The sequence below is a fragment of the Uloborus diversus genome, chromosome 1 (genome assembly GCF_026930045.1).
Source record: "Uloborus diversus isolate 005 chromosome 1, Udiv.v.3.1, whole genome shotgun sequence".
Lineage (NCBI taxonomy): Eukaryota > Metazoa > Arthropoda > Arachnida > Araneae > Uloboridae > Uloborus > Uloborus diversus.
This window is the reverse complement of record NC_072731.1, coordinates 55,888,636-56,176,993: the sequence shown is the minus strand read 5'-3', so window position 1 is coordinate 56,176,993 and position 288,358 is coordinate 55,888,636. Positions and strand designations below refer to the sequence as shown.

Below are 288,358 nucleotides of genomic sequence, written 5' to 3'. Positions count from 1 at the left end.
TAGACAGAACTTCTTGTTTGGTTAAATCATGTTGTAAACATCCTCACAAGCTAATCCGGTCCGGTAATAATTTTACAAGTCAATGTTACAACTGATAAAGTAATTATCTAAAACAATCCTTCAAAAATATTACTTTTTAACCTTTTTGGTCATTTGTAATCAAATTTATCGTTTTCCGGGACGTGAAGTGAACCGGCCAGGACACCGGGATTTTGTCTGAAAGCCGGGACTGTACCGGTCAAACCAGGACGTCTGGCAAGCCTATTTTTAGGGGATCAATATCAGAAATAATCAAAACTTTCAGGAAAAGCCCCCACTTATTTCTTCCCCTGACGTCCCCAAACCAAGGGCGCCGACTTGCAAAAATTATTGGGGGGGCTAAACGTCACCAGTGATCCAGGGGGTATGTAATTCCACGGACCGCCCCCCCCCCCCGCCCTTTTTCAAAAAATAAATAAATAAAAGTTCATATTTTTGAACTTGCCAATTTACATATTTTCTGATTTATACAAAAAAAAATATGTGGCATAGCGTTTTCAAAGTCAATCTAAGAATTGGCATGCAAATTTTCTGGTTCAATTAGATCATATCACTTGTCTTCAGTGAGGGACATTTTTACAATTCTTTTTTGGGGGAAGTCGTCGTGCAGTGCCGTAGCTAGGCATTGATATAAAGTAGGGCACTTGACTTGCATGGAAGGGCACTCCCAGTGGCGCCTACCCACAAAAAATTGGTAGGGTGGGGGACATACCGCGAGTCTAACTCTGAGAAATTTTCTAAATTGGAGATGGAAAAAGTAAGTATTACAGTTTTTTAAGCATTTTAGAACAATATATTATCAACATTAGAATCCCGAAAACGTTACTCTCGCTAACTCGACACACGTTTTGACTTTGAAAAAGGAAAAAAAAAAAAAAAAACACACTTGTACAGTATTTTTGTAAAAAGTTAATCTATTTTATAGTATAATAATTTTGTTTTTAGACTATTACGGAACAGTATATATATATATCTATAAAAAGATTGAAATTATATTTAAATAAATCTTAAACTATCATTAAAAAATAAATCATAAAATATTGCTGTCGCACTTTGATTAATAAGTGAAATAGCTAATTTAAACTTGCTTTGAATAAGGCTCAGAGTTCATTAAACAAAAATAATATCCCAAAGTTAATTTGTTTAATATTAGTTAATAAAGATAAAATAGTATTTAAAATAGCCGGTTTTTATTGTCTTATACCCTAAAAATATTTAAGTATTCGAAAAAACTAATGCAGTAATATAGTAATACGGTAATAAAATAATAGTACTAATATTTCGAAATTTTAATCTAACATTGTGTATGTAGTTAATCCTCTATTTTACAGAGATTTTTAAAATTGCTCTGAACACCAATATTAGGGCTCTCGTTAGAAAGGTGCAAATGTCGACCGCCTGACTAGATTACTGAATTTGAAGTCTTGTACGTTGACGACTTGTCAAATATTTAATTCATCCAAAATATCTCGGTGGTTATAAAGAACAGCCAAGTTGTTTAATCGTTTCTACTTTTCAGCTTACCTGCTTTTTACTGTAATAATTGTTTTAACTCACATTACGGAATGTATTTTACAAGGTAACTATCTCCAAACTAGGAAAATAAAAAAATGCTAAGACAAATTTGAGTTTAGAAAGCATTAAATAGCTAATAATTTTCTTAAATGATTGGGGGGGCTCTGCCCCCTCAAAAACTTTTTTGAGGGGGCTCGGGCCCCCTCAGGCCCCATGGAGTCGGTGCCACTGCCCCAAACATAACAATAATAACATATACATGACATATAAATGGCATAAAATAAACATATAAATGGCATAAAAGTTCATTTTTTGAAATTTCATTTAAAACATTTTCCGAGAGAGAGAGAAGCGCTCTGCTTAACCTCTCAACATAGGTTAAGGAATGTGAACTTAGAGCAATGCAACTCATTTTCTTTTTTTTTTTCGTTTTGCTCTTTCAAACTATTATTATTCAAAAAACATTTTGTGTTTCTTTTATTGGATTTTACATTTTCAGTTATGATTTACCAGCATTAATATGGCGAAGTTTTTTTTTTCTTATAACATCACTCTTCATTGAGAAGAAATGAACATAATATGTCATCAAGATCAGGAGCAATAACGGCAAAAATTGAAGGAGCCATAACGGTTGCTGAAGGAAAATTCATCATTTAAAAAATAAAAAATACTTTTATTTAATGCTTTGCTTTAAGTTTTTATCATGAGCAGTCTATATGGTTTATAGGGTTTACGTATGTGCTTAGAACAATGTTGATGTCATAATTGGTAAATATGTATTTATTTTGCTGTTAAATCTACTTCATAACTCCTCCAACTCATTATTTATCTTATAGTAACAATTAAGTTTAATCGGATAGGTAATTTTCTGTCAACTTGCGTTTGGTGCTAACTCTCTTTGTTTTTTCCCCTCTCATACATAACTTGGCAATTAACAAATGTATTTATTTTTAACTTCGAAAACTTATTAATTCATTTATTTTAACTAATTTGGACACCAGGACTACTCCTTGTCTCTCTATCCCAGATTTGAGTCAGACGCGGATCCGGGGGGGGGGGATATACACGACTCCCCTTTCTTAAGCTACCGAAGGGAGCTTAAAACTTCGTTTTAAGCATATTTTTTTAGAAATTTTTGGCCCACACCATCTATTTATGCCTAAAAATGACACTTCTGGAAATGACCCTTCCAAAACTAGAAGTTGGGTTCGCCCCTAATTTGAATTTTCAACGTAAAATTTATTTTACCCAGCTGCAGTAAAAAATTTAAAAAATTGTGTATCATAAAGATACAGGATAGATATGAAACTTTTATCTTTTCTTTTGTTTTTGCATTATGAAATGTGTAACCGCCCAGGAAGATGGGCAGGCTTGGGGGGACAGAAGTCGTTTCTATAAACAATGACTCCAATGAATAGGGTCCTGTCACAACTCTTGATTGCAAAAAGCATAATTTGAATTAAAAATTTCAAAATTTAAATTAGTTTCTATTTTTGATTTCTTGAACCGTTGGGCCCCTTAAGGATGTAGCCCCCCCCCCCCGCACTATGAGTACGCAGATCCGGGCCTGTACATACAGTTCACATGTGTACTATTCACTCATTTGTCATATAGGCTTGCCAGACGTCCCGGCTCTCAGACAAAATCCCAGTGTCCCGGCCGGTTTACTTCACGTCGCCGAAAACGATAAATTTGATTACAAATGACCAAAAAGTTCAAAAATAGTTAACTGAATGATTATTTAGGATAATTACTTCATCATTTGTATCATTGACTAGTAAAGTTAATACCGGATTAGCTTGTGAGGATTTTTACAACAAGATTAAAACCAAGAAAGACTAAAAAAATCCTATAATATGAAAAGTATATCTAAATATTGTTCAATTTTTCAATCCTCACTAGTGGTACCCGCACGGCTTTGCCCGTAATAGAAAAATTAAAAGGTCTTTTGTTTCGGCTGTATATTTACAAATAATGTGTAATGAATTTTCTCGCCAGTTGACTTGTACCCATGTTACGGTTCCATATTATGATAATTTCGTATCTCGCCAATTGGCTTGTGCTTATGTTACGGTTCCACGTTATGATAATTTCGTAATTTACTCGTCCATCATTTTATTAATTTTTTTCTTAAAATTGGAATAGAAAAAGAACCACATCGAATTTTCGAAAAATCGCTTCGAGGTGCACACCCCCATGCTACAAACTAATTTTGTCCCAAATTTCATGACAATCACCCGAACGGTCTAGGCGCTATGCGCGTCACAGAGATCCGGACAGAGAGGAAGGCCTCGCAGAGAGACTTTCAGCTTTATTATTAGTAACTAGCGGTACCCGCACGGCTTTGCCCGGAAAAGTAAAATTAAAAGGTCTTTTGTTTCGCCTGTATATTTACAATTAATGTATGGTGAATTTCCTCGCCAATTGGCTTGTACCCATGTTACGGTTTCACGTTATAATAATTTCGTATCTCGCTAATTGGCTTGTGCCCATGTTACGGTTCCACGTTATGATAATTTCGTAATTTACTCGTCCATCTTATGATATTTTTGTTCTTAAAATTGGAATAAAAAAAGAACCACATCGAATTTTCGAAAAATCGCTTCGAGGTGCACACCCCATGCTACAAACTAACTTTGTACCAAATTTCATGAAAATTGGCCGAACGGTCTAGGCGCTATGCGCGTCACAGACATCCAGACATCCTCCGGACAGAGACTTTCAGCTTTATTATTAGTAAAGAAGATAAAGATAAAGATTCAAAGTGTTTTTTCTAACTGAAATAAATTGTAAAAATTTACATCTGGGAAGTGAAATGTTCAAATTTTATCTGCTTATGTCATTTTGTACTACCCCTTTTTAGGTTCATAATTAGTAATCTTTTATTCATAGCATTGAAATAATTATACTGCCCTATAACACTCCAAAAAATCAGAAAGGGGTGTGTACCCCTTTGAATACTAGCGACGGGGGGGGGGGCATTCCGGTTGAAAATTTCAGAACTCTGGCAAGCCTAGTTATTACAATTCGAATTTTTGAAAAAACATTAAATGATTTGTTCCTTCACTTCTGAACATTTCTATGATGAATCGTAAAAACAGTTAACATTAAAAAATATAATCGCTTCATTAAACACGTGATAAATCCACAACTATAGCATATGTTTTTCTATACATAATATTAATTTTGACGGTAAGTCGTTTTTGAAATGTCCGGGCCCGCATTCTTACTTCCATGCAACTAAAACACAAAAATAACATTTCCTGAAAACCTGATTTTTTAATAAGTGTGTAATTTCTATTTTACAGAAGAAATCTTCCAACTTAAACACCACTAGTACAATAAATTTATTTTACTTTTTCCTTAAAAGAAAGAAAATAAATTAGGATCAATTACCGGTTAAAGAGAGAAAGAATTTTTTTTAAAAAAAGGAAAGATAGGAAAAGAAAATATTGAATGATGTTTTCACACGTTCAAAAAGTTAAAAACACAAAACAATTCCCGTGTTGTTTATTTTTCTAAATTATGTTCTTTGCGCATTCAAATGATCTTAAAATACTTCAAAAAAAAAAAAAAAACTGTAGCAAAGAAAATCTAGGGCATCACTCAATTAAAGTAATAGTAGAAAAGAAAGAATGTATAGAATCGCTTTCGGATAAAATACGCCATATTTTTCTCAAGAGAATAATAGCGTTTCAAAGTTCAGTTCAGCAGTTGCTATGGTTACCAAATATTGGATCTAGAAACTGACCTAGCTTTAGAGTTAGAAATAAATTAAAAGCTTTCCTATTCTTTCAAAAAATCTGAAAAGCTATAATACTGATTGCATGTTTTTGTGTTTTCAACTTATAGTACTTATTGGTATTTTTAAAGCTTTCAAATTATTTTTGAAATGAGGTTCATCGAATTGTTTTCGAGAAGAAGACGTCAGAACAACTTTGAATCTGGCAACTGATCAACTACTTTTATTGAATCGCTAGCGTCGTTTCGCCATTTTACTTCGGGCTCTCGACAGTGCATCATCGATGTATATATTCGCTTTCATCAACTGTCGATCTCAGACCTTCTCATCATTATTTTAAGTAAGTTAATTTTATCTTATTTTGATTTAATTATGGAAATGTGTCGGAATCAGCCCGTGCTTTTTACGTTATGATTTGTCAGTTTTTGGATCTATTAGGATAGAAGTAGGAACTTGTGCAAAATTCTCTCGAAAGCTTAGGTATATGCAATGCATAAGATATGATCTTATTCTTAAGTAATATTTCGGATTCTTCCTTTCATTATCATGTGGATAGCATTTGTTCAATGTTTAGTAATTTGAACTTGTTAGATTTTAAAGAATTAACGAAATTTAACTAAACTTTAATAATCTTGTTCGACGTTCTAATGTACTTAATGCAGTTGTGAATTTGTAGTAGAAGTAGTTGACCGGTGAAGTTTAGAATACTCTTTGATTTTGAAAATTAAAAATTTGTTACTTTTGTAAGTTATTTGTGTCTGGTGTATTAATTGTGTGTCTGATTTTCTGACGCGGTTCTAATTTGTAGGTGGATTCTGGTTCTATTAAATTTTTATGTCATTGTAACTATGCTAAATTCGTGCTCAATTCTAAAGTGTTATCCTTTCGGTATGCCACTGTTAATTTGGGGGAAAGTACATAAATTTAGGCATTGAGATTACCGTACGTAGCAAAATGGCGCATTGCGCCTAGCCGCCATATTAGCATCCTCGAGTCTGTTCCATCGAGCCGCCATATTGGGTGTTTCCTGTATTTTTAAAGTTAATATTCAAGAAGAGTCCACCAATAAATTAACATAATTTTTTTATCGAAGTAAATCAGGCGTATTTTCAAAACTTCGCAAAAGCCGAAATTTTTAGTTACTTAGTGACTTGAATTTTAGATAACTAATTAATTCCAGATACATGACGGTGAATTTTGCGGCTTAGTGTAATTGATGCATTGTTTTGGTAATTTACCTTATAATTCATGATATAGAGGTATATTTAATTTTAAAAGTGTTCAACTAAGCTTCTGTCGGAATCATTCTGTGCATTGAACCCTTAAGCAAGAATTCATTCAACAATTAATAATTAAATGTTAGTTCCTGGTTGTTAGTTTCCGTACTGCAGTGGTAAAAATTTCCAGAAATTCTGGCTTCCATCCAAACTTAGCAATGGTGATATTTATGTGTACAGGGGCGGATATGCGACTAAGGCAGTTTTGGGTTAAATTATAATACTGTATAGGGACAAGAATTGCCATAAATTTTTGAAAAAATGCTCTTCAAATGCCCTTAGAAAAATATTTTCTTTGATAAAGGCACTATTTTGGACATACCAAAACGTAAACTGAGCATATGTACCATTAAAAAGTTTTTTTAATTATTTCTATACGTTTCAATTAAAAAAAATTAAAGGCATGAATCTTATACTGAATCATTTTTTGTTAATATTTTACACAAATAACAAAAGTAAAGAATAATTTATTACTTTGAAACGATTTTAGAAAAAAGTAAGTTTGAAATTTGATGCATGTCCAAAAGTTACTATCTTTACAATGCTATTTTTTGAGAACCAAAATTTATGCTTTTATGCAGTATCTTAGAAGAAAGTAAACATACATGAGAGATGTCAAAATGGTGTTACGATCTTGACGCCGATAGTTCTGTCCGTTTATTCATAATTTTTAGAAGATCCACTGTCTTCTTACCTCAATAAAAAAGGTTATTATAATGTTATCTTCTTTAATCCATCGGTATTATGCATAATTAATACTTTACACATTGAAAAATACATAAATTACAGTGGAAACATGGCTGGTTATAATCGTAACGAAAGCAATTTTGCGCTAAAATCGCCAAGCAACCTCCGCTGGCGACAACACAGTATACGATAAGCTAAAGGTTACCAGAGAGGAATTAGTTTGACAAATGTAGTTTATCGTCAGCTGCACCAGTTTTGGCGACGTTATCACCTGCGCAGCATTCCCCCCCCCCCCCCCCCCCCCCCGCTTTTATTTTAGAATTTTTTTTTCTTTTGGGAACAATTCAACGATCTCCTAATACAAATACGAATTTCTTTTTTCAGTAATTTTTTTTAGACATCGTTTATATATTGTGTTCTAGGTATGTATATACTACAGAATAAAAGCAAAATTGATGTCAAATTTGAAAATTTTTGAAATGTTCCCACCTTTTGAGAACTGCCCACTAATAGCATCCTTAAGTACAGTCGAACTTCCATATATCGAACTTCTTTCGATTACATTGTCAAAACGAAAATCCCCTAATGTTGCGGATCAAGTTTAATTGAAGAATGAAGATGTATATATGAAAGCGTAAAAATGTAATTTCTTTTTATTTTTTTAATAACTTTTATTTAATCCGATGCTCGTATTAATTTGAAATTGGGTTTCATACACGTAAATTTTTGTTTTAGGAGACTTATAGGATAAAATAAGATCGTTTCTATATATCGAAATTTCTATATATCGAATTTTTTTCCGACAATTTATTACTTCTATATATGGAGGTCCGACTGTAATTAGTTTGCATAAACATTTGCATTAGTATTAAAACATAACCAAAATAGAGGATACTTTGTTATTGTATGATATTTGACGGGTCTGACCAGAGGATACTTGGGTCCGTTAACGGACCGCTCACAAAAATCCGAGCAACTGAAACGTATCTTTCGCAAAATCCCGATCAACCAAAACTGTCCCTTCACCAAACTTTGCAGCATGAACGGATCTGAAAGCAAAATAACGCATATTTCCGTGTATTAAACCGATAAAGAAAAATTGGCACTCTTGTGATGCTCCTGCAAGCGATAAATAATTGCTACTACCAAATATGCTTCTTTGTTGGAAAGAAATTAACAGCTTAAAGTAATTTTGGATTTAAATAATTTTTTCATCACAGCTAATTAACAGCGGTGTTGTAGTCTTCTGAAAAGGGCGTTGGTAAGCACTTCCCCCCCTTTAACCCCTTCAGACGGAATTATGAATTTGGACCAAAAATGTTGATATTTGGTAGAGTCCTATGGTAAAGAGTATCTAAGAGACAAAATTTTGAGTTAGTTGGAGTTTATAGCACGTCCAATATTCCGGACTTATATTTTTGAAATCTATTTCATACAAAAACGATAAAATACCTTCGATAAAAAACTTCACTATAAAATGTTCTACAAACAATTATGAAATATACAAGAGTTTAAAACGATTCATTAAAGTTTATAAATTCTTAAAAAAATCAGGAGAAAACCTAGTTTTCAGAAATCCATGGGTGAAAAAATTAGCCCCTCTCAATCCTTATGTCAGTGTTGTCAATCCCAAAACGAAAAATTATTTCGCAGATTACATAAAGTGGAATGTAAAGAGTAAACTACAAAAAAAAAATCCAACTAATTAAATCAATTATTAAATTATAAGCAGCTGTTTTAAGTGTATGTCTGGTATACCAGACACCAGGTCTGAAGGGGGTAATAAAAAATTATAATATATCAGCGAAATAAACTTAAACTGCAAAGGGATATTAAAAGGGTGGGGGAAAAATATGATCAATATGATCGCTTCAGAGAGGGTTACCAACTTCAAAATTATCGCCATTTAGCGTCTGGACCTTAACAATGACTCGATTACAGAATATTTTAATCGTTTTACCAAGCTTGTCAATATTTGCGTTTTTACGGGTGCAGTGCGATGTTTAACTTATTTTGGGAGAAAATTATATGGGTCTTGAGTTTTCGAGTGCTAACAAAGATGATTAACTTTGGATAAACTTAGTTTTTTCTATAGGTGTCTACATTTAAAAATGCAATCTTTTAACCAGTGGCGCCCTGTGTCTTGAAAAAGTGAGGGGACCAGATCATGGGTGAACTCGCCCCATCTCCATTTTTTAAAAGAAATTAAAAATTTTTAAAAATATTTAAGCTTTCTTAAAATTCATCACAGTATTTGCTTTAAAATAAGCAAAATTAAGATTAACTATATTTAAAAATAAATTCAACTAATTGTAAGAGAATTCTTCAGATATATTCCACTTAAATGTTTCATAAATAATATCCGCATATTATCGATAAAAAAATCCAAGTTTTTATTTACAAACTATTTTATCAACAAAATTAAGAATGTGAAGTAGCAACTTTCAAGGTACTCAAAACTTATATAAAAATATTCTAATAAATCATTTCTTTAACTTGTTACAATATGCTAATTACTTGAAGCAAGAAGTCGAGGACAGAGGACGAAGGCTTTTTCGTTTACTGTATGTTTATTTTACATAGCCTGAATCGCATAAGAACATTCAAGCTATGTAAAATGAACATACATGCAGAGTAACGGTCTCGGCGAATCCTGCTATAAATATCAATGTTGGTGTTGAGAGGGAAAATTTAATAAAAAGGAATATACTCTGCAACTCATTCAACTCTGTTAATTCTGTAAATTGCCGCCCATTAGCCAGGGCTAAAGCAGAAATACATGGAATACACCGCCAGCTCAGTCATTTCCAGCCGAGGATTGCAGTTTCGTGCTTATTAGCACTCATCAGCCCGGCACTCATCTGCCCGGCCCTTTAGTCACTTTCCTATGCCGGGCTGATGAGTGCTAATCACGAAACTGCCGTCCTCAGCTGGAAATGACTGAGCTGGCGGTGTATTCCATGTCTTTTAATTCTATTAATTAATCTTTAGCAGAGTTTTCAGGCTGAAAAAGGAAAAAGAAAATTTATAATATTTTTAAGTAAGACTAACAATAAAAGTTAAGATGCATAAAAATTTTCAAGCTAACATCATTTTCTTATTCTAGGCAGACTTGAAATTTGAATGTATGTTGCAAAATTTTTAAAAATTTTAGACTAAATTTTTGGGAAGAGACTTTAAATAAGACTTTCTGAAATTAACAAATTTTGAACAGATTTTAGGATTTTTTGGCATTTGATGCAGTAGGGAGATTAGGGGGTAAATAGGATTGGGTCTGAGGATGTAGCTTACACCCTTGTTTCTTTTATGTATAACTTGGTAATGAGTACTTTTATTTTTTAGGTTACTAGTCATTCATCTGTGCTACCATCATGTCACAACAATTTTGTTTAAAATGGAACAATCATATGAACAATATGATGGATGTGTTCAAGAACTTGTTGTCGACCGAGGCTATGGTCGATGTTACACTCGCCTGTGATGGGTTAAGCTTGAAAGCGCACAAAATAGTTCTTTCAGCTTGCAGTCCTTTCTTCCAGTCTTTGTTTTTAGAAAATCCCTGCAAGCACCCTATTGTGATATTAAAAGATATGAAATATACGGAACTCAAAGCTATTATAGAGTTTATGTATCATGGTGAAGTAAACGTTGCTCAGGACCAGCTGTCGGCTTTAATGAAGACAGCTGAAACACTTCGTGTCAAAGGACTAGCAGAAGTTACGAACGAAAAGTCATCTTCTAGTGTTTCTCAAGATGAGTCTGGGCATAGGTCAGTGCCAAGGACAGACACGCCACCTCCAAAGCGTAGAAGAGGCCGTACGAGAAAGCGGTCTCTTAGTGATTCTAATAGGTCAGACGATGAATCAAATGAACCTAAAATTAAACAACCTGACTCTCCTGAAATAGAAGAGTTATCTGGTGATATTACTATAGACAATTCTCAATATTCAAACATGCAATCTCAGGTGCCTATGCAGACTTTATCATCCCATACTAATTCATTTCATAAAGCAATTGACTCTGTTGTTGATGACTCTGCTTCCATTGACGACAGTTTTGTACAGGAAGAAAAATTTGGGGTAGAGCCTGCAAAACTACTAGAACAAACTTTAACAACAGACGATGTAAGTTGATTTCTTTTCTCTTTGAAAATGTTCTGCCAAGTTGGGTCACATTGTTCAATAAATGTTCACTTTCTTTTGTACAGCTTCCTAACAGAAGATCTGGTCGCTCATCTGTACAGTCAAATTTAGAAATGCAAAGGCGGCCAAGGAGTAGCACAGATCATTCCACAGCTTTAGTCCCTTCATCAATGCCATCAGAAGCCTTAGGTTCAAACCAACAGCCAGAAAGTCCACCTGGTAAGTTTATTTCTCTTGTAAGTGATTCTTGTAGAGTATATTGTTCCCAAGTTTTCCTTAATAGGCTGAAAAAAAATATGAACCTGAACATAAAATTGTCCATTTTTTGAACTTATTCACTGCATTTAGGAAATTCTAGTAATTCTAAGATACTAAGACTAATGTACATCAGCTTAACATACTTTTGTAAATATATTTTGTTCCTCAAAAGCGCTTCCAATATGTAAGTATAATGTGAAATAATTCAATACAATGCTTAAGAAATTAAACTTAAAATAAAATTCAATTCTGTGATGAGAAACTGCAAACAATACTATAAAAATGGATGAGCCTCATTTCAGCACATAAAATAAACATCAAGTGAAGTATTTATTTAATTGTTCTTTTATTCATTTGTCATCTTCCCAAGCGCGTCCCCTCGCTTCTTGCTAATGCACTAAAGTAGACTGCGTTTAGTCGTGCATCAACTTAAAAATATAGCATTAAGAAAAATTCCCAGTTGGGAAAGAGATCTTGATTTGTGAGATAAATGGCTTTGTTTCAATAAGATCCTTTTAATAAATATTTTAATTGGTTTTAAAACCAATGGACCAAATGAACCAAAATTGGCTGGTTGTAAGAATGTTGTTTGTACAGGAAGTTAGTGACTGGAAGTAAATATAGATAATTTAGTTTACTATTTCACATTTGAAGTTCCCTCGACAAGTTTTCAAAATTATTACTTTACAGGGTTTGTATGCTCTTTTGGAACTCCTCCAATACTCCTTCATTAAGGAAATTTTTTTGAAGGGCCTTTCTAACTCCTTCATTTTGGTTTTAACTCCTTTTTTATATCAAGACTACATAATCTTCCTCTGACAGTAATTTGAAATACTACGATCGACAACTTATCTTCGTCACAAGGGCGAAGGTATTAGTGATTTTAATGTAGTAATTTGGTTATTATTTCTTTTTTTAAAAAGATGTGATTCACAAATTGGTTATATAGGTTATAAAAGTTGAATGAAAACAGTATCAGATGTCGAAGACATTTTATAAATGAAATAAAACATGCTTAAATGGTGCTTGGCTATTTTTGCAAGTGTTATGATTATTGCTTTTTCCTCCACCAGAGACAAAAGTCAGATTGGCTAATTATTAAATAATCAAGTATATAAGTATATGTACTATGATTGTGTCAAAAAAGAATTGTTTAGTAAATCAGTTATGACATTCAGTGTCATGCCTTGAGACAAAGTGACATCACACATTTATTCAAACAATAAGTTCATGAAAAATGACATGTGGCAAGGAATGGAGTAAGGTGAAGAGTGACGAAGGGGGTCAAATACATTGAAAAAGTGTGACAACATTTAAGAACACCCCATTAGTACTCCTTCAAAATCTCATTTTACTCCTTCAAAACTCCTCCAAAGCTCCTTTTTATTTCTGAAATTGAGTACGACCCCTGCTTTAAAAAAAGCATCTTTTAAAAAATTTATTTTTAACTTATTGCCTTCAAGAAAACATGATTGAGGGATTTTCTTACATAAAATTTTACCTACTCATTCCATTTTCGGGTTGAGTGCTTGTACACTTCTCATTTTGCCCTGCTCTTACATTCAATGAGTTAAGGATCGATGTGTTTATTAAAGTTTCTTTAAATCAATTATAGCTCTAGCCTGCCAAACATAATTTTTTAATCAAATAAAACAAAGTTAAAGCACAAATCTTTTCCAGTGAATGAAATGTGAACCAATGAATGAAGACATCCAACAAATCCGACTTTTGTCGGATGTCATAAATACATAAGCTTGCATTTTGTGCATTGAAAAAGGCAATCCTTGTAACGCCAAAACAAGTATCAGTAGTTCTCCTGTGCATTAAGCTTATAGAGAAATTTGAATTGTACATGATTGCATTATAATATATGCTTGCATTTTTTTATTAATTGTAAAATCTATCTTGAACAATATTCTATTTTTAACTACTTGGTACTGGCCGAGTATCTGAAAGTTTTGGCAGAGCACCGAGTAGTTTGAGTACTCAGTAAATCTCTGCATGTTAATGTTTATTCCCTTAACTTTTGGTAATTTGTTGGAAGAAAGAAATTTGTCTAATTAACTACTTTTGTTATCGTATGCAAGTGCTGGGGTGCAAAATGAGTTATCGCTTTATGCAGGAGTGCCTGCTTGGGGGAGTAGTAAGCGGTATCGGTATGCCCTTGCTCAAAGGGGAGGGGCTGCTTTATGTAATTCCAAATGTAGTGAATGTAATGTATAAATTGAATTTTCTTTCAAGGATATTAAATTAAATATAAATTGAACTCTAATTATTCTGTAAGTGGTTAATCTTTAAAAAATATTTCTTTCAGATATCAAACCAGAGCTTTTAGAGTTGGACCCGCCAATGTCCTCCCCTGTGGCTGGTCCATCTCACAGTACAGACAATTCCATGATGATGTACATGGATCAAACTGTTGCAATTCCTGGGCCAAGTGGCTATCAAGATAATAGCCAGGCCCTTGTTCCAGCAGACTCTCAACCACAGGGTAAATATAACTTCGTGTTTCAATCTTCTGAAATTGTCAATAAGATCAGGATGTTTGGAACTTAAGTTAATTTTATTGATGATTAAAGTTGTTTTAGCTTTTCTTTCGTACAAAGTTGTAACCCACTAGCATTACTAATATTAAAGTAATCTGAGTACTCCTCGTAGTTCTGAAATTCTGCTATGCAGTCAAAATGTTTGCTTTCAGCAATTCTGCAATGCAGTCTTTTTGGTCCTTTTCTGAAATAAAAACTTCAAATTCAAAATTGTTTTCAGCATAACATATGGAAGATTCTTTAATTTATCTAATTTAAAAAGTACAACTAGTTCTGTGAATATCCTGGTCTTATTTTCAACAACAGGTTCTTCATGCAAAGACTTGCTATGAGTTAACTGACTTATGATTGACTTTTGGTACACAGTGCACTTAAATCTAACCTGATTATGCCAGACAATCAAGCTCTTTAAACAAATAAAAAATATGATTACGTTTAATTCTGTAAAAGCATAAAAACATTTCAGTGTGCACGTTTCTCCATGTTTACCTTGTTTGAGGTTCGGAGATACTAAATCAAGATTAGCAAATTGCATGAAGACTCTACAATATATCAAATCAAATGTGTAAGAAAGAGTAGTTTACTCTTGTTTGTAATGTAAGTATTAATTCTTGGGCATTTAAAATTTCAAATTGTCTTGTATTTTTATGTGTTAATTGTAACCACTTTTATTGTCATTGTTTTAATAATGTTCTGTGTAACATCGAACTAATCGCCACGCCGAAACCGAGCTTTTCAGTGGAAACCGCTTACGGCGCCGATGAACCGCTTCGTTTTCGCGTTCAAGAATTCGCTATCTCTTCAGCTGAAGAAAGAAGATTGGATTCTCAATATATAGTAAGTTGAGCTCTTTTTACTTTTCATTCATTTTAATGTTATAATATTAAAATTGTTTTCAGCTAGTCATTGGTAAGGTGACTATATAAAGGTTCAGATTAACTGGAACATGTTCTCTTTCAGCAAAACGAATGTACCTTGTAAATGAATGTTTTCAGACGGTGTTGTATTACATGTATTATGTATTGTTATATGGGTTAATGTATAAATTATGAATTGTAAACATATTGTAAAAATTCTGAATTGTAAAATAAATTGGTTGTCCTCTGAAGGTGTCTTGTCTTGATATCCTCAAATAGAATATGACCAATATATTGCTGCATAATTTTAAAAATAGATTTCAAGCGCTAGCACAAACAAATTCAAAAATTTCAATTATTTTTTTTAATTCTTTGTTTAATATAAAAAGAGCATATCTTTCATACAAATGCTTAAAATGTCTTTGTAATCAAATGTCTTACTCAAAAATACAAAATTTTAAAAATCATCAGAAGTTAGATTATATGAAGCACTTGAAGAAAAATTATTATTCTAATTAGTAATTGTGTAGTTCTATGTAAATTGACCTTTAATTTTAAGTATTTTAAAAGGGTACATTGTCCACTTTAAAAGAAATGACACCACTTGTTGAGAGAGTATCGAAAAGGGCATGTTAGTCACAATTTGAAAGAAGTTTTGTAGCATTGTGGACTGACAAAATGCTGTTATTCACGCTGCAAGGAAGGGTGGGGGACTTAAATCTAATGAGATTTCTTACAATGTGCTCAGTTATGCTAGAATGGACCCTAGCACATATCTTGCAATAAGAAAAAGTTGCTAAGAAAAAGTAAAATACTAACGAAGTTATAAACGAAATAAAATGATGGCATTTAAAGGGAAAAAAACTTTTGCAGAACACAATTGCGGAGATTGAAAAGTAAAATTGGAAATATCTGATCTTTCAAAGCATTTGTAATTAAATGTTAACCCAAATAACCCAAATTTTAATTAGTTATTGATGTTTGAAAGTATAATATGGTTAATTAAATGGGTTTATTTACAGAAAATTATATTGTATCGATATTAAATAACATAAGATGCTTTTACATTCGTTATCCTGGAATTTTTTAATAAAATAGACTGGGAAAACTGGAGGGAACTTCATTTTTGAACTTCTGGGGCAACCCTGAATTAAGTAAATTTTCTATACCTAGACAAAGTAACAGTTAAGTTTTTTAATTATAGTATGTTTCAATCTAAGTTGGTACTCCGCTGTGAGTAGTTCTAGTAAATTTGAAGTTTTAAACGGGTGTTAATTCATAAATGTGATAAAAAATAGAGAATATATGGTAGACATATAGTTGAAGTTGTATGTTAAATATACTTAATTTGTAAGAATTTGATTGCGAAAGGAAAATCAAAGCTCCCCGCCTGGTCTGTTTTCTCATTTATGCTTTCCATCGTTATTTCCAAGCAATTGAATAAATTTTTAAAGTTTTCGCAAGTAAGAAATAAAAAATGAAATGAATATATTAGTTATCAATTATTTACTTGCTGCAATGACAAATACACTGGGATTTTTTTTCTTTGAATTTGAGATTTATTTACTTGGTAGTTTTAAATACCTTTCGTTTCTTACATAATGAGTCCAAACTTCAAGAAAATTATTGTGAAAAGAATGGAAGAAACCAGAATTTTGTTTGAATAACGAATACTTGTGTACAAATCCTTGCTACGGGCAAGTTTTTTTTTTTGACCAGTTTATGGAGGAAGGAAAAAAAATGATCACACGTATGTACAGATACAGTATTACAAATATTACATCGATGAACTGCTGGATGTAAATGTATTACTTCATTTTAAATTTGAAACATACACATCTCCCTCGAAATACGAAATAAAATCGCCCCACCCCCTCCAGGTTTAGAACCTCCTGCCTTAAATTAATTTTTTATAGGAAGTAAATTTACTCACTCCCTAAGTATACATATAAAGTAGACTGGCTACATTACGCTAAGGAAAGTAAAATAACTTTTAATAAATTGAGTTTCGGGATTAATCATATACTTTCAGTCGCGCAAAATTGAGAGCGATAACTTTTCTATTAGCACAAACCTCGATGCATTTTCGTTTATTAACTTTTTTCATAAATAAGTTGAGCCTAAAATCGACCTTTTTTTTTTGAAAACTTCTAAATTAATAACTTCTATAAGCTCCGGAATGCAGTAATAGGCAATTGTTTCCATGAAGTTTCTCGACTATGAGTTACACAAATTTGCCTAGAATTGCAGACACGTGTTTTGAGGTTTCAAGAAACACCCAGTTTTCATGCAGAAAAGTGAGCACAATCTTTTTTTCGATTGAAAAGGGTATTAAAACCTCAAAATAGGTGTCTGTGGTTCTCTTTTGAACGATTAAACATAGTTACATTTACTTTTCTGCACAAAGGAACTTTGATTTATATACATACTAGCAGAAATACCCGGCGTTGCCCGGGTAAGTAATAGTTAAGAGAAACAATCGTTACTTGCCCTTGTTTTCTGGTTTAAGCGATAGAATTCAAAACAAACCTTTTTTGACGCGATTAAAAATCGAGCTTCTTCCTAACTCATAAAACTAAAATAGCAATAAGTATAAAGAACAAAATAGTATTCATTTAGAAACGAAAGCACGACATTTAAGCGTATACAAATTTGAAAAATTTCCGAACATGAAATTAAACTTTACACGTTTAAAAAGATTTATCTGTTAGTACTTTTTTTACATCTAAAACCTTCTCTGTATGGCTATTGATGTGCGAACTGTTTTAAAAAATGCAGCCGCCCGTGTTCTCCTTACACTTGCTTTAGTTTTTTTTGGGAAATTTCAATTATTGTGGGCACTTAGTGCGGTTTAAAATGTTACCAAATTTGCGAGAATCATTTTGGGACACCTTCGATAATACTCCCTCCTCTTGCTAATTTTTATTATAGAAATATTGTCACCAGATGCTGTGATACTTTTGGTCAAAATAAAATGGCGCTAAACGGTTTCATCCGAAATGTTTCCAAAATAAGTAGTAAAATTTGGCGATTGTTTGAAATCGTGCAAAAAGAAAAATTAATGGAAGTTTTTGTGCGGTTTATGGATTTGCCTAATTTAGTTGATAAATTATTTTTACACAGTATTTTTTTTTTTTTTTGTTTAGTATCTTTGATTGGCGATATTTTGTTTATATGGTGAAACTGAGAAACATTATTACTTAGTCTTTGGGCTCAAAAACAGCGACAGTGGAAAAAACTGCCACATGCATGAGCTACTGAAATCTTTCTGAAAAAATTCTGGCGATATTTCTGCTGGTTTGTTGGATATAGTGAGCAAGTGTCCAATCAGCATAGATAATAATAAACCATTAATTACATAAGTTCCGTTTAAAAGTAAAATGATCAGCCAAATCCATTTATTTTTAGCCAATCTTGTGGTAAAACGTTACTTTAAGATTTAACTTGAGAAAAACCTCAAAAAGTCAGACGAAACGCAAAAATATTGAACAATATCAATTCGTGGGAGTTGAGATGACACACTAAATAATGACTTGGGTTGATGAAAGCCTTCGAACAGGGAACAAAAAAGCTCATAACTCGTTTTTTATACAACTTAGAAACTTCGAACAGATGCTATCTTCAGCAGAAAAATTGGCGCTTTTGATGGACATATAATGTTAATATGTGCACTTTTTTCCCCACTCCCATATTGGGACATTTATGCGAAAATTGGGACTAAAATTGGAATAAAAAGGATCTATCAATCGGATGTTTATCGAACCTTCCCAGTACCAAACTGAACAAACGGTGAAAGTTTCAGCCAAATCTGCCGAGTAGTTTCTGAGATCTTTGGGAACAAATTTACCAAACTCCATTTTCATATATTAATAGATTTATAAAAAGACAGAATGGTACCTTTTCCAAATTCCAAAGAAATGGTTGGCATTGTCACAGTTGGATTTTAAACCAGCGGGGTTATGGAAAATTATCTATAAATATTAAAAGTTCCTTTTTTGTTGCCAAGATTTAAACGAACTTAGGATGCATTTCTCAACTCCAGGGAGCAAATCGAGTGCATTTGAAAAATTAAAGAAGTTATTCAAAACAAGTAAAGAATGGGGGGGGGGTAACGGAGGATGCCGATTATTTCAAATTTAATTAAGACATTTTTTCTGAAAGCACAAGTTGTAAAGAAGCTATAGATTTATATATACATAAGATAATGGATAATAGGAGGCACATATGAATACCATTTCCATGTCAGAGGCAGGGTAAAAGATCCACTTCTTAAACTATTAAAATTGCAGGCAAGGATTGAAAATTTAAATTTCTTTTTTCGCTAAAGGCTTGTTGATGTACTTTAATCGCCAGTAGAAAAATGAAGATGCGCTTTGGAGAACATGCCTCATAGTTTTTCATTTGTTATACTTCTGAAAGAATGCGGCTCTTTTCAATGCCTTTGGTACCCATTATTACCATGGCAAATGTTCCCAGCTGTTGTACTAATGTTCTTCTTACCTATCTTAACTTCGGTCGTCTTATCTTTTCTTTTGAAATAGATGATACAATATATACTGGATGGTCAGTATTTTAAACGAGTGGGCACATGCTTTTTATCGGCGAAGGAAGAAATCACCAGTGACAGAGTATGTGTCTGTCGGAGCATATTATCTTTTAATACTGACTTTATTTGTTTTCCTGCTAATTTTTTAATCATTCAGAATTATTTGTTAATATGTGACCGATAGCTCTCCGCCGCTGTAAAATGAAATCCCATTCGCAGCCTTGCATTTGTGATAAAAATAGGATGAAATATATTTGAGACAAATCTAATTTCTCTGAAAACTTCAAGGATAGTTGTTTCGTTTTTGGTATTTTAAATTATTTTTTCTTCCCTCTCCAAATTCGGCAAGTTGCGCCGCTGACTGTCGTTTCCTTGACAACGGCTGCAATTCGGCTCGCCTAGCCTTCCCTTCAGTGCCAACTTAGATTGAAACGAATTATAGTAAAATTAAAGTAACGGACATTTTGTTACTTAAATTTACTGTCGGAGACGATGAATCTTACCTTGCTTGTTAACTGTTGAATCCACTAAGGTTAGCTAAACATGGGAGGTACTTCACTTCTTAAGGAGCTTTACAACACTTATTTATTGTTCTATTCATTACAATTCAAATCAATCGTAACAATTAAAAAAAAATTATCTGCGGAAAAAGTTTGTTGTATTGTTGAATAACTCCACTTCTAAATTTGTATGCAGTAAAAAAAAAATTGAAAGTAAATGTGAGCAACGTGTTAAGAGGGGTTAAAAATACAAGAGTACGTACCGTCGATATTAATACCCATTAACTTGTACCTAAAACAGTAAAACCTGTTCTTTTGACCACCTTTGTTGACAGCTTTTTTCAGGCACGGAATAAGTAGGCTTGCGAAATTTCTGAAATGTTCGACCGGGCTACTGGAAGCCCCCCTCTAGTGTCGCTAGTATTCAGAGGGGTACATGCCCCTGGCTGATTTTTGGAGTTTTTTTATAGGGCAGTTTTGTTTTTAATGCAATAAATAAACGATTACTGGTTATGAACCTAAAACAGGGGCAATAAAAAATGACAAGCAGTTCGTGTGAACATTTCAATACCTCACAAGCTAATCTGGGAGTAATTTTACAAGCCTATGTCACAAATGATAAAGTAATTATACTAAATAAGCCTCCACAATTATTTTTAGACCTCTTTGGTCATTTGTAATCAAATTATTTTTTTCTTTGACGTGAAGTAAACCGGCCGGGACAATGGGATTTTGTTTGAAAACCGGGACGTCGGCAAGCCTAGGAATAAGCCTTTATCGTATGAATCAACCTCTAATTTTACCACTAAAGTAGTGCACCGCGAGTGGTCAACTTACGCAGGTTTCACGAAGAACTGCAAAGGATATATGAAACAAGGCGCTTCTTTTAAATAAAATTAAACCCAGTAGGAGTTAAGTTATTTAATTATTCTCCTTTTCAACTTCCATTGTATCAGAACAGCGAAACTTCATATACATTGCAATAATACCAAAGTCATTATTAGAAGAAAATAATTATGCTCTATTTTATTCTTAGCGGAAAAGGGGGACGTCCACTTGTGAGCAATTTTTTCATTTCTAAGAGAATATAAATTTCATACTGAAAAAGTGTCCCCCAGATTCACTAGTCTTAGTATCGTGACATTTTTTTCAGATTTTAAAAATTATTCCTTTACTTATCGGAATTTTTAAAAATCAATTGTACCTCCTTTTAGGAGGTACAAGTGAACAAGAATTAAAAATGCTGGACTAGCATCATATTTCAACAATTGTTCGTCCGGGTCATGGAATAAGCAAATTTTAGACCTGGAAAAGTCGCGGAAAAATAGAAATTTTTCGAAGTCACGGGAAAATGCCCTGGGCAAAGAAATTAACAGTAGCTGAAAGAGCAATAGAAATCTGGAGTGATCTTTATACATAAAGGGCTAATCTCTGTCCGGAGTAAACTTCAAAACTACTTGAGGGATTTTAACAGGGTGGCGACAGATCAGGGAAAAGTCAGGGAACTTTATTAATCAGGGAATTTTTAAAAAATTACAAAAAATCAAGGAAAATTGATTTTATGAAGAAAAATTTTTTTTTTTTTTTTGCTTTACAAAATTAAGTACTCTAATTCCCTATGCACTTTCCGCCAATTATCTGTTCAAGAAAAAGTAAAATAAATGAGGTGCGATTATACACTGCCGCATATTTGTGCATCTTTTTTTCCTCAACGTCTAAAGTATTGAATTTTACTTATTAACCACAGTATGAACTTCTTAAGATTACTTCTGTGTCTGTAAGGTTGTTTATTTTACCTAGCTCGAAATTTCCTTTTACGCTTTCAATGCTACGTAAAATAAACAACCATACAGGCAAAGAGGAAGCCTTCATTAATGCCTTAGTTCCTTTGCCTTTATTCTATTGTCTCGAAGTAATTAGCCTACTGTAATCACGATTTCAAGAAGAAATCTTTGGTTTTTGAATTAGTACTATAAAAGCTTAAAAGTTATTACTTCTTCTCGTTTTTAATTTAATTGCTAAACTTGAACTTTCAATAAAAAAAACTTAGTTTTTTGCTGTTATACTATTTGTTGTCACAGCAGATTATAAAGGTTTTCTTTTCTTCAGACTTAAGTGATTCTTTAATTTTATAACCAAGTTGTATTCTTCTTTTATATATTTTAAAATTAACTAGTTGTTTTTTTTTCTTTTTTTTTCTTGCATTTCAAAGTTTGTTACAAAAGCAATCTAAGATTTTTTTTTCCGTTACATACTGAAATCATTTGAAATAGAGTTAACTTGTGTACTTAAGAAAATATCTTTATTTTTTTATTGTTAAAATGCTGTATTCATACATTAAAACCTATGTTCTTGATTAGAGAAAAGTTCCCTATGAATGGATGTCAATGGTTTCATCTGTTTTGCATAAATATGTCACAATTTTATGCAATTGTGACATAACTTGCATAAAGCTGTTATACTTGCATAAAATTATATATAACATTCTTATATCTTACTAATATTATATATGCGAAAGTTTGTCTGTATGGATGTATAGATGTATGGATGTATGGATGTTTGTTACTCTTTCACGCAAAAACTACTGAACGGATTTTGATGAAACATTACAATAATATAGCTTATGCATCAGAATAGCACATAGGGTAGTTTTCGTCCCGTTATGGGGGGCAAAACCCCCTTAGGGGGGCAATAAAACAATTTTTGAATAAATTCTCTAATATTGGGATGAAAAAATACTTGCACATATTTACATTATATGTCCATCGAAAGCTCTGATTTTTCTGCTGAAGATGGCACCTGTTTGAAATTTCTAAGTAGAATAAAAAACGAGTTATGAGCTTTTTAGATCCATGTTCGAAGGCTTTCCTAAACTCAATACAGTATTTAGTGTATCATCTCAACTCCCTGTCGATAGCGACAATTGTTGTATTGTTGACTTTCTTTGCTTTTCGTGATTGTTCAAGGCTTTTCTTAAGTCAAATCTTGAAGTAAGATTTTTGCACAAGATTGGCAAATAATACATCATTTGTGTGTGTGGCTGATGATTTTCCATTTAAACGAAACTTTAATGTAATTAATGGTTTTTATTATTATTTATGCTGATTGAACACTTACTGATTATCCAATCAACCAGCAGATCGCCAAAATTTTTGCAGAAAGATTTCCGTAGCTGATGCATTTTGCAGTTTTTTCAACGTTGCTGTTTTTGAAGCCGAAGACTACGTCATAATGTTTCTCAGCTTTCACCATGTAAACAAAATATCGCCAATCAAAGAATTTTCAAAAGACTGTTAATTAATCCAGCAACTAAATTAGGCAAATCCATAAACAGCACAAAAACTTCCATTAATTTTCCTTTTTGCACAATTTCAAACAATCACCAAATTTTATTACTTATTTTGGTAACATTTCGGATGAAACTGTTTAGCGCCATTTTATGGTGACCAAAAATATCTCAGCATCTGGCGACGATACCTCTGTAACGAAAATTAATATCATAACGTTTTACAAAGTAAGGAAAGAATGGGAGAGCATCATCGAAGGTACCCCAAAACGACTTTCGCAAATTCGGTAAAATCGCACCAAGAGCCCACAATGATTGAAATTTCCCGAAATAACTAAAGCAAGAATAAGGGGATTACGAGCACAGCTACTTTTTTTTAATCACTTCGTACTTCATTAGCCATACAGAGAAGGTTTTAGACTCTATGTTTAAAAAAAAGTATCAACAGATTAATCTTTTTAAACATGAGAAGATTAATTTCATGTTTTGTAAATTTGTATATATGCTTAAATATAGACCTTTCGTTTCTAAATCAATACTATTTTGTTCTTTATACTTATTGCTATTTTAGTTTTATGGGTAAGGAAGAAACTCGATTTTTAATCACGTCAAAAGGATGTGTTTTAAATTCTTTCACTTAAAACAGAAAACAAAAGCAAGTAACGATTTTTTCTAATAATTATTACTGACCCAGGCAACGCCGGGTATGTTTGCTAGTAACTATATAAGAATAACTACATTACTTCTATTCTTTCACTATTGTTATTCTTGCAACAATTATTATACTGTTTGAAAACTTAGTTCAAAATAATTTCAATTACTTTTTAGTTCTATCATAAATACACATATGTTTTTAAGAGTAATTTTAATAGTTTAATTCTTATACTAAGTGGTTTCTGGAAGTAAAAGTTTTTTTTTTTTTTTTAATTTTTTTCTAATCTTTCCGTGTAGAAAAATTTAATATACTGTTTTGTAGAGTTTTTTCCCAAAAAATTGACTTAATGTGTTTTTTTTAACCATTTTATTAAAAAGGTAGCATCTTTTAAAAATATATCTTTAGTTCAACAACTTTACACAACTTAAAAAGTATAAAATACTGCATTTTATACAAACATACAATGGATTTCAAGTAGAGCAAAGAAAGAAAACCATTATTATTGGTAACGTAAATCAGGGAAATTTGGTGAACTTAAGCAGGGAAATCAGGGAAAAGTCAGGGAACTTTTTTTCACAGTTCCTGTTGCCACCCTGTTTAACCATTTTTTCACCATAGATAGCTACATAATCGGAGAACAACTTAGGCTATAATTTACTGCTAAAAAACTTAGTTTAAGAACGTCGTGATTGAAAACACTAAATGTCATGTAATTTCCACATCAAATGATTAAAGATTAAATCCATTGTTTCGGAAATTCGTTGCCTAACAACAGGAACATTAAAAGTAATCATAATGTACATTTTGAATCAAGGTCTCTCTGGAGCAAGCATGATATTTATTGCTTTTTTAGGAGTTAGCCTTATCTTTATACATAAAGGGCTAATCTCTGTCCGGGGTAAACTTCAAAACTACTGGACGGATTTTAACCATTTTTTAACCATAGATAGATACATTATAAGGGATTAACTTAGGCTGTGATTTATTCCTTAAAAATTTAGTTGTAAAAAGTTATGGTGGAAAACAGTAAATTTCATATCATTTCCCCATTAAATAATTAAATTCGCAACTCCAATAAATTATAGGGGGCACAGCAGCCACTGTCTAATGGCGGATGAAAAAAGGTGAAACAAACAAATGCCATAACTTATAACTTGCTTTGACGTTTAGTGAATGACAGTACTTTTTCATCGTATTTGTGCGAATCTTTCTTTTTTATTCTTCTGAAATTACATTACACCACAAACTGCTTGAAGCCGGAAATTTACCCCAAAGAAAACTCGTGGAATGGAATGTTTTACCTTTTTCTTTAGTATTGGTAATCACCGCAAGTTAGCGTATTCGAACTTTGAAGTTGCGAATATAAAACCCATTGTTACAAAAATTCGTTGCCTAACAACAGCAATAATAAAAGTAATCATAATGAAATTTTTGAATCAAGGCTTCTCCGGAGCAGACATGACTTTAGAAAACATAGTAGAGAGCTTTCTTTTTTCTTTTGAGTGTGTACTATTTAATAAAATAAAGCGCACGTTTTTTTCAGTGATCTTTATTTTTGTTAGTTCATATTTTGGAAATTCTTCAAATTTTTATATGCTTAAATTCGTGCTTTCGTTTCTAAATGAATATTCGTTCGTTCTTTATACTTATTGCTATTTTACTTTAATGGGTAAGGAAGAAGCTCGATTTTTAATCATGTCAAAGTGACATGTTTTGAGTTCTTTCAGTTAAAACAGAAAAAGAAAGGAAGTAGCGATTGTTTCTTACATTTATTTCTGACCCAGGCAACGCCAGGTATTTTTGCTAGTTTTACATAAAAGCTGTTACTAGTGATTAAAATTAAAAGAACCCAGACTTGATCGCAAATGTAGAACCGAGGGAAATTTTATTTTTTTTTTAAAGAGAATTGGTACTAGAGTAAAAATCAATTACAAGTATTTTACACGCTCCTTCAGTACTTCTTCATTAAGGTTTTTTAAAGGCCCTTCTAACTCCTTCATTTTGGTTTTAACTCCTTTTATAGTTCAAAGACGAGTAACATACTCTTTCTCTGCAGGGCCGCGTCGTCCCTATGTTCAATGTCGAGCATAGCACGACGGCGCCAGAGCCAAAAAAGGCTCCAACTGAAGTGGAAAAAATCTCGAACAAAAAAGTAAAATGGAATTCTTTATATCTAATGGCGGCGGTGAATATACTTATCTTGGAAACAATCCGTCTCGCTGCGAATCTAAAAGGAAAAACTATTGACCTGTTGTGTCTAAACATGCTGTTCAAAAGCGCCAGCTTTTACACCGAAAGGAAGGGGCTTTAATTGATGCATGCATTTATACAAGGCTGAGCATACGATTCGCGAGAAATTTGCTATTCCCCCATTTATTTCTTGCGGTGAATATCTTGTAATAGAATAAGTTCAATTATAGTTTTTGTGAGTTATAATTTGTATCAATTCCATTGCCTCTTGTTATTATGCATAGGAAAATACCTTCAGCTGCTTGAAATATTATTTAGATGTGCGTGATATTTAAAAATTGTATACAATAATTTTGGTTAACTTTTTAATTTCGAACAGTAACGACTTCATAATAATTACTCGATTCTCCCATCCCTCTTTATCTCTCTAACTATTTGTGTATTAAAAAAAAAGCTTTGGAGAGACTATTTGTTTTAGATATTAAATTCTACTCCTTTTGTAACGGTTTTGTATTTTTGATTTTTCTGGAAATGATGATGTAAAATAAACACGTTCTTCAACTAAAATGACTAAGCACTTTTTAAAAACCAAAAAACAATTCTTTGGCCGTGGTAGCCTGATCGGTAAGGCATTGGACTCGGGACCGGAGGGTCTCGGGTTCGATCCTCACTGGTCGAAGACCCACCGTCGTCATTAAAGGTGACTGGGCGACGTTATATATGCTCGTGGTCACAATGTCTTCCAAGTGAAATGATACCTCTGGGGGTGCCAGACTAGGAAGTTATTCGGCTCCTGGCCTGGTTCTAAATTGTCTCTCGAACTGTCCATAGATGGCACCACCATCTATTGTGTTGTCTTTGTACTGTCCTGGGAAAACAAATCCTGGAAACATTGTGGATTAATAGAGGTTTAAGCTTCTTTAATGGAATAGCAGAAACCACAATCTGTGTGTGTGAAAGAAAGAAAGAAAGAAAGAAACAATTATTTGCAATTTAAAATATTTCATCAAATGAACAAAAATACAGTAAATTACGTTAACAGTAATAAACAAATAATCACGCAACTGTATTGTTATGGCCAATGTCGCCAAGGCACCACGTCCTGTAATCCAGCCGATCAGTGAGCGAAGCGAACTCTGACCGATTAGCGGTCCCATCTTTTGAACGAAAATTTCATATATTTGCCTAATTTGTTCTTTCCACCACAGATAAAAATCTTCCACTGCACTGACCTTGTGTGTACAGAACTACCTTTTGCAATTTATCTGAACGAAAATAAAATTTGTTTCGTCTTCAAATTCCACCATATTTTCCGTTAATAATGTTCTGATTAGTTTGATAATCCTTAAAGTATTCTTGTCATTGGTGCCAAAACTTAGATGGATTTGAACCGAGAAACAAATGTTATGTACGGTAGTTTCTGATTTGGTTAGGAAAATACAAAAGAACCGATCCGGTCACATGGCTTGACGCGTTTGCGCGAACCAAGTGAAAGAAACACGATTTCTTCCAGTACTTTACTTTGAAATACAGTGGCTCCCAAAAGTGTTCGTACACCTACGATTTTCAATGAAATAGGCCATTATCCATTGGTTAGAATTAATATTTCGGAATAGGTATTTTATTATAAGATCTATGATCTATATTTAACAAAACTACATGAAAATTTTTAATAAAACATTAAAACATAATTTTTAAAAAATCAAAAACCAAAAATTGCCTGAAATTTTATCTCACAAAAGTCTTCGTACACTTTGAAAAAATGTCAAAAAATTAGTAAATAATCTAACTTTTTACAAAGTTATTATTTAGTAGAACATCATGCAGTATCAACAAGAGCTTTTAAACGTCTGGGAATAGATTTCATTGTTTTTTCTTTCTTTTTTCGCGTAATTTCTGACTAAGTGTTCAACCACAGTTTGAGTCTTACTGTTTCTAGCTCTATTTTCGTTTCAAAGCTGTATTTTCGTAATCTAGCCCCCAGATATCTCTAAATATGTTACATTAAGTTCAAATCTGGAGATTGAGGGGGTATTTCTAAGCTTAAGGACAATTTTTGAGGCACCAAACGCAAACGTGTGCTTCTTATCGTTATCTCGATAAAAAACAAAGTTGTTTCCGATTACCAAATTTTGGGCTAATAGTTTAAAATTGCTTTTTAAAATATTTAAATGAATAGCATGATTCATTATTTAATCAAAAAATTCCAAATTTACAAGTCCGGATGCTGTAATGCACCCTCACACTAAAACACCTTCACCGTCCTGATTAACTGATCCAACTAAGTTCTTCAGATTAAATTCCTCATTTTTTCTTCTATTTACAATTACACAACAATTTAACCCAAAATGTTGAATTTATTTTCATCTATAAGTAAGACGTTGTTCCAAAACGTTTTGAGCTTATTTATCATTGATTTTGCTACGGAAAGCGTAAGCTTACTGTTATTCGCACGAACAAGAAAATTTCTGCAGGAAGAGGTCCCATTTAATTCAGCTAATCAGAGAACTTGGCGAACAATTTTAGGTGAAAATTAAACGTAAAATGTTTCATTCAATTCTTCTGAAATTTTTTCTGGACTCAAATGCGTACTTTTCATAAAACTGTAAACCTCCGATCACGCATTGTTAACTTTGCTAGTTGACCTTTTCTTACCGTGTTTTCGATCCGATTCTTGTCTTTAAAGCATTTTATCAAGCACTTCACTATAGAATAGTATAAATTACCTAATTTAGAGACATTTCAAACCAATTTACCGCTACTGTGAGGAAACAATTCAAATTTCGAATGGTGTTTGTGCTGTTTTTCAAATACCAGTCATTTTAAAGTAATAAGCACAATATTAAGGAATAAATAAACAAAAAATTTAAGCCAAATGACTTTTAAGGGTCAACACAATGCAAAAATAATGAAAAAATGACATATGATAGTTTTAATCATGAATTTTTTCGAAAAAATTTGAGCGTACGATGACTTTTGTGGCGTATTATTTCTCCGTCTCTTCGTTTTTTGACAAATTTCAAAAATAAAATGTGGCAATATTTTGAAAAAAACTACTGGGTTTTATTCAGAATGGCATAAGAATGGTGTGAAAAAAAAAATTGGACTTCATATTCAAATTCAGTTTTGTGTTATTTTGGTTTTACTACAAAATTTCAAGGTGTACAAACACTTTTGGGAGCCACTGTATATCACTGGACCTAACATCGTTGCTTTCAAGAAATGAAGGCTTCACTCTCTCTCATTATCACAGTAGGAAATTTCATTACAAAAAGCAGAGCTGGCTTTCTTATTATATTTGGCAACGGGTTAAATATTTATTTCAGTCCTCGCTCAACAATAGGTTAAAACAAATATTAATCATTTGGGAGATATAACCATCCAATGTTTAAATTAATTAAGAAAAACGTTTCCGATTCGATCCATCGCGCTTCGAAACCATGCTTACCACACCTTAATTATACACAAATTTTTTTATCAAAATCGGTCCAGCCGTTTAAAAGCCTTATGGTGACAAAAGTCCGCACAGAAGATTTATATATATACTAGAGGTCTCGACAGACGTTGTTCTGTTCAAACTTTATAAATTGAAAAGTTAAAAAATTTCAATAAACCATCAAGTGATTGAACCGTTCTGTTGAGAAAAAGAAGTAAACAAAAAATGTTTTAAGCTGCTATGGTGTCAGAGTTCGTATATTTATTACAACTTGATTTATCTAATGCCCACCTTGTTTTATTACCTTTTTTCTCTGGTACTTGATAGTTTTTTCAGCCATACACAAAAGATAAAAAGCGTCCTCAGATATTAAGTGTAAAAATCTACCCATCTAGAACAAACGGGAAATCTCGCTGCAACATCCCCCATATGAAAAAGAATAAAACAGTCGAAAGGATATCGTTTAGAAAAATGATAAAGGTAAAAACAGTTCTCTGAATAAGGCGAAAATCATTCATCACTCCCCCCCCCCCTCCCGATGTAAAATAAACACATTCTTCAACTAAAATGACTAAAAACTCTTTAAAAACGAAAAACAATTCTTTACAATTTGAAATATTTCGCCAAATAAGCAAAAAATACAATAATTACATCAGTATCTTTAAAATGTAAATAAATGATTGCGCAACTCTATTGTTTATAGCCAAAGTTGCCAAGCTACCATGTTACTGTAACCCAGCCGATCAGTGAGAGTAGCCAACTTCGATCGATTAGTGGTCCGATCTTCGAACTAAAACTTTTTAAGCTTCATATAGTATTGCCTAATTTGTTCTTTCCACCCAAGATAAAGATCTTCCACTGCACTGATCTTTTGTGTACAGAACTACCCTGTTGTAATTTACCTGAACGAAAATAAAATTTGTTTCGTCTTTAAATTCCACCATCTTCTCCTTTAATAATGTACTGATAAGTTAGATAATCTTTAAAGTATTCTTGACATAGGTGATAAAACTCAGATGGATTTCAGCCGAGAGACAAATGTTGCTAGGTGCTGTACTTTCTGATCATTTGGTTAGGAAAATCTAAAGCAGCGATCCGGTCACATGGTTCACTACGACGACAGAATACACGTTTTGCATGAATCATGCCAGTACTTTACTTTAAAATATATCACTGGACCTAAAATCGTTGCTTTCAAGAAATGGAGGCTTCACTCTCACTCTACATTTTATCTATTCTCAGCTGACATATCACAGTAGGAAATTTCATTATAAAAAGCAGAGCTGGCTTTCATTGTCCTTTGGCAACGGGTTAAATACTTATTTCAGTTCTCGCTTAAAAATAGGTTAAAATAAATATTAATCATTTGGGAGATTTTGCCACCCAATGTTTAAATTAATTAATGAATTAACAAAAACGTTTCCGATTCGATCCATCGCGCTTCGAAACCATGCTTGCCACAATTTAACTACACACAAAAATTTTGATCAAAATTGGTCCAGCCGTTTAAAAGCCTTATGGTGACAAACGTCCGCACAGAAGATATTGGGTTGCAGCTGTTTTTCTATCGACTTTAATTTCGTTGGTCTCAATAAAGTCATGCAAAGTAGGAAACGCATCAAAAGAATCTTGGTCTACTTTTCGAGCCCATCTCTGAAGTTTAATTGTCATAGCTTCGATTTTGTCTTGCACAAAAAACTTATGACAATCCTTGCCCTGCAGAGTTAAATTCAGAACATTGAGGGAATTGAAAATATCTGCCAAATAGGCCAATCGTTTTAACCAATTTTCATCAGTTATGCAGTCTAAATGGGAACTTGCTATTTTTCCATCATTTACTCCATCCGTTAGGAAAATCAAGAGTTCATCGCGGAGTTCGAATAACCTTGTCAAAACTTTTCCTCTCGAGAGCCATCGAACTTCACAATGAAGCAAAAGTTGCTTGTGTTCAGCGCCCATTTCGTCGCACAAAACACTAAACAGTCTGGAGTTTTTAGGTCTTGCTTTGATAAAGTTCACGATTTTCACTGCGTCGTCAAGAGTTTTTTTTTAAAGACGCGTCCAAGCCTTTTACTGCAAGAGCTTCTCTATGTATGCTACAATGCGTCCATTGAGCCAAGGGAGCAACTGTCTTAACTTTGGCGACGAAACCAATATGAATGCCTGACATTGCTCGTTCTCCATCAGTTGTCAATCCTACACATTTCTTCCAATCTATTTCATTTTCTTTCATGAAATTGTCAGCAGCTTTGAAAATCTCCTCTCCAGTTTTTCTTGCTGGCAAAGACTGACAAAACAACATTTCTTCTTGAATATTTCCGTTTCCCGCTATGCCTGGCCAAACTTCCCGATTTTGAGCCGGGGATGTTCCTTATGCCCCAATCATGCCTGTATGTGTGTGCTTGACATTATTTTTGGGTGTTTGTGCCCAAACTCATTTTATGATGGCCTAAGTTGGAATTGATAAAGTATTTTTATTCTGTGCTGAAGATATTTCGCCTCAGTGCTGTCGACCGGGCATCGCACGGCTTGTGTGCCAATTTTTGTGTCTTTATTCAACTTGGTGAAAATAAACTTCCTTGACTACCATTCAAAACTTTGTGTGAACTTTTCATGTTTGGATTACAGCGGGCCTGCAAAGCGAGATCACATAATGGGTGAGACACTTCCATTTTATTTCCGTAATTAAGTAATTTTTAAAGTGCCAACTTTAGTTATCTTTAAAAGTGCTTGACCAGTATGATGATGTCATTTAAGTCTGATTGTCCCCGTCATATAATTCTCACACTTATGAGTTGTATGCTTCATAGGTCGAGGAGTCCTTGCGATTGTCGTGGTTGCAAGACTCCGGCTTGGGTTCAATGTACTCCCTATACGATACGGCCGCCATCCGATTAATGTACCCCTCACCTGGGGGGGTTCTACACGACAGAGATCATTGACCTTGAAAAGGGACACTTGACCACTTGACCCTGGGCTGTCGACCCCTGAACAGTAGGGGGTCTTCCTGAATGAACAGGTGCCAGGGAAGCTTTTGAGCGATGACTCATCTCACTAGCGAATCGTCCCGAGAAACTGGTACCCCAAGATTTGTCTTGGAATGCTTGGAATAGACTTTCTCTACTCAGCGTCCGCGGCCCAGTTCCATGCTGCCCGCGGCCCACGGGTTGGGAACCGCTGCTGTAGACCATATTCGGTAGCGTTAGGAATTCGGCTATTTTTCAAAATTGAAGCTCCAAAAAAGCAATATTAAACGGTTCTCGATATTTTTAGAATACGAGATGTTAGGTAATCATCTCCTGGAAATTTTTCGAAATTGAAGGCCTCTCTCTCTTGAAGGTTTTGGCGGGAGGAAGGATACTCCCAAAGCGTAGCATTATAAAGACTTCCTTATTTTTAAACCGAATAGGAAAAAGGAAAAAAAAAGGAAGGATTATAAAAGAAATAGGTAGGTGCGGGATGTGTAATTAACTGATCAATAATCCGCCACGATTGAAAATTTTCAAGGTTCTTTTCAATAGAAATTTAGATTATTTTTGCGACATTTTTCCCCCTCTTATTAAAATAACTTCGTTCTCTCCAGGCACGTTCTATTCTTCTCTTTAATTATAATAAATGTTTTTAAAAACATTCTAATCTGCCTTCTGGGGCGCTACCCTCCCCCTTTTGTTTGTGCCACTAAATTGTGGAAGCTTTACATATAATGATACTCTAAACCAAATAAATACAAAAGACAGTTTAAACAGGTTTGTGTTCAAAAAGACTTATTTTAAAAGATTAGTACTGGAAAACTGATGAAAAATGTTCGTGCACTCTGTTTTAAAAATTTTTAGGTACCCGTGGGATTTTTTGGGGGAGGAGAACATTTCCCCAGTTCCCCTCCGTGGATCCGCTTCCGCTATTGTCTAATCGCTTTTCCTGCAGCCTTTCGTCAAGTTCTAAAAAACAGAAAAAAAAAAATTAACTTGAATTCTGAAATTTTGAGTTCAAATTATGTTTTTCGCAATCACGAGTTGCGACAGGGCCCTACTCATTGGGGGCTATTGTTTCTAGAAACAGCTCCTATCCCCCCAAGCCTACCCCTCCTCTTGAGCGGTTACGTGTGTATAGTTGTCTGTGTGTGTTCAGGCATTTGTGTATGTGTGGGCGCGCGTGTGTGCATGTGTAGGCTTGTGTGTGTGCGTAGACCTGTGTGTATGCACGTAGGCGTGTGTGTATGTGTGTAAAGGCTTGTGTCTATGAGCGTGTGTGTATGTATGTGTGTATGTGTGCGTGTGTGTGTATGCGCGTGTGTGTAGGGCATGGACGCCATCGACCAGTAGAAACAGATTCCAGGAAGCAGTGCAGCCGTGCCTGCACGAGGCCTGTGGGCGGTAGTGCTGGTGTCCCTGGTCCAAGCTGAAAAAGGCACGGAACTCGAAAACGATCAAGTGAGAACAATAAGCAATCGTGATTGCTCAAAAAAAAAAAAAAAAAAAAAAAAAAAAAATCCTGTACTCTGTTTTCTGAACAGCCTTAGCATCATTTGGGATTTTTTTTTTTTTTTTTTTTGAGGGAAAAGGGGAACATTCCCCAGTTCCCCTCCGGGGACCCGCTTTTGCAATTCCCTCTTCACTTTTCCTTGTGCCTTTCTTCAAGTTCAAGTTCTAAAAAACAGAAGAATTTTGCTGTACTCTGTTGTGAAAATTTTTTGGTACACGAGATTTTGGGGGGAGGGGAACATTCTTCCAGTTTCCCTCCGTGGAGCCGCTTCTACTATTTTCTAATCACTTTTCCTGGAGCCTTTCTTCAAGTTCAAGTTCTGTAAAACAGAATAATTTTCCTGCTCTCTGTTGTGAAATGTTTTAGGCATCTTTGAGATTTCGGGAGGGGGAGCATTCCCCCTGTTCTTCTCCATGGAGCCGCTTCTGCTGTTGTCTAATTGCTTTTCCTGGTTCCTTAGTTCACGTTCTAAAAAACGAAAAAAAAATTCCTGTACTCTGTTTTCTGAACATTTTTAGGTACCCTTGGGATTTTTTTTTTGAGGGAGGGGGAGAAGTTCCCGCAGTTATCCCCTCTTTGGATCTTCTTTTACAGTTCTCTCCTCGCTTTTACTGGTGCCTTTCTTCAAGTTTTAAAAAACGGAGGAATTTTCTTGTATTCTATTCTGAAAATTTTTAGGTACACTTTGGATTTTGGAGGGGGAACGTTCCCCCAGTTCCCCTCCCGTGGATCCGCGCCTGAGGTAATTCTGCGAAGTTTAAATGACTTGAAATATGTGACCACTGATTTGTATTTGTAACTGAGCAAATTTCCCTAACACGATTACCCACAAAAGTTCCCCACGCGTCATTTCTTTGAATCCAAAATAATGCTGTATTGGAATCTGTCCAAAAATATTTCGCTACATGTAATGTGAGTGTTTCCGACACATATTTATAAAGGCGCACACCTAACACACACGACATAAGCTCTAGACGCGGAATAGTAATTCCTTTTAATGGAGCAACCCTTGACTTGACTGCTACAAACCTGACAAATATTTCCCCTTCGCTCTCAGACCTCAAAAAAATTACTGTTGCATATTAGGACTCGACCGATGCATCGGCGCCGATGGTTCAACAATTTAGCCATCGGCATCGGCGGCCGATGCTAACTTGCAGAAAACATCGGCCCATCGGCCTTAAAAACATCGAAAAGCCGATGGAATTGGCCGATGTTTTCGAAAAAAAAAAGACCTTTTCTGTTTTACTTTTTAATGCAAAGTAAAGGGAGTTTTGTTTTCTTATATAATTGTTTTCTTAAACTTCAGTATGAATTTCTATTTTAGTCAACCCTGAAAGAGTTTTTAATACTGCATTCAGGTACCAAACAAGTTAATTATTGCGTTGTTTCTTGCGGCTGGATGTACGTATGTATCTCTGATAAGTCATAACTCAAAAATGGTAAGCTGTAGAAGGTTAAAATTTCGCATGTGGGGTGTGCGTACGTTCCAGTTGTGCACTTCCCTTTTTGTTTTTAATCGGGTAATCTAAAAAGCCTATTTACTCATTTTTTGTAGCTATTAATTACTTATTGCAATACAAAATTAATATAGCATCTCAGACTGACGATCATTTGGTGATACACTCTATAACAAAAAAATCAACGCACCAAGAAGGATTGATCCGATTGAGACGAAAATTGGTGGGTAAGAAGACAATGCACAGAATAGTAAATGATTAATTTCTTAGAACAATTGAATAATTTACATGAGAGTTACAGTAACAAGTTCAATAAGGTATTGACCCGCCTCTAGCCTAGATACAAGCTGAAGCACGACGTGGGAAACACCGATAAAGCTCCCGGAGGTTGTCCTGCGGTATTTCCGGCCAAATTCGTTCCAATTGTCGGACGAGGTTATCAACATTAATTGCCAGATGCAATCGCCATCCCATCATATCCCAGACATGCTCGATGGGAGAGAGATCTAACGATCTGGCAAGCCACGAAAGAGTTTGACAAGGTTGCAGACAGTTCGTAGCAACACATGCCGTATGTTATCTGGCATTGTCCTGCTGAAAACCAGCCGAGGGTACTGCAAAAGGAACGGCAACAAAACAGGTGTTATGATGTCGTCGACGTACCACTGTGCAGTAAGTGTACCTCTAATTACGATCAAAGGGGTCCAGTTATCAAAGGAAATGGCACGCCAGACCATAATGCCTTGTTGAGGGATAGTGTGGGGTACAAAAGTGAAACCAGGATCCCTCCTCTGCCCTGGGTGTCTCCAAACAAGTCTTCAATGATCGTCATGACACAATTAGAAGCGGGATTCGTCGCTAAAGACTGTACATCCCCAGTCGACATCATTCCAACCTGATCGAGGCAGTGTGTAGGCGTCAGTGGCAGGTGGCGTAACGGTCGGCGCGAGATAGGATTTCGTTGTCCCAACCGTCTGTAAATGGTCATGATGGACACTAGTGTATGGATTGAACGTCTGATGGTTCATAACGATGAAGAAAGCGCTGTGACAGCTGATCGGACAATCACTCTGTCATCACGATCTGTTGTGACCCTAGGTCGACCGCTTACATCTTGACGCTGAACTCTGCTATTTTCCATCCATTCGTGCCAGCAACTTCGAATCGCCGCATCGCTTCGACTAAAATGACGATTGATTCTCCGATTTGACCAACCGGCTTCTTTCAATCCAGTGATATGACCTCGTTTAAACTCTGACAGTTGCTCGTAATATGCAACGAACCATGCGGCGAGGCATTTTTAAGTTGTTGAAAGGTAATCTGAATCGCAATCAAACTGAAAGTTTTAACAGCTATTGAAGAACTGCTCTTTATATACATCTGCTGGATGCGCAGTTTCGATGCGCTGGAGATCAAACTATTCATTCATTGGACACCAAATTTTAATCATTTGCACATCTGGTCAAAACAATCATGCATACAAAATTTCAAAGCAATCGGATGATTGCTTCTTGATGCTTCGATTTTTTTTGTTATTGAGTGTATATTGCCGAACTGGAGACCATGGAAACAAATATGAGATGGCGAAACCGGTTTTTCTGTCATTTTGTTAGATTCCCGTTAGAACCGACGGGAATTTTTAGAACATTTGCGTGCCCCCTCCCCCTCCCTGTATTTCTGAAATTAAACTCTAGTTTCCCTTCCGAGTTGTTTAAAACTAACACCATTCATTTTTTTGATTACAAGTCCTTATTCGTAGAAAGAAAGTAAAGAGAAATTAATAAATTATCCTTTAAATCCCTGACAATATTATCAATTTAATTCTGTTAGATTTTTTTTTGCCATCGTCCAACGACATCGGCAATCGGCCATTAGGAGGAAAACAATCGGCCATCTCTGAACAATCGGCCAACAATCGGCATCGGCCCATCGGCCAAAAAATGCCTTCGGTCGAGCCCTATTGCATATGCATGCTGGCTAGCATCACAAAATATATGAAGTGACCAGGTAGTTCGATCTCCGAACCCTATACGCCGCGGTATTCGCAAATTCAGAGATTTCAGTTGATTATACCACTTTAAAAATTTGTTTCTAGTGTTATGGGGTAAAGGGGTACACTTTCATCTCCCAAATTTCCTGTAGTAACAACTTCGCTTGCAATAAAACCGGTGTGAAAAATCCCAAGGGATCAAAAATTGATTGCGTTAAAGACAAAACCTCCTTTTTAGTCACTTTCTCTGAAACCGCTACGTTCTCAATTTTTGCGTGAAGATTATCTAACTTTCTGTCCCACATAATTCCTAAAACTAGAACGGTATTCTCTGCCGGGAATCCGCTCTCGAATACTCTGGCAGCGATTCAATATCTTTCTCTATTGGACCATATGTCCACATACGCAAGTCCATTCGAGTTTCAGCTAAAATTTCAGTAGAGGATTTTACAAAATCCACAAGATCTTTTTCATTATTTACTGAAGTCACGCAATTATCAATGTAAAATGATCTGTCTAATTTTCGCGCAATATCATTTTGACCAGGCGGTACTTTTGACAAATGGAAGGAAATAATCGCCCCCAGTAAAAATGGGCTCGGTCGTACCCCGAATACTACTCTTGTGTGACGAAGAACCTTCAACTTGCCTTTCTCCCACCATAAAAATCTCAAAAAGTCCCTATCTTCTTTCCTCAACTCAATGTGCAAAAATGCACGCCGAATATCGGACGTAACGCCAATACGTTTCTCTAAAACCCAACAAAATCGACGGAATTTCTTCGATTAAATTTGGGTCTTTAACCAAACAATCATTAAGGGATGGTGATTTATTAACTTTGCATGTCGCGTCAAAAACGAGTCTTATCTTAGCCGTAATACTACTAGGTTTAAAGACTGGATGATGGAGTAAATAATGCCTTTTAAAATTCAATTCGTCATTTGGTACCTCTTCGATTAAGCCCTCTTCTAACCACTGTTTAAAAATTTTATCATATTCCTCATATTTTTTCAAAGACTTAAGTCTATGGGTGACATCGAACAATCTTTTTTCGGCTATATGACAATTTGAGGGCAATTCTACATTGCATCCCACCAAGGTAATCCCACACTATAACGACCCTCCTCGTTTCTCGAGAGAGAATTCAAAAATTGCTCACGTGCTATCTTTTCTTCTAAAGCTTTATTTAAGTTGAGATTAGCATCCAAAATTCCGATGGTTTCTAAGCTCCAAAGATCGGAAATCTTGAAATCCTCTATTGCTAAATTCGTACAAAAGGCAGAAGCATTTTTCCTTTTATGAAGATCATCTGAAACACCGCAAACTGTCCAGCCCAATTTTGTACAAATAGCGGTTAAACCCCCTTTCAATTGCTTAACTCGCCCGGTAAGAATTTTCCCGTAAATGTCACTACCTATGAGCATTTCTATTTTAGGACAATTTTGTCCAAAATCTGACAACCAAATCTGATTTCGCTTTAATACTTTCAACATCGGACCCTTTGTACCCGAAGTATATCCCCACAAATTACCTTGTGATCCAAGAATTCAAATTCTAAATTTGGATACCTATAAGAGCTGACCAAGCACAATTTTGCTCTGTATTTGCTATGCAACTTTGGTTCAGTTTTAGTACCCCCAAATAAAATAAGAGCTACATTTTCTTTTGACATAACGGGTAATCCTAGCTCTGTGGCTAATGATTCCAAAATGTATGATTTTTGGGAACCACAATCTAAAAGGGCTCTTATTTCTTTACACCCCTTAACTCCCGCTATTCTTACCCACAAAGTCATCAAAGCTACCTCCGGAGTAGTCTGCCCGACTGTAGTTGTGTGCAGTATTTCAGCTACCGGCTTTTCCTCTATTGGCTGAATTGTTTTATTTGACTCTGGACGTAAAATATTTAAATGCGCATTACCGCAAGAAGAACACTTAATAAACTGTTTACAAAATTTTGCTATATGATTTGGCTTTAAATATTTTAGACAACACTTTTTTTCCTTAACTTTAGCTATCCTTTCATTAAGAGATAATGCACGTGCACCATAGCAATTTTTGCAATCATGCATTTTATCACAAAAAAGACAAGTTCGATCTTTAGTGCTAAGAAAAACTTGAAGCAGTGGAAGTGTGAGCTTGTTTCTGAAACTTAACCCATTAATGCCTGACATTTTTTTTTCAAAGATTTTTTGTTTACGGGTTGCAAATAGTGTTTAATAGACAGGAAAAATAATTAAAAAAATCTAATGCAAAAAATAAATGTTTTATTAATAACAGAAAAATTGTCCCTAAAAAGGGACGCTAGGCATCAGAGGGTACATGCTTTTTCAACGACAAATATTTTTTTGCCGACGATTTAATACTTGAAAAAAAAAAAAAAAAAAAAAAAAAAAAAACTTTCGACTTTGTCATTTTTGTTGAGTTTGGTGTCAGCAAAATGTAAATACTGCATAATTTGCTCAAATCGATTTCTACTCATTGCAGAACTAATTGCTATGTTGTTGACATCAGTTGATGGACTCCAGTAGAGTCTCCGCTGAGGCAAGCATGCATATCCACTTGTTAATAGGATAGCCAAGAATAAACGCAGCTCCTCTCGCGTTACAGAAGAGGATGTATTGTTTTTTTGTCGAGTATAGAGGGTGCTCTGAAAAACAAATTCATCCAGTATTTCATCTGTAAAAAACTCTTCAAATATTGACACTGGTGTCCATTCAACATTCAAAAAGCTTGGTGTTTCCACATTCCATACATTATTATTATTTTTTTTTTATTGATGGATATATCTTTCTTAACCCAATTTCTTTCTGTATTTTTTTTCTTTATTTTTCTGCGTTTGCTTGGAAGATGCTGCTCAACATCATCACTGTCACTTGACTGACTATCTCCAACACATACTACCTTACCGTGATTAACTTTTCTAATGGTCATTGTAGCAGAAGATTTCAACTGTTGACCTGATAATATATTAACATCAACTGAGTCATCCGGCCCACTGTATTCGTCAGTAATTTCACTAACTTGTGAAGGTGGACAAATGCATATATCAGCCTCCTTGAATTCTTCATCATCAGAGAGCTGTTCCAGAAGTGCTAAGGCTTCTTCAACAGTCAGACAAAACAATGAGAAAATCTCAATGAGTTACTGAAAATTATTAATGTCAAAAAATAACTCAGGTTTCAAAGAAGTTAATTTTTGAAATAGTTAGCTTTTCAAATTTACCTAAGTATTTTTCGAAATTGCGGAAAAAATTGTTACTGAAATATCTTTAAAAAAGGTAGTTTTATTATTAATAAGTCTTTTTAATTTTTAAAAATAAAACATATTGCCTATTTTTTAGTCTAAAAACATTTAATAACTTCTTTTGAGGCCAATTATGAATTCTAAGCAAGAAACTAGCAACGATTCAACAATGCAGCCTTTACTGCCTAGCGTCCCTTTTTAGGGACGCTCTTAAATTGCTATAAAATCCATAAAATTTTTAAAATCTACAAAAATGCAAGAAAAAGTAAACTGAAATATTGATCAAAGTAACATATGTATCAAATACAAATTGATTTACTTGTTAAAAATTTTGAAAACTTACTTTTTTGTTCTTGACATTGTGAACAATAAAATTCTTCACGAAGATCATAACAAAATGGTAACAGAACACACTTTATAACGATTATGTGCTGCCGTCTGCTAGTAACGAATTGAAACAATACTAAAGTAATAAATGAACACAATTATTGAGTTGAAATGTTTACTTTTGGGAAATTGAGACACAATTTTTGGACCGTCCCTAAAAAGGGACGCTAGGCATTAATGGGTTAAATTTTCCTTTCAATTCCCGATTTCCCTCTTTATTACTAAAATTATCTAACCCACTGCGAGCCAGTTTTAACCTCTCTTCACCCTCCACTTCAGCTTTCAAAACTTTCATTAAATTGGAAAGGCGAGAAACATAAACTCCTTCAGGCTCGTTAAAGAGCGAACTTCTTTGCCATGCTTTCAAAACATCCTCGGTAAGACATGATTCCACCATCGGAAACAACCAAGCTGTATTTTCGTGTGACTTTAAACCTAAAGATTCCAAGGCTCTCAAATGAGCTTCAATTTTATCATAGAGTTTATCGAGCGATAATTTATCCTTGCTATTTGCTTTAACATTAGAAACAATTAACTTAATCAACTCTCTGACATATACTTCTACTAATAGTTCCGGCTTTCCGAAACGTTCTTTCAAAGCTGAAACAGCTTTATCATAATTCTCGGAAGTAACTGGATAACTTTCAATAAACTCTCTAGCTCGAGAACCGAATTTCATACACTGAATTAAATAGGCAAATTTGTCACTCTCATACAAATCAGGTCACTGTGAATTTTTTCAAAATGGCACCAGAACGGCAACCAATTTATAAATTCCCCGTCAAACTTTTTAAATTCAATTTTCGGAAGTCTATATTGTTTAATCCTATTCAAAGAAATGTCAGCACTATCGGTTGACCTCGAGTTTAATTTAACTTCTTTAGGAATTTGAAATTTTTCATTTACTTGCCGAGACAAAGTTATGAATTCATCAGAATACATTTCACACTGTTCTATTTCTTTATTAACATCTTCCTCTAAAGTATTCTCATCAGAAACCAACAAATCAAGAATTTGATTATCAAGTGTTTTAAGTTCCAACTGTACATTTTTTAACTTAGTAATTTTATCTCCCATTACATCTGAGGAAAATTCTTCCTGACCTAACTCTACTTTTACGACATTTGCAGTTTTCGTAAAAGAAGTTCTTAAACCAGTACGTTTAACCCTCAACCCTATTAAATTTGGTTCCTGGGGCAAGGGCCCTGTCCTCCTAACTGATCTGAAACCGGGCAGTTTATTTAAGATTTTAATCCGAAAAATTGTCGTAAAGGGGGAAAAGTACAACATTTTAGTTCGTCATTCATATATGTTACTCTCAAGGGATTCGCAATTTTACACTTTCTCTCCACGCATCCACGATTGTTAAACACAGAGTTTGTTACATAGTTTGTTGTTTGAAATGCTTGCAAGAGTATCTAATCAGTATAACTTTTTTTTAATAAATAAAATATGTCTTCATTGTTTAGGTCTATAAAAGCTTGGGGGGTAAATATTAGTGGTCGCCCTCGGTGCTCCTCTTAGACGGCACCATTTCATGCTTCAGAAGATGGCCTTTCCCCTCCCCTGTATCCATGCCTGATTACCGGTTCTGTCACATACTTTGCAACTAAATGAAGCATGTGTGTTAAGAGTAGATATTAATGGACGATGAACCAACACAATGTTCCCTAACATTCTATTTTTCTTAAACTATGCTATGCTGTCGGGATATTGACACATACTTTGACAATTGAAGATTTAAAAATCAGCATATTTATTCTACTTATAATAAGTTATCTTGTGAGAAATCTTGAGGAATTTTGCTTGATTATAAGAACTATGTAATGCGGCCTGCGGCCGCCCCTTGCTTTGGCCGCCCTTGTGCGACGCACACTCTGCACACCTGCTAGGATCGGCCTTAATAGTATTTCTTTTAATGTATTAATTTACATCACAAAACACATTTAAATCATAAAACTTAAAAAAAATATATATATTTGTCTTTTTTTTCCCCGAGATTTTTGTCTGTCCCTTATACGGCTTCGAAATGCAGAATTTTATATCCATTTTACAAAATTTCCTCTGGGAGACAAACCCCCGGACCCCCTACATTAGGGAATATTCTATGTGCTACTTAAAAGGGAGTCCTGCGTCACTCTCTTGATACCAGTCACCTCTCTTAAGGTCAATTCTAATAGGACAGCATGAAAACACATTAATGAAATCGTCACAAAAAAAAAGTAAAGCATAGCCTTATGCATCACAGGAAAACAGACCAAAACAGCGGGGGGGGGGGGATTTAAAATGTTGCTAAAAAAATCCTGCCCCCCCCAGGAACTCAGTCCTAAATCCGCCTATGACTTAACTTTAAAATAATCAGGGCCGATCCTAGGGTGTCGGCCGCCCGTGTGCAAAGACCTGATGTGCCACCCCTCAAGAGTAATTTGCGTATTTTGACTAATCTTTAACGTCTATATAAATCTTTCTCATGACAATATAGATCAAAAATACAGATTGGTTTGAAGAAAATGTTTCAACGAGTTTAAATGATGTAGGATCGAGGCCTTCGAGATAGGAAGGCCATCCAACTAGCAAATGACGTCATCGTTTGTCGATCCACAAAGATATTGGGAAGTGAGCACTTCGATTAATATTTTGGCTAAATAAAACTATTTGGTTTATTTATTATTGACTTCTGTTATTTTAGTAGCATTACAAGTTCTACTTTTTCATTTGAAAACATAAAAAGGAACCGATAATCATACATTAAAAAATACACTGAGCTTTTAATTCATAGTATTTGACATAAAAACATTTATAAGTATTACAAAGTATTCAAATAAATAAACACGATTTTATTTTACAATCATGTTAAAACAAAGTGATAAATAAACATAGTTTTATTTTTCATTGGAAATTGTTTTTTAACTAATCGCATTTTAACTACTCGTATATTGTATTGAAACATTAAGTCTTAAGAAGTATTCAAATAAATAAATGAACTTTCATTTTACAATTACATCAAAACAAAAAATAATATTACTATTGTATTTGAATAAGAATTAAATGAAATTTTAAAAAATAAATAAACATTTTTACTTAAGAAAACGGGAAACATGACTGCAATATGTTTCAAAGACATAACATCAAATTAAAGTACATAATACCATATTATTAATGTTAACTTAGCTGAGCAAATTTATGCTTTTCAAAAGACGTGAATGCTTGGGTGCCATCCCCCAAAGTAGACGGTGCCCTACCCCCTTCAATTATGAAAACTTCAAAAAAAAAAAAAAAACCCAAAACATCTCCATCTCCCTTAAAATTTCAAGGGCACAGTTATTTATAACTATAGCCGTTGAAAAGCTATCATTACTATGAGACTATGATTGCGACCCCCCCCCCCCTTCGGTGGGCACTCTCGAAAAATTACACAGGAATTCAACTTGAAAAACGTTAATTAAAGAATGTATAATACAACATCATGAATACTGTATGTTGTACATCCAAAAAATGTATTCAATATCTAAACAGCCTTTTTTTTTGGAATTCGGCTACTTTTCCATTTTCAGTTTTTTCTGCTGCTAATGATTCTTGTGTGTGTGTGGGGGGGGGGGGGCTTTAATAGTTCATCATTTTAGGCTTTTGAAAAATTATTTTAAAAAGCATTAATTGATGACAAAGTAACCTTTTTCAAAAAACTTTTCATAGAATGACCATTTTAGCAACTTTCTTTAATACTTAAAACCTCATATATGTTAAATTTAGATCAACATTTTGCTGAGTATGCTCTTTTAGGAAATCAATGTGACAGTTTTGTGACAGGGGGAAGGGAGGGGATATTTTATTTTTATTTTATTTTTATTTTAAACCAATGATACCTTCGTACCTGCCATTTCTAGCTTAACCGGTGAAGGGTACCATGGTGGTTGAGGGGGAGTGAAAGAAACTGAAGGGAAAACTTGAAATACATATACATCGCATATACGCACATATATATACATATATATATATATATACATACATATATACATACATACATACACACACATTAATATATATATATATATATATATATATATATATATATATATATATATATACATACATATATATACACATATATATATATATAAAAAACATATATATAAGGGGGAAAAGGCTTGAAAAAGTTAATAGGTTCAAAGTGCTATATTGGGGCCAAGTAACTAGGAATTAATGAGAGAGAATACTGTTACATATATAAGGGAGGGGATAACAAGAAGTGTGACATCACGCGTTGTTTATAACAATATGCTCATGTTGAACAGCGTTACATGTAACAAGGAGGAGGGGGGGGGATTTGTTCAAAAGTTTGCATAATACTTTATAGACAGCCCCTTAATTCAATTTATGTTACAGTTTCAGAGTTCCTGAAAGCTTATTAACAGAAAACCTAAGGAGTTCAAAAAATATGTAGTTCAAGATATTTTGCCCTTTTTAAGCATAAACAAACAAGCACAGAGCATTTGGCAAAAACACGTTGTGTATCCATTGCTCAAAACTAATCTTTCGCAAGCCCAGAAATTATGAATACCGTTAAATTAACCACAATGTGTGCATAAATATCATAAAACTTAAAGACAACAGTGAAAAAAAACCGTATATATTTTTTTTAATTTACGCACAGAACCAGCTTGTTTGAACAACATTGCAGGGGCGTAGTTGGGGGGAAATGTTTGAGTATCGGACCCACGACCTCCGGCGTTCAAATCTAATCTTCTATCTCAGAACTACGGAAGCCCATCAAGGAATGTTTTTTGATCAAAATAACACATGCTAGCGTATGAAACAATTTAATCGAAACGGAAAATATAAGATTAGTTCAGTTAAAAGCCTGTTTCAATAAACTTGTTTACATATTAACTGAATATCAACACCAGGTTACGTTGCTTCTGATAGCAACAAGTATATTTGCAGAAAATTTTGACATATGTATATTGTCAGCTTGGAAAATCCATTTCGAATAAATACGTGTACAAAGTTGAAAAAATAAAGAAATAAAAAGTTGCAAGTTAACCGTTTCAAATATTAAAGCAGTATACTAAAATTACAAACTACAGACAAAGATATCAGAAAGGAAACTGACAATTGTTCGTGTAATGGAGGAAAACGTAAGTAATCTTAACTGCATAAAATGTAAATTTGTTTATCTGAGAAAAGTACTTACCTCCGAACTTTAAAATTTATTCCATGAGGCGCTCAGCTTTTTTCTTCACATGCAGGTTGTTCGGAAGCGGAAATCGCTGACTCAAATTCATTCAGCAGACACTTATATTATATATATATATTTTAATTGCTTCTACATTCCGGTACGTGGAAAGGATGAGATAAATCCAACAGTATTGTATTCAAAAATGTGCAGCCGAAGTTAATATTTCCTATTTCATCTATTTCAACCAGACCAAGAAGCACTATTGTTTAACTGGTAGACTGCACTGATTTCAAAGTTTCGCGCCAAGTTCAAAGATCGACTACTGGTGGCGTAACGAAGCGGGGGGGAGGGGAGTTGTCCGAGTTGTCTGGCCTGTTATCACGTGGGTCTCGGTAGGATGCACACCGATCTTTTGAGATGCATCGGCCAGCCGTATTGGGTATATCATTTGTATGCCTGCACAAAGCAAAAACTAACTTTATGCCAGCACTGCAGCTATAAAACGCATTAAATTAAGATTTTAAAGTTGCAATCAATACCTTTTTTTAAAAAAATTATTTGAGTAGTCATTATTAACGCTACTGGGTGTTCAAAATGCTGAGTCATAATTAAAAAGTACTCAATAACAGAACCATCATTGAGTTTACTTTGGATAGCTATATTTTTCTACAGTTTACGCATTACACATTTACAGAGATGACAAGTTACATTTTGGCTTTGCATACTGATACATAAGAAGAATGACAAGCAAGTTTTTTGGGTAAAACATTATATTTAGAGAAAAAAGAGGAGGGAAAAACAGGGCCAAGGAAGGGGGAGTGCTACCCCCCCCCCCACAGTTTTTTTGAAGTGGGGCCGCCAATTTCATTTCAGCGATGCAACAAAGAAAAGGGCAAACTCTTAGTTGTTTTAAAAATTTCAAATAGGGTAACGACCCCAATGGGATTGTTTCCTTCAGTCAAAAGTACTACTTTTAGTCACTAAAATTGATAGAATAAGCAAAAAAAAAAAAAAACATGGACCCAGAAATTTTTTTTATTTTCCCAACAGTTATTTTTTGATTAATTTTTTAAACTGTCCGATTTTTCAAACAAGGCGTGGTTTTGATGACGTCACAAATGATGCTCTTTGGAGCAACTTTGTACCGCGTTTCCACGTTATGATAATCAAGAAGCGAATTAAAATTGCGCTCTATGCTTGCTATCAACCATATCATTGCCAATACACGTGAATAAAGATGCGAATTAAATATTTTGCTCTGTGAATGGCAACACAGAATGGCATTTCATCATTTGTGATGTCATCGGCAAGAAATGTAAACAATAAAAGCTCGCCGATTTAAGTAATTTTTTAAAAATATTAAACTTGAACAAATCATTGGAAAAATAGTTAGATCCTATGTTTTTAAGCATGTTCTTTCAGAAAAAAATACTTTTAAAATTTTGGCAACGACCCCATTGGCACTTTAAGAGTTAGTCCTTAAACTTACCTCTGCTTTCATCACTTGAAAAAAAAAAATTGCAAGTTAATATATTTTTCTATCAAAGAATACACATCAGTGCATCTATTTAGTTTACTAAAAACAAAAATTTTTGAATAGATTTTTAAAAAAATTGAAATATATGTATAAAAAGTTACCAAAATTACCAGTAATTGGCATCTGATAACCCCAGTGTATGACACCATGTTGTCCAGTGATTGGCACATATTAATAGAGAACTGGAAAATCACTTTAATTTTTACTTTTAGATTACATACAAATTTTATCATGAGAAACATAATTAATGTTAATTTTAAGAAGGTAATTTTACATAAATTAATGTTTAGTCACACATCTCAACGTTGAAAAAGTATACTGCATAAATAAAAATAAATTCGGAGTGTTACATGGAAACACATATCGAGGTTTTTGTTGTCTCATCAGTTGGTGTGTCGTTTTAATTTTACAAATTATAGCTGTTTCTACAGAAAAATGAACATTACCTATGATTCTAAAGGACTACTAGCGCAGCCAGAAATACCTTCGGGAGAGTGTTTTTTAAATCAAAATACTTTTTGGAGGGGGTTCTTTGATCAAAAATACCTTCTGGAGGGTTTTTGTTTTGATCAAAAATACCTTCCGAAGGGGTTTTTTTTTTTTTAATCAAAACAATCCTTTCATATGCATAAACTACTTTATTAGAATTTGCATTTATGTTAAAACCAATGGCTCTAAGGGGTGTTTTCAACTTTCAATCTCTTTATCTCTCTCTCTCTCTCTCTCTCTCTCTATATATATATATATATTGAAAACGTATTAGAGAGGGGGGAAAAATAGAATACCATAAACCACAAGCCCAAAGATGGGCAAAGCAGCCAAACAAATAAACCAGGCAAATATAAACATCAATAGTCTTAGTTTTAAGTCTTACTTAGTTCTAAAAATCTGCATTCATTTTTGACATGTGGTGCGTTTTGCCCAATGTAATCCTGAATGTTGACTTTTTCGGAACTGGACATCCTATTTTTAGTTTCAGTATAAAGTTTTTGGTCTTTCGACCATAGGATGAAGTTTCCACTGCTGAAGAGTACTGGCTTCATCTCTATCATTTATCTATGTTATAACCTTGTCTGTTTGTTCTATTGATATTTATACAGTAGGGAAACAATTATCCGGAAAGCTCGGGACCATCGCGATCCCGGATAACTGAATTTCCCGGTGTTTTGGATCGTTAAAAAACGCAGTATATCGACTGTTTATAAAAAGAAAATGACAATAATTATTAGATATGCACTTCAAAATAAGAAGAAAATACTATGTAAAGGCGTATAAACTTAGAAATATCAAAAGAAAAATTTATCAATCTTAAAATTTATTCATAAGGCATGCATTTTCTTTATTTTAAATTCAAAATTCACCCATGAAAATTATTTTTTGAACATTTCATTGAATTTTAATTGGCGATAGTTGGGTTTACGCTCAAGAAACAATTGCTGAATTTTGCGCACGCCATTACGTGGGATTCGTTGATGAAAGACTTCTGCTCCATGCCTGCTTTGAATTCTTTCTTTAATTCAATGCAACGTTCGTTGGATATCATAGGAACGATGTCTTCACACTCACTCGTCTCGTCTCCGTCGCTATCTTGTTCCGTGTCATTCGGATGTAGCACCATCTGAATTATTTCGGAATCGGTCATTTCGTTGATGATAGGAATATCCTTATCCACGTCAAAGCATTCCTCGATGTCCGTTTCTGAAAACAAATCTCGCTCTATAGCCACTTCCGAGAGTAATTCGCGAAGGTCATTTTGGAGCTCTTTCTCCTTGTTTCCTTTTAATCCATCACGTGTAAGCTCGTTGGAGTCATCCTCAGAAAAAAAAAAAAAAAAAAGGACGTCGGCGTTAGATTATGCCACGCAAGAATTAAAAGTGTCACGCGAGACATAATCCCATGCTTTCGTGGACAACCAGATTGCTTCCTTAACATTGAATTGCTGCATCGATAAGCTTCTTTAGAAATTCCACTTTGTAGCGGCACTTTAAACTTCGCAAAACCCCTTGATCGAGGGGCTGTATTAATGATGTGCAGTTTATTGTCCGGTCAATTTAGACAATGGAAATAACAAACATTCCCGGAAAGCTAAATTTTTATAGAGACCTTGGGTTTTAGCATTACAAATAAAGTGCCAAAAGTCCCCATCGATCCCATGTGCGCTAAAAAAGTTATTCGGGGTCAAAGGTCAAAATTTTAGGTTTCTTGGAATTTTCTCAAAAACTGTAAGTTTTATCGAAAAGTTCCGCAGACCAAAGTTTTAGATCTCAAAATTCTCTATAAAAATGGTCCTTATGATTTTTTCTCCAAGACCAAACCTTCCCAGATATTGCGTACTCTCAAAAGACAGCCAGTCATTTACAGAATCCCCTCTACTCGCGTGGCCTTGAATAACATCTGGCTATTCTAGTCCGTGTGGCATCGTTCACGTACCCAGAGGTGCCCAATCCACTAAGAGCAAAGGCGCACCCCCCTCATTTTCGCGGAAATCCCCCCCAAAAGCATGCCCCCCCAAATGAAAAATACCCCTCAAAACAATCCCCCTAAAGATTTCGATGGCGCAGTCTGGGCCATGACCCCTCCTAGTGGGGGGGGGGGAGGGCACGTACCTGCTTCTTTTAGAGTTAAACGTGCAGTTCGAGTGAATAAACGTATTTATCACAAGCGTCTACTGTTGTTTGTGCTGATAAATATTTAAGAAAAATGTCACAATTTTGCTTTATTTACAATAAACTTTTGACTGAAGGTGAAACTGTTGTGCTGGGCAGTTGTGGAATGCCAACTTTAATCGATGCAAGTCTCGGGAGAAGTTATAAGAATGCTGATTATTTAAGAAGTCAAAAGTCCGTTACAATTCCCGTGAATTGCAGAAAATCATACACCCGGAAAAATTTAATCTATGCAGTAACGTGAGGATCAAGAGGCTAGTACTTCAAAAGTAAGTCCTCCTCGTACTGTAGCGCGATTAAGTGAATTTGAATCCAGCTTTTGTTTTTAAAAACGCTGCTTATTTTGTGGCTGTAAAGCGGATGAGGAGGCTGAGAAGAAGAAAACGCAGAATAATGAAAGAAAAATTCATAAAGCAGCGACTAAATCATACTCAAAATTAAAACGTGCAAGAGCAGCTTTTGACACACCTCAGAACGATCTTTAGCTAATTTTAAAAGGGATTCTTTGAATGTAAGTGTGGAAACTTTATAAATTTTTCTGCGATAATTCTGCGTTTTGTTCTTCTCAGCCTCTTCATCCGCTTCCTCGCCACAAAAATAAGCAGTGTTTTTTACAACAAAAGGTGGATTCAGATTCACTTAATCCCGCTCTTGTTCGAGGTGGACTTACTTTTGAAGTACTGGCCATGCTCATTAGGGTGGATTGAAAAAAATCAAAATCTGATAAACGTTAAGTAATAGCCCGGAAAAGTTGCCCTTTGTAGAGATATTTGGTTCAACAAAAGGATTTCGACCGCAAAAAATACCTTGAGGTGTCGCTCGCGCCTCGAAGTTGACCATAAATGCATAAAAACTGGAAAAAGTTATAATAATTTCATCAAATATCAAAATTTGAGAAATTTGATGTTATCGCTCTTAAGAGTAGGCTTTTTGTGTAGATTACACATTGCATAAGATCATTTTAATAATAAACTGTATTTTAAAGTTCCACACATGCGTTGAGTCTTGAATTTGACCAATATAGTCAGAATTGAATAACATCGTGTTGCTCCGTACTAAGAGAAAAAAATATTAGAAGTTATGATTTGTAAAAGTTTGCTTTCATATTAATTAATTCTTACATATATACGAAAAAAAAAGTAATAAAAGCATTTCCTATCTAGTAAAAAAAATGTTTAATTCTCCATTTAGCAGATAATTTTGGCTCAAAATGTCAAATTTACCTATGATAGAGAACAAAGGTTAAGTATAAAAATTTTAAAATAATGTGGCTTGCAACAGCCCACATCAGTCACCCTTTGAAACAAAAGACGTTGCTAAAGAAATTTTAATGGGTTTTGAGCCCTCAAACTGTAACCACATTGATTACAATAAAACATAAGTTTGCATGCGAGTTGAACTATTTTACTTCTCATAATTTTCAGTCTTGATTGAAATTGTGGCTTGATGGTATTGTGACTTAATATTTCTAGATTCTAATCCGACTCGAATAAATCCATCCCTTTTGGTTAGGCAGCAAACTGTACCTGATTTTATTTTTCTTATTTTACATATCGTCTCACTGCATTAGTATGACATGTCAGGTTTTGAGTACCTGACACTTCTTTTCTTATTTTACCTAGCGTCTCGCTGCTTTAATATGACTGGAAGTTTTGAAAACCATACTACTCAGTAGGTACGCCACCAAGCAATTTCTTTCAAAGTTTTATCGGAAGTCCCCTTTTTGAAAGAGGGAGCTGCCGAGTTTTACCAGTTCTGCTTATCGATGAGCTCATAGCAGTCTCTCTGCTTCAAAATTGAAATCTGGAATTATACATGTTCATTGTCCATCTTCGAACTGATCGTCGTAATCCGTCTTGAAATAAGTTCTCTGATGATGGTCATCCGCAATGCCTAGTGTTATATTTTTTTAGATTCTCAAAGTAACCAGTTTGCAGAACAAGAGATGATGATCCAAACATAGTACGATGGCAAGTTTAAAAAATTCGATTGTACAGCGAAAATTTACAATTTCAGATTTCAACTTGAGTTCTGTGAAGCAGAAGTGGGAAAACTCGGATCATCTTCTTAAAAAAGGAATATCAGATAAAACTTGAAAAGAAATGGTGCTTGAGGGCGTAACTACTGAATTATATGATTTCCAATACCTCACGTTATACTAAAGCAGTGAGACGATGCACAAAATTAGATGAAGAAGCGCCAAACACAGTTTGTTGTCTAGCCAAGAGAGATGGATTTCTTAGAGTCAGATTAGAATCCAGAAATCCTACTCACAATGTATCACTAAGGCCAAACATTGTCAGAAGTCAACATCTCTAGCCAAGAGAGATGGATTTCTTAGAGTCAGATTAGAATCCAGAAATCCTACTCACAATGTATCACTAAGGCCAAACATTGTCAGAAGTCAAGATAATGCGACTCGCCACTCAAACTATGTTTTATTGTATGAAATGTGGTTACAGTTTGAGAGCTCAAAAAACATTGAAAAGGGGGGTTGTTTTGAGGGGTATTTTTCTCAGTTTTTGGAGGGCGACTCTTGCTTCTTAGAGGGGGGCTCCGCGATATTGAGGGGTGCGCCCATGCCCTTAGTAGGTCCGGCCCTTTTGGGTACGTGAACGATGCCACACGGACTAGAATAGCCAGATGTTATTCAAGGCCATGCAAGTAGAGGGGATTCAGTAAATGACTGGCTGTCTTTTGAGAGTACGCAATATCTAGGAAGGTTTGGTCTTGGAGAAAAAAAATCATAAGGACCATTTTTATAGAGAATTTTGAGATCTATAACTTTGGTCTGCGGTACTTTTCGATAAAACTTACCGTTTTTGAGAAAAATCCAAAAAACCTAAAATTTTGACCTTTGACCCCGAATAACATTTTAGCGCTCATGGGATCGATGGGGACTTTTGGCACCTTATTTGTAATAGTAAGCCCAAGGTCCCTACAAAAATTTAGCTTTCCCGGAATTTTTTTTATTTGATCACTATTTTTATGTCTAAATTGACCGGGCTATTAAGGGAAGATATTCAACGTTAATGTTGTTTGCGTTTAGAAGAGCTGCAGGCGGTTGTGCGGTGCAGTTGTCCAGAAAGCGCACAATTTTACAGTCATCAGTAGTGATGTTCCGGATATCCGTATCCGTATCCGCGGATATCCGAGGGAAAATAAAAATCCGTATCTGTATCCGTTACTTTTTTGGCGGATCTTTAACGGATCTTTTCTATTCTAAAAATTCTTTAATATTTCAATAAAAGACTAATTCCGTTTAAATAAGGTTTTATTCCCTATTTAAATTATAAGGGATCATTTCCGAAGCCAATTTCTACCCTCCGTCGCAAAAAAGAAAGGGTAATAAGTTTTAAAAGTGTGTATCTGTGTGTCTCTTTGTGGCATCGTAACTCCTAAACAGATGAACCGATTTTGATGGTTGCTTTTTCGTTCAAAAGGTGACTTGCTCGAAAGTGTTCTTAGCTTGGCCTCGTTTTTGTAGAACTTTAATTACTGGAGATATTAATTAAAAACCGACTTTAACGTTTTTTACAATTATGGTTGTAAAAGTTACCCGTACGTAAAAATAATGACCCTAATTGAAAGAGCGAAGTTTTCTGCGTTTCATATTCATTTGGAACTTTCAAGTAGGAGCTATAATCTTGTTAAGTAAATTTTAAATGCTATTCTAAGCCTGTATACACGTGATTGGTAGCGATTTCATAGTCGGAAGATAAGGAGAACATATCTTTGAAGCAAGTAATAGATACCTAAAATTACTAGTCAACAAACGCATTTTAGTCTGCCTTCGGCGACATCATAGGAAGGAAACAAGAAGTTCCGTGCAGAACTAAAGGAGCCTACATTTCAGAGTACCAATATCGACTTTCTAGTAGGGCCATTCCACGAAAAAGTCAAACTTTGCATAGATTAATTTTCACAGTTAATAACGAATTTAGTAAAAATTCATTTATGGAAAATTGTTGTGCTTCCCTGAAAATCGTTATTTTAGATTTCAAGCCTTTTGCATCTTGTAAAGAATTGGTACTATTTTGAAAATTGGACGCCATTTTAACATATTTTAACAGCGAGCTTAAATCTGCTTTATTTTGAAAATCCTTTTTTAGCCTACTTTCCCAGTAAAAGTCAGAAAAAGAAGAAAAAAGCATGAAAAAAGGCTTAATGCATCTCAAAAATATCGCGAAAAACAAAAAAAATGTCAAAAATAAATAAAATAATTAAATAAATACTGAAAAATTAAAAATTGGAAAGTAGGGTACTGAGATGGGAAAAAATGTCTGTCGGTCTGTCTCCCCCTAATAACTTTTGAATGAATAGTCCGATTCGAAAAAGCTTTTTTTTGTTCGAAAGATCTCGGCGAGGACACCTCATTCCCATATTTCACTTTTTGATTTGAACTATTTTTTTGTTCAATTTTGAACAGTTCAAAAAAACTTAACATTAGCGCCTACGGGGAAATTCTATGCAATTCTGAACTGTGAGGCGAATTTGCTTCAAACAAACTGTAGGAAAAAGCTTTTGATGTAAAGCTTGTATATAAAATATCTTTTTGATTTGAACAATTTTCCGTTCAATTTTGAACAGTTCAAATCCCTTAACATTAGCGCCTACGGGTAAACTGAAAGCCAATGTAGATTCCGTACTTGAAGGCGGATTTTTTTCAAACCAAGTTTGTTGGAAATAGCTCTTGACGCCAAACTACAGACTTCGACTCGGAGAATTTAGGGGCACTTGACTCCGACTTCTGTGTCCGACAATTAATCGGACTCCGACTCCCCGACTTCGACTCTGACTTCGTAGCTTTGGCAAAAATTTATACACGGAGGACAAATGACTGACTCCGGTTCTTAGATATTCGACTCCGACTCCTTTACCCCAAAATGAGATTGACTCCGACGCTATGGTTTTGACTGTGAAATAATTATTATTGATTGGACTTGTTTTTATTTTTACGCTAAAGTTTTAATTTAGGTATTCAGTTTTCGACGAATAAACTCGAAGTCATTTATGTTTCTACATTAAGATATGCGCAGACGATTTTTTTTTTTTTTTTGACAATGAAAATTATATCTTTGAGTTGACATTTTATTTTCTTATTTATTTTGGTAAGTGCATTAATTCATTTAAAAAATTGTTTTTGGCAACAGGGGAAAAAGAAACGATTTTTTTTTTGATATGATGTATTTATTTTAATGAGCTTATTAAATTTAATTATTGTTTTTTCGTTTTGAAAACTGTTAAATTTTTTTTAATGGAAAAAAGTGTATTAGCTGCTTTGTTTAAAAGTTGCTGCCATTTTATTTGTTCGGTTTTTTTTTTCACGCATCTAATTTTTTTTTTAGATGAGTGAGGAATCTTTTATTCCTAGAAATCAGCTTAACGTATTTTGAAAATATGTTTGAAAACATTTGAGATTTTTGCTATTTTTGCGAATATTGATCTGGTACTAGAAATTAGTATGGGTATACGGGAAAGTAGGCTCTTCAAGTTCTAGACAGAACTTCTAGTTAATTTAATTTTAGTTTAAATATTTGAATTTCCTTTTTGGTGGGAACGCACTAAATTTTAAGCAAAGTTTTAAATTGTTCAGTTTTCGATATTTTTCCCATAGAACCTTAAACCGTTTTCCTTTTTTCTCTCTTTTTTTAAATGTATGTGGTGGCGTGCATATGCCTGCAGTTAAAATTCACTTAAATTTATTAATGAAGTAAAATAAAATGCAAGGAAATTAATTTGGCAAAATGGCTATAATGCTATTTGAATAAATCTGAAAAACAAATTCTAAACAACATTCCTCATGATATTCTAAATTTTACCTCAATTGTATGTTGGGGAAAGGGGGGCATATGTGAACACTTTTTATTTGGAACACAAAGCATGAAAAACTCTTGCAGGGGTGTTACACATAGTTGTGTATGTGTGTGTGTGCGTATATATATATATATATGAATAGATGTTTTGTATAATATAGTTTAATTACGTTTCAAAATCAAATTAAAAATTGGAAATAAGTTTCGTGCTGTCTGGAATTTCAAAAATTTCACTCCGGAAAAACCTTAGATCTCAAGGAATTCGACTTTATCTGGAGAGTGTTCGCACTGTATTTATTCGATGTATACAGTGAAATCTCGTTACAACAAACTCCAAGGGACGGAAAACTTGGTTCGTATTGGGACTGAAAATTTACTTCGTTGAAACCAGAGATGGGTAGATTCGTATTCGTAAATCCGAATCCGCATTTGATTCACAGTACCTTAATGCGTCAATCCGAATACGAATTCATTCGTATTCACAAGTGTGAATTCGAATAGATTCATATTTGCAAATGTGAATTCGAATACGAAATTCGGATTCATACCTATGAATCCGAATCTATTCAGATTCAGACCTATGAATCCAAATCATTTCTGATTTACATCTTTGAATAAGAATCCATTTGGATTCACACTTGGATTCACTGAAAAATTCAATTCAAAAGCTCAATATAAATAAATAAATGTCTGTCTGTACCTCGCTACAGGTCGAGTTTTGGGTGTTAGTGAATTTCTTAAGAAAAATGTCTATACTATTATGGGTCTAAAAATTTTAAAAGTGGAATTCTACCAAAGTAATGTAAATTGAAACTTTGATTTGTTTATATAATTTTACCACAGATAATTTTACCAGATTATTCATGTGATGTTTCAATCTAATGTTGCTGTGTGATGTTAACACTATTGTGTATGTCAGAATCTTATGAAATCACAGTTTTGAATTCATGAACCCTTGATGGAATGAACACACACTGTATAACAGTATCTTCCCGTCCCTTGGCAACGCAAAATGTTGTGATATCTACCTTTTTTCTCCGCGCATTTTCTGTTTTTCGTGAAACATTTGGTTAGTGAACTCACTAGTAAATAATGAAAACGCTAACTTGATTGAAAGGTTGATAAACTTGATCATAATACAAATTTGTTAGTCATGTGCCCTACTTGGGAGAGTACTCTTAGTTTTGAGGGCTGGTCTGTTGGTACTTCACTAGTAAGGAATAAATGGTGTTACAGAATAAATTAATAGTTTTCTTATGAGGCTATGTGAGTTGAACTTTGATGTATCAGTTTTATGGGTTATTTTTATGAGTTTGAAAATTTCAAAAAAATATGCAATTTTTAAGTATGGAAATAATTTTGGTTACATACACTAAGCAGCATTAGTTTGAACTCGTTTCACAATTCGTTTCGAAAAAATATTTAATTTTTACTTTCTTTTACAAAAAAGGAAGTATTGTATTCGCGAAAAAAATTTTCACCCAAAAATCGGCCTTAACTTCCATTTTTATCACCCCCGAATGAATGTTGAGTTTTTTTTTTCAACCCGACCACACGTTGATATGTGCCTAGGAACGTACAGACACCCTAAATATCCATTTTGACCATCCCCGAGTTAATTACAACGAGTTTTCTCGTGACGTCTGTATACACGTATGTATGTGCGTATGTATGTCGCATAGCTCAAGAACGGAATGTCCTAGAAAGTTGAAATTTGGTACGTAGACTCCTAGTGGCGTCTAATTGTGCACCTTTTTTGGTTGCATTCGGATGCTCTAAAAGGGGTCTTTTGCCCCTTTTTGGGGGGAAATCATTGTTAATTTCGATGTAAACTCAAGTGGTGTTACAATTTGGCGGACACTTGGCGATATATTTCCAGTCTTTTGGTCGCCAACTTGGCGACAAACTTGGCGATTTTATTTTACTTTATTTTTTTAAAAATCTGGTTTCAATTTGGCCACTGTTGATGATATTTAGAGAGTAAACTATTGAGTCATATTAAAATTGCCAATATTGAGAAAATGACATTAAATTGGAGTAAAAGGAAGTCATGTGATACACACATCAGCTCGTTTAGTATGGAAACAACTTTGGTTACCTACGCTCACTGAGCAGCATTAGTTTGAATTCGTTTCACACAATTCATCTCGACTCTGTACTTGTGCCTCTTTTGGACAAATTCATTTGCACCCAACTAATTCAGTTGAACTTATTTATTCAAAAATTTGAGAAATCGCAAATATGTTCCACACTTGGGACACTGTTCCAAGTTAAGGCATTAAACCATAAATAGTGTCTATAAAGAATATTGAGGAAAAAACTGCATATTGTGTTAATAAAAGCGTATGGATACAAAATTTCATAAATTCAGTGATATTTTGATGACAATAAATATGTCATACCATAATAGGACAGAACAGTTGTCATTGGTTAAAAAAAATTTAAATTATTCATGAACAAAAAACGTTTCGTCAAAAAAATACATTTGTTACGTCTACAAATGAAAATGAGTCTCTAAGTATAGATCAGGCTAATTCATTTGAAGTGAATTTAACGTTACTCTGAAGGAATTAAAAGGAATGTGAAATGAGGAACATCAAAAGCTAAAAATAAGCTGTGCTAATAATTATTTGGGTTTATCAATTGCTTTTATGTTTCGAAGAGGGGAAAGCATAAATGTTACATTCAAAAGAATTAAGAAGGCAGGGGAGACCTTCAATGTTTTCAGAGGCAAGTGTACATTCTGATCATCGTTGAAAATTTACAAGATCATGTTATTTCTATCTAATGATATTTTTTTCATTATTAGGTTGTAAAATAAACTTCTTTAAAACGACAGTCGGTGTCCCAAACTATTATCTTTTGCTGAATACACGAAAGAAAGATCAAAATAAAAAGTGTCCCAAGTTAGGGAGGGAGGTCCCTAACTTGGGACAATGAACATTTTTTTTTTGTTTTATTTTTAAAAGGACAAATCTACACTTAAACCTTGTCTTGAAGGGACGTAGTAAGGCACATCCTGAAAAACAGAATACTTCGTTCGAATGGAAAACATATGATTAATATGCTGCTAGAGGTAAAAGTTCAAAACTGTCCCAAGTATGGGCACCTGACTGTACGAAAAATTAGCGGAAATTTTTAGCGTTTATGACCAAAAATCATGATTTTTAACTTTTTATGGACTTCTAAAACCTGGGTCCAGTCGTATTCGACTTGGGGCTCCAAATAGGAGGAAGTTCATTTTCGGGTCAATTACATAATTTGACGCCAATAAATATACATCCAAAAACTCGCTAACACCCAAAACTAGAACTGTAGCAAGGTACAAACAAACATTTATTTATTTATATTGGCCTTTTAAATTGAATTTTTCAGTGAATTCAAGTGTGAATCCAAATGGATTCGTATCCATAGATGTGAATCAGAAAGGATTTGGATTCATAGGTCTGAATCCGAATTTCGTATTCGGATTCACACTTGTGAATACGAATGTATTCGTATTCGGATTGACACGTTAAGGTGCTGTGAATCAAATTCGGATTCGGATTTACGAATACGAATATGCCATCTCTGGTTGAAACAGATATTTCGTTATATTGGTATTCGTTGTAACGAGATTTCACTGTATTGTAAAAAATCCTTGATGAATTTTGCATGATTAATATATTATTTGGCCTGCCGTCGCCCCTTGCTTTTGTCCGCTTGCGTGCGGTACACGCGCTGCACACCTGCTAGGGTCGGCCCTGATTAAGGCATTTAGGCTGTGCTGGTTGTGCTTAAACTTTTGTGCCGCACTGTATGGGATTAGGATTAGTGAGCAAGTATGGGGTATTAGGATTAGTTAGCTAGGTTCCAAGCGAAGGACTCAAATCTCGTTGCTACAAAGTGGATTATTAAAACAGAAACAGATAGTTTTTATAATTTATTGACAAAGTTTTGTACATTGCAAAATAAATATAAAATTGAACACTTTTTAGTCGGAAGAGACCAATTTTCGTTCAAAACATGATTGAATAAGTTTGAATTCTTTTTATAAAAGACTTAGAAACAAAACAGAATATACCATAAATTTAAAAAAAAAAAAAAAAAAAACACGACTTTCTAACCCATTCTTATGAACTTCAATCACATGAACTGGGTTTACTGGTCTAACGATGGGCTTAATTTCTTAATCTTAGTAGTCTTTGTTTATCTTGATTTTAGTAGAAGAATTAACGCAAGTTAAATGATAAAATATGAAGTTTTAAACAGCGGTCTATTTGTCAATGTGCATTTTCTTTCTATCTAAATGAATCAATGTTCGTTATAAGTTTCTTTTCCCCCATTTTTGCTTTGAAATTACTCATGTTTCACGTTGAAGCAATTACAACAAGTACACTTTAAGGTAAAGTTTTACAGGCAACTCGTAATCACTAGAAACAACTGTTGCACCGCGCTTCAGTACACTGTGGAATCGGATGTAATGCGGTTGCAATCATGCCAAAATGTGTTTCTATCCTCCCAAACGTCATTAAATTTCACGAATTTAATTTGAGATCTATTGGTACTCTTATCAAGTATGGTGTTAATTTATGTCTAACAAAATAAAATGAAAAAGGTTTCACTATACTGTGGTGATGTTACAATTCGGGAGCTAAACATGTCCCGGACATGGCTCTGAAAGCAGGCTTAGATTGAAAAAGCTGACATTTTTGGTTTACGACTGTGCTTAATTTCAAGCCAGTGCTTAATTTCAAGCGCAAGAAATGCGAAACGCCTTAAAAGACTTCAGAACTTATTTTCAGGAGCGAAATAGTCTAAGGCCCAGCTTGAAGATAGAAATGTTTTAGGAATTAATATCGAAAAATTCAATCCTAATCCCATGGGACGGCGCAATCAAGTTCCAATTCAAACCTTGATTCCTGAACTTTTAATGCTAACTGAGACCAATTCTGTACCGGACTCAAAACATTAAACTAGAAAAATTAAGAAGGATTTAGATAAGTAGAAACAAAGATTTGAGACTATATACTTGAATTTCAAATTTCGAAACGGACTCAATTCTAAAAATTAAAATTTTTGCAGGTGGCAAAAAAAAAAAGTTGAATTATTTGACTAATTTAAGTATCCCCCCCCTTTTTTTGTAACATTGTCGACAACTACGCCACAATAAGGCAAAATAGTATCCACGATGGAAAATTTGAGTGCGAAAATGATTGTTATAGTCTGACCACGGATTGTATAGAAAGGCAAACATCCATTTTACAACCGGAAATAAACAAATCTATTATTTTTAGCGATGTCAGCTTTTGCAGAAGCAGAGTCTCATTCAAATGAGCGGAATATGCGCACTTTTCCCCCTCATTCAGATAGATTCGTCTCATCTGGACGTTTGAAAATTCCATACAATCCGTTGTTGGACAGTACAGATTTCTAAAATCAGTCCTCGAAGTTTATCCGATTATTTCAGTAGTAAAAATAGCATTATTTTACTCTGCATCATTCGCATGTTTAAAAAGGAAAAAAAAAAAAAAAAAACTACTTTTCACTGCATTGTGTAGTGTTATTATGGATTGGAATTAGATTATCATACAAAAAAAAAAAAAAAAAAGAGCTACCATAATGTTTTTACTAATAATCTTTGACGAACATCTGTCGGCCACAGCAGAATACCTTCAGAAAAGATTTCAAAAGCTTTAAGAAACCTTCAAAATACTTTCAGAAGTCTTCAAAAAGCTCTTTGCTCTGTAAAATAAGAGCTTTTTTCGAATTTGCTGCAGAAAGTCATGTGCTTTTTCACTAGGGTGAAAACCGGATATCAATCTATTGGCTCAAAAAATGTTAATATAGAAAAATATGAACACATAAAAAAAGCAAAAAACCAATTTTGAATAACCTTGAGATAGGGTGCCACATTCATCAATTACGTAAGGGTCTCGAGGGGGAGGGGGTTTGAAAAATCTTTACATATCCTTACTTTGGAAGGGGGGGGGGGAGGGGTCAAACCCATTCTTACGTAGTATTTTCCAAGTCGATATTTTACATTAGAAATCGCGTGGTCTTGTGGTTTGGCAGAAATCATTTGCGTCTGACGGGTAAAAAACGTATTAGGATAAGCTGTTTTTTATTTGTTTCACAGTGAATAAATAGTGTAAAATAAAAAAAAAAGAATCTCACTATGTATGGCAGGTTTTATTTTTAAATCATATCGCATCAAAAAAAAAAAAAAAAAAAATGTCGAAAAAATATTCAGTCTAAATTCTAATTTTTTAGTAAATATTTCTTTACACAAAAATTTTTAATTTAATAATAGTGAATTTAAAAACGATTCCTGTGTTGTAAGATTCGTTATTTTAGTATTTCGAAAAACGGAATGGAATCTTACGTAAGAACAGGGGGGGGGGGGGGAGGGGTTAGAAAAATCTTACGTACCCTTACATGGGGAGAGGGGTAAAAATGGCCAAAATCATCCTTACGTAATTAATGAATAACCTCTATCCTCTTTTCAACATTTGCTATTCATTTCAAAATATAAACAGCAATTTTCAACGGCATCATCAAAACTCGTTTCGTCCAATTTAGAATGGTGTTTAGGAATATTAACTTCATTTTATTCTCTCATACATTCATACAACATCGCTTTCGGTAATTAATAATGGAACTAAATTCACATCACAAACGATATCCTTTGAATAGGAATCTAGCTGACATTCAGCTAGCATTAGTCCAGTAACTACTTTTTTTTTTAAAACTCTCACATACAAATAAAGCAGTACTTTCAGCAATCTACTAAAATGATAAAAAGTTCCATGAATAGTTTATAAAATGTAACTGACGTCGCAGATCAGTTGTCAGTTCTTTGTAAGAAAGCTCTTTAAAAAATATATCCATCTTTGGAAGATACTCTTACATTAGTCTTTGTCGTGAAGTTTTCTGTAAAAACTTTGTACATAAGTAAAAACACATTTCCAGTCTGGCTTTTTCATCAGCACCATATCTTCTACGTCCAGTAGTGGAGCAATGTCTGCTTTTTCTCTGAAAAAAAAAGAAAAAAGGTCTCTCCAGTGCTAATCTATATAATCACATCATATTCTTCAAAACAATTTAATGCGGGAAACCAGTTTAGGAGGCTAAACTTTAGTATTCTTTGTAATTTTTTCAACAGGAAAGAAATAATCAGAATTTCTTTAAACTTGGAGGATATTTTATTTATCTTTTGAAGTACACTTTTAATTTTAAAAAGTCATATCCACCAGAATTAGTGGAGTTAGAAGCTGCTGTCCATGGGCGGTCGCCATCAGAGCTTGTTGCTGGTGGGCATTACCGAAGCCACAACTTTGTCTGTAATCATAACAATTTTTCTTTCTCGTAAACAACATATTTCCGAAGAATTATCAAAAAATGGAAAACTGCACGGTTTGAATTGTTTGATTACAACGTTATGTTTTTCCACCCTTTTTTTTCACATTTCTTACATTAAAAAAAAATTAAGAATATCATCAAAGAGTTAGTTTCATGTAGAGTATAATTGAATAAAGAATATTAACACAAATTTTCAGAACGATTGGTCAATAACTCTTTGAACTAGATTGTCCACCAGTTGAAAAGTTGTTTCGAGAATAACGCGTTAAAAAAAAGAGTAAATAAAAAAAAAAAAATGCTGTGAACGTTTTCGAATCTCAACAGCCACTTTAAAAAATGGATTTTTCGACCCGTCTAAACTAGTTTCCTCTCTTAACACGCAAAAAATTAAAAATTTGGTAAAAATGCTATTAAAAATTGCAAAAAAAAAAAAAAAAAAAAAAAAAATCAGTTGACTCTTATGAAACAAGGAGGGTCCAGTAGTCCAGCCACTGCTCGCTAACACTCGCAACCCCCAAAGATTGTTTGGCAATTTGACACTATGTAACCAAAAGTACTGGAACACTATCAAAAATTCACATTTCTACAGATTTCTCGAGAAATAAAAGACCAATTGCTCTAATTTTTTTCCCATAAAAAGATACACGAGTGATTCACGTGAATCACTTTGGATCACGGGACATTCTATGTCAAGTGATCCAAAGCTTTTCATCACGGAAAAGCACCTCTTCTTTTCATGGATGCATGAACTTAAAATGGATGATAACTCAGCATCAAATATAGGTAGAAAGATTTGGTAAAAAGTTCAATTTCAAAGTTCATTAGTTGCTGTTTGATATGCAACATGACTAATTTCGTAAAAATTTTAATTTTTAAAAATTTAAATTGAAATTTCTCAGAAAACATATAATGAATTTTTTTAAAAATTCCCCAAAACTTTTGTGTATTTTATCTTCTATTTGTACAAAATTTCAGGTTAGGATCTCAATGGGATCATATTTTTATGAATTTTTGAATAAAATTTTACTCAAGGAATAATGATATTTTCCAAATTCTGTTTAGTTAAATATGGATCTAGTGAGCAGTAAGTAAACATGACTGTGCTTGATATGAGCTGGGATGAACTTGTAGATTGATAAGCCCCCCTCCCCGGCCACCGCACCATCACTCCCTTTTTTTTTTTTTCAAAACTGTTTTCAAAATTAAAAAAAAAAAGCTGGTACGTAAGAGTAATAATCAAAACAAACGCTGCCAAACATCAGAAGTGACTGAGGCTCATAAATGTGGGAAAGGGGGGAAAGGGGGATCACAAACACTAAAAGTTGGGAAAACTTTAACAGACAAAAAGAACCACGAGGGGTAAACTCTTGATACGCCGTATGCTCTGAAATATTTTTTAGACATTATGTATATGATGCATACACATATTGTGTGTAATGGATTGCTGGGAGTATACCCTCAGAAAAACTGATGGTAACATCATTGAATAGAACCCTACTCATTTGCAGTTTTTTTTTCGGAAAGTGGGATGCTAGAGTGATGGGGGGAGGCAGTCTGGAATGAAGCTTAACAACATGGAAGGTTATGCTCAAAAGAGCAAAGTTTGTTTGATCTATAACTGCTTTTAATATATGTATAGATAGATCTGGTTGCATTACTCTCCTTCACAACAAAAATTAAAAAGAAAACAAGCAATAAAGAAAAGTAAAAACAGCTGTTCTCCAGATATTGTAGAAAGTTATGTGTGGAGAGATATATGATCTGATACTTTGATTTATTTGTAGTTTTTTGTGAAAAAAACGAAAAAACATTAAAACAACATGGGGGAAACACTATTTTGCTATGATCTTGGAATAAACGATTTCTTTCCTCCTTCCGAAATTGAGGGTTGGTGCTGGGGTAGGGGGTAGGGAATGAAATGCATCATAACTTTCCTTATCAGATATTGGATTAATCAAGTACGCTTTTGTGAAGTTATGATGTAAAAAGAAACATTTGGTCTGGGGAAAAAAACATTTGGGGTAAAAATAATTTTCAATTCAATCCCCGGGTAAAGCGTGATACTAGTATGGTGTTAATAATATGTATGAGAGGGGGGGGATATACTTCGTCTTGTTTTAAAGAACCTTTACCACATTTAAATACTAGTTTATTAATCATTTTGTTTCATTTTATTTCATTTTATTTTTTTATATTTTGAAAACTAAAAAAAAAAAATTATAAAAAAAAACAAGATTAAAATTAGTAGTGCCAGGGGGAGGGGGGAGGGAGCTTACCAATCTACAAGTTCATGCCAGTTCATTTCAAGCATAGTCACATCTACTTACTACTCATTTGACCATCACCCCCCAGAAAGAAAATCCCACATTTAACTAAATAGAATCTGAAAAATATCATTATTTCTTAAGTCAAATTTTATTCACAATTTTATCAAAATATGATCACATTGAGATCCCAACTTAAAATTTTGCACAACTAAAGATAAAATACACAAAAAACTTTGGGAATTAAAAAAAAAATCATTATTTGTTTTCTGAGAAATTTAAATTTTAAATTTAAATTTTTAAAAATGAAATTTTTTAAAAAATTAGTCATGTTGCATATCATGTTAAACAGCAACTAATGTACTTTAAAATGCTTTTTACCAAATCTTTCTACCTATATTTGGTGCTGAGTTATTGTCCATTTTATGTTCAAGCATCCGTGAAAAAAAAGAGGGTTTTTCCAAAATTCAAAGTCTCATAAATAAAAAGATAAAAATCTAAAAATTTGTACTTTTAATTACATTGAAGTGTAAGGGTACAAACGATGAGCCAAATTTCAAAGAAATCCAAAAATGTGCGGGAAAAGATTTCTCAAATTTTGGATCACTTGACATGAAATGACCCATAACTCCAGTAGTCATTTTCCAATAAAAATTAAGTGTACTATCCATTTGGGGGACCAGCAACAAATTGAGGACACAAAAGAATGTTTTTGATCATTTTTCATTGTAAATAGCTGGGAATAAGCTATAAATTTTAGAAATAAGTTAAAAAACTATAATAGAATTTAATTTTATATTTTTGTGAAATTATCTCTTATATCCACGGAGATTTAAGCATTTCTTTCAAAACTACAATTTTTTTTTTGAAGGTTTTCGGTTCATATCACGCATAGTTTTTCGTCAAACTTTACTAAACTTTCAGAATATTTGACAGCATATCAGAGAAACATAGTAATAGAATTTGAAGTTAAAATATTGAGAATTTAATGAAATGCGAACGTTTAAAGCAATTAATTTTTCACTGCGCATGCGTGAAAGAGCGATTTATAATCTTCTTAATCGGAAGCCCAAATAGATCCTACAACTCATAAAAAAATTCCACTTTGATATCTTTAAAAGCTAAAAAGTTATCAGCGATTTAATGAGCCGACTTTTAATAATTCTTGGCAAGACGACGACTCGTGAAGGATCCGTTCTTATCATGAATCACTCTGCTACGATAACAGGAAAGTGTTGCCAGTTTGCGAAGGACCCCTTACCATTCGTCGCCTATCCAAGGATTATAGAAATTCGGCTCGTTAGGTCGCTGATAACTTATAAAAGACTATAATCTTAATATATAAAAAATCTTCTGTGTGGACGTTTGTCACTATAAGGCTTTTAAACGGCTGGATCAATTTTGATCAAATTTTTTGTGTGTAATTAAAATGTGGCAAGCATGGTTTCGATGCGCGATGGATCGAATCGGAAACGTTTTTGTTAATTAATTAATTTAAACATTGGATGGTTATCTCTCCCAAAGGATTAATATTTATTTTAACCTATTGTTGAGCGAGAATTGAAATAAATATTTAACCCGTTGCCAAAGGACAATAAGAAAGCCAGCTCTGCTTTTTGTAATGAAATGTCCTACTGTGACATGTCAATTGAGAATAGATAAAACGTAGAGAGAGAGAGAGAGTGAAGCCTTCATTTCTTGAAAGCAACGATTTTAGGTCCGGTGATATATTTTAAAGTAAAGTACTGGAAGAAATCGGTTACTACTGTTACTGTAATTTATTGTATCTTTTGTTCATTTGGGGAAACATTTTAAAATGCAAAGAAATGCTTTTGGTTTTTAAAGAGTGTTTAGTCTATTTAATTGAAGAGTGTTTATCTTACATCGAGAGGGGGGAGGGGAGTGATTTTCGCTTATTCAGGGAACTGTTTTACATTTATCATTTTTTAAACGATATCCATTCGATTGTGTGTTTTTTTTTTTTTTTTTTTTTGCATATGGGGGACGTTGCAGCGGGATTTCCCGTTTTTATTAGATGGGAAAGTTATTTTTTTAATACTTAATATCTGAGAATGATTTTTATCCTTTGAGTATGGCTAAAGGAACAAACCATGCAATCTCTGAAGACCTTTGAAGTACGCGAGAAAAAATAGTTGATAAAACAACTGCTCAGTGGAACATTAGATAAATCAAATTGTAATAAATATGTTCATTCTGACACCAAGCAACTTAAAACATTTTCTATTTACTTACTTATTTCAACAAAACGGTTGAAACACTTGATAGTTTATTGAAAAATTTCAATAAACTAACAATTCAAATTTTGATAGTTTATTGAAACTTTTCAACTGACAAAGTTTGAACAGAACAACGTCTGTCAGGTCCTCTAGTATATATTATAAACTTTAAAGATATTGATGTGAAATTTTTCTATGAGTTGCTGGATCTATGTGAGCTTTGGATTATGAAGTTATAAATTGCTATCTTTCGCGCATGCGCAGTGAAAAATTAATTGCTTTAAACAGTCATATTTCATTAAATTTTCAAATTTATAACTTCAAATTTTATTATTATGTTTCTCTGAAATGCTGTCAAATATTCAGAAAGTTTAGTAACGTTTGACTGAAAACTCTACGTGATATGTACCGAAAACCTTCAAAAAAATTTTTGTATTTTTGAAAGATATGCTTATATCTCCGTGGGTATAAAAGCTACTTTCACGAAAGTAATAAAATAAATTCTAGATAGATTTATTATTAATATATTTCTGAATAATAATAATTTTATTATTCAGATAATTTGTGATATATATTTCTGAAATTTGTAGCTTATTCCCAGCTATTTACAATGAAAAATGATCAAAAACCTTTTTTTGTTTCTTCAATTTGTTGCTGGTTCCCAAAATGAATAGTAGAATTAATTTTTATAGGAAAATGAGAACCGGAGAAAACCTTTTATTGGAAAAAAAATTACAGAGCTATTAGTCTTATTTCTCGAGAAACTCATAAAAATGTGAATTTTTGAAAGTGTCCCAATAGTTTTGGTCATATAGGGTATTTGGTTCGCGAATGATGGTTTGTAAATAATGATTTGTAGGTGTTGCGAGCGTGACCAGGGCCTGATTACCGCACAGGTCAACTAGCCCAAGGGCCCATCTTCCTAAGAGACCCCAAAGCACTTAAAGAATTATGCATACATTACAACTATAATAAAAAAGTAATGACTTGTTAATAAAAGAAAAAAAAAACACTCTTAATGGAAAACTTTTATTCATTCTACCAGTAGTGATTTACCTTGTGAAAATAATGAGGGGCCCCGAGATGAATAAACTCGCTTTATAAATGATTTACATAGTTCTGTGATAGACAAAGCCCAAAAAATGCATTCCAACGAGCCTCAAACTTGTAAATCAACCACTGCATTACGCTATGAAGTCTTCAGGGGGCCTCCAAATTATTGTGGGCCTAGGGTCTCATTTTTAGTTAGTCGGGCCCTGAGTGTGACCGTACGGTCACGCCCGCAACACTTCCAAATCACATTTTTTGAATATACAAGAAAACGTTTAGGAAGTTGTGTGTATCCTCATATTATGAAACAGAATGGTTCTTTATTGTCAAATATGATAATTGAAAAGACAAAGTTCAAAACTCAGGTGGATTTATCAATAGGGTCGTTTCCAAAATTTTAAAAGTATTTTTTTCGGAAAGAGCATGCTTCAAAACATAGAATCTGACCATTTTTTAAATAATTTCTTTAAGTTTAATATTTAAAAAAATTACTTAAATTGGTGCTCTTTCATCGTTTAACGCTTCTGCCGATGACATCACAAATGATGAAATGCCATTCAGTGTTGCCATTCACGGTCCAAAATATTTAATTCGCATCTTTACGCACGTGTATTGGCAACGAGATGGTTGATAGCAAGCGTAGAGCTCAATTTTAATTCGCTTCTTGATTATCATAACGTGCAAACGTGGTAGAAGGATGCGCCAAATTGCATCATTTGTGACGTCATAAAGACCACGCCTTGTTTGAAAAAACGGACATTTTTAAAAATTAACTGAAAAAAAAGAAACTGTTGGGAAAATGATAGTATTTTCTGGGTCCATGTTATTATTATTTTTTTTTTTGCTCATTCTATCCATTTCAATGACTGAAAGTAGTACTTTTGACTGAAGGAAACTACTCCATTGTTGCACTTAACAAACACACTCTGGAGAAGTATAAAATGTTAGATCCTGGTTTTCTTGCGTGAACTTTATGAAAAACATGAACTCTAATTCCATATAATGCAATGAAATTTTAAAGATTCCCAGAAACAGTGTTTTAATAAATTGTTTTGCTCAGTAACGGACGCATCTCATAAGATAATGTCCTTTATTGAGCTAAGAAATACAAGGTGTCGCAGTGTCCGAAAAATCTTTGACACATTTTAAAAATTTGTAGAAAAGCAACTAATTGCCGTATTAATATGCAGTTCGTGCCGTAAAACTTCACAGGTTCAAAAAAGTTGTATGACATCGTAAAAACAAGGAAAAAATAAATAAATAAAAAGGAAAAAAGTAAGTATAAGTAATTAACATTCACAGCATATCACCATAGTAAAAAAACAAATCGTCATAGTAGAAAACAAAAGTCATGTGAGGGGTTTAATCCTCATACATAACAGCGAATGATCGAGTAATGCTAATTTCATCAACAATGAAGCTCGCTCCACGGCATGATAATTTGATAATACTTTTTAGTAGCGTTTTACATGCAGGGAATGCATTATTTTGGCAAGACTAAACTGGATCCGAAAACTTAACTGTTTTACTGGTAAGACTCATTTCAGGAGAATGTAGAAAAGAAAAAGTACTCAACAATGAACGCTATCTACTGAAGTTTAGGGTTTATCCACTGGAGTTAGGGTTAAAATTCCAACTAGCAAAATATCACCAAACAGGCAGTGGCTTTGTTCAAATGTAGAAGCAATTTTAACCCCTCATATCTTGACGGGTGACTTTCGAGTCATTATACATGGTTCATTCAAATCAAACCCGGTCAGTGCGTCCAGCTTCACATTCGACGCTAAAGGGTGTCACGTAACTGCGGGAATGGAGGCACCATCTATTGGTAGAGAGACGGACGCAGTTGCAACGTTTGATGTTGCGCAGCGAACATGTGGTTTCACACCGAAGAGAAGGTGATCACAGAAATTATCGTCCACTATGGTACATGTTCTTGTTTTTGACCACAAGGACCCACTGCTTGTTGAGTTCCTGGAACGGGGAATTACCGTCAATGCTGAATGTTATCAAGCCACTTTACATATCCTTAGACTGGCCATTAAGTTGAAGCGGCCAGGCATGTTGTCCACACACTTCCAATGCGGTGAAGACGACATTGTAGCAGTTTTGGTGGGAAACGCTGGAACATCCACGGTACAGTCGAAACCTTTCATCTTGTGACTTTCATGGGTCAGATTTTTCAGAGGTCAGATGTTTTTGGACCTCTGAAACAAGCTATTTGTGGACATCGATTCACAACGGACGGCAAAGTGTGTGACGGGGTCCAGCCGGCCAGGATTCGACAGCAGCTTACCAGCTTCTTCAAAGATGGAATCGACTGACTAATGTCGCAAAGGGATAAATGTGCCAACAGTTTTGGCAACTATTTTTGAGTGAATAAAATCGTTACCGTTATTTTACACTAGTGACCAACGGGGATGAACTTGAGTACCGTTTAAAGTTCGAGCAACACACGGTGCATACATTTAACTCTGGGCGGTCATTCCAAGCTTGTCAGCTTGCGAGATCGAGATTCTCTCTCACATGATCGGTTGTAACGTAGAAAAGTCGCAAAGTAGTATTCTAATCTACTCGAACCTAGCCGCAAGCTGTGTTCGAGTAGATTTAAAATGCTACTTTGCGACATTTCTACGTCACAACCGATCACGTGAGCGAAAATATCGATCTCGCAAGCTGACGAGCTTGGAATGACCATCCTGGTAATGAAGGGTTTCTGTTTAACAAAATGATTAAACACTTCACATGGCGTTTGATTTTTTTCACTGTGATAATACAGCAATTACCTTATAATTACACTTTTTTCTTTTCTCATTTTTTTAAGATGTCATAAAACATTCTTAAATCTGTGAAGTATTATGGTGCAAACCGCATATTCATACTACAATTTGTTGCTTTTCTATGAATTTTTAAAATGTGAAGGATTTTTCGGACATCCTGTGTTATTTAAATTTTGTTTCTGGAAATCTTCGAAACTGCATTATATAGAAGTTCATTATATAGAAGTACATTCCACATTCTTCACATAGCTCATGCAATGAAGCAAGGATCTAATTTATTTGGGGGCTTTATAAGGTGTTCTATACAGCAATCGATACATCTATTAAAATTAAATTGTTCAAAGCTATATTTGAATCAATTGGGAACTAAAGGAAGTCGAGAGAAATAACACTGCTGTTGGAAAACCGATGTTGGCCTTCGGAAAGTAGGCTCGGTTTGTTCAGGACGAATTTCTTATTTGATGATGAACATTTCGCAGAACATTGTATGAAAACAGATGTTGACAGACAGAATTATACTTACTCCGCAATCCGAAAGGCGAGATCAAAGTTGTATCTCCTGTTTTTGGGATTGAGAGATTCAAAATCGAAAGCATCTGGATAAAAATGGTGAATAAGGGCGCAGAAAGCCATTCCATCATTCCACGAGGTAGAGAAATTCGTGATATCCACTTTCTTAATAAAGAAAAGAAATATTTTCATTTTCATTAAATTTTACTCAAATGTAATGTGCCAAATATCTGAAAAGATGTCTGGGGGGAGTTGAGGCTTATAGAGGACATTAAAAAAAAAACTGCTTGGACATTATCTTTGTTTATTAAATGTTCATAATGGAACATAAATTCAAAGTAAGAAAGCAAAGAATCAGCTTTGAATTTTAATATTTGTTATTTCATTAGGTTAAAAGATTCATTTGAATGAAGCAAGCTTATTGAACATTGGTAACACAATTACGGAAATGTTTCGGAATTGAAGTCCGAAACATTCGTGACCAGGATGAAGCGTAAAGGGTAAATAATAAGAATCAATTGCCCACTCCTTGTAAAACGTATTCGCCTTTGTAGTACAATAACTGCTGAAAGACAAATCGTTGGACATGACGTCGCAAAAAAATACTAAACAATTCTTCCCTGTCCATATCCTTCGGTACAGATTCAGTATTTTTATGATGTACCGTGAATACGAGCTACTTTGGGAGGCATTTTGGAACTTTTTTCATCTTTTCTCAATAATTTTGTTACTATTCCGATTTAAGAGCTCTGGTAATTTAATTTACACATCTGGAGTACTCTTAATTTAATTTTTGAAAATGTATAATTCTTTTCAGTGTTATTACCCTTTTAATTAGTTTTTTTATTTGGGCCATTTGAGTTACTTTGCTGATAAATTCTCGGTAAATAGCAATCTTATTTTGATTTCAATCAACTGCGATGGTGCAGAAATTGCCATAATTTACAATCCCCATAAATATAAATGATAACAGATTTTTTAAAAAATACTAAGCTCTTTTCATAATGCACTCAAAAGAACAAAATAACTTTTCTGTGTAAGAAAGGACAATCTTTAAGTATTCCTGTAGTTTTCAATTATTCCATTGAAATGACTCCACAAACGAGGAAAGTGCTCAATGGGTTTTATATTTAAACATTTAATGAGAAAATTACATGAAATTTGCTGGCTTCCATCCAAACCGAAATAATAATTTTATTTTAGAATTTTAATTTTTCAGCGTTAACTAGTACCTTATGATAAAGCAAATCATTTAGTGAAATCTCGAAGTCTAAGTTTTCTAGTTGCTGAGATATAAGCAAAAGCAGGCCTCGGATTTTCCCGTGACAATCAGGCCAAGCATAATAAAAGTGTTTAATAAAAATAATAACCAATTTGAAATGAATTTCGTTTCGAATCCAAATTTCCTACTTTCGACAGATATGAGCATTAAATTAAGCCACACTTGGGAAAAATTGAATCAAGTATTTTCGGGATTATGTATTACAACTCGGGACTTGCAAAATTGCCAAGGTTAGCTACCAGCTTATCTTTAAAGTGTGTTTAATCAAGAGTAATAAGTGCTCAAATTCGTGTCCGATATTTTTGCCAAGTTGTTTGGTTTTGAGCCAGATAGGTTTATTTTTTCTTCAGCCAAGACAAATCTGATAAGATGAAGCAAGGCCAACATCTATCACGAGTTTGATAATTAAGTGCTAGGTAAACTATCTTACTTTTTTTCTTTTCAAATGGAGATATTATCTGAAATCATAAACGCTGATTACGAGAAGTGAGGAGAGCAGGCGACCGGATTTCTCAAGTACCCTTCATAAGCCCACGTTTTGTCATAGCAAAAGAATAAATAAACAATACTTTATCTTTTTTTAACAGATTCAAGATTTTGGATCGAGGATTATTTGCTAGAAAGTGTATCTTTGGCAGCAATGTAAACTGACTCCATATTTCTGGAATTGAAATCTGTTAAAACCGTACAGTTCCATAATGTTAGTTCAATGTCCAATAGTTGCATTATTCTAGAATTGGAAATGTGCCAATAAATGTGTTCTATCAGTACAGTAGAACACCAGTGAAAAAGTTGCATGGTTCTATAACTGGAAACTTGCAAATAGTGTGGTTCTTCTATATGATTAGCATTAACGCATGCAAAATGTTCTAAGTAAAAGGGAATCTTCCCAAATAATTCCATTTGTAGATGGTTCATTGCCCGAGAGCCTAGAGGTCCTTTTGACTCAGCAGTTAAGTACTGGGCTAGGGTCACAAAGTTCCGTTCTTCTAACACCGCCACGGACACGCGTCGCTCACCCTCCACGTCTACATCCTCACGCTCCCTCAACGCCAACAGTTTTAAGAACAAAAACTTAACTAAATATTTCACAAATTCAATACCTTCTTCTAAATCTAAACCAACGCCGTCTTTATGCTTGGGCTGAGCCGAAAAGTGTGAAACGATGCTCGGTCACATACCACAAGTGGGATCCTGGATGCGATTAAATTCCTTTTCGGATGTTACTCCTTCCTTATATTCGCAATTCTCCACACACTTCCCCTAGCGCTTTCACATATTGCGGAGCTCTTTGAGCTTATCGTTTTCTAGAAGGAATCTTTTGATTCAAGAGCAGAAAAAATAACATATCCAATCCTTATCCAGCTCAAATTTTATTATTGTATCTTTACGCTATTACAATGCATATCCTCATGTAAATAACTAACCGCCAGCGGCGACCAGCTGGTTTGCCTTTGTACGCCAAGGTTGTCGCCTTCGGCGCTACTTGAACAAATTTGGCGATGGTATAAATGAATCTATATCAATTTTATTTATTCGCCTTTTTGTGCCGAGATTGCCTCTTTCGGTGGCTGCTTAAATAAATTTGATGGCGGTTTCAAACAATCTATGATTAATTTAAATAAAATATTTTCTAGATCTAGCTCCATTTTTCAAAAAACTGTGCGCTTTATTCTTTTAATTAAATAGATGAAAAAAAAAAAAAAAGCTCTTAAGCTCTCTCCTTGTGCCCTGTAGTGTGCAAAACGTGGTCTCTTGTTTTTATACCAAGTTCGCCGGCTATGGCGGCTGTTTAAATAAGTTTGGCAGCAGTATTAATTAATCTGTTTCTATCTTTTTCGTACTTTCTATACCTATATCCAGTTGCGTTTTGTGTCATTCACCTTTTTACGCTAAAATTGCCGCCTGTCTACCAATACGATCTAGCTCTATTTTTTTTTTTATCCGTCTCTATTTATTTTAACCTCCCCGCCCATTTCCTAATCAAAAGAAAGATCATTAAAAAAACTGCACACTTTATTCATAAAATTAAATAGCGAAAAAAAACCCTCTCCTTGTTTCTCGTAGTTTGCAAAAAGTAGCGTTTGCAAAGAAAAAAAACCCTCACTATTTTAATTAAATTAATTACGCAAAAATGTAACGTGAAATACATACAGTCCGGCGGGGGGAGGGGGATTGAAAAAAAAAAGAATTCCTAAAAAAAAGCAAATCGGAATCCAGGCATGACGTTACGACAATTGAGAAAGCCCTATCATGACGTCCAAATGGAGAAAGCTTTTTTTTTTCCTCTGATCGGAACAACGCGGTAGAAGATAAAATGTGTGACTTTGAATTTAAAAAATTGTAAAAAAAAATCTATTGCATATTTTTGAAAATTTTTTTTTCTGAAGAGGGTGAAATGTTTTGCCTACTACATACTAAAATTTCAGACAGAAATCTCTCATACTTTTGGTGGTATAATTTTAGAAAGAATTAAACCCAGGAAAAAGCCAAAAATAAAGGTTTTTTCAAAATTTCATAAAAAAAAAAAAAAAAAAAAAAAATATCGCGTATTTCTGAAAACTGTTTTTTTTTTTTTTTTTGAAGAGGCAGAAATGTTTTTACTACTGCATACTAAATTTTCAGAAAGAAATCTCTCATACTTTTGGCGGGATGGGTTTATAAAAAGTTAAACCCGGGAAAAAACGCAAAATAAAGGTTTTTTTAAAAATTCACAAAAAATTCAAAAAGCGGTCATCTTTAAAAACTTTTTCTGTTATCACATTTAAAATTAAATTCCCTACACTATAGTACAAAAAATATTTTCCTGGTGCGATAGGTTGGGGATCTGTGACGAATTAAACACAAAAAAGGGCTAAAAATCACATAAAACATTTAATTAAGAAAACACTAATTAGAAATTTAGAATTTCGGCCTTGAGGTGCACGCCCTCGGGTTACAATCGATTTTTGTGCTAAGTTTCAGAGCTGTAGGTGCTATGGGGGCTTCTAGACATCGGATACAAAAAAAACCATAGAACCACCTTCTGCTTTTAGATAGCCGATGCTCGAGTAACCCGCGTGTTTCAACAATGAAAACTCACGCCACGGCATGATAATTTGATAATATGTTTTGGTAAAGTTTAATATGCAGGGAAAAGCTTTATTGAAAGGCTGAATTCGATCCGGTAACTTAACTGTTTTACTAGTAAGACCGTCATTTCAGGCTGATTGGTTTGACTGGGTTTTTTTTGGCAAAAGAGCTTTGATAAGCTATACTGCGCCATGTCATTTCAGGGGAATGAAGAAACGAAAAAATAGTCTACAATGAACGCTACCTACCGGAGTTTAGGGTTAATCTATTGGAGTGAAGGTTACAATTTCAACTATCAAAATATCACCGAACAGCAATGGCTTTGTTCAAATGTGGAAGCAATTTTCACCCGTCATACCCTGACGGGCGACTTTCTAGTATCTTAATAAAATAACTTATGGCAAGGAATTTTTTCCAATAATAAATTAAGGCAGCAATATTTTAATAATGACTTGGTCGTGATTCTTTTTTAACCACCGACACACAAAGGAAGGGGGTTACAAGTTTGACGTGTCTGTGTATTTGTGTATCTGTCTGTGGCACTCTAGTGCCTAAACGGATGGACCGATTTTGAAAAAAAAAATTGTTTGAAAAGAGATTTGATTGAGAGTGTTAATTGACGAAGATATTAATAAAAACCTCTGAAAAATTTTTCGCGATTTTTGCAGTGAAAACAAATTTTAAAATTTAGTACCAAAATGAAGAGTCATTTTTTCTGCGTCTAACAGAATGTTTTGGAAAGCAGATTTTAAATACGGCTAAGCCTTTATTCCCACGATTGGTAACCGAAAATTCATTGTTTTTCATTTCCGACAAGAAAATTAAACACACAATGATTTGAAAAGTTTATCTGTTGCCAGTTTCTATTTAATAAAATGCTTGTAATTGATTTTAACAGTATAAGGCTTTTAAAATGATTTTCAATTTTTCCTCTTGATTCTATTGCGACTCAATCGGGGTTTTGTAAATTTTTAACCGACTTCAAAAAGGAGGCGGTTATCAGTTCATACCGTATGTATGTTTTTTTTTTTGTTCGTCCACTCACAGCGTCTCACCTAGTGAACCGATTTTGATGATTCTTTCTTTAATGGATAGGGGATGGCTCAACTTAGGTCCCATTACTTTGTCTGACCATATTTGTCCTTTAGAAAAAAAAGTTATGGGCAAAAAACCATAAATTTCATGCAATTTCCCTATTAAATGATTAAATATTGTAACGAAGTTCGCGCTTATCTTCCGTGAATAACGGTGGCTCAGTAGTAGAATTCTCGCCTTTCAAGTGAGCAACCCGGGTTCAAATCCCGACTAAGACATATTGAATTTTACTAAGATTTCGTGTATCTCGTAATTTCTCGAATGTTCTATTGATTTCTGTATCTTTCCGATTCTGGAAAATTCCGGCATTTTCTCAAGTGGTAAAGATACATTTTTAGTGTCAATCGCTTAAAATTTAAGATGTGCTTATAGTTTTTTTTTTTAGTATGTAGCATTTTTAGGAAAAAAAAGGGTAAAGTTTCATGATGGTAACTTCTTACTTTTACAGAAATATATACATTTACACCAAAAAGGATGAAAAAAAAAATTTTGGAAAAAATAGAACCGACTTCAAAATTGCTCTAAAAAGGGAAAAATAATTTTATTCTTTAAACACCATCGATAATACTTTTAAACATAATTTTTGAAGTTAGAACAGTTCATTCACCGCCATAATTCAACTACAACTATAAATTTTACCAGGCCTAGTTCCTTTACTACCACATACATTATGCATTGATAACAGCATCTTTGAGTAACGATATAAATGTTTCGTTTCTAACTTTGGATGATTTTCTGAAAAAAAATATGAACGAAGCATGGTTACACTGGATTTTACTTTTTGTTTTTGCGCCAACTTCAAAAATTATGTTTTAAAGTATTATCGATGGTGTTTAAAGAATAAAATTATTTTTCCCTTTTTAGAGCAATTTTGAAGTCGGTTCTATTTTTTCCAAAATTGTTTTTTAAATTTTAGTTACTTGTTATTGCAAAGTGTTTTTACGTCTGGAATGCTTTTATTTTGTTCATAAAATATTTATTTATATTTATTTTTACTGGCAAATCGACTTTTAGAATTCAATCCTTTATAACAATTAATTTTTTATGAGCAGTTAGGCACTTTGCAAGTTGTATCCGTGATTCTAAAGACATTGAAACAGAAAATAACCATTGTTTTATTTCTCAAAACAGAGCATTTTAAGCTAATAGTACAGTTGAGCTGGAAATATTGTCTCAGGAATGGGATTTAATTCGGCTAAATGCCCACGCTTTCAAGTTTTATCTAAACACTTCTTCGGCGGCTCGCACAACCAGGTACAACTCTTCTACCGAAGTACGAAAGTACAGCGCCTTCGTCGCAGAGGTGTGCACAGGGAGGGGGGGGGTGTATGGGGATATATAACCTTGTATGCTGCATGGGACACCTGTTGGTCCGGGCCCGAGTTTGAAGGGGGCCCGAGATTTTTAAAACGAGGGGTGAAATATATGTAGAGACGCCCCTGCTTCGGCACTGTACTGCATTCGGCTTTGATTAACGAAAGAAATTTAAGTGACTTTTTCGATACGTAAATTACATTTCTTTAAAGGAAAAGACGAAAAAAATATCGCATCAAAAAACACATCACCTCGGTTGATACATTAATTAATAAATAGTGTGCTAATTGTTTTCGCTGAACAGCTCCAGAACCATTTGATTATGAACTATTCAATAACTAACAAAGAGATAAATTAGGAACGCAGGATAACGTATGCTTGAGAAAAAGAAAAACTTCATTCTGTGAGTCACCTTGCCAGAATGATGGGTAGAATTATAGGGAAAATCATGGGGAAAAGTGTTCCGAAAGAAGGGAACACATCTTCCGAACGAAGAAACGAAAGGAGAGAATGTTAGATTTGTGATGGTTTTTAGTTAATATCTCCGCTAATTAAGGTCATGCAGCTATGACACATAGCTAAACATGTAGCCGAGAAAATTACGAATCTATCGATACCTTGTTCGATGCTCAGTTTTCTGTCGTTCACCAGGAGTAGCGATGGAATAGACAGATAAAGTCACAACAAGTGTTATTAATTTTAGATTTATGGTCACCTGAGAGTTTTCTTGTATCTGAAAACAGGAAGAGTCTAAAATAGATTGAGCTAAAAATTAAACAATAAGTATTTTTTACAACTTACCTCATACTCTCGAGTCTTGCTTTTGCACCAGTGAAGCAGCATATCTTTGATATCACTCGCACTTCGCATCACGTTACCACCTCTGTTCTGAAAACTAGAAAGGAACTAAAGTAAACAAATAAAAAACGAATTTCACTGATTTATACGTTATTTTAATTTACAAGTTTTACCACTGCATTAAAAAAAAACTTTTCCCCTTTTTTTTCACATAATGTAGGTTAGCTCATGCTTTATCATGTCTGTTTGGTAATTTTTTAAAACTTTCAATATGATGAATGAAACTTTTAGAGGTACGAAAAGAAAATTTTCTCACGGCTTAGTGGTGGAATACTGAAACAAATTGCTTTGATCGATTCTCGACAGCCCAAACTTGGGAAGCTTCTCTCATTTATTCAAATTCTAATTAATGAAGATCAGAGTCACAGTAGCTTTGAAGTGAAACGATGGATCTTAAACGCCACTTGTGACCTGTATAGTCCAGCAACCTTGTCACTTGAAGGGAGGGGGGGGGGGATACCTTGCGCCAGATCCAGCAGTTCTGGATTTTTGCCGAGTTGTTTATGATATTGGTCCAGTAAATAATCCAAGTTTGTGACCTCGACCGCCGAACGGAAATTAGCCAGAAATCGAAAAGACACCGTGAAATTTTAGAGATCACTGCCGTTTTTCCCAAATTTAAGCCTAAATGATTATTTTTTCAATAATATGCCTACCGCAATATTATTTTTGATTATTGTTACAGGCGCAAGAGTGATCATAAAAACAAATGTTGTGGCTCCCCTAGTTAGTCTCCATTCCTGGTGGAGGGAAAAATGCAGTGGGTGGCACCGTTTACTAAAAAAACTCACAATTCGTGAATCGTATGAGATAAAATTGGAAAAAGTGGCAATAGAAGCAACACAACAAGGCCTTTTAATCCAATCTTTGTTGGTTTATGAAAAAAATTCCTTTTAGTCTATGAAAGGGATTTATGACAAGGTTGCGTTCGGCTCTCGAGGTCACATTTCGATTATTTATTGGGCCAATATCCTATACAACTCGGCAAAAAACAGAACTGCCGAATCTGATGCAAGGTCTGATGTATATGGCAAAAGTATTTGTCATTCCAAGAAAAACCTTCTTAAAAATGCTTTCTCTTGAAAATTTATCTTGTTTTGTAATGTAGGCAAATATATCATGATTACCATCGCCAAATCTTCAAAAAATTGTTTCAAACGTTGCATTAAGCTCTTAAGAATTTCCTGGCATATTTCATCTGGGCGGAGAAAACCAGTTTCTAAATCGAGTTTTATTATTAAATTACAGCCAGCCATTAGTTTCCTTCGAATGAAAAAAGAGAAGCTTTGTTACTAAATCCTAGCTCATCAAGCTCAGTCGCTGGGCAAGATAAACCAAGAGAACCTTCATTAGCACCTGTTCTCTGCACAGATAAATTGTGTGGTATCATTTATTTTTATACAAATCCTTTCGCTGAGTGATGAAGCAGCCAAGAGCGGCTCTTCAAAATAATCCGAAAGGGGTTCTGTTTCGCAGATCAGAGAAGAAACAAAACTTACTTGGGTCTTGATGGGGAGTGCTTGTTTTGGACGGCATCCATCTGCTGAAACTTGGCCTTGGCCGAGAGTTTCTGATTGTCTGCAATGAAGTGGAAAAGAACACTTCAGCTCAGGGAGAGACAAAAGGGTTAGCTGGTAAACAACTGTGCGGCGGAAGAGCAATCTCAATACAATGCACATCGCAAAAGCGCGGCGAGAAGCAAAGGGGTCTAAGTGCCAAAATTTAAAATTTCGAGATAACCTGTACAAATGTAATTACTAGCAGCCCTGGTAGATTCTGCTACATGGCATGTGTATGTGTGTAAAGGCGTGCGTGAGTGTGTATGCGTATGAGCATGCGTGTGTAGGAGATGGACGCCACTGCCCTAGAGAAGTAGATTACGGGGGACAGTGCTCAGGACCAGAGGAGCCGCGCCGGTAGGCGTTGGTGCTGCAGACGCCCCTGGTCCTGAAAAAGGAACTACGACATCAAGGAAGGATGGTCAAGTGAGAACAAGAAGCAGTCGTGATTGCTCAAAAAAATCAATCGAAACCTACCTAGGATCTGAACTTCAAAGGCGTTTTACACGAAGCTTGAAAAAGTCCCATCCCTTTGCTTCTCACTGCCGCAAATGTCTTTCGTTGAGGTTTTCTACATACAGTAAACCCTCATTAATCCGAACTTCGCTTAATATGGTCGGCCATTTAGATGTACATGTAGTATAAATAAAAGGCGAGTTAGGGCAATGCATTTTTGTCGGCCGTATCTTTGTATTTTTGTAATTTTTTCTCATGCAGCCTTATTTTCTCTCATACAAGTTTGCTACATTTGGTTGCAATAGTTCAGTGTGATCATGGTAAAAACAGATCATTTGCGAACGATCCCTCATGAATCGTCGTCTATCCAAGAGTCATTCAAATTCGGCTCATTAGATAGTCGATAACTTTCTGAATTTTAAAAATATTCAATTGGAATTTATCATGAGTTGAGGAATCTAGTTGGGTTTCAGATTATGAAAGTTTTAAATTGCTATCTTTTGCGCATGAGCAGTAAAAAAATTGCCTTAAATGTCCATATTTAATCAAATTTTCAACATTTTAATTTCAAATTTTAGTATTATACTTCTCTTGCATGCTGTCAAGTTTTCTGAAAGTTTGGTAAGCTTTGACGAAAAACTTTGGGTGTTATGAGCCAAAAACCTTCAAATAAAATTCGTAGTTCTGAAAGAAATGCTTAATATCTTCGTGATTAACGGTGATACTTTCTCGAAAGTATGTAAAACAATTGTTCATAGTAAGTTAACCAATTTCAGAAATTTACAGCGTATTCTCAGCTATTTACGATGAATGGTGATCAAAAAATATTTTTGTTTTTTTTTTATTTATATAGTACGTACATCCTAATGGTTGTTCGAATTAAGCTAAGTTCGATTGAAAGGGACCCGTATTAACGAGGGTTCACTGTAAGTGCTTTTACAGTATTGAAAAGTTAAATACAGTAAAACCTCGACAAACCGAAGTGATCGGGATCGGACCACCTTCTGTAAATCGAAATTTTCGCATAAAAGAGAGATACTTGCAATGGCTGTTAAGAACTCGTTGAAGTACTATCTCTGCATTTAAACATGTACAAGTTTCTAATGAAATCAATTTTACTTACTCTGAGTTTGCTTCGGTAAAATACTTCCAAACGTGCAATCCACTGGTGCTTTCTTCACAACAGGTGTCACTGGAGCTAATTTCAAAAAGAAAACTGAATTTAAAAAAAAGGGGAAAAAAGAACATGATTTAGTTCTTTAATAATTCAGCTTCTGTTAAGTCTAATTTTTTCAATGTTTAAAATCCATTAGTTCTTTTCCAAAAGCTGGCTTGATTTTGTGACTATTGTTCCTATCATGAACGTAAAATTTGAGTTGGATTTCCTTTCTTAAAAAAACGACGAGAGTAAATAGGATGATAATGAAAGATAATGATGATTAATATCCATTTCTCAAACGAAAATCACTAACAACCGTCATTTTCGTATCGTCGTAATTTAGATTCCGTGTCCTAAATAGAAGCAAATTAAAAAGGAAGTTCCGGAGCTTATTAGTTTTGATATTCCACAATTAGCAAATCAGTATTACTCAACACTAAAATGATCATGCGTTTGTGAGCATAGAGCAAGAGATTAACGGGGTAGAGGACGATGTAAATATTATCTTAATATATAAAAATCAATGTCCTGAGATAACATATTATATATATATATATATATATATATATATATATATATATATATATATATATATATATATATATATATATCAACGCACAGCCGAAACCGCTGAAGCTTCAGACTTGAAATTTGGCAGGCATGTCAGCATGATTACAAAAGTAACCACTAAGAAAGGATTTTTCGAAATCTCAATTAGTTCGGGAGAAATTAATTAAAACCCCTTAATTTCTGCGAAATTAAAAATCTGTCATTGAAATTCAAATCCCTTATTTTCGAAGGCTTTCCTCCATTCAAATCATTATTCAGTACTTCATCTTAACTTTTGGTCGATAGCGAACTATAAATTTGATATTGTTTTTGTTTCTCACGTGATTCTTCGAGGCTTTTCTCAAGTCAAATCATAATGTTTCTGTCTTTTACTTTTATTTTTTCAAAACTAGAAACGAAGTTTTTAAGAACATCATCACAGGCGGACTATCCTTTTGAATTTAGAAGAGTGCAGTTTAATGTTAAAGTTTGCTTTGCAATAACCATTAATAAGTCACAAGGACAGACATTAAAAGTAGCAGGGATCGATTTAAGAGAAGACTTTTTTTCACACGACCAATGTTAGGTAGCTTGCTCCAAAGCCAGTTCATCAAGCAGTTTAATAATTTTAGCACCAGAAAAAAAAAAAAAAAACTAAAAATTTTGTATACAAAGAAGTTTTAGCTTAAACATAGGTATAACAATAAAATGTGGATGACCTGTGTTTGCAAAGATAATCAATACTTAAAAAGGATCGTTAATAACAGTTAAAGATCGGTTAAGGACAAGGGCATATATATATAAGGAGTGCAGGGTTCCCCGGATCCTCCCCAAATTAGAAAAAGTTATAGGTAATAAGTAATTATTATAGGGGGTTTTCGAAACTAGGTGCACCAAGCACTGTTAACCCTTGCTAATACCATTGCCCGAGCAATGCGGTATGGGAATGCTAGTTCAATAAATAAAAATACAATTTAAAAACATTCCGAGACTAGCTGAAATAAAATTCTGATGTCTGAGCAGAGCGGACCAGCGAGCGGCAATATATTTGGCTCTCAGCAGAAGAAGCTAAGCTTCCAGACCCGGCTGGTTTGAGAAATGTGGTGCTTATAACACATCAAAGAACCCTTATCTAGTTCATCTAGTTTGAGTTTTTCTAGTTTTCTCTTGTATAGTACCCAAATAAGAGGCTATCGAACTTTATAAGGTAACGGAGGCGGATTTTTCCCAAGATGCTTTGCACAGAAAAACAAAAAATCAGGGAAAAAAAATTTCGTCTGGAGCAATACAGGGTGTTCCAAAAGAATCTTTACACAACAAATATTCAACCTAATCATCTAACATAATGTTGAAAAAAGGGGGGGGGGGAGGGTACGCCTACTTTTGCACCACACTGAAAATACCAATCGATAGCAACCGAAAAGTCACACGAAATATACTGTTACGTGTTCGATGCAACTTAAAACTTTCTTTGAATGACGACACAGTTCTTGAGAAAAGCACAGGAGGTTTAGTTACAGCTATGTACAGGAAATGTAGTTACAACTGCTAAATCAATCATCAGCAATTAAGCAAATATCAAATAACACCGTAAATTCAACGATGGCACACGTATTTTACATCCAAATACGCAAAAACACAGAGCAAATGCCTCACAATAAACAAAACAACGGCCCAGACGAATCTCAGAGAGTTAAAAAGCACAACTGACTCTGCCCTCATTCACAAGACGCCCCGCGTTTAATACCAAACGAAGAAATATCTAGAAAATCCTTCAAAGTTCTACAAATTTCTCATAGTTTCTTTTTATTCCATTCACAAATCTTATCGTTCCGAAATGGGGGGACCGTATACTTCATTCGAATGTTAGGGGGTTGTATTTACGTTAAAAGAAACTATTTACAGGTTACGTTACTAAGATAATTTTAGATGAAAGATAATGGAATAAACGCCAAAACAAAGTAATCATAAAAATAATTACTATTTACAGAATCTGTTACAATACTTACATGAATCATGTACTTTCCGATACTTCTTTAATACTAATGTCGGAGCATCCTGCGATGTGCGTCGTTGCGGAACACAAGTCATTTTGTGACTGTATTAAATTTCGAAAAAGTGTCTGACGGAACAAAATCGAACCTTGGATCTATTCGTGTTCGTTGCTATAGGCGAACATGAGAGCGTTTTCTTTATTTTATACTTACTTCCTTCCGCGAAACGAGCACTTAAACCGAATCCTTGACCACACATTCGGAACACAAAACGATTTCTTTTTCACCCCGAGAACAGATGCGACAGTTTGACTTTGAAAATGTTCGCTTCTTCTTAAGAAGTCGGTACTTAGTGATGATTCTTACATTTAAATGATTCGTCACTGCAAGACCTCGCTCAGAACTAAGCATTTTCGGGGACGTCGAAGTGCGGGGTGAGTAACCTTCGCCCTCATTTCCTTGTAAGAACAACAGCACTTTTTGGTGCTCAGTGCTCATCCAGAAATGGAGATTTGTTTGCACTGGACACAAGAGCGTAGTTGAGAGGGCAGCCGAAGGGGCCATGACTCCTCCCAAAATAAATTCAAAACCACTCTTTGTGAACGATAACTTAAAATTTTAAACAAATTTGCAAATTTCTCATAATATTTGACTTGGGGCCCCTCCCAAAGTATCCTGCTTGGACGGAAGTGAACAATCGTGTATATCTGTTCAAATCTGTTCATTTGAAGATGCCAAAAAAAGAATAAAAACTTTGCAGTAATCTGCAATTCGTGCTGTTTAACGTTGTTAGTTCGTTTTTATTTTTCAAGCACAAAGGTTCAAATTCATCTTTATTCAACAAACATAGATTGATTCAGGGTCCAATAAAAAATCTGACGTAGACACCATAAAGTGCGCCCCAAAAGTTTATAGACCATCCTTTTATTGAAGCACGAACTACTATACGAGTAAGCGAGACGAAATAAGCTATATGCAAATAGGAATGATGACATAAAAATGATAAAACGCTCAAAAAACTGGCATCGATCAGTGATCAAATTTTAAAATCTATGAATAAAAAAATGCTGTCCCAAAGATATATACACAATCGATGCTAAAACCTGATTTTAGTATTAATGCTAAAAATTTGCATACTACAAGGTCATTTACTTGTGTCGCATTCTGACCTAAAAATGAACCTGTGCTTCCGTTTCGGAACGATTGCCAAGATGCCCTGCAATGTGCAGTTCTATAAAAAGAAAATGTTGAAAATCTATCGTTTGAAAAGTGTGGACGGAAAGTGATGGACTTTGCAAGCAAAATTGGACGCAGTAGGTTTGGTATTTACCAAATTTTGTCAAAAGATAATAGTTTTGAAGCAAACTTTCGTTCTGGAAGACCAAAGAAAACAACTGAACGACGAGACAGAGAGATGGTACGATAAGTTTTAACCCAGAACCTGTCAACACGGTCAGTTTGTAAAGAGGTAAGCTTTCCATTATCAGAATCAACAGTACGTTGACGATTGCAGACAAGTGCATTTCTTGTTTATCGCGAAATACGTCGGTTTACAAAACGGCATAAAGATGCTCGTGTTCGGTGGGCCGGTTCAGTTGCTCGTTCAATGTAATGAATGGTTAAGTGTTCTTTTTAGTGATGAAAAGAAATTCAATTTAGATGGTCCTGATGATTGGGCGTATTACTGGTGGCAAGGAACTCCGATTTTTTTTCAGCAGACAACAAGGGGGAGGTTCACTCATGGTGTGGGGAGCATTCTCTTTCAATGGAATAACCGATATATCTGAGTAAAACGAGAACAACATGTATAAAGTACAAATAAAGTATTAAAATAGAGTTAAAAACTCGGCAAACAGCTGTTTCAGGGCTGTTAAATGCAAGCCCCTTCATCAGTGCATAAAAGAGAAGAACGAAAAGTCCACACAATGTAGACCGAACGACAAAAAGATTTTGTCGTTATGAAAAAAGGATAAAATTTTGATAATTTTAATGCATATTTTTTCTCCCTTAACTAAGTATTATTTATTCACAATAAGCTTCAAAACGTTCAACACATAATTTACTCAACTTGGTAAAAAACAGGGTTATTCTTTCTTCATGCTATACCAAAGCCCGACTGATGCTCAAAAACTGGTGAGAATATTTGCTAGGGAGCAGCATCAATCTGTTATGATTGCTAGCTCTCCAGTTATAGTTCGTTTTGCAAAAAGGGCATTGCGTAAACGTGCCCCGGTCTACCCAACTGTATTGCTATTTTTTATGATTCTGAACTGTTTTGAATTCGTTACTTCTCTTTTTAATGTGTAAAACATGAAAACCTTGTTGTCTCTAAACTTTTGGGACACACTTTATCACTCTCTTGTTTGCCTAAATAAAAACGAGTTTTCAGTAAGTGAAAAAAAGTTATTGTTGGACTCCTAAAACCAAAATCCTTTACGAATATGAAACTTCTTCAACCAACTGAGGATAATGAAGTTAAAGAAGTTCCGTCTAGAATTAAACGAGCCAACTTTCCCGTATACAACCTCTATTTTCTATCATCAGATCAGCATTCTCGCAGCTAGCTAAGGTTGCATATTATTTCAAAAATTTCTCCGTATCATTTAAACCAATTTCTTACAACAAGATATGTTTCTCTCATGTAGAAAGAAAATATGTGATGATATAGAATTTATATCTAATTCATTTCTCAAATTGTTAGGCGTTATTTTTTATTATATATATTGTTACGCGTTCGGTGCAACTTCACACTTTCTTTGAATGACGACACAGTTCTTGAGAAAAACATTGGAGATTTATTTACAACTATGTACAAGAAATATCGTTAACAACTGCTAAACTCATCATAGTAATTAGGCAAATGTCAATTAACACCGTATACTCAACGATGGCACACGTATTTACATCCAAATGCGCAAAAACACATCGAAATGCCTCACAATAAACAGCAACGCTCAGACGAATCTCAGACAGCTAAAAGCATAACCGACCCTCCTTCAAATGCCATCTGGCTTTTTATACTGCTTTGGAAAGTTCGACAACATTAAAAATGCTTCTCGTGTTTTCTTTTTATTCCATTCACAAATCTTATCATTCAGAAATGGGGGGACCGTATACTTCAGTCGAATGTTAGAGTGTTGTAGTGTTGTATGTACATTACAAGAAGCTATTTACAGGTTACGTTACTAAGATAGTTTTAGATGCAAAATAATGGAACAAACGCCTAATTTAGCCAGATTACAACAAATTAATCACAAAAATAATTACTATTTACAGAATTTGTAACTATATATATCTTACTAATCTTAATATATAAAAATCAATGTCCTGAGATAACATATATACATATATACATATATATATATATATATATATATCAACGCACAACCGAAAGCACTGAAGCTTCAGACTTGAAATTTGGCAGGCATGTCCGCATGATTACGAAAGTAACCACTAAGAAAGGATTTTTCGAAATCTCAATTAGTTCGGGAGCAATTAATTAAAACCTCTTAATTTCTGCGAATTTAAAACCTGTCATTGAATTCAAATCCCTTATTTTCGAAGGCTTTCCTCCATTCAAATCATTATTCAGTACTTCATCTCAACTTTTGGTCGATACGAACTATAAATTTGATATTGTTTTTGTTTCTCACGTGGTTCTTCGAGGCTTTTCTCACGTCAAATCATAATGTTTCTGTCTATTGCTTTCATTTTTTCAAAACTAGAAACGAAGTTTTTAAGAACATCATCACAGGCGGACTATCCTTTTGAATTTAGAAGAGTGCAGTTTCCTGTTAAAGTTTGCTTTGCAATAACCATTAATAAGTCACAAGGACAGACATTAAAAAAAAAAAGGGACCGATTTAAGAGAAGACTTTTTTTCACACGGCCAATGTTATGTAGCTTGCTCCAAAGTCGAGCTACAGTCGTCCATCAAGCAGCTTAATAATTTTAGCACCAGAAAAAAAACTAAAAATGTTGTATACAAAGAACTTCTTGCTTAAACATAGGTATATCAATAAAATGTGGATGGCCTGTGTTTGCAAAGATAATCAATACTTTAAAAGGATCTTTAATAACAGTTGAAGATCGGTTAAGGACAAGGGGATATATATATGGAGTCAGGGTACCCCGGGATCCTCTCAAAATTAGAAAAAATTATAGCTAATAAGTAATTATTATAGGGGATTTTCGAAACTAGGTGCACAAAGCACTGTTAACCCCTGCTAATTCCATTACCCGAGCAATGCCGGGTACGGGAATGCTAGTATTATATATGCGAAAGTTTGTCTGTATGGATGTATGGATGTTTGTTACTCTTTCACGTAAAAACTACTGAACGGATTTTGATGAAACTTTACAATAATATAGCTTATGCATCAGAATAACACATAGGGTAGTTTTCGTCCCGTTATGGGGGGCAAAACCCCCTTAGGGGGGCAATAAAACACAATTTTTGTATAAATTCTATAATATTGGGATGAAAAAATACTTGCACATATTTACATTATATGTCCATCGAAAGCTCTGATTTTTCTGCTGAAGATGGCACCTGTTCGAAATTTCTTAGTAGAATAAAAAACGAGTTATGAGCTTTTCAGATCCATGTTTGAAGGCTTTCCTCAACTCAATACAGTATTTAGTGTATCATCTCAACTCCCTGTCGATAGCGACAATTGTTGTATTGTTGATTTTCTTTGCTTTTCGTGATTGTTCAAGGCTTTTCTCAAGTCAAATCTTGAAGTAAGATTTTTGCACAAGATTGGCAATTAATACATGATTTGGCTGATGATTTTCCATTTAAACGGAACTGTAATGTAATTAATGGTTTTTATTATTATTTATGCTGATTGAACACTTACTCATTATCCAAACAACCAGCAGATCGCCAAAATTTTTGCAGAAAGATTTCCGTAGCTGATGCATTTGGCAGTTTTTTCAACGTTGCTGTTTTTGAAGCCGAAGACTACGTCATGTTTCTCAGCTTTCACGATGTAAACAAAATATCGCCAATCAAAGAATTTTCAAAAGACTTTTTTTACTGTGTTAAATAATCCAACAACTAAATTAGGCAAATCCATAAACAGCACAAAAACTTCCATTAAATTTCCTTTTTGCACAATTTCAAACAATCAAATTTTATTACTTATTTTGGTAACATTTCGGATGAAACTGTTTAGCGCCATTTTATGGTGACCAAAAATATCTCAGCATCTGGCGACGATATCTCTGTAACGAAAATTAATATCATATCGTTTTACAAAGTAAGGAAAAGATGGGGGAGCATCATCGAAGGTACCCCGAAACGACTTTCGCAAATTCGGTAAAATCGCACCAAGAGTCACAATGATTGAAATTTCCCGAAATAACTAAAGCAAGTATAAGGGGGTTACGAGAGCAGCTACTTTTTTTTTAAAATCACTTCGTACTTCATTAGCCATACAGAGAAGGTTTTAGACTCTATGTTAAAAAAAAGTATCAACAGATTAATCTTTTTAAACATGAGAAGATTAATTTCATGTTTTTTAAATTTGTATATGCTTAAATATAGTGCTTTCGTTTCTAAATCAATACTACTTTGTTCTTTATACTTATTGCTATTTTAGTTTTATGGGTAAGGAAGAAACTCGATTTTTAATCACGTCAAAAAGATCTGTTTTAAATTCTTTCGCTTAAAACAGAAAACAAAAGCAAGTAACAATTTTTTCTAATAATTATTACTGACCCAGGCAACGCCGGGTATTTTTGCTAGTATATATATATGATTTAGAAACGAAAGCACTATATTTAAGCATGTACAAATCTAAACTAGTATGTTGTGGCCATCACGAAACTTTCTTCTATATTTTTCTTTTTTTCTGATCCCTCCCCATGCTTGACGAGGAAGCAATATTCCCAACAAAAACAAAATGACACATGCAAAAACTTGACGACTATCCCAATGTCTGAATTATTGCAAAAGCAAAGCAAAGAGTGAAAATTGAAAGTTATTTTAAAAGCCTTGCTTGAATGAATTACAAATATTTTATTTGTTAACAAACATAAGATGGCAACAGTTCAAAATTTAAATCATTGAGATTATATTTCCTATCATTTCCATACAATTAAAATCACGAGAAATACGCAGACGACAATCTATTACGATTTATCTTTCTTTTTGTTGCATTAATAAAAATATTTTTATTCGCAAAAAAAAAAAAAAAAAAAAAAAAATCAACACCTCTTGGAGCGATCGGCGTCAAAATAGAACCAAAGCCTGTTTACATATGGATTCACATATATTCCAAATTTCAACCAGAACGTAGCATTACTTCTTGAGATAGGGCACTCAAAATGGAAAAAAAGAACGGGTGATTGCGCTACCCCCCTTTTAGCTGTTGGCACAAAAATAAAATCAGTTCTTATACCCACTAAGGGCTACTTGCCGATAAATTTTTCTTTCATTCCGTTCATTTTTTCTTGAGATGCAGCAGTCACAATTGACGACAAAAAACGTTCTACAGCTCAACCCCCGTTTGAGTTATTGACACCAAAATTGAATCAGCACCTGTTCCTGTTAATACCAACATATGGACCAAATTTTGTTTGATTCCGCCAGTAACTTCCTGAGGAATAGCAAGCACGCGTAACTCGAAAAACGTCCCATTGCTCCACCCCCCTTGGAGGAATTCGCGCCAAAAACTAATGGGCACAAGTTCACATAGGGGCACATATGTGTACTAAATTTCGTTCGATTTCATGCGGTAGTTTTTGTTGTAGAGCGGCAACAAAAAACTGGTCACACACAGACGTGACACACATACATACACACACACATACATACATACACACACAGACAGACAGACATTTTCCAAAAATGGTCGAAATGGACTCAGCACACCTCAAAACGTTCGAATCCGTCGAAATTCGAAAATTTGCACGAATCCAATACTTTCTTTTATATATTAGATATAGAAGAAAGTAAAAATGGTCGAAATGGACTCAGCACACTTCAAAACGTTCGAATCCGTCAAAATTAGAAATTCGAAAATTTGCACGAATCCAATACTTTCTTCTATATATTAGATATAGAAGAAAGTAAAAACATGAAATTAATCTTCTCATGTTTAAAAAGATTAATCTGTTGATACTTTTTTTTAACATGGAGTCTAAAACCTTCTCTGTATGGCTAATGAAGTACGAAGTGATTAAAAAAAAAGTAGCTGCGCTCGTAATCCCCTTATACTTGCTTTAGTTATTTCGGGAAATTTCAATCATTATGGCTCTTTGTGCGATTTTACCGAATTTGCGAAAGTCGTTTCGGGGTACCTTCGATGATGCTCCCCCATTCTTTCCTTACTTTGTAAAACGATATGATATTAATTTTCGTTACAGAGATATCGTCGCCAGATGCTGAGATATTTTTGGTCACCATAAAATGGCGCTAAACAGTTTCATCCGAAATGTTACCAAAATAAGTAATACAATTTGGTGATTGTTTGAAATTGTGCAAAAAGGAAAATTAATGGAAGTTTTTGTGCTGTTTATGGATTTGCCTAATTTAGTTGCTGGATTATTTAACACAGTAAAAAAAGTCTTTTGAAAATTCTTTGATTGGCGATATTTTGTTAACATGGTGAAAGCTGAGAAACATGACGTAGTCTTCGGCTTCAAAAACAGCAACGTTGAAAAAACTGGCAAATGCATCAGCTACGGAAATCTTTCTGCAAAAATTTTGGCGATCTGCTGGTTGTTTGGATAATGAGTAAGTGTTCAATCAGCATAAATAATAATAAAAACCATTAATTACATTACAGTTCCGTTTAAATGGAAAATCATCAGCCAAATCATGTATTAATTGCCAATCTTGTGCAAAAATCTTACTTCAAGATTTGACTTGAGAAAAGCCTTGAACAATCACGAAAAGCAAAGAAAATCAACAATACAACAATTGTCGCTATCGACAGGGAGTTGAGATGATACACTAAATACTGTATTGAGTTGAGGAAAGCCTTCGAACATGGATCTGAAAAGCTCATAACTCGTTTTTTATTCTACTTAGAAATTTCGAACAGGTGCCATCTTCAGCAGAAAAATCAGAGCTTTCGATGGACATATAATGTAAATATGTGCAAGTATTTTTTCATCCCAATATTATAGAATTTATACAAAAATTGTGTTTTATTGCCCCCCTAAGGGGGTTTTGCCCCCCATAACGGGACGAAAACTACCCTATGTGTTATTCTGATGCATAAGCTATATTATTGTAAAGTTTCATCAAAATCCGTTCAGTAGTTTTTACGTGAAAGAGTAACAAACATCCATACATCCATACAGACAAACTTTCGCATATATAATATTAAGTAAGATATATATATATATATATAGTATAGCCTGACTAGCTCCCACCACTCAGAAAAGAACTTAATTTAGGACCAGTTCATAACATAAGATAGAATTAACAAAAAATAAATGCATAATCATACAATTTCACTACAATACATTTAAAGTATTAATGAGCTTATTTGTAACACTTAAACTTCGGCAATTGTGTCTAATATTTAAGCGTACAATTTTAGGAGAGACAAGTTGAAAACCAGAATTGAAAAACAAAATCCTCAATATATACAACTTCGAATCTGAATAGCTCGATAAAAGAAAAACTTATGTTTTACAGAGCTTTCAAATCCTTCTGAAACATTTATTTTTTTCAAAAAAAAAAAGTGTATAGACTTTTATATGCTAATTTTAACCATTAAACATCGGTTCATTTTGCTGGAAATAATATGTTAAGTCATAAGACGCAATTGACAAAAAAAAAAAAAAAAAGATTTTACTGAAAAAATGCATCGACCTAAAGCTGTTGATGCTGGTTCAAAACCTTTTCTTACCTGAGGTAGATTCGTTAATGGCATTGAAGTCCGGTGATTTAGGTCCGGGCTGTCCAGATCTGGCTGCTGCATCATAAGCAGCTAACATTTTTCTCCTCCTTTCTTCTGCTTCCCATTTCCTCTGTTGGATTGCTTCTTCCACTAAATCTCGCTTTGGTGGTGCTTGTAAAACTTGCTCTTGAGAAGCTGAAAAGGAGCAAAAGTAGTACAAGGTGACCATACGTCCCGTTTCAAACCCTGTCCCGTTGTCCCCGTACACAGCTGCGGGACGCTCAAACGTCCCGTTTGCTGAAGTGACAAATAGAATGTTTCAACCGAAAATCTTTGGGTGGAATTGCTTCAGCGTTTTAGTATCAATTCATGTGAATTTTTCATAGTTATTGAACATATTTGATGTTTTCCTTGCCAATGCCCCAGTTAAATGGTATTTTCACTTAATTTGTGAACTAGCAAAGTTGCATGTCCCAGTTTTTAAATAAAATTTCATGTAATTGAAAACTGCGTGAACCAAGAGTTATTTTGATTTGAAATCAGCACCAATGCACTCAAGTAATGCAAGTGCATTAAAAAACATGATACTACATCTATTTTTTTAAGAGTTGATTTTTGCTCTTTCCTCTAAATACACACAACTAAAAAATATGAATTTTGTTTTTGTTTTTTTAAATACCCGCGTGTATTATCCAAAATTTGTTACGGGTTATTTCACGGAAAACGGTCACTTTGTCCTGCTCATGACGTCTCATATATTTCATAAAAAATACTTAAAAATATTAATGAACCTTTTTTTTTCTGCTTAACAAATTACAAACTTATGTGTGATGTCATAAGAAAAAAAAATCGTCATTACCCTTTTAAATTATTACATTTTAATGAAATATATGAAACATCACGTGCGGGACAAAGGGATTTTTTCCTGGAATCGCCCTTAATTGTCCCGTCTTCATGCAAAACATAAATGCTGACCTTAACTATACTGGATCAGCACTATTTTTGAGTCGATGAAAAATTCAGTGCTTTACAATCTCATACCAGCAATATTCTTTTACTGCTTCTTGAAATCAAGAATTCAGACAGAAATGTGCAGATAGTTTTGGTAAATCTGTACTGCAGAGCCAGACTAAAGTAAATACGAAAGTGGCAATGTTCAGTTTATTACTGCATTGTATGTAGAATACTACTCCGCATCAAGGCATAACAACGGAAAATCAGATAGTTATTTTTCTATACGTTTTCTTACTTTTATGTTTTAGTATTACTTACTTTTATGTTAACGTTTAATACGGCTAAAAGATTTATAACTTTTCGGCATGTGAGCTGGCTTCAGAAAAAACCGCTCGACAAATAACCAAGTGACCCACTTCAGCCAAGTAGTAAAAGATTCAGTAGACAAGAGAAATGTCCTCAATGCTGTCTACGTGGATTTTAAGTCTGCGTGTGACTCTATCTGAAGAGAAAATCTACTATCTAAGCTGCTGAAGATCGGTATCCGACCGAAGATGCTTTACTGGTTGCGTTCATTTCTCAAGCAAAGATATTGCAAGGTCCAGTATGGTAGTTCTTTGTCTAGGAGCTATAATCTCCAGGCTGGTCTACCCCAGGGAGATGCTTCCAGCTGCTCCTTTTTTAATTTTTAATATTTATATTGAAGACCTCATACAATCCTTAAAGTCAATACCGGGTGTTAACTGCCTGCTCTTTGCAGACGATGTGGTATTGTGGATGCAATCACACAAGAAAACGCCAAAATATTGTAACGGATTCGGTGCGACTTCCACTTTCTTGAAATGAAGACACAGTTCTTGATAAAATCACAGGAAATTTATTTACACTATGTACAGGAAAGATCGTCAACACTTGCTAAATTATTCATCAGCAATTAAGCAATTATCACACAACACCGTAAACTCAACGTTTACACACGTATTTACTTTCAAATACGAAAACAACACAGCGAAATGCCTCGCTATAAACAGAACAAATATGCTCTCAGTTCGAAATCTCAATCGAAACTCACTTTTTATCCATCGCTAACGGCTTATATACACACCGAAAAGAAATCTCTCAAATATTCCACACGCTTCTGGAAAAAAGTAGACCGTTATCAAATTTTATCAATGAACAAAAAGGAAATAGGGGGGTCATATACTTTAGCCATATGAAAAGGGGTTGTATATTCATTACGGGAAACTATTTACAGTTACGTTACTACAATAATTACTACTTACAGGATTTGTAACAATATCCATTGAGACTATTCTAAATGAAGCGCTAAATGTGCTGGAGACATGGAGAACAATACGACTGTAAATGTAATTAAAACCGAAACCCAGACCTTCTCTTTGATGCATCAAAATTTAAACCCTGAACTATATTACCAAAATAACCTATTAGAGTGTGTAGACATTTTCACTTACCTAGGTGTCGTATTTGACAGTAAACTGAGCTAGAAAAATCACGTTGATTACATTTCTGACCGCGTAAACAAAACGTTTATCCATCCTAAAAAGACTTGCTGGCTATCTTTGGGGCTGTTCGAGATCAACGCTGGTTTCCCCCTACCGTACTTTCATTTTGCCAGTATTCACTTATTGTTGCGAACCACTGATAACTATGACGAAATGTTTAATAGAAAAGCTGGAGATCATTCAAAATCAAGCACTTAGGCTTATAACTGGTGGAGTTAAGTTCACGCCTATTGATTCAATGGTGCTCCTGACAAATATTAAACCACTGAAGACTTTTCGAAGAGAAAGCTAACATTCTGTATGAAAAATTATTGCATCTTGATAACACCTTTTGGAGAAACTGCCAGAACCTACCTTGAAATCTTAAAACCCAAAGTGGCTTTGTCCAGAGAGTTTTTGCCTGCAAAGGTACTTACCATCTCCCTAATACCGTTGATACGACTTTGAAACCATGTAACCCCTTTCTAATTCATGAAATAAGAGCCATAATAAATTTTCATACTTCAGTTTTTAAAAACAAAACAGCTCCTGATAGTAATTAGACCCAAACCTCAACATCCAAAGTAAGAGTTTACCGCCAACTCCAAATTGTTGGATAGCTACTGTCTGCATATTGTTTGGTAAAAAGTTACATCGTTTTCAACGTCGAGTTTTTGAGGGAGGGGGGAAAGAAGTTGGTAAATTAGTAATTATTATCAGATTTTCGGAAATATTTAGAAAACTATGACGTTTAGCGCAAAAATGGTAATATGCAAAATAATCTACACTAAATTACGAACAAAATGATTCTAAGCATTATTTTGTTGAGTGAACGATTCCAGAGTTACGGCGGGTGTAAAAGTAGAAAATTTTCGCATTTTAAAGATTTTTTGGAAAAATGAAATTCTAATTACTACGTAAACAGAAAAAAAATAAACAATTTTATTGAATAGTAATATTGTACAATCGTATCGTAGTCTAAAAGAACCTTAGATGCACACATGAGGTTAGAAACGTAGAAATACTGAGAACGAGAACCGGTTAACTAAAAGCGCGGCGTTGGTATAGGAGGTATAGGAGGAAAATTTTGGAATGGAGTTTTTTGGGAGATACGTAATACTCTCTGGGTAAATTTTGAGGTTTAAAACTAGGTTTTCATCAGGTAAAAAATGCGGTTTTTTTTCTTTTAAGAAATTGAAAAGAAAAAGGCATGATGTGTAAGAACACGATTCAACTGAAACAAAAATTTTTAAAAAGTTTCAAAAAAAAAAAATAAAATAAAATAAATAAATAAATAAATAAATAAATAAAAAACACGCTTAATATGCAAAAGTATACATTGCATACCATTATAGTGCCCGTAGTACAGAATAATATGATAACAGTTGTTCGATTTTATTAATTTTGTCTCGAGTAAATTACATAGTATGACTTAAATGACAATTTTGGTCTGGAGTGACATTACCATTGAGCAGGTTTTGATGAGATCCATGAGTAGCGTTAGTGAATTGACCGGAGGTAGAATTACAGTGACAACTTTTATAACTTGGATTAACTCCATGCCGGCTTATTCTCGCGTGTGTGAAGCAACTGTGCGTAGCGTTTCTTCAGAGCAGCACATGGAGTTACGAGAGGCAAGACAGAAAGAAAATTGGAAGGACTAGCAAACTTTTATTTTTTGGCTTGAGGAACACAATCCGTTTTCAAAAACACCGGATCTCTCTTCCTTACAACTGGAGTTGTAGCAGATGAAAATGTGAACTGTGATAAAGCACTTGATGTTGGGCTACTAGCTTTAAAAGAGATTGAGAACAAAACATCAGTGAGATACACTTGAAAAGAAAGTTAGCTTTTCAGTCTTTAGCCTTTGTTACCAAATCCATGACAATTAATAACACCGCTGTTAGTGTGAACCCTTATACTCTCTTACATCAGATAGTGTGCATTGTAAGAAGTGATAAGAGACTGCAAGAAATATTTAAATTTGAATTATGTGCATATTCTCCATCCTTGTTCGACAAATCTGGCTTGATGTGGAAGGGGAGCAAATCTTCAATGGTGTCTGTTTTGGTTCCAGATTCAAATGAATCATCACTCACCCCAGATTTAGAGAAAGTGTCCTACATCATTGATGGAGATCACATCCTTCATCGTGTTGTCTGTTGACAACCAGCTACTTTCAAATAGATTTGAAAGCAATGCATAGATTACATTATTGCTCATTATGAACCAGCAACAGTTGCTTTTGATGGATACGAGCAAGGAACCACAAAAGATAAAGAACACTTACGCAGATCACGTTCTATCACTAACATTGAAGTGAAAGTTGAAGACTTAATTGGTGTAACAATCAATCAAAGTGAATTTCTAACCAAAGCTAAGAACAAAATGGGTCTTTCTTCTCTCCTTACAATGCACTTGCAAAGAAGTGACGGCACAGTTCATCAAGCATCGGATGACGCTGACTTATTAATAGTGTTAACATCGATTGATAAAGCTAAGAATGGAATTGAAACTTGCGTGATTGGTGATGACACGTACTTACAAGTCTTGTTGACTGTTCACACCCAATCAGAAAACAAATTGAAAATGGTTGGACCAAAGAAAGGCAATCTGCAGAAAAAGGGTGTACACTATTTCTGACATTGAAAAAAACTTAGTCATCTTAACCATTTCTTAAGCACAAATGTACGAAAGCTTGATATTAGCATTTTTTTCCTCACTCATAAAAATCTGTTCTTTTCTATAAAATAGAAGTGGTAGCTATCATTTTTTCATAAATGATATTAAAGTTTGTTATTATCATTCATTTAAACTACGCATTTTGTTGTTACTGCCATTCTTTCAATGGTGAGTTTCGAAAAACATGTTGTACCTTAACTTTTTGAGGCCAGTGTATATACACATGGAACAAGGACACCTTTACAAGGTATCTTGGTTACAAGGAACACGTTTTTGAATGCAAAAGAAGTGAGCGTAGTTTACTTTTCTGAACGAAGGTATTTCTTTATTTCTTAACAGACAACGTATTTTCTTTTGCACATCTGCTGTTTCCCCTCTCCATAAAACAGTTTCTGCGCAACAGCTAAGTAAGTAAAGAAGAAACAACATACAGTTACTGAACTGGTAGCTGTGAAATTTCTAACCAAATTAATTAGTTTTTCACGCGGAAATATATGCTTCTCTAAGTGATTTAGACATCTTGGTTATTTAGTCTCCCCACTCACAGTAATGTTTTCAGACTTCTTCCCTTGAGTAACTTGCCCAATATACTTCAGATAATTTAAGGAGTTATTTTTTTAAGAACGGCGTGCGCGAGACAGTTGATTTTCCAACAGACCGCAACCATTTCAAACCATTCCTCTATGTCATCTTTGTTCATTCTTTCTGAAAGTTCTATGTAGAAATCTGTCCCTTCTAACAGAATCATTATTCACAGAAACTGGTTGAAAAAATTGTTTGAAATGTTCTACTCAATCCGACTAATTTTCTCAACTGATAATTTTGAATTTAAAGCTTATGAAATCTAATTGATTAGAGACATGATTATTAAAGGATAAACTTTTCTTTTTTTCCGACTTCAGAAGATTTTACAATCGATTTCATGTCATATTTGAGGGAAAATATGCAATGTAAAGCTTAGTTTTAAAAAATGTATATTAAATTACTTATATCCAATATAAAACAAAAACTTTTGTTGATTTTTACTCCTTTTACATTAATCTAAGTACTATAATAGGACCGTGGAGAGCCTCGTAGATATTACACTAGACACGAAACCAGAGGGTTCAGTATCGGAATTCAACACCGTGAAATATCCACCAAGTACGTACTCGTAAAATTCGTGGGTCCGAACGTGCTAAAGTTGGTTTTAGGGTACTTATCTTCAATCACGCCTCACTTTTAGCTCGAGGCGTGTAGTCCCGTCGGGGGGGGGGGGGGGGGTTTACCTTGGTTGGAAGTGAAGGTCGGAAGTATTTTTCTGTTGAGGTGCTTTAAAAATACAAAACGGTGGACAGACTCAATTTCATTTTTTACGCTTCCGCGCATGACATCACAAATGATGAACTGCCATTCACTGATGCTAGAGTCGCTGTATAAATAGGTCAACGCATCAGCTTAAGTTTAGCCATTTTGGATCGGATTTTTCATTGTTGCGCAGATACGGTCACCATAGCAAATACGAGTTTTGCCAAATTAGTCAAAAATAATATTTTATTAAATAAATAATTCACGTGCCGCTAATAATTGCTCGTTGTGAAAAATCACAAAAAGTGATAACTTCCCAGAAAAGACAACCACTCAAACACGCGCTTCGATCCAAAATGACTGATCTTAAGCTGATGCGCCGGCTCTTATATATAGGGGCCTTAAATGATGCCATTAGAACAGAGCGCAATATTTAATTCGCTTCTTTACTCATATATATGTAGGGACAACGATATGGTGGATAGCAAGCGTAGAGTGCAATATTTAATTCGTTTCTAAATTATCATGACCTGGAAACGCGGTAGACAGCAAGCGCCAGTGAAGTGTGCGCCAAGAACATTACTTGTGATGTTATAAAGACCATGCCTTGTTTAAAAAGTCGGACATTTAAAAAATTAGGTAAAAATTAAATGTTGGGAAAATGAAAGTATTTTCTGCGTCCATGTTATCTTTTTTGCTCATTCTATCAGGTTGGCATCCCGACGCTCCACAACTTTTGCAAAAAGCTCGCCAAGAGGTTTCACTACAACATCCCCCGTGTTGGCAATCCACTAGTTAACAACCTTCCAAATTACGATCCATTGGATCCGGCAAATTCTCGCAGGCCTAGCGCTCTGCTAGCTTAGTTTCAAATTCAAAACGGGGTGAGTGAATCCCTTATAGGGTTCTTTTACCTCGTTTCGACTCTAGTTATTGTGCTACACTTTGGCTGGGAGCATGCTCCTATCTACTTTCATTTCACTATTTTATTTTTAAATTTCTTATCAACATTTTATCATTGTCTTAATTTTATTTTATTATTTTTATTCATTCAATTAGCCTAGAAATTCCCCACGGGGGAAAAAAGTATAAAACTTAAAAAATATGCAGGAAGCGAAAAAAAAAAAAAAAAAAAAAAACAAAACATTAAACTTATTTAAAAAAAAGAAGAACTTTAGTTGAAATTTACTTCGAAGAGCCTTCGGCTAACTATTATGGTACTCCCGTCATAGGGAGCCACATCTCTCGTACATCCACGCAACCATCTTCTGCGCCAAAATAAAGCCATGCCCCCAACCGGGGAACTATCAACATACCACACCAGAGGATAAGGGGGATAGAATTACGGTAACCGGATCGCAACGATAAATATTTCATTGTGGCAACCCGCTACCTTACCTTCGCGACGGAGCAATTTCGGCAACCCTACACCAAAGCTTATTCGCTATTCGTTTGACCAATCAACCATTTCAGAGTTCACAACACAAAATTGTAATTTATACTTGTCTACTAAATATTTTTATTTTTATTCCATAGAACAATATTTTTAATTTCTTCAAAGGTGATTTTTTTCTGAAAACTGGCAACACATATTGTGTTTCTTCAATTTTTACTTTCTTCTATATCTAATATATAGAAGAAAGTATTGGATTCGTGCAAATTTTCGAATTTCGAAGGATTCGAACGTTTTGAGGTGTGCTGAGTCCATTTCGACCATTTTTGGAAAATGTCTGTCTGTCTGTGTGTGTGTATGTATATGTGTGTGTGTGTGTGTGTGTGTGTGTGTATGTATGTGTGTCACGTCTGTGTGTGACCAGTTTTTTGTGGCCGCTCTACAACAAAAACTACCGCATGAAATCGAACGAAATTTAGTACACATATGTGCCCCTATGTGAACTTGTGCCCATTAGTTTTTGGCGCGAATTCCTCCAAGGGGGGTGGAGCAATGGGACGTTTTTCGAGTTACGCGTGCTTGCTATTCCTCAGGAAGTTACTGGCGGAATCAAACAAAATTTGGTCCATATGTTGGTATTAACAGGAACAGGTGCTGATTCAATTTTGGTGTCAATAACTCAAACGGGGGTTGAGCTATAGAACGTTTTTTGTCGTCAATTGTGACTGCTGTATCTCAAGAAATAATGAACGGAATGAAAGAAAAATTTATCGGCAAGTAGCCCTTAGTGGGTATAAGAGCTGATTTTATTTTGGTGTCAACAGCTAAAAAGGGGGGTAGCGCAATCACCCGTTCTTTTTTTCCATTTTGAGTGCCCTATCTCAAGAAGTAATGCTACGTTCTGGTTGAAATTTGGAATATATGTGAATCCATATGTAAACAGGCTTTGGTTCTATTTTGACGCCGATCGCTCCAAGAGGTGTTGATTTTTTTTTTTTTTTTTTTTGCGAATAAAAATATTTTTATTAATGCAACAATAAGAAAGATAAATCGTAATAGATTGTCGTCTGCGTATTTCTCGTGATTTTAATTGTATGGAAATGATAGGAAATATTATCTCAAGGATTTAAAATTTTTAACTGTTGCCATCTTATGTTTGTTAACAAATAAAATATTTGTAATTCATTCAAGCAAGGCTTTTAAAATAACTTTCAATTTTCGCTCTTTGCTTTGCTTTTGCAATAATTCAGACATTGGGATAGTCGTCAAGTTTTTGCATGTGTCATTCGGAACTCCAGCGCTCGAATACGCTACCTTGCGGTGATTTATAAAACTGCGCCTGCACCTAAAACATTGCCACGTTGCGCATCACGTGTGTCTGTTGACGTAAACACAGGCAGTTTGTTCTGAGTATTTATTAACGCAATCGATGTGTCTTAGTTTGCTTTCAGCTACAGAAATTAATTCGTCCCTGAGTAGTATTCACGAGTTTCTTAAAATAATGTTAGTTTTCCTTATTTCCTTCTAAAATATGAGTTGATTGAAAATGGTGAAAGCGAAAACTGGATTAACAAACTTGGATAACGTTATACAAGGTAAAAATTTTTATTGTTTTGCATGAATTTGTAAGAATATGAGTTTTTTTAATCTTAAATTAATTTAACTAACCATCTTTTACAGCAGCATTTAGTTGGAATGGACGGTATGCAAAATATTTTCTTGAATATATTATCGTAGAACAAAATGAAAAATGTTTCACCGAGAAAGAATTTACTTTATTCCTTTTATTCTCAGCTGAAAGGTTTCGCCAAAATTGTTTAGGGTAATAGTTTTAGTATTGTGCGACCTAAGTAGCCTTGGCGAGATTTCGCGTTTTTAGTTAAACCATTTTTAATTTTTATCATGAGTGGAATAAAACGGTAGTAAGATTACAGAATTCGATAAGTAAAAAGAAATAATGGTCAATCAACTGAAAAGAAAACTACCACCATATATAAACTGTGAGTACACATTTTATTTATTTTGTTCTGAGTGAATTTGAATAAATATCAGTTTTTCAATTCGATGAAAAAAAAACGAACTTAACAACATTGACTGGACACTTTTACTTAACCTAATTCTACATAAATGATTTAAATAACCTTTGTTACTACAGTATCCTACTGAAATATACAGTATGCAAATAAATTTTCTTGAAAATATTTATCGCAGAACAGATTGAAAAATCCAGAAAGAACGTTAAGAATTTGAACAATAAAAAATAAAAGTTCGCCAAAAATCTGTTTATAGAGGTATGGTTTTAAAATTATGTGAAAGAATAATGTATCTTGACAAGATTTCGCATATCGGGTAAATCATTTCCATGACGAATGAATTAAATGCATGATTTCTTTGGATATCCAATCATATAGTCATAGAAATAAATTATCTAGTGTTAAACGTTACTCTTGACAGTCTGCCACGTATGTGCACTATGTGACAAAAATGTCAACAAATGCTGGAAATGTCACGAAACTGAACTTAATATGTACTAATGTATAGAAAAAACGGTACAAAATGAAAATGCCGTTCGAAGCGAACCAAAAATTTATGAATTCCGAATTCAACATCGTGAAAATGGCTGCTTCAGAACAACTTACTGTGTGTTCTGCATTAATTGTTTACTTTCGTAATACTTTTTGGTTTCTAATCTCTTTCTATATGGGTCAGAATAACCAAAAGACTTTGAAAAATCTTTTCAAACGAATAAAGCGAAAAAATCATACATACGAACAAAAATCACAACACTTTTACCATTTTCTTCGTTACCACATGCGTTTGTTTTAGTTTTCAATTCCGCCATTAGACAGTGACTGCAGTGCCCCCTATAGTTCGTTGGAGTTGCGAATTTTGTTTTTGTTGGGAATATTGCTTCCTCGTCAAACATGGGGAGGAATCAGAAAAAAAAAATATATAGAAGAAAGTTTCGTGATGGCCACAACATACTAGTTAGATCTTAGAAACATTTTATAAAATTTTACATCGTGGAATGTTTGTCACTTTTAACTATTTTAAGTTATAAATTTAAAAACTAGTTATTTATATCTTTGGATCCTTTTTTGGAATTTGTTTGCAGTAAGTCATTTCCTTCGTGTTTTATTGTTCCATCTTCAATTAAAAATTCATTACTTATCGTGATAACTTATTCAGTAAGTTTGAATTAAAATTTTAGTTCTAACGTTCTCTGGATGGATCTTTTGATATGATTTAACTTATTTAGTTGATCGTTTTAAGTTTTAATTGAACATTAAATTTACTTAAGGGCTCTTTCTATTTTTTGACGAACTATTTCAGACTAATGTCGTTTTCTATCCAACTTTTAATGTTAAATTTGCTAGAAATGTATGTTTCATCTTTATGTTCCTAAGGAAATCAAACATAAAAAGTGTAATATCATTTATGTCATGAACCTTTTTGTTTTATGCTCTTAATCTTCCCACACAGATTAATATTAACATCTTGAAAAAAGTTACCTTTCACTTGTCTATTCTGCAAACTTAATTTTAAAATAAGAAAATTAATAAAGTTCTATAAAAAAAATTAGGCTTTATGATATGTTTCTACATATTTTGCTACATTTTCATCATTTAAAAATGGAAAAAGAATTTTATTACTTTTTTTTTTTGCTTCTTTACGATTATGATCAGAGAAAGAAAAATACATTAATAAACAGTTCTAGTTACCAAGCCGATAGATTGAGCCATCCGAAGTTCCGCCCATTTTCTTTGGGTGTCTCTCATTGGAAGATTTCCTTTGTTTGCAATGTAGTATTTTGTTTACATTGAGTCGTAGATGACAAATTTGGCTGATTTTGAAAAAATACGCCAATGCGACCCGGTTACCGTAATTCTGCCATAAGGGGCAGGGCCCCAGGTGCCTCAAGCAACGAACTTATATTTCCGTGGCATTCTATCAACTTCAGTGATTAAAAGTAGTATTGTAGACTGAAGAAAACAACCCCATTCAATTTGATGTTTTCTCTGCTGTTTATTTGGAAAATACCGATTGAATGCTTCACTCATAGCTTATTTTTATCGATACTTTTAGTCGACTATTTTGAGTTTGAAAAAAAAAAAAAAAGAACGCGGAACCCTTGACTGATATCCGTGGAACCCTGCGGCTCTGTGGAACACAATTTAAGAATCACTGTCTTAAAGAAAGTCTCGCCAAGTCTTTAAATTTGGCAACTTTCCTTAAAATTTCGGCAGACTTTGAGACCTTAAATCTCGATTCCGGACGAACGAGGGCAAAATATTTTTTTGGGTCAAAAATATATCTTAAGCTGCTTTTTCAATTGCTACTTATTTCAACTTTTTTTTCATTATTACACTATTTGTGCATTTCAATGGTAGTTACATTTTATAATGTACTAAACATTTTTTTGCAATAAAAAAAAAACCGTCAACTTATGTACCCAAACCATCAGAATAACTTGACAGTTAAAACGTTAAGCTACATGGTGTTTCTATAATACTCACGTTTGGCATTTTTGTATATGTTGACATCCATTACTTTCGGTCCTCCAGCCGGTGATGACTTGGCCATCTGATCGTACATGGCCAGCATCCTCCGTTTTTGTTCATCCGCATCCTTCTTCCGCTGTAGGATCATCTGCTCTCTCTCCTCTTCTCGTTTCTTCATCGCTTCATCTCTTTGAACTAGGTGAGACAAATGTCGGAGAATTAACAACGGATTGAGAAAATTAAATATCATAACAGTGAGCATGTGAAGTTAGCGAAAAATTTCTCTTCCAGCATTTTTCAGTGAGTTTAGCTTAGCAGTAAGCAAAATCTCACTTTTCATAATTTACATTTTTACGGGTTTATGCTATAAGTTTACAAATAAATAAATGAATAAATAAATAAATATATATATATATATATATATATATATATATATATATATATATATATATATATATATATATATATATATATATATATATATATATATACTAGCAGTACCCGCACAGCGATGCCCGTGCAAAAAATTTAATGGAAGTCCGTTGAATTAAAAAAAATTGACGCCCTCTCTGATGTGAAATGATTATTTTTCTTTGTATAAAATACACCTTTTCACAAAAAAAAAAAACTTATTAAAGTTTTTTTGGAATTTAAAACTTTTCGTCAAATCAGTAAATTATATTTACAATTGCTTTAAAACTCTATTTAGCAAGTGAAGCCTTTTTACTGCAATTTAAAACATTTCGCCAAATAAACAAAAAAAGACATCAAATAATATCTTTCAAATGTAAAAATAGTTTCCCAACTCTTGTTTATCGCCAAACTCGCCCAGCAACCACACTATAATAATCCATCCGTCTAACGAAAAAAAAAAAATCCAGTGATGGAATATTCAAAAATCGTCAGAAAAAAAAGAAAATGTCGTACATTTCACTCGGATAAAAACAAATCAAAAGTTTCTTTTCTTTCAAAATAAATCGCCAAAACAAGGAATTACATTTACGGTTGCTTTAAAGCAACAATCCTAGACTGAACTGCTCAGCGCCTAACGCGCCAAGCGACCACGCTACCAGAACCCAGCCCTTTTGCGAGAGAAGCGGATGTTTTTTCTTTTGCAATAATAAATGTTTCGCCAAACAAACAAAAAAGCATAAAATCACATTAACAGTAGCTTTCAAACCTTTATATATTAAGAGCTGCTTTGCTCGGTCTACCTTGGGACTAAAAATTGTGTCAAGTGACATATATTCAACAATCAGGCTTAAATAAAAGAAAAAAAAAAACAACATGCAAAATTACCCTTCCAAACAATGACGACAGATATTAAAATGTAAAAAATGGATTTTAAAAGCCTAACCATGGAAACACGAAATAAAATAAGTTTAAGAAATTAAGTGCAAAATAGGGAAAGAAACAATGGATTCAAAAAGCATAACCGTGGAAACGAGAAAGTAAAATGGTTGACAACCTGAATCAAAATGACATTTTTCGAAATTGATTTATGAACGCTTGTAACTTTTTCTCCTTTGAAGATAGAAGCTAAGATTTTCGACCTTAGATTGAGAGAAACCTGAAGTAAAAAATTTCACTTTTTCCAATGGTGTTAAAAAGAAAACTCTGGGGAAATTCGTACACTTTTTATTGATAGATTTAATGAAGAAAGTAATACCTAAATTTCAGCTAAGCCTAAAAAAGTTCGAGCTAAAAACGAAAATTACTGCCACCGTAATTAAGTTAGAGCATTGAAACAAATTGTTTAGAACGCGGAAAATTCTACCATTTTCAACGATATATAATATTAATATGTGCAAGTAGTTTTTCACTCCCATACTCAGGAATTTGTGAAATTTGGGCCTAAATTGAAATTTTAAAAAAGAACTATTTATCAGATTTTTTTCGAATTATAGCCTATGTCACTCAGTAAGAAAGCACCTTTCACATAGTGAAGGAATTTTTCAAATACGTACAGTGGTTCCGAAGATTACCTCGAACATATAAACACACAAAAATTCCCCCTCTCTTTATAATATTAATAGAGATATAGATATTTATTACATTGCTCATTGATCTTATTTCTATCGGTAAACTTCGTCTAATCCTTCGCATTCGTGATTAATGGGTAGAGGTCGTGCGATTCTTTTTAATATTATTGAGAAACTTCTTAAAAAATTATCACACAACCTTGATTTATATATTAGTTCATTGGAAGGTCAGCTCTATTTTTCGACGTAAGAAATTTAAAATTTTCTTCAGAAGTTCAAGCGTTTTGAAAAATTAATAATCTTTTACACTTAAGCATAGGCAGTTTACGCCACATCTGCAATGCTATCCTAACTGGGGTAAAAATTGACTGATAATATCTTTTCACCATTCAAACATCCAAAACTATATAATAACTCTGAAAATGTTGATCTAAAAGTAAATCGAAGTCTTAAGAAAATATCTCTACTTGTTCTGCATGTAGTTTAAGAACTTCGATTTTTCAGAAATATGCCATTTTATTCTCATCACTGGTTACAATCCTTGTTTGCAAAAGCTTTAATCTGTCAGAAACGAATTCGGGATAAAATTTTTTGTAAAAAAAAAGAAAGAAAGGGAAAGAGTGTTTTGCTTTCTTTTGTATTTCCATGGGAAAAAAAAAACCATACACACCCACAAAAAAAAAACTGAGTTTATTTCTGAAGAATTCAAATCCTTTTTTGCAATCAAGATAGGAACCCATAAAAAAAAGGAGAGCAATTAATATTTGCGCAAATTGTTTGAACTCCAACTAAATAGACTTGAATAAGAATAAAAGGCATAAACTATACTTAAAAACTAATAATAAAATAACAGTGCAATAATCCTTGAAAACCCTGACAGTGAAAAGTTTCTAATTTTGGCAGAATTAAAAACTGCCGCCAATTTATTTGCCCATAAAATACAATTTAGAAACTTCATTTTTTGTGGAAAAAAAGGCGAAAGGGTTGCATGTTTATCTATGCCGATTTCTATAGTCGACAGCATTTTCTTACTGAAACCAATCAAATGTCTTTTGTAAAAGAACTAACAAAAACATAAGTCAGGTACGGCACGTTTGGGGGGTAGAGTGTAGACTAGTAGAATATGCGGTAAAATGTATAATTATAATACATTAGCAGTTCCCGCACGGCGATGCCCGTGCTAAGAATTTAAAGGAAGTCCGTTGAAAAAAAAATTCACGCCCCCCCCCCCCCCTTCTGATGTGAAATGACCATTTTTCTTCAACTAAAATGCGCGTAACCTTTTCAAAAAACCTATTCAAATCTCTTTGAATTTTAAAACTATTTGCCAAATCACATAAAAAGATTAACAATAGCTTTAAAACTAAAAATAACCCTTCAACTGTATAGTTCACTGCTTAAAGCGCCAATCAACCACGCTACCGTAACCGTGCCCTTTAGCGAATCAAGCGGGTTTTTTTTCTGCAATTTAAAATGTTTCACCAAATGAACAATACCATAAAGCAAACGTTATAAAGAAGAATCACTACTGAATGATACGACAAATCAAATTATTTACTTAGATATGTAACTATCTTCAACTATAAGAACAAAAACAAACGTTGAAAGAAAAATCTTACAAAATCAAATTATGTACCTGAATATCGCAAAAAAAAAAAAAAAAAAAAAAAAAAAAAAAAAAAAAAAAAAAAAAAAATCAGTTCTCTGACTAAAAAAGTTCCACAATAGCGTAGCTGAACACGTGGCTGAGCCACGCGACATGGTTCCTCGCAGCTATCGACACTGTCGGTCAGTGCTCTCTCGATGAATTAATTTACCCAGCCATCTATTAGGAATTCATAGAACTAAACAATGAATTAAACATTTACTCTGCAATTACAAATATTCGGTCAATCTGATTTTTTTTTTTAAAAAAGCCTACAGCCTTCCTCAATAAATGGGCTATTCAACACAAAAGTAACTTTTCAATTTGAACCAGTAGTTGCTGACATTAGCGCTTTCACTAACCCTACAACCCTAGTATAGTCAACATGCTGACATGCTTCGTTGACATGAAAACTACCTATTTGGTGATCTTATCCAAAACGTCGTCATTTTAAATTAAACAAACAATTAATTAAGATTAAAAGTTCCATTAAGTATAAAAAGAAAATCTTTCAAATAAACAAATTAGGCCATTAAAATATAAAACAACCTGCCGAAAAAATAAATCAAGTCGTTAAATAACATTTAAAGTTCAAGTAAAATGTAAAAATATCCGCCTATTAAATTGAACATTAACAGCTACATTAGGTGTAAAATAGTCCCCCGACTAAATATATAATGCAATTTAAAAACATTAAAAGTTCCATTTGAGTTAAAGGAGGAACAACTGTTTTCGCTAAGGTAGAAAGTAAACTGGTTGCTAAGCGTCCTTGTGGTGAAATCTGTAAATGTTGTTTCCTTGTCTACGTATAGTCCGTACGCGAAAAACTATCTCTCCTCGAAACACCAAGTTCAAGTTTTTCGGCACCCACAGCCCAGGGATAATTTTTTGTAAAATGCTTTGCGTTTGCAATGTTTTATTAAATTACTTGGTGATCAAAATCACGTTTTTTCCCGCACTTTAGTGTGAATAAAATTTCTGTTGCACCAAAACTCCGATCAAGTTCTCTCTCTCATATTATTAAGGATGGGAATACATTTTACAATATGGTTCGATTGCGTTTTAACAATTTTTTTGGAGATCTTACGAGGATTCTGAAGGAATTCATTTTTTTCCCCTTAAACTCCTGGAAAAAAAAGCAATCAAGTTTCACCAGTTGACATCCAAACAAACCTATACAATGCGTTTTATTCAAATAGGTTTTTAGCGTGCCGTCAGTTCTCAAAGCAAAATAGAACTAAGGTAAAGTACCCTAAAGTTGACACCTTTAAATAAAGCGAATGTTTAAAGCATTATGAGTTTTCTTTAAAAAATCTTTCATTTCTTAAGAAAGATAAACTCTCTAAATATTTTTTGAAATATTGGCTACGGGTTGGTTGATTTGAATAATTGGTTGAAAGAAAAACTATTCTTTGAATAGTTTTTCTTTAGAGAAAAGATGTCAGCAACTTGAGAAACTGTTTTGGGGGTGTTAGCTTTAAGGCACTTTTCCTTAAGAGTGGATTATTCACAGTGACTTTTTTTTTTTTTGTTGATGCATGAAAGTACTTTCTTAATGTAATCCATCGCAGTTGATGCTTACCTCGAAGTTCTGCTTGCAATTGCCGCAAACGATTTCGGACTTTTTTCCTTTCATCAAAATCTTCAGTGGCATCCAACTGCAAAGAAAAAATAAGTAATTGTTACTGTTATGCTTCTAACACAAAAGTAATAACACATCAGAATGTTCTGAAAATCTCCAAAAACTTGGAAAATATAACTTATTTTGTGCTGCGTAAAATTAAGAAATCGGAATAAAATTCATTAATTAAAAAACTTAATGGAAGAAGAGACTACGTGCCAAGTATCTGAATTTGGGAAAAAAAATGCTCTCTCTTTTACATTTATTAAATTTGAAAGATACTATTTGATGTCTTTTTTAGTTATTTGTTGAAACATTTCAAATTGCAGATAAAAACCGCTTCATTCGCTAAAGGGTAGAGTTATGGTACCGTGGAACCTCGGCACGTTAAGCGATGAACTATACAGTTGGACGATTATTTTGAGTCTTAAAGCTTCTGTAAATCTTTTAAAATGTTTTTGAGAATAGTTTTAAATTCCAAAGAGACTTTAAAAAGTTTTTTTGAAAAATGATTATTTTACATAGGGGGGAGGGGAGTGGATTTTTTTACTCAACGGAATTCCTTCAAATACTCAGCACGGGCATCGCCGGACGGGTACTGCTAGTCTACTATAAAGAGAAAACCCATTGTTACTAATTTTGTTGCCTTGCAACAGTAATGTTAAAAGCAATCATAATGAAAATTTTGAATCAAGGCTTCTGTGAAGCAAGCATGAAATTAACAAGCATAAATTCCAGAGAGGAACAATTTTCGTGGCAACTGCTTAAAGTTTTACACACGTATATAGGATTTTTTCCCTTATAGTACCGAGCATTTATATGAAAAAATAAGGTAAAGTTTAGTGAAGGTAAAATTATTCTATTTCTGAAGTACTTTTACACTAAAAAGAATAAAATAACAGAATTTTTTCTTAAATACCAAGCACTTTTCATAATGCCCTCAAAAGGACAAAATAACTTTTCTGGGTCAGAAAGGACAATTTAAGAATTCCTGCACTTTTCGAAAATTCCAAGAAAATAACACCACAAAGGAAGAAAAGTGCATTTCTAGTCATTTCAAACCAAACTTTCCCCAATAAGAAAAATATGTATGTTTCAGCACTCAAAGTTATGATTGAAAGCTAGAAAATGATATTGAAAGAAATTCTCTTAATGCCTTGAGCCGCACTTTTCTTCCTTTGTGGTGTCATTTTCTTGGAATTTTCGAAAACTACAGGAATTCTTAAATTGTCCTTTCTGACCTAGAAAAGTTATTTTGTCCTTTTGAGTGCATTATGAAAAGCGCTTGGTATTTTTTAAAAAATTCTGTTATTTACTAATACACTTGTTGAAGATTGTTGCCTTTATTCTAAAGTTATGTTTTTTTTTTTGAAAGCGTTATTTTCGCACTTCCGTGATATTTTTTCAATAACTATGCTTTTGGTAGAGGAGAAACTATTTGCGCGTGTTTATATTATTCTCCAAAGGTTTTTTTTTTTTTTGCTTCCCCTTTGAAAAGTTTCTATTTTAATCTTGATTGCGAAAAATGTGATCCCTTTCTTCATTGCTTTTTCTTACTTCGTAAAAAATTAATTTTTACGAAAATAAATTTTCTAATTTCGTAAGTTATTTTACTCTTCCTTTATCTCTAGCATCCGGCTTAGAAAAACAAATTTCATTGTAGCGCCCAAGTAAAACCTTACGACAAGCTAAACGGAGTGCGGCGAAATACTAAATAAAAGAAATAATTTTCACATTGATCTTTAATTAATAATTACATTATGAAATAAAATTTGAACTCTTTTAAGTTTTCTATATAATATTAATGCAATAATTGTTAAGAGAACAGGTGAAAAGCAGTAGCTTCTCTTACATTTTTTTTCGCAGCATTTTCAACATTTTAAAGCTTTTTTTCCAAATGGAATACAGAAACGAAGTTCGAAGAAGAGTAGAATATCGAAAAATGTAAATAGAGAGAGATATTTGCAGAAAATGAAACACTCACCAATTTGTAAAGTTCTTCTTCAGATGACAATGTGGATAAATTAACTCCATTAACGACTTCTGCCATACTCGCAAGTTTTGTACCTATAATATCAAAATAAGTGATATTAGTGCAAATAAATGCTATGCATATTGGTTAAAAATTCTGAGAACCTTGAATTAATTTCCTGCGAAAGTAGTTGCAATTTTTTCCCCAGTGTTCGGGAAAACTAATCATTTTGCAAAACTTGGAACATATTATTTAATAATATCTTCACTTTTTGAAATTAGAGTCTACTAATTTTCAGATGAATTTCAGCCAGTATTTAAAAAAGCACCTTATCCCAACTAAAAATTATATTTTGAACAAGAGTTTAATCAGAATAAGTTCTTGAGGGCCTAGGCAAAAACCTTTATTTCTTATTCAGAGATAGAAACACACACCAAAATTCAGGGGTGCCCATTCCCTTCAAGAGCGAGAGCGCACCCCCCTAAATACCGCAAACACTTTCCCCAAGAGCGAGACCTCGCCCCCCCCCCAAAAAAAGAAAAATACCTCCCAAAACTTGAAAAACACCCCACTCCTAAAAATTTCAATGGCGTAGTCTGCGCCATGAAACCCGCTAGGCGGGCTCCCCTAGAAAATAGTAGAAAAATTGGATAGAAATTAAGATGAAAGTAAAAGCTTCAAATTCATGCATAGGCAAGTTTACTGAATATGGTAATGAACGTTGGGGGAGGGGGTGGTAATCAGTACCAATTTAGCTATGTTTAGTAGAACCAATCCACCCGTTGTATACCAATTTGGAAAATTAGCGAGCGACCCCCCACGTCTAAGAGATACTTTTTATTAATATATATATATATATATATATATATATATATATATATATATATATATATATATATATATATATATATATATATATATATATATATATAAAATCGGTTCATCCCTTTAGTAGCTATGATGCCACAAACAATTACATCCCATTTCCAACTTATACCAACCTCTCTTTTTTTCGTTTGGCGTTAAAATCGAAAGGTGATGTCTTCTCGAATCTAATTGACGAATAAGAATAAAGGAAAATAAAATAAATGATCGTGAGTATAGATAAAAGAAATGAAGCGAAGAAGAAATTATTAAATAAATATACAGTTGGCTCTCAACGATACTCTATTTAACGACTTTCTCTATTTAACGACTGCTTTTCACGGTCCAAAATGGTTCACTATAGTGTTAAAAGCATTCTATTTAAGGACGATTTCTACTTAAGGACAATTTTTTGTGGTCCCTTGAAAGTCGTTAAACAGAGAGCCAACTGCATCTTGGAATAAAATGTACGTTTTTATCCAAGTTTGAGAAATTGCACAAGAGGGCAAACTGACATATTTTGATAGCACGCATCAACATTTTCAACTCACAAGGAAGAAAAAACTTACTTCTGCATTTAAGTTACAGTTACTGGTTTGAAAGCGAAATTTATACAGAGCAGTGATTATCGTAGATAGAAATAATTACTGAACACTCATGCTCTAAAACTAACAAACAGGTTCTTTTAGTTTTATATTAAAAAATATTATTTTTTAGTTAAGCAAAGATTTATCTTTTAAGTTTTTTGACATTTTTATCATTTCGGGGGGGGGGGATGATTAATGCTTTTGAAAATTTGGTTAAAATAACTTTCGGATCGGGTCATGTAAGGAAAAACTCTGTTTTGTCTAACTCACCCTTTGTGCTTGAGACTTGTACTTGTTCATAAAGGAGGCAATTCATTTTAGATAAAAATCAATTTTTAGCACCTTAAGAAAATTTCATTACTCGAGATAAAAAGCTAACTAGAAAAAATATCCCTACAATTAGCTGTTAGCTTCAGAGACAAAGTTGACTGAAGCTTTGGATACACTGAATCGTTATCCCACTCCGCCTTTTACCCACAACACACCAGCAGACGAATCGTAACAGTCAGCAAGAATTCGAAACTATTTCAACAAGGGTTTCAATTTCCAGGAAGTGGGAGTATAAATTTATTTTAATGGATGTGTTGAATGCATTTCGGAACCAATGATTTGAGAAGACAGAGAGAAAAAAAAATGGATTTTCTAGAACTCGAAATCTTTCAACAACCGTTCCAAAACCTTCCACGAAATCCTCACGGCGGGTTATTGTACGCCTAATATGACTTAACCGCAGCTTTCTCTGTAATCGTGTTTCTTCATCTAATGATTTGTGGATGCACCAGGAAGAGGCAGGCAGTCTGAGAGACTTAGTATAAATAAACAGAAGCGATAGGAGGAAGGAAATATTTTTAGCGGTGACACCGAGAGACAGGAGTGGGGAAAAAATGTGTTTTCGAAGCTGGGAAAAAGAATCGTAACACGGATGAGGTTCATTATGAAATGGTTATGACGAAAAAACGGTGTTTTTTGATATCAAGTTTAAGGTTTACAAGGACCGTTTCCTTCCTTAAAAGAAGTCCAAGGTTTCCAAAATCAGTTTTTGAACAAGTTAAACTAATACCTTTGTGCATAAAAAGTAAAATTAGAAATAACAACCTCCAACTGCACAAATTTCAGATTTCTTTGACATAAAAAGTCTATTTTTCCCAAATACTTACCTCTGATCCACATCGCACAGTGGGCAAAATCACCGATTTCGGTGGACAAAATTCAGTTTTGCGATACAACTCCCATGTCTCATCTATTTCCATTTGTTTTTTCATGCTGAAGTCATTTCTTCAGTTTATTTTTGCTAAAGTGCATCCGTTTTTACGATATTCATGGTTTCTATCAACAAATTACTCATTTATCTTAGATCCTAATGTATCTGTGTGTATTTCTCCATGGCGGATTCATTTATGTCACTGCTTTTTTCGTATAATCTTATACAATTCGAAGTTAGCATCAAATAATGGCAACGAAATAACTGTTTAACTTTGCTATTAATCTAATTTTTTATTGGAATGAAAACATTAAATTGGAAAAATCGAAAATACATATAGAACCGAAAAAACTCTTTATGAATAAAAAAAACTATATTTATGTTTAAACAAAATTATTCAAGGATCCTGCTGCTGGGTGGCACACCAAAATTTTTCCTTCGAAACAAACTACATAATGACAATATTATACAAATTTTAGAAAAAAAAAAATTCCTAACTTTTTTACATTGGTAAGCAGTACAAAATATCTGTATTACAAACATGTTTCGTTTGTTTAGGAAGTTCATCTTGGAAAATGTAACAATAAGTATACATGAATACTCCATTACGATAATTATATCACAAAATACCTAATAATAATTTCTTATAAGTTTTATGAACATGTAACAAGAAACTATTTAAACTCGAAATTTCAGCAATAAACATATTTAAAACAAAATTAACATTTTTTTTATGTTTCACTGCTTTCTCTTGAGTCTGAGCCTAAGTCTAAGTCTGTATCAGAAGCGGAAATAGCCAAGGTTGACAGCTGGTCGTTGCTGTTGGCAGCGGTGTTTGACAGCAAACTAAGAAATTCAGGTGTCATCGAGTCGGATCGTTTTTTAATAGGTTTACGATAACTGGCTATAATTGGGTCAGACGAAACTAAAAGCATTGTTAGAAGATCTGCATTGGTGTCAACCTTAGATGTTTTTCCTGTATGGTGATCTCTAAATCGTCGGCAGTCCTTGTTTCTGGCCTCTTGAGCTTCTTCGCTTAACTGACCAATAGGCACCAAGTGATGCTGAATAATGAGGGAACTATGCTCCAGAATTTTGTGCACAGTTGGTGTCATTTCGTACCACGAATACCGATCTACGTACTGGCTTTTAGTATCAGAGACGTATATTTCGAAGTTGGGGATATCAATCTCGTATCCAGACGAAAGAGCTTGTAGAATAACTCCAAGCCTTCTAATAATCGTCTCGTGTAACCCCGTGATAGCAGCACTGACGGAGTAATGTTTAAAAAATCTCCTAGCCGTATTACCATCATTTGTGTTGCCAAACCCTTGCTTGGGTTGATCAACAATTAACCCTAATTGATTTTTGAAGTGATTTTGAATTTCTGCTTTCTTCAAAGCAACCATTTGTTTATCTTCTACATCCCTCACTATCTTTTTCGTTATGTCTAATTGATACCACAAATGTAGAAGGAATTCGAAAGTTCAATCCAAGCATGTAATGTTGATAGGCCATAACTAATTTTCTACCCTATCTGGTGGAAGCATTGCGGTAGGATTTTTCAAAATCTTAGGTGTGGCTGAGCAAATGAAACACGTCTGACTTGATTTGGTATTTGTCAAAGCGTTGCAAACTTTGCCATCCACCATCGTTAATACCAAATCATGCATGATGGATATTTCTGTCCCGTTAACAAAAAATGTAGTAGGAAATAATTTTTTTATATTTTCTTTGACGCTATCAGTTTCAGAAACAATCAATGAGGTTGTTTCTTTAAGGAACATAAATTTAAGGGGGCGACAAAATCTCGTTGAACCCGGGACATTATTTTTCTATGCGTATGTGTGGATATTATTGCTAAGGCGCAGATTGATTGGAACTATAGTAAACACAAACAAATATTCATCATTGCTTGATGCGACACTTCCGCCCTCGTCTCAGATATCTCAGTTTGCTCAGGGATACAAGATCTTTTTGACTGCTGAATTTTGTAGTAAGGGGGATATAAGTTATGCCCAATATGATCAGCTTGCTCTCTCAACAAACAGTAAGAAGCCTTTGTTAACTTACAGTCTAAAAACAATGCCAATGCCTCATCGTGTGTTAAGGATCTAGCATTTGTACAACCTGAAGGTTTACTCGATGAAGGTGTACTCGAGGACGGTGACACATTTTTAATTTGCCTCGTTGTTTTGCGATTGCCAGAACTGTATAGGGAAACTTGTGCATCATAGGCCAGTTGTTCTGTGCCTTCTTTCAATAATTCTCTGATTTTCCTTTTTTTGGTCCTATCACTCGATTCAGAAAAGCTTTTTTCCGGTCGACCAGGAAGATGAGAAACATTTGGTTTCACAACTACAATCCGAGATGTTTTAGTTCGAAATCCGACTTGTCTAGCCAAGATAATTTGTTGAAAACGTCCATTTTTCCGTATGCCTTCTTCCACTTTTTGGAGATATTGCTGGACACTTCCATTACCGCTCGCTTTAGCAATTTTTTGTCTAATTCGTCACCATCTTGTCCGTAATTTTCAATAATGAAATTCACCAACCCGTCGTGATGATCTTCCTTCGCTAATGCCCTCCATTTCTCAAAAAACTGCGTTCTAGGAATCTTAATAGTTATACCTGCAATGAAATTTTGAAGTTTAATCGAAAAAAATCGAAAAAAAGGGGGGGATGGAATCTTAAAAACAAGACATTATTAGCTTTCCAAATATACCACTTTTATCGTGACCGCTCGTGACCGTGGCAATTTTTTTTCGTTTACTATCGAATAATTTACTAGGCACTTACCTTCTTCAAAAACATCCATGATTCAGGAAACACGGGCATCCGTAATGCAAAACGAAACGTATGAAAAAAAACAACTTATATTTGAAGATTGATTATTGTGATGGGAATCGCACAGCAGAACGAATCATAAACAACTAAGAAGCTTTATTATTAAGACAGGATAAGGCAGCTGTTCAAACTTGCTGACTAGCTAGTAGGTATTTGTAAATAAGAAACAACTTTCGGGGTTTATTATATAAATTTCTGCCTTACAGCACTAATCAGTAGTAATATTTGAAACATGTATCATTAATTTTTCACATAACTTTTGTCCACCTAAATCGGTGATTTTGCTCACTGTGCATCGCCAGCTAGGGTAAGTGACATAGCCCTCCGTTTTCAGAGTTTGAAAATTTGTAAATTGTAATGGGAAGTGATTGTCATCAATATAAAAATAACTCGTTTGCAAATGTTTTTTTCCCTCGAGAAAAGAAACGTTAATTGGCCAAAATGAAAATCTGCATTTTTTCCACACTGAAAACAAATCCCCCTTTTCATCTCTGTCAATTCCATGCATTTCTCATGACTTTAATGAAGCAAAGCACACATTTGCGCATGTTTTTAACTTCATTTTTTTGGCGTATGCTCTTTGACGTACATAACTTTGTCGACAGGGCCATTTCACCAACTACGAAGGTTCATCCAAAATGCGATTCTAGGAGAAAATATTAAATTTAAGTAAACACCAGCACCCACTAATCAATGGGGTTGTTTCCTTCAGTCAAAAGTACTACTTTTAGTCACTGAAATTGATAGAATGAGTAAAAAAAATAACATGGACCCAGAAAATACTTTCATTTTCCCAAAAGTTATTTTTTAATTTTTTTAAATGTCCGATTTTGAAAACAAGGCGTGGTCTTTATGACGTCACAAAGGATGCAAATTGGCGCATCTTTCTACCACGTTTCCACGTTATGATAATCAAGAAGCGAATTAAATATTGCGCTCTACGCTTTGCTATCAACCGTATCGTTGCCAATACACGTGAGTAAAGATGCGAATTAAATATTTTTCTCCGTGAATGGCAACACTAAATGGCATTTCATCATTTGTGATGTCACACGACAGAAACGTAAACAATGAAAGCGTACCGATTTAAGTAATTTTTTAAAAATATTAAACTTCATCAAATTATTTAAAAAATGGTCAGATCCTATATTTTTAAGCATGCTCTTTCAGAAAAAAATGCTTTTAAAATTTTGGAAACCACCCTATTCTACGCTGCAAACTAATGCGGAAGCCAAGAAAGAATCGAGCCAATCTGCTTAATTGAATGGATAGAAATTGAAAACTTGAAATCGATGAATTTACGAGAAACACGTTTCTCATACCAAAACAGAGATAATGACTGACTGCATTTCCCAAGAAGGGCGGTCTATCACCGGATGCATCATTGAAAAAGTAACAATTGCAATGTGTCACTGCCATTTGAAGCGTATGGCTGCAAAAGTAGGTATCTCAAAAAAAAAAAAAAAAAAAAAAAAAAAAAACTAGTATGTTGTGGCCATTACAAAACTTTCTTCTATATTTTTCCTTTTCTGATCCCTCCCCATGCTTGACGAGGAAGCAATATTCCTAACAAAAACTAAATTCGGAACTCCAGCGCTCGAATACGCTACCTTGCGGTGATTTATAAAACTGCGTCTGCACCTAAAACATTGCCACGTTGCGCATCACGTGTGTCTGTTGACGTAAACGCGGTCAGTTTGTTCTGAGTAACGCATTCAACATGTCTAAGAACGCCTTCAACAACAGAAATTAATTCGTCCCTTAGTAGTATTCTCGAGCTTCTCAAAATAATTTCGAAAGCTTCTAAGCTTCTCAAAAGTATTAAATGGTGGAAGCGTAAACAAGAAAACTCTGGATTAACAAAATTGGATAACGTTATACCAGGTAAAATTTTTTATTGTTTTGTATGAATTTGTAAGAATATGGGGGTTTTTTTAATCTTAAATTAATTAAACTTACCATATTTTACAGCAGCATTTAGTTGGAATGGACAGTATGCAAAATATTTTCTTGAATATATTATCGTAGAACAAAATGAATAACCGAGAAAGAATTTACTTTATTCCTTTTATTCTCAGCTGAAAGGTTTCGCCAAATTTGTTTAGGGTTATTAATTTTTAGTATTGTGCGAGCAAAGTAGCCTTGGCGAGATTTCGCGTTTTTAGTTAAACCATTTTTAATTTTTATCATGAGTGGAATAAAATGGTAGTAAGATTACAGAATTCGATAAGTGAAAGGAAATAATGGTCAATCAACTGAAAAGAAAACTACCACCATATATCCGTGAGAATTTTGTTGATGATTTGCATAACATGACACAATTAAATCGTAACTCAGAAATTAGAAAAATCGAAACAGAAAATTTTTAAATGAACCGATTCGGGAATTCGAGAGAAATAACTCAACTACAAATGGAAAAAAAAATAAGCGCTAGCCAAGCAAGGCAAAAAAGTATCATCTTCTTTCGATAACAATTTGTAATGTCACATTGAATTTTCTAGCATTAATTGTTATTCTTGTCAGGCCACAATTATTATTTAGTTTTATCAAGAATTGATAAATATCGAATTCAACATCGTGGAAATAGCTGCTTAGAACTACGAACTACGTAGTTTGCATGAATCTTTGACGTTTAGTAATGTTTCTTGAATTCTCATTTCTTTCTACGTGGGCCAGAATATCCACAAGACTTTGAAAATTAATTTTAAAAGAATAAAGCGAAAAAATCATACATTACAACAAAAATCACAACACTTTTAGCATTTTCTTCGTTACCATGTGCGTTTGTTGTAGTTTTCAATTCCGCCATTAGACAGTGACTTCAGTGCCCCCTATAGTTCGTTGGAGTTGCGAATTACACATGCAAAAACTTGACGACCATCCCAATGTCTGAATTATTGTAAAAACAAAACAAAGAGCGAAAACTGAAAGTTACTTTAAAAGCCTTACTTGAATTACAAATATTTTATTTATTAACAAACATAAGATGGCAACAGTTAAAAATTTTAAATCATTGAGATAATATTTCCGATCATTTCCATACTCATTTGAAATCATTCGCCATTTCTTTGTGATTGATTGTGGAACAACGATTTTCATTTGTCTTATTTTCATGTAATGGTGTGCTTATAAGAGCCGAAAAGTATCATTTCAAATGATGTAACTTGTTAACATCATTTTGTTTTACACAACTGGAATTTTTCCAGATTTCGTTTGATTTTTTGAGCTATTTTTCAACGCTTAAAAATTTCGCAAGCAAGAAGTATTGCTATGCAAGAAACAGAAACTGCCGCGCCGAGTGCGCTGCATCAAGAGACTTCTGATCCACCTCCTGGAGTGACGCTGTTGACCAGCGAGATTTGCAAATTTACCGATTGGCATTTACATGCCTACTGCCAACTTAAAGGGCTTTCTGATGAAGCTGACCACTACCTTCTGAACCTATGCTCCTTAATGAATGAAAAGAGACTGATTTTGGACGCCAACGCCTGGGCCCCTTGGGTCAAGAAGATGAACCGTCTGGCCGAAATAATGCTGGTGAAGTTCCCGCTGGATGAAGAGGGTAAAAACCCAAATTTCATTACTCTGCGGGAGTACCATAGCATGACAAATCTGCCAGGCAAAAAACCCCCATAACTTTAAGGCCACAGTGCCGTATCAAAAGAGAAAATCTACTGAAGGCGGGTTTCAGAGTCCTACAAAAACCTGCAAGGTTAAAAAGAATGAGAAGGTTCAACCCTTAAAGATTGGAAACATGTTCAATGCTCTTAGCCAGGGTGGGGGGATCTCCACCGATTTGTCTGACCCAGACATGGATACACAAGAGGAGGTTGTCGCAACCGTCCCTCCTAAAATCAAACCCATACTAGCCGTGTACCCAAAAGAATACAGGGACTTCGTCACTGGGCTTAAAACAGAGACTCAAGCTGAGTTCAAAGTAAAGGTTTCCGGAGAATTTGCCAGAATTTTTCCGGCGACTTCTGACGATCACAGAGCCATTTCGGAGTACCTGCTCCGAACTAAGATACAGCATTACGTACAGCTGGCTAAACATAATCGCCCTGTCAAAATTGTTGTTAAGGGATTGCCATTGACAACGGATAAAGATGATTTAAAGAGGGCTCTTGAAGAGCTTGGCTACGGAGTTAAGAAGGTCGCGCAGCTTGTGCGAAAGGGTTCCACTCCTTTGCCGATTTTTCAAGTTCACCTATCACACACTGAAGGGGTTGAAAAAATCTTTGACTTGACCAACATTCTATATACATATGTCACTGTGGAGGCATATAAACCTAGGAAAGGGCCTTCTCAGTGTCACAGATGCCAGAAGTTTAACCACAGCTCCGAGAACTGTTTTATGACCCCGAGGAGCTTCAAACAGAGCGGCTCAAGCCACCTCTGCTAGCGACGTGAGCACTCTGGCCCCAGAGCAGCCTCGTCGCAAACCATCAACCGGTGCTTTCTCGGAAGCTGCCGGAACATGGGACTCCATTAAGGAGATCTTGGACTTTTTCAAAGTTCTGAACCTCCCTGCCATCATTAAAACTATCAAACTGGTTCTGGCTGAAATTAGAAAACAATCTGACCCTATCAATAAACTTTGGGCTCTTTTCCAAGCTTTCATGGAAAGTGATGAGTTATTTCAGCGCACATAATGGCTTTCCCCCTCGGTCTTTCTCTTTTGTCGTGGAATGCCTGCGGGCTGCTCGACAATATCACTGAACTTAGGCAGCTTGTTTATGAACAAGCGCCCGATATTATCTGTGTGCAAGAGACGCATCTTAGACCAATCAATCGTGGGATTGGGATCCCCAATTATAACTTTTACCGCAATGATCGACTTCCAGATCAAAATAATTATACTAGGGCATGGGGGGGGGGTACCTTAATTTATGTTAAGAGCTCTATTCCACACCACCAGAACCTAACACCAAGCCTTTTGGCACTTGAAGCTACCTCTATCACAATTGCACCAAAAGACTTTTGCCCCATCACGATTGTCTCTGCGTATGGCCTAACACTCAGACACATGAGGGCGAAAGAAAAAGCCTCGAAGCTCCTTCGGGATCTAGAAGCAGTCTTTCAATACCCTCATAGCACAATAGTTTGCGGAGATTTTAACGCACACCATACCTTCTGGGGCTGCAATGGAACCACCGCCACTGGTAGAACTATTTTTCACTTTGCTCAAAAGGCAGGAATTACCATCGTAGCTCCTCCCACACCTACACGTATCACTGTGACCAGCGCATCTACTATTGACTTTGGGATGGTCAAATTGTTTCCCTACAGTTGCGAGGTGACTTCGCTTGCAGAGCTCTCCTCGGATCACAACCCAGTCAAATTTGTCTTTGACACGGTTACAGTGAATACTGCACTTCCACATGCCTCGAAACCTGATTGGCTCAGGTTTCGTAAACTCCTGAACTCCATTCACTTTGATTTTCAGGACATCAATACTGGGACTGAGCTCGATTCTTCTGTTCACAATTTAACTAATACCATTATTAATATCCATTCCAAAACCTCCATCCCCATTTTAAAGCAAAGCTATGCTAAGGAGCTCCCCCTCCACATCAGAAACTTAATTAGGTCAAAAAATCAGCTACGAAAAACTTATCAACTCCGCAGGGATCCTGCTTCCAAGTCCGACCTCAATAAGGCACAGGAGCTAGTTAAACAAGCAATTAAAAGGCACAAAAATGACTCATGGACTCAGTATATTTCCTCCCTTACTGCAGACGACACTTCCATTTGGAAAGCCGTCAAACGGCATCGGGGGACGTATAGACACATTCCGCCCATTAAAGGCAAAACCCTTCCAGGAGGCCAAACTGTAACTGCTGTGACTGATATTGAAAAGGCAGAACTTTTTGCCGATCATTTCGAACAGCAGTTCACACCTAACAACACCAGACATGACGAAACTGAATCACTTGTTAACATCACACTACACAATTACTTCACAACTCCACACGCTAGCAACACCCTTCAGATTCAGCCCTCAGATGTTCTAAGCTATGTCAAAAAGTGTAAGAAAAAGAAAAGTCCAGGCCTTGATAGAATCACCAACTCTCTAATTAAAAACCTGCCAATTCGTACTATTTTCTATATTACCCAACTCATCAACAAAATATTCGAGTTGGGTCACTTTCCGCAGGAGTGGAAAACTGCTATAATAATCACTATTCCAAACTAGTATGTTGTGGCCATCACGAAACTTTCTTCTATATTTTTCTTTTTTTTTCTGATCCCCCCCCCCCCCCCCCCCCATGCTTGACGAGGAAGCAATATTCCCAACAAAAACAAAATTACACATGCAAAAATTTGACGAACATCTCAATGTCTGAATTATTGCAAAAGCAATGCAAAGAGCGAAAATTGAAAGTTATTTTAAAAGCCTTGCTTGAATTAATTACAAAGTGAATTCCAAATTTCAACCAGAACGTAGCATTACTTCTTGAGATAGGGCACTCACAATGGAAAAAAAGAACGGGCGATTGCGCTACCCTCTTTTTAGCTGTTGACACCAAAATAAAATCAGCTTTTATACCCACTAAGAGCTACTTGCAGATAAATTTTTCCTTCATTCCGTTCATTATTTCTTGAGATACAGCAGTCACAATTGACGACAAAAAACGTTCTATAGCTCAACCCCCGTTTGAGTTATTGACACCAAAATTGAATCAGCACCTGTTCCTGTTACTGGCAACATATGGACCAAATTTTGTTTGATTCCGCCATTTACTTCCTGAGGAATAGCAATCACGCGTAACTCAAAAAACGTCCCATTGCTCCACCCCCCTTGGAGGAATTCGCGCGAAAAACCAATGAGCACAAGTTCACATAGGGGCACATATGTGTACCAAATTTCGTTCAATTTCATGCAGTAGTTTTTGCTGTAGAGCGGCCACAAAAAACTGGTCACACACAGACGTGACACACACACACACATACACACACACATACACACACACACACACACACACACACACACAGACAGACAGACATTTTCCAAAAATAGTCGAAATGGACTCAGCACACCTCAAAACGTTCGAATCCGTCAAAATTCGAAATTCGAAAATTTGCACGAATCCAATACTTTCTTCTATATATTAGATATAGAAGAAAGTAAAAAGGAAAGAGCAACAGCGGAGCCGTCGGAATACCGACCAATCAGCTTGCTCTCTGCTCTCTCCAAAATTACTGAATTCTGCATTCTCAATAAATTTCTTGACTTTCTTGCGGATCACAACATCATACAAGCTGAACAATTCGGCTTCCTCTACAAACCACCAACTACTTAGAGTCACAGAACTAATCAGAGAGGCTGAAAAAAATCATCAGAAAACCATCGGGCTTTTCCTTGACATAGCGAAGGCATTCGATAGGGTTTGGATTGATGCGCTAATTTACAAACTTATACACCTTGGGTTACCTCATGCACTCATAAACATTATCAGCTCCTATCTTATGAATAGGCACTTTATCGTTCGAGTGAGAGAAACTCTCTCAACACCTAGACACATACGGGCCGGGGTGCCTCCCCCCCCCCCCAAGGCAGCCTCTTAGGCCCAACTCTTTACTCAATTTTCTCGAACGATATCCCACACATGGACAACACGCATCTTGCCATTTATGCAGATGACACCTGCATACTAGCCTCCGCTCAGGGACTTTATCAAGCCTTTTCAGCAATTCAAAACCACTTAACACATCTAGATATCTGGCTAAGGACTTGGAAAATGAAAGTTAATGCCAACAAAAGTATAGCTACCTGCTTTTTTACAAGAACAACTGAGCTCCCTCCTATTAAACTGCATCTTTATACCGACCCGATTGATTGGTCTCAGCGGGCGAAATATTTAGGCATAACGTTCGACCGTAATTTAACCTGGCGACCTCACATTGAAGAGGTACGCAAGAAGTACCTCACTTCCAAAAAACCACTAAATTGTCTCCTGCACAAAAAAAGCGTTTTATCAACGGATAATAAACTGCTCATAAGTCCTGCCTAAGACCCATTATTACCTATGGAGCGCCCATATGGGCGACTTCTGCAATCTCTAACTTTAACAGAGTTGAGAACTTGCAGAGAGTGATGGTTCGAGCGGCGTGCGACCCTCCCTGGTACGTCCGTACGGACAAGCTGGTGGAAGAGGTTGGCACCCCGACGCTCCACAACTTTTGCAAAAAGCTCGCCAAGAGATTTCACTACAACATCCCCGTGTTAGCAATCCACTACTTAACATCCTTCCAAATTACGATCCATTGGATCCGGCAAAGTCTCACAGGCCTCGCGCTCTGCTAGCTTAGTTTCAAATTCGAAACGGGCTGATTGAATCCCTTATCGGGTTCATACCTCGTTTCGACTCTAGTTATTGTGCTACACTCTGGCTGGGAGCATGCTCCTATCTATTTTCATTTCACTATTTTCTTTTTAAATCTCTTATCAACATTTTATCATTGTATTAATTTTATTTTATTTTTATTCATTCAAATAGCCTAGAAATCCCCCACGGGGAAAAAAAGTATAAAACTTTAAAAAAATATGTAGGAAGCGAAAAAAAAAATTCTTAAACTTATTTAATTAAAGAAGAACTTTAGTTGAAATTTACTTTGAAGAGCCTTCGGCTAACCATTATGGTACTCCCGTTAGAGGAAGCCACATCTCTCGTACGTCCACGCAACCATCTTCTGCGCCAAAATAAAGCCATGCCCCCAACCGGGGAACTATCAACATACCACACCAGAGGATAAGTGGCAGGGCCCCAGGTGCCTCAAGCAACGAACTTATATTTCCGTGGCATTTCCATACAATTAAAATCACGAGAAATACGCATACGACAATCTATTACGATTTATCTTTTTTATTGTTGCATTAATAAAACTATTTTTATTCGCAAAAAAAAAAAAATCAACACCTCTTGGAGCGATTGGAGTCAAAATTGAACCAAAGCCTGTTTACGTATGGATTCACATACAGTGGCTCCCAAAAGTTGTTCGTACACCTACGACTTTCAATGAAATAGGCCATTATTCATTGGTTAGAATTAATATTTTGGAATAAGTATTTTATTATAAGATCTATGATATATTTTAAACAAAACTACATGAAATTTTTTAATAAAAAATTAAAACATAATTTTTAAAAAATCAAAAACCAAAAAGTGCAGGAAATTTTATCTCACAAAAGTCTTCGTACACTTTGAAAAAAGGTCAAAAAATTAGTAAATAATCTAAATTTTTACAAAGTTATTATGTAGTAGAATATCATGCCGTATCAACAGCAGCTTTTATATGTCTGGGAATAGATTTCATTGTTTTTTCTTCATTTTTTTGTGCAATTTCTGACTAAGTGTTCAGCTGCACTTCGAGTCTTACTGTTTCTAGTTCGCTTTTCGTTTCAAAGGTGTATTTTCGTAATCTAGCTACCAGATATCTCCAAATATGTTCCATTAAGTTTAAATCTGGTGATGGAGGAGATATTTCTAAGCTTAAGACAATTTTTGAGGCACCAAACGCAAACGCGTTCTTCTTATCGTTATCTTGATAAAAAACAAAGTTGTTTCCGATTATCAAATTTTGGGCTAAATGTTTAAAATTGTTTTTTTAAATATTTAAACAAACAGCATGATTCATTATTTCATCAAAAAAGTCCAAATTTCCATGTCCTGATGCTGTAATGCACCCTCACACAAGAACACCTTCACCGTTCTGATTAACTGATCCAGCTAAGTTCTTAAGTTTAAATTCCTCATTTTTTCTTCTATTTACAATTATACAATAATTTAACCCAAAATGTTGAATTTGTTTTCATCTATAAGTAAGACGTTGTTCCAAAGCGTTTTGAGCTTATTTATCATTGATTTAGCGACGAAAAGCGTAAGCTTTCTGATTTTCGTATGAACGAGAAAATTTCTACGGGAAGAGGTCCCCTTTAATCCAGCTAATCGGAGAACTTGGCGAACAATTTTAGGTGAAAACTAAACGTAAAATGTTTTATTCAATTCTGCAAAAACTTTTTCAGCACTCAAATGTGTATTTTTCATAATTTTTTTTAAACTGTAAACGTCCGATCACGCTTTGTTCACTTTGCCAGTTGACCTTTTCTTACCTTGTTTTCGATCTGATTCTTGTCTTCAAAGCATTTTATCAAGCACTTCATTACAGAATGTTATAAATTACCTAATTAAGAGACATTTCAAACCAATTTATGGCTACTGTGAGGGAAAAAAAATCAAATTTCGAATCGTGTTTGTTGTTTTCTACGCATACCTGCCATTTTAAAATAATAAGCAGTATATTAGGTTATAAATAGACAAAAAAGTAACGGAAAATGATTTTACAGTGTTATTACAATGCAAAAATAAAAAACCACATATGATAATTTTATTCATGAATTTATTCGAAAATATTTCAGTGTACGATGACTTTTGTGTCGTATTTTTTCTCTTTCTCTTCGGTTTTTGACAAATTTCAAAAATAAAATCTGGCAATATTTTGAAAAAACTACTGGCTTTTATTCAGAATGGCATAGGAATGGTGTGAAAAAAAAAGGACTTCATATTCGAATTTAATTTTGCGTTATTTTGGTTTTACTACAAAATTTCAAGGTGTACGAACACTTTTGGGAGCCACTGTATATTCCAAATTTCAACCAGAACGTAGCAATACTTCTTGAGATAGGGCACTCACTATGGAAAAAAAGAACGGGCGATTGCGCTACCCCCTTTTTAGCTGTTGACACCAAAATAAAATCAGCTCTTATACCCACTAAGGGCTACTTGTCAAAAAATTTTTGTTTGATTCCGTTCGTTATTTCTTGAGATACAGCAGTCACAATTGACGACAAAAAACGTTCTATAACTCAACCCCCGTTTGAGCTATTGACACCAAAATTGAATCAGCACCTGCTCCTGTTACGGGAAACATATGGACCAAATTTTGTTTGATTCCGCCAGTTACTTCCTGAGGAATAGCAAGCACGCGTAACTCAAAAAACGTCCCATTGCTCCCCCCCCCTTAGAGGAATTCACGCCAAAAACTAATGGGCACAAGTTCACATAGAGGCACATATGTGTACCAAATTTCGTTCAATTTCATGCGGTAGTTTTTGCTGTAGAGCGGCCACAAAAAACTGGTCACACACAGACATACACACACACACACACACACATACATGCACACACACACACAGACAGACATTTTCCAAAAATAGTCGAAATGGACTCAGCACACCTCAAAACGTTCGAATCCGTCAAAATTCGAAATTCGAAAATTTGCACGAATCCAATACTTTCTTCTATATATTAGATATAGAAGAAAGTAAAAAATCTTATCGTCCATTTGCAATGGACGATGCTAAACTTTCGGCAAGAGTTGAAAATCTGGCACATTGAGATTTTTTTTGTATACAGGGGTATTCCTCGTATTACACGGTTAATTCGTTCCGTGTAGTACCGAAACCGTGTTATACGAGACTTAATAAATAGTTTTTTTTACTCATTTTTTAAGCTGCTTATTCATGTACATACCATAAATTAATGTCAACATGTTTCGTGTTGTATCGAAACCGTGTTATTCGAGATAAATAATGTTCATCAAGGGATGTGTACCGTGTCGTATCGGAATCAAATTTCATAAAAACAAAGTAAAAACTTATAAGAGTTATAAAAACATTAACAGGATATATGAAACAAAAAAAAATTCCATATTTTTTAAATATACAGTGGCTCCCAAAAGTGTTCGTACACCTACGACTTTCAATGAAATAGGACCCTATCCATTGGTTAGAATTAGTATTTCGGAATAGGTATTTAATTATAAGATCTATGGTCAATTTTTAACAAAACTACATGAACTTTTTAAAAAAATATTAAAACTTATTTTTAAGAATATCAAAAACCAAAAAATGTCAGAAATTTTATTTCACAAAACTCTTTGTACATTTAAAAAAAATGTCTATATATTATTGAATAATCTAACTTTTTATTAAGCTATTATTTAGAAGAATATCATGCAGTATCAACAACACCTTTTAAACGTCTGAGAATAGGTTTCATTCTTTTCTTTCATTTTTTTCTTTTTCGTAATTTCTAAGTACGTGTTAAACCACACTTCGAGTCTTACTGTTTCTAGCTCTATTTTCGTTTCAAAGTCGTATTTTCGTAATCTAGCTTCCTGATATCTCTAAATATGTTACATTAAGTTCAAATCTGGGAGATTGAAGAGGTAAATTCTAAACTTTAGAACGATTTTTGCGGCACTAGATGCAAACGTTGAAAACCGTGCGCTTCTTTGTTTTTTATCTTGATAAAAAACAAAGTTGTTTCCGATAACCAAATTTTTGGCTAAAAGTTTAAAATTCGTTTTTAAAATATTTAAATGAACAGCATGATTTATTATTTCATCAAAAAATTCAAAACTACCAAGTCCTGATGCTAATATGCACATTCACGCAAGAACACCTTCACCGTCCTGATTAACTGGTCCGACTAAGTTCTTAAGATTAAGTTCCTAATTTTTTCTTATATTTACAATTATACAACAATTTAACCAAAAATGATGAATTCATTTTATCTGTAAGTAAGACGTAATTTCAAAATGTTTTGAGCTTATCTTATACATATAAAATCTGAGTATCTATCTATCTATCTATCTATCTATGTCCAAGCTTCTTCTCCCGAACGACAGTGAACTGACCATCGAACCGGGTATCGATGGATTCGTCATCTTCCCGTCTTCATGTTTGGCTATTTAACATAATCCTCCGATAATAATTAGCGGAGATATCAATTAAAAATTATTAATTATGACTCTTAGATTTCAAAATAAAATCCATACTAGCTGCGTGCCCGGCGTTGCACGGGCTACCTAAAAAATGTAAGAGCAGTCCAGTTGATGCTTTTGTAGTACACTGACACTAGTTTCTAACGCGTTAAGGAATAAATAAATGCGCGTAAAGCAAGGTTTGCAAAACACCAGTAAAACATATTTTTGCCAAAACACCTCATCAACGTTAATAATCGTTATCAATGATACAAGTTATGAGTACATTTTCAGTCAGCACAAAAGGGGAAAATATATGCATTATCAACTATAATCTTTACTCACGTTAAACTGAATTACATCTGATAGACTATATCGGAAATATTTATGCACAATAACAATCCGCTTTTTACATAAAATAATCTACTACCCGGCGTTGCCCGGGGGTTTATTAATGCAACATACCACTCAGATAAATATTTGGATGGATTCTATCCACATGGTCGTACAAGAATTACATCAATCCGTTTTCCAGGTACAAACCCTCAAAGAACTCAAATAACTTGTAAATCACTCATTTACTTTACGACGTGCACGGTCCTCCTCGAAAATGAAAGTTATGTCATGTGACGCGTATTTAACAATCAGGCTTGAACAACAACAAAAAAAAAACAGCAAAATTTTGCTGCAGATTACGGCAAAATAATCGAAAAGTAAACAACTTAAACACCCTGATTACAGGAAAAGCCTTAAAACAAAAGCCTAATTTTATTTCTTTATATTCGAGAAAAAAATTGCAACAGATGTTTCTTTTCAATGATTTTCTTCACGCTGTAAATTTTAATAAAAGCGTTCATCCGGAAAGTTGAGTTGAAGCACTGAATAATAATTTGAATGGAGGAAAGCCTTCGAAAAATATGGATTTTATTTTGAAATGTAAGAGTCATAATTAATAATTTTTAATTGATATCTCCGCTAATTATTATCGGAGGATTATGTTAAATAGCCAAACATGAAGACGGGAAGATGACGAATCCATCGATACCTGGTTCGATGGTCAGTTCACTGTCGTTCGGGAGAAGAAGCTTGGACATAGATAGATAGATAGATACGCTCAGATTTTATATGTATAAGACTAGCTGCGTGCCCGGCGTTACACGGGCTACCTAAAAAATGTAAGAGCAGTCCAGTTGATGCTTTTGTAGTACACTGACACTAGTTTCTAACGCGTTAAGGAATAAATAAATGCGCGTAAAGCAAGGTTTGCAAAACACCAGTAAAACATATTTTTGCCAAAACATCTCATCAACTTTAATAATCGTTATCAATGATACAAGTTATGAGTACATTTTCAGTCAGCACAAAAGGGGAAAATATATGCATTATCAACTATAATCTTTACTCACGTTAAACTGAATTACATCTGATAGACTATATCGGAAATATTTATGCACAATAACAATCCGCTTTTTACATAAAATAGTCTACTACCCGGCGTTGCCCGGGTGTTTATTAATGCAACATACCACTCAGATAAATATTTGGATGGATTCTATCCACATGGTCGTACAAGAATTACATCAATCCGTTTTCCAGGTACAATCCCTCAAAGAACTCAAATAACTTGTAAATCACTCATTTACTTTACGACGTGCACGGTCCTCCTCGAAAATGAAAGTTATGTCATGTGACGCGTATTTAACAATCAGGCTTGAACAAAAAAAGAAAAAAACAGCAAAATTTTGCTGCAGATTACGGCAAAATAATCGAAAAGTAAACAACTTAAACACCCTGATTACAGGAAAAGCCTTAAAACAAAAGCCTAATTTTATTTCTTTATATTCGAGAAAAAAAATTGCAACAGATGTTTCTTTTCAATGATTTTCTTCACGCTGTAAATTTTAATAAAAGCGTTCATCCGGAAAGTTGAGTTGAAGCACTGAATAATAATTTGAATGGAGGAAAGCCTTCGAAAAATATGGATTTTATTTTGAAATCTAACAGTCATAATTAATAATTTTTAATTGATATCTCCGCTAATTATTATCGGAGGATTATGTTAAATAGCCAAACATGAAGACGGGAAGATGACGAATCCATCGATACCTGGTTCGATGGTCAGTTCACTGTCGTTCGGGAGAAGAAGCTTGGACATAGATAGATAGATAGATACTCAGATTTTATATGTATAAGATTTTTCGAAGGCTTTCCTCCATTCAAATTATTATTCAGTGCTTCATCGCAACTTTCCGCAACAACGCTTTTATTAAAATGTATATCGGGTGAAGAAAATCATTGAGATGAAAGATTTGTTGCCATTTTTTTCTCGAATATGAACAGGTAAAATTCTTGTTTTTGTTTTGAGGCTTTTCCTGTAATCAGGGGATTTAAAATGTTTACTTTTTGGGGATTTTCCGCAATCTGCCGCAAAATTTCACCGACTTTTTTTTTTTTTTTGGTTTAAGCCTGAGTGTTGAACTTGCGTCACTTGACATAACAATCTTGGTACAAGCCGTGGTCTTTATAAGTCACAAATGATACACTTTGGCGCATCTTTCTATCGGCTTTCATTTTTTAGGTAGCCCGTGCAACGCCGGGCACGCAGCTAGTTTATCATTTATTTTGCGTCAAAAAGCGTAAGCTTTCTTTTTTTCGCACGGCCAAGAAAATTTCTGCGGGAAGAGGAGATTTTCTAGTTATTAAAACATTAGTAGAGGAGTTATGTGATAAGTAAAAATAGAAAAACTGAATCAAAATTCCCCACAATGACCTGAACCTCTTTGTTCATTTGAATCACGTTTGAAATTTTATGCTACACAGTGGCTAATTAAATAAAAATATTTTTGGAGAAAAATTAATTAAAAACACCATCGAAAAGACTTTCAAACATAATTCTTGAAGTTGGCGCAGAAACGATAGGTAAAATGATGTGTAACCAGTTTTCAGGAAAACCAACCAAAATTAAGAATGAAACATTTATACCGTTATACAGATATGTTATCAAGGTAATGGGTGTGAATGCTATTGAAAAACCTGGGGGTCCATTAAAATGTATTTGTAATTGAATTATGGTTAGGTATGATTTTAGCTACTGCTTTTGCGCCGACTGCAAAAATTATGTTTAAAGCAGTATTAATGGTGTTCAAAGAGAAAATAGTTTTTTACTTTTTAGAGAAATTTCCAGCTGTAGTTTCAAAGTCGATTGTAGGTTTCTTTTTTCAAAAATATTTTTTTTCCCTTATTTTCAGTGTAAATGTATTTCAGAAAAAAATGCTGCTACCATTGGAAGACTTCACCTTATTTATTCATATAAATGCTCCACAAAAATAGCTGCATGTTGAAAATATTTCTTACAAGTTCGACCTTCTGATTTTAAAAAAAAAAAATATCACGCTTTAGTGAATAATTTCTAACTATTTATGTGTGTTTTGTCCCCTTTTTACAATTTGATTATAATTAAAGAGAGGTATATGAAATGGAAATCCCAACTTCTGAAAGTTTAAACAGATAATACTTAAACAACTTAAAAACGAGCATGTTCGCAAATTTAGCAACCGTTCCGCTTACTTGAATTGCAAAAGAGAAGTTGAAGAGGATATTTTGGCGGCTTTTTAGTTTACATCATTAGTTGGGTGAAAAAGGAGAAAAAAACATCGCCAACGAAAAAAGGAAAAACAGGAAAGCAAAACTAAAGCGGGTAAGTCGCAGACAAAATGCAACGCAAGCTGTTCTTAGCTTGCTTTTCCAATGTCATTTTAACGTTTTTCAACCTTGAACAGTAAAAATGAACGTTCCAAAACTAGATTCATTTCATTGTTGACGTCTTGCGTGAAGTTTAGCCAGAACTTCGAAAAATAATGAGTTTTGAAATAGTGAAAAAAGACTGCTTTTCTATAATCACACAAAAAATCAGAGACAATATTATGAGCCCGTCTTCCATTTGTTTGCTTGAAAACTAAATTTACGTTAACAGTGGATGGAGCAAGGCCTTAATTTAAGTCTCTAATTTGCAGTGGTGCAATATAAGTTTTTTTTTTCTCCTTTTCTGCTTTTAAATCGTTTGATTTGACAACGTGCATGCATTTTAGAACTGTTTCAACATCGTTACTTTAAAAATGTCTGCATCTTTGTGGTAACACTAAACATCTCAACTATTTTAAATTTTTAGAAGAAAATAACTTGTACTACTAAGGAAAAATGATGTAAAATGGACGTCAAATAAAATAACTTTAAGCCAAAAAACAAAGTACTGTTAAACTCTGAAAATCGAAATCTTTCGAGATTATAAAACATCTTTAACGGCACACAATAAAATTATAAAAAGGTAATGGGGTAATGTGTGATATCAACCAGGCCCCACGAGAGACCGCCGTGTCAGTCAAGTCGGAAACTAGGGGCCCGGGCCCCAACTTGGAATCTGAGTAGAATAATTCTATCAGTTTTATGGGGATGGAGGCCCGGCGAGCAAACTGACAAGGGTCTTGGCTCTCGGCACTAAATTGACAGAACTCGTTTTATTCCTAAAAATAAATTGCACAACAAATTACAGAAAAGTTGTTGTCAAGTAATGAGCGACTAGCTTCAATTAATTACCTATTTATTTGAAATATACAAACGCGTTTTTTTTTTTAAATAAAATGCATCGTCGATTTTGAAAATCTTACTTTCAAGTATTTACCATAATATTTGTGAGCACGGAGCAAAATGTATAATGGAAAAAGTTAGACAAAAGTGAATTTTTTTTTCTCTTATTATTGGACTTTATTTTTTTGACAAATCAAAAATGGTTTTCAACTGAAATGCTGAATAAAATATAATGCTCTTACATATTTTTATGCTGCACATAGATTTAGAACGGATTATAGACTTTGAACGGATGCATTATATGTTTAAAATCTCACCTCGAAAACCCCATTTTTTTAATAATGCCTCACTGTAATAATGCACATTTTATTTATATCTTTATACATAAAGGACTAATCTCTGTTCGGATGTCCGGGGTAAACTTCAAAACTACTGGAGGGATTTTAAACATTTTTTCATCATAGATAGCTACATAATCAGGGAACAACTTAGGCTATAATTTATCACTAAAAAACTTAGATTAAGAATGTCGTGATCGAAAACAGTAAATGTCATGTAATTTCCACATCAAATGATTAAAGATTAAACCCATTGTTTCGAAAATTCGTTGCCTAACAACAGCAATATTAAAAGTAATCATAATGTAAATTTTGAAACACGGCCTCTCTGGAGCAAGCATGACATTGCTTTCTTAGGAATTGCATCCTCATCTTTATAAATAAAGGGCTAATCTCTGTCCGGATGTCCGGGGTAAACTTCAAAACTACTGGATGGATTTTAACCATTTTTTCACCATAGATAGATACATTATGGGGAGCAATTTAGGCTGTAATTTATTCCTTAAAAACTTAGTTGTAAAAAGTTATGGTGGAAAATGGTAAATTTATATCATTTCTCCATTAAATAATTAAATTCGCAACTCCAATAAATTATAGGGTCGCAGCAGCCACTGTCTAATGGCGGATGAAAAAAGGTGAAACAAACAAATGCCATAACTTATAACTTGCTTTGACGTTTAGTGAATGACAGTACGTTTTCGTCGTATTTGTGCGAAGCTTTCTTTTTTATTCTACTGAAATTACATTACACCACAAACTGCTTGAAGCCGGAAATTTACCCCATAGAAAACTCATGGAATGGAATGTTTTACCTTTTTCTTTAGCATTGGTAATCACCGCAAAGTAGCGTATTCGAGCGTTGAAGTTGCGAATATAAAACCCTTTGTTACAAAAATTCGTTGCCTAACAACAGCAATAATAAAAGTAATCATAATGAATTTTTTGAATCAAGGCTTCTCCGGAGCAGACATGAGTTTAATGTCGTTTAAACATTTGGAAACTCTACTTTTTGCATCCTTAAAGAAACATAGTAGAGAGCTTTTTTTTTCTTTTGAGTGTGTACTATTAAATTAAATAAAGCGCACGGTTTTTTCAGTGATCTTCGTTTTTGTTAGTTCATATTTTGGAAATTCTTCACATTTTTATATGCTTAAATTCGTGCTTTCGTTTCTAAATGAATATTCGTTCGTTCTTTATACTTATTGCTATTTCACTTTAATGGGTAAGGAAAAGGCTCGATTTTTAATCACGTCAAAGTGATATGTTTTGAGTTCTTTCAGTTAAAACAGAAAACGAAAGGAAGTAGCGATTGTTTCTTACATTTATTTCTGACCCAGACAACGCTGGATATTTTTGCTAGTACATATATATATATATATATCTTTATACATAAAGGGCTACTTCTGTCCGGATGTCCGGAGTAAACTTCAAAACTACTGGATGGATTTTAACCATTTTTTCACCATAGATAGCTACATTATCAGGGATTAACTTAGGCTATAATTTATTGCTAAAAAACTTAGTTTAAAAACGTCGTGATCGAAAATAGTAAATGTCATGTAATTTCCACATCAAATGATTAAAGATGAAACCCATTGTTTTGAAAATTCGTTGCCTTACAACAGCAATATTAAAAGTAATCATTATGAAAATTTTGAATCAAGGCTTCTCCGGAGCAAACATGAGTCTAAAGTCATTTAAACATTTGGAAACTCACTTTTTTGAACACTTACGGAAACATAGTAGAGAGCTTTTTTTTTTTTTCTTTGTGTGTGTGTGTACTATTTAATTAAATAAAACGCACGGTTTTTTTTAGTCATCTTTGTTTTTGTTAGATATATTTTAGAAATTCTTTAAATTTTTATATGCTTCAGTTTGCGCTTTCGTTTCTAAATGAATACTCGTTCGTTCTTTATACATATTGCTGTTTTGCTTTTGTGGATAAGGAAGAAGCTCAATTTTTAATCACGTCAAAGCGGTGTGCTTTGAGTTCTTTCAATTGTTTCTCACAATTATTACTGACCCAGGCAACGCCGGGTATTTTTGCTAGTATATATATATATATATATATATATATATATATATATATATATATATATATAAATCAATTTCCTGAGATAACATATATATATATATATATATATATATATATATATATATATATATATATATATATATATCTTACTACTATTATATATGCGAAAGTTTGTCTGTATGGATGTTTATTACTCTTTCACGCAAAAACTATTGAACGGATTTTGATGAAACTTTACAATAATATAGATTATGCATCAGAATAACACATAGGGTAGTTTTCGTCCCGTTATGGGGGGCAAAACCCCTTTAGGGGAGCAATAAAATACAATTTTCGTATAAATTCTCTAATATAGGGATGAAAAAACACTTGCACATATTTACATTATATTTCAATCGAAAGCTCTGATTTTTCTGCTGAAGATGGCACCTATTTGAAATTTCTAAGTAGAATAAAAAACGAGTTATGAGCTTTTTAGTTCCATGTTCAAAGGCTTTCCTAAACTCAATACAGTATTTAGTGTATCATCTCAACTCCCTGTCGATAGCGACAATTGTATTGTTGACTATCTTTGCTTTTCGTGACTGTTGAAGGCTTTTCTCAAGTCGAATCTTGAAGTAAGATTTTTGCACAAGATTGGCAAATAGTATATGATTTGGCTGATAATTTTCCATTTAAACGGAACTTTAATGTAATTAAGGGTTTTTATTCTTATTTATGCTGATTGAACACTTACTCATTATCCAATCAACCAGCAGATCGCCAAAATTTTTGCAGAAAGATTTCCGTAGCTGATGCATTTGGCAGTTTTTTTCAACGTCGCTGTTTTTGAAGCCGAAGACTACATCATAATGTTTCTCAGCTCTAATGTAAACAAAATATCGCCAATTAAAGAATCTTTAAAAAAACTTTTTTTACTGTGTTAAATAATCCAACAACTAAATTAGGCAAATCCATAAACAGCACAAAAACTTCCATTAATTTTCCTTTTTGCACAATTTCAAACAATCGCCGAATTTTGCTACTTATTTTGGAAACATTTCGGATGAAACTCTTTAGCGCCATTTTATGGTGACCAAAAGTATCCAGCACCTGGCGATAATATCTTTGTAACGAAAATAAATATCATATCGTTTTACAAAGTAAGGAAAGAAGGAGGGAGCATCATCGAAGGTATCCCAAAACGATTCCCGCAAATTCGGTGAAATCGCACCAAGAGCCCACAATGATTGAAATTTCCCAAAATAACTAAAGCAAGTATAAAGGGATTACGAGCAACTTCAGTAGCAATACAGAAAAGGTTTTAGACTCCGTGTTAAAAAAAAATATATCAACAGATTAATCTTTTTAAACATGAGAAGAATAATTTCATGTTTTGGAAATTTGTATATGCTTAAATATAGTGCTTTCGTTTCTAAATCAATACTATTTTGTTCTTTATACTTATTGCTATTTTACTTTTATAGGTAAGGAAGAAACTCGATTTTTAATCACGTCAAAAAGATGTATTTTATTCACTTAAACCAGAAAACAAAAGCAAGTAACGATTTTTTCTCATAATTATTACTGACCCAGGCAACGCCGGATATTTTTGCTAGTATATATATATATATATATATATATATATATATATATATATATATATATATATATATATATATATATATATATATATATATATATATATATATATATATATATCAACGCACAGCCAATACCGCTGAAACTTCAGACTTGAAATCTTGAAATTTGGCAGGCATGTCCACATGATTACGAATGTATCCACTAAGAAAGGATTTTTCGAAATATCAATTAGTTCGGGAGAAATTAATTAGAACCCCTTAATATCTGTGAAATTAAAACCTGTCATTGAAATTTAAATCCTTTATTTTCAGAGGCTTTCCTCAGTTCAAATCATTATTCAGTACTTCATCTCAACTTTTGGTCGATAGCGAATTTGAAATTTGATATTGTTTTTGTTTCTCACGTGATTCTTCGAGGCTTTTCTCAAGTCAAATAATAATAATTCTGTCTTTTGCTTTCATTTTTTCAAAACTAGAAACGAAGTTTTTTTAAGAACATCATCACAGGTGGACTACCCTTTTGAATTTAGAAAAGTGAAGTTGCCTGTAAAAGTTTGCTTTGCAATAACCGGTAATAAGTCACAAGGACAGACATTGAAAAGTAGCAGGGATCAATTAAAGAGAAGACCTTTTTTCACGCGGCCAATTTTATGTAGCTTGTTCCAAAGTCAGTTCATCAAGCAGCTTAATAATTTTAGCACCAGAAAAAAAAACTAAAAATGTTGTTTACAAGGAAGTTCTTGCTTAAACATGGGTATAACAATAAAATGTGGATGGCCTGTGTTTGCAAAGCTAATCAATTCTTTAAAAGGATCGTTAATAACAGTTTAAGATCGGTTAAGGACAATGGCATATATATAAGGAGTCCAGGGGCCCCGGGATCCTCCCAAAATTAGAGAAAATTATAGGTACTAAGTAATTACTAGTCGACCCGTGCGGAACTCCGCACTGTGCTTCGAATCGTTTCATAAGACATTTCGCTCTTTAAAATTTTCAAAGAAAGAACATTATGAAGAAGAACCGAAAAAAAGTAAGCGCAGAAGAGAACGCATGTAATTTAAAGACATCAGTAACAAAACCTCGTTAAATACAATTTGATCATCGCTCACCTTTTGGTCGTACATATTTTCAATGCAAACATAAATATCATTAAAAGTGTGGCTGAGTAGTGACTCGTGAAAAAGCAATAATTGTGCATGTGAAAAAACAGGTTGTGGCAAATACAGTCCTGCCCATGTGAGCATCTGACGGGAAAAAAAGAAACATTGAAGAGATATTTAATGGCACGGATTCGAATTGGCGCCAGTCTGATTAACAACCCGACACCCCAACAAAGCTAGTATGTGCGCCTTCCTTTTTGAAAGCTATTCATTGAAGGAATGCGTAGTAAAAAACAGCAAAAAAGCTTTTTGCCAAAATAATAATAATAATAATAAGATCATGCTTTCATGTTTTGTCATTAACCAGCATGATACGATTTAAAATTATTCGTAAAGCATGGAATTTGAATAAAGAATGACGAAGATCTCACACGTAGCGATTAAAACAAACATTCTAGAGAAGTAATAAATTAGATTGAAAATAAGTGTTTTTATCTTTGAATATTGAACTATTTCACGTAGAAGGTTGCTTTAACCGTTACGACTTAAATGCCCGTACATGTTTCTCTTTTAATCGAACACTTAAAATTCAGAACCAAAACCAGTTGAATTGAGTCCGTTTTTTAAGTGTAATTTTTCGAACGTAGACAAAATGTTTTTTTTTTTTTCAGTAGAAAGCAGAGGAGTAGAAAATGATTCCTTGCTAATGAAGTTGATAATAATTTTAATGCTTTATATCGTATTCGCGCGAATAAAAAATTAAAGGTTTACTGGATGAAACTCGTAGTTTTAATTTGGCGCAGTATTTTTTCATTTGTACAAAAGGTCGAACATTGCTATTAGAAACATCTACATTTCAGCATACAATGAAAATGTTTTTCTGCGCAAAAAGGATTTCCTTTAGGTAATTCTAATACGTTTTTATGCTTACATTATGCTGAGTGATCTGGATGTAGTCAAAGCTTAAAAAAAGGGAAAAACACCTTTCGATTAACAGTCAACTTATCCGAATGATAACTGCAGCCTGCATAAAGGAGTCGAAACACCAAGTAGCATTCCCACTGCATTTATTTTATTACGTGTGTATATTATGAGTACATGTAATGCGTAATACTAATATAAATTTGATATTATGTCGGACAGCCCAAGCTTGCCCGAAGTTCAAATAGTTTATAGCCGAACGCTCTACCGAAAAAAACTTATCAGTTTAACCGAACAACTAAGTCCGGTGCTTTTAAGCTTTATTAAAATATAAACACACACACACAGGCTTTTTTTTTTTTTTTTTTTTTGCCGAAAGCGACGTAAAAAATTGGAAAACTGCATTAGAACTTTACTAAAAAAAAAAAAAAAAAATTAATAAGAACTGCAGGCATCAAGGTTTTGAAACAGCAAGGGGTGTTTTCGAAAACTTGATTTTCTGACCGTAAGTCTATTTTTCGTCATTAGCCAGCCTGATAAGTTTTAAAATGAGAGGGGAATAATATATAAGATAAGATATTGAAGAAAAATGGTTTTATTTTTGAAAATTTTTACAATTTGTTACCGCAGGCTGCTTGAACCGTTATGACTTAGATGGCAGCACGTGTTCATCATTTAACAGCACGGTTAAAATACAAAATAAATTAAACTATGCTCTTTTTTAAGCGTAGCTTTTCGAATGTAGTAAAAATGTGATAAGCTATTTGTTTTTTTGAAAAAAGAAGAAAAAAATATATATTTTACCCTTCAAATTGAGGTAGTAATTTTTTTAATTTGTACAAAGAGTCAAAAACTCATTAGAAGAATATATATTTCAATATACGATTTATTATTTTTTTCTGAACAAAAAACAATTCTATTGTAGTCTGAAATCTTAAACCTGTTACTTATATTTTCGCTTACATTATGCTTTAATTTTCTTACAGAGCCAAAGCTTAAAAAGAAAAACGTACAATTCCGAAGTAATTTAGCACAAAGTCACTTCAAGTTTTCATATCAGCAAGAAGCGTTTCCTTCTTACTTATTCTATTCCTTCATAGTTGTTATTCACTTAATTAAGGGTTCATGTAATACGCGATATTTCTCTAATTCTTTGTTGCAGATTGTCCAGACGCGGACCCGAACACGCATTCTCCTGGTTACGAAGAGAACGCTCTACCGATCAAGCTATTCAGCTCTGTCGGTCATAGCGCAAATTAAAGTTTTAAGTTTAACCGAAAACCTCATTCTGGTTCTTTAAAGCAGATTTTTCGGCTGAAAAAAAAAACAATTTTTAGACCGTGGGTCTATTTTTCGTCAGTAGCCAGCACCATAAGCTTTAAAATAAGGCGTAAATCAAAGAAATCGATCAAGATTTGAGGAAAATCTGGCGTAGAAACCAAAAACAGGCTACAGAAATAATATATAAGGATTACAGGGGATTTTCGAAACTAGGTGCACCAAACACTGTTAACCCCTGCTAATTCCATTACCCGAGCAATGCCGGGTACGGGAATGCTAGTGTATATATATGTATGTAAATATATATATATATATATATATATATATATATATTAGGGTGCATCATTTGCCCAACTAGTCTAAAATTGTTTTGTCCCTAATTTAAAAATGTTCTCATACCACTAGATAGCATTCCTGTGAATTTTTATGAAAATCAAAATTAATTTAGGTATCCCACCTCAAGCAAGAAGTTTCTTTTTTAAGGTAAATGAACAATTATAACATCAAACGTGACTCAAAGTGCAATACTGGGAAATATTTTTTTAGTTATTTAATTTACATTGTACCTGTGTTAACTTTAACTGTTACCATATTTTCAGTAACTCTACATAACATCTTTTGTAACTGTTCACTGTTCAGGTTCACTATTTGTTTTCAACTTTCTACCATTTTCTTCTATCATACAACTACTAATGCTAGTTCTTTAAGTTTTCTTCTTGTTATTCTATGCATATGTGTGTCGTAAACCACTTAAACAAGTTAATCTATTCTATTTTAATTCATAAGGTGTATGAATTTTTGAAAGTAACATATTTTGAAAACTTTTAATAAACATGAGTGAATCAGCTGCTGTTGAATCAGTGACATTTTCTCCACAAAGAAAGCCTTATTCATCTGTACAAAAGGTAAAAGTCAAAACCAGGCAATCTTCAATGGTATTTGGACTTGGAAGTGGAATAACTCAAGAAGACTCAGAATTTAAGAGTTCACGTTTAACCACTAGCTTGCAAGTGCTTCGCTGCTTGATGTATCATATTGAGAAAGGTGCCGATCATAATCTTACCAAATGGGAGTCTTCAAAACTTGTCTTGTCAAAAATATCCGATTTCTATGCAAAAGCAAACATTCCAAAGATTACTAAATGTAAATCCTGTGAGAAAATACTAAAACTTCATGAAGACAACACAAAATTAAAAACAATTCCTCTTCAAAGAAGAAATACAACAAATTCCATTAATAAAGTAAAGAAAGTGAAAGAAGAAATAGCTAAAACATTTTCATTATGGCTTAAAAATGTAGAAGGCCTTATAAAAAATCCAGAAGATTTAGCTTTTCTTCAATCTATGAAAAGTTATCGTCTAGCAACCTTTGGCTCACATGATAAAACATATAACTGCAGCATGTGTAGTTATTCAAAAGCATTTGGGTAAAGCTATCCTATGGTCATCTTGCCATCACCACATTGGAGAAATTATATTGTCACATGTGTTTGACGATTTAAAAATTGAAGCATCGAAGTCACCACACATATCTGTTTAAAAGATTTCTCAACCATTATACATTACTGCAGTTTATGGAAGAGAGTGACGCTGATATACCTATTAATTTATTCAAATTTGATGACAGTTCATTCAGTGAGTCCGCAAAAAGATTAATTGACAAGTGCAAAAACAATGTTATCACATTAGCTAAATCAAATGTTATGTTTTGCAGAGGTGACTACTTAGAATTTGTTCAAATTTGACTTTTATTCTTAGTAAACGATCCAAATGAGATAACTGCAGTTGACTTTAAATGCCCAGGAGCTTTACACAAAGCATGATGGATGGCAAAATTAATTTATTCAATCAAAATTTGCTTATTTCAACATCAAATCCAAGAACTGCCAACTGGAACAATAACTACACATTAACAAGTTTTAAAATTTAGAAATTTTGGTAATTTCGTCACTTTGGTATATATAGTTCATGGTGGATGACGTGCACTTCTGTCTTCGATGCACCATGGAATGACTTGAATTCTTTCATTTACTTATAAAATATAGTAAATTCAGAAATTTCTGGAAGTGCAATTAATGCTTTTAAAAATCACCTTTGGTATCTGACAGAAGAAACTGTACCTCTAGCACTGTAGAGTGATATAGCAAACCGACGTGCTCTTGCTGACAGTATGTTAGCCATTAGACCAGCTAATCTTTCTAATCTAAAACACAGATTTGGTATGGGATTTGGAAAACCTAAGTTTCCAACAGAAATTCGTTCATCATCAACACTGTCTGATTTTGTTGGCATTGATTCCTGGTTTTTATTTCTAATTTTGAACTTAGATTCAGAAGTCACGGTGGAAGATGTTAAACAGTGGCCAAATTGTATTTCATTTCAGACTTCAAAAACTAATTTGAAAGGAATAAATGTAGTAAACGATTGTGCTGAGCGAGGAATAAAGCTGAAGAATGACTTTTTAATATCAGCCAAAACTGAAGATCATTACCAGAATATATTACAAGTAGTTGAGCATGATCGAAAACAACTCCCAAATCTTCTCAAAAGGAGGAAAATTGATTAAAAACTAACTTTCAAGCCAAACTTTAATAATTAACAAAGTAATATTATGAAATATACTGTAAATTTGCTTCAATAAGTAAAATAATTCTTTCAGTAACTAAACAAATGTAAAAAAATGCTTAACGTGTTATTTTTCTGAGTTTTCATAACTTTCAGTTGGCAGGTGGCACACATAGATATTGTTCAAAGTGTGAAAAATTTCACACAAATTATTAATTTCGTATGTAGAATACAAATAGCTTAGGGACAAAGCATTTGTAAACGAAAAGAAATTTGATGGGGCGTATGATGCACCCTAATATATATATATATATATATATATATATATATATATATATATACAGTAGAACAGGGGCGCCGACTTGCAAAAATTATTGGGGGGGCTAGACATCACCAGGGACTTAGGAGGTTCCCCCTCCCCCCCCCCCCCAATAAAAGTCAGATTTTTGTTCCTTGAAAATGCCAATTTACATATTTTCTGGTGTGTATAATTTAAACAAATGTGAAATGGCGTTTTCAAAGTAAAACAATCTAAAAATTTGTATACAAATTTTCTGGTTCAACTAGATCATGTCACTTGTCTTAGTAAGAGGCATTTTTTTGTTCTTTTTTACGGGGAGCCGTGCAGTGCCGTAGCTAGGCATTGAAAAAGGTAGGGCACTTGACTTGCATAGAAAAGCACTCCCAGAGACGCCGACTAAAAAAAAAATATTGGAGGGGGGGGGGAGGGTCATACTGGAAAGTCTTGTAGCGGGAAATGTTCTAAATTTGAGATGAAAAACAGTGAGTTTTAAAGCATTTTAAAATTATATAATGAACATTAGAACCCCGAAAACTCGACAAGCCTGAAACATATTTTTTGACTTTGAAAAAGGGAAAGAATAAATACAAACATGCACAGTATTTTTGTAAAATGGTAACTTAATTTACACATGTTTTTTAAGACCCGTTTTTTTTTTTTTTTTCATTAGTGATATCGGCTAACATATTCAAATGTAAACGCAGTCTCTCAATGTCTAGGTCATTTTTGAAAAACAGTTGATTTTTCAAAATTTGTTTCACCTCTGTTTAATAAAAGTAAGCACTCTTGTTCAACTGCAATGACCTGTGGGAGTCCAGTGTCCAGTTGATGTAAATCGCCCAATAATGCAAGATTGCGCCATTTCGCAAACCTCATCAATGTAGTGCCTTGTACTACTTTGGGATTTTGAAAGTGTGCGGTGCGCTGGCTTCATTGTTTTCATACTTCTTTGGTATACGTCGATTCTGAGGAAGCGAAGGATGTTGAATTTGTTCATTTTGTGAAGGTTTTTCTTTTAAACACAATACCCAAAAGTATTCAAAACTATCACCCCTCCCATTTAATAGACAAATCAAACCCTCGTATATTTTTTTCCAGATCAGCAAAACTTAGATGAGCGCGTCGCAGCGCTGCCCACCAGCAACTGACTTGATCCGTAAGTTCGCGAACTGGGACAAATTCTAAGTGTGCTTGCAACACCGTAACACTATCATTATTCACACCATTTGTTTTCAGTTAACCTGCTTACTACCGCAATAATTATTTGTTTTAACTCATTACTGAATGTATTTTACAAGGTAACTAATATTAACTATCTTCAAACAAAGAAAATAAAAGTTAAATTTATGAGTTTAGAAAGCATAATATAACTAATAATTTTCTTGATTTATTGGGGGGGGGGGGGCTCTGCCCCCTCAATAATATTTTTGAGGGGGCTCGGGCCCCCTCAGGCCCCATGGAGTCGGCGCCACTGCAGTAGAACCTCCCTTAAGGGACACCTCTATTTAGGGGACTTTTTTTCTGGTCCCAGTCCATTTGAATTGGGACCGCCATGTATTTGCCTCTATTTAAGGGACAGTTACAGAGAAAAAAAATTACAAAAAATTATGTACAAGTGCATAAGAGTTCCAGTAAATGAATTTACTGGAATTCAAGTTTCACTTTTCCTCTAAAAATTAATTGAGGAGCGTTTAACATATGTAAACGAAGCAAGTATATATTGTAAAAGTCTTGCTGAAAGTTACACGCACGATTTGCCCATCAAGATATTTATTCAAGTAGGCTCAGGGTCAAAGAAGAATGCATAGAAACTGACTAGATTTTTATATAAGAATTGAAATGTGAACACTTATTGTAATTCATAATGTAATTTACATGACATGATAAAGCAAATTCATGCAATGAATTATTTCAAAATAATTGCTTTATGCTGCAAAACTTTGGACTTGCCAAATTTTTGACACAATTATAATTAATAAGGTATTAAAAGCTCAAAAAATTCAATAAGTGTGAATTTTACTTAGTTGTGTATGAAAAATGCATAGTATTTAATCTTAAATGTTAATAGTTCAAGTTCATAAAAAAATTACTCCGAGTTAACACACTGCATGCATAAACTAAAATACCTCCGAAGAAGGGACACCTATATTTAAGGGACAAAATGTTTGGTCCCATTAGTGTCCCTTATTGAGAAGTTCTACTGTATATTTATATATATATATTAAATTTCCGCTGCAAATCCAATTGGTGTTTTTCTAATATCTGTACCTCAACACCAGACTGATTTTTGAAAAAAATTCTTTTCTATTTTTTTTATCAGGGTTAAAAGAGCGCGCGTCTAATTCTGCGCATGTGCCAGGAAAAAAAAGTTTTCCCTCTTTCCTGTAAAATTATCATGTTGTGACTTACGTTCTTCTGGTTCTGAGGAACAGATATAACGCATACATTAAAAAAACCTTACCAGGAAAACAATACAAATTTTTCACACATCTTTCCACCCTTCATCAGATAATGTGGAAAAGTAATCCATTTTGAAAGAAATGTACAACAGTTTGCTCTCTCAGCATAAACTTATTTCCACGTCCCGAAGTGATTTTCACCGCACATAAAATCCATTTTAAAAGTTCGTCTGTTCACAGACAGAAATAGTCATCAAAGAAAAAGAAGAAAAGAAAGTTTCAAAACTACGCAGATGAGTATCTATCTCTATTGCAGACGATGAAAACAGCCTTGACCTAATGGTGCCGAAAGATCGTGATTAACTCTGTTCAGTATGATTGAGACTGGCCATATGTGTTTTGAAAAGTGACGTCACCAGCATCTGATAAAAGTAGCTGGGAGAACGTTTAAGAAATACCCCCATTATAACTAGGATGTACTTCTGCGGTTTGCTGTGTTTGTGTGAACCCTTTGTATTCTCGCGGAAATAAATACTCAGGAAGAAATCAAAGAAATTAAAGTCACAGAGGCTTGACAACAAGTGGCTTTTCTGTCCTTCACAATTACAGTTAGCATTTATTAAACTTAATTTAATAATAGAATTCTTTCCTTACTGTGCTGAAAAGTAAATTCTACTTTTCTCCTCCCCCCCCCCCTTTTTTTTGCCGTGAAATCTTAGAGTTGCCAATCCTTGCAGCATGTGCGTAGTGTGCGGAAAGTATGGTATGCACCACTAATGCATCATTGCAGCCTGCACATAGGGCCTTAGTTGCATACCTCGCATATTTCTAATGAAAAGTCACATCCAAAATGAGGGGACGTTCATTCCTTGATGGAAAAAGAAACAAGCTCTTAGAAGTAGCCCGATTTATACAGCGAAGGTCCTATTTCTCTGGTCAGAACGGCAAAAATAACGGACAAATCAGTTTCTGGGAATGAACTTTCCTGTGAATACGTTTAGATTTTAAAATTTTAACCTCCGATGTTAGTCCTCTACTCATTACAAACGGCACAAATTTCAACCTGTTAAAATTTAAAGTTATAGAAGTGATGCAAGTTCAAAGAGATTTCCCCCAGTTAATTTTTTTTATGAATTTCTTATAAGGACTCGGAGTTTGAGGAAGTTATAGTTGTAAAAAGAAACACAAACCATGTAATGTCATGTTAAAACCTGCACTCGTTGAAAAGCCTATGATTTCGTACTGTAAAAATTACATAACGAGAGTTATCGAAAAGATTTTGACACCAAAAGTTAACGAATTTTTCTATGCCAGTCTTGAAAATTAACTTTGCAACCCTGTCCATTTGAGACTATTCAGTCAGCCTCTCTATTTTTACTTCTGTACTTTTTGTGTTACAGTTTGTACATATTTTGTTATTATCCGATTCTGAGAGTTGCAGTTTTTTCTTCAAACATTTTGGAAATTGTCTAAGAAAATAACATTACAACGTCTTTATGGGTTTTACTTACATTACAAAAGCTCTGAGGCTTTTCCAAACCCATTCACTTTACTAAAACTGGAAGATACCAAAAATTCAATGATCAAGAAAACTTATAAAAGGCAGCTTGGGATGAAAATGCAAAAATGACATAACTTTAGAATGCGAAGCTTCAAAAAATTTAAGGGACAATAGCGATATATTTGGAGATATATCATCATTGAAATTTGACGCAAGAACGTCATAAATAAAACTTATGTTTTTTAAAACTTACACTTTTTGCACTTAATCTTCATGAAACAGAAAAAAAACCCTTAAGATTTTATTAAAAAAGAGCTTATGCATAAAAAAAGTTCGATCGGTGGCTTAAAAATATCCTTACCACATGATTTCTTACTTTTAAACTTAAAATCGCTTCCTTGAAAAGTCACTTTTTTTTTTTTTGAGATAAGATTTTGTTGAAAGGAGTGAGCAAAATTAGGGTGGAGTGAAAAAAAAATGAATTCTTGAATCTCAAAAGTTGGGTCTCAAAAGCCTGGGGTCTTAAAAGTTGCCTATATTGCGATGAAGTTCCATTCAAACTTTGACCTTCTAAAAAATCTTCGGGTTCTCAAAAAGCCCCGAAAAACAAAGGTAATAAAAGTGCGAAAAGTAACTTTTTTGTGACCTTTGCGCAACTTTTGCCGGGTATTCTAAAACAAGATTTCAACTTTCATTTTTTCATTCCATCCTATTGTAGAACCGTTGAAAAATTCTCTGATCACAACACTCTTCTGTGCAAAAAAAAAAGAAAAAAAAAAACAGTTTTATGGCACAAAGGAAAGCTTTAAGTTCATAAAAAACCTTTTTTAAAAAAGCTAAAAACTTAATATGAGTTTGCCTTTAAACTCTTGGGGCACAAGTGTGAAAATTGATGGGACTGTATAATTGAGCGTGGAACAAAAGTCGATCAAAAATTACATAGAAAATAATAGAAAATCAAAAGATGTTTCTGGGTAAATTTATCTTTTTAAAATAATAACCTCTTTGTTCGATGCAGCTTCTCTAAGTACTCTAAGATATTTCAACCATCCAAAAATGGGGATTTGAAAGGTCCTAAAAATAGGCATCTGTTTGGGCGATGAACTCTTCCTTTGACGTAAATCGTTTTCTGCCCGGCAGGGATTTTTTTTATAATTGTGCAGTAAATCCATGTTTTGGATTGCAATATATGTATCCGTACTTGGTCCCTTTTTTATGTAACCTACTTTTTACATTACTGATTTTTAATTAATTAAAGACTTTTTCTGTACTTACTTTTGTCATAATTTTCACACTTTGCTTCCGGTTGCCGGGTTAAATTTAGACCGGTGAAACTGAACACACATCCGCTTTTCAATTGTTGCCAGAAACAATGAAATAATCTTTATAGCGGAGCGGCCTAGCGCATTGTGCCGTTAGCACACGAGGAGTCTCACATAAGGAAAAATATTTATCACTTATGTGAGGACCCTCGTGTGCTGACGGAACAAAGCGTTAGGCCGCTCAAATGAAAAGGAGTTTGGATTAGAATTTTGGAAGGGATGTGTGGTAACAGGGCGAGAGATGAAGATATTAGGGGTTGCCAGAGGAAGAAAGGGGAGTGTGTTGTGGATTTTGGCCATTAAATTATTATATAAGCTAATTATTATTAATTATCACACTTTGCTTCCGCTTGCCTGGGTTAAATTTAGCCCGCTGAAACTGAACACACTTCCGCTTTTCAATTTTGTTGCCAGAAACAATGAAATAATCTTTATAGCGGAGCGGCCTGACGCATTGTGCCGTTAGCACACGAGAAATCTCACCTAAGGAAAAATATTTATTACTTATCAGATGGTCCTCCTGTGCTTACAGAACAAAGCGTTAGGCCGCTCCACTGAAAAGGAGTTTGGATTAGACTTTTGGAAGGGACGTGTAGTAACAGGACGAGAGACGAAGATATTGGGGATGGCCAGCGGAAGAAAGGGGAGTGTGTTGTGGATTTTGGCCATTAAGTTATTATATAAGCTAAATATAAGCCTTCAATACAAATGTTTTTTACTTATATGAGGATCCTCGTGTGCTGACGGAACAAAGCTTTTGGCGCTCCACTGAAAAGGAGTTTGGAATGGACTTTTGGATGGGACGTGTGGCAACAGGACGATAGAAGGAAAAAGCAAGTACAGCAAAAGTCTTTAAAAAGAACGATAGCATTAGTTTGCCCGTCAAATATTTAAAACGTACTTGCTTTACCAAAATGGATATTTTAGAAGAACGTAAAAAGCGAGGCGACAAAAAGATCGTGCTAGATATGTTTTCAAGAAAGCAAATAATATTGTGCTTCAAACTGAAAGCCCTATCGCACGTGATCATAGATTACAAGCATGTCGCGATAGATATAAAAAATTATAAGCAAATGAAACATAAATTGAAAAAATTCAACGGAGAAGGAATAATGACTGTCAGATGCTTGTTCGTGCAAGGAAAGCTGCAAAAAAAAGTAGAAATTGATCAGCAAGTCAATCGTGAAAGGAATGCCGCAGCTTTAGCAGCTAAAATTGAAAGTATTGAAGCATTTAAAATGTCCATCAACGTCTATGCTGACCAATGTTGCGACGTGTGCACAAAAACTTGCTACCCAAATCAAGTTGTAAAATTCAAGGTGCCTGAAGCTCCAAAGTATATCTGCCGAATGAACTAAAAGTCAAAGATTCCCTTATTTTATGTCATAGTTGCAAGGCTAATCTCGCCGATCCAAAGAAGCGTCTTTTCCCGCCAAAAACTTATTGGAATCGGCTTGATCCTGGTCCAGTATCAAAAGAAATTAAAGTACTCACAAGGTCAGAAGTTGGACTTTTGTCTCGAGTTCATGCATTTATGAAAATAATCAAGTTTGATGGCAGATTTGGTCAATATGGTTTCAGAGGTCTCGCAACACTTTTTGCTCAAGATATATTTGAAGTGACAGAAAAAATCGATACACTACCAAGATCTTCTTACGACTCGAATATCATCATCGTCTCTGAAGAGCTTGAGAAGTTGGACATCACAAAAGAGTACAAAATAGATCGCACAAGAATATTCAATGCTCTCGCTTGGCTCCTCAAACATAATCCTTTGTATCGTGATGTAAGTATCAATAAAGATGTCCACCTCGATGAAAATGATTTAGTAAGAACTGGACCAGTCGAAGGTAACCAACAGAAAAATGAAATGAGTCAGCCTCAAGAACTTCCACCTCAGCTGCTGCCTCAGTCTTTCAAAAAAATCTGCGAAAAATCAAGAATCATTCATGCTGGATTTAATCAGGGTGAAGCTGTGTTTGAATCTGGGCTATGCTGGCTTACAATCAACAGCCATGTCATTGGCTGCAATTGTGAAGTCAGGGCTTATTTCACCTAGTCAATGGAATTCTTTCATCCTGAATGATATTCTCGTCAATGGTGACGTGTTTTATTCAAAAGTGAGAAGGCTAAGTCAAAGTATTCCTAAGCACCTTCTCCTTCACCATTTTGATAGTTTTACAAGCGAGCTCTCAATGTTTGGTGAAAATTTCCAACTTGAGTACAACGATGATCAAAAAATCATTGTCACTTTAAATGATCGTGAAAAGAGAAAGAACAGGGAGATGCATATGAGTGAAGTTCTCAACAGTTTATTCAATGATCACACAGCAGCAATATTGTTCACCGAATTCAAGTCATTTGCAGTTATCAAATCTAATAACAGATGCTTCTTTGCTGACTCTCATTCGTGTGGTAAAAAAGGTGCTCCTGCAAAATCAGGGAAAGGCAAAGCGTGTGTTATTCAAAGTGATGAACTTCATGAATTTGTCCAAATCATCAAAAGAGCAATTGGCTCTCGAGAAGTAAAATTGACTCTCAATTTCATCGATGCTATTCACAAACTTTCCTCTTCAACAAGCTTTAGCTCCAGTTCAACTCATGCAGCACGAAGATACGATTCCTTCAATTTCAGCTCCAATTCAAACCATGCACAATCAAAATCAATTTGAGCCTCAATACAATGTCAAGAAAATGCAAATTGAAGCATCGGGAAATCATGAAGATTTCCTGCCATTTGCGTTCACTGCCTTCAATCCCAACCATAATCCAAGGACAGTGCATGCAAAAATTGTGCGCGCTGATTTTCATCAAGGCAGTATGTTTCAATCAATCTGTGCAGGTGTTCAGTGTTGTGGTATAGCATTAGCTTCAATTGTTCAAATGAAGTTGGTCCCTCCTAATTTGTGGAACAAGGAAGTGTTAAATAATATTCTTAAAACGGCGATAAATTTTATTCAATGGTGAGAACTATGTCAGCGATTCGTGAAGTGTACATTCCATTAGATGGATTTCTTTCAGTTCAGAATTTTGATGTCCTCAAAAACGATTTCTCGTTGTATGATGAAGCATTTTCTATAGATTATGGCACAAATTTGGAAATTGTTGGTTCTTTGGAAGATCTTCTCAATAGAAACGAATTTGGATATAATTTAAAAGACGGTCTAGCTCAATTATTTCAGAATCATTCATCTGGAATATTGATTGCCAATTCCAAGTCTTTTACCGTTATGAACGTGAACAGTAACTACTACTTTGTTGACTCTCATTCCTGGGATAAAAATGGCGAACCTTTGTACACGTATGATGGAAATGCATGTGTGATTCAATGCAATTCCATCGAAGATCTCGATGAAGTCATTCGTAGGACAACTGGAAAAGTGAACAATGTCTACACTCTGGACTACGTTGAAGTAAATCATAAATAAAATATAAAAAAACTTTTAAATCTAAAGACTTTTTCATTAGCTTGATTCGCACTAAAAAGTATGAAATAAAATAATTATTTAATTTCTTCTTTATAATGCTCAAAAATTACAGTTCATCTTAGTATACTTAAATTTACGTTAATGCTAAAGCAGCCAAAAAAATAAGTAATTCATTTCTTTGTTATAATTCTCAAAAATTTCAGTTCATCTTAATATACTTATATTTACGTTAATGCTAAAGCAGCTAGTCAAGTTTAAATTAAAAATTTGATGGAAGAAAATGGCGGTATATTGTTCAGTACGAACAGCTTTTACTATACCGCCTTTTTCTTCTATCAAATTTTTAATTTAAACTTGACTAGCTGCTTTAGCATTAACGTAAATATAAGTATATTAAGATGAACTGAAATTTTTGAGAATTATAATAAAGAAATCAATTACTTATTTTCTTGGCTGCTTTAGCATTAACGTAAATTTAAGTATACTAAGATGAACTGTAATTTTTGAGCATTATAATGAAGAAATTAAATACTTATTTTATTTCATACTTTTTAGTGCGAATCAAGCTAATGAAAAAGTCTTTAGATTTAAAAGTTTTTTTTATATTTTTTAGAAATTACGCTTATTTAAGTTCCCGGCTGGTAGAGAATAAACGGAAGAAATATAGAAGTTATGAAGGAAAATTTCTTTTGTGTAAAATCAGTCAGACACACATGTCGCAGACAGTCAGACAGACATGTCGCAGACAGTCACTGACAGTCAGGCAGACATGTCACAGACAGTCAGATAGACATGTCACAGACAGTCAGATAGACATGTCACAGACAGTCAGATAGGCATGTCACAGACAGTCAGACAGACCTGTCACAGACAGTCAGACAGACCTGTCACAGACAGTCAGACAGATATGTCACAGACAATCAGGCAGTCATGTCACAGACGATCAGACAGACATGTCACAGTCAGATAGACATGTCACAGACAGTCTGATAGACATGTCACAGACAGTCTGATAGACATGTCACAGACAGTCTGATAGACATGTCACAGACAATCAAGCAGTCATGTCACAGACAATATGACAGACATGTCACAGACAATCTGACAGACATGTCACAGACAGTCAGACAGACATGTCACAGACAATCAGACAGACATGTCACAGACAGTCAGACAGACATGTCACAGACAGTCAGAAAGACATGTCACAGACAGTCAGACAGACATGTCACAGACAATCTGACAGACATGTCACAGACAGTCAGACAGACATGTCACAGACAGTCAGACAGACATGTCACAGACAGTCAGACAGACATGTCACAGACAGTCAGAAAGACATGTCACAGACAGTCAGACAGACATGTCACAGACAGTCAGACAGACATGTCACGAACAGACAGTTAGACATGTCATGGACAGACAGTCAGACATGTCATGGACAGACAGTCAGACATGTCATGGACAGACAGTCAGACATGTTGTAAAAACAGACAGAACTGAAGTTTTGTTTGAGTTCCGAGGTGTTAGAGAATAGTGAAAAAATTGTAAAATGAATAATGGAAAACTTCTTTTGTGTAAAAAAAAAAAAGGTTCTGGCAACTCATGGGAGCGCGAAGAGGGAGGGGGGGGGGATATTTCCAGCCAGGATTTTTGTTCGTAAGAAATGTCAACTTGGTTGGCTTAATTGAAATGCCCTATATTCCAAGATAAAACACACACGCACACATAAACAGTATATTTTGCTCAAGTTTTGTATTTGTTCAATACCTATAAATAAATATAAAAAGAAAAATTACTATTCCTTGGGAATGGTTTTTGGTCAAGAGTGATTTTTTTCGCACAAACTTAGATACTTCATCAGTGTTTCTGCTTGTTCGGTTGTTGTGGGCCAAGTGTTAGTTAAATCCTTCCATACGGTAACGGGATACCCCCGAAAGTAGGAGCGAGCGACTGTTGATCATAACGGGAAACAGAAGAACATCTGCTTCTTTTGGCCCACAGCCATGTATGTAATTTCGAGAAAGAATAGAAGAAAACGAGGTTGTTTCAGAGAAGGGATTTTCTCCTCAGGTTTTGATAAGAAAGTGCTTGTTTTGCTCACGTTTCGACTGCGATTTATTTGCACTTGATTTCGGGTTTGAAGAAGTTTTGAACTTCTATTTGTTCAGTCTTTGCATTTCGTTTTTATAAGCTAATGGAAGGCCAAGGACTGGATCGGCTAGTTTTTGGCGCAAGAGTTTTAACTATGGTTTAAACTCATGTCAAAAACCTCTAATTTTACAATTAATGCAATACTGTAATCGATATTATGGCGGTCAGAAACAATACATCATGAGATTAAAGAATGTGATAAAAAGTTAATGTTACTTTCTTTGAAATAAAACCGTTAAAAAACTTGAATTATTCATTAGTACATAAAGATGGGGATTATTGAAGTTTTTTCCCCAAAAAATTGCGAACAAAACTTGATTGTTAAATGTCAACATAACTTGTTGCTATGGTTTAATGCCAATTCCATAAACTGCACCAGTTTAGTTGCCTTTCCTTTTTTTTCCCGAAGAACTAGAGCACAGATGAAAATGAAAATAGAAAGCGAAATTCAAAATTAAAAAGTTCTTCTAATGGTTCTTCAATGTTTTAATTTTCTGAAGTATTTTATTACTTTTACTGCAATACCTCTTGAGGAGACAAATTTTGTGTAGTCGTAGCGGTTTGTGGTAAAAGGGTTTAAATTTTTTTAATGAATTTTAGAGATGGTGAAGTAAAAAAATCACTTTCTCTGTGTTGATTGAACACGAAGGTTTAATACCCCGCCTACTCCCCCAAGAGCTCTTTCATTCTTCGTGTCATTTCAATTCAGATTATAGAATCTAACTTGCTTATACCCGAGCCTTGATTCAACAAGAACCCAATTGCATTTGATGAGTCGAAAAACTTCAATCGCATTGCGTTGAAAAACTTCAATTCGGAATGCAAATGACGATATTTTTTGGGCCATGAGTATACCTCGGAAAACAATAACACGACGAGACGATTCGAACACATAAACCAACTTGCTCCAGAAAAGAGGAATATTCCCCAGAAAACAACCTTCCTAAAAATTTCAGTTGCGTAATTTGTACCATGACCCTTTGTGGGCACCCCTGTTTCTGTTTTTTATGTCGCTATGGAACTCATGTTGAAGGAAAGACACCTGGTGGGAAATGACCCTTCAAAAATAACTTCATCAACTGATTGCGCGATAACTAGAAGACCGAAAAAGTGCGCAGTGGCGCCCGGAACTTAATTTTTAGGTGGGAGGAAATTCACAATTTACCGAATGAAACTCTGAATTTTACCGAATAATAAAACACGAGCATGCACACATACCTGCTTCCAATGAGAGGTGATAATTAGAGATCATTACAAAATATATGCACTACTGACTGCGAATTTGCCAAATCCTCTGGCAAAACTGACGAATAAGGAAGCTTTTAGGAGGTCACAGTCTCACAGTGACCTCCCACGACCTCGCATTGGGGTGCCCCTGAAAGGACGTGAAAAAACGATTGTAATGCCTTGTGAGCATTTGAAATGGTGTGGGGGTGCTGCTTCAAATACGGTTCCAGGCCCAGGGCAAAGAAAAAAAGAACAGGGCACAAACGAAAGTGTAACAGAGGAGGGGGGGGAGTAACAAGGGGCTCTTCAAAACGATAAAAAGGTAAAAAAAAACGGGGTCAGCACTTCATGCACGTGTGTCCCGTTCACTTGCTGTAGAAAAAAGACAATTGGAAAAGATGAATGGCAAAGGATTGACCGGATATTTTAGTATGCGATATAGCCGGATATTTCTTTGTGTTGTAGTTAAAAACCGTTTTTTGAAAAGTAATCTACAGAAGAACGTGGTTTTCCAAAAGAAACACCAATTCTCAAAATTCAAACAAATTTCACCAATCTCTATTTCACCGTTTGACGATAAAAATGGCACTATTTGCGAAGCCACCGCGTAGAGCATTGCAATATCCCATGCTTTATTCTACCCGAAGAGCTCAAAGAGCCTCATAATTTACAATGGCCCATCCCAAACTCAAAAGCTCTTGCAACAATGTGTTTTTATTTGGTGTCCTTCACGCCTTCTGAAGCTCGCTGGGTCCTCCATCACTACGTCATTTTGACGTAACCTCTCCGTCGTCTAGCAGATACAAAAGATTTGTTTTTGGGATCGCCCTAATAAGTTACTCGTACGATTGGGATTCTCTGCCAAGACTAAAAACACAGAGCTGCAGAAGTCGTCACTTACGCCGAAGGAAATTTTGTTTGCCAAGATTTTAAACATCTCTGAAAATGGTACAACGGCGGACGTAATCAAGCCATATAGAAAACATTTTTTTTTTTTAAATCAGAATCTATATCAGTTTTGGAAATGAAACACTGTAAAAGCACTTCTTTTCACGAGGTTTTAATTTTTGCGAGCCCGTCACAAACATTTAAGCCACGGGGAACATTTCAACTTATTTAAATACAATCCAGTCCCGACTTCCGCGAGGGATGCGTTCCAAGACTCCTCGCGTAAGGTGAAATTTCGCGTTGTGGAAAAGGGTATGAGTAAAAACTTTTATAAACGTACCCAATCATTTAAGACACTTGTAAACACCCCCTCAACTATTAAAAATCATTTCTTTTATCAACTATACATTACTGTTTCTTACATAAAGAACATAATGTTTACTTATATTTTTTTACAAAACCTTTTTATTCAACATAAATTACTGGTACGATCCACAAAATCAATGATCAATGGGAAAAAAAGACATAAAATAAACCAGTACGGTACGATATATAGTAAGAAAAGCAAATGAACTTTGAAATTTTTCTGAAAGCTGCAGGCTATGCCGAGAAAAAAAAAAAGTGACGTTGTTAAAGTCGCAATATTGCTGAATTGCGTTAGTGAAGAAGCAGTGGAATTGTTCAATATATTTCAGATTACTGACGTCCAAACAAAGTAAATATGAAGATGTTTTAGCTGCCTACGAGAACTATGCAAAACCCAGACGCGCGGAACATTGTAGTGAAAAGATACATTTTCAATTGTCATAAACAAGAACGTGATGAGAAATGTGATGAATTTATAAAATATTTACGAAAATTAATCAAGCATTGTGAATATGGAACATTAGTGGACAGTAGGGTGCGTCTTATAATGCACATTTCGAAAAAATTTTGAATTTCTTATAGATCACCCCTTTAAATGCTTCCTTTTGATGAAAAAACACCCACTTAAAAGTTTCATAGAATTGAACAAAATTTAGAGGTTGCTACCAGCGATTAAAATTACGTTCATTGTGAAAAAATAAAGTGAAAATATATTCCCAATTTTCTATTGCAATATTTGACATCAAAATGAATTTGGGTTGGTTAAGGTAGAAACATAACCCAAATACTTATTTCCTATGCATAGAAAAAAATAATAAGCATTTTATGGTTGCTATGCTGTGTAATATTGTCAAACAAAAATCATGCAAAAGTTCCACTACGCCATTCATATCATTGGTATACAATTTCAGTCTTTTACATTCACCAATATTGTAATTTTTTCCCCTTTGTTTCGAGTAATGTGAAATATACAAGCCTTTTTCTGATCGCTACTCATCATCCAAACTATTTGATAATATCTCTTTAAAAAAAACTTGATGAAAATACTTTTCTGGTGAAAAATCTGAATGTTAGTAATGAAATCCTCTATTTTTTCCCCTTTGGTTTTAGTTCTACAACACCTGCTGTTCAGTGTTTCACTGGAAGAGTTGTTCTTTTAGGTTTCTTTAAGAAAGAGACTCAAAGTACATTCAGTTACAACAGAGGCTGCTAAAAAAAAAAAAAAACTTTCACTACAGTTGATTCAGATTCTTCATGATTTTCTTTCTTTCAAAACTTCTTCTTTTCACGCAAGTTCTGTTGCCTTTTAAAATAGAGATTTATATTTTACCAATTTCACCTTGTCCTCTTAGTTTTCTTTCAGTTAGAAATAATTTCTTGCCTGGAAGTGAAATCTTGCATAAAGTATCATCAGCAAGAGCAAGGTTAAACAAATAATGGTTGCAATAATTTTGTTTTTGATTGTTGAAATAGAACTCTTAATTTTCTTTTTGAGTTCTTAACTGACAACTTGTGTTTCTTTGAGTTACTAACCGACAGTTAGTTAAGAGGTTGAGAGTTGAAGTTAATTAACATAATTTAATGAAATATGAAATAATTTCAAACTTAGTAACAAACTAATTCTTTACTAATTAAAATTAATGACAAAAAGATAACATAAATGAATATTATAATAATCAATGCAAAAAAATTTAAAAGTTTTCAAATTTTGCAGCAACGGTAGCAACCTCTAAATTTTATTCAATTTTTATTTTTATGATATGTGAATTTTTTTTTCATCCAAAGGAACAAAATGAGAGGGTGCCTCATGAGAAAATAACATCTTCAAAAATAAGACGCACCCCAGTGGACAGTATATTACGCGACCGTATTGTTTTGGGAATAGCTGATAGAAGCATTCAGGAAAGATTGCTGCGAGAAACTAATTTATCCCTGCAAAAAAGCCATAGAGATATGTACAGAGCTGCAGAACTGTAGCAAACAGCAGTCTGATATTATACAAAGGAAAGAAGAAATTAATCTTCTGACGAGAGAAGACTGTACAGAAAAAGAAGGAAGAAATACGAAATTTCAATCATCACACAGTGCTTCGGGAAATAAACGAATCGGTCAACTCTTACTTGTTGCGTAAAAAGAGTGACTCTAGTTATTTGTGCAAGAAATGTGGCAGTCAACATTCATAAATTATTTTCAAATAAAAAAAGAACCGACTTCAAAAAACAAAGAGGAACTAAAAAGTAAAAAATAATTTTTCATACTTACATACGATTTCCTACCCAAATGTATAAATCAAATTTATTTTACAATTCTTGTACAAAAAATCAACAAAACAGCCAATTATAAAATAAACACTGATTTTAATTACTACACGATGGATTATATTAATACCTAACTAATTATATACGATCTCTTAATTTTAAATAACCATTTGAAGTCTTATATGAATATTATATTTGAATATATATTTATATTTGAAGTCTTATATAACTCATTTGAACTCTCTTATAAACTACTACCCCCCTAACGTAACTGACAACAGATCAAATCCTGAGTTAAACACTAATTTAACAAAACGCGAAAGTCTTTAAATCTAAAACTACTCAGTTACGTTAGGTAGTAGTTTATAGGAGGCCCCGACTTCAAATGGTTATTTAAAATTTAGAGATCGTATATAATTAGTTAGGTATTAAAATAATTCATCGTATAGTAATTAAAATCAGTGTTTATTTTATAATTGGGTGTTTAGTTGATTTTTGTACAGGAATCGAAAAATAAATTTGATTTATACATTTGGGTAGGAAATCGTATGTAAGTATGAAAAATTATTTTTTACTTTTTCGTTCCTCTTTGTTTTTTGAAGTCGGTTCTTATTTTATTTGAAAATAATTTTATATATGAAACATATATGAAAGCTGGTATTAAGTTGGTACAGGTAAAACCAAAAAACTCTTGAAAAGAGTCATTGGACGAGTCCAGATCGAAATTTAATTTTGATGTAATTTACTTCGATAAATACATTTTCTATTTATAATCAATCAAGTATCCATTCGTGTTCTTAGTTTGATCAATATGAATAACCAACTCAGTTTTAATTATTTGTTTTTTATCTAATGGGATAAGATTTTACTAGATAAATAGTTGGATTTTTAACATTTCCATTTTTCGAAAAGTTGTTGGGAGCATTAATGTTTCACAAATATTCGAAAAAGATTCATTGCTTGCGTTTTAATTTGTATTATGCATAGCCCTCTGATTTTTCTGTTCATTAATATGTAAAAAAAAAGAGTACGTATTATGCATTGATGTTATAACTAACTTGATTTTTCTGTGTATAGGGGGGGGGGCGGGAAACTTTCGCCCCGGGTGCCGTCAGCTCTTCGGATGGCCCTGCTTGTGTGTAATCTGTATATGGCATCTCCTATGATTTAACTGCAGACTCTTGCTCAGGCTTGTAACTGTTTATGGTTTGCTTTTAATAAATGTTCATGAAATGCAACACTTTCTAATCTATTTGATTTTACTCTGTATACTGCAGTTCTAAAATGATGTTTGCAGTAAATTACGTTGTTTGATTTTTTAATTTTTATTGTTCATGCATTCATCATAGTTTCTTGTTAAAAGTATGCTTAAAAAATTATTTGGAAAAATATTTTTTCCGCCGATTAATCGGCAAACTTTGGTCGATTATAAATAATCGGCAAAGTGACAGATTATGACCGATTAATCTGTACTGCCGATTAATCGGTGCGTCTCTAGTTAAAACTACGCCAAACTGTTGAATACTAGATGACGGAAGAGTGGGCAAATTGATTGTTTCTGTTGACAATAAATTGCATCAGTATTGAATGCGGAAAGAGAAATTAATGCATATAGTTCAAAAAATTCAATTTGGCTTTCTTCGAATGAATTGCACCCAAATGTATGACTGAGTAATTCTTTTAAATGATAATTCATTTTTAAACTCTTTCTCTTAGAAGAATTTAACCCAACTTGTCAACAAAAATCACATCAACAGTGCTTGATAATTCTTCAATTTCTACCTTACATGTGAGTCACGACTTATGAATTTCCAGCCAAGTTTCAAGCATTTTACAGGAAATATACGCAGCAGTATTGCACTAATCAAGCAATGTGTATAACTTTGAATAAACGTGGCATCTTTTAAGATTCATTTCAACCTCTATCTGGCAAGAGATAGGTTCATTGGTAAAACGTAAAAATACAATTAAGACAACACTTCATCGTTCTATTCTTAAACTCAACTACGCCACAAACGAAAGAAAAAGTACTCGAAATCTTTCGACAAATTACCTCTTTGTTTATCTTGCGAAGTAGGTTTTTTTTCTTATCAGGGTACAAACAAAAGCCGAAGACACAAACAGAGCTAATTAACGAGGCTTCCAAATCTGAAATGTGAGGACATATTGTCATGGTCTAATTGTATCTATAATTAGGAACGTTCTATGATAAGCCTTATCTTTTTAAAGCATGGGAAACTGTTTTAATGGAGCAACGATTATTTGCCAATATTTAACACAACAAAGTATATACTAAGAAGCAATTCCAGAGCTTAAATACGTTGCATTGCGGTGATTTAATTAACTACCGAAAGAGGTCAAACATTCCGTTCCACGTTTTCCCTTTGTGGTGACTTCAAACAGTTTATGGCGTAATGTAATTTCAAAAGAATAGAAAAGAAAATCACCTGTAAACACGATGAAGAATTACTGTTATTCACTAAGCTTTAAAGCGGGATACAAGTTACGGCATTTGTTTAACCTCTTTCAGCCGCCATTAGCCAGAGATTGCAGCACCTCCTATTGTTTATTTGAATTGAGAATATGCAATGTTTTCGAACGAGGGGGGGGGGGGAACGGGGGGGGGGGAGGGATGTGATGAGAATGGAATGATGCAAGGCCGAAATACATTAATAGCTAGTTCTAATTATAGACATGGGCGGTGTGGAGCAGCACTAATATTTACGTTATCTATTTGTTTCCTTTTGATTAGCGGACATTTTTCATCTGTGGGCGAGCACAAAACTCAACAAACTGCATCAACTGCGTTCTCACACTGCCCTGTCAATATCGCCCCTCCCCCCGTGCGTGTACCCTAAATTATTTTCATAAGAAAAGGGTTGTTTGGTGAGGACAGATGAGATGAAGAAAAAACGACGCGAGTTATGAAGTTCAATGTTTCACCCAGAAATTGGTTGAAAAATCTAACGGGGCCGTGGTGGCTTGATCGGTAAGGCGTTGGACTTGGGGCCAGAGGGTCTTGGGTTTACTCTTCGGTGGTCGAAGATCCACTGTCGTCATTAATGGTGACTGGGCGACGTTAAACATGCTCGTGGTCACAATGTCCTCCAAGTGAAACGGTATCTCTGGGGGTGCCAGACCAGAAAGTTATTCGGCTCCTGGCCTGGTTCTAAATTCTCGAACTGTCTATAGATGGCACCACCAGCTATTGTGTTGTCTTCTGAAGGCAAGGCGCCTGGCACGCAGTCCTTCATAGTTTGAGGGACCAGAGGTCCCTTTGATAGTTGAAAAATCTAGCAAAATTTAGCTGTAACAATCTTATTGGTGGAACTTATCACCAATGAGACTTATTTCTGGGTGAAACAAGAGGGAAGTTGAAGCTCATTTAAAAGAAGAAGCTGATTGTGAGGATGAGGGACGCACCGATGGGAGGCCACTGATCTCCCAAAGATTGTCTTATGTTCAGCAAAATTTGTCGGACGGCTCGGCAAATTTGGAGAATTGCAATATCGCAAATATGTAAAAACCCGAATGTCCCTTTCCATTAGATGTACTTATGTTAGGCGTACCCATATTTTATCATTCAATATAATTCGGAGTTCCACTCGGCAACTTGAGAATTTCCGTTTTCCCAAAAATTTGTTTAAGGCGCTCCAGGCATTGGCACCCATATAGGGGGGCAAGTGGGGGCTCAAGCCCGACCCTTAGAAATTAGAACTTCCTTGCTTTTAGTACTTTTTTTCTTTGCAAAAATGTAAAAACATTTCTTCTCCAGCCTTTGATGACTAATTTATTCAAAATATCAAATTCAATAACTCTAATCTGTAATGAAATCGGTTTCTATGGAAAAATTATCCAGCTAAAATGTGAGAACAATTTCTAAGCCCCCCCCCCTCCCTTAAAATATTGCATATGAGCGCTTATGACCCCAGGTGAAGCTTTTAAGTTGGCGGCAAAACGTCGAAAATTTAAGAATTGGATTCATCCATAAGATCACATCTTTTGCATTGGTAAACGAGCTTTCTTGTAACTCCGAAACACTTGTATGCAGCTTTTCTGCCAATTATTACATTTGTACGTTATTTTACATTCTTTTATTTTTCAAGCACAGAGGGATTTACTCAATTCTCATTGTAAAAGAATGTTCGGATTGTGTCGTAATGAGAGAGGGAGTTGACGAGTAGGGGTGGAGCCCGCAAATTTTATAGCAGAATTTTTTAGAACCAGTTCGAAGTTTTCCAGTAGGAGGAGGGGCAAAGGATACAGACTCGATGAGCATTTTGTTTAAGAAAAAAACTCGCAAATGTAAAAACATTAATTTTTCAAAGTCGGAGGGGGGCGGGGGTTGCATTTGACGGGTCGTAAAACCACTGTTTTTAGTACAATTTCCTTTCAGAACTTCACCCCACCCCACCAGGACGCATCTCACGAGTTTTATCCTAACAGTTCAGGATTAAAAAGAATGTTTTAAGTCTCTCTGCAAAAATGAAAAATTTCAAAATGAAACTCTTACTTAAAATGACAAAAAAAAAAAAAAAAAAAAAAAGAAAGAAAGAAAGAAAGAAAAAGAAAGGAAAAAAAAAGTTTTTTTTTTATAAAATAGTGTGTTATCCATATATGCAATTCGTTCCAGCCTCAAGTTCTTTGGGAGAGGGGTAATTGAAAGAAGCAAGAGTTGGCATTCAGTCAAGGATGAAAGGCTTCAAAATTTGTTGCGGACGAAGTAATAAGAGTGACATCCGCTAGAGGTACCGCAGCCATCCATTCCGACAATTTGCATATGCAATGGAAGGAGTCTTGATTTATTATGTACTTTTCTTTCCACATGATATGAATGATTTCATAACTGTCAACGCCGGAAAATAAATGCTTTTGAAAGATTGGAGCGACACGAATTTGAGTCTTCTTCTCGAAGCCGTCGTTGAGATTATTTTGTGGGCATTGCACGTGATCCCCCAAATCGCGCGTCAAAAATAATGTACACAGAGACGAGAAAAAAGTGAAAATGAACATTCAGCATTCATTTGAATTTAGACGGCTTGAATTCAAATTATGTTTTTTACAATCACGAATTGCGATAGGGCCCTACTCATCGGGTTTCTTGTTTCTACAAATGGAATGGAAATGGCCAAGAAATTTGCACCCGTCATTTTATGACGAGTGATTTTCTTATGTTTTGGTAATACGAGGCACATTCTTTAAAAAGAAATTGAGTATGATGGGGTAATAAATATAAAGATTTTATGGCCGATATCCACCAGTATACTTACCATAAAGATTATTTACAGCAGATAACCCGTTATGTATTTTTATTTCTTATCAATCTTCAATAATTTAATCAGGAAGTTTTATATTTAGACTAGCTGAGCTTTACTTAGTGCACCTCGAAAATAAAAGTTATGTCAAGTGACGCATGTTCAATAATCAGGCTTGAAAAAAAAATCAGTGAAATTTTGCGACAGATTGCGGAAAAATAACCAAAAAGGAACCATTTTAAGTCCCCCGATTGCAGGAAAGCCTCAAAACAAAAGCCAGAATTTTATTCTTCACATTCGAGAAAATAAATGGCAATAGATCTTCCTTCTCAATGATTTTCTTCACGCTGCAAATTTTAATAAAAACATTGTTGCGAAAAGTTGAGATGAAGCACTGAATAATAATTTGAATGGAGGAAAGCTTTCGAAAAATAGGGATTTTATGTCGAAATCTAAGTAGCACAATTAACAGTTTTTAATTGATATCTCCGCTAATTACTATCGGAGAATTATGTTAAGTAGCCAAACATCAAGACGGGAAAATAACGAATCCATCAATACCTGGTTCGATGGTCAGTTTACTGGCGTTCGGGAGAAGTAGCTCGGACTTAGATACATACATACACAGATACACACGCTCAGTTTTTAATTATATAAGATGAAGTTTTGCTAAGTTCATCTAAAGTGTTTTTTCCTGGAAAGAAAAAAATTTCATACTAAAATCTTTTTGAGTTTAGCCCTGAAAAACTAAGAATAAATTCAAACCACAGACAATTTGTAACTCTGATGATGAAAATTTCGCTCTCTAAATAAATGTTAAAATCAACCGTTATCATGGTAAGCTGAAAATTCAGAGCAACAACAACTTCGGTCAAGTGAGGATAGGAAGCAATTCACGATTGTTCAAAAATTAAAATAATTTAGGCTTAATTTTAATGAAACTTCTTTCCGCTCTCTTTGACGGGTTCAAAATCACCAATGGGTTACACTGGGAAAAAGCGAATTTTTTCAGTTAAGAGAACGTCAATAGCCCGAATTTCCGTAGTGAGTAGAGAAATTTCTGGAAAACTGGTAACTCGATTAATGGTTAGACAAAGTTAAGAAAATAATCACAGTACTCATTTTGTATCTGCGAAATTTAGGAAAATGGAAGATTTCATTTAACCTTCTTTCATACTCGCTTTTTTTAAAAATTAATGAATTTCGTTCCAAAGTTTTCATTCAATTCTTCTCTGTAAAAGAATTCTATAGCGTTTGAAGCAACAAAAAGTGCAGCTAATCTTAATATCGTTACATTTACGTTGATTGGAAAGCATTCAATAAAACTTAAAATTAAATTTGAGAAGAAGAAATATAGGCGGTATTTTGTAAAGGCTATCTGTACAAAGTTGTATAAGAGAGGGCGGGGCTAAAAGTTCCGCGGGTAAGTTGTTCCTTTTGAAATAGCTAAATGAAGAAAAAAAATAAATGTATTTTGTAAATCTTCTTTATTTTTATCTTTACTCTTTCTTATCTTATCTTACTAATAATAAAGCTGAAAGTCTCTCTGTCCGGAGGATGTCTGGATCTCTGTGACGCGCATAGCGCCTATACCGTTCGGCCGATTTTCATGAAATTTGGAATAAGTTAGTTTGTAGCATGGGGGTGTGCACCTCGAAGCGATTTTTCGAAAATTCGATGTGGTTCTTTTTCTATTCCAATTTTAAGAACAAAAATATCATAAGATGGACGAGTAAATTACGAAATTATCATAACGTGGAACCGTAACATGGGTACAAGCCAATTGGCGAGAAAATTCACCATACATTATTTGTAAATATACAGGCGAACCAAAAGACCTTTTAATTTTTCCATTACGGGCAAAGCCGTGCGGGTACCACTAGTACCTAATCAAATGGAATGTTGCAGCGCACTGATGGCAGTTATATTATTGGCCAGGCCAGTAGCGTCCGGTACATTAAAAGCTGAGCACGTGCATCACTGATCTACTTTTGAAAATATTTTCGTTTTTGAACTTTTTGGTCTTTCTCACGAAATTTAAATGATAGAGTTTAGTTCTTTGGTGTTTTTATAGAAACATCTGTTGTGCATTCTAAAATATTGCGCTGAAACGATTTACGTTTCGTTATCTAACTTAAAATTTAATTTTTCAAGGGCTTGTGCTTGTGAGGTAGTTGTTCCTTCTTTGTGGGGCAAGTTGCTCCGAGAAAAAACTAGCCCCAAGAAACTCCTTGCCCCTATTTATCTATAGCAGCAGTGCAGTAAATAAAAACACATAAATAAACATTATATGTATATATTCTGTTACTGTAAAAACTGTGTTACTAACTTCTAAGAAACATAAGACAGACCCATATTAGAGCAGATGACGGATACTAACTACACCAATAGAAATTTGTTTTCTTAAAAAAATTGCTTGATAGGGGAGCTATTGTCAGAAATTCGGGACTTACGCAAAGAATGGTAACAGATTTGACAACAAAGATGTACATTTAATAAAATGGTGAATTTCGAATTTTAAACTAAATTTGTTTTCTGGAAATTTTGTATTTTTCAAAGGCGTCTGTTATTATTTAAATTTGCATCGTAAAAAAATCAATTGACTTTTAAAACTTACAAGTTATTTTCTAATTTTAGTTTTTTAGCTGTAAGACATTATTTTTACATGTTTATTTTTATCCTTTAAAAATATTCTATTGTATTTTATTTAATACATTTTAAAAATTTGAAATCCTGACATGCTTTTGTACAAAGTTTTCACTAACCGAGATCCCCGGCATTCGAGGAACCTGCGGCCCCAGTTACTCGGATAAACGAAGTTCTACTGTACTATATACCGTTTCCATTAAAAAAAATCACGGTTTTTCATAGAAACTACCATATAATTTCTTTCATTTTGCATATTTTATAGGCTGAAAAATAAATCTATTATTTCGCAAATAGGTTCCAAAATCAAAATTATTCTTTCAGGTGCGCCTTACACATTTGAAAATAAAAATAAAAAATGCTAATTATTGATTCCATCATAGAAGAATTAGCGAACAAATCATTATAATACGGTCCCTTGAATTCGAAACCAGTGAGATAAATGTATTCTGCAACTCTAGGCCTCTGAATCCAGTAATACTTCCTTAGCAAACAAAAATGCTTTTATTCAAAATATGCTGTATGTGTTTTGTGTTTTTTTTAATTAACTACGAAAAAAAGGCAAAAGGTGAATTAAAAAGTTATAAACAAAATAGTGAAATTAATTTAGCCTTTTGGGGGAGAGGGGAACGTGCCCTCTGCCCCCCCCCCCTAAAATCCGCTACTGTCCAGGTTGTACAAATTAATAAAAGTACGGTTTAAACAAAATAACCGAAAAATTGAGCCAGGGTACATAAAGAAACTACTGTACGCAGTAAAAATTGTATTTTGAATTTCAAGAAAATAAAACACAAAACTGAAGAACAAAATTTTATAAATGCGTAACAAAAATACAAAAAATGGCCTACAAAGATTCATTATTGCACTAAATTGCATTTTATTTATATAGTGTACACTTAAACGGCTCTCTTGATTAATCGACATCCAGTTAACTAGGGTATATATTACTGAAAGGTTACTGTATTGAATTCCTACTAACATGGTCAATACAAAATCAATCACGTGACTTGAGGTCTTGGGTTCACGCATGAAAGTTCACTCCCTCCATTTTATCTCTCCTCAGTGGCGCAAACTGAACGAATTTTGGCTAAGTATCGACTTTTATTGCATTCACCATTACGAGTCGAGGATTGTATACATTAGTCGGTAAACTTGATAAACATGGCTAAATATTCAATAATTTATCACATTTACCAATTTTAGAGGGGATTGTGAACAATCACCGGGGATTATACAAAATCACCGGATTTATCACATTTATCGTAACAGATATATATATTCGATATCGGTTTCAAATTTTTAGCATATATCATAACCATTTTTTAAGTATTCATCAAATAACATGTATGTACATTTTTTCTTCAAACTGCACGATTTCTGTAAATAAGCAAAACAGACAGGATGTACCTTGAGTTTTCGAGGAAAAAAGCACCGCTTAGAGTTTCTATAGTACATTATATGCATTACAATTAGTTTTTACGTATCTGCATAGCAATGAAGTATAAAATCAAGCTAAATGACCCGAAAATTCCTATCAAACGCACAAAAAAACTTTGTTACAGCCAAGGAATTTTGCAATTGAAAAAAATGTTAAAAAAAAAAAAAACATAGCATTGAGTTAGTCTGTCGAAATTTTGTCTAACATTGTGAATTCAAGAAGAAAAAGCTACATACTGCATTCACTATTTTTTTTCTCGAATTAGAAATTGAAAATCTTTTTCAAAGTACATTTATTAAAGAAAACCAACATATTTAGCAGAATATGCTTAACATTTTATTTTTCAGTTTAATGAAATACGGTGTATTAAAATTTTCTGACGAATCAATGTTTAATGTAGGGCTTCCGTGTTGTGATTCATAACTCAGAAACACCGGTCTAATAAATACCCTAAATAATCCATTATTTTTTCAATATGGCTCTTCAATTTCATCAGGGAAAAATGTAAAACAAATTACGCATTCAGCAAAAATTCCGCTTTACAATTGAGGGAGTTTTAAAAAGCAAAATGTTCCACTTACTTTGCTTAACCCAAAGAACTTCAAAAAACCACGTGCTCTTATGTCACCGAATCCGCTCTAACTGTTAGTTTTCCCCAGGATCACACCAGCTTCTTTTCTTTTAAAGAAGTTAATCAAAAAACTGCGTACAGCACCCACACCTGGTCTAAAATAAGAGACATCGTCTGTGTGCAGAGCCCTTGCTGCTCGAGCTCTAATTTTAGAACTTCAACTCTCCCACCGTATCCTTCGCAAACCGTGGTGATTGTATCGGCAAGTTTTTCAGTTCTGCAGAAATCCTGGTTTCGTAGGAAAAGGATCGATTTGGGTGATCTGTTTTGAAATAGTGATCATGCAAAAATATAGTGTATTTTCAATGCAAAGAAAAATCGCGTTTTTTTTTTTTTTTTTTTTTTTGTAATCTGATTTATAATAACAGTAAGGGCTGATTTATGAAATATAGAAATGTACGACAAATGCAAGTTTATTTTAACTACCTATAATAAAATTAAATGAATTCAATAAGTTCTAAGAATAATTCATGCATATCCAGTGGAAAAGTTTGGGGGTTTATCGCTATGTATTTTTGGGGGTAACTTTGTCTACGCAAAATTTTTTGTATGTGTGTCTTCGGATCACTCTTTGGGGCCCTTTTACGGGGGAAGGGGGGAGGGGGGCTCACAACTGCAACGTTTTCAACATAGCAATCCGTAAATCGATGACTTAGGCCACAAATCGCACTCCGGTAATATAAGTGTGCTTATAAAATGTATTTATTTTGTTATGCTTTTTATTTTTACATCTTGTTTTTTCTTGAAAACGATTAAATGGGCGATTCTCGAAAAAATGTTCCGTGCGTAACGCTAAGTTTTTATTTTATTCAAGTAACTATTAATTAAATATGGGACTAACTGTTATGCTTTGATAGTATATTAAAAAGTGTATCATTCCCCAGCAGCATTATTTTTTGAAGGTTTTGGTTAGCTGCGAAAAATAAAAAACTTAGCGTTATACGCACGGGACATTTTTTCGAGAATCGACCAAATACTTATTTATTTACTTATTTATTTATTTTGTTAAAAACACATATCGCATCCCGGCAAAGGAAAGCGACACAGCTCAAAACTTGGGAAAAACCGCTCTAGCTATTGGTTTAAAAACTAAATTTTACACTCTGCCTTTCCACAAAACTCGCAGAAGATAGCTTAAATATAACTGGTGCGGGGTGGTGTGAAAACAAAGAATCAAAAGTGACACAACATTAAAATTTCGTAATTTAGAAGAAATATTTTCGAACTTAAAGTATGCACTATTAATTTAAGCAACAAAAACTAACCAGTACACATCACATTATAATTGTTTACGCGCATTGTAATATTTGAGACCAAATCACTTCACACTCTTATTGCGTAGACTTTGATTTTCTCCCCATTGCTGCTTTTTAGAGTTGTGTCATTTTCCTTGCTGGGGTGTGATATATATATTAGTTGCACGTTTAAAAGGTGCTACTACTTTATTTGTTCGTTTATTAATTTTTTACGCATCTGTTTTTTCTTATATGTAACATATTTTGTTTTTAGAAATGAGCTTAAAATGTTAAAAAAGTATGTTTCATATAATTTGCAGTCTTGTCTAATGGGGTTGTTTCCATCAGTCAAAAGTACTACTATTTGTCACTAAAGTTGATAGAATGAGAAAAAAAAAAAAAAAAACAGGGAGTGAAAAAAAACTTTTATTTTCAAAACGTTTAATTTTTAATTAATTTTTTTTAATGCCGGATTTTTCAAATAAGGCATGGTCTTTATGACGTTACAAGTGATAAACTACTCCACAGGCACACAGTGGGGCAGCCTAATGTTAATTTTGGACATTGGGCAGAAAATTAAACCATTTAGTTTTGAATTTTTACTGTTGTATTGATAAACTAAGAACATATTCCCACTAATCTTATTAGTTTTTAACATTATTACCCGAAGATAATACCTTGAATTCGAAGAATTAACTAGCTACTTCGTTAGAAGACAATTTAGTAAACAATAAATAAATTGTTTAAGAACTGTTAAAATTTAATAGTGTGATGTGCTGGGCTTTATGCACTCCTAATAAATAAGAAAAACACCCATAAACGTTTCTTAGAAAATACGAAAGTTTCGGAGATAATTTTCAAAGTATTTTGAATGTATTTTTGAATTACGAAAATCGCTAACAAACGCTAACAAAACTATTATATCCCAAGCATTGTAGAGAGTTTCAGCTTTCATAATCCGGTTTCAGTTTTTGCCTAAACCTGCCTATTCAAAAGATATTGAAAATTAAAGAAAAGTAAATATTTTACTACGAGGACGACGAAACGAATACGAAATGAACGTTGCACGGAACGTATTATTTACGTTGGTTTTTTCACTTCAATCAAGTAAACATGTTTACAGTTTTCAGTTTGTTTACTTTTTATTGCAAATTATTTCAATTAAGTACTTCGAGGAATCAGTTTCATTGTGTCATTTGTCGACTGTGGGACAAAATCATATGAGATGCTTGGAAGCATGGTTTCGTTTGCTTATTTCGGGGACTACAAAAATTGGTACTATTTTGAGTTATAAGTGACAGCAGACGAAAAAGACACAATAATCTCCCAAAAATACTTCTCATAAATTGTATGTACGCAATACCAAACCCATCACAAAATGAGTAAAAATGAAAACAAGGAGCAAGCATATTTTGAAAAGATCAAAATATTATACATGTACATCAAGAAAAGTGTTTTTCTTCAAAAAGCAAACGTTTGTCCTTAATAAACATCTAATTTCTTTTATTACATTCTATATTAGGAGAACTTACAGCAAGCTATTTACTTTTTAGAGCATTAAAAGCTATTTACTTTTGATTTTAGTCCAGCAAGTTGTCTAAAAAACAAAAGTAAACACTTTTTAATTTAAATATCCATTTAATACTTCACCAGATTTATACAAAATAAATTCTGAAGGAATTATCATGCCTAAAAATTTCTTCTTTTATTCTGAAGTATCATCGTCAGAATCCCCGAGTTCAGCTATCCAATATCCGAAAGTAATCAGTGACGCTTCGGATGACTTGCATTTAACTATGGTGGATGGCAAAATTTGCAACTACTTAACGGAACTACTATTGCAACTACTTCCTCGATGCGTTGTTATATTTTCGACGCGCTACCTAAAGAAATGAATAATTTAAGTGTGGTGAACAAAAAAGAAATTAAAGAAGACCATTTTCGTTTTGGTTTATCACCTCTGTATTGTTGGATACGTTGTTTTGAATGCCTCATACACATTGCTTATAGGCTTGACTTCAAAGAGTGAAGTGCGAAGTCACCTGTCCACAAAGAATTTTTACAACAAAGAAAGGCAAGAATACAAAACGACTTTAAATCTAAGCTGGGGTTGATGGTAGATTATGTAAAACAAAGCCATGGAACATCCAACGACGGAAATACGTCACGAAAGTTCTTTGCGAATGCAGAATTATCAGCTTCCATAACCGGAATAAATCTAGACATGATAAAACGATTTTCAACGATTTTGCAAGTTATTTCATCTGGATTCACGATTAAATTTAAAAAATTTGAAATATATATGAAAGAGACAGCTCAGATGTATGTGAATTTATATGGTTGGTATTTTATGCCCGTTACAGTGCATAAATTACTTATACATGGACCCGAAATAGCTAAATATGCTATAGTACCAATCGGTCAACTCTCCGAAGACGCTCAAGAGACAAATCATAAGTATTTTCGATCGTATAGGGAACTGCATTCAAGGAAAACGTCCAGAATAGATTACAATGGAGACGTTTTTAATAATTTATTAATAAATTCTGATCCTCTTATCTCAAATTTGCGTCCAAAGATTTGCAGTTTGCACTACGAAATGTCACAACAAGTGAAGAATTTGCTTGAAGATGATGGAATGGAAATTGGCTAAAATACTGTTACATATTCTTTAAAAATTGTTTTTAAATGTTAATTAAATATTTTATTTTGCACTAATGACTTAGTATTTAATTATCTTTACATTTTAAATAACAAAATATTATCACATTTTTAAGTAGAAATTGGTTTTACTGAAATGTCCAAGCTCTCCGTACACTTGCCCCACTGTGAGGCACCCTGAATGCTTACGCTTGCTGTCTACCGCGTTTCCAGATTATGATAATTGAGAAGCGAATTAAATATTGCGCTCTACGCTTGCTATCAACCATACATAACGCCAGTACATACTCACATAATGCAAGTACATGTGAGTGAAGAAGCGATTTAAATATTTCGCTCTGCGCTAATGGCATCAGTGAATAACATTTTTCATCACTTGTGATGTCATGTGCAGGAGCGTAAAAAATGAAATTGAATCTCCGCACCGATTAAAATAATCGTTAAAGAATATTAAACTTTGTCAAATTATTTTTATAATGATCAAGTACTATGGTTTTCGGAATGCTCTTTCAGCAAAAAAATATTTTTTTAATTTTAAAAACGACCCCATTAAGAGAATATTGATCAGATGCTAGAAATTCGGTATTAGTGTACGGAAAAGTAGACTCGTTTAGTTCTGGACGGAACTTCTTGTTTCAACCGAGAGAAAAATCAGTTAAGATTAAAAAAATGTGGGGTCATTCTCACAAAAACGGTCATTTTCATGTTCCTGTAATAATTTACGAATGATTTATGATTCATACACATTTTTAGGGACTAAAATACTTTTCAGGATAGAGTTTAACAAAATCATGAAAAGTAAAATTTCTATATTTTATTTTTTATGCCTTTAATGCAAGTTTATTTCTTTAATCTATATATATAAAAACGAATGTTTGTATGTCATCCATGAACTCAAAAAACTACCCGGCAGATTTGGCTGAAACTTTCACCGTTTGTTATTTTTGGTACTGGGAATGTTTATAGACCAGTTCGAAAAAAATCCGATCGATAGTTCCTTTTCTATTCCAATTTAAGTCACAATACATTGGATAAATACGAATAAAATTATCGGCTGCAGAAATTAATTCGCGTGAAAGATCTCATTGATAAGAAGTTAGCTGTTGCCATTTTTCTTGAGTTTCAACAAATAAATTCTTTCTTTATTGTTTTATGGCTTTTCAAGCAACGGGGGGGATTTAAAACTTTTTCTATTTGATATTTTTAGCGAATGATTGATCTTGCAAACTGCGTGAGTACAAAATTTGAGTATAGTCACGGCTTCACTTGATACCTGGACCGATTATTATGAAAATTGCTATATATGTGTATTTTTCCACGAAGAAGGTGCATAATATGCTCATTGAAGCCACTCGCCACCAGGTGGCACTGCAGAGTAGCAACTTCTGCCCCGTTCAACCATTGTCATGAAAATCAGTATAATGATGTATTTTTTTGTTGGCGTAGCAAAGCGCGTCGGGTACAGCTAGTGTTTAATAAAATATGTCGAAAAATTCTGTAATTTGTCAGTTATTCATATATCTATGGTTTAATGCAAAAATATGGAAAATGACCTTTTTGCCAGAATTGGGCACATGTATGAGTTGGAGGAAAGTCAGCTAACCAATTTAAAACAAGGCCGTCTCAAGGGGTGGGATGCCATGAAATCGCCCCGGGAACCACGAAATGAAGGGGCGCCGGAAGGCGCCCCTCATTTCGACGAACCTCGACGACATTCACAAGAAAGGAGGAAAATGCTAGGGATCAACCGATGGCATTTTTTGGCCGATGGGCCGATGTCGATTGTTCAAAGATGGCCAATGGCCGATTGTTTTCCTCCAAATGGCCGATAAAAACGCAGTTTTAGATGCCATTTGAGGATGTTTTGGAGCGGAGAGGTCCTAGGCCGGACATTTGAGAAAATTGAAGTTTTAAAAACATGGTTGTACACCATCTTTGGTGACGTTCATAGAAGTAACGGAATTCTTGGATTTTCTATGGTATTTTTTTTGGAAACGAAAGCTAGAAAAAACACAATTATGGACAGTCTTCGATAATATTAGGAAAAGGAGGGTTCTACGACTTTCCCGTAGAAAATTATCGAAGCTGAAGGAGCTAATAACACAGTCATAAACCATTTTTGATGTCATTAGGGGAAGGAATACGGATTTTTTTTTTTTTTTTTTAATTGCTCCTAAATGCAATTTTATACCATTTTTTTTTCTTTTTGTGTTAATGAAATGGAGGTCCGTGTTACATATAAGTTTTCATGCTTGTGTGTGTGTGTGCATGTGTAAATCAGGATGCATAGTAATTGGTATGTACTAAAAGTCAATCTCTCCCCCCCCCTCCCAAGAATATTTTGATTCGCCCTTGTTTAAGTCTTGACAATTTTAAAGAACTTTACTTATGAACTGCTATGAAATTCAGACGGCTTCAGTGTGTGTAAGGAAACAGGGTCGACGAGAGGCCATGTCAGTCTAGTCGGAAACTAGGGACGTGTCCCTTGAAGGGGCTCAGTTCTGAATCAGAGTAATGAAAATTTGACAAGTTTTATGGCAGGGGTGGGGGGTGGCAACTAAACTGACACGGGTCCTGCCTTGACTCTCGGCTGCTCTGCAAGGAAATAATACTGAATCATCAATAGTTTCGAAATACAAATTCTAAATATTTTTAATAACTTTCCTTAAATGAGTGAATATGCATCTGGAAAAAAAACAGGGACTAAGGAACTTTAACAATCTGGGGCAGACAGCGACAAATGACGTGTGCCCATTCGTTTGAGCACTAATGCCGACAAAATATAGGCATTCATTCATTCATCCTGCTCCAGATTAGAGGAAAGACGTGTCAGACGATAGACAAGGTACCCGATTGGATGCTTGCCAGCTGCTTCCAACCGAAATTGTAAATCAAAAATAATGGATTAACAGTCGTTGCCTTTGTTCGATTACCAAATGAATGTTTTCGAAAAGCTTTTTTTTTCCTACAGAACTTGGAAAAACGATAGGTAAGATTAAATAAAATTAACTTAGTTATAATGTAGAAAACGTTGAAATTGCTTGTGTATTTATGAATTTTGAGATATATTTTCACTTTTATTTTATTTTTTACATAGCAATTTATTTGTGTTATTTTCAAAGAGTGATTTTAAGTAATATGCACTCATAAAATTTTTATGATTTAAATATTAACTTTATGAAAGGCTAGCTTTCATAATACCTGCACATTCTTCAACTAGATTCTTTGCAGCGTAAGGTGGGATACAAACATGGGCGCCGTTGGGGGGGGGGGGGGGCAGAGTGGACCTCGAGTCTCCTTCTAGATATTGGTACTGTCAATATATTTTTTTTATATAAAGATTGAACAAATCATCATTCAAAACATTTCAACATACGCTATTAATGAATGATCGTTTTTAAAGTTTTTAAATTTTCTTTTTCTTCATTTTTTTTTTTAATTTTAATCTGCAATGGTTTTTTTTTTTTGCTTTTATAATCATAACAATGAATTTTAGGTAAAAAATTTCCCCCTGTCTTCTGAAGAAAAAAAAAATATAATTCGCTTAAAACGTTAAAAACCCGTCAAATTTAAACAAAGAAAATTTTCACGAATGTAACTTTCTTTTAATTCTTTAAACAAAAGAAGAAGAAATAATTTTTATTATTTAAATAAAAGCCATAAAGCATAGGGTCTGGTGGGGGAAAGTGGTCGATGGGGTAAAGTGGTCATACGTCAAATAAATGACTATAGCTTGGAAATAAATGTTCGAATGAATGGGAAAATTTTATTTTAGGTTCGGGGAGTTAGAAACTACATTTTGAATACAAAATTTCAAAACCTGGCAAAATTTTATTTGGTAAAAAAAATGTTTTGTGTAAATATGAAAATTTTAAAAATCTAAACACCTCTTTTAACTTCTTTGGGAAATTTTGTTTGTTAGAATTATGAACAGATTGACGGCACAGGAAGCTTCCTACATGTCTTAAGATCGTTTACTCATTAGCAGTTAGCTGAATATATATTTTAGATCATGTTTTAGAACAATTTCAGTAAGATGGGGTAAAGTGGTCATAATATTAGGCTTAACGAATATTGTTCTTCTAATGTCACTTAAGAGTTATGTATAAGGCAGATATGAATTAAATATTAATTTCACTTAATATGTATTGTTTTTACCGTAAATGAGGTTAAATATATGAGTATATACGTATGCACACGCATATACTCGGTAGGCACGTATACAAACGTATTCACATAAATGCACCAATAAATACGTATATGGGTATCTGCGATATGGGTATTTTTTATCTATGCAGATATACATTAGACTGTACAAGTATATACTTGCTTTTACTCGTATGTATACGAACACTTATATACTCAGGTAGACACGTATATACACGTACGCACTCGAGTAGATACTTACATACAAGCATATGACATACAAGTATACAGTAGGGTGGAACAAAAAAAACAAAGTTTTTATTTTCGAATCGTAATAGTGCGGAAAAGTTGCGATTGGTGAAGACTTACGAAACAAAACAAAGATTTTTAAAATCGGATAATATCTTCCGATCCCGCAACGAGCCTGAATATTTGAAAAAATGGAAAATTTCGTGTTTTCTTAGTGATTTTTCAAAAATTTTGTTTTATGTTTCTTTTTAAGGCTCTAAGACGGAAAAGTTACGATTGGTGAAACCTTCAGAAATAAAAAAAAAAATTGAAATCGAATAATACCTTCTGATCCGGAACCAAGCCTAAAAAATCGAAAAAGTTGAGAATTTCAGGATTTTTCCGAATTTTTAACATTTTTTGATCAATGTACTTTTTCAGGCTACAGAACGGAGAAGTTACGTTTAGTAAAGACTTCAAAGCGAAAAAAAAATATCTTTTTGAAATAAAACAATATCTTCCGATCGCGCAACGAACCTACATGTTTGAAAAAATGTAAACTTTAAGCCCTTTTTCAGCTTTTTTTTTCTTTTAGTTTAACGATCCTCATAAGTTCGGTATGAAATACTAATGGAAGAACGTTTGTTTATAAAACAAATGTGATATTTTAGTACTAGAGCCTGCCTGTAAATTGTTCACATGGCCCTTTAATCCCGCGATACTCATATTTGTTTATGCCGCTTAGTACAGTGTATGCATCTAATACGCCCCATTAGCGAAATAAAGAACCGCAAAAATTTCACAGACGGTGCCATTCATGTTTACAGAACAACTCAAACCTGTCGATACTTACCTGACAATCTAAAACAAGTAATTTACCCTGTCATTGAAAGAAACTCTTTCTTTGCGCATCCCGAAAACTTTTTAATGGCAATGGTGTTTGATGAAAGGAGGCACATAAGAGAACTTTAAAAACGTCTTAAAAGCCAGAGAATCTGTTTCTAAAGGCAAAAGCATTAGAAACTTTGTCATTCCATCTCTAAATTTCGAAGCAGAAGGTTACACAGAGATTATTAATTGGAACGCGACAAAGCTATCTTCTCCACCTTTTCTTCGAAAAGTTCCTAACAAAGACATTGAAAATCTTATTGCAACAGGCACTATACCCGACTGGGATATGAAACTATTCCCCTGCCGTACGCAAGCTGTCGAAAGATGTGTGAGCTAGTGACGGAGGCTTCACTCAAAGTGTGTGGATTTAAATCAAGAGATGGCTACTTAAGAGCAACATTGAAATCCAGATCAATTATGCCCGAATTTTCCAAAAAATCTGATTATAAATTAGCTTCAACAACTAACACTTAAAACAATAAGACTTGTATACTGGATTGTAAATTTGGTAAATATTTTATAACGTTTTATTATTTGAAAATGTTTCATTGTTGTAAAGAATAGTAGTTTTGCATAGTCAAGAAATAAATTAATGTTTATGTGTAATATAGGGTTTTTAAAAAGGCTTTTCCCTGTAACACCGGGAAAAAAAAACAACAAGAACAATTTTATTTTCAATCACTAAGAATAGATGAAATTCTCCCTTTTTTTACTTTTCATGCTTGTTCCTGGATCAGAAGGTATTATTTGATTTCAATATGTTTTTTTAAATTTCTGAAGGCTTCACCAATCGTAACTTTTCCGTCTTAGAGTATTAAAAAGAAACGTTGGAGAAAATTTTTTAAAAAATCTCTAAGAACACATGAAATTTTCCATTTTTTCAAATTTTTAGGCTCGTTGCGGGATCGGAAGATATTAACCGATTTTAAAAATTTTTGTTTTGTTTTGTAAGTCTTCACTAATTGCAACTTTTCTGCACTATTACAATTCGAAAATAAAAACTTTGTTTTTTTCGTTCCACCCTAGTATACAGGGTTAGTTTAAACTCTTGGGAAAATTTTTACCAGTTGTAGAGAGGGGAGGATAAGAAGCAAGAATCACAAGGAACATATGGTCACAAACACAATGCTGACGCGCTACATGCACGCAAAGCCAAAGACTGATGGATGCCAAACAGGTCACAAATTTGTTACATTAAGACAATTTTGCACAACATTTTAGATTGTAAGAAGGTTTTAAAGCGATTGAAGAAATTTGCGGCCTGCAGTTGTAATGCATGCGTCGCAATCACAAAGCACTCTCTGTTTTAATAACGAGACTTTTGAAAAACTTTCATCCGTCGCTGCGCCTTTGTTGCGATGCGTGTATTAGAACTACTACGGGCCGTAACTTTTAAAAAGTGCTCTAAATATTTCTTAAAAACTAAATTTTGAGTAAAATCATCTTTGTGTAAAAAATTTGTGTCCTGTTTTGCATCCATCAGTTTCTGGCTTTGTGTGCATGTAGCGCGTCAACAACCATAAACTCCTTATTATTCTTTGCTTTTTATCCTCACCTCTCATACCCCTTAGATTTTTGCTCAAGAGCTTGGATTCACTCTGCAGGCATACATGTATGTAAGCGTATATACTCGTGGATACATATATGTACTGGTTGACGAGTATGTACGGACACATAAATGTACGTATATACGTTTTTTCAGGTATATAATTGTGTTTACACGTATACATACCTATATACTCGTGCTTCCAAATATACGTGTATATACGTGAGTAGACACGTACAAACACGCACTGGATGCATCCACGAATTAACTCGTGTATACCCGTATATACATTTATGTACAGTTATGTATATACCCACAAGTACACTTGTACATATATGCGTATATACGTCTACTATACATGTATATACTCATGTATGCACGGTATCTACTCATATATGAACGTAATTACTCATGTTTACACGACACGTATATAATCGTGAATACACGCATATATTAGTGCATATACTTGTAACCATAAAAATAACTGAAATATACAAATATTAGGGTTATTTAATACGGTTTTGCATTTATTTTTAACTATGACCACTTTACCCCATGCTATGACCACTTTCCCCCATCCCATGGGGTAAAGTGGTCATAAATACAAAGGGAAAAGAAAGTGTTATAAAACTAATTAAATCAATATTTTTTTTTCTAAACTTCAATGTACTGTGTTCTTTAATAATGCAATGTAAAATAACAACAAAAAAAGTTGAGGTGTTTAAACTATTTGTTGTATTTATTATCCACCAAAGTTGAAAACCTACGATTTTATGACCACTTTACCCCACCAGACCCTATACATTTTCTTAGTCCCCATTTAAAATTATGTATATGAGCGCCTATGGATAAAACGTAGGAACTTTATAAGAGTGGAGAGGATGGCCGAATGAAATATATTTTGATTTAACTTTTGCAATGATTTTCATTATTACATTTTTTTTTATTTTAATCAATGAAGTAATTCATTGTCATGCAACTTTTTCCCATATGAGGCAGTGAGAAGCAAAGGGATGTAAGAGGTAAAATTAAAAATTTGGAGATAACTAGTACAAATGGTAGGTGAACACCTCCTCCATCTTAGGGCAAGAGATGGTACTAGTAGCCCTGATAGGTGTTGCTGTACAGCATGATTTAGAAAACAAAATCTATGAAAGCGTGCCTAGGAAGATATCTTTTAACGCGTTTTACTCAAAACTTGAAACTGTCCACTTACATCCCTTTGCTTCTCTTCCCTGTTAGTGAGCAAATTTTCAATCCCAGATCGATGAAAATAAATTACTTGTGCATAAAAATTCAAAATAACCGGAAGTGGCATTTTGGATTTTGGATATCAAATAAATGTTCACATTTTTCGTTACGTAGCGACTGGAATAAAGGGAACTCAGATTGTGAATAGCGCTACAAGTAGCGACTCTACTGTAGTAGCTACCTTTTTTAGTAGTTTGTAGTGTAGCACACTACTTTTTTTAAAAAGTAGTGTAGCGAGTAGTTCGGTACAAAAAAAAATACTCTGTAGCGATTTCTGGAAACTACTTTTCAATAAACTTTAAAAAAAAAGAAAGAAAGAAAGAATCAAGGTTCAAACGAATTTGACTGTTCCAAACTTTACACAAGTAGGAGGATGTGGAGCAAAGTGAAATGGTGAAATATTGTAGTAACATATGTAGTCTATTCCAGTTGAGAAAAAATTACCTCTGAAAATCAAAGCATATGATAATACAAGCAATTTTCAAAAAAGGATACAACAAAATATTACAATTTGACGAGTAAGACAAAAATTATTTTGATATAATCAAATGATTAAAGTTCTTGTTATTAATATTTTAAATAGTAATTGGGATCTTCTTATATTCGTTGCAGTATTTATTTTGTTAATATTTAGCTTATTTGTATTTTTAATATTTTTCACAATTAGTCAAGCGCAGGCGGGGCGAAGTGGATGGGGTACAGTAAAATAGTTAGTTCATTTCGTTTACTTATTCAATAATTTACTAAGTCACTTACGTATTCGTTTAATAACTAATTTATTAAATGAATAATTGATAATCCACTTATTAATTCATTCTTTCATTCATTTTTCTTATTCATTCACACTATATTATTCACTCATTTATTTTCCCTCATGTATTAATGAAGAAAATAATCATTTTATTAGTTTATTGTTTCATTATCTTTTTATTTATGAAAAAATCCTTTTATTTGCTCACTATTCTGTTCAAAAATATTTCTCCCACTCGAATAGAAAATATTTCATTTTTCACTTTGCTTCATAAAAAAAGTGAAAATTTTTTCCACCTTTTTCCTTAAAGTCGCAATTTTACTGCTAAAAATAATGTTTTAATGCAAGTTTCATTTTTAAATACAATGTTCTTTTTTTTATATATTGTAATTTTTTGAAACACATTTCCAATTTGTTTACTTTGAAGAAGCTCATTCATCTTTACTATTTCGTTTTGCCCAATAATCCCCTGCATCAGCGGATGCAATCAGAAATAAGACTCATAAAAATATGAACCGATATTCCTAAAGAAATAAAAAAATAGCAAGTTACCTTATACCTTTCCTAATGATATCCAGGAGTGAAATAGTTCTTGGTGAAAAACTTTTGACCATGCTTGGCCACCAAAAATGTATTTAAATAATAGCCCAGTCAATAAAGGTTTCGTGTCGCAACTAATTTAGGGAAAGCTAAATTTTTGCAGGTTGTTAGTACATAAAGTATACACTAAAAAAATACAAAGTCCCGACCCCCACCCCTCTTGCTTCCCCCCACCCCCTCCAAAACATTGCCAGAGCAGTACTACAGTACTATGATTATACGCATTTCGTGTTGCAACTACTTAACAGAAAGCTGAGTTTTAGCAGGATGTTAGTACATAATGTATTCTTGAAAAAAGTACAAAGTTCCGATCCCCATCTCTCTTGCTTTCCTCCCCACCCCCTCCGAAACATTGCAAAAGCAGTAGTATGGTAATTTTCTATTCGTGTCACAACTAATTTGGGGAAAGCGGATGTTTTTCAAGATGTTAGTACAAAAAGTATACACTAAAATAAGACAAAGTCCCGACCCCCCACACCTCTTTCTTCCCCCCTCCCCCCCCCCCTTCTGAAACATTGCAAGAGCAGTACTATGATTATATGCTTTTCGTGTCCCAACTAAATAGGGGAAAGCTGATTTTTTTTTCAAGATGTTAGTATACAAAGTATACACTAAAAAAACACAAATTCCCTACCCCTATTGCTCCCCCCCCCGGCCCCGTCCGAAACATTGCAAGAGCAGTATTTTGATTATACGCTTATAGCTCGAAAACTAATGATGATACCGGAGTATTCCTTTTTTTATATCACTTCTTACAATACTATAAACCAGTATTGTCCAACCTACGGCCCACGGGTCACATCCGGGCCATGAAACTGATCAGTGAGAACCGTTGTTTTGCGAAATGTTACAACTCGAGGACTATGTTTGTTGCAACTGGTTTCTGAAAAACAGGTTGCATTCAAAAAAAAAAAAAACCATCAAGTTATTATAAATACAATTTTTTTTATAAGGGATCATCTAACAGTTTGTTGGCTTGGTCTGAAATATTGTAACAATGCATTCCACTACAGTGTTCACACATAGACGTACAATAGAACCCAGTTTTACGACAGCTACAGTTTGTAACACAATGTTTTACAATTGCAAGATATGAGTAGGAGAATTTCACTTGGAGCAGAGGTAATTGTCATGATCTTAGGAATCAGTCTGTTGCTTGAAATATATTTCCAAACCCATTCTTCTGCTGAAAGTTTAAAATCTAACCAAGTTTGAATAAAAAATTGTGAAAAGCAAGTAATCGCTGAAATGTCCCTAAAGTCCACTTTTGATTTATCAGAACTTCCACCAACTTCAGACGTCACTCGTCAACGTCTTTTTAAGGTTTCCTCCCGATTTTTTAGGGTCAACACCAGATTCAAACTTGGTTAGGTTTTAAACGTCCGCCAGAAGAGTTGGGTTGGCATTATACATCATACAACAGACTGATTCTTAAGTTCACGAAGATTACCTCTGCTTCAAGTGAACTTCTCCAATTAATATCTTGCAATTGAAAACATTATGTGTTTCAAATTGTATTTGTCGCAGTGGTTAGAAGTAGCGCGCTACAAGTAGCGACGCTACTGTAGTAGCTACATTTTTGAGTGGTTTGCAGTGTAGCGTACCACTTTTTTAAAAAAGTAGTGTAGTGAGTAGTTAACTACAAAAAAATAGTAGTTTGTAGCGATTTCTGGAAACTACTTTTAAATAAACTGAAAAAAAAAAAAAGGTTCAAACGAATTTGACTGGAGCAAATTTTACACAAGTACATCAGCGGATGCAATGAGAAATAAGACTCATAAAAATACGAGCTGACCTCAGGCATTTCATTTTGACGCCATACGTTCTATCTGTTTGACGCCATTAGTTTTTTTTTTTTTTTTTTTTTTTTTTTTTTTTGCCGTCGTAATTTTCATATTTCACCAATATTTATATTTCAAAAAGCACTTTTTTTTCACGAAAATGAAGATATCGGTGATTTCGCGAGTTGAAAATTTGGTGAATTTTATATGAACAGACCCAAGATTAAAAAACAAAAATATTTTAGCGAGGCTTAAATATTTTTGTTTTTTAATCTTCGAGGCTGTATTCACCAAATAAAAAGAAGCTACTGAAAATGTTATAGAAAAGGGTGAAATTGAACTGTTCTGGAGAACTTACAATAAAAACGAGCATTACAGCGTATGAGAGTATGATAACGGACATTTTTCTTAGTGTCTTCTGATGAGCTAATTTATCAATTTTTTATTCAATCCTCTTACGGTGTGTGTGTATTAGGGTGTCCCACCCACCCCCCTCCCCCAGCCAAAAAATAATGAAAGTTGATTTTTCAAGTCGCACACTCTCTTATATTTTATCCTTTTACGTCAAAAAAAAAAAAAAAAAAAAAAATCGTATAATTTGAACAACGGTAGCAAGTGTCGATTATGTCTGAAAGTGTGAGCCAGCACTTGTGTAATGCTAGGCCAAATTGAAATAAAATGTTTTTTTTTTTTTTTTTTGAAACTCAAAATTTCTGTTGATAAAACGTTGCTCCTATACCCCACATATGCACCACAAAAACATTTATTCAAATTAAAAACCATTTAGATATCCCACACGTGCCTAACATTTATAATTTTCTTCAAAAAATTGAGTTTTTGATACATATTTTCAGAAATGTAAGATTTTACGAAATGAATAAGCTAAAAAATAAACAGTAAAGTAGAAAAGTAGTTAATTAACGTTAAATAGAAGTTTTTGTTTTCCTGCAATTTTTAAGTCTCCCACATAGTACTCAAAGATCAGTTTTTTTTTTTTTTCAGGTTGAGTTAAATTTTACATTTAAAATATATTTTTTTAAATTATTCGTTTGTACTTGTTGATCTGCAAATGTGTTTGCCAGTAATTTTTGAACATATATTATTTAAATTTATATGTAATTTTTTAAAAGATAACTGGAAAAAAATCAATTTTTTAAATAAAATTATAAATTTTAGGTCAAGTGTCGCATATCTAAATGTTTTTTAATTTTATAAATGTTCTTGTGGTACATGTGGGGTGTTGGGTACAGGGGCAACGTTTTATCAACAGAAATTTCGAGTTTCTAAAAAAAGTTTTTTTTTTTTTTTCGATTTGGCTTAGCATACAAGTAGTTTTACACTTTCAGGTGCAAGTCGGCACGTGTTGCCGTTGTGCAAATTATATGAAACTTTTTCTCATGATTGTTTCGACACAAGAGGGAAAAATACAAGAGTGTATGCGACTTGAAAAATTGACTTACATTTTTTGAGGGACAACCTATTGTGTATGCTTTTTATTTACTTATTTTTTGGAAAGTAGCGAAGTAGCGACTACATTTCAAAAGTAGTTTGTAGTTGCTACAGTTTGGAAAAAGTAGTTGTAGTTGTAGTTAACTACATTTGTAACAAAGTAGTTGTATTTGTAGTTCGCTACAAAAAAAATGTAGTTTTTCCAACCACAGATTTGTCGTAAAGCTAGATTTGATTGCACGTCTATGAGTTGGACACTGTAGTGGAATGCACTGTAACATTATTTCGGACCAAGCCAGCGAAAAGTTAGAAGATGGCCCCTTACATAAAACTTAAAAATATAACCAAAAGTAACATTAAACGTTAATAATGTCCGCTGCGAGAAAATAATCTCTGTTAAAATATACTGTTCTTGATTTATTTAAAGCTTAAATAGTTAGCCAAGCATTAACATTATTTTGTAGACTATCGCCGAGACAAACGAATTATAAACTTTTGCAACAAATAATTGCATTATGGTAGTACAAACTTTAAGTGAACATCATTACATTGTTGATCCATTTCAAGAAAATGATTATTATCATATTATCTATATACTAGTATTCCCGTACCCGGCATTGCTCGGATATTGGAATTAGCAGGGGTTAACAGTGCTTGGGGCACAATCCCCTATAATAATTACTTATTACCTAATTTTGGGAGGTAATAAGTAATTTTCTTTTGGGAGGATCCCGGGGCTCCTGAACTCCTTATATATATGTCCTTGTCCTTAACCAATCTTTAACTGTTATAAACGATCCTTTTAAAGTATTGATTATCTTTGCAAACACAGGCCACCCACATTTTATTGTTATACCTATGTTTAAGCAAGAACTTCTTCGTATACAATATTTTTAGTTTCTTTCTGGTGCTAAAATTATTAAGCTGCTTGATGAACTGACTTTGGTGCAAGCTACATAAAATTGGCCGTGTGAAAAAAAGTATTCTCTTAAATCGATCCCTGCTACTTTTAATCTCTGTCCTTGTGACTTGTTAACGTTTATTGCAAAGCAAACTTTTACAGGAAACTGACTCTACTAAATTCAAAAGGATAGTCCGCCTGTGATGATGTTCTTAAAAACTTCGTTTCTAGTTTTGAAAAAATGAAAGCAAAAGACCGAAACATTATTATTTGACTTGAGAAAAGCCTCGAAGAATCACGTGAGAAACAAAAACAATATCAAATTTAAAATTCGCTATCGACCAAAAGTTGAGAAGAAGTACTGAATAATGATTTGAATGGAGGAAAGCCTCCAAAAATAAGGAATTTAAATTTCAACGACAGGTTTTAATTTCACAGAAATTAAGGGGTTTTAATTAATTTCTCCTAAACTAATTGATATTTCGAAAAATCCTTTCTTAGTGGATACTTTCTTAATCATGTGGACATGCCTGCCAAATTTCAAGTCTGAGGCTTCAGCGGTATTGGCTGTGCGTTGATATATATATATATGTTATCTCAGGACATTGATTTTTATACATTAAGATATAACAAGAAGTTCTGTCTAGAACTAGACGAGCCTACTTTCCCGTACACCCATACTACTTTCTAGTACCTGATCAATATTCTCAAAAATAGCTAAAATCGCAAATTTTTTCAAACATATTTTTAAAATACTTTAAACTGATTTCTAGGAATAAAATATATTCCTCACTCATCTAAAAAAAATTAAATGCTTAAAAAAAAGAAATAGCAGCAGCTTTTAAACAAAGCAGCTAATACACTATTTTACATTAAAAAAATCTTTAACAGCTTTCAAAACGAAAAAATAATATTTAAAATTAATGAGCTCATTAAAATAAATACATCATATCAAAAAAAAAAAAAGTTTCTTTTTCCCCTGTTGCCAAAAACAATTTTTTAAATGAATTAATGCACTTACCAAAATAAATAAAAACAATAAAATGTCAACTTAAAGAAATAATTTTCATTGTCAAAAAAAAAAAAAAAAAAAAAAATCGTCTGCGCATATCTTTATGTAGAAACATAAATGACTTCGAGTTTATTCGCCGAAAACTGAATACCTAAATCAAAACTTTAGCGTAAAAATAAAAACAAGTCAGCTCAACAAAAATTATTTCACAGTCAAAACCATAGCTGTGGAGTCGGAGTCAATCTCATTTTGGGGTAAAGGAGTCGGAATCGAATATCTAAGAATCGGAGTCAGTAATTTGTCCTCCGTGTATAAATTTTTGCCAAAGCTACGAAGTCAGAGTCAAGTCGGGAAGTCGGAGTCCGATTAATTGTCGGGCATAGGAGTCGGAGTCGGAGTCAAGTGCCCCTAAATTCTCGAAGTCGAAGTCTGGAGTTTGGCGTCAAGAGCTATTCGGAACTCCAGCGCTCGAATACGCTACCTTGCGTTGATTTACAAAACTGCCGATGAAACTAAAACATTGCCACGTTGCGTTCCACGTGTGTCTGTTGACGTAAACGCAGGCAGTTTGTTCTGAGTATTTATTAACGCAATCGATGAGTCTTAGTTTGCTTTCAGCTACAGAAATTAATTCGTCCCTGAGTAGTATTCACGAGTTTCTTAAAATAATGTTAGTTTTCCTTATTTCCTTCTAAAATATGAGTTGATTGAAAATGGTGAAAGCGAAAACTGGATTAACAAACTTGGATAACGTTATACAAGGTAAAAATTTTTATTGTTTTGCATGAATTTGTAAGAATATGAGTTTTTTTTAATCTTAAATTAATTTAACTAACCATCTTTTACAGCAGCATTTAGTTGGAATGGACGGTATGCAAAATATTTTCTTGAATATATTATCGTAGAACAAAATGAAAAATGTTTCACCGAGAAAGAATTTACTTTATTCCTTTTATTCTCAGCTGAAAGGTTTCGCCAAAATTTTTTAGGGTAATAGTTTTAGTATTGTGCGACCTAAGTAGCCTTGGCGAGATTTCGCGTTTTTAGTTAAACCATTTTTAATTTTTATCATGAGTGGAATAAAACGGTAGTAAGATTACAGAATTCGATAAGTAAAAAGAAATAATGGTCAATCAACTGAAAAGAAAACTACCACCATATATCTGTAAGAATTCTGTAGATGATTTGCATAACTTGACATAATTAAATCGTAACTCAGAAATAGAAAAATCGAAACAGAAAATTTTTAAATGAACCGATTCGGGAATTCGAGAGAAATAACTCATCAACAAATTCAAAACAATAAGCGCTAGCCAAGCAAGGCAAAGAAGTATCATCTTCTTTCGATAATAATTTGTAATGTCATATTGAATTTTCTTGCATTAATTGTTGTTCTTGTCAGGCCAAAATTATTATTTAGTTTTATCAAGAATTGATAAATATCGAATTCAACGTCGTGGAAATAGCTGTTTAGAACTACGAACTAGGTAGTTTGCATTAATCTTTGACGTTTAGTAATGCTTCTTGAATTCTCATTTCTTTCTACGTGGGCCAGAATATCCACAAGACTTTGAAAATTAATTTAAAAAGAATAAAGCGAAAAATATCATACATACGAACAAAAATCACGACACTTTTAGCATTTTCTTCGTTACCACATGCGTTTGTTTTAGTTTTTAAGTCGGCCATTAGACAGTGACTGCAGTGCCCACTATAGTTCGTTGGAGTTGCGAATTTCCAACAAAATTTGTTTGAAAAAAATCCGCCTTCAAGTACGGAATCTACATTGACTTTCAGTTTCCCTGTAGGCGCTAATGTTAAGGGATTTGAACTGATCAAAATTGAACAGAAAATTGTTCAAATCAAAAAGATATTTTATATACAAGTTTTTCATCAAAAGCTTTTTCCTACAAAGTTTGTTTGAAGCCAATTCGCCTCACAGTTCGGAATTGCCTTGAATTTCCCCGTAGGCGCTAATGTTAAGTTTTTTTGAACTATTCAAAATTGAACAAAAATAGTTCAAATCAAAAAGTGAAATATGGGAATGAGGTGTCCTCTCCGAGATCTTTCGAACAAAAAAAAGTTTGTTCGAATCGAACTATTCATTCAAAAGTTATTAGGGGGGGACAGACAGACCGACAGACCGACGGACATTTTCCCCCATCTCAATACCCTACTTTCCAATTTTTAATTTTTCAATATTTATTTAATTATTTTATTTATTTATTTATTTATTTATTTTTTTGACTTTTTTTTGTTTTTTGCGATATTTTTAAGATGCATTAAGCCTTCTTTCATGCTTTTTACTTTCTTCTATATCCAATATATAGAAGAAAGTATTGGATTCGTGCAAATTTTCGAATTTCGAATTTTGACGGATTCGAACGTTTTGAGGTGTGCTGAGTTCATTTCGACTATTTTTGGAAAATGTCTGTCTGTCTGTGTGTGTGTGTGTGTATGTATGTATGTGTGTGTGTATGTATGTGTGTCACGTCTGTGTGTGACCAGTTTTTTGTGGCCGCTCTACAGCAAAAACTACCGCATGAAATCGAACGAAATTTGGTACACATATGTGCCCGTATGTGAACTTGTGCCCATTAGTTTTTGGCGCGAATTCCTCCAAGGGGGGTGGAGCAATGGGACGTTTTTTGAGTTACGCGTGCTTGCTATTCCTCAGGAAGTAACTGGCGGAATCAAACAAAATTTGGTCCATATGTTGCCATTAACAGGAGCAGGTGCTGATTCAATTTTGGTGTCAATAACTCAAAGGGGGGTTGAGCTATAGAACGTTTTTTGTCGTCAATTGTGACTGCTGTATCTCAAGAAATAACGAACGGAATCAAACAAAAAAATTTTGACAAGTAGCCCTTAGTGGGTATAAGAGCTGATTTTATTTTGGTGTCAACAGCTAAAAAGGGGGTAGCGCAATCGCCCGTTCTTTTTTTCCATTGTGAGTGCCCTATCTCAAGAAGTAATGCTACGTTCTGGTTGAAATTTGGAATATATGTGAATCCATACGTAAACAGGCTTTGGTTCAATTTTGACGCCAATCGCTCCAAGAGGTGTTGATTTTTTTTGCGAATAAAAATAGTTTTATTAATGCAACAATAAGAAAGATAAATCGTAATAGATTGTCGTCTGCGTATTTCTCGTGATTTTAATTGTATGGAAATGATCGGAAATATTATCTCAATGATTTAAAATTTTTAACTGTTGCCACTAATGTTTGTTAATAAATAAAATATTTGTAATTAATTCAAGTAAGGCTTTTAAAGTTACTTTCAATTTTCGCTCTTTGTTTTGTTTTTACAATAATTCAGACATTGGGATGGTCGTCAAGTTTTTGCATGTGTAATTTTGTTTCTGTTAGGAATATTGCTTCCTCGTCAAGCATGGGGAGGGATCAGAAAAAGGAAAAATATAGAAGAAAGTTTCGTGATGGCCACAACATACTAGTTTTTCTGCTGAAGATGGCATCTGTTAGAACAGGGCTTCGCAACCGGTGTGCCGCGGCACACTGGTGCGCCGTGACAAGGAACTCGGTGTGCCGCGATATTTTCGTAGTGATATAAAAAGAAAGAGCCTTGATGTAATTATTTTAAAGTTACGACCGAATAGCGACATACCCAACAAGTTGAGAGGTGGGATTTGGTGCCCCATCTCTTTTAAACTTCTTGTGATCTTATTACTTTCAGATTTAGAAAACGGATTCTAATTTCCACGAAGTCAACTAATTTAACAGAATTTTTTCCAAATCTTTCGCAAACGGGAGTATCGCCCCCTCACCCAGGCAGAAAACATGTCCTCCCGCCCAGAATTATAACCCCAGTTTTAGCTTTTGTTTTCCTCTTTTTCAGTTCCGATATTAATTTCATTTTATCGTAGTTTCTCGAAATTCGGTTCTGAGGCTTAACAAAATAAAAATAAAAATAAACTACAGAAACAAAATCTAGAGCGAGTGAATATTTTCGGTTATTGCTGTTTGAACAATTTTTAGAGTAAAGCGAAGAGTGCAGCTGGCTTTACTTGTACCTGTTTCATACGATAGTGCCAACTATCAGACATGTATTGCCTTTGAAGATGATTTCGTTGATCTATAAAAAGCAAATCAGCAAAGAAGAAAAAAAAAATCTAGCTTATGTTCGCTATTGGCTTTTTTATTATTATTAATTATACAGCTTATTTTAGATACAAATTATTCACTTATCAACGCTCAATTCACCAGCAGTGACATTCTGGCTTGTCTTCATACGCTCACTGTGTCATTCGGGTTGGCGTAAAACATCCACTTTAAATACGAATGTGATATGTAAAAGATCTTGGTGAGAGAAAGCTTATCAGTTGCTAAGTCTGCGACTGAATGTACTGAAACAGATGGACCTTCAAGTAAAAAGGCTAAGTCGCTGAGTAGGCAGTATAAGGAAGGATACCTAACTTTCGGTTTTTCGTGGATCGGAGATGTAAAATCCCCAAGAGTTGAGTATCTCATTTGCGGAGAGAAACTTTCAAATAAAGCGAAGGTCCCTAGCAAATTAAAACGTCATCTGTCTACTAAACATCTTTTTTACTAACGCAAAAACATCGGTTACTTCAAGCAATTGCAGGAAGATAACTCGAAGCAAAGTTTCTTCATGAAAGTCAGAGCAAAAGTTTCTGAAAGGGCTCAAGAGGTTAGCTATAATGTTGCATGGTTGAATGCCAAAACGAAAAATTCACACACTATGGGTGAAACGCTTATTTTACCAGCGTACAAAGAAATTACGGAGAATGCTAGGACCCGGAGCAGAGAAGAAAGTGGTCTGAGTGCCACTTTCTGACGACACTATCAGGAGACGAATTGATGATATGTCGGGTGACATAGAAGCAACATAGTTACAGAAATTACAAGTAGCTGGAAAATTTGCAATTCAAGTTGATGAATCAACTGACATCGAAAGCTCTGCACAACTCCTAACCATTCTGTGCTTTGCTGATGAGTGACGCATTAAAGACCGTCATCATTTCTGCAAAGAACTTCCTCATTGTGCAACCGGTGATGAGATATTTCGCGTTACAGATATATGTCTGAAGAGCAACGGGATCCAGTGGCAAAATTGTACAAGTGTTTGCACTGACGGAGCTGCAGCAATGAAATGTCCTATCATCATAGAATTCCTGTCAAATGCGAAAAATCGTAACCCAAGTGTTCAAACCATACACTGTTTCCTTCATCGTGGCTCTCATGGCAAAGAACTTACCAGATGAGCTGAAGTCTGAAGTCAGCTTTGGCTGAAGTCGTGAATTTCATAAATTCGAAGCCGCTTAACTCTCCCCTTTTCTCCGTACTTTGTGAAGAAATGGGGGCAGATCACCACTTCCTACTTCTTCAAACAGAGAATCGCTGGCTTTCACGTGGTAAGGTACCGTATCAAGAATTTTTGAATTGAGGGACGAAGTACAACAGTTTGATTTTACAAAACGAAATGCAGTACGCCAGTTTATTGCAAGACAAATATTCTCTGGCCAAACTAGCGTACTGACATTTTTGAACTCCTTAACGAATTGAATCGGAAAATGCAAGGATAAGGACATAATTTGGTGACATGTATGGACAAGCTGAACGAGTTCATCAGCTGTGGAGAGAATAAGTAGAACGTGGCTCGTTGGACAGGTTCAAACGGACCGTCAACATGGTATGTGAAGGAAATGCCATGGAAGAAAAGATGCTAATGTAGTGGCAGAACATTTCGTCATACTTCAGGACAAGTTTAGATTTCAAGAACACTAACATCGAACAGTATAACTGGATTCGCGATCCATTCTCTTCATCTGCGGATGCATCAGCTAAAGACCTTTCATTGAAGGCGCGAGAAGAATTTATGAACCTCAAGAGCGACCGTCTTAAACTTAAATTGAGCGAAGTGCCTCTGGCCGAATTTTGGTTGCTGGTTAAAAATGAGTATCCCAACATCTCTTGTCTTGCTATTGATGGGCTGCTACCATTTTCAACTACATATCTCCCCCCCCCCCCCGTCTTTTTACCAGTGAATGATAAAAACACTTCTGTATTACCATTACAAAACTAAGTTCAGTGTGCCCCGTTGATCTAGAAATTTCTTAAGTGTGCCGCAAAGTAAAAAAGGTTGAGAAGAACTGTGTTAGAAAGTTCTAAGTTGTATGAAAAACGAGTTATGAGCTTTTTTTGTTCCATGTTCGAAGGCTTTCCTCAACCCAATTCATGATTTAGTGTATCATCTCAACTCCCAGTTCATAGTTAGAATTGTTGAATGTTTTCGTGTTTCGTCTGACCGTTTGGGGCTTTTCTCAATTCAAATCTTAAAATAACGTTTTTTCCCCAAGATTGGCTAATAATAACTAGATTTGGTTGATTATTTTCCATTTAACCGGAACTTTAGTGTAATTAGTGGTTTTTTAAATTATTTGTGCTGATTAGATATTTTAATCATTATCCAATCTAACAGCAGAAACCTCGCCAAAATTTATGCAAAAAGATTTCAGTAGCGGATGCATTTAGCAGTTTTTTTTTCACCCAAGTAACACTGAAACGTTACGTCATCGTTACATCACGTTGCAATTAGTTGAAACATCGTTACCGTTTCCCACACAACGTGATATCACGTTGCTTTATCGATTCGTTACAAAAAGCGTAATTTTGAAACGTTACATCACGTTGCAAATTTCTTAAATTTGTAACGTTGACAAACATTTGCAAAAGAAACGTTACTTATCGTTACTTTTCGTTGCACCTTGCCTCGTTTTCGGCAACCTCCGAATCCTAGTGGCCATTTTCAATAAACAACTTCTGGCTTGCTTTGCCGCCATTGTTTGCAGCTTCGCAATCGCGATCTCTCATCACTTTTAGCGGTAAGTACTTTGTATTATTGTTAGTGTATTATTGTTGATATATTTATTTAATTTAAAAAAAGTGTTATTACATATTTTTATGATGTTAATGAACTGCCGTTGGTCGGAGTTTGAGTATTTTTCCCACCGTACTTTTATTTATAATATCGTTTGAAAGAATAATGTTAGATGTTTTTATTTGAGTATTTATTCATTGATTTCTTAAAAAGATGCTGAAGCTTGGGGATATGTTCCATTAATAAGCTATAAAAGCGATAAATGATACCATTTTTTACTCATTTAATCGGCTTTTTGCAAAATAATTTTGACGAAATAATTGTAGCAATTTTTTGAAAAAAATCTTGTCATGTAACTGAAATTATCTTTAGTAATAATACTTCAAACTTTAGTTAAAGCACTGATGTAAGAGGATTTTTTCAAAACTTTCATGCCTTTCGAAAAATATTTCTGGAGTTCTTTAGTAATAATAATAATTATTTTTTCAAGGATTTATTTATGAAAAAAGTTTTTATTTAATTTTTGCAGTAATATCGTTAATTTTGACTATTAATAGAACTCTAATTCGCAACTCCAACAAACTATAGGGGGCACTGAAGTCACTGTCTAATGGCGGACTTAAACACTAAAACAAACGCACATGGTAACGATGAAAATGCTAAAAGTGTTGTGATTTTTGTTCGTACGTATGATTTTTTCGCTTTATTCTTTTTAAATTAATTTTCAAAGTCTTGTGGATATTCTGGCCCACGTAGAAAGAAATGAGAATTCAAGAAGCATTACTAAACGTCAAAAATTAATGCAAACTACGTAGTTCGTAGTTCTAAGCAGCTATTTCCGCGATGTTGAATTCGATATTTATCAATTCTTGATAAAACTAAATAATTGTGGCTTGACAAAAATAACAATTAATGCTAGAAAATTCAATATGACGTTACAAATTTTTATCGAAAGAAGATGATACTTTTTTGCCTTGCTTGGCTAGCGCTTATTGTTTTCCATTTGTAGCTGAGTTATTTCTCTCGAATTCCCGAATCGGTTAATTTAAAAATTTTCTGTTTCGATTTTTCTAATTTCTGAGTTACGATTTAATTGTGTCATGTTATGCAAATCATCAACAAAATTCTCACGGATATATGGTGGTAGTTTTCTTTTCAGTTGATTGACCATTATTTCTTTTCACTTATCGAATTCTGTAATCTTACTACCATTTTATTCCACTCATGATAAAAATTAAAAATGGTTTAACTAAAAACGCGAAATCTCGCCAAGGCTACTTTGCTCGCACAATACTAACACTATAACCCTAAGCAAATATTTGGCGAAACCTTTCAGCTGAGAATAAAATACAAATACAAATACAAATGTGACGACCAGCAACAGGCTCTGGGCCCAGCTAGGCTGGTCCTAGTCAATTAATTAGTCCCCAATGAAGATCAATGGCCCTCTTAAAGCTATCCACTCCCTTGCTCATTACCGCCTCTTCCGGTAAGCTATTCCAAGTGCCCACGACCCTGCTAAAGTAGTAGTTTTTCCTGATTTCCAAGTTAGCCTGTGATTTAAATAGCTTAAAACAATGACCCCTTGTCCTGCTTTCCCCGCAAAAATTTAATCCATTTACATCTTTCATTTTGATAAATTTAAATAACTGAATCATGTCCCCTCTGACTCTCCTTTGCTCCAGGCTATACATGTTAAGCCTATTAAGTCTGGTATCATAATCTAAATCTGAGAGTCCCCTTACTAATTTAGTTACCCTTCTTTGAACCCTTTCCAATACAAAAATATCTTTCTTCAGATAAGGCGACCAAAACTGAACAGCATACTCCAAATGAGGTCTTACTAAACTCCTATATAAAGGCAGAAGAACTTTCTTAGATTTGTTTGAAATAGATCTATTGATGAACCCAAGCATTTTGTTGGCTTTGTTACTAGCAATACTGCACTGTTGACTAAACTTGAAGTCCTGATTTATAAAGACACCCAGATCCATAACATTTTCTGCCTGATTTATGACTGAACCCTGTAAACGATATCTCATATGCTTATTTCCATGACCTAAGTGTAACACTTGACATTTCCCTACATTAACTGCCATACCCCATTTATCTGTCCACTTAGTAATATGATCTAAATCCTCTTGCAGCTCTTTTACTTGTTCTTCATTTTCGACAATCCCCATAACTTTTACATCGTCAGCAAAACAATTCATGCTTCCAGAAATATTTTCATTGATGTCATTCATAAATATAATAAACAAAAGAGGCCCTAAAACTGATCCCTGAGGAACCCCACTTAAAACATCACTCCAATTAGAATGATTTCCTCTCACAACTACTCTTTGCTTCCTACCAGTAGCCAATTTCTAACCCAAAGTAAAGTTTTTCCTCCTATTCCAATGTCAGCTAACTTGCTGAGAAGAGCAACATGCGGTACCTTGTCAAAAGCTTTTTGAAAATCAATGTAAACAACATCCACACATTTTTTGTTATCTAAAGCTGAGGTAACCTTGTCGTAGAAATGCAATAAATTAGTAGTACAGGATTTACCTTTCCTGAAACCATACTGCAAACTAGTCAACAGACTATTAGTCTCTAAGAACATCATGATCTTAATTTTGATCAAAGTTTCAAAAATCTTACAAATCACCGAAGTCAAACTTACAGGTCTATAATTCCCAGCAATAACTTTAGACCCCTTCTTAAAGAGTGGCGTTATGTTAGCCAGCTTCCAGTCCTCTGGCACCGTCCCCGAGTTATAAGAAGCATTGAAAATATTCAAAATAACATCCACTAATTCCTCTGCACATTCAACTAAAATTTTTGGATAGATATTATCTGGTCCCGGAGCTTTAGTTGCTTTAATCTTTTTCAAATGAAATAAAACCTCCTCCCTGGAAAATACAAAATCCTCAAGCTGTATAATAGCTTGTGTCTTGTTAGTGTCAACTGTTGAGATACAGTTATCGTTAAACACACTGGAAAAAAAGTTATTTAGAACATTTGCAATATCCCTATCGTTTTGGATTAAATTTCCATACTCATCAACCAAAGGCCCAATTTGACTGTTTCGAGCTTTCCCAGAATTAGCGTAAGCAAAAAACCTCAGGGTTCCCATCAATGTCATCTGCCAGCCTTTGCTCCAATTCCCTTTTCTGAATCCGTACCAAATACTTAAAATTTCGCCTTGCCTTACCATACTGGAGCCTCTCCGCACTCTGACCAGTTTCTTTAAACTTACGAAAAGTGGCTTGCTTATAATTAAGAGCTTCTTTAGTCTTCCTGGAGAACCACATAGGCGAAATATTGGTACTAACACCTTTTCTCATAAATGGAACATAGTCCATAGTCCCCAACGGTTTTAGCAAGTTTATCCTTAAATTCCGTCCACTGCTGATCTACGTCGCTATTTTCCAACCCTGACGAAAAAAACCTCTTTCAAGCTCTGCCTAAGTGCAACAAAATCGGTGTTTCTGAAATTGGGCACAAACCTAAAATTATCATCTTTGCACACTTCAAATTTTACCCGGAACCTAATGCTGTTATGATCACTATCTCCAATATGCTCCCCTACACTCAACCCCTGGACAAAACTACCTATGTCACAAAAAATAAATTTACTCTGGAAATTTTCCTTCCGACTGGGACTCGAACCAAGGGCCACTCGTTTGCAATCCCACCACTCTAGCCACCGGGCTATCGGAGCTCCAAAAAGGAATAAAGTAAATTCTTTCTCGGTTAAACATTTTTCATTTTGTTCTACGATAATAAATTCAAGAAAATATTTTGCATACTGTCCATTCCAACTAAATGCTGCTGTAAAATATGATTAGTTAAATTAATTTAAGATTAAAAAAAACTCATATTCTTACAAATTCACACAAAACAATAAAAAATTTTACCTGGTATAACGTTATCCAATTTTGTTAATCCAGAGTTTTCTTGTTTATGCTTCCACCATTTAATACTTTTTTGAAAGAAATAAGGAAAACTAACATTATTTTGAGAAGCTCGAGAATACTACTAAGGGACGAATTAATTTCTGTAACTGAAAGCAAACTAAGACACATCGATTGCGTTAATAAATACTCAGAACAAACTGCCTGTGTTTACGTCAACAGACACCGTGGAGCGCAACGTGCCAATGTTTTAGTTGCATTCGCAGTTTTATAAATCACCGCAAGGTATCGTATTCGAGCGCTGGAGTTCTGAATGTGGTCATAGGTTGCGTTCGACGAGCACGACCGAGCGCGACCGGTTAGTTAATCACGTGACAGATAATGATCACGTGCTCCAATCAACCAATCAACAGCTTAGAATGGTAACCGCTGTGGTAACCGGTTGATCATAGAACGCTGCGTTTAGTTACCGGTTACCTACCGGTCGACCGAGGAGGTTCGTCGAACGCAACCATAATAATACTGACTTTCGCAAATCTTAGCAAAACAAAAACTCGGCAATATGATTTTATTCTGTTCACAAACTATTTCCTTTATTTTCTAGTTACCCTTTAATTTCAATAGAGCTTAAAGGTAAATTTTTCTACATAAATCAATTGAAAGTATTTTACATAATTAATCTTAGCCATGTTTAAATTATTTCCCTTTTTTGTAGTACGAATGGCAGCAGAATCTGCTAGCTACGTCTGATTTTTTTTTTTTTGTTTGTTGATAAATCTGCAGCTGGGAGCTCTGAACTATCAAGTTCAATTTCACCAAAAAATTATAAACTATATTTTAAATCAACAAAATCGTACATTTTGTGAAACTTTCAATGGAATTAACTTCATATATTAGAAAACGTGTTTCGTGACACCTGTGCTTATTCCTTTGAATCCTTATCGATTTAATTAAATTTTTAAACACATTTTCGGTAAGATTTTCTTTTGTCATAATCGGTTCTTCCCTGCATTTAGATTTTCTGCTCTTTGCATAGAATCAGAAAATTATGCTGAAAAATTTTCTTTCCTTTTTTTTTTCTATTTTTTTTTACCTTATTTATTTTTTTTTAATGCAAGTATACTTTATGGTAATTAATTTAGGTTTTGTTGAGAACCTTTATTTTGCAGTGTAGGGTCTGTTGGGGTAGTTTTGATATAAAATGACCTTCTTTGAACTTTCTAGTTCTGTTACAAGTTTACTAGACTTTTCTTTCCTTCCCCCCCCCCCCCTTTTTCTCGTGTTAGCTTAGCATTTTGACTTTCTAGAGTAGTTTTCTACAATTTCGCATTTTTAGACCCATTTGCGAAAAATGATAATATAAGTTTCACTATATCCAAATTACCCCGTGGATGGGAGAATTTGGGTATAGTAATGGCTTGTGAGCAAAGCATGGTTTTAATAACTAACTTACTCAATGTTTTCAAACTTTGGTTTTATGTATAGGTGTAAAAGAAATAATGAGGTAGTATGAATATTAACTTTCACAAGTATTCAGATAGATTTCAGGCTGAAAATGCTGCAAAAATAAAACAATGACAAATCGTTTATTAATGGGAAGTAGTTTTTCGTTATGGAACATTTAAGCACGTTTGAAAAATCTTCCAACACACTTTTAGCGTATATAGCCTTGGGTAGTGAGGATAAACTAAAATGCCTATTTTTGTAGTCCTATAAAATTATTATTTATCCTTCCGATTAATAAAATGTAATGTACCCAAATAACCACATGTTTTCAAATGATCAATTATACATGAAAACTAATTATGGTAAATGTTTCAATTCAATGACAAGTTAAAGTAAACGTATGCAATGTCTATAAATCTAAATTAAGAAAACACAGAGTGGCAGGTAATTAGCAGCACCATTTGGAAGTAGTTGATTTGTCTTGCAGAGCCATCTCCAAAAAGCTGAACTTATTTTTTTATTAATTTCAATAAAAGTGTTAGCAAAATTTTGTCACTATATAATCATAAGTAAGGATGATGTTTATAACTGAATTTTTGTAGGTGTATCAAATGATTAATTTCCAAATTATTTTTAATGAAATAAAATTTATTCCAAAATTATCCCTACTCAAATACCCCCCCCCCCCAGGGGCGGCAAATAGGGGGGTCAAGAGGGGGCAGTCGCACCCCCAAATTTTTTGAGAGGAGTGATAAAAAATGAGCAACTTCAATTTATGTAAATCGCAAAACAATGTTCATGAAAAAAGAGTCTTGCTGGTTGATGAAACTTGACACATTTCCAAACATAAGCGAGTGTTTTCCGTTTTTTGAATGATTTATTAGAAACTCGTCAATCCTTTACCGGTCGTTTCAGAATAGAAAAAACTGATGAAGAATCATGGTTAATTTTAACTAAAGAGGTATTTTCCTCATATAGGTTAAATATTTCATTCTTGTGTGCTCTGTGTAATTATGGTTACGAGGCACGTGCAGTGGTGTAGCTGCATGATTTTCACAATAAAATGCCTTGGTATTTTACATTAATTGTTACGCTCATATTTTAAGTGTGTCGATTTAATGAGTGTTCACCACCATTTTCTTTTTCCAGAAACACATTTCAGCTATTAAATGCATAGTATGATTTCATTTTATACTTCTTAAAAATACATACTATTTTTGAAAAAAATATCTCACATCAAAAAAATCTTTTCGGGGGGGGGGGGGGCTTTAACTATTTAATCTCGGAGTGACACAAAAGGGTCTTCAAGAGACAACACAAGATGGTCTTTAAAACCATAAAGACCCTCCTCAATAATTTCAAACAAGTGATTTTGGAAAACAACTCTTTCAATAATGAAAAAGCTACTGTTCTTTAACATGTCTTCGTTTGAATGCTTATTTGCTTTGTTTGTATTGTGGAGAGTTTTTGAACAATGCCTTACTCTATCAAAACATCTTCAATCAGCTAAACTTAATTTTTGGAACGTTTAAGCTTCAGTTCAAGCTACAATTGAAACTATTAATAAATTTCACGCAGATGTAAATTTCAACCAAGCGTGGATCATTTCAAAAAAATTTCTTACTTCAAGATAATTTTTAAAAAACTGCAAAGAATATTCAAATGACTTTAGAAGAGGTGACCAAAATGCATATTGATTTAACATATTGTATAAAATAATAGAATCAGTTTCTAATAAAATTAGCACAAGATTTGATGATAAATATTTTAGTGTTGTTAGCTCTCTGTTATCTGGATTGGATATTGAAAACAAAAAATAAAATGTTTCAATTATGAGTAAAATTTATAGCATGAGGCAAGAAGAATTGTTTAGACTAGACTGTTCAATGATGAAAAATGAAGACCATAACAATTTTTAAAGTTACCAGGGTGATTTTAACGAGTAAGATGTTAAATGTATGTTTTCATACGTAATTTTGTTACTTCAATTATTTTTCAACTATTCCAATCAGTTCAGCTAGTTGAAAAAAAAATATTTTCGTGTCTGAGGAAAATAGAGAATTATTTTCGAGGTACAATAGGGACAAAAAAAAAACCTTACTTAAAAAAAAAAAAGCTTGACACTGGGCATTGCTGGATTAGTAACCAGATTTCCTGTTCTTCCGTATTTTAAAGATCAAGCATCAAAACTTTATTAAAAGATGAAAACTAATATCAAGATACTTTGTATCATAACATTTTATAAAATAAATTACAAATTTTGTCACAAAAATTTAAATTGCTTTAAACACTAATTTTTATTAATTCTAAACCCATATCATGATTACTTGCTGTTAGCCAATATGTGTTTTGTTCCATACTGAGGTAATTCATATTTAAGAAACTCGACCCCCCAAATGAAATGCTGAAATGCCGCCCCTGCCCCCCCCCATCTATTTTTCTTTTGAAATTGAGATTTAAAATTTTTATTAATGTTGTTCTTTTTAGATGCATTACCTCTGCAGTTGTTAATTGCTTCCAGTCATATGTTTATCATGCATGTTGTTGCAACATTGTTTGGAGGATATATTGCTTCTTCTTTGATTCTGTTTAAATTTCCCAATCTAATTCACAAGAAGAAAAAGCTCAAGTTTTTGTGTACTCACATTAGCCATAGGGGTGGTAAAGTATAAAAATATGTTATTTATTTATTTATTTAATGTTTTTCAAATGAAATTTTACATGCAATTTATTTTTTTCTTGTTTCTATTCATGTTGTTAATTTAGTTGTAACAGAAACCTTAGATTCAGCTTATAACTTTTTTACCAAATGAATTAAATTATTTTTTTCCATATGTAGATAAAAAATATATCAATAGATGGTATAAGAAAATTTGGTATGATTGCATTATATCAGCCCTTAAGTTTACTTACAATCTTAAGGTTACAACGAATGCAGTTATACTTTCCTCTAGTTTGTGTAGTGCAAAAATAATGATATTTTGAAACATTATAACAGCATAAAAATACCACAAATAACAATGAGGACTGCTCACATTTGTTTTGGGATTAGAAGAACACCATGGGCAATGCAAGAAAATTAATTTGAGGTAGCGAAAAGCAAAGGGATGTAAGCCAGAATAAAAAATTAAGCCAGGTAATCTGCCAATGGTAGGAGAACTACATGTCTGGACAGGTTAAGTAAAAACTCTTAATTAGTACCGAAAACAATTTCTGTGGGAAAATATCCTGTTAAACCATGGGGGAAAGGTCTCAGCCCTCCCCCCTCCCTTAAAATTTTGCATTTGGGAGTCCATGAGCCTGGATCTATAAATTTTGTATCCCCCCCCCCCCCCGCAACTAAATCTGTATGGCCCCTCTCCAGAGGCCAGCAGTGTATTAAGTCTTAGTGCTAGTTTTTTTTCTTTTATTTCAATTTCTTGGACCACTGGGCCTTTTAAGAACGCACTGCGGGTTCCGGGCCTTTGTACAGTAGAACATCAGAAACCTGAATGCACTCTTATGAAAAATAACCCACAATAAACTGCTCGACAATTGTTAAAAAACACATACATTTTGTGAAATAAATAATTTCATTTTATGATTAACAAGCAGTACCCGCATGGCTTGCCCATAGTAGAAAATTAAAAGATCATTTGGTTCGCCTGTATGTTTACAAATAATGGATGATGAATTTATTTCTCGCCAATGTGCTATGTTAATTTGCTTGCCCATGTTTTGGTAGTTTGCTCGTCCATGTTTTGGTAGTTTGCTCGTCCATGTTTTGGTAGTTTGCTTGTCCATGTTATGATAATTTGCTCGGTAAAATGGGATTAAAATTGGAATAGAAAAAGAATAAAATCGAATTTTCAAAAAATCACTTCGATGTGCACACCCCCATGCTACAAACTACTTTTGTACCAAATTTCCTAAATATTAGACGAATGGTCCATGCGTTATGTGCATCACAGACATTCGGACCGAGATCCAGACTTTCAGCTTTATTTTTAGAGGGGAAGAAGTAAAATTTCTGATTTATCTCCTGCAATAACTGTATATATTCAGCACCATGCTAAACTCTGTACCTCAGCCAGAAGGACATAGATCCAAAAGCTGCAATTTTCTGTTGAAGCCTATCTCACATAGGCCATCTGAAGGTAATTGTTAAAAAAAAAATATTTTTATTTTTTTACCAGGGGAAAAAAAGAGTGCCCGTCACATCCTTTGCATGCGCCAGAAAAATGTTTTTCTTCTCTACTGTAAAATTATCATAATGTCACTTATGTTCTTCTGGCTCTGAGGTACAGAACTAATGAGTGAAAATTGGCCCTTTTCAAAGTACAAACTATAATTTTTTTTCACTTGACTCAATTAGTTATTTTTCAATGTTTTTATTTTTTATAGATAATTTTTATAAATGTTAAGTAATTCTTATAGATGAGTGCAAAGTTATCATTTGAAGTAGTTATAACTAGGCGTGTCAGATTTCTAAAATGTTCAACCTAGACACTGGAATACCTCCCCCCCCCCCTCCGTTTACGAGTATTCGAAAACCCTTGGCTGGTTTTTAGAGTGTTGTAGAGGATAGTTAATTCTCAACGCTATGAATAAATGGTTATTAATTATGAACCCAAAACCAGGGGTAGTAATAAATAACACAAGCAGATAAATTTAAACATTTTATTTCTTACATGTTAATATTTATTAGTTTCTTCAGTAAGAAGAAATACTCTGAATGAAGAATTAAAACTTGAACAATATTTACATTTATTTTTCATTCTCTAGGACTTTTTTTGGAAAGACTTTCTTGGTTTTAATCTTATAGAATAACCCTCACACGCTGATCTGATATTAATTTTACAAGATTGTATTTCAAATGACAAAGTAATTATCCCAAATAATCCTTCACAATTGTTATTTTAAGACTCTTTTGATCATCTGTAATCCAATTTATCTTAAATTGGGACTTGAAGTAAACCTGCCGGGACACTAGGATTTTATCTGAAAACCAGGATGTCTGGCAAGCCTAGTTATAACCAAAAGGTAGCCCTTTTTAGCCTACTTTCCCAGTAAAAGTCAGAGAAAGAAGAAAAAAGCATGAAAAAAGGCTTAATGCATCTTAAAAATATTGCAAAATACAAAAAAATTCAAAAATAAATAAAATAGCTAAATAAATATCAAAAAATTAAAAATTGGAAAATAGGGTATTCGGATGGAAAAAAATGTTGTCGATCTGTCTGTCCCCCCTAACAACTTTTGAATGAATAGTCCGATTCAAACACATTTTTTTCAGTAAGTTACTGCCCTATGGCCAGGGCTAATATCTTTTTGATTTGAACAAATATCCGTTCAATTTTGAACATTTCAAATCCCTTAACAATAGCACCTACGGGAAAACTGGAAGTCAATATAGATTCCGAACTTAAAGGGGGATTTACTTCAAATAAATTTTGTTGGAAACAGCTCTTGACAAACTCCAGACTCCGACTCCAAGAGTTTTGCGGCACCTGACTCCAGCTCCAACACTTGGGCCCAAAAGTTACTCGGGGACTCGGACTCCCCGATTTTGACTCTGACTTCGTAGCTGTGGCAAAAATGTATACACAGAGGAAAAATGAGACTCTGACTCTTCAAAATTCGACTCTGACTCCTTTATCCCAAAAAAAAAGTCAGACTCCGACTCTTCAAACATTGTCAGAGTTGCGGACTTAAAGGGAAAATGGCTAATTCCAGTTCCGAATCTTTGAATTAAAAACCTTTGGCTACTGAATCTGACTCTTTTGTTGTAAAATGAGATTGACTCCGACTCCGAAGCCATGGTTTTTACCAAAAAACAATTATTCCTAATATTTTTTTTTCATTTTCACTCTAAAGTTTTAATTTATGTGTTCAGTTTTTGGCGGATAAATTCAGAGTTTTTTTTATATTTCTACATAAAGATATGCACAGACTTTTTTTTGACAATGAAAATTATTTCTTTAAGTTGACATTTTATTGCTTTTATTTATTCTTGAAAGTACATCAATTTATTTAAAAAAAAATTTTAGCAACAGAAGAAAAACAATTTTTTTTGTTGATATGTATTTATTTTAACGAGCTTATTAATTTAAATTCTTTTTTGTTTTCTTTTTGAAAGGGTTTAATGGGGGTTGGGACTTTTTTATGAATTGTAAAATCTGCTTTGAACAATATTCAATTTTTTACAGCTACTTGGTATTGGCCAAGTACCGGATTAAAATTTGGCTGAGTACCGAGTACTTGGCAAATTGGCTAGTAGGCCAAGTATCAAGTAGTTACCGAGTGCTCCATACATCTCTCTTCAAATTATTATTTTTGTTTCTAAACAAATATATTTTGTTCTTTATCAACAATATTTTTCTTTTATGGGAACCTTGATTCGGGATAAATTTTGGATTCTTTTTGTTAAAAAAAACAGATGAGTATTGAATAACTTACTTTTATTTCTCATAAATGTTACATGCCCAAGCAATGCCAGGTGATTTTGATAGGGTATATAATTTTAAGTTGCTAGAAGTAATCTCACTCAACACTTCTGTTAAGAAATGCATTTTGAAAGTATATTTTGCTGTTTTTTTATTATTTTTTTTACTGTTACTTTTTGCTTATAATGTTATATTTTCCATGAACTTTAGGAGCTGGAGAATCACTAGAAAATACAATACCAGCTTTTGAGAAGTGAGTTTTAGATTTTTATTCTTTCAAGCATTCAGTGATTAGAAAAACTACTTTTTTTCGTAGCGAACTACAACTACTTATTCACAAATGTAGTTAATTACAACTACTTTTTTTTAAATGTAGCAAGTAAAACTACTTTTGAAAAGTAGTCACTACTTTGCTACCCTCTTATGTCAAAACAATTATGAAAAAATATCATCTAATTTGAAAAACAACAACCCGTGCCGACATGCGTCTGAAAGTATTAACCAGTACTTGTATGCTAGGCCAAATCAAATCGAAAAAAATTTTAGAAACTCGAAATTTCTGTTGATCGAACTTTACCCCTGTATCCCACTTCCCACATGTACCACAAAAATATTTATTCATATTATATAAGTATTTAGATTTCCCACACTTGGGCATAAAATTTAAAATTATCTCCAAAAATTTGATTTTTTTCTGTTTATCTTTTTACAAAAATTACATATAATTTTAAATAAAGTATCAAGTTCAAAAATTATTAGCAAACACATTTTAAGATTAACGTTTGCATACGAATAATAAAAGTAATGTATTAAAAAAGGAAAAATTTAACGTAACCTTGAAAAGATCCATATCTTTGAGTACCATGTGGGAAATTTAAATATTGCAGGAGAGCAAAGCCAATTGAGTAAACCCACCAGTATTGGCCAGTGCTTCAGTAGTGGCCATTACTGAAGCACTAGCTACTACTAGAGTAGAAATTACTTTGCGTAAAGTAAAGACCTAGCTTTCTTTACTGTTTTATTTTTCAGCTTGATAATTTTGTAAAATTTACCTTACATTTTTAAAAATATGTATCGAAAAAAATCAATTTTTTGAAGAAAATTATAAAATTCAGGCCATATGGGAGATACCTAAATATTTTAAAATTTGAATAAATGTTTTTGTGGTGCATCCGGGGTATAGGGGCAATGTTTTATCAAGAGAAATTTCAAGTTTCCAAAAAAGTTTTTTTTTTATTTGGCCTAGTATTACAAGTGCTGGTTCACTTTCTTACAAAAGTTGGCACCACTTGCTGTTGTTCAAATTATATGAAACGTTTTTTCACAATTGTTTTGACGTAAAAGGAAAAATATAAGAGGGTGTGCAACTTGAAAAATCAACTGTTGATTTCTTTGGGAAACCCTAATACACACTCACACCGAGGAGGATTAAACAAAAAAAAGGTTTAGATTGATGAATTAGCTCATCTGTACATGAAATATTACTAAGATATATGTATTATTTCTTTTTTCTTCCCCCCCCCCCCCAAAAAAAAAATGTGCATAATTGCACTCTTAAAAATACTGTAATGCCCGTATTAATTGTAAGCCGGCTGGGGCAGTTCAATATCATCCTCTTCTATAACATTTACAGTACCTTCTTTATTTGGTGAATACTGTAAAAGTACTTATTTTCCCGAGACTTCAATTTTTGGGTGCCCGTCGTAATCACAAAAATTTAAGCCTCCCGAAATATTTTTGTTTTTCAACTCTCAGTCTTCATATAAAATTCACAAAATTTTCAACTAGCAAAATCACTGAATCATTTTCACGAAAATAAATGCTTTCACAGTGTTGGAACAATAGTTTCTTTGAAATTTAAAACGTTTCTCCACGGGACATTCTCGGCAGCCAGAAAAAACAAAGGAATTGATAATTTGGTGGATATCGCTAGTTCATATAGTCAAGATCTATTCAATACAAATATTGCCAAAAAATGAAATTTACGATAGCAAACGAACTAATGGTGTCAAACAGATGGACTGTATGGTGTCAAAATGATATGCCTGATGTCAGCTCGTATTTTTATGAATCGTTTTTCTCATTGCATCTGCTGATGTACCTTGTGTAAAATTTGCGCCAGTCAAATTCATTTGAACCTTGATTCTTTTTTTTAAAAGTTTCTTTAAAAGTAGTTTCCAGAAATCACTACAAACTACTATTTTTTTGTATCGAACTACTCACTGCACTACCTTTTTAAAAATTAGTGCGCTACAGTACAAACTACTAAAAATTAGCACTGCAGTAGCGTCGCTACTTGTAGCGTGCTACTTCCAACCACAGGCTTTATTACTTGTAAATTTTATTTTTCTAGAAGCCTGTGGATTTGGATTAACTCCTTTTTCAAAAACCCATGTTGTCTACCTTATATAGGTGTTTTATTAATTTTTAATTTGATATTCCAAAATAATAATAACAATAATAATATTAAAAAAATGTAGTTCATTAAAAAAATTGTACATAAATTGTTTTGAAGAGCATAGTTTTTTACTTCCTTTTACAAAAAAGGAGGTATTGTATTAGCAAAAAATTTTCACTCAAAAATCGACCTTAATTTCCATTTTGCTCACCCCTGAATGAATGTTAAGTTTTTTTTCGACTCAACCACACGTGGATAAGTGCCTAAGAACGTATAGACGCACGAAATAACCATTTTCAGAATTCCCGAGGAAAAAAACAACGAGTTTTCTCGTTGCGTCTGTATGTACGTGCGTATGTATGTCGCATAACTCAAGAATTGAATGTCCTAGAAAGTTGAAATTTGGTACATGGACTCCTACTGGGTCCAGTTGTGCACCTCCCTTTTTTGGTTGCATTCAGATGCTCCAAAGGGGGTCTTTTGCCCCTTTTTTGGGGAAATCATTGTTAATTTCGATGTAAACTCAAGTGGTGTTGTAATTTGGCGGACACTTGGTGATATATCGCCAAGTTTTGTCGGGGTTTTTTAAAAAAAATCCGGTTTTAATTTGGCCACTGTTGGTGATATTTAGAGAGTAAACTATTGAATCACTTTAAAACTGCTAATAATGAGAAAATGACATTAAATTGGAGTAAAAGGAAGTCATGTGATGCACACATCAGCTCGTTTTCTTTGGAACAAACATACTGTTATAATTATTATGTATTGTATTTTTCTTTTAAGATTAGAAAAGCAAAGAATGTGAGTTAATATAATTTTCAGTTATTGAAAAACTAAATAAATAAATCTTGGATGTTTCTTAGGAATGCAAATTTCTGTTTTACCAGTGCAAAAAAGTCTACCAAACGGCAGTTGCTCATCCAAACAGCAATTACTTGACCAAAATGGTACTCTGCCTAGAACAAATTTATGCTCAGACAGAAATGACCCAAAAGTTTTTTATATCTCTATCAGGAGAATGTTGTGCTACAAACACTTAGCTGATTGAAAATGTTCTGCAAAGCCATAAAGACATAATGAAATGCGAAGCCTTGAACAGTAGTACATATTCCTTCTTGACAAGGTTTTAAGAAAAGAACATGATTTATTTCTCAAGCATAGGCGGTCTCATACAAGTGGGAAAGGGGGGGAACTGCCCCCTCACTTTTAAAAGTAAAAGAGCTTTGCCCCTCCACTTTTCTAAGCTAAAAATTTACAATCAATCAAGAAATGATAAAATTGTTCTATTTACGTGTTTTAAGAAAGAAGAATTGAGGAAATAAGTACAGTTTTTAAAAGTTTTCTCAAGTTATTATTTCATAACAAGTGAAATCTAGCTTTTAATTCGAAGAAAGGATTCTTCTGTGGACATCTGTTCTGATTTTTTAGATAGTATCCTGAATTTTTTAGAGGTTATTTAATAAATGATGACGTTAAATTCATTTTTTAAAAAAGTCTGCTGTGGAGACACCGCCCACCTAACCTGCTCCCCCCTTGCATTTTATACAAATACAAAAGTGACAACCAGCAACAGGCTCTGGGTCCAGCTAGACTGGTCCTAATCAATTTACAATCCCCAGTGAAGATCAATGGCCCTCTTAAAACTATCTACACCCTTGCTCATTACCACCTCTTCCGGTAAACTGTTCCAAGGTTCCACTACTCTGCTAAAATAATAATTTTTCCTAACATCCATGTTAGCCTGAGATTTAAATAGCTTAAAACAATGACCCCTTGTCCTGTTTTCAGTACTAAACTTCAGCCCCGTAACATCTTTCATTTTGATAAATTTAAACAACTGATTCATGTCCCGTCGGTCTCTTCTTTGCTCAAGACTACATTTTTAGTCTTCTAAGCCTGGAATCATAGTCTAAGTGAGAAAGTCCATTTATTAGCCTTGTAGCCCGTCTTTGAACCCTTTCCAATACATTAATATCTTAAGATAAGGAGCCCAAAACTGAACAGCATACTCCAAATGAGGTCTTACCAAATTTCTATATAAGGGCAGAAGAACTTCTTTAGATTTGTTTGAAATGGATCTATTGATAAACCGAAGCCTCTTATTGGCTTTGTTACTAGCAATGCTGCACTGTTGGCTAAACTTTAAATCCTGACTTATTAAGACCCCCAGATCAGTAACTTTGTCTGCCTGACTAATGACTGAACCTTGCAAATAATAACTTGTACACTTACTTCCATCCCCTAAATGTAGCACTTGACATTTCCCAACATTAACAGCCATACCCCATTTATCAGCCCACTCCGTAATATGATCTAGATCCTCTTGCAGCTGATTTGCTTGTTCTTCATTTTCTACAGTCCCCATAACTTTGACATCATCAGCAAAACAATTCATGTTCCCAGAAATATTTTTGTGAATATCGTTCATAAAGACAATGAACAAAACAGGCTCTGACACTGATCCTTGATTAACCCCGCTTAAGACCTCACTCCAATTAGAATAATTTCCCCTTACAACTACCCTTTGTTTCCTTCCGGTCAGCCAGTTTTTTACCCAAATGAAAGTTTTCCCACCTATTCCTATATCAGCTAATTTGCTAAGTAGAGCAACATGCGGTACCTTATCGAAAGCTTTTTGAAAATCAATGTAAACAACATCTACAGGCTTCTTATTGTCCAAAGCCATGGTAACTTTGTCATAGAAATGTAATAAATTAGTTGCACAAGATTTACCTTTCCTGAAACCGTACTGAAAACTAGTCAATAGATTATTAGTCTCTAGAAAATTTACGATCTTAATTTTTATCAATGTTTCAAAAATTTTGCAAACCACCGAAGTTAGACTCACAGGTCTATAATTTCCGGCATTCCCTTTAGACCCTTTCTTGAAGAGCGGTGTAATGTTAGCCAGCTTCCAGTCCTCTGGCTTTCTTTAAACCCTCCCCCCTTTTTCGGCACCAGCCACAAAATGTTCTCAAGTACGTCTTTTGATGCTCCTAATCTTTAAGTTGATCATAGTTTTAGCTGCAAATTTTCAGAAGTAATGCTGTTTGGTTTGGGGCATATTTTCCCCATTTAAGAAGGTTTGTAGCAATACTTTAGGAATAATAAACCAAAGAATAGCTTCAACGCAAGGGTATTTCTTTGAAGAAGATATTATTCCCATCCGTATATTTGAACAACTACATTGTATTTGATACTTTCTTCAAACCTTCTTGTTTATTCAAAACTAGGCTATAAAAAAAGCTATTTCATAAGCTGCTGCGAACAGTGTATCCATAATTTTAAAACAATAGTTCTTAAATTCAATATGAAGGTTGGCATGGCTTTTTGTCCACTCTTTAAACTTAAATCAAAACACTGTAGGATGAAATCGTATGTTTCACATCTTTGAATCAAAAACCTTATCATTTATGCTTATTTTTGTTATTGTTTCTAATATTGCCTTTTCATGCTTACAGAGTTGTATTTCTGCTAACAAATGCAAAAATGTTTTATTAATTTTTGCACTACTTTCAAAATATATTCATTCAAAATAGCTGGCAACAAGCTTCAAAAATTATGATGAATGATTGATTAACCTTGAATGATTTATATTTTTAATCCCTGATTTATGATGCACCTGTGTTTTCAATTAGTCGTAATTTTGGAAATTTGATTTTGAATCAGTTTTGTTTAATTATACATTTTCTTTTAAATTTTCTTGTATAAAATGCTTAAGAGATCATTTTAAATTTACTTTTAATTGATTGAAACAATACTATGTTTTACTTACAATAAACCTATGATTATAAAAAAAGAAAACAATCAGTACTGCAAGTATGAAAGTTACTCTAGCAATGACTTTAAGCATGTGTTTTGATTTAATGTATTTATTAATTAAAAAAATTTCTTTATTTTAGTGCTATTAAACAAGGAACAGATATGTTAGAAGTAGATTTACATCTAACCAAGGATGGAAAAGTAGTTGTGTCACATGACAATAACTTACTTCGTGTCACTGGTGTTAATGTGAACATATCAGATTCCAATTATCAGGTATCTTGAATGGATTTGATTTATGATAACACACATTGGGGTATATAGCTATTCTCAGTGGAGAAGCTTTTACCTCTAATAATCCACATCCATTTTCCATATTTTATTTCCAGCACAATACACATGAATGATATACATTACATAGGAATGAAAGAACACCCAGGGCTACAGGCGGGAATCGAACCTGAGCCTCTCTGATCACAAAGCAGTTGGCGAAACCATATGGCCACCAAGGGCCACTGGAATGGAATAAATTATTTATTGCGATTCCTTTTTGGTAGATTGTGCAGTCAGGGTTGGGGTTCTTTCTGGCTCCTTAAAAGTTTCATACAGTACTACCTCAATATCGCATATCTCTTGGGACGGGGAAAAAAATTCGAGATATCGAGTTTTTTGAGTTATTAAGGTTTTAAAAAAATAACTCTCACAATCACACACACATATGCTATTTGCATTTATATATGTACTATGAGACCACTTTGAATTACGATTAATAAAGTAGTCTTGAATATTTTACTAGATTTGAAATTTTATAATTGTCAAAAGTGCGCAGAAAGAGATTTTGAAATGAACAGCAATTTCAACTTGGTTTTTCACCTAAAATGTGTGTAAAAATTCTTATCTTCAACTAATAACTCCCCACATTCAATAACTTTTCAGCAGCCATTTTGTAGGAGTTAAAAAAGCAGAATGATGAAAATGAGGAATGCATTTTCCGTTTTTATTTGAAAGCTGACTGGCAAAAAAATCAACCCCCTTTCATCAAAATGGACAACATGTTCGAGAGAAATGCACAAAGATTCTAAACTCTGGGGAAAACACAGCACCCCTTTCATACCAATCCTCCCGTATTATCTTGCTTCAATCCCCTAATCACAAAGTTTCCAAGAAGAGAGATGAAAACTGGTCACTGGAACTGGTTTTACTACAAAAATTGCCAAAGAAAAACAACAACTGAAACTTGCTTCTGTGCAAAAATTTCGACATATCAAGAGTTTCGAAAAATAAATTTCGAGATAACTATGGAAAATACATAGGGGTTTTTATAGAAAATGCAGAGGAAAAATATTTTTTCGAGGCATCAAGGGTTTCGAGATGAGGAGGCTCGAGATATCAAGGTTCGACTGTAGTTAAAAAAGAGTTTACAAATTAAGAAGGCTCCTTTGGAAACCTCTTGAATTTTCCTATACTCATCTTGTTTTAAATAGAAAAAAAAGAAAACGAGCTGATGTGTGCATCACATGACTTCCTTTTACGCCAATTTAATGATAATAGCGCCTTGGAGCAAGCAAGGAAACACTAAATATTTTCACCTTTAGTTTCTTGCGAACTGAAGCAAAAAAAGTTTTACACAGATTCATTTGTTATTAATGTGATTCAGTGGATAACTCTTTAAATTATAAATTAAAAAAAAAATCGCCAAATATTTCGCCAAGTTGGTGACAAAACTTGGCGGCTAAAAGCTTGTCGATATATCGCCAAGTGCTTGACAAGTTATAACATCACTTTAGTTAGCACTGAAAATAACAATGATTTCTCCCAAAAAAGGTGTAAAAGACCCCCTTAGGAACATCCGAATGCAGCCAAAAGGGAAGGTACTCAACTAAACCCCACTAGGAGTGTACGTACCAAATTTCAACTTTCTAGGATATACCGTTTTTGAGTTATGCAAGATACATATGTACATACAGATGTCACGAGAAAAATCATTGTAATTAACTGGGGGATTGTCAAAACGGATATTTCGGGTGTCTGTACGTTCCTGGGCATATATCCACCTGTCATATTTTTATCATCATATCATATATTTTTAGACGTTTTCAATAAACATTTTGTGGGAAAACTTCCTAAACTTTTTCTTTTACAAAAACATTTAAAAGTAATGTTTTTCGATGATCATATTTTAGATTTCCATCCTTATATTTTTATTTATTGAAATACAATAGATCTCTAATTAAAGTTTTGTTTTACTTTCATTTCTACCTTTGAGCTTTTAACTACTAGTGTAATGATGCAACTCTTCATTACAATCCTATAAATCCCTTTCTTTCACTTTCCCTTTTATCTTTTCTTTTGTTAGAAAAATATTTCTGCGGCCCATGTATTTTTCTCTACATTGCTGTGGTTTTCGACATAACATTTTCACTAAAAAAATAAGAAATATAAATGTATGTGAGGCCTTAGCTATTAAAATTTATTTTTCCAGTCATTTTTTAAAAATATAACATGCAATCAGTTTCTACAACCTCCTGAATACCTTTTTGTTCTTTAAAAAATGTTTGAAACCTAGGTTTCGGCCATCCTTAGTTAGGTTTTTCCATCGGCCATGGGCCATTTGAAATTGAAAATAATCGGCAATCTGCCATCTTTGTACCATCGACCCATCGATCGCGCCCTATAAATTACAATTGGCTCTCTGTTTAACGACTTTAAAGGGACCACAAAAAATCGTCCTTAAGTAAAAAACATCCTTAAATAGAATATTTTTAACACTACAGTGGACCATCTGAGATCGTGAAAAGCCGTCGTTAAATAGAGAAAGTTGTTAAATAGAGCGTTGTTAAACAGAGAGTCAACTATATATGAATTTGCTGCAGTTTTTAATAAAATGCATTAATCAACATATAATCAGCTTAATGATAACCTCTTTTCAATCGACGTTAAGGCAGTTTTGACTTTACTTGTATCGGTTTGAATTTCAAAATTGGTTTTACAAAAAACAATTCATAATTTGAAACTAATAATTGCGCTGTTAAAATAAATCTTTTTTATACAAGACGTTTTCTTCTTTCCATTAGGCATTCTGATATATTTTAGAAGACTTGAACTGTATAGTAAATCTTTTTTTCAAAGAAAAATGTATTGATTGCATGAAAAACTATTGCAGGTATGATAAATATTTAAAGATTAAAAAAAAAAAAACTTGTTTAATTTTCTTGGATGAAAGAACCTTTTGGAGTTCATTGACGTTTCATTAATTTATTTATTCTTTATCATAAGGATTTCAAACTTCTTTTTGCACAAACTTTTCTGTATGTCCTTCAAGAACTTCACTTTTGGGAAAGGTTTAATTTTAATTGTTGTTTTCTAATGGCAACTGTAGTTAAAATATACATGTGTTCTTTTTCTTGCAAAAATGTTGTTTATAAAACAAAGCAGTGGCGTCATCTGTTTAAATAATAAGGAGTAGTGGCTCCACACACAACATTGATAAATTTTGTTAAGTGAGTTTGATGGGTCTGGGTCGAAATCAAGACAGCCCAAACCCCGACAGCCCAGAATCCCGACAGACGGCATCCCAATTTCCCTATATCCAGACAAGGTCGAAAGCCCGAATGTCCAGAATCCCAACATGGTCAAAATCCCTACAAGCCAGAATCCCGACATGGTCAAAATCCCTACAAGCCAGAATCCCGACATGGTCAAAATCCCTACAAGCCAGAATCCCGACATGGTCAAAATCCCTACAAGCCAGAATCCCGACATGGTCAAAATCCCGACAATCTAGAATCCCGACATGGTCAAAATCCCAACAAGTAAGAATCCCGACATGGTCCAAATTCTGACATCGTCAAAATCGCGACAAGCCAGAATCCCGACAGGGCCAATATCCGTAAAAAAAATCTAAATACAAATCTCAATACAAACATTCAATTTAGCTTAATAAAATACTGTTACAAATTCTGTAAGTAGTAATTAGTTTTGTGATTAATTTTTCGTAATCTAGCTAGCTTTTTTTTGTTTATTAAATTATCTCTTATCTAAAGTTATTGTAGTAACTTAACCTGTAAATAGTTTCTTGTAATGAATATACAGCCCCTGTGCATTCGGCTGAAGTATACGGTCCCCTCATTTCTGAATGATAAAATTTGTGAATGGAGAAAAATAAGGTAGAAGTAGAACCGTGTACGATTTTCTGGAATATTTGAGAGATTTCTCTCGATGTCTATAAATAGCGTGCCGCATCATAAAAAGAGAATCTCGACGGAACCGTTGGGCTGAGAGCATTTATTTTGCTCTGTGTATAAGCTCTGTTTATTGCGAGGCATTTTCGCTGTTTTGTTTTGCGTATTTGAATGTAAATACGTGTGTAACCATTGAGTTTACGGTGTTGATTGATATTTGCTTAATTGCTGATGATTAATTTAGCAGTTGTTAACGATCTTTCCTGTACATAGTGTAAATAAATCTCCTGTGTGTTCTCAAGAACTGTGTCTTCATTTCAAGAAAGTTGAATCCGTTACAATACAATTTTTAACTAAATACTAGCCGTCTTCGCGCTGGCGCCTCGTCCTCGACACAGATAGATACGCTCAGTTTTTAATATAAGTTTACATATGACTTGAACCTGAAGCGTAAACTTGTATTATACATATTACATTATATACACATACACATAAACATATGACATATATAATTTACATATTACATATTACTATTTTTTGACCACTGTATTTCAATATCAATTCGATTGACATTTGGTACACGCATGAACCATATGTGATTTAGTGCTAAATGGTTTTTAGTGCCAATTTCTCCAAGAGGGTAGAGCGTGATGTCTTCTATTTCATGCGGGACTTCTATATCTCAAGAAGTGATTGATGGATTTAGAAAAAGAGGGTAGATCTCATAGGGTACGGATTATAATTCGATTTTGGTGCCAATAGCTTCATTAGGGTGGAGCAGTCGAACTTTTTTTTTCCTCATTATTTGTGACTATCATGTCTCGAGAAATAATGCAAGGATTCAGACAAAGTTTGGTCTGCAGATCTTGTGAAACACAAGGTGATTTTTTTTTTTTTTGTCGTTAATTCTAGCAAAGAGGTATTGCAAACGAATATTCTTTCTCGTTTACTTCACTGCTATTATCTCAAGAAGTAATGCAAGGAATCAGACAAAATTTAGAGTACAACTGCAAATTTATTTAAACAGGCACTATTTCTGTTTTAAGTTTCTTTTTTTTTTTTTTCATTTTGTGAGAGTCATAATTAGCGTGATTAAATAAACAATGAAAAATAAATTAAATTTAAAATTTTACCTAGTTTTCCTGAAGATCAAAAAAAAAAAAGACGAAGGCACACAGGTTGGAGAGCTAAAAAAAAGGCGCTCAGGTTCAAGGGCACAAAAAAAATAAATAAATAAAAGATAGAAAAAAACGAGATCGCACAGATTTAAAGGAGGGGGAGGGGGAGGCTAAGACGCAAAAAAAAAAGGCACGCAGAAGGAGTTTGAGACTGCACAGGCGGGAGTGCGCATCGGACCGCGGGCCAGTCGGCCCTTAGCGTTCCGTAAGTAGCTCTCAGGAAGTATGTTGAGGGGTCGCTAGGCCTTACTGGGGGTTTCAACCCTGTTGGGATATTTGCAGAGCTGCGGAGTCGGAGGAAAAATGACAGACAACGAATCCGTCTCTCGGAATATTAGAACCTTTAACTCCGACTCTTTTGCTCCAAAACCTGTTCGACTCCTCCAGCACTGGCAGAGTTGTGGACTCTGAGGGAAAATGACTGACTCTGACTCTTGAACCTTTGACTCCCGACTCCGACTCCTCAATCCCAAAAACAGCCCGACTGCGATTCCTTTTTCTGCAGCCCTGGATATTGGACAGCCACGATTTCGGTTTGTCGGGATTTTGGCCCTGTCGGTATTATGGCTTGTCAGGATTTTGGTTTGTCGGGACTATGGCCTGTGGGGATTTCGACCCTGTCGGGATTATGGCTTGTCGGGATTTTGACCCTGTTGGGATTTCGACCCAGTCGGGATTTTGACCCTTTCGGGATTTTGGTTTGTCAGGATTTCGACCGTGTCGGGGTTCTGGCTTGTCGGGATTTCGGCTGTCGGGATTCTGGCTCGTTGGTATCTCGGTTGTCGGGATTACGTCCGGATACCGAGTTTGATACAATTTGTTTTGTGAGTAATAAATTGTTTTATTTCGAACCAGAACATTAGACAAACTAATTCAAAAACAGAATGTATTTACTTACAGACTTAAAGATATTTTATGCAATCTTAATTGAATGTTCATTGCCTTTAATGTTATGAGGGGGAATTAATTTTTATTTCATCCAAATGTAATCTGGTACCGATATTTTAGTATATGATATTCGACTTTCAAAAGTATCTTTAAATGCTACAGTAAGTCTAGTTCTTCTTATGTTTCATTATTTATTTCATGTATCCTAAGATCATTTCTAAGAGTTTCCAAATAATTTTCTTTTGTACTATTGCAGTGCAGATGTAAAAATCATCATGAAGAAAAAGGAGAAAAAGTTATTGAAAAAAGTGAAAAAAAAAAAACATTAATTTTCTATTAAACATGCAGTCTTGCATCGTTTACTTCAGGTTTCAAAACGGCAGTAAATAAATGGTTTTAGTGTAGTTGATTGATAGTGTGGCCGGAATTCAAGGTATAAAGGTTTTCGGGAAAATTTATTCTAGATAACCACAGGGAAAAAATCATTTGAGTTTATGCAATTAATGCAGGGAAATTGAAAATTTTTGACATAGAGAGATTTTTGAGAGGCAGGTTTGACTGTATAAGTCATCATTAGGAAAGCTCTGAAAAATTGAATCAAATAATCTTTAAATATATTACTATTTTCCATTTAAAGTATTCTTATTTTATCATCCATGAATTGTATTTCAACTCTTTTTCCAAGCAGGTTTTATGTAAGAACTAGTTTTTTTTTTCTTCTTCTTTTTTTAATAGCCAGCTAATGTTACAAATTATTGTTCACTCAAACCTTCCTTTTTTCCGGCATGCCAAACAAAAAATGCCAGAACTTAATCTCCTTCAATTTTACCAACATGCCAGCTAATGCAAGGGAATATGGTACTTTCAGCTACAACAGAACCTCCCTCAAGCAAAATTCACTGGACCATGAAAATCATTTCATGTTAACTGGTTTTCTTCTGAGCCAATCAATTAGTGCATGATTGTTTACTCACAGTACCAAACAAGTATCTCATGCAATGCAAAACAATATTTTGTGTTAAGCTGTTTTACAATAACAAGGTTTGATTCTATTTGAAAATGCATAATATTAAAATACTTTGCTGTTACTACTGTGCTATGTCGGAAGTCATTCAAAAATTTCTGCTTGGTATTTTTCACTGCTAAAATCAGTTAGTACTTAGGATTGATTCGCTAATGATATTGCTGTCTTACGTACTAATTGTATAGGTATGATTTCAGTTGGTCTTTTATGCAGACCTAATTATTTATTAATTTGCTTTTATTACTATAGTTGTCTTACAAAATCAATGAATTAATATCATTTGTTCAAATGAATTATTTTTCTGTTAAACTTAATTCCTTTTTGATCTGGCTCTACTGCATTTGAAAGTAGTGTCAGGAATAAATCTTCTCAGCTGCAAAAGGTTTTTCAGAGAAAAGATAAGATGACATAATGTTTTAGAAATTTTGTTTGAAAGTATAAGGTTTTTATCAGCATTGTGTGTTATAAAATATATTTCTAAATCCTAAAAATGATAGAATATTAATTTTAATGTATTGTTATTCAATATTAAGGGGTTTTTTTTTTCTTTTTCTTTTCAGGACTTGCCACCTTTAAAAAGAACTTTAGCAAAAGATTTCCAAAAAGGTATTCTTCTTGCAGTAAACATAAAATGATTATTCTTAAATGGTAGAACTTGTATAGTTATGTCATTATATGTGTGTGTGAGAGAGAGTGAGAAAAGAGCAGCGATATTTGTTTACACATACACTGATGGACAATTACTGAGGACGGATGGCAGTATCAGCGTAAGCAACCACAAAATGGAAGGCAAGGAAATATGGAAATAAGCAAAGTTCCAGACACAGTAAGACCTGTTGTGCATATGCAAATTTTAGTTTCACGATGTTTCTGGTCAGGCAATAAAGCTGATAAGCCATATAAAGGGTTTGGCACATGATGATCATTGTTGTTCAATGGCAAAGTTTGACAGGAAAGAATCAACTGACAAACTTGCATTTTTCAGCATATCTTCCTGACAACCCTCTGATGATTTTACGGGTGACTGTGTGGTTGAAAACATTGAAGAAGGGTATAAAAATCTGATGTTGCCAGGGAGTTTGACGTCAGCCACAGGGTTGTTTCGAGCGCTTGGAAATCATTTCAAACAAATGAAATGTGTAGCAAATGTCACGGGGGAGGCTGTGTACGCAATACAACGTCAGCAGAAGATTGGTACATAGTGATAGCAATGAAAAGAAACCAGTGCAACACAGCTACTGCAGCAGCAAGGCAGTTTCCTGTTGCTACTAGCAAGCAAATGTTCGGAAAAACGGCAGTCAGTCATTTGCAAGCAGTAAGACTTTATGCTCGTCAGCTTGTTTTGTGCAACGCATTATATACAAGTCAGTGATTTGCTCATTTGTAATGATGTCGTCAGCATCGCAATTGGAGAGAACTCGACTGGGCTTGTGAAGTATTCTCAGATGAAATTAGGTTCAGTCTGTCCTCTAATTGTGGACGACAACTTATCTGGCATGATAGTGGTAGTGCATACAAGCCGGCAAACATAAAAGAAGAGGATTAGTATCCTCCAAGTTGTGTCATGGTGTTTGTAGGATTATGATCAATGATTGTAAGTCACTCATGTGCTTCCAAGCAAGACTATGACGGTTACCAATACAGTAATGTTGTTCTGCTTCTTCATGTTCACGTGGTCTGTGGTGCTGTGGATGATAAATTCGTGTTTATGGATGGCAAGGCAACATGTAATCTAACAATCGCTCTCCAGGAGTGTCTAGCTCGTTCAAAATATTCAACCCATAGTACGTCCAGCACATTCTCTAGAGCTGAACCCCATTGAAAATGTTTGGGATGCTTTGGGGAGCAGTCTTGCTGGTCAACAACACTCTCCAATAAGCAAGGACACTCTTATCCATGATTGACAGAAGAATGGGATAAATTACCCCTTCACGTGCTGGATAATGTTGTCTAAAGTGTCAACGTGTGGAAGCTTGCATCGACCTCCATGGTTGCCATATCCCATATTGACATCTTGCGCCGGAACACCTGGGGACAGTTATTACCTTTTTTTTTTACTTTTACGTATTCAGCCCTAACTGACCGTTTTTTCCTCTGAACACTTTTCTACGCTTTCTGGATTTCAGAGCACAATAAATTATCGCCATCGCTTTGTTCTAGAATTCTATCATTAGTTTATTTCACTTGGCATCCAAATACACTTACTTTTTTATGCACTACATAGCCCATTGGAATCCGTCCTTAGCAATTGTCCACCAGTGTATAACACTCAGATCCTAATATTTCTTTGAGCATTAAATTTTATATCATTATAAAGAAAAATTGAATTATGCATATTAGTAAAATAATAGAGCAAATAACATTAAATAATTTATAGCATGTGAATATATATTAAAGTTTTGGTTCAGCACATTTTTGACCGTGTGATGGCAGAAAACGTAACACGAGGGTCTATAGACTCCTACGGATAACACCATCATCTCCATTACTTTTTTCTACTTTTTGTTTTCTGGAGTTAGTTGATTTGGCAAGTGAATTATCCATATAACAATAACAATTGTTTATCAAAATAGTATTTAAAGAAAACATATTTTTTTTTACATGATGGTAAAGACCGCACTTTAAACTATTAAAAACTCCTCAGAGGAAGAAAAAGTTTTTTATTATCCGACCAAAAGTTTGAAAAGTATTCTTGTAAAAATTAAATTAGTTGCTATAACTCTGCATTCATGGCACAAATTTGCAAAGCAACATGTCTTCAAATTTGAAATACGTTCTTCGTTTTGAAGAATTAAACTTTGTTCCATAACTCAGTTTCTTAGTTAAGTCGTAATTGTAGTTATATTTTTGTGTTTTGTTTTTGGTTTATTCTTTAATTTTGTGTTAAAATAATGTGTCTTGATTTTTTTTTAATCATCAAAAATTAAATTTCATTTACATTCAGGAAAACCTTTTGCATGTGATGAAGAAGAAAAAATTCCTTTACTAAAGGAAGTATTTGAGAAATTTCCTCAGGTTGCTATTAATATTGATATCAAAGTAAATAACGATCTCCTGATAACAAAAGTAAGTAAAAATAAGTAATGAAGTATCTCATCCTTTTGCTAAATTATTGCTAAGTTTAAATTGTAAAATTAATGATGTCATAGTTTTCTTTCTTTTTTTATTAGGTAAATAATCTAATAAAAGAGTACAATCGAGAAGATATTACTGTTTGGGGAAATTTTAGTAATGATGTTACTAAAAAATGTCATAAGCTGGTATGTTTACTTTCTATCTTACCTCACCAAAATTCTGTTCAAACATTTCTTTTTTTCATCTATACATATTTTTTTCCATGCCTTTCATCATTCGTATTCATTTTTCAATTCCTACTATTCACTCACTATCTCCATGTATTTATGTACCTTGTTCAAATCTTGCAACTCAATTTTCACCCATTTCCTCTGGTTGGGTTCTTTTGAAATTTGCAATGTGATTTCAGACCAGATGATAATGCAATATTCTATAATCAAATTAATTAACTACTGATTATTAGTTTATTCCAATTGTTATCAACGTTTTTGCACAAATCCTTTAATATGAGGACTAAAAAATACTCACACAAATTAGAATAAAATATCCATAGAAATTCCTGATTTTTTTTTGCATCAGACAAAATGTATTCCAATGTTTCAAGATAATTAGAATGTGGATTATAATTGTTTTTAACTAGTTTTAGGCTAAAATGTAGGCAGGCTCGCATCTATAAATTTTGGGCCTCCCTGCAACATAATCAACAACATATTTGCAACATTAATGAGTTTAAGTGGTAGGTTTTTTTTTCAATTTCTTGGGCCGTCGAGCCCCTCAAGGACCCCCTCCCCCTTTCCTGCTCGCAGCGAAGACGCAGATCTGGGACTGACTGTGGGTAAGCCTTTAATTAGGAATTCATTGTTGATCACAGTCATTGTTGAACTATGGTTTTATCAAAATTTGAATTAAAGTTTTCAAATTATCACTATCCCCAGCTTTTAAAGCAATATGAATATGGTTTCCACACACTAGGACAAGCTTGACTTAAGCAGAAATTGGTTTTAAAAACCTTTTTTTTTATATACAGTAAACTCCCGATTATCGGCAGTCGGATTATCCGCAGGTCCTTTCACTTTTTTTTTTTTTTGAAACTTGTGATTGTGTTGTTGTTTGCTTTTAGATTTTACATATATTTTTTATATTCAATGTAGCAATGTTTTTAATTATAATTTGAATGAATGTGTGAGTGTCATTAATATTTTTTATCTATTGCATACACTAAGTATCGTTTTTTACCTATTATTTGGATTATCCGCGGTTACCGTGCCACCCTATTCCTTGGATAATCAGGAGTTTACTGTATATATTACTTGTTCCAAAAGATTTCTGTTTGATGTAGGAATGGCCACTATTCCTCTTTTTCTTTTCTTTTCAATGTTTTCTAAAGCATTTTCATGATTATTATTTATCAGTTTTCCCAAAATTAAGCTATCAAAGTTGAGATCCAACAAAAATATAGTTTTCCCTGATAAATGTTTTGTTGCATATACAGTCAACCTATTGTGACAGCAGGGGTCTGGCCAGAGGATATTTGGGTCCGTTAACGGACCCTTCACAAAAATCCGATGAACCAAAACGGACCTTTCACAAAATCCCGATCAAACAAAACGGACCCTTCACAAAATTCTGATAAACAAGATCGGATCTTTCACAAATTGTTTATTGAAAGAATAAATCTGAAAGCAAAATAACACATATTTCTGTGTATAAACCGATAATTTTTGGAGCCTTTTTTGAAGTCAAATTAGAGGGATCAGCTTTTACAAAATCGGCTTATTTTGAAAAAAAAAAAAGCGGCACTCTTGTGATGCTCCTGCAAGGGATAAATGATTGCTACTGCCAAATAAATATAATGGTTGTTTGTTTTATCACAGCTAATTAGCAGCGGTGTTGTAAACTTTTCTGAAAAGGCATTGGTAAGCACTTTTCTCCCCCCCCCCTTATGATTTAATAAACAATAATAATATATATCTGCGAAATGAACTTAGAACTGCAAAGGGATAGTAAGGGTGGGGAAAAAATATGATTTCTTCAGATAGGGTTACCAACTTCAAAATTATCACTACTTAGCGTCTGGTATTGAACCTTTATAATGACTTGATTAGAAAATATTCTCATCATTTCACTAGCTTGTCAATATTTGCGTTTTTATGGTGCGATGTTTAATTGTTATTTTGGGAGAAAATTATATGGGTTTTGATTTTTCGATGCTAACAAGGATGATTAACTTTGAATAAACTCTTTTAATTACCGTTTTTTTTTTCTTTAGATGTCTACATTTTGAAAAATGCAATCTTTTAACACCCGATATGAAAATCATATTTTTCTTTTTTCAAGCTAACTTCCCTTAATTAGGAATTAAATAAAGGAAAAGTCTCGTTATTTCTGTTGGAACTCAACAAGGAACTCTTCAAGTTTTTAAAGCGGAATTCCATTTTCTGTTATGAGTAAAAAATTAAAGTGATGAATAGATGGTTTATTTTATTTCATTTATTTATTTTTTATTTATTTATTTATTTATTTATTTATTTATTTATTTTTTTTTTTTTTGCGTCAACTGTGTCCACAGATATTAATGAAATGTTTATCATAGGACTCTAAAATGCAATTTTAAAATAATTTTATCAAAAATATTTTTTTACAAGCCGTTTTTATACTTTTGATGACTTCACTTTGAGAATTGCGATCTCTTTGCATCCGCTATGCGAACCCGATTTTTCGAATTTTTAATGTTTATTACACTTTGTTAAGAGGTAAACAATTAACATATCTTTTTATTTTTGTTAAAATCGAGGAATTTATAAGTTTTAATCGAAATTCTGTGTTTAAGAGTGTCTTGGGTCAAAAAGTTAAATGCTGAACCCTATTCTGAAATTTATTTTTTTGTTACAATTGTTTTAAATACTGTACAGAAATATTTCTAGTATAATTTAGCATAATGTAGAATGGTAGATAAATATTGATACTTGAGAGAGCGATGCACCCCCCCCCCCCCCCCGCCAAATATCAGAAAAACACTCCAGAATGATTTTCTCGACATAGAAGAGTAAAACACTCAACTTTAAGTTTAATTGATGCAGTTTGTGCCATCTCTAAATTCTAAAATTTCGTTTTAACAATTTTTTTTTTTTTTTTTTTTTTTTTTTTTTGCGAAATTATTTGATTTTTCACAAAATTAATTCATTTTTCACAAAATTATTTCATTTTTCACAAAAAACGGACCCTGTGAAAAATCCTGGACAGACCCCTGGACAGTGTTAACAACTTTTTAAAAGTTAGTTACTACTTACAACTTTCTCTTTTCAACGCTCGACAAATTGAGTTTATTACTCAGGATACTGCTTCTAGTAGCTGTTAATAATTATCGTGTACTATATTGACTTTCATTTGATTAGAAAAAGTATGGTATTCAATTTGTTCATAATGTTGTGTTCCTATTGCTCTGCTAAGTATGTTTTTTTTTTTTTTTCATTATTTACATTTGCAAGTTTATTCCTGTCTCATTTTTTAAACTAAGCTTGTTGAGAATCAATTTTTGTTTGGTGAATGCTTAAGAGGTTTATATAAAAATGCAAATTACTTGACTTGATAGGGTAAACTTTTAATTTTAATAATATTTCAAAATCATGGGATTACTTTTGTGATTAAGAAAAAAATGTTAGAAAAAATAATTGTGAGTAACTTTAATTTTTGATTTTTCAGAATCCCAACATTCCTATTTACTTTTCTGCTAAGCGAGTTATACTTCTTGTTATCCTTACATATAATGGATTACTGCCTTTTATTCCTCTGAAAGAATCATGTTTGGAACTCTTGATGCCATCCGTCATTTTCACGTGAGTTGGTATTTTACTTGTTTTCTAGAGAAATTTTAAAAGTGTGTTAATGTGTGACTGTAGAATCTTCGAGACTACTTTTTCTATCATGGTACAGTCGTGCATTCTTTTCTATCACTTTTTGTCACCAAAGCCACGTATCTGGGACAATGATGATGCTTCTTAATCTCAGTTTTACTGTTTATTTGCATAACTCATGATTATATTACACATTATATTACACTTAGCTATGTACAGTTCGAATTTAGCCATTTCAACTGGTAGACCTCCTCAGATCCTAAAGCTCTCCAAAACCACTCTAGGTAAATAGCCCGGTCAAAATAGACATTCAAGTTTGGAAAAATTCGCAGATCATAATAAGTGAAATGTCAAAAGTCCTCATCAATCCCGGTGAAGCTAAAAATTTTATTCAAGGTCAAAGGTCCAAATTATTATTATTATTTTTTTAATCAGAAAAATGCAGACAATGATTTTTCTGATCAGGCGCAGACCTTAAATACATCATTATAAATGAGATATAAAAAATTTAAGTTGGTCCCACCTGATTTAAACATTTTATAGAAGGTCAAAGGTCAAAAGAAACAATTTAAGAAAAATCTTAAACATTCACAGAAAGCTAAAAATTTGTACAGACCTTAAATACATCATTATAAATGAAACATTAAAAATCTCCATCGATTCCACTCAATCTAAACATTTTATGTAAGGTCAAAGGTCAAAAAATCTTTTTCTTCCTTTTTTTTTTGCAAATATTTCAAAAACGTTAACTGTTATAAAAAAAAAGTGCATATTAATTTGTAAATTATGTAATATGTGCAAAAGAAATATTTATATCAAGTTCAACTCTTTCGGGTTCGAATTATGTGAAAATGGTAAAACAAGTATAACATTTTCCCTTGTTTAACGGATATAAGATGCCTCTGTAAAGAAAGAGCAAAAACATTTTTTTTTCCAAATTTACATTATTTTCCCTGTTTTTAGGATATATTTTTCATTTAAAACAAATTTAAATGCACAAATTTAAACACTTTATATATAAAGGAGAAAGAATGAGGAAATATACTTACCTATTTCAGGAAAAGAAACACGTCTATTAAGATGCTCATCTAATTTTTCCTCTCCCGCAAACATCACCAATTAGTTGACAGTAAGATATTGGAGCCATTTCAAGATGATTCTTGCACTAATTTAAAGATCTCTTATATTCTCCATGTGATCAAACAAATGAAATTTTTAAAAAGCACCTTTGTTTCTATTTTGAAACTAAAATATCACTATTTCAAGTAGGAGTCTCATATGAGGTGCAGAATGACGGCAAAATTAATGACACAAATATCATCATAAAGATTTCTATTGTTTTTTAAAAATGCATTTTCATTATTATGATCATCCATTTTTTATTCCTCTTCTTTGTCTAGAACTTCTAAAGGTTGCTCAAATGAAAAAGAGGGATCATTTATTATCTTCACCAATATCATCTTCATCAGCATTGATTGCATTTGATTCGACATTGGAGCATGATTGGCCGAAGCAATTGCTGTTTACTTGTGAACAAATCAATCCGACTTTTCTGCAGCCACAATTATGATTACATCCCTTCTTGCAATTGCAAAAAATATTATGAAGAGGTTTTTCTGGAGTGGGTGGCAATCAAGTCGGAATTGACTCCAAAACGTTATCTTTCAGTACCCAGCCGCAGTTTTCAGGGTCTAACTCATTGCCTAGCCATACTTAGACTTGGTAGAACACACGGCATAAATGTTGCTAAGCAGCAGCCGTTGTTGGATCAAGACAGGGTAATTGAACAGGTTTATTATGGCTTGTATTTCTCACGAAACTTAAATACCTGTACTTGTCAAGGGAATCAACTTTTTCTAGAGCTTCAGCACAACGAGTTAAATCCTGATGTTTTTCAAAGAACTTAAATTCTTCCTATCCTTCGCATACAGTATTCATTGCATGCATGCTATAGACCCATTTACTTATGACACTATCAGTACTTTTTCCAAGATTCAAAAACTGTGATACCTCATGAATGTTATAATTTATAAGGGGGTAGACAAGGGCAAATCCAGCTTCTGGTTTTGGAAAGACTCGTTATCAGAAAGGGATCAAAGTAATTTTCGGACACAAATAGGGGTTTTAAGGTCAACGAAATATATGTCATCAAAATGCAGTTTTAGGCAGTATTTTGTTGCTTACAGGGGGGGGGGATAAAACCGCCAAGGCACTGCCTCTAAATCTCCGCTTGTTTGTACATAATTGCATAGTTTTCAAACTTTGTATCCTCTATTTTTAAGATACTTACGGTTTAAGAGATATTTGTGAAAAATTGATTTTCTGAGCTTTGACCTTAAATAAAACATTTAGCTCCACTGGGATTTGTTGGGAACTTTTGAAATTTCGTTTATAGTGATGTCTCCAGTTATTTGTATGGTAATTTCATTGTCAAAGTGCAATAATTGGACAAAAATTGGGATTTTAGGTCTAATTTTTAGAAATTTGAGTCCTTGAACTGCCGTTTTGTGCTTTATTCTATCGCTTTAGGGAGAGGGGGGTAAGACCCCCCACTGAATCCCCTCCCGTTTATGCATAATTATCTAATCAGTCTTTGTATCCTTTATTTTTACCCGAACTCTTACTGTTTAAAAGATATTAGAGAAAAATCGATTTTGACCTCTGACCTTGAATAAAATTTTTAGCTCCACCAGGATTGATGGGGACTTCTGACAATTCATTTTATAGTGATGTCCTTAACTATATTTCTGTTAATTACGTAGACAAAGTACCAAATTTGGGTACAAATAAGGGCTCTATGGAGAATTTTTTTTAACTATGTCTCCGATGCCATTTTAAACTATATTTAGTTGCTTTAGAGTGAAGGGTATGACTCCCATGACCCATCCTCAGAATCTCAACTTGTTTGTACACAATTGCATACTTTTCAAACTTTGTAACCTCTATTTTTTCGGTAACAATTATCGTTTAAGAGATACATATGAAAAATTGATTTTTTGACTTTTGACCTTGAATAAAAGTTTTAGCTCCACCAGGATCAAAGAGGACTTTTGACATTTCATGTATAATGATGCTCTTAAGGTTTGTACCAATTTTCAGTTCTATGCGAATTTTCCCGAACTTTCGCTTTTTTTTTTTTTGGTCTATTTTGACCGGGCTAAAAGTCTAGTGCAGGAATGTCCGGGAATATCTCTCACCGTTACTATGCATCTAACATATTCCTGTCCTTAACCATTTCCAGATGTTGCACCTCTGTAACCTCTGGTTTCAGTAAATTCAAGTTCAACCAGGAGGTTGACAGTGACCAGTCCTGTAATTGCGATTATTGTGTAGTAGATATCATAGTTGCTGAATTTTTGTTAGACCAAGAAAGATCTGTTCAGATTACGTAGCTGGCTGTGATTCAAAAATCAGCCATTTATTTTTTTGAAAAAAGGTAGTTTGTAACCAGTTTACTTAAAATTCTTATGATTTCTACAGTATGAACCAAATATTTCACAGAATTACATCACACCCCTTACCCCAGCTATAGCACTGCATGTGACATTATTCTGTTTCTATATTATGAAAGCTATAGCATATTCCAAAAGTAAAGTCTGAATGCATTAATAAATTTTGTAAAATTATTTCATGTTTTAAATATTTTAAAGGAAAAGCCGTTTGGTTGATATGATTTTTTTATATTTGCATTTTATGTTTTTCTAATTTTCTTTCCTGCATCTGCTGCCATGCTATGAGAGAAATCAATGAAGTGGCAATGGGGTAGCAGCATTCTCTACCTTACTATTGGTTTCTAAACTGTTTTTGAGCGAAGTTGCCCTTCTGGAATTAGCTTATGGTATCGTTCCTTAAATGTAACATATATAGCACTGTGAAGGAAAATTTTGTGGGATCAGTTAAGTATTGTAACCAGTGTTGGATTCACCACATCACTAATGTGTGGGATTCCCATGACTCTATAGAACATGCAGGAGATTCAAAAATGCACATGAAAAATGTGATAAATGTTATCTAGTTCTGCAGCAGGCAAAGGGACCCCTAAAATGCACAGTAATGGGGCCCCAAACCTGTAATTCTGACACTTATTATAAGAAACTTTTTTTTAAAAAATTGCTACTCTAAAAAATCAGTATTTTTTTTTTTTTTTTTGGCTACATTTTAAGACTAAAACCAGCATATTTGTACTTTCAAAGGAAAGTTGTATGCAAGTGTGATCTTAAATGAGCAATCTCCAAGCAAATAAAAATTATCTTCACTACATTGAGGAACTTTTTGAATAATAAATTGGGAAACCTGGAATTCTATTTTTTCAAATATAAACCTTGAAGTGGCCGTTATTGAGGCACTATTAAGCACTGGTCTCTACTGGCGTGTTTACCTTATTCATTTTAATTGAAAATATTTTGATTTAAAGGCAGGAGTTTTAATATGTAATTCTTCAAATTCTGATTGGGATTTGAAATAATATTTAATCAAGGATGAACTTGAGTTGAAATCATACTGTACTGATATTTGTATCGATCAATTGAATTATTTTTTTCAGTAACCCAAGCATGATGATTTCACGTGATAAGTTTTGGAGCCCTTGGATTGTATGGCTCATTGAAAAGTAAGCTGTTAATTTTCTTTCAATATTTTTGATAGCTTAAGAAATTGCTGTTCCTCTTAAATCTGGGTCATGTTTTCTATTGTTACAAATCTTGTAAATAGTAATTATTGTAGGAACGTAACCTGTAAATAGTTTCCCGTAATGAATATACAACCCCTTAACATATGGCTAAAGTATACAACCCCTATTCTTTTTATTTTCATTGATAAAGTTTGATAACGGTCTACGCATTTCTCGAAGCTGAAAGAATGTTGTAGAAAATTCTTTGATGTTTATAAAAGCCGTTGGCGATGGATAAACAGTTAGTTTCGATTGAGATTTTCGAACTGAGTGCATTTTTGCTCTGTTTATAGCGAGGCATTTCGCTGTGTTGTTTTCGTATTTGGAAGTAAATACGTGTGTAAACGGTGAGTTTACGGTGTTGTGTGATAATTGCTTAATTGCTGATGAATAATTTAGCAGTTGTTGAAGATCTTTCCTGTATATAGTGTAAATAAATCTCCTGTGTTTTTATCAAGAACTGTGTCTTCATTTCAAGAAAGTGGAAGTCGCACCGAATCCGTTACAATTTGGCGCCCAACGTGGGGCTACTTCAGGACTTTCTTGCAGTAAGTGTGACTTTGGACATTTTTTCATAAAGACTTTTTAAATTTGGACTTTATTTGTATGGTGATTACTCGCGCAATGGATGAACAATTAAAACAACTGCTTGATGCAATCAACTCTGTGAAGAGTGATATGGCGGCTAATCAAGAACAATTAAAAAGTGACTTGACTGCAAGTTTTACTGCAAATCAAGAACAATTAAAAAATGATATGGCGGCTAATCAAGAACAATTAAAAAGTGATCTGACTGCAAGTATGTTGGCAAATCAAGACCAGTTAAAAAGCGATTTAACGGTGCTGAAAAAGGACTTAACGGTGCTGAAAAAGGACTTAACGTCTAACCAAGAAGAAATTAAAAATGACCTTATTTCGGTAAAGACTGTGATGGAAAATAAATTTAATGACATAGAGCATCGAGTTGATGCAATTGAAGAAAAATTTGATACCGTTGAAAGCCGATTCAATGCTGTAGAAAATAAATTTGAAGATGAAGATAGAAGATTTCATCTACTTAAAGAAGAGATCTTTAAGGACGTGGAAAGGAGATTGGTGACCGCGGAAAGCAGCTCTGTACAGTTTGGCGCTCCCACATCGGTTGCTCGACCGTCCATTAAACTTGCCACATTTGATGGGAAAACTTCGTGGCAGGTTTACAAAACTCAATTCATGATAGTGGCGGAAGCGAACGGATGGGACTCTGCTACCAAGGCCTGTCATCTTGCAGCATCCCTGAGAGGTGACGCAGCGGACATTCTCCAGACCCTTCCGGACAGCCAGCGCCTGGATTTCGCCGCCCTCACATCTGCGTTGGAGCTTCGCTTCGGTGAGAAGTGCCAGAAAGATTTCAGCCGACTCCAGTTGAAATCCCGTTTCCAGAAAACCGGGGAAACCCTGCAAGAGCTAGCGGCGGACGTCGAGAGATTGTCTCATCTTGCTTTTTGTGACTGTCCTGCGGATGTTCGAGACAACCTGGCACTCAACTACTACATCGACGGGGTTCGAGATCCGGAAATCCAGAAAGCTCTACGGATGGCGGATGTCAAAGACCTGAGTTCTGCTGTTGTGTATGCAATGAAGTTGGAGGCCGCCCAGCAAGCAACCCGCAAGGATCGCCATTCAATCCGCGGCGTGAAAACTGATGAGCCTGATCCGGTTTCGTCACGTTTTGCTGATCTGGAAAAGCAGATAAAAGAAATTGCAGGAATCCTCAAAAGGAATTCGGCTCCCAAGGACCATAATGGACAATCACTTAAGTGCTGGAAATGTGGTGGCGAGGGCCACTTACGAAGAAACTGTGAAGCTCGTCAAGAAACCAGAGGGAAGAGCACCTCTCCCTCGCAGGTCCAGGAAAACTAAGCCATGGCAATCTCGCGGGGCGGAGGTCGCCAAATTGGAATGAGCCCCATCTTAAAGTTTTCCAGATTTCATCGACGAGTGGCGGCAGTAATGGACTGTTTGTTTACGCATATGTAAACGGGTTTCCCTGCGAACTGATTATTGACACTGGAGCCAATGTTACGATCATTAGAACAGATGTGGCTCGTCAATTTGGACTCAACATTCTGTGGACGCCGCCCTGCGTTACCCTCCAAACTGTGACAGGTGACAAGATCGAGATTGAAGGTAAAGTGAACTTAGAAATTGTGTTTGGAAATGCCATTTACCATCATACCGCATTCGTTGCTGCTATCATAGACCCCTTCATTCTCGGATTGGACTTTTTAAAGAAGTATGACTTCAACCTCGACTTCAAGACTAACGAGCTGCACTCGACGAGAGAAGACATAGCAGTCTTTCCCGCAGAAAGTGATGTAAAATCCGCTCATCAAATAATTGCCCAAACAGATTTATCAATTCCCTCAAGGTCAGAATCATTAATACCCGGCTCCATTGAAGAAAGCAATAGTTTTAGATTTGGACTCATTGAATACCCCAACTTAAGCAATAACCCAAAAGGAGTGCTGGTGGCATCTACGCTTGTGGACCTTTCCAAGGATGTAATTCCTGTGAGAGTCGCCAACATGAGTGAAAGGCCAAGGAATATCCGGAAAGGCGAAGTGTTAGCAACTTGTACTCCCGTAAACTGCATCATTAGAAGAATCAATTCCCCCGAGACTGTGTCTTCTGAGTCCTTGACATCGAAGTTAATTGGGAGTGCACTCTTATCGAAGGATCAAAGAACTGCTGCGGAACAATTGGTGGACGACTTCAAGCATCTGTTTTCATCTACATCGGAGGATGTGGGCCGGACGAATTTAACGCAGCATAGGATCTACACTGGAGAACACCCCCCTATTAAACAGCATCCAAGACGACTACCGTTCGCCAAGAAGGAAGAGGTTGAGACCCTCCTGAAAGAGATGAAGGAGAATGATGTAATCGAACCGTCATCCAGTCCTTGGGCCTCTCCCATCGTCTTGGTCCGAAAGAAAGATGGCTCCACCAGATTTTGTGTCGATTACCGACGACTGAATGAAATCACCAAGAAAGACAGTTACCCTCTTCCACGGATAGACGACACCTTAGACACTCTTTCCGGACACAAGTGGTTTTCGACCCTGGACTTGAAGAGCGGCTACTGGCAGGTTGAGATACACCCTGATGACCGAGAGAAGACAGCGTTTACAACTGGACAAGGCTTATGGCAGTTTAAAGTGATGCCCTTCGGCCTCTGCAATGCACCAGCTACGTTCGAACGTCTTATGGAGACAGTGTTAAGAGGACTTTCCTACGAATCCTGTCTGGTCTACTTAGACGATATCATCATCGTGGGACGCAGCTTCGAAGAACATCTGGCAAATCTTAGGAAGGTGCTGCAAAAGCTTAAGGAAGCCAATCTGAAGTTAAGCCCGTCCAAATGTAATTTGTTCCGCCGGGAAGTGAACTACCTTGGTCACATCATCTCTTCTGAGGGTGTACAAACCGATCCAGAGAAGGTATCTGCGGTCAGGAGTTGGAGTCGTCCCGAAAACATCCATCAGCTGCGAAGTTTCCTGGGGCTCTGCACCTACTACAGGAAGTTTGTAAAGGGTTTTTCCAACATTGCACGACCTTTGCATAAGCTGACGGAGAGCAAGCAAAAGTTCGAATGGTCCAAAGAATGCGAAGATGCATTTCTACGACTGAAGGAGGCTTTAACATCAACGCCTATCCTCGCCTATCCTCAGCCTGAAAAATCCTTCATCCTGGACACTGATGCGAGCAACGAGGGCATCGGAGCTGTTTTATCCCAAGAAATTGACGGAAATGAACATGTCATCGCTTACTGGAGCAAATGCTTATCAAAGTCGGAGCGAAATTACTGCGTCACCAGAAAGGAGTTACTGGCCATAGTGAAAGCTGTAGAACACTTCCATCATTACCTCTACGGCCGAAAATTTCTGCTTCGGACAGATCATGCCTCATTAACTTGGCTTTTGAACTTCAAAAATCCGGAAGGCCAGATAGCCTGATGGATACAGCGGCTCCAGGAATATGACATGGAGATCAAGCATCGAAAAGGGTTATCTCACGGTAATGCTGACGCTTTATCAAGGAGACCCTGTCCTGAGAACTGCAATTATTGTTCCCGAATCGAGAAACAGTATGGAACGACTAGCCCTACCGCCTATCAGGTGACAGTGACTCCAATATCATCAGAACCTGATCCATGGAGTGACGACCAAGTTCGAAATGATCAGCTTGAAGACCCCGACATAAAACCAATTTTGGAGTTCATGGAAAGTGACAGTCGGCGCCCTAGCTGGCAGGACGTTTCCATCTTCAGTCCTGCAACAAAAAGATACTGGGCTTTATGGAACTCGCTCCATTTACGGAACGGCGTACTGTACCGGAAATGGGAATCTGACGACGGCAAAACATCTAGGTGGCAGTTACTACTTCCCCGATCAAGGATTTCAGATGTTCTGAAAGAAATACATAGTAGTGCGACTGGAGGACATTTTGGTGTCTTGAAAACCCTCAATAAAGTTCGGGAGCGCTTCTTCTGGAGCAAGGCGAAGGATGACGTGGAGAAGTGGTGCCATTCTTGTGACGCCTGTGCTGCTCGTAAAGGACCGAAGAAGAGGAGCAGAGGGAAGCTACATCTGTACAACGTTGGAGCTCCTTTCGAACGAATTGGGATCGACATCCTGGGTCCTCTACCAAGAACTGCTGATGGGAACAAATACATTCTTGTTTCCATCGACTACTTCACCAAATGGCCGGAAGCATATCCCATTCCAGATCAAGAGGCTACCACCGTAGCAGAGACTCTAGTCCAACATTGGATCTCGAGATACGGAACACCTTTGCAGATTCATTCCGATCAAGGGAGGAATTTCATCTCTGCTGTGTTTAAGGGCCTATGTCAAATTTTCGGAATTGAGAAAACTAGGACAACACCACTACACCCACAATCGGACGGCATGGTGGAGAGATTTAACCGCACAATCCTGAATAATCTCTCACTTATGGTATCCAGAAATCAACAGGATTGGGACAAGAAGCTACCTTTGTTCCTGCTGGCCTACCGCAGTGCTGTCCACGAGACTACCGGATATGCCCCATCTCAGATGCTCTTCGGACGAGAGCTTCGGCTACCTTGTGATCTCGTCTTCGGTCGTCCTCCGGATGCGCCTTCATCGCCTGAGGAGTACATCCAGGATCTCCAGGCCCGGTTGGAAGACGTTCATAACTTCGCACGAGAGCGAATCAACATCGCGGCGGAGAAGATGAAGACCCGATATGACACAAGGTCTACTGGACATGAATTCAACGAAGGCGACAAGGTTTGGTTATGGAATCCCATCCGACGGAAAGGTCTTTCACCCAAATTGCAGTCGCATTGGGATGGACCCTACAAAGTCCTTAACCGACTGAATGACGTCGTAGTGAGGATCCAAAAATCACCTAATGCAAAACCTAGGGTTGTACATTATGATCGGTTAGCTCCATACTATGGCCATAGTTCATGAGTATTACGTAAACAACCATGGTTGATAACATAAAAGTTGTAGATAATTTTTGCTTTTAATGTTTAGTAATATTTCTTGTTATTATTGTGTTTTCTGTATCTGATAGTTATTAATTAATGTGTATATTTGTAAACTTGTGATAGAAGTTTGGCACCCTTTCTGGGGATTGTACTGCCCGGGACGTGCAGTCCTTAGGAAGGGGGCAATGTTACAAATCTTGTAAATAGTAATTATTGTAGGAACGTAACCTGTAAATAGTTTCCCGTAATGAATATACAACCCCTTAACATATGGCTAAAGTATACAACCCCTATTCTTTTTATTTTCATTGATAAAGTTTGATAACGGTCTACGCATTTCTCGAAGCTGAAAGAATGTTGTAGAAAATTCTTTGATGTTTATAAAAGCCGTTGGCGATGGATAAACAGTTAGTTTCGATTGAGATTTTCGAACTGAGTGCATTTTTGCTCTGTTTATAGCGAGGCATTTCGCTGTGTTGTTTTCGTATTTGGAAGTAAATACGTGTGTAAACGGTGAGTTTACGGTGTTGTGTGATAATTGCTTAATTGCTGATGAATAATTTAGCAGTTGTTGAAGATCTTTCCTGTATATAGTGTAAATAAATCTCCTGTGTTTTTATCAAGAACTGTGTCTTCATTTCAAGAAAGTGGAAGTCGCACCGAATCCGTTACACTATTAATGTCATTGAGTTTGCACTTAATTTGGGTTTAACTTTTTTAAGATCCTAAATTGTATTTCATTGCTAATTAGCAAAAAAACACACTTGAAATGAATTTTTTTTTCTTTTTGTCTAGATATTTTTGTAAGCAACTAAATTTACTTCTGTTATTTTTATTTTTCTGTTATTTTATTTAGAATGATTTCCTCTCACAACTACTCTTTGCTTCCTACCAGTGAGCCAATTTCTGACCCAAAGTAAAGTTTTTCCTCCTATTCCTATGTCAGCTAATTTGATGAGAAGAGCAATATACAGTACCTTGTCAAAAGCTTTTTGAAAATCAATATAAACAACATCCAAACATTTTTTGTTATCTAAAGCTGAGGTAACCTTGTCGTAGGATTGCAATAAATTAGTGGCACAGGATTTACCTTTCCTGAAACCATACTGCGAACTAGTCAACAGACTATTAGTCTCTAAGAACTTCATGATCTAAATACCTTTATGCTGAAAAGTAAAGTACGAAATAACAACGTCAAAAAGCACAAATTTCAGATTACTGCTGACACATGTTTCGGCATTACAAGGAACGCCGTTTTCAATGCAAATAAATGAGCTTATGGATGAAAAGACATCCGACAGAAACCCTGAGCCAGATAAGCAAACAGCTTAAAGGATAAAAATAGGGGATTAACCAAACACCAATGAGAAAATTATAAACCATAAAGAAAGAATAGGAATGTAAACACAGGGCAGGAGCTCTCTCACAGTTACGATGAAACCTAAAGAAAGAATTCATTAGACAAAGATTAAGCTACAATGCTAAAACCAAAAGAAAATGTCAATAACCATTAACCACAAGAAAAAAAAACTGAATGGAAGAAAAAACATCAAGAAATGAAACACACAAAAATTTTCCGAAAAGGAAAAAATAAAGAAAGAAGGGGGGGGGATGTCAATCACATGACAAAAAAGTTAAAAATAAACCAAGCAAGATAGATAAAACTGTATGAAAAAAATGAAAATAATAAAAGTATGCAAAATAGAAAAATGGATGGGGAAAGGACAATATTAAAGATATGAAAGCCAGACATTGGAAAAATACGGAACTGCTTTAAGATCATTAACTAAGTTAGAACTGATCCTCAAAACACAGAAAGATTCCTAAAAGTCAAGATCTGATGAATTGGGGCATTTTTGGATAATTTGGAGTTAAAATCAAAAGAGTGATTCGAATCTTAACAATGTTGGGCGATACTAGACTTATTTAATTGTTGTTTTTTCACATAATTTTGATGCTCTTTCAAGCACGCCAATTTTAAAGCATGCCAAGTCTGTCCAATATAGGCCAGTTTGCAACTACAATTACTTTTCTTAACCATTTCAGTTGGTGAATAGGATCTTTAAGAGAAGAGAATGAAAGTTTATTAACAGGAGAGAACACCGATTTGTTGGAAATGTTTTAGAATCTTAGCAACCTGATAGCTCACTGAGGGAAAGAATGGTAAAGCAACCAAATTCTTTCTGATGAAGGTTCGGTTAAGAACATTAATTTGGGATGTATTTGAAAGTTTTTTTTTAAATGGAATCAATCAAAGTTGGCGGATAGTCTGTATCAATTGCCATAGCTTTAAGATAATCAAGTTCAGCATGAAGAACTAATATTAGTAGCACGATGAACAATAGAATTAAAAGTAGAATATTTTTGATTTGGAGGATGAGACGATAGTCTATGATTAGGTAAAGAAACAGCAAAAGATTCGCAATAAACAGTAGTTTCAAAACCAATTTCAGTAGGAGAAACAAGTACATCAAGAAATGAAATGCAATTATCCCGTTCTTTCTCACAAGAGAATTTAAAATGAGGATCAATGGAGTTTAAAATGGATAAAATCTCATCATTTTCAAACTGATTCTGATTCATTAGAACAAAATAGTCATAAACATACCAAAAATAAAATTGAAACTACAGTTTTTGAAACAACTTAACATCAAAATTATGCATGTAAATATCACTAAGAATGGGGCTAAGTGGGTTTTCCATAGCCAGACTGTCTAACATAATAAAAATTTCCCATTCTACTCCACAAAGTGAAAAAAAACTCTGACTTTTGTTTGTCTTCAGAGTATTGAAGACATTTTTCCAAGAAAGATTAAGATGGTCTAGAAGGCAATAGAAATTTGATGAAACATAAAAACATTGCTCGCTTTAAGCCATTGCCAAAGGACAATGAGAAAGCCATCTCTGCTTTTTGTAATGAAAATTTCCTACTGTGATATGTCAATTAAGAATAGAAAAAAGGTAGAGAGAGAGTGAAGCCTTCATTTCTTGAAAGCAACTATTTTAGGTCCCAGGATATGTTTTAAAGTAAAGTACTGGAAGACATCAGGTTTCTTTCACTAGGTTCACACTAAATGTATCTTCCTGTCGTTGTAGTTGAACCATTGACGGGATCATCGCCTCAGGTTTTCCTAACCTAATGATGAGAAAGTACCATACGTAGTACTATTTTTTTCTTGGTTCAAATCCATCTCAGTTTTGGAGCCAGTGGCAAGAAGAGTTTAAGGAAAAACAAACTAATCAGTACATTATTGAAGAAAAAATTGTGGAATTTAAAGGTGAAACAAAGTTTATTCCCGTCCAAATAAATTAAAACAGGGTAGTTCTGTACATAAAAGATCAGTGCAGTGGAAGATTTTTATCTATGGTTGAAAGAACAAATTAAGCAATAATATGAATATCATTCAAGTATGCAAGGAAAGATAGTAAGTGAGACAAATGCTCAGCAAGAGACCGAGATATAAAAGTTTTCGTTCAAAAGATCGAATTGCTAATCGATCGGAGTTCGTTTTGCTCACGTAACGTGGTGGCTTGGCGACTTTGGCCATAAACAATAGAGTTGCGGGATTATTTGTTTACATTTTAAAGCTACGGTTAATGTAATTTATTGTATTTTTTGTCTATTTGACGAAATATTTTAAATTGCAAAGAATTATTTTTGGTTTTTTAAGAGTGTTTAGTCATTTTAGTTGAAGAATATTTTACATCAAGATGGGGGGGGGGATGAGTGATTTTCACTTATTCAGGAAACTGTTTTTTCTTTTGTCATTTCTTTAAACAGTAGCTTTTTGATTGTTTTATTCTTTTTCATATGAAGGACGTTGCAGGGGATTTCCTGTTTGTTCTAAATGGGTACTTAGTTTTTACACTTAACATCTGAGGACGATTTTAATCCTTTGAGTATGGCTGAAGGAACAAACCATGCGATCAATCTTTCAAGTATGCGAGAAAAAATAGTTAATAAAATTACGGCTCAGTGGGCATTAGATAAATCAAGTTGTGATAAATATACGCATTCTGACACATCTTTAAAACATTTTCTTTTTACATATTTTTTTCAACAAAACTGTTCAAACACTTGATAGTTATTGAAATTTTTTAACTTTTCAATTTATGAAGTTTGAGCAGAACAACGTCTGTTGGGTCCTTTAGTTAGATTTAAGTTCTGAAGAATATAAGACTGGTACTTCATTTGTAACAACTTAAGCCCTTTATATGGTATATTTATTGCACAGGGTTTGACTTAGTTATATACTAAGTTTTAAGTAATTATAGAGCAGCATGCATTCAGGTAAGTTGTTAATTTTTTATGTTGCGGAACCTTGTTGGCCATTTAGTTACACTAGCACACACAGTTTCATTGCGGAAATTAAAAATTAGATTAAGATTATTTCATCGAGTTCCCATCAGGTTACACTTTTTTTTTAAATATGGAATAATAATGTTAAAATTTTACATTTGATTATGTTCTGTTAACCACATCATAAGCTTCTTAGTGTTTTATAGACACTATTTGTATGTAAAAAAAATTTCTGGCGCTTGTGCTTTGAAAATAAGTATTTCTAATAACACAGTATTGTATTATTCCTCTCATAGAAGCACTCTCTTAAATCAACTCAGTCCTCACCAGGAACGGATACAGACTACCATTTTAGGGGGGGGGGGAGTCATTCTTCAGTATGTCCCCTGCCCCCATGCTTGGATGAATGTCAAAAAATGCTCCAAATCGGCCAAGAATAAGGCACTTAATAGTGCACAAAGTTACAAATTATTTTCATAAGCAATGAAAAGAAGTAGTGCTTCAAACCTTCACAACTTTCAAAAATAATTAATGAATTGAAAGACCACTGAAATTGTTTACATTTTATTCATAAAGTATGCTATTTTTGACAGTTTAGAAGGGGGCATCATGACCCCCCTGTAACCTCCCACACCCCCTCCCTTGTATCGGCCACTGGGTCTCATTCAAAATTACATTTTGGTATTGCCTGCTTTTCAATTCTTAGCAGGAGGAAAACATTTTCTTGAAGGTTGGAACTTAAAGTTTCTCTGTTTTCTAAGATTATCACAGAAAAATCTGAGGATTGCTTTTGTTTATATCTCAGCATCTAGACCAATTAGAGACTTCAGGATTTCACTAAATGATCTGCTTAATCTTAAGGTACAACTTAATGCTAAAAAATTCATTACTAAAATAAAATTATTACGGTTAAGATGGAAAACAGCAAATTTCATGTAATTTCCCCATCAAATGTTTAAATATAAAACCCACTGGTACAATTTTTTTTTTCTTACTACAGCAATATTAATAGCAGGGTTGGGTTTTGGACTGTTCAAAACTGGTTTAGGACAGGACAGGTGGTTTTTACTGTCCAAAACTGTCCGAAACTGTCTTAAACTGTCCAAAACAATGTAAAGCTAAAGGGGTGTAATCTAATCAATTTGTATTTACTACAATATTTGTAATGCATAAATATAAATATTAATGAGGTTTAATTAATGAGTATTTGATAATACTTTTCTCCAAAATGTTCATTAAAAAAATATTTTACTTAAAATAAAATGCCAATAACTCTATCAATAAAAACTTCCTTTTGTAACAGTTGGTAGAGTCATGAAAGGAAATTCACATTGCTACCAAGACAACTAATTTCAGTTAAATTTATAACTCAAAGGAATGTTATTAAATTGTACAATATTTTTAAAAAAGCTTCATTTTTTAATGGTTTTTGCAAATAAATTTTGCGTGATGTTTTAATGAAAATTATTTTTTAAATCACTGAATAAAGAACACAAAATTAGTGATTAAACACAACTTATATTTTAAAACTTATGCTATTCTTTTTTAGTTTATATTTTTAATTAATACATTCTGTAACTACAAAAAATTGTCATTTATTGCATTTAAGTCAATTGCACTATATTTTGAACACATGCATAAATGTCGAAAAATTTGCTTTATGGAAACAAAAAAGAGAAAAAATCATGCATACAAATTGTAATATTTAATGAAGAATTTAATTTCTACGTAACTAGATTAAAATCTGCTGTATATATAAGCTATATATATATTTATACTTGAATGTTCACAATAAATAAATATATTAAATAGTAAAAAAAAAACCTAATTTTGACACATTTTGTTCTGTTTTTGATATTTTCTCACAGAATATGGTTTTTTCAAAAAATAGTTTTGGACATTTTTGGACACAAGGATTTTGAACCGGATGGTAAAAACCTTGCCAACCCTGCTTTCATTTGCACACATGCACAAGCATAAGTACATTTGGTTACCATTATGAAAAAGAAAAAAATAATAATAGTAATAATAATAATAATAAATAAATAAATAAAATAAACTTATGCATACAAATTTAAATCAAGAATTCAACTTCTGTAACTAGATTAAAATCAGCAGCATAAATAAGTTGTTTGTTCACATTGAATATATGTTCAATATAAAACTTTACTTTGATGTATTTTATTCTGTTTTTGATGTTTTCTCACAAAATACAATTTCTCTAAAAATATAGTTTTGGACACTTTCGGACAGTTTTGGACACAAGGGTTTTGGACAGGACGGTAAAAACCAGGGTTTTTACCGTGGTTTTTACCATAGTGTCCAAAATCTTGCCAACCCTGATTAATAGTAATCATAATAAAAATTTTGAATCAATGCTTCTCCGGAGCAAGCATGAAATTTATCCACTATCATTGATTTCTTAGATTTTTATCCTCATCTATGCTAATAATCGAAAACGGGGATAATTAAAGACACATGTTAGAATCTTTATCATGAGCAAGGGTACCCATATAGGGGGTAAGTGGGGGCTCAATCCCCCCACCCTTAGAAATTAGAACTTCTTTGCTTCCAGTACTTTTTTCTTTGCAAAAATGTAAAAACATTTCTTCTCCAGCCATTAATGAATAATTTATTTAAAATATCAAACTTTAATTTTTCTAATCTGTACTGAAATTGGTTTCTGTGGGGAAAATATCCTGCTAAACCATGGGAAAAATGTCTGAGCCCCCCCCCTTAAAATTTTGCATATGGACGCCCATGGTCAGAAGTAACATGTATGTTGTACAATATGAATTATTTTCTCAAACCTTTAATATTTAAATAGTTATAATTAAACTAGCACACAAACAAATCCTAGAGGGGAACAAGTATTAATTTTTAGTGCCAAATGTTTCAAGTTTTAGACACATATATAGTTTTTTTCCCCTTTAGTATAAAGCATTTATATGAAAAAAAAGTGAATTTTTGTGATGGTAACATTATTCTATTTCTGAAATACATTTAGACTTAAAAGAATAAACTAACAATTTAAAAAAAAAAAATACTATTCACTTTTCATAATGCACTCAGAAGGATAAAATAACTTTTCTGGATCAGAAAGAACAATATTTAAATATTCCTGTAGTTTTCAATTATTCCAAGAAAAAGACTCCACAAACAAGAAAAAGTGCGGCTCAAGTCATTTCAAACCAAACTTCCCAGAAAAATATACATGTATTGACTCTCAAATGTATGACAGAAAGTTAAATAATGATAAAAAATTCTCTACCTGACTTGAGCCGCACTTTCCTCATTTGTGGAGTCATTTTCTTGGAATAATTGAAAACTACAGGAATACTTAAATATTTCCCTTTCTGATCCAGAAAAGTTATTTTGTCCTTTTGAGTGCATTATGAAAAGTGCTTTGTATTTTTTCAAAAATTCTGTTTTTTTTTTTTTTTAAATGAACCTATTCATTTCAGTTGATTTATTTAAGTGCGTTGCTGTTCAATTATTTTTATTTCATACTATTATTTTATATTTCAGATTATTAATGAGAAGATCTTTATTTGAACATCTGTCTAAACGTGGTATACAGGTATGTTGCTTGTCGGTTTTTACCCCTCTGGCCTTGGCAATTGATTAACAGCACAATATATGCAACAGTTATATCATTCGCAATTCCAGCGTTCGAATAGGCTACCTTGCAGTGATTTATAAAACTAAAGAAAAAGGTAAAACATTGCATTTATTAACGCATTCAATGTGCTTTATATTGCTTTCAGCAACAGAAATTGTTTCGTCCCTTAATGGTATTCTTGGCGAGCTGCTCAAAATAATGTTTGTTTTCATTATTTCCCTCTAAAAAATGAGATGATTTTCATAAATGGCGAAAGCGTAAACACAAAACTCTGGATTAAACAAATTTGCATTAGCATAAAATTCTCATCTGTTCGATGCATTTTTTTTTTTTTGAAAGAGGATAACGTTATACCAGGTAAATTTTTTATCGTTTTTGTAAATTTGTAAGAATATGGGTTTTTTTTTAATCTTACGCTGGAAAGAAGGATTTGATAACATTAGCAAAGGAATTAGAGCTTTCACCTCCGCCAAGTTTTAAAATAATTAATTTAAATAACCTAATTTTACTGCAGCATTTAGTTGGAATGGACAGTTTGCAAAATATTTTCTTGAATATATTATCGTAAAACGAAATGAAAAATGTTCAACGCTGAGAATTTTCATCGCCAAAATAGTCGGATTATAGTTTAGGGTTATAGTTTTAGTATTGTATGAGCAAAGAACCCTTGGCGAGATTTTGCATGTCAGTTGTAAACCATTTTTATTTTTATCATGTGTGGAGTAAAATGGTAGAAAGATTACAGAATTCGATAAGTTTAAAGAAATAATGGAAGATCAATTGAAAAGAAAACTACCACCATGTATCCGTGAGAATTTTATTGATGATGCATGACATAATTAAATCATAATTCAGAAATTAGAAACATACGAAATAGAAAAAATTAAAATTAACCAATTCGGCAATTTGAGAAATAACTCAACTACAAATGTAAAACAATTAGTGCTAGACAAACAAGACAAAGAAGTATCATCTTCCTCTTTTGATAACACTGGTAAACAAAGGTTTTGTTACATGAAATATTTATAGTGTTCTTATGGCCACAATGAAAATGTAGTTTCATCAAGAATTGATAAAGATCGAATTCAATATTGTGGAAATGGCTGCTTTAGAACAACAAACTACATGTTTTGCATTAATTTCTAACATTTAGTGATGCTTCTTGAATTCTCATTTCTTTCTATGTGGGCCAGAATATCCACAAGACTTTTACCACACGAAATATCCACAACGAAAATTGCTATGCTTATTAGCATTTTCTACGCTATGCTGTGAGTTTGTTTTACCTTTTTCATCCAGCATTAGACGATGGTTGCTGTGCCCCCTATAGTTTGTTGGAGTTGCGAATAGAAAAACTCCATGGCCAATTTTTTTTTTTTTTTTTTTTTTTTCAAAATTTGAATATGATCCCCAAAATATTAATGTTCATTGCAATTTTTTTTTTATTATTCAAATTGCATTTTCAGGTGTATTATTTTTCCAACTGTGGTTCTTCTCATGTTTATAAGAATATATTGCTGAAGTTAATTCTTTTGCTAGTATACTGCAAGTTGTGTTATTTCCCCTTAATATATTAAGAATATAGTTTAAAGCTTTCTTTTTATTTCATCCAAAGTTCTAGCATTATGTATTTAGCTTTTTTCATAACCTGTTCACTTCTTCATTCTAAATCCTGCTAGTACAATATTTTATTAAAGAAACTCTATTTATGGAGTTCACACTGATGTAAAATGATTTGAAAACCCAAGTTTAAGAATAACTTAAATAATTATGATGTAATTGCAGTTATTATGCTTTAGTTAAGGCTATATGATAGAATAGATACATATGTAAGGCTAAGGCTGTATGGTCTCTCAATTGTTAAGATATTACATTTGAATGTATGAACATATTACATATGAATGTACTAAATTCAGGAAATAGGTTTTTTTTTTTTTTTTTTTTTTGAAACACTATTTTTCAATCTTCAATCACAATGCAAATTATTTTTGTTGCAATTTGTTTTATCTTAAATTATAATTTGTATGATCTTAAATTATTGGTTATTTCTATCTTAACCTTTTTTTTTTCTGCATCTTAAAATGAAAACATTATCATTTAACAGTGACGTACATAGCAAACCCACAACCCCCAGGGTGCGGGAGGGGGGGGGACACTGAAGTCTATGTATGCTACTGTCACTGAAGCATCTGAAAATTTAACAGATTTTTTTTTAGAAATTACAAAAAAAAAAAAAAAAAACTTGAAAAAATTACTTCTTTAATTGATTTAATGAGTGGTATCCATTTTTTAATTTTGATAACTGGTTGTGAAAGAGAGGTGTCAAACCTTTTCTCATTTTCATTTTAGACATATTTATGGGTTTTAAATGAGGAGAAAGATTACAAGCGAGCATTTGAGCTTGGAGCAACTGGTGTGATGACTGACTATCCAACAAAATTGAGGCATTTCCTCGTAGAGCATGATTTACAGAATAGAATGAAATGAACAAATTATTCAATCAAGTTTTACTGTTATAATATTTCATCAAAAAACACCAAGCATTATTATAATATATATATATATATATATATATATATATTTTAATTCTAAAGTGCTCACACATCTGAAAAGTATTTTTAGTGCAAGATATGTGCATCTTAATTTTTTTTTCTTGAAAATACTATTGTAATATTTATTTAGTTATTATACGTGTATCAAACTTGTTTTCCAAAACATGCATTTGTCAGAATTTGAATTAGAATGTCTGCTATTTTTTTACAATGAATTACAAATTCAACCCTTAGTTACCGGCATGGCCGGCCATATGGGGGGGGGGGGGCAAGTGGGGGCTCAAGCTCCCACCTAGCCCTTAGAGACTAGAACTTCCTTGCTTTCAGTACTTTTTTCTTTGCAAAAATGTAAAAAAAATTTCTTCTCCAGCCATTAATGAATAAGTCCTTGAAAATATCAAATTTTAAAAAGTCTAATCCGCACTGAAATCGATTTCCATGGGGAAAATATCCTGCTAAACCAGTAGGAAAGTATCTGAGCCCTCCTTGGAATTCTGCATATGGGTGCCTATGGTTGAAGGAATCAAAGGGCACATATTATATGCACACAGTCTAGGAAGTATAGAGTACACACATTGAAATAATCATTACTCATTTGTTTTATGCCTTGTGTCATTGAAATTCTCCTTGATTTTTTAAGTTATTCATTTTTTTAAATGAAAAATGTGCCAGTGAATGGAGGAAAAAAATACATTTTTCGTATTGAGTTATGAATTTAAAAAATTTTACGTTATGTTTATAAATTAGCTTGTTGCTGGTATTATTTAGTGGCTAAAAAATCTGATGCATTTAGCTTTTCCCAAGTTCTTTATATGTATGGCCACAAGTTTTTGACTGTTGTTGATTGACTTCAGGGAAGAACAATCTAAATTTGAGCTCCTAAAAATCGAGCAATTAGTGGCTTGGATTTAGATGTCATTTTTATAGCCTAATACCAAAAAATGTCAAAATTTTCTTTCATTTTCTATTAATTTTGGGTTGATTTTTTTTTAAATCACAGACATATATGATTATAATTTTTAAATAATATTGCATAAGGATTTAAGTGTTTTGTTTTTGTGTATATTGCAGCTGAAGTGTTGATTATTTTTGATTGGCAATATTTTAATCATATATAATCTAGTTGTAATTTCTTTTAATGTGCAATATGTTCAACATATTTACTCAAGTAAAAGCGTTCTTTTCTTGCATTTCATATATATTTATTGAATTCCTTGTATGGAATTTCCAGAAAAATTGTTAATAACTTTTTGTGCAATGTTTCTTTTTGTTTTTAATCTGTTATTTTCTTTGAATTATTTATGAAGATAATTGAAAATGCAGAATAATAATGAAAAATGGTGTATTGCTCTATTATCCATGACTGTTACTTTTATCATTACCACAATATCTCTTATTTACTTCCTGTACATAATTAACTTTATACCTAGATTTATACTGTATGTAAACTGTGTTCTGTCGGTATAATGACTTTGTTTTGATGTTTTAATTATTGAATCTAATTTTTATTTTTCAAAGTATTTTATTTTTATAAGAGAAAATAATTACTTTTATGAGGTTATTGATACCTAATGATTTTTAAGTAAATGCTAAAGCGTTAGCAGACACATTTTGGGCTTTAAGGAGCCCATCTATCAATGGGAAGCATTTTGTGAGTTTTAGGGTGTTAGTTATTTCAGTATAGTTGTTACATATTCCAAAGCTTACACCTTTATGCATTGATAAAGTGGTTCCTTGCTGACCAAGTTGGGAGTCTTCATATCTGTTTTGGAGATTTTTTTTTTAAGCATTGGATTTAAATAATCTCACTTGAAACACAAATGTGTCTACCTTTCTGTTGTCGCATTATTGCTCTGTTTTGTAATGTAAGCAAAATTTCTGAACATCTGAATTAATAAGAAACCATTACTTATGGCCGACAGCATTGGGACGTATTTGATAATAAATCCCAATGTTATTTTGAAAATTTTCTTCTTCATTGGCCCACCAGCCTAGGATGGGCCATGTCCTTCTGCAGAATTGATTTTCAGGTTGCCTCTTCTTGGGTAGACCCCTCCATTTTTTAATTTTAAAAATTTTCATGTCTGTTTCGAGAGAGCCGATCCACCGGATCCTTGGTCTTCCCTTTTTTGGGATCCCAGTAGTTTGGCGTCATAGATTCATTTGGTGGGTCAGTCATTCTAGTCACGTGTCCTGCTCATTTCAATCATTGAGTGGAAATGAAATTTATGATGTCTGGTCCTGAATTTGTTCTTCTTTTCCAGACACTATTACATTTTTAGCCTCCTAAAGAAAAATAACTATAACTGAAATGTTATTTGTTAGCATAATACTTTTCAGCAAAAGGCTTGGCGTTACAGTGGCCTGAACATTTTAAAAAAATGCTCCTGATCTGGGCGGTCATTCCAAGCTCGTCAGCTTGCGAGATCGAGATTTTTGCTCACGTGATAGGTTGTGACATAGAAATTTTGCAAAGCAGCATTTTAATCTACTCGAACTTAGCTTGTGGCTAGGTTCAAGTAGATTAAAATACTATTTTGCGACATTTCTACGTCACAACTGATCACGTGAGCGACAATCTCGATCTCGCAAGCTGACGAGCTTGGAATGACCACCAGATCTTCATTAACCTTTAAGAACGTAGACGGTTTAAAGTAACATAAGAACACCAGCATTTTTTTAAGCTTAACTATCAGTTTTTAAAGATTTTCCTATTTAATACAATGTTGAGTAATGTTATAGTAGGAGCAAAGATGTAATTGAACGAACAGACAAACGCAATTGAAATGAATACTATCACAATATAGTAATAAATGATAACGTTATATTTTCAAAACTTTCACGAATGTAAAATTTTTTTAAAAACTTTTAAATATATACATAAAAATGATATTTTAGTCATTTAGACAACTCGTTGCCATTTGTTGAACAAGTGTTGCAATTCTCACCATTGTATTTTCTTATTTTTATTTGCATTTTGCAGAAGTTCCCTCCTCTTTTTGAGCTAGGATGCACCCCTCCCCCCTAAAAATTGCAAAGACCCAAAAACAAGACCCCCCTAAAAAGAGATGCCTCTCAAAACAACGCTCCCCCCCTAAAAATTTCAATGGCACAGTCTGTGCCCTGACCCCTCCTGCCCCCCTTAGGTGGGCACCCCCTGCATTTTGCATGCAAAATTGGAACATTCACATAAGAAATAATCAAAAAGAACAAGACAAAAAGGCAACTTTCGACTTTAAACACAAGTACGTCGCTTAATGGACCTTGAAAAAAGGCTAAATAATGGCCAGGTGTTGGTCAAGTGACTATTCTTAAATTCCTAGCTGCTTTCTCGCCGAGTGGCATACTCTGTACGCCATTCATGTTCTTGCAGGTCAACGGCGGAGAATTGAGTTGAGACTAACCTGTTTTGGCTTAGATCTTAGGAGCCATTCATTAATTACATAAGGATAATTTTGGCATTGACTCCCTCCCCCCAAGGGTAAGTAATACAGTCCAGTCACATTAATGTTACCATCTGTCAAAAGCCAGATTAACCACCTTTCGCAGAGCGACTGCTGCGAGACGTGCAGGAAGAGTCACTTAGGTCCCTGAAGGTGTTCTCTGGGATGTTGAGCCATGCCAACTCTAATGCCGTGGCCAGCTGCGCTAGATTACCCGGATGAGGATCCATGGCGCGAACAACTCGATCAAGATGGTCCCACAGATGCTCGATTGGGTTTAAGTCAGGTGAGTTTGCTGGCCAGGGGAGGACGGTAAACTCATCCTGGTGCTCTTCGAACCACGGATGTACACTGGCAGCTGTATGGCACCTCGCATTGTCCTGCTGGAAGATGCTATCATCCTGAGGAAAAACAATGCGCATGTAGGGGTGGACATGGTCCGCAAGGACAGATGCGTACTTGTATTGATCCATCGTGCCTTACACAATGACCAGTGAACTCAGAGAATGCCAGGAAAACATTCCCCAGACCACAATGCTCCCGCCTTCAGCTTGGACCGTTCCGGCAATGGTTGCAGGGTGGTTCCTTTCAGAGGTTTCACGCCTTATACGCCAACGTCCATCTGTCTGATGGAGCATAAAATGAGATTCATCTGAAAACGCTACCTGTCGCCACTCAGTGGACGTCCAGCTGCTGTACTGGCGTGCAAATTCTAGCCTTCGTCGTCGATGAACAGCAGTCAGCATAGGTGCACGAACCAGGCGTCTGCTTCGGAGGCCCAGACGCAGCAATGTTCACTGAATAGTAGTTTGGGAAACACTTTTGGTAGCCCCTTGGTTCATTTTGGTGGTCAGTTGCTCAATGGTAGCCCGTCTATCTGCTCGAACGCATCTCCGCAACCGTCGTTCGCCTCTGTCATCTATGGCCCGTGGTGCACCACATTTGCCACGTCGCTGATTTTGGACAGTCCCATTTTGCCATGCACGGTACACTTTTACCACGGCGGTACGTGAACAGTTCACATACTCGGCCGTTTCGGGAATGCTTCCACCCTTGGCCCGAAAGCCAATGATCATGCCCTTTTGGACGTCGGATAAATCGCTTCGTTTCTACATTACGCCAACAATTAAAATGTTTTCCGAAGCCCTCACACACCCTTTGTATACAGGGCCTGATTACCGCACAGGCCTACTAGGCCTGGGCCTGGGGCCCCCTCTTCCTAAGGGGCCCCAAATTACTTAAAGAGTTATGCATAGCATTACAACTATACGAAAAATACACACATTATTAAAATAATAGCCTTCAGGGTGCCTCCAAATTATTGTGGGCCTTGGGCCTCACTTTTAGTTAGTCGGGCCCTGTTTATATATGCTCAACTGCACTGTGCTGCCACCTGCCTTCTGTGATTGGTTATTTAACTCTGACGTTGAAAGTATGTGGTGGTCACATTAATGTGACTGGACTGTGCATTTTCACCCACCGCCTCCTATCTTAGGTAAGATTCCATTTAATTTTTTCAAAATAATAAAATTACGAATCTTACATCACTGGAATCATTCTTGAATTCACTATTATTGAATTCTCTTTATAAACCTTTCTGTGTAGAGAAATATTTACTTCTAGTAAATATTTCTCTACACAAAAATCACAAAAAAATCTAGACATTGTTTTCCGACAAAATTTTTTCTTTATAATGCGATACTAATTAAAAATAAAACATACCATGCAGATACACAGTGTGATTCTTTTATTATATTTTACACTATTCATTCTTGAAAAACAAGTAAAAAACAGCTCATCCTATGCCTTTTTTACCTTCCAGAAGCAAATAAAATAAGATCTCTGCTTAGTCACTTGACCGCGTGATTTCCAATTTAAAATATCGACTTGGAAAATATTACGTAAGAATCAGTCCAAACCCCCCCCCCCCCCCCCCCCCCAAGTAAGAGCATGTAGAGATCTTTCCAACCCCCCTTCCTCTTGAGACCTTTAGGTAATTAATGAATGGCCGCTTAAGAGCTCTTATTGCACTTGAACTAGTCAATTGGTTTTGTTTAAAATTCTATTTTATGCCTTGTCTTAAAACTCTCTAAGCAAATCATCCCTCATTTTATTTGTTTCTGTAGTATTTTTCTGCAGAAAAACTTTTCCTTCAAGTAACTTAAATCATGTTTCTTTTTTTTTCCTTCAAAGTTTTCTATAGAGACTCAACTTGCAGCTTTGAAGGACTTAAAGGATCTACACAATGAAATATGCTCTGAGGGGTGAAAACATATAATCATAATTTAATATGTTTCATCCCTCTTCCTTTCACTTTCTTTTTTGCTCTTTCTGGTTAAACATTCCTGAATTCTTCAAACTACAAATAATCAATGTAATGGGGAAACATATCATTTTTTTAAAACTTCTATGCTTCTACTTAAAGTTAAAAGTTGAATAATATGATGAGCACATTTTATGGAAAGTAAAAAGTTGAGATATATATATATATATATATTAGTTAAAATTAACAGTTTACGGTAAATTATATTTATGTAACGTTATGAATTTCAAATAATGATAATATATCATGTATTTTATTTATGCTTGTGTGCACTCCTTTACAGTTAGAATGGAACTGTACTATTTGTTATATTTGTTAATATTGTTTTGTTATTTACTATATACATTTTTTTTTTTTTTTTTTTTTTTTTTTTTTTTTTTTTTTTTTTTTTTTTTTTTTTTTTTTTGCTTGGGAATAGTATTTTGCTCTTTAGAAAAGGAATTTTTAACATCTTCTATGTCTGTGATATTGAAATTATTTCCTTGCCTTTTCTATGCTGCTGAAATTCCAGTTTCCATGTTGCAACATCTATATTCCTGTTGCTGCAAACAGTTTTTTCATACTACGACTGTGATACTTAAATTATTTGTTTTATTTTTAAATTAACTATATTTAGTTCAAATTCTTTATCCAAGTGAATGCAATGATCAAATTGAACATATATGAATACATCTTATGTGTTTCATCTGAACTGCTCATCATAAATAGTGATAAACTGTAATAATTATTTCTGCAAAGTTAGGTGTAGCCTTCACTATTTCCCTCCTGTATTTTTTGGGAGTGATGTACGTACAAAAATCTTTTTATGTGTTAGTTATTTGTGCAGCTTCCTGTTTAAAACTTTGATTTATTTTGTTTCAATATTTTAACCATTTTGTAACTTATAAAAGAGAGACATTATTTTGTTTTTCAAATAGGATTTACTTAAACATTTAATTTAATATATTTTGCTCATAGAATTGAAGCATATAATTTCTTCAATTGCTTAGTCACAGTCATAGTGAGAAATTCCTCAACATGCTCATAATAAGAATGATAAATTCCTATTATATGTGTTTAAATATTCCAAATTGAATCTAAAATTGTGTACATAGTGTACAGAAAAATTTCTTTCCAACATGCATAGGGAATTAACGGAATCACTGGGATCTTGAAGATTATCTGGTTCTGTCATAAAATAGTTTGATGGCATCATATTTAATCTTGAGAAATCATTAGTTACAGAATTTGTGGGAAATTCTTTATGGTATTATGAATTTCAAAAGAAAAAAAAAACTTTTAATTTATTACAATGAAACTTCTATGAGCGGCCACCACAGTTAACGACAAATTTTCCAAGCCACCATTTTTTTCTCCTATCAGCCCCAAGTTAAAAGTTCTCTTCACTCCAAGTGACCAGTTATATCCCTTCAGAAAAATTCCTTGCTCCATATATTAAATAGTAATAGTCAAAACAGTGGTTGGAAGTAGTGCGCTACAAGTAGCGGCGCTGAGGTAGTAGCTACAATTTTTTATAGTTTGTAGTGTAGCGCACTACTTAAAAAAAAAAGTAGTGTAGTTAGTAGTCCAATACGAAAAAATTGTTGTTGTAGCGGTTTATGGAAATTTTTTTAAATAAACTTTTTTTTAAAAAAAACAACTTTTTTGTGCCAGTCAAACAAATATGACTGGCGCAAATTTTACACAAGTATATCAGCGGAGGCAATGAGAAATAAGACTCATAAAAATACAAGCTGACCTCTGGCATATCATTTTGACGCCATACATTCTATTTGTTTGACACCACTAGTTTGCTTGTATCGTAATTTTCATTTTTCATGGTTAGGACGGGCACGCGAAAATTAAATTCTCGCAAAAATAAGTGCTTTTACAGTATTCACCAAAGAAAGAAATTGCCCTGGTCCGGCATACAATAAATACGGGGATTACCAATGTTCCATAAGATCACGGTAACAGACATTTTTGGAGAGAAAAAAGAATTACTAATGGATAATTCTTAGAAATATTCCATGTTCAGATGAGCTAATTTATCAGTCTAAACCTTTTTTTGTTCAATCCTCTTACGGTGTGTGTGTGCGTGTATTAGGGCATCCCAAAAAAATCAAAAGTTGATTTTTCAAGTCGCACACCCTCTTACGTTTTCCTCTTGTGTGGAAACAACTGTAAAAAAAGTTTCATATAACTTAATCAATGGTAACTTGTGCCGATTTCCATCTGAAAGTGTGAACCAGCACCAAATAAATTCAAGTAATTTTTGGCCAAATAAAAAAAGTAAACTTTTTCGAAACTCAAAATTTCTGTTGATAAAACATTGTCCCTATGCCCCACATGCACCACAAAAACATTTATTCAAATTAAAAGAACATTTAGGTATCCCACACTTGGCGTAAAATTTATAATTTTCTTTAAAAAATTAATTTTTTATTTTTAAAAATGAATGGTAAATTTTTACAAAATTCTCAAGCTGAAAAATACAAACAGTAAATTAGGTAATAAGCGTTAAATTAGGTAATTAGCGTACCGGTAATTGTTGTTCTTCTACAATATATTAAGTCTCCCACTTAGTAATGGATTTTTTCAAGGTCAAGTTAAATTTTTTATTTTAAATATATTATTTTTTTAGTATTCATTTGCAAATGTTGATCTGAAAATGTGTTCGCTAATAATTTTTGAACTTGATGCTTTATTTAAATACATGTGTAATTTTTTTTAAAGATAAACAGAAAAAAAAATCCATTTTTGAAGAAAATTTTAAATTTTTGGCCAAGTGTGGGATACCTAAATGTGTTTTTAAATTTGAATGAATGTTTTTGTGGTACATGTGGAGTATAGGAGCTCGATATTTTATCAACAAAAATTTTGAGTTTCTAAAAAAAGCTTTTTTTCCCTAACTTGGCCTAGCATACAGGTGCTGGTTTACCCTTTCAGATGCAAGTCGGCACAGGTTGCCGTTGTTAAAATTATACAAAACTTTTTTTCACAATTGATTTGACATAAGAGGGAAATATAAGAGGATACGTGACTTGATAAATCCACTTTCTTTCTTTGGTTGATATCCTAGTGTGTATGCTTTTTAGTCATGTACTTATTTTTTGAAAAGTAGCTACTACATTTCAAAAGTAGTTTGTAGTTCGCTACAAAAAAAAATGTAGTTTACCAACCACTGAGTCAAAATTTTCGAACAAATTGTTTGAATGCTTCATGACTTTTAAGATTTTATTCAGAGTCAAGAAGAGAACTTTCTTGTGGTGTTCTGCAGATCGAGCTTACAGCTGGAAAGTCATTATTATAATAACTCTTTTCCTCATAGTTGGAAACTAAACAGGTGTTTCAGGAAACATTGAAAAAATAAATAATTAAAAAACAATAGTTTGAGAAATAGTTCAAAAAAGAAATAATTTAAAATTTTCTCATACTTTTAGAGGTTCAAGAATTTGTCTTTCCAAAATATGTGAATTCCTCTGAGCAAAATTAGGTAAACAAAAGCATAAATAATTTTTTGATTCAAATATTTTAATACTATTAACAGTCAGTACAATAACTGATTTTTCCAGGAATAGCTGGTGATCTGGTCACTCTGGAAAAGTTTCACTGTAGTAATAACTGTAAAACTTTTCATCCTGTCTTGTTAAATATTGAACAATCTCTTGTATTAGCATCGTAAAGTTTTTTTTGTCAGTGTATTATATTTTACTTTTAAGAAACTTTTTCATCTGAAATATTAGATGAAAAAAACATAATTTTTACGACTTTTCTATCATAATTTCCCTTTCCATTTATAGCAATAGATTTCTGAAGTGGACATCTGTGATAAGAGAAATTAGCTGTTTTAAATGAAAACTATTTTATCCAAAACTCAATCAGTGAATTTTGAGAGCAGGGATTTCCCCATATGGGAAGTTACGGGAAGTCACTATGACTTCTCAAAGTTTTTTCCTTATTTGGCAAATTTTGTTTGACAATTCGGCAGATTGTATTACAATATTGCTTTAAAAAATGATGCGTATTTTTTCATTGGGGAAAATTCGGAGTTCATTCGGTAAATTGAGAATGTTCCCCTCCTAAAAATTTAAGCTTTGAGTGCCCAGTCTGAGAGATATTATTATTGTTTTGGCTGAAAATTTTAATGTAAAGAGTCAATCACCTTAAAATATTTCTTTAGTCTTTTTTAAGTTATTGAAGACATTTTCAGCAAAATTAAGTAAACAGCTGATGCACGAATGTAATTATAGTGTAGTCATATAATTCAGAAGTCTCAATCAGGAATCAATACTCTTGATTCATTTTAGTGCAATTTGCAGTGCAAATTTGTTGCAATCAAATGTCCTTAAAATCACTGTAGTTCTAATGATTACTGCACTTTCTCTTACAATCATGGAATGAAACAAATATACTTGCCAGACAGGTGAAAAATTTGTTAATCCATTTATAGTCTAAATAATTGTACTCCGAAAGGTGAAAATTGAAATAAATATGTAAGGAGGTAAATCATTTTATAAATTTCAGTAAAAAGTTTACAAATGTATAGAAATTTTTAATGTGCTCCTCATCAGTATAAAGTAGCATTTTTGCTAATGCATAATGTAGACTATTTTCGGATTTGAAACATGGAATGTGTTTAAAACCTTTTTTTTTTTTTTTTTTTTTTTTTTTGTTAACATTAGCATCATAAGTGAAGGCCTGCATAAAAATTTAGACTGAACCACAAACCACAGTTAAAACATAATTATGAACTCTGTGTATTATGAAGTATGAACTTCCGTAATATTCAAAATAAAAATATGAGGAGTGAAAGGCGTATCAATTGTAAACTTGCTGCAATATTTAAATTGTTCATATTAGATAAATGTGCTGACTTTTCATTGAAAGAAAATCTTTTGAAAGGTTTCTGTTTCAAATATACTCTTTACTGGATGACTTCCAGATTGTAGTATTTTGATTAATATTGATCACAGATGTATTTTAAGCTTTCAACATCCAAAACCTCATCATTTGTTAATTTCTTTGACCTCAGCTTCATTTTGGAAATTGTAAATTATTTCATGCCTTATATTAGCTCTGGGAAACATCCCTTTGATCACTTAGGCGTTTTGAATTTAGATTGAATGAATTTTTATAAATCTAACACATTGTTAAACATTTGTGGCATGAAAGTTCCAGTTTTACATTAGTGGGATACATAAATATCTACTTATATCTCCCCTCCCCAGTATTTTTTGTACTCTTTCAAGTTGCACAATTTATTATTATTGATTTTGGAATTAATTATCTGAAATACAAGTGAACTTATGTAAATTGTCCCCCTTGTTTATGTTTTGCCTGTGGCTAAACTTTTGCGCAGGTCTGTAAATTATAACTCAAACAATATGGTTTTTTCCCCTCTAATTGTTTATTTGCATTATATTTGTTGTCAAAGCACTTGGAGATGTTTTTAACCATCGTTTTTATCCATAACATTGTATTTAACTGAATGAAGTTTTTATTTAAAAAACTAAGCAAAAAAATTATGAATTTATTTTTATGTCTTGTAAATTGTCTTTTCTTTCTTTACTTGTTTTACCGATATTTCTTTAAATTATATGTAATTCATTTCTTCAAAAATTCATCATTTGTTACTGCATATGAGTATGAAGTATACTGGCCTTAAAAATTTATTTAATGTACAACCGGTTTTTTGCGTCTAATGGGCAAATGAATGAATGTAAAAACAAAATTTGGAGGATATGTGCATTAAATGGTTTTTTATTGAATGCGTTATAGAAATTTGCATAAGTGTATTGAAAAAACGATTTATAACAAAAAAAAAAGCAATCTTTGCGGAAAAGTCCATTTTTGAAGAAAACATAGCATCACAATGTTTTGCAGTAAAATGTCATATAAACAATACAAAAATGGGTTCTAATAAGGAATGTGTCCCCTCAAACTTGAATTCATTGGCAGCATCGATTTTCCGTGTTGTTTATTAAGTTGTTGAACACTGCAATAGAAGTGAAGATTAGACACAGAGTAAGCCTTGTTCTAGCTCATATAACTACCTTGGAGGAAGATTTAAAGTATCAACCTGTCTGCCAAGATAGTCTCATAGAGGTTCTATCAAATTCAGATCTGAAGATCGGGCTGGCCCTTCCAATTCATCCCAATTCATGATCCCAAGATACTCCAAAAAAATCCCAGCTCAGTGAGGTTGTGCATTACAATCCATCAGAATGAAGTCATTACCAATAGCAGCAATGTATGGGTGGACATATGGATCAAGGATCTCATCCCGATATCTCAAACTAGTCGGAGTTTCTCCATGGAGCACATGCAGGTCAGTGTGACCACCGAGCAAGATCCCTGCCCAAACGATGATTCCACCACCTCTATAACTATGGTCTTTCAACAGTGTTAGATTGATGGCATCTATTATTGCGCAGCTTCTTCCAGATCAGTAGATGCCCTGATTAACTCTCCAATCTAAAACTGGACTCGTCTGTGAACAGCACAGAAGCCCATTGCTGCTGAGTCCAGGAAACATGTTCTGTTGCCCAGTGTAAGCAGATCCTTCACTGTGGTCCTTTGAGGGGAACACACACAAGTGGTTGTCTTGCATAGAGGCCTGCATTGTGAAGACGATTTCACATCGTAGTAAGAGATTCTTCTTCCTGATGCTACAAAGTGGTCTGCAACGAGCTGCAGCACAGTGGTGGTTCTTCTCCTTCGGTCCGAAAGAAGTAGAAAACGGTCTTCTGCAGATATTGTAACTTGTGGTTGGTTTGAAACAGTCTTTTAGATACGGAATCTTCGGATTGGTATTGATCCTGAGTTGCTGAACAACACTATGAAACACATTGAGACGTCTAGCAGCAGCAGCAGCCTGCGACAATCCCATTTCCATCCATCTTACTACCCCCTACCTTTATGAAATCGGGGGGGTAAACGATGTCTCTGAGACATTTTCTAAACTGTATTGACGATTGTCACCGAAACTGCCAACAACAGTTGAAAATCAACACAACTTACCCAAAAATACGAAAGCTTGATATTTGCTTTTTTTTTCTCACTCATAAAAATTTGCTCTTTTCTATAAGATAAAAGTAGTAGCAACCTTTTCTTTATGAATAAAAGTTTGTTATTATCATTCATGCAAACTATGCAGTTCACTGTTTCTGCCATTTTTTTTGTATGGTGAGCTTTGAAAAACATGTTATACCTTAACTTTTTGAGGCCAGTGTACTATACTTCAGTAATGACTTCATTCGAATTATATAAATTCCATAAATGTGGGTCTTTGAAAACATACAGAACATCTTTTGGAGCGCTATTTCTTTCAGAAAACAAATCTGAGGCAAATGTTTAGTACCAATAACATAGCTGCAATTCTCCCTAAACATTCGGCAGACACACAAATTTTGATGCCTCCTCCAAGCTCAACAACTCAGAGGCAAACTTTTAATTACCACTAACAGTGCTGTCAACTCTCCCTGCATTTGGCAGACACACAAATTTTGATGAATTCTCCTGATTCAACAAATCTGAGGCAAGTGTATAATTTCCCAATATTTTAGCTGTCAGCTCTCCTTATTCATTTGGAAGATTTCCTAACAAAGTAAAAATCTCCCGAATTTTCATTTAAACAACAGAATTCCCCCAAAAAGGGATTTTTCAATTATTCAAATTTCAGAAGAAATCCTTACTCACCTATTGAAGTAATTGAAATCTTTTCATGCATGAGTATGAAAATTGTATGAATAAACTTGTTCAATTTTGAAACATGTTTCTTTTCAAATACTCATTTCATTTCTCTTTGCAAAACTTTTATTTCCAAAAAATGCAGTGAACTTAATGAATTCTGAATTTTTACTTGCTCCAAGGAACATTTATTATCCGGGGCTGCGGAATCCGAGTTGTGAAATCAGACTAATTTTAGGGTAAATTAGTCATTAGTCGTAAATTCCAAAAGCCAAAGTCGGTCATTTTGTCCGCAACTCTGCCGCAGCTACTGAGTAGGAATTGAAGTTGTGGAGTCAAAGTCAGACTGATTTTGAATGATAAGAGTCCGAGTTGAAGGCTCTAAAATTCCAGGAGCTAGAGTCGCTTATTTTTCTTCCAAATCTGCAGCTCTGTTAATTATCCGTTATACGAGAAAAGGAACTCACATGCCTCTTTTAAAAAATTCTCAAACCTAAGAGTTTTAGGTTTTTTTATTAACTTTAAAAAAAAAGCCCAATTCCCGAATTTCGGGTCCTGTACAGACTCAATTTAAGAAATATCTACCTGCAATATAAGAATATAAGAATCTCTTTTTCGGTAAAACTTGTCACTAAATTTATTCATGCAAAATCTCCCAAATTCCATGCTAAGTCTTCCTTATTTTCATCTTTCAAAGTGGCAGCTGTCCAATGAAGCTAGCTACATAATATTTCAGAAGTGGTATCAATATGTTTGTGTTATTCTTCAAAATTTATCAGAAATCTTTCAAGCTTTCTCTTTTTTTTTTGCAAATATTTGGATAGTTCTTTTTGCCATGAAAATGTATAGAAATTTTTCTTGTTAGTAGAACAACATCATAACTCAAAAAAAAACCATCAACAGCATTATAATTTTTTTACAGTTGCTTTATTTAACAAATTCTACTTCTTAAATTTAATCAAAACTTCTTAAAGTGATGTCTATCTTGTCAACAAATCAAAAGCGGCGCATATACAAAACATTACAAGCACAAATAAAATAGTACTTGCTTCAGATTTGTCAATTCTTAAATGCTCTATGCTTATGATTACCTGCGGAATGCGCTTACTTTATGTATATATGCTAAACAGTGACTTCTGCTAAATCTCGTAAGGTGAAATATTAAGAAATTTATTGCATGTTCTGTCATCTCCTTACATGACATGTGCAATTTTTTACTGTTGAAACGTCCAGAACATTTTCTCTTTTTGTCAATACATGTCTATATCTCTAGTCTTTAGTATTCTCTTTTCAGTTGATATGTGTATGACGGTCAGTTTTTTTAATTTTTATTTTTTCATGTTATTTTATGTGATGAATAATTAATTGGTTTTTGCTCGAGTTTCAAACTAAAACTTCGTGTTTTAGAATTATGGGCAATTATGAAAAACGGTTCAATAAATAAATAAATAAATAAATAATTTGAATTTTGAGATCTTGAATTCAAATTATTTTTTTTTATTTTTTTGCAATCACGTGTGTGTTTGTGCCTGTGTGCAGGTATGAGTGTGTGTATGTGTGTAGGTGTGTGTGTGTAGGTGTGTAGGTGTGCATGTATGAGTGTAGGATATGGACGCATCCTGGAGACAGTTTTCGCTAGAGGAGCAGCATCGTGAGGCTGGTCGACGGTGGTGCTGCAGAGGGAGACGGGGGGGGGGGGGGGGAAATAAAATCAAAGGACGCCAAAACAGTCAAATGAGAACAATAAGCAATGTGATTGCTCAAAAACTTCTGCCAGTCTTACAAAGCAACAAAATTGAAGTCCTAACGAAAATTTTATGTTATTAATAAATATTGTTATTAATATTAACCTGAGAGAGATCGCACACCTAACAGTGACAAAAGAGATCGTGCGGGTTGACTGAGTTACCCCAATCAGTTTTATCTAAAATTTTCTATAAATCATCGTTTTCTATCTTTTCATAATCTGCAAGTTTACGCTTGCACGCCAGTATTCAAAGCGTGAAGCAATATAAATGCAAAAACAGAGCTAGAGAACACAAAACTACGTTGCTTAGAATGAGAAATTTCGAAGCAGAAACATTTACTTGCGTAGGGAGAGTGAGTTACCCCATTAACACGGGAATTCCAAGAAACGAGCGCGATATCTCTCAAGTCAAATAATTAACAGCATGTTTTATATAAACCTGATAAAAATCTAGCAATAGTTTATTATACACAGCCGTGTCCAAGGGGAGGGTTTTAGGGGTTAAACCCCTCCCATTGGGGAAAAAATAATAAAAAAGCCAAGTGAAGAAAAATGCACAGCTGGCTTAAAACTAACTTTAATGTTAAATTTTGTGTACAGCATTTTTAAAATCATATTTTGAAAATCAGTGATGGAGGAACCGTTAAATGGGCTGTCAAACAAAGCATTCATTGTGTTTAATATTGCTTTTCATAAGGAGGTTATGATGACTTGGTCGTTTCACAAAAAGAGATGAATGTTGCCGCTATGAAGATGCATTGTAATCTCGTTTTTGTAATGTAATTTGCATATGCAATGAACCCTTTCTTATTTAGTTTGCTTGTCCTAGAATATAAATCCTGAATACATAGTATGTTACAAAAGAAATTGTGAATTTGTTTATAGTACTTGTTGCAATGTACCGCGCAGTAAACAGATAATAAAGTTTGAATCTAAACAAGAAATAAAATGAATAAATACTGAAACTACTAGCACAGCCAGAATTTGCCTTCTGGAAGGTGGGTTTCATAACTGTCCTTACATGTACAGTACAGCCTTGTTTATCCAGACTAACTGGGCCCAAAAGCAATCCGAATAAAAGAAAATCCACATAGTTCGAGTAATAAGCAAAAAACATTCTCTAATAAGCAGACTTATCTTTTACTACAGCAAAAAAACAACATTTTCTACCAAAAACCTTCATAGTAACATTTCTCACAAATACTTCATCATTCATGGTTCAGCTGCGGTGGCTTCGGACCGACACTTCAAGAGTACGCCATATTGTTTGTTAAATGAGTACTATACTTTATTGTATGTTGTATGCAAGAGTTCTACATTTAATCGAGACAAAACCGGAATATTTGGCGTATTTATATGTAGCTTCATTCTTGCAATGATAGTTTAAAATAATTGTTAAAGTAAATATATTTTTGTTTAACTTAACAAATTTGATCCGAATAAACCGGAGATCAGGATAAACAAGGTTCTACTGCATATAAAATGCAATAATTGATTTTTTCGTATGAGCCCCCCCCCCCCTCCTCCCCACTAGGCCCATCAATGTGACCATTTAACAGAAATGAAATATTTGACACACTTGACAATGAGTTATAGGTATTTGTTGTGTTTTCCTGACAATCCAGGTAAGAATTATTAAACATTGAACCCAAAACCCCTGTCTTTATGAGATCCTGGACACGGGCCTGTTATTATACATTATTGTATATGAGAATTCTTATCTGTCTAGTACATCAAATTGAGAATAAGCTAGAATTTTAAACTAATATTTTATACACTGAGGTATATTTCAACGTTTTCAGGCTGTGTTTGATGGTTTAAGCACTCACAGTCGACTTTACAATGGTTTCACAATTGTTTTTAACTGAAAAAAAGTATAATTTCACTTTACTATTGGACTTTATGAGCAGCTGTGCCTATCTGTGCTCAATGTGATGATATTAATGATTTCATTCATTTTTTGAAAGTGTTGAACTGGATATTAAACTTAAATAAATGAAACTTATCTTTTACAAAAAAAGATAGTATGTCAGAGACCTAGTCTTTTTTTTTTTTTGGATTGGGGGGGGGGGAGGGGCAAACAGCTTTTTTCTCATCCCCCGATGGGAACAAAGCTGTTTTACAATCGGCGCACAACCCCTGCATTACATCCTCCCCCTGTGACGGATTGATAACGCTTCCAGTAAATAAAATAGCTCAGTGATTTACTACAGGATTAAAAAAATGGAATAAGATGTGTACAGCAAAAGAAACTTTTTAGACTGATATCCAAATTTATAAATGGTAGGTTCATCATTTTTAAATAAATTTTAAATTTAAAAGAAATTTATTTAATGATTTTATTGTTTTAATTAAAAGTACTTTCAACATATATTTTAATTATGTTTTCATTAATTTTACTTCATTTTGTTTCTTTGAAAAATGATATCTTGTGTGATAGAGTTAGGTTTTGAAATCAAATAGTCCTCATTATTTGCACATGTCTTTTACCTAAAAAATAAATTCAAAACATAGTTATTTTATTTATTTATTTATTTTGTTGTTACTTTATTGTTAAAATTTCTTTTTTTTTTTTTTTTTTTTAATAGAGTGAGCTTATATTTTGAATAGCTTTAAGACTAGAGATGCAGAAACAAAATCTGGCATTGTGTTAATATTATAGCTGTTATTTAATGTAATGTTTAAATTTATGTATGATCAAACTATTTTACACTTTGAACATGTGGTACTTTTGCATTTACCCTTCAAATCTTTTATCATCATTGTCATTTTGTGATGCTTTTGTTTCAGGGAGTTCGAGCTTACTTTCCTTAAATGTTAAGCGATAAGCTTAATATATTTTTTCCCTTGTTTAAAAATGTGATAAATCGTATGCTGGACAATAAAATTTTTTGTTTAAAAATCCTGTCTCTTTCTGAATAAAGGTATATTTCTGTGATAGGATTTACCTTTCCATCGATGTAATAAGTCTACGAAGAGGGGAACTGCGTCATTACAATTTATGGGGGCATTTTTCTCTGTTTTATGTTCAGGACTCATTCTTGGGAGGTGCTCTGTAGTATTTAAAGATATGCGCCAAGATATCTTGACCGGAGGGGTGGGAAGCATTCTTGTTATAATGGAAAGTTATTAGATGCTAATAAAAGAAAGGTCTTGACCGAAAAAGGAAAAATGCGATTTTGACGGCAAAACCTCTAACCAGGGGGACTCTTAATACTCTAGATCCCGCTTCCCTCATAATGTTTGTGTGTATGCTGAACCACTAAGAACAGTGTCTCACTGCCTTTCTTTTGCTTAATATCACAATTTAGGGTGGTGTTGGTAAAGCACTCTCAAAAAGGGTTAGCAGAAAAAGAAAGGAAGAAATAATTGCATATAATAAATACCAGCGGTTTGCACAGAAATTTTGGGACTTGTCACAAATGACGTTCACGGGTCCCCCTCCATATTGTTTACCCCTACGCCCCTACATATATTTCACCTCTCATTTTAAAAATCTTGGTGCCCCCTTCAAGCTCGGACCTGGGTCAACAGGTGTCCCCCCCCCCCGCCCTCCTTTGTGCACGCCCCAGATAAATACATAAACATATTGAAAGTTATGAAAATATCAATTCAAAAGCTTACAGATGCGCAAAAACAGCCAACCTAAGTAAATAGCGTTCTAGAGAAACAATAAAAGTGCAACCAGAACAAATTGATAGTAGCAATATAAAGGTAAATAGAAAACTAAACTAATTTAGTCAGTTTATTTACCTTTGTATTGCTGTTATTAATTTGTTCCGTCTGCACTTTTATTGTTCCTCTAGCACACTAAATGATATGTAATATCTATTTGTTATTGCTCCTTTTTTTTCCTATTTCCTAAACAGTAGAATCTACCCATTTTTTCATCGAGCTAAAAGTATGTTTGATAGTTTTGGTCTAGTAGCGAAAATCTAAAATTTTTCAAGTTGTGGCGTCTATATGTCTATCTACCTATGTCACCGCTAATTCCTGGTGAACGGCAGAAAACTGAGCATCAAATCAGGTATCAATAGATTCGTAATTTTTCAATCATGTTTAGGCAGTTCTCGTTTTTCTGCTGCTGAAACTAGCGGAGATATTAATTAAAACGAAAATTCTCGAGGACGTTTCTACCGCCCAAAAGAAAGCATGTTGCCATGAATTCTTCACTTTGCCCCCCAATCCTACCCTCTGTTCTTTTTTTTTTTCTACAAGGTTATGTTTTTCTCACCTCTGCAAAACAAGCATTTCTTTTTGTACACGGGGTTTATATCTTCTGCTTCTTTTTCTTTTCAAAGTGGAAGTGATTGAATGATTCGTGTTAATGGTAAAATGGAGGAGCGCGGCGGATTGCGATGGAATGGTTGCAGAGGCGTGCTGTGCTCAAAAATTAATGTATTGCTCACTAATTAACGTTTTGCCGCATTTGGCAAGAAGGAATGAAACCCCTTAAGTACACCGTGTACACCAATCCGTTACAGGCTGGTTGGACGAGTCGCCGTAGCCGGTAAAGTTGATGTGGCTGCCGCAGTACACTGCTAAAAGTGATGTACACCAATCCGCCGCTGGCGAGTTGCCTTTTGGCAGCCTGGTACCTATTCCATTGATTAAAAAACGACAAAATTCTGTGGTTTTTATTCTCGCAATACATCAAAATAATGCTGGAGTAAAATTGTTCTACAAATTTATCAAATCACATTTTTGCAGGTAATGAACGAAATCATTTGAAGTTCAAGCAGGCGATCATTGTTGGGTAATATTTTGATACTTCCGATTTTGGCACAGCCGTCAGATTTCCGGATATGATTCTTTCAATCAGGCAATATCGGCAAGGTCGAAAAAAAATATTTGTGCTTGAAATATATATTGTTAAGAGCACACTTGAACCCACTCCTGTGACAGGAGAGGGACATGGGGCTCGAGTCTCCCCCCACCCCCTTAAACTGTCAACGATATTTTCCCAATATCCTGTGAGGAACGAGAACGGCGAGTTCGAATCGCGAATCGATCTGAATAGATCTGCTTGCAGTTCATGGAGGTTGGTGAGGGTTAGCTAGCAGGGGACTATACTGCCGTGGGCAGGTAAACGGCAGTATCTGCAGAAAAGAGTTTTCAAGATATTGTGTTGTATTCATTACTAACAATCGGAAAATGTCGGAATTGGATGGTTTTTTTTTTTTTTTTTTTTTTTTTTTTTTTTTTTTTTTTTTTTTTTTTTTTTTGCGCTTTTTTTCTCAGCGGAAACCAAATAAGCAAACTTTTACAATAAAGCTGACGTAGAATTGATTAAAAAAAAATTCAGTTACTGCTCTTTTTCTGCCTATGACAGTTTAGCCTCCTACTATTTAAAATATTTATGAAACCGATCATAATGAAAAAATTCTGGAATATAATAGTAGTTATGAAAAAAGATGGCCACATTTTTCTGCGAACTTTTTATCGTGTATTATGTAGAGTCAGAGGCGCAGCAAAAAATTCCTCAAAGGAAATGCGAGGAGGGGGGGGGGGTCCAGGAAGATAATATTGACTTGAAAATGCTAATAGAAACAGTCATAATATAATTTTAATTTCACGTACACATAAAATAGATTACATTATGAAAAATAATTTTCAAACAGAGGAGTAACTTGAATTTTTGTTGTAGAAATTTAATTTTGAGCTTGAAAGGAGGGGTTGGTGACGTAGTAAAAGAGAACCCAGGAACCACCTCGATTCCTATTCTACTATGTAGAATAGTTTCCGAGCACTGAAATTGCAATAAAAGAATAGAGTGGTTTGAAATTAGACGTAAAATGAACGAACAATGATGACATTATTTGCACCTGACTCTCCTTTAAAAAGAAAAAAGAAAGAAAGAAAAGGGATCAACAAGGCCGTATCCAGAAATTTTGTTCGGGAGGGACCTGGATTCGCACATTGCCCTAACACACACACATATTTTATTTATATATATATATATATAGAGAGAGAGAGAGACATATACACGCATAAAAATATTTAACATAGAAGATGTTTTTTCGTCTCGATTTTTAATGCTTCCATCACTATTTTTATTTCTTATTATTTACCATTGTTGTGGTACGGATAAGAGAAGAGTCGCCACTTTAAGTGGGATGTAGAACATCTATAATTTCGGGGGATCCGACATCCTCCCCCGGGAGAATGTTTGGAAATAGATATAAAAATCTGTATTTTGAGGCCTTGTATGGGGGTAATTGAGACTACAAAAATGTGATGAAAAATTGGCAAATAAAGGCTTTTAGAAGTTATGCATTCTTTTGAAAATCAAGATCAATCAAAAAAAAATGCTAATTTGACAAATCGTTGACATATATTAATCGACAGAGAGGAAAAACGAGGAAGGAGAAAAGAGAAGCACATCGTCACTTGTTCATATCGACTTTTAGTGCAGTTTGTTTTTGATTATTTTCCCAACATCCTCCCCCTCCCCATTTCTTCAAATGTCCTATAGTATAAGTACAAAGTGGTTTAAAAGAAATGGTGTAGAAATTCAGAAAATACGAGCGAAAGAGTAATATTCTGGCCATTTGGACAACTCATACTTTTTTTCTTGATAAGAGACAAAAATGAAGTACTTTTCAAGGAATTTCAAAAACTTAAATAATTTTCAAAGACTAGAACAGTTGAAATTATTTAAAGCACTTTATTTGCACATTCCAGAAATTGATTGCACAGTCTTACAAAATGATTACAACTTTGTAAGACACACCCCCTTTTTAAGTTAAAATAAATGTATATATATAACAAAATATTTCTCAAAACAAACAATTTTTGTTTTTCAATCACAAGTAGTGCAGAAAATTAAATAGAGTAGAGTAAGTGTTAAATATTTTCTCATGCTCAAGATATTTACAGTATGCAGTAGAAGTAAGATAAAAACAAGCAATAACAAAAGAACTTCCAAAATACTGAATTCGGTATTAAATAAATGGCAAAAGACATGGAACATATCAGTCATAAAAATGTTTTGCATTTTTTACGCAGAATGTATCAAGGAGCTGAATTTGGCACGTCTTGTAACTAGCCTAATCAGAAACTAGGAGCCCGGCCCTTGGGAAGTCCCTGGCTCGAAATCGGTGCAGTGTAAGTTTTATAAGAGTTTTGGGGGAGGTGGACAAGTCTGTCAAACGGACAAGAGGCAAGCCTTTTAGTAGGGGAGATAGCGACCGAAATTTTACGACAATATATATAAGGCCAGAATTTTTTTAAATATTAGATTAGTTTACTTAAAAGAAGAAAACGCGAGTCTACCAAAAAGTTATCGTTGCAATAATTAATAAAAAATTTTGCAATATGTTGCAAAAACTTGTGAAATTGTCTTATATATATAAGGCTGAAACTCGGTAATATTATTGATTACGTATAAACATAACGAAAAATATAAGTCTACCGCGTCCGAAGCGTTGCCGTGCCGTGTCTACCACCCACGCAAGGTGCGAAAAAATCAGTCAATTTTGACTTAAATATATAAGCCTAAAATTTTTTTTAGTAACTGTTTACAATGTATAAAATATAAAAACAAAAGTCTACCAGTTGTGTTATATTGCAAAGGCTTGATAGACGTCACGGAATGCCGACCTCGTACCTCTATGTACCGTTTATCGGGCCGCTAGCGCTCGCTCGAAAAAGTTTGCTTGTCGTCGCGAAATTTCAATAAATAAAGCTGATTTATTTTTTAATAAATAGTTTAAATCCTGTTTTTATTAAAATTTTTAGTCTACCGTGACTAAGAGGTTGCTTAGTCTTTGGTAGACGTTGCTTAAATTATAAAGTAGTTGGAAAAGTATGATTATTTTATCTTTTCATTCTTTATAAATGGAAATTTTTCAATTATTATTTTTTTTTCATGATTACAATTTTCTATCATATTTAAATTGATATTCATACTTTTGTTACATTATTCATATATATATATATATATATATATATATATATATATATTAACTTCTTCAAAAATATTTTGAATCATCACCTTTTCAAATACATTTCGTAAATGGGGAAGTAAAGCTGTTTATTCATCTACTGCGAAGAAAGGAGAAGGGAAGGACACGCCTTTGATAACCTTGGGTCAGGGGCCTGGGCCTGAGTAAGCCCCCTATAGTGGAGGAGCCGACGCATCCGCCATTTTGGAGCAAACTTGATACAGTGCTTCGCGGCGATAGCATTGCTGCTGATGTTTATATTTCTTTAGCATATGTTAAATTGGGTCAACAGATAATAGCCATCTGCAGAACTGAAAAATCTGCCTTACTGCATTTACTGGAAAATAACAGATTTTTTAAAAAAATAATAAGCACTTTTCATAATGCACTCAAAAGTACAAAATGACTTTTCTGGGTCAGAAAAGACAATTTAAGAATTCCTGTAGTTTTCAAAAATTTCCAAGAAAATGACACCACAAACGAAGAAAAGTGCGGTTCTAGTCATGTAGAGAATGTTTTACCATTATCTAGCTTTCAATCATAAATTTGAGTGTTGAAATACGCATTTTTTTTTTCCTTAATGGGAAAGTTTGGTTTAAAATGACTTGAGCGCACTTTTCTTCGTTTGTGAAATATTTTTCTTCAAAGAATTAAAAACTACAGGAACACTTAAATTGTCCTTTCTGACCCAGAAAAGTTATTTTGTCCTTTTGAGTGCATTATGAAAAGTGTTTGTTATTTTTTTTTTTAATCTGTTATTTTAAACATTTTCGTTTTCAAACAAAATTTTACTTTAGAATTTGATTTTTTAGCGTTACGTTGTACCTTAAGGTTAAACAAATCATTTAATAAAATTCTGAAGTCTGTAAGTGGTTTAGTTGCTGAGTATACGCAAAAGAATGGTTCACAACATATAAGTAACTTGGGATAAAGACCCTAATACGTCTTTTTACTTAGCCCCATTATCGATTATTGGCATAGATGCATAGATGAGGATAAAAACCCTAAGAAAGCAACGTCAGTGAATAAATTTCATTCTTGCTCCAGAGAGGACTTGATTCAAAATTTTCATTATGATTACTATTAACATTACATTTGCAAGGCAACAAAATTTGTAACAATGGATTTTATATTTAAACATTTAATGGGGAAATTACATCAAATTTGCTATTTTCCATCCTAACAGAAATAATGATGTTACTTCAGAATTTTAAATTTTCAGCCTTAATTTGTACCTTAAGATTAGGCAAATCATTTAGTAAAATCCAGAAGTCTCTTAGTAATCTAGTTGTTGAAATATAAGCAAAAGTACGCCTCAGATTACTCCATGACAATCAGGCCAAGTGTAATAAAAGTGCTTAAAAAACATCAATTCTGAACAACCAAAATATCTCATCTATGATGGATTCTTTTAATTATATTTAATGAAAAAAATTCCATCATCTAATGATATTGAGAAAATTATTAAGTATGTTCAGCAGTATTCGTAGTAATTGTTTTCGACACGTACCCCGTTTCCTTCCATAAAAGATAACGAACATATCGTCGCCTCAGAGCAACAGTAAGATATCTAATCCCAGAAATAACACTAAGATATCTTACTGTTGTTCTGCGGCGACGATATATTAAGCGGAATTCACAGAGGTCTAAAAATTCAGATAGGAGACTCTGCAACACGTCCCTCTGACTTTTTGAATCAATTAAAAAATATTACTTTTAAAGAAGATTTGCTAGAATATTTACTAACAAACTGGGAACGAGATAACAAAGCGATTTATTTTGAAGATAAATTTGTGTATATTAACTACAAACAGTGTTATAGATTTGAAACCATCTACAGAAAAGTTGTAAAAATAGTCGATTATACTCAATCGTGCCCCAGACCGCGAAAAATCCGACACAAAAATGATTTACCATCTTTAATTTTTGGAGAGCTGCAGCCTCCATATGACGTCCACCTACGATGTTCAGGTACTGATGTATTAGTTATAATATTGGCTAACATGAAGTTTTTGAATTCTTAAATAAAGGTCTGGATGGAAGTTGGCGTTGGAAAATCATTAAGAGGTATCAATGTCTCTGAACTTTACAAGAATTTAGGAGAAACCGTTTGTTCCGCCTTGGTTGCTTTACTCGCAATGACTGGTTGCGATCAAAATCCGGCTTTTTCCGAAAAGGAAAAGTTCGACCTTACGTTCTATTTACAAAGTCGGAAGAATACACAGGAGCGTTAACAAATTTGAGTAAGCCATCGCACAATGTAAAATGCATGTCGCAAATTCGAATACAACTCGAAATTTCGGAAGAGTTGTGCGCCGAATGTACAGACAAAATAAAATGGAAAGAATTAATGATGAACCATGACGTTTTTAGAAGAGTATAAAAATTTTGAAAAAAAGATAAAGTAATTCTCGAAAACGTGAAGAGTTTTGATCCGTCATCCTTAACCCTATGTTAGTCTGAACTTCGTGAACATTTCCTCAGAACACCTTGCATTTCGCAAATTTGGACAAATTTTCATTTTAAAAATCTGACAAGCTTATCACCTCTTGATTGTGGGTGGAAAAATGAGGACAACTGAAAAGTTTTTAAATGGTTTACTGAAAACAATTACCGCAAGCAATAAAAGATGTTACATTCGAAGCATAGCCTTCTGCCTCCCACGTAGAATTTTCGAAACATCACTTCGAGGTGCACTCTACCATGCTACGAACTAACTTTGTGCCAAATTTCATGAAAATCGGCCGAACGGTCTAGGCACTATGCGCGCCACAGAGATCCAGACATCCTCCGGACATCCAGACAGAGAGACTTTCAGCTTTATTATTAGTAAAGATTAATTAATATGTAAAGAACTGTTTATTTGATTATTTTTAATTATTTATTATGTAAGATCGATGCAAAAAAATTTATTTCATAAGTACTTGATCATAAAAAATAAATAAATAAAAGAAGCATAATTTAAAAGGTCAAGACATTATTAATGAAAAATGAACTTCACTATAATTTTGTACATAATTTTAATTTTAATAAAATATTTTTAAATTTCGTTTCAATGTTAAAATTATTTTTTTTAATATGCTTAAATCATTCATACTTTTCCAACTACTTAGTCACGGTAGACTAAAAATTTTAATAAAAACAGGATTTAAACTATTTATTAAAAAATAAATCAGCTTTATTTATTGAAATTTCGCGACGACAAGCAAACTTTTTCGAGCGAGCGCTAGCGGCCCGATAAACGGTACATAGAGGTACGAGGTCGACATTCCGTGACGTCTATCAAGCCTTTGCAATATAACACAACTGGTAGACTTTTGTTTTTATATTTTATACATTGTATACAGTTACTAAAAAAAATTTTAGGCTTATATATTTAAGTCAAAATTTACTGATTTTTTCGCACCTTGCGTGGGTGGTAGACACGGCACGGCAACGCTTCGGACGCGATAGACATATATTTTTCGTTATGTTTATACGTAATCAATAATATTACCGAGTTTCAGCCTTATATATATAAGACAATTTCACAAGTTTTTGCAACATATTGCAAAATTTTTTATTAATTATTGCAACGATAACTTTTTGGTAGACTCGCGTTTTCTTCTTTTAAGTAAACTAATCTAATATTTAAAAAAATTCTGGCCTTATATAAATAATGTATTAAAAACTGTCGCTATCTCCCCTACTATTTTTGTTATTTTACTTTTCTAACATTAGAAAGTTTAAAAAAAAAAACTTTCTTCCGTTTTACGGTACAAAACATTTCGGGGGAGGGCGGGTCCGTCGCCCCTTCCCCTCTGGCGGAACATTTGGCGATATATCTACAAGCTTGTTGTGGCCAAAAATGGGACGACGAATTCAGTGTCAGTTTGGCGACCCGAAGAGTCAGAGTTAAAGTTGTCGATGTTTGTTATATGAATCTCTGTAAAACTTGTCTTTTCTTTTCTGAATCAATTTGCCCAAACGAAGAAGGGAGTGGGAAGTAAGTATTCCAAACAATTTTCTTCTAGAGCACTACTGTATTGTATTTTTGTTTCCTTTTTTTTACTTTATGTAATCTTGTTGCTGATATTTTAAATCTCTGACACTCCCCCCCCCAAAAAAAAACATCAAATATCTTTAAGTTTTAAAATACCATTCTCTGCTTTTCCAGATTTTATAGGTGCAGGAAACTGTCTAAGCCAGGGTTCTCAAACTTTTTCCACTCGCTGCAACCTTTGAAACATTAGAATTTTCTCATGTCACCCTAGTCCAATCTGTATTACATTACTACATTAGGTACATGCAGGGCCGCCACTACCAGCAATGGTAGTAAAGGGTACCAATGTTAGTAAAGAGTAAAGGGTATCAAATTTGATTCCGAGCCCTTCCCCATGACCCCCACCCCCACCATTCTATATTTTTATACCGTCACTTCATTTCCTCTCACTCATACACTTACTAACTTCAAAATGAATTGTTCAAAATTATATTCATATGTGATGTTGCATTGTTTCGTTACTTAAACCGGATTTTTAAAACTTTAATGTAAATTAAAAGCTGTAATTTGAAGTTTGCATAAAATATGTTTTCAAATACAGTATCTTTATACAGCAAAAATTGTATAATTTGTCATGTTGGAGATAAGTGAGATAATTAACTCTAGCGCGTTTCTGGTAATGCCATAACAGAAAATTCTTTGCAGCATTTAGTCCAATTAAATTTATTGAATGGGACGCATAAGATGAAAATGGATCAAGTGGATTTTCGTTTATTCGGCTTTTGACTCTTTTCACAACATCCTTCATGTTTGACCCATTGTCAAACACCTGCCTCTGCAATCTTCTAATGGAATTCTGTGTCTTTTAAGGGAATTCATCAATTCTGGAGTAATATCAAATTCCGCTTTTTCTGAGAAATTCAGAAATTCAAAAAATCTCTCCTGAAATAGCTTAACTTTTTTCGATGAAACAAATCACATTTTTTGGAAAAACGGTTTCATGACCGTCCGGGCCCTCAACAGCTCCGGGCCCCGGTACTATAGGTCTCTCTGGTGTCTCCTCTCAAACGGCGGCCCTGGGTATGTGCGCCAAATGACGCCACCCCAAGGTTAATATCTCGTTTATTTGTGATTAAATTGGCTCCATTTTTTTGTTTTTAGTATCAGATGACTCATAAAAATAAATAAAACCAAGAGAAAACTTGAGTCTCAATTGTGATTTTCAACATTTTTAACAAAGAAAGGCGCTATTGCCTTATTACGAACATAGATCTGTAATAAGGCTAACTCAGGACAAAGATTACTTCATGCAGACTTGAAGACAATAAGCGCCTAGAAGTACTATCAAACTAAGAAGAATTTAAAAAAATCTTCAAAAAAAATCCAAAGTCACATTCAGGGCAACCAACTGATAATTCGTTACTTTCTGCTTTTTTTTTTTTTTTTTTTGAGCAATCACGATTGCTTATTGCTTTCATTTGACCGTCCTTGATGTCCGGTTCCTTTTTCAGAATGGACCAGGGGCCTCTTCAGCACCGCCAGGACGGAGCTGCTCCTCTGGTCTTAGCCTTCACTAGCAGCACTGTCCACCGAAATCCCCTCCTCCTAGTCGGTGGCGTCCATGTCCTGCATACACAGACTCCTACATACACACACGTCCACACACAAACAAGTCCTTACACACATACACACACGTAACCGTCCAAGAGGGGGGGGGGCAAGCTTGTGAGAACATGAGCCGTTTATCCAATGAGTAGGGTCTTGTCGCAACTCGTGATTGCGAAAAGCATAATTCGAATTCAAAGTGTCATAATTCAAATTAGATATACATATACACACACACACCATATATATATATATATATATATATATATATATATATATATATATATATATATATATATATATATATATATATATATATATATATATATATATATATATATATATATATATATATATATATATATATATATATATATGGTATATATATATATATATATATGTGTGTGTGTGTGTGTGTGTGTGTATAACTTTTGGGGGGGGGGGATCACTCCTTCGCGCAGTTTGGGCTCATTTGAGCAGCATATGCAGCACAGTATCATATTGAAAGGACACTAGAGTGCTAACGAGGCAAATCATGGTTTTATTCGGCAATAATCTACTTTTCCAAGTTATCAAATCACAGGAAACATTAACAGTACCGAGCGACATTTTTCTTTTTGAATTCGTCAAAACGTAAATCAAGATTCAAGAACAATGAACAACTTTTTTATACCTGTAAACAACTATGAACCATGTAGAAACAAAACTTATCAGAAAATAAGGTCAGGTAGTTTTGACGTCACTCTTCTGTAATAACTTTTTATACACTGTTGCCAGGTAATTAAGAACTGCTTTTTGATAACGCTTTATCAGCAGGAAAACTTTCTGACGATGATGAAGTCACGCTGTAGTGAACTTTTGTTATGATGCATCAAAAAATGAGCGGAGGGCATTAGTTGACACATCCAACTTACATACACATACTGATGCGATGGACACTTCTCAGCACCCCTCGCCTGTTCCTACGGCATCCCTGGTGCCGCAGCATCCAGTTTGAGAACCCCTGGTCTAAGCATTTATTTTTAAAAAAGTAATAGTAATTCTAATGTACACATATAAGTACATGCACCCATTTCTTTTGATTTTTTTATTTTATATAAACATGGATTATTTAATAGATTTGAAAGGAAGTCGTTTGACCACGTCAAAAGATCAGTTTTTATTCCTTGCCATTTTTATTACAGGAAACTGCACCTTCAGTGTGCAAAGTTGATTTGCCAATACTTTGTCGCCCTGTTGCATTTTTGAATTTTATTATTTTGCATTTAAGGCGTAGAAAATATCATGTTAAATTTCTTTTAAACTCACTCGAAAAAAAAATTGCTACTTCAAAGATTTCTTCATTAAGTGAGATTTTACTGCATTAATTATTGATGGAACATGTTTTAAGGTTTCAAGAACCTACCCTGTATTTATGGAATTTATAAAATATCTCATTATTTTGCCAACTAATTATTTATCATTTAATATGCAAACCGAAATTTTGTGCAATTATTTAGAACTTCAGCTTGTTTCATTATAGTCTTCATGTCAAAAATTGCTTTAGAATTCGAAATTGTATTAAACAAATCGTCAGAACGCCGTGACCCAGCAAAAAGTGACTTAGATCGTTTGCCGCTTTTCTTTTCCATTTTATTAATTTCTTTCAGTTTATTCCATATTTTAACTTGTCTTCACTTTTTGCAGCTCTGGTACAAGACATTTACTCTGCTTTTTTTTTTCTTTAAGATTTATATTTTAGTTCTAATCTCATGTTTTAGATTACGGATTTATGTTTTATTTTTTAAATCAATTTCTGTCTTATTTCTTTATAGATATACAAAATCACTAGTGCAGCCAGAGTATGTTTGTACATATTCCTTTTGGGAAAGGGGGCCTGTAAAAACATCTGACAAGGATTAATATTAGTGATGTGCCGGATCGTAAAAAAAGTAGATCCGCGGATACGGATACGGATCCGGATCATTAGTGTCAAGATCCGCGGATACGGATACGGATCTCAAACAATTTTTTTTGCCCAATTCAACTATAGAAGTGTAAAATTTGTTACGGAAGGTATTCCCGTCAGAATAATGGCAGTTTCTTCAAAAAATGTCAACTGCGACAAAAATATAATCAAGACTATGTCTTGATTATGTTTCAAAAATCTCCGTTAAAACTGAGGGACAGTTGGAAGGAATGGGTCAGCGCGGCATTAATGCTTAGATGGAATGTGAAAAATTATTTCTAGCTTACTCGGTAGATGTAGGATTAAGGAGCAAGAGTGTAAAGCTGCTACTGGACAGTCTAGAAATATTTTTTCCCATTTTATTTCAGCATAAATGCAGCGCTGACCCATTCCACCGAACTTCTCCGACCGACGAAATACAGAGCTGGGAACACCTTTACAAACAGTAAATGGAGGATTAAGTCTCACTTTTTTTAAAGGATGCTGAGAAAAACAAAAATGAAGAATAACAGAAACCCCAAATCAATAACAAAAACTAATATTAAATTAAAAATTAAAAAAAAATAAAATATGTCTCAGAGAGACGACCTCATGGTTAAGATTAATTTCCCGGGTCAGAACACACATTTGTTAACAAATATGAACTGACAGCAGGTGAAAATTTTAAATCATTGAGTTTTTTCTCCTTATCTTCCGACTTTGAAATCGCTACCAATCACGGGCATAAAGGCTTAGAATTGCATTTAAAATTTACTTAACAAGATTATAGCTCCTACTGTATATCAGTTAGAAGTTTCAAATAAATATCAAACGCAGAAAACTTCGTTCTCTCAACTAGGGCCAACATTTTACGTACAAGTAAATTTTTACTACCATAATTGGTAAAAACGTTAAATCGGTTTTTAATTAATATATCCGGTAATTAAAGTTCTACAAAAACGAGACCAAGCTAAGAACACTTTCGATCAAGTCACCTTTTGAACGAAAAATGAACTATCAAAGTTCATCTGTTTAGGAGCTACAATGCCACAAAAAGACACACTGATACACTTTTGAAACTTATTTCCCCATCCTTTTTGCAATGGGGGGGGGGTGAAATGATACCTTATTATTTAAATAGGGAATAAAACCTAATTTAAACGGAATTCAAGAGTTTTTTTTTTTTTTTCAAATATTTAAAAAATTTTAGAATAGAAATGATCCGTTTAAGATCCGTCAAAAAAGTAACGGATACGGATACAGATTTTTTTTTCCCTTCGGATTTCCGCGGATACGGATACGGATATCCGGAACATCACTAATTAATATCTGTTAAAACCGAGGATCCCTGGGGAGAATTTAGGACTTAATCCTTTGTCTTCTCCAATGGCGTTCATAGATTTCGGTGAGTCTCCGCACACAAGATTTATAAGTGCACCTTTCCCCCAAAAGTTTTTTTGATGCTCTCATACCTCTTGCGCCCCCCCCCCCTCCAAACTGCGGGGTGCTATGTACGTCACTGGTCCCCTCATTTACTGAAGCTCTGTACAAAATATATGCGTTGCAGAAATCGATTCGCATCCATGAAAAAATTTTCGCTACAGCCGTTGAAAGTCCTTGCACAGGACCTAATCATTTTCTATGCAGAAAATGTTAGTGTTGGTAAGCCTGTTACTTTTACGACGGCAAGGAAAGATTTTCGCGTGATGTAGCCGTTCGAAATGGCATGCGGAAATCAGCTGAGTAAACTGGACATTCCGAAAGCAGAGGATTTTCATCTAAGATTAGTCCTTGTAACGTATCTCTGTCCATACGCTGAACAAAAACACCGTTGGAAATGACGAAAAGCAAACTCGACGGCGCTGGCGTCAACGCAGATGACACTGCTCCAAATCATGTATGAAAACAGATGACGTGGTATCCCCGATGATAAAAATAATTATATAATGTTTCTTATGCTATATTTGTTTTTGCTTCATAAGCGGAATTTTAACAATGAAAAATACTTCGTTGTTCTTCAGATGTCAGATTCAGGGGCGGCCTGGCGAGGTAGGCAAGTCGAGGATTCCCGACTGGTCCAATCGCCGAGTGGGCCACTTAAAGCAATTTTTTTTATTGAACTTAATACATTTAAATTCACACCTAACATTTTTTAAAGTGTCATAATAAAAAAAATAATAAAAATTTTTTAAAACATGTGATTCGTTTACTCTATACGGAAAACGCGTTTGGAAACAAGTTTATTTTCTTTTCCATCCTGAGCAGAGCCCAAAATAAATAGCCGAAGTTCACACGTACGAATGTTTTCCTCTCTTATCAACTTTCTCGCTATTTTTTAGAGCTCTGAGGGCCATGAGGATCCCCACATTGAGGAAACGGGAGGGGCCAGAGAAATTGGGGACCTGGAAAAAGGCCCGGGACGAAAAAAGAGCTTTAAAAACTTATATTTGTACGTCTATTAACAAAAATTGAAAGGGCCTGCGCCATTAGACAAAGCGGCTCCGGCCCTGCTATAAATGCGTGGGCCACGCTTCGGGGTGCTGATACATGAGCAGGGGCATGCACGGGGGTTGAGAGAAAGGGCTCCTGTTGGCCTGGTTTCGAGTCTGAAGGAGGTCCGAGATTTTTTAAATGAGGAATGAAATATATGTAGAGACGTAGGGGTAAACAAAATAGAGGGGCATCCGTAAAAATCATTTGTGACGGGCCCCAAAATTTCTGCGCACGCCCCTGGTATTCACTGACCTTCCTGTGACAGATTTAACTAAATCTGTCAGTTGGTAAGATATTTCATTGGTCTATTGTAAGTTATCATTATATAAGTATTTTCATCTCAGAATCGCATACGGGTAAGCAAGTCTGGGCTGCGATAAACTCAGAGGCGCAACGTGACCAAACATTTTGGGGGGCACAAGGGCTTTCGCCAAGAAGGGTGTTGCCCCCCCCCCCCCTGTTTTTCAGAAATCGGATCACCAATTTCATGATTAAAAAAAAAAAAAAACAGGAAGGAAACTTTTGCGATCTTAAGAAAATGGAGTAGAAATAATAAGTGTACAAATAGAATTTAGGTTTCAAAAAGGGTTTCTTTTTCGGCGAAATTTTGAAAACAAATGCAATTCTTGAATATTATTTAGAAACATCCTAGGTTCTGCATTATAATTTATCTAACAGAGGGGCAATGAAACGAATGTTTCGAACATTTTTTTTAACCAAACTTCAGTCAAATAAACGAACTGATATGTGCATCACATGACTTCCTTTTACTCCAATTTAATGTCATTTTCCCATTATTAGCAATTTTAATGTGATTCAATAGTTTACTCTCTAAATATGACCAACCATGGCCAAATTAAAACCAGATTTTTTTTAAAAAAATCGCCAAGTTGGCGTCAAAACTTGGCGACCGAAAGACTGGCGATATATCGCCAAGTGTCCTCCAAATTATAACACCACTTGAGTTTACATCGAAATTAATAATGATTTCCCTCCAAAAAGGGGCAAAAGACCCCATTAGGAACATCCGAATGCAACCAAAGGAGAAGGTGAACAACTAGACCCCACTAAGAGTCCACGTACCAAATTTAAACTTTCTAGGACATACCGTTTTTGAGTTATGCGAGATACGTACACACATACGCATATACATACGTACATACAGACGTCACGAGAAAACTCGTTGTAATTAACTCGGGGATCGTCAAAATGGATATTTCGGGTGTCTGTACGTCCCACGTGTGGTCGAGTCGAAAAAAAAACCAACATTCATTTGGGGGTGAGCAAAATAGAAATTAAGGCCGATTTTTGAGTGAAAAATTTTTTGCGAATACAATACTTCCTTTTTTGTAAAAGGAAGTAAAAAATGTAACTTAACTTTTAGAATCCTTATTTTTCAGTACTATGCGGGAGCAGGGGCGTGCCCGGGGAGGGGGAGGGGAGAAGGACATTTGTTGGCCCGGGCCAGAGCCTGAAGAGGGCCCGAGATTTTTGAAAAGGGGGTCTAATATATGTAGGGATGTACGGGCAAACTATATCTAGGGGGGCTGTAAAAGTCATTTGTGATGGGCCCCAAAATTTCTGTGCACACCATTGTGCGGGAGACCTAAATATTGCATAAGAGCAAAAGTTTTTGTAACGTTAACTTTCAACTTCATGTCAACTTGAGTTTTTTTTTTTTTTTTTTTTGAGCAATCACGATTGCTTATTATTCTCACTTGACTGTTTTGATATCCTATGATTTTATTTTTCCCCCGCCTCCCTATGCAGCACCACCGTCGACCGGCCTCACGATGTTGCTCCTATAGCGAAAACCGTCTCCAGGTTGCGTCTATATCCTACACACACCTGCACACACGCACACACATATATACACACCTACACACACACACACACACATGCATACACACCTACCCCCCCCCACACACACACACCTACCCACACACACCTACACACACACATACATACACACCTACCCACACATACCTACTCACACATACATACACACATACACAAACACACACATACCCACAGACTCATGCCTGCACACATACACAAACGCACACGCCTACATACACACTCGAGATTGCGAAAAACATAATTTGACTTCCAGGTGTCAAAGTTCAAATTATTTTTGATTTCATTATTATTTTTTTTTTTTTTTATTTCGTTAATTTAAAAAATATATGTAGAAAATATGATTTTTTTTTTGTAGAAAACTATAAACTTCTAAGTATTTCAGGGCGGCACCATGACTTTGGGGAAGGAAATTCCCCGGAACAGTCACTGCCTTTGCAGTGAAATTAAACTTGTCATTCCACTATTCCAACTTATTCTGTTTCATCCCTTTTTTAAATCCTGAACAGTTTATTTAAAAGCATTCAACAAGAAAAATGGTTCCTAAAAATGCAAGAAACTTCTTTGAAGATACTTTAGTTTTCATTTGTTGTCAATCCATTTCATATGCTTGAAATCAGTTCCAAAGTCCGAAGCCACTTTAGTTACAGCTACAGAGAAATTACTCCCTTTTCATTTACATTTGTTCCATCATTTTGAATTGTGTTTAGTGTTTCTTTGAAATCTTAAGCAGTTCTCAAAAAAGCTTTCTACTCTAAATTTCGTTTCTGAGATAAGAAGGGACGGCAAAAGAAATTTACAATTTCTTACTTTATTTATTTTTCCCATTTAAAAAAGTACAGAAGAAGCCTTAGTAACTGTTAGGGCACTACAAAGGTTTCTTAAAGAGGAAATTATGAACTCCCAGTTCCAGTTCCAAGAAGAAATGCAGCTCACATCGTCCACACTAGCATTGTCAAAAACATTAGAAGTAAGTTACTGTAAGGAAATACAGTAGTTGTTGTGTGGTGGGGGGGGGGGGGAGAGATTTTGGTTTATGATTGTAAATACAAAGAGTTTTTTTTTTTTTTTTAATATTATTTTAATAAATGCCTGCTTCTTAAATTAAAGCTGGCATAAGCACTTTAACCCTTTCAACACCAACTTTTTGTTTGCAAAAAAAAAAAAGAGAAAAAAAGTTAAATTAGGACTGTAGTAGATTAAATAAAGTAGGGATAAAATCGGTAACTATTGGCAAAAAGTTGTACTAAGGTATTAGTGTAATTACAGACAACCAGTGGGATATGCACTTCGCTAAATTTCAAACTTATTTATCCCCTTGGGGTGTTAAAAAATATCTGCGGGATATATATGTACCGGTGGGGACAAAGTGGTTAAACCGGCGGAGGTTTTTTTTTTTTTTTTCTTTTTTAAAATTTTATTTTATTTCAGCAAATATCCACCGATAATAATATCAAGCCCTGTCATTCCGAATTTCCGGGGGAAGGGGCAAGCAATGCAAATTATATCGGAAAAATGTGTAAAAACTTTCATTTTTCACCCCCCCCCCCCTCTTGGACCCCTCAAATGACGGGCCTGATGATATCTACCCTGAGAAAAGGTGCATTTCCCTTTATATTTTTTCCAGGTACAGCATTTCGGTAAGGATAAAAGAGAAACGGTGCAAATGTGCAATGTGCATATGGTTATTTATTGTGAACACAAATATAAATACGTTACTTTTAAGGTATAATTAAAAGTGTAAAGAATAAAACTTTAGAGAGGGACATTTTTTTTTTTTTTTTTTTTTTTTTTTAAGGGTGAAGAAGCAGCTCTGAAATGTTGATTTGTTTTCACATCACATTGCAATATTTCATATGAACTAGATGGTTCCTTATCTGTGGGGTGTATCTCCCCAGGAAGGCACAGAAGCAGGGATGCTCCCCTGCTTCAGTTATGATTATTCGAATAAATTCCTGGAATATTTACTTATTAAGATGCCCGATGACTTTTCTCTATTACAGATTTAGTATGCAGATGATATAGCTAGCGTTGCCCATCCATTCTCCTCAAAAGCGATGCCCCCCCCCCACAGTTTTACTAAACAAGCCCCCTCCCCTTCAAAAAAAAAAAAGCTCGACCTCCTAATGAAAAGACTAAAATTCTTTTAAAATAACTTCTATAAAAATATCAATGGTATAAGCTGCCTCAACCCCCCCCCCCTCTCCCCAAATGGGCATCCCTACTGAGTTATTAGAATTAGTAGCTGTTTATTATTAAAATAAACTGCTGGAATATTTATTCACCGAGATTGCCGATAGCTGTTCTCTATTGCAGATATTTTACTATGTAATATACATTGCATTTATATCCTTTGCAACACCCCCCCCCCTTTCCTGGTATTAACCCTCTGATATCATTCAGCTCTAATCACAAGACCC

General features: G+C 34.1%; 3 protein-coding genes across 5 annotated transcripts; 2 read left to right on the top strand and 1 right to left on the bottom strand.

Annotated features, from left to right (window-relative positions):
* The first annotated feature begins 5,541 nt into the window (after positions 1-5,541).
* Positions 5,542-15,308, top strand: LOC129229790 (protein bric-a-brac 2-like). The gene is made up of 4 exons (XM_054864167.1): positions 5,542-5,636; positions 10,603-11,384; positions 11,468-11,621; positions 13,975-15,308. Exons 2-4 carry the CDS (start codon positions 10,632-10,634, stop codon positions 14,214-14,216), a joined length of 1,149 nt encoding a protein of 382 aa, XP_054720142.1. The 5' UTR covers positions 5,542-5,636; positions 10,603-10,631; the 3' UTR covers positions 14,217-15,308.
* A 45,051-nt stretch (positions 15,309-60,359) lies between these two features.
* On the bottom strand, positions 60,360-172,916 carry LOC129229769 (smoothelin-like). 3 transcript variants are annotated; one of them, XM_054864151.1, is made up of 10 exons: positions 172,792-172,916; positions 114,368-114,450; positions 112,345-112,420; positions 107,151-107,330; positions 94,825-95,010; positions 83,376-83,450; positions 81,737-81,815; positions 80,181-80,274; positions 72,630-72,781; positions 60,360-63,448 (listed from the first exon to the last, which is right to left on the bottom strand). In XM_054864151.1, exons 2-10 carry the CDS (start codon positions 114,431-114,433, stop codon positions 63,325-63,327), a joined length of 1,032 nt encoding a protein of 343 aa, XP_054720126.1. In that variant the 5' UTR covers positions 114,434-114,450; positions 172,792-172,916; the 3' UTR covers positions 60,360-63,324. The 3 variants fall into 3 exon arrangements, with proteins under 3 accessions (XP_054720126.1, XP_054720132.1, XP_054720118.1); XM_054864157.1 differs by lacking the exon at positions 172,792-172,916 and adding an exon at positions 149,790-149,957; XM_054864143.1 differs by lacking the exon at positions 172,792-172,916 and adding an exon at positions 116,077-116,277.
* On the top strand, positions 153,663-250,879 carry LOC129221436 (lysophospholipase D GDPD1-like). The gene is made up of 12 exons (XM_054855954.1): positions 153,663-153,886; positions 153,940-154,400; positions 205,986-206,159; positions 210,131-210,173; positions 216,221-216,356; positions 223,912-223,957; positions 226,296-226,417; positions 226,522-226,611; positions 230,129-230,262; positions 234,824-234,889; positions 248,299-248,350; positions 250,742-250,879. The coding sequence occupies exons 1-12, from the start codon at positions 153,663-153,665 to the stop codon at positions 250,877-250,879; spliced, it is 1,686 nt and encodes a 561-aa protein (XP_054711929.1).
* The last annotated feature ends 37,479 nt before the right edge of the window (positions 250,880-288,358 follow it).

Bases quoted from the DNA above. Each gene is read 5' to 3' on its own strand.
- LOC129229790 (XM_054864167.1), top strand. From the start codon at position 10,632: ATGTCACAACAATTTTGTTTAAAATGGAACAATCATATGAACAATATG. The intron at 11,385-11,467 runs GTAAGTTGATTT...TCTTTTGTACAG, and splicing joins AAACTTTAACAACAGACGAT to CTTCCTAACAGAAGATCTGG. The intron at 11,622-13,974 runs GTAAGTTTATTT...TATTTCTTTCAG, and splicing joins ACAGCCAGAAAGTCCACCTG to ATATCAAACCAGAGCTTTTA.
- LOC129221436 (XM_054855954.1), top strand. From the start codon at position 153,663: ATGACTGTCAGATGCTTGTTCGTGCAAGGAAAGCTGCAAAAAAAAGTA. The intron at 234,890-248,298 runs GTAAGCTGTTAA...TTTATATTTCAG, and splicing joins ATTGTATGGCTCATTGAAAA to ATTATTAATGAGAAGATCTT. The intron at 248,351-250,741 runs GTATGTTGCTTG...TTTTCATTTTAG, and splicing joins TGTCTAAACGTGGTATACAG to ACATATTTATGGGTTTTAAA.
- LOC129229769 (XM_054864143.1), bottom strand. From the start codon at position 116,122: ATGAATTGCCTCCTTTATGAACAAGTACAAGTCTCAAGCACAAAGG. The intron at 114,451-116,076 runs GTGAGTTAGACA...TTGATATTATAG, and splicing joins ACAAGTCTCAAGCACAAAGG to GTACAAAACTTGCGAGTATG. The intron at 72,782-80,180 runs GTAAGTTGTAAA...TTCTTTATTAAG, and splicing joins GCAAGACTCGAGAGTATGAG to AAAGTGGATATCACGAATTT.